Source organism: Mobula hypostoma, chromosome 27, assembly GCF_963921235.1.
Source record: "Mobula hypostoma chromosome 27, sMobHyp1.1, whole genome shotgun sequence".
NCBI classification, from domain to species: domain Eukaryota; kingdom Metazoa; phylum Chordata; class Chondrichthyes; order Myliobatiformes; family Myliobatidae; genus Mobula; species Mobula hypostoma.
In genome coordinates this window covers 5387922-5676279 of record NC_086123.1, presented here as the reverse complement: position 1 = coordinate 5676279, position 288358 = coordinate 5387922, and the positions used below count along the sequence as shown (strand labels likewise).

At 40.1% G+C, this 288358-nt stretch overlaps 1 protein-coding gene and 1 long non-coding RNA gene across 3 annotated transcripts; one reads left to right on the top strand and one right to left on the bottom strand.

Annotated features, from left to right (window-relative positions):
* Positions 1-51377: 51377 nt before the first annotated feature.
* On the bottom strand, positions 51378-78397 carry LOC134338517 (uncharacterized). The gene is made up of 3 exons (XR_010016243.1): positions 72796-78397; positions 56491-56639; positions 51378-51707 (listed from the first exon to the last, which is right to left on the bottom strand). It is a non-coding gene; the product is annotated as an uncharacterized LOC134338517 (long non-coding RNA).
* sppl3 (signal peptide peptidase 3) lies at positions 72080-258929 on the top strand. 2 transcript variants are annotated; one of them, XM_063034391.1, is made up of 11 exons: positions 72080-72839; positions 140258-140335; positions 164852-164940; positions 178621-178740; positions 188707-188785; positions 194979-195091; positions 239670-239776; positions 242041-242204; positions 243897-244084; positions 250591-250700; positions 256866-258929. In XM_063034391.1, exons 1-11 carry the CDS (start codon positions 72817-72819, stop codon positions 256935-256937), a joined length of 1143 nt encoding a protein of 380 aa, XP_062890461.1. In that variant the 5' UTR covers positions 72080-72816; the 3' UTR covers positions 256938-258929. The 2 variants fall into 2 exon arrangements, with proteins under 2 accessions (XP_062890461.1, XP_062890462.1); XM_063034392.1 differs by lacking the exon at positions 72080-72839 and adding an exon at positions 89455-89545.
* Positions 258930-288358: the final 29429 nt, after the last annotated feature.

Here is a 288358-nt window from a genome sequence, read left to right as displayed (position 1 = left end):
GTCAATGAGGGCTGCTAAGGCAAGGAATGTCTGTAAACACAAGAGGTGCTGGAAATCCAGAGCAACACACAAAATACTGGAGGAACTCAGCATGTCAGGCAACATCGATGAAGGGGGTTAAACAGTTGACATTTCAGGCTGAAAACCCTCATCAAGACTTCAAAAGGAATTTCTGAGCTTATTTTATAAATTAATGACCTTCTTGTCAGGCAAAACTTGTCCAATGAACGTTTTCCAATACTGTGATGATTTATTGATCATACCCACATTGTCATGGGGTCTCCATGTCATGGTTCCGTTCGGTTGTTTCCCTTTAACGCTCCTTTCTCCCTGATTATGCCCTAATTTCAGCCATTAGATTTCCAATTGCTGCTAGTTTACTTAATGACGGTACACCTGGTTTGCATCAGAGACTGTGAACTAAGTTTGATGGCGTCACTACACAGGTTGTCAGTTTGTTGGTCTTTTCTTGTGTGACACTTTGTTCTCTCATCCACTTAGAACCGTTAGTTCTAAGTTTAGTTCCAAGTTCTGCTCTAGTTTCAAGATAGTCCCTGTAGATCCTGCCTCCTTGTCAAGATTCCTCTGGTTTGCTGTTCTACGTACACATCTACGCCAGCATCCCCAACTCAGTCGACGTGCCGGTGTCCTGCACTTGGGTTCTCCTCAGTCGCCCCGTGCAACACTCCAAGAGTCATGAGGTGAACAGAAAAACAAGGAATTTCACTCCCAGAATTCTTTGTAGCTTATTAAGCGTACCCATCAGTGGAACTTCTCAGAGGCTTAAAGTAGTAGCAACTCTGTGAGAATGTGTTGGAAATTTGAGTCTTAGGTCCTGGCCTTGAGTGACAGAGATCACCGGCAGCTGAGCCAAGGCACAGCATTTGAAGTGTGTGGCAGCATCGATGGAAGATGGGAGCTCACGCTGGAGATACTAATCTTAACCACACACTGAAGCTATGGCACCTGACAGCACCACATTCAAATGCTGGTCTTCCACTCCTCACATTGCATTTGTTTGGTTCCTCGTGCTATTGCCGCTGAATTTTGGTCCATAGAATTTCCATAGGAAGGGGACCTCTCTCAGCTTTTGCTCCATTAACCAAGGCTCAGATTCCAGACCAAAAAAACATTTCTCCTTTAAGAAGTTATTAGAGTTGGGTTGTCTCAACTGATGCTAGGTATTCACCAAAATGGGCCCAGTGTATACACGTTAAGGCAACAGATGATGTGGCTGATGATTGGACACTAAACTATGATAATGACTTTGGAAACTTTTGTGTGCTCCCTGCTCCAGATCAAAGGAAAGGGAGTAATCGTACATTGTAAATTGATAATCTATTTCCCAGCAAAATGTTTTTTGAAACATCTATTTGTCCCACTTCCTTGACCAACAGCTCTGCAAGATTCTATTAAGTGAAACCCAATTCCCCTTTGAAAGTTACTAATAAATCCCACTTTCATCATTTTTCATGGCAGTGCATTGCAGAACATAATGGCCCCAATTTTACCACTGAAGGGAGAGAAAAATGTTTCCTGTCTTATACCAGAAAATTGATGTGTATGAGTTGCTTAAATGTGGAAACCAACACAGTCTACAGGCTACACTATTTATAGCCATCACTATTTGATTCAAAGCAATCACTGGGACCGACATAAATTTAGGCTATGGCATCAGTTTGTAACATGAGCCTTACATGAATTATTTAAATAATAATTGATCTGCTGCTAAAGGTTCATTTATTAATATGCATTACAACACGTAGATATTTCATAATGCAGTAAGTAAAATTATGCTCTTGCTTCCTTTTACACTGTCTTTAACACTTTTATTTGATTGGCTACAGTTAGATGATAACACAGATGATGGATGCTTGGATTGGCTTGAAATGGTACCACAATCAGAATCAGAATCAGGTTTATTATCACTGACAAATGCTGTGAAATTTGTGGTTTGGGGGCAGTAGTACTGTGTAGTACATAAAATATTACTATAAGTCATAATAAAAAATATATAAAATAAATAAGTAGAGTGCAAAATGAGGGCAAAGTAGCGAGGCCGTGTTCATTGGCTCATGGACCATTCAGAAATCTGATGGCTGAGGGGAAGAACTGGTCTGAAAACACTGAGTGTGTGTCTTCAGGCTCCTGTGCCTCCTCCCTGATGACAGCAATGAGAAGAAGGAATGTGCTGGTTGCTGGGCTACTTGATGATGGATGCCACCTTTTCTGAGGCACCGCTTTTTAAAGATGTCCTTGATGGTGGGGAGACTGGTGCCCATGATGGAGTTAGGACCCTCTGTTGCATTTTTCAATCCGACGCACTGGCATCCCCGTACCAGACGATGATGCAACCAGTCAGAATGATCTCCATGATTACGTCTGTAGAAATTTGTGACAGTCTTTGGTGACGTACCAAATCAACTCAAAGTCCTATTGAAATATAGCTGCTGGAATGCCTTCTTTGTAGTTGCACCAGTATGTTGGACCCAGCATACATCTTCAGGGATATTGACACCAAGGAAGTTAAAGCTGTTCACCCTTTCCACTGTTGAACCCTCGTGTTCTACCTACCTCCCCCTAAAGGCCGCAATCAATTCCTCGATCTTATTGAGATACAGTGCCCAGCTACTCCCGATTTAACCCTAGCCTAATCACAGGACAATTTACAATAACGTCACGGGGAGAATGTACAAACTCCTTACAGGCAGTGTCGGGATTTGAACCCGGGTCGCCAGTACTGTAAAGCGTTGTGCTGACCACTACACTACCATGCTGTCCCACATGCTGTGACACCACTCAACCCTCTGATCTATCTCACTCCTGTCACCAACTGAGGTCCTGCCAGTAACAACTGTACCACTGGGAAATCTGTAGAAGACAGCATGAATTAGAAACAGGATATTTCTCATCACCAACATCACAGAATGTTCGAGCAGAACTATCTACGAGATGGTGGCATGATTTGACTTTGACTGCAGACTTCAGGCCCATCCCACACTGCATAGAACTCTTACCTCATATAGCTGCTGGTCCTTTTACTTCTTATCTTAATCCTGCTTACAGATCCACTACCAAAAGAATGAGCTTCTCCTTATCTGTCAAATTCTTCCCTCCAGTCTCAGTCTGTTATTATTTAACCTTGAATTTCAGAAACTTCAGGCTTGCTAAACAGATTACTCAATTGACAAACGTATTTGTTAGAACTATTCAGAGACACACAATAGCAGGCCCTTCAGCCCAATGTGCCCGTGCTGTCCAATTACACCCATGTGACCAATTAACCTATTAACCCATGCGTCTTTGGAATGTGGGAGGAAACTAGAATGCCCAGAGGAAATCAAAATGGGTCACAGGGAGAACATAGAAACTCCTCACGACAGTGGCTGCAAAGAGTTCCAAGCAATCCAGGCTGATTTGGAATATAAAGCAGCACACACAAATTGCCAGGGGAACTCAGCAGGTCAGGCAGCATCCATGGAAATGAGTACGCAGTCGGCGTTTCAGGCCGAGACCCTTCTTCAGGTCTAAGAAGGAAGGAGGAGGTTGGCAGAATAAAAGGGTGGCAGGAGGACTAGCTGGAAGGTGTTGGGTGAAGCCGGGTGGATGGGGTAGGCCAAGGCCTGCAGAAGAAGGAATCTGATAGGAGAGTGGACCATAGGAGAAAGGGGAGGAGGAGGGGACCCAGTGGGGGGAGTGAGAGGCAGGTGAGAAGAGGTAAAAGGTCAGAGAGGGGAATACAGGAAGAGGGAATGCTTTGGAATATGATTCAGGTTGCTAGATTTATCAGACATTGGGTAAAAGGACAGGTGTATCCTCTCAAGCAATCTCCCTGGTCTCCATTTTTTCGCCTCTTCTTTTTGATATTGCCCCATCTGACAATGACAAAGCATTCTCCTTTTATACATTTATAACGTAAATGTCATCCTATAAAATAATGAGATATTTTTTAACTTAGCATCTGTAAAAGGAAGCTTGCATGTTAGTAGCATGGTTATCCCTAGAAAGAACAGAGATTATGTATTCATTCTTTCTGTTTATATACGCCTTTAAAATGGCCCGAATTGATATTATGTACATAATTTGCATGCAGCTATTGCCCACTCATTACTGTACATTTGCTGGGAAAATCACCAAGTTCTTATCGGAAAATATTGATGGAGTTTTGATCACTGAGTTCTGTTTGTTATTGTGGGCTCCAAGCTACAATGTACTACTTAAATCAAACCTATTAGCTAAATAGAAAGTATTTACTACAAAGCAGTCAATTTACTGTGAATAATGTCACATGTACCAGCGCACATCCCAACTCACCGGCCGATATAATTGCACCACCAGCTACTGAGAAAGTTGTGTGGGGGAGTGTGCAGCTTGTTTCTTGCTCATGGTCTGGTGATGCTCAGGCTGGTGCTTTCTCCGTCCTCTATTTTTGATCAGCAGAGAAGCAAGTGGTCATGCAATGGCAAGCAAGATTCGCAGGCAGCTTTGGTGGACGGGGCTGAGCACTAACACTTCAACCATATTGCATGAAAGTTTTACACCAAAATGTTTTAAAAGTTCTTTTTAAGTGCAGCAACCTTCCTTAATGTGGTGATGAGATCAGGGTTTGAGGGGGATGTTTCCCCATGTGAAGTAACTAAATTGGGTGTTTAGTTTCACATATGAAGCACAGCCACTGGGGGGAGATGCTAAGAGGCTTCAGCATTTCTTGAAAGAGTATCACGACACAGCTCACAGCAGTGGGGTGGCAGCATGGAAAGTGGCGGTGGCTATTGGAAAGCAAGTAATATATCGTTTTTCAGATCAAATAACCAATAAAAAGACATTCTTGCGACATTGGGGAAAGCGGAGCTTATGGTGGAGAGCAGAGTCTAAGCCTGTGCTGTGCATTGGAAGGTCAGCGACGTGGTTTGGATGGCAGGCCGGCAGACCGGCATCGGCCCCCACTCCCCCTGGGTCAGTGAGTTGCCGGGGGATCTAGAGTCGGAGCTCCACGTGGGCAAGAGGAACGAGGTCTGAAGATCCCCAGGTGAATCAGTGTGCCTAGAATTTGAGGCCGAGTGTCTAGGGTCCCTTCGTCGGCTAGTCCGGAGTTCAAGGCCTGGTGTTCGATGATCGGCTGGTCCCGGGGTTGATGCCGAGGACCTAAGCCCGGTGGATGGGGTCAAGGCCCAGTGCCAGAGCCCCATGTCTGCGAATCTCTACGAGTCCGCTGGGGAAGTTGGCGGCCCAGTGTCTGCGAGTCCAAATCCGCTGGAGGCTGCAGTCTGAAGGTGACCTGTTCTGGGGTTGGAGGACTGTATATGCGTGCGGGTGGGTGTGAAGGAGGAACAGGGCTTGCTTTGCTACGTTATTTTGTTGCTTGTTGTGTTCTGTATCATTCTACCAAACATTGTACGCATACCACGTCAATGCCGGAATGTGTGGCAGCACTTGCGAGCTGCCCCCAGCACACGCAAATGACACATTTCACTGTATGTTTCAATGTGCATGTAATAAAATAAATCTGAATCTTGAATCTTTATGTTATCATGATCATAAAACCTCCCCTCCATTGACTGCATCCGGATTTCCCACTGCTTAAAGGTCCCCTCCCACCCCAGTCATTTTGCCTTCTACCCTTTCCCATCGGGCAGAAGATACAAAGGCCTAAAAGCATGAATTCTTGAAGTCCTGGTCTATCTTGTTGCGGGCCTTGCACATTGTCTATCGGCACTGAACTTCCTCTGTAAATGCACTATTTTCTGCATTCCACTTTCTTTTCACAACCAGGATGTAATTGCATATGGCAAGATCTGTCTAGGTATCACTCAAAGCAAAAGATTTTCACTGTATCTTGCATATTTCTGCCATTTAATTATCTTGACCTCCCTGTTTTAATCATTAAGTATTGCTTGATCCATCCAACACTAAACCTTAATGCAACCTAATATGGTCTTGCTTCAAGAACTCACCAATAACTTTTTTAAACAACTGTGACGTTGTATAGTTACTATGTCAACAAGTAAAATATTCAAAGAAAGAGAGAGCAATGTTTCCTGCCATCTGAACCAGTCTATTTCCTGTGTGCTCTATAAGCAACACTTACACAATATGCGATTCACCTACATTAAAATAAGGGATACATTTCAAAAAATGTTCTACAAGTTGTGGAATTTCATCAGGACAATAACTAACTTAACATAAATACTTCACAACTTCTTTTTACATATTTCACTCTTATTCTGTTATGACTGTCCTTTTCAAACAACAGAATTAATGTACGTCATCCATCCAGTCTTACGCAAGATTTGATCAAATGTTTAAGATGTTTCTTGTGGCCACATAATACACTTAAATACCATATAGACAAGTACCCATACCTGTTCTTTTCTACTATTTTGCTCAAGTAAGTTGGAGATTCCACATAATGGTCTGAATATTGTGAACTGCCTTCAGCTGGGGAAAGCAGAAAAAATGAATGACAAAGTTAATGATAAGTTAAGTCCGTCAGATTAATAGTACAATTAGGCATTACGATCAATGTCGGCATCGTGTTATCTCATGATAGAAAATATTAATAATGTCTGAACTATGCACTCTGGGTCTCTGCGAAAGGCACCAAGGGGAAAAAATTCCAATAATCTGCTGTTTCACTATTCTGAAAAGCCAAGCTCGGTAGGCATACATGTTCTGTTCACTAGAAAATATAATACTACATAACATTTATAAAAAGTGAAGTAAACGTTTGTTGGAATTACATCTAATAGTCAAGAAAATCATCCAGTCCAGCACGAACAAGCTCCCCAGTGTGCTGAGTTATCAAAGTTTGACTGTGTATAAATGCTATGTCTTTATTGGTTAAACCAAACTTGGGAATTTCATTTAATTCTGAACATTATAATAGCCATAAGACCATAATATATAGGAATAGAATTAGGCCATTTGGCACATCAAATCTGCTCCACCAGTCAATCAGACTTTTATCAACTCCATTCTCCTGCTTTCTTCCCCTAACCCCTAACTCCTTCACCAATCAAGAGCCTATGAATCTCTACATTAGTTACACTCGATGACTTGGCCTCCACAGACCTCTGTAGCAGTGAATTCCACAGATTCACAACCCTTTAACACAGGGGTTCCCAAACTTTCTTATACCATCATCCAATCACATTAAGCAAGGGGTCTATGAGCCCCTGGTTTGGAACCCCTGCTCCAGCTGAAGAAATTATTTCTCCTCTCAATTCAGAATCAGATTTAATATTATTGATATTTGTCATGAAATCTATTGTTTTGCAGCAGTACAGTGCAATAAATAAAATGTACTATACTATAAAGTACAAAAATAAATGTATATTAAAGAAAATAAATGAGTGGTGCAAAAGGAGAATGAGAAAATTTCAAGGGTTCATTGACCGTTCAGAAATCTGAAAGCAGAAGAGAAAAAGTTGCTTCTAAAATGTTGATTGTATGCTTTCAGACTCCTGTATTTCCTCTCTGATGGGAGTAATTAGAAGAGAGCATGTCCGGGATGGTGGGGGCCCTCAATGATGGTGATGCCTCAAAAAGGCATTATCCTTTTGAAGATGTCCTTGATGGTGGAAAGGCTAGCGCCCATGATGCAAGTGGTTGAGTTTACAACCCTCGGCAACTTTTTCCAATCTTGTGTAGTGGCAATTTTAAAGGGAAATCCCTTTTTTTCTGAAGCTGTGTCTTCAGATCCTTCAGACTCTCTTACCCATGGAAATATCCTCTCCACATCCGCTCTGTGAGCCAGCAGAGATTCAGAAATGAATGGCCTCCAACAATGTCATATGGAAGTATGGAGTTCAAGCTGAGCTTAATCCCAAGTTCATAGTAGATTGGAGACTTTCAGATTCCACAGTCCAGATAGAAAGCTAATGGTCGAGACTTAACTGAAGTGCTAATAGTTGGAATATTTAGACAAAGTGACTGGGCTGGCTGACAAGTTTCTGCCTGGTGACTGTTTTTTTTTAATTTCTTGGACTCAGCATACAAGAAGAGGAGCAGTTTAATACTGGGTCACCAATGTCCTCTCATGATCCAAAGGGAAGGTAGATCCAAAGGATTTTCAACTTCAATGGGAGTATTTGCTCGATGGAGTCATTAATCCTTTCCTACTTCCAGAAAGCCCCAACACATCAGTAAATACTGAAGCAAGCTCTCAGTGGAAAGCAATGTTAGATGCTGTACTACACTGCCACTTACTTTAGGGAGTCATTGAAGTCTACAAACTTCTCTGGATCTTTTTCTGTCCACTTGTGGGATTAGTTAATCTCCATCAGGCAATTACAGTCCTCTAATATTGGTTTATTTAGGAATACTATTGGTCTCTTCACTTTTAACCAGGTTCATTAGGAAATTATTACACAATGTGATATCATAAAAAAAAGAGAATTATGCTTTCACTCCAGTTTTGTAGACTCTGAGGCGATTCATGAGGTCAATGTGGGAACCATAGATTCTTCCATTGGAATACTCATATAAGCATAGAAGTTTAAGCTGGGTTTCTGAAGTGTCATGTCAGGAAAAGACACCAACGTTTTTGAAGCTGTTTACCATATAATAAATAATAAGGAATATGAATTGTGATTTGTCTGTACCCATGTTATTGTCATGCCACAATCACTGCTCACAACAAGGAAGAAATACTCCATAGCACATTTAATGGATCACACGCTCATGGGAAATAGAAATCAAAATAAATGTACAACTTGAGTTCACGACCAACTTTATTCAATTACATTTTGCTGATGGTTGAGGAAGAACAAGGTGCCTAACTCTGAATAAAATAATTTGTTGACAAGATGTATTGGGTTGACAGTGACTGAACCATATGCGTCACCACATTTACAGTGGGTTCAGTGTCACACTAATAGCTTCTCCCAACCTCCCCATCATCATTCATGGGAAGAGACAGGATCAAACAAAGACATGTAATCTTTTTCTCTGTTTAATTGCATGGGTGCCCTTGGACACTGCATTAATTTAGTTTTGTGCCACTGACATTTAGCCCTCAGTTTCAATTAACAATGAATTACCTTGAAAGTCATAAATGTTTCAGTATCCTCTCTTCTTTTGGAATGGGTGTGATGAAGAGTTTATGCACCAGTATGAAGGCCTGCTCGAAGGCTGTGTTTTACTGCAAAGCAATAATTTTGCATCATGTTTGGAAGACCCTTTTATGTAAGTGGAAGTGATTGATTGCAGCTCAATAATTAAATGTTGTTACGTGGGTTCAATTACAAATTCACAGTCATTTTCCTTCTTTTCACATACACGGAGGTGGGCACTTATAGTGCTATAATTAAAGGAAGATGTAGAGAACTGGAAGGCCATATTGTTCAAATGTATTTAAAAGCAAATATCTGATGATTTTCCACTTCCCAGTATCAGATGATTACTTAAGAGTAAACTCACAAATTGATTTCTTAAAAATAACACAATATCGGAAAAATAAAGAAAACATTATAACCACCTGCTGTACTTACTTCAGCACTCAAATGAATTTTTAAGGAAAACATTTGAAGGAAGCCATTATCAAACATACTGGGTAGGTATAACTCAACCAAGTAGAGATATGATTGACTCTTGCGATCACTCTTTAGTCAAAGGTAAATGTGTCATTTCTTCAGTTTTGTTTGATTATTTTTCCAATCTTGCATGGAACTTTGGCCACAATAAGCACATAGCCAGAAATCACAAGTGGAATCCACATAATTTTCTGACCAGAAGTCTGAATTCAGATTATTATTTCCCCTCTTCACTGCCAACACAAAGTACAACTAAGCTTGTGAAGCATCTGTCCTTCTATATAGAGTATTTGACATAGATCAGCAACAGATTTTTTGATCTCTTTGTAGCTAGCACAGGCACATTTTTTTGTCTCTCTGAGCCTCCAGAGCCGAGGGCTTTCAACAGAAATTATAATTGATGCACATAGCTCTAACTCACCCAGCCCAAGTCCAGCTCACTACCCTATATAGGCATGGGTGGGAGGGAGGGAGGAGTGAGCCATGGTTTGCTGCTGTTGCATTGTTGCTTGGTATGTTCTGTGTTGTTCTGCTGAGCATGGTGTAGGACGTGCTATGTTGGCCCCAGAATGTGTGGCGACACTTGCGGCTTTGGGTGATTTGTCTGTTAACACAAATGAGACATTTCACTGTATGTTTCAATGTACATGTGATAAATAAATCTAAATCTGAAACAACTTTTCGATCAGAAGCAGACTTTGGAATGCAGGCAGAACTATTCCTGAATCGGCAACATATACATATGCTGCACGAGTCTTTCTACAGCAAAGAGAGAAAGAAATAAATTAAAAACATAAACTTGTTAAAAGGAGCAGAATGCATGAGGGCTAATCACCACTGCAATATAGGACAGCAGGATCCCTCAAACCGAAATGTGACAATTACTGGATATTCTGTGTCTTGGGTTGAACTGAGGAATGAGCAATGACCAATGACCAGGACACAAGGAAACTATTTTGCTGTTCTACCAACAGAGTTGGAAGTTTTCCTCCATTCACCTAAGAAAGCAGGTTAAACTCCTGTTAGAAATTTTCCGGGAAGCTCAGTCTAATATACATCAAAAACTTTTCGACAAACATGAGAGTACTACCAAATGTGTAATGGATGTGTTTAGATACCATTACAAGAGAGGATAAAATTATCCAATTATAGACTGCATCCTATTGCTTGACAACTAAGTATTTTGGTAAATAAGCAATATTTTGGGTTAAACAAGCAGTATATTAAAATTGTTTAAATTGATTTCTATGTTGTGCAGGCATTGTATCCAATGGCACCACCCATCTGGTGGTGAATTTGTGGAATTTATTACCACAGGCAGCTATGGAGGCCAAGTTGTTGGGTGTATTTAAGGCAGAGCTTGAGCAGTTCTTGGTTGGAAATGGCATCGAAGGTTATGGGGAGTAGGGCTGAGGAGGGAAGAAAAGGATGAGCCATGATTGAATAGTGGAACAGACTCAATGGGCCAAATGGCCTACTTCCTTATGGTCTATCTCCTTCCTGCTTTTAGTTTGTTTCCGACATCTAAGCTTGTACCTGGAAGTGTGGAAAACCAGCGGCAGAGGGGAAGGGCAGATGCTGACATATCAGACCTCCTGCTGAAATCCTGGACTTGGCAGCAGACCTCCACCATACTGATGCCTTTAGACCCTCTTCTCTGCACCATTCATTCAAAATGAATGAGCAAACGCATGAAGGACCCCCACCACCCAGCACATGCTCTCTTCATTTTACTACCATCAAAGAGGAAGCACAGGAGCCCGAAGACACACTCTGAACATTTCAGGAACAGCTTCTTCCCCTCCGTCATCAGATTTCTGAACAGACAAAGGACCAACCCATGAACACTACCTCACTATAATTGCTCTCTTCTTGCACTACTTACTTAGGTTAATATACATATTATTGTAATTTATATTCTTTTATATTTTCCACTGCATTGCTGCCACAAACCAAGTTTCACAATGATATTAATCCTGATTCTGAAATGGATGTAACCATTTATTTTTCTTAATTATAAGCATTAAGATAAAATCAGAGTAGTTCAATAACTTATCACTTGTATAAGCGGGAGGAGAGAGAGAGCAGCGCGCCACGTGTGCGCAGCCCTCCGGTGAAAAATGATATCGTATCTGTTAAATAGGGGCCGTGGACAATTCTGATTTGATGGAGATGGACGTGAAAGCACAGAGAAACAGCTGGAGAAATTTCTGAAACGCTCGTTCGCTGCTGTCGTTACTGCGTGGTCGGGAATCTTGCGGAGTGTAGGCCTCAAAATCCCCGGCTTTGCCTGCTGTTGGCGACCGAGGTTGAGGTCAAATCGTTCAGACGGAGATGGCGCTCAGTACTCGGTGTCGGAGAGCTGATACAGAGGCTCAAAGTTTTCGGATGACTCAGAGACGGATTGTGGTCGGGCATGGCAGGGAGAGTTTTTCTTCCTTCTCCCTTCTGCGTGCGATGTGGGACATTTGAGAAACTTTGAACTTTACTGTGCTCATGGACTTCTTCATCAAGTTATGGTATTGTTGCACTGTTGTAACTATATGCTATAATTATGTGGTTTTGTCAGTTTTTTCAGTCTTGGTCTGTCCTGTGTTTTGTGATATCACACCGGAGGAAATATTGTATCATTTCTTAATGCATGCATTACTAAATGACAATAAAAGAGGACTGCATGTCTTCATAATCTAAAAAAAATATACAGTGAAATATGTTATTTGCATGAGCAACCAATTCAACCTAAGGATGTGCTTAGGGCTCATACTTTATATAAGTATGAAGACTCGGTAAAATAGGTAAAGTTCCTCTCGCGCCTCATTTGGCGCATCGGGCAGCAACTTTGTTTTGTCTTTAGCGTTTGTCTGTTTCACGAAACCAAGTTGCTAGCTCAAAGCTCAACCCAGCACGGTTGGAACTCAGGCAAGGAGCCGGCTGGATTCAAACCCAACACCTCTCGCCCAGAAGTCTGGGTGCGGATGACACTACAGTACCAGCACAGACTTGGAAGATATTGTATTTATTACATTTGCAACAATTTATTTAACTTCAAAGGACTTTAAGTGGCAACAGGACACAATTATTTTTCCAAGACCTGGACTTTTCTCATCTGACATCTGCAGCTCAGTCACCTCCCTGCATCCTGATCATACATATAAAATAACTGCCAAAAGAAAAACGAGATGAAGAGAATGTTTTTAGTGCAGTGAGTTATTATGATCTGAAAATTGTTTGCAGAGGTCATGGAAGCACAGTCAATAGTAAGTTTCAAGAGGTTATTGAATGCGTTCTAGAAAAGGATAAAATTTGCAGGCCTACAGATAAAGAGCAGGGGAAGTGGGACCAACAGTTCTTACAAAAAGCTTGTATGGAGCTGATGGGCTGAAGGCTTTCCCACTGCCAGTAAGAATCACCGGCTCAGACTTTGCAGTTGCAATGGCACAAAATGCTCAGCATTGTCTGCTTCTATGCCTTAAATGTGACATCAGATTCTGAAGTGCACTAAGGTACAGCTAACAGCAGAAATCCTGGTTGGCTTCAGTGTTGGGCTGCCTCTCCACAGGGCATGTTGTTTTTTCTCCCTCCTCCAGTGTAATCCTGAGGGATCAGTGATCTTAAGAAATGTTCAATTAACTATTCCCACATACAAAACACCCTGAAAAGGCACATTTTTATTGATTGAAATGAAAGTGAATTATTTTTAGATTATGAGAACACTCAGTCCTCATTTATTGACATTTAGAAATGCATGCATGCATTAAGAAATGATACAACGATCCTCCAGAGTGATATCACAGAAAAACAGGACAAACCAAAGACTAACACTGGCAGAACCACATAATTATAACATATAGTTACAGCAGTGCAAAGCAATACCATAATTTGACGAAGAGCAGACCATGGGCACGGTAAAAAAAAAAGTCTCAAAGTCCTGATCGACTCCCAAGTCCCCGATAGCAGGCGGCAAAAGGGAGAAACTCCCTGCCATAAACCTCCAGGCACTAACAACTGCCGATGCATTGGAAGCACCTGACAACAGCCGACACTGAGCCCGACCATTCGAAAACTCCGAGCCTCTGACCAGTCCCTCCGATACAGCCTCCCAAGCGCCATCCTCTGCTAAGCGCCTTCGACCTCGCCCCGGCCGCCAAAACAAGCCGAGGATTCGGGGCCTTCCCCTCTGGAGATTCCGGACCACACAGTAGCAGCGGCAGCGAAGCGGGCATTTCAGAAGTTTCTCCAGATGTTCCTCCGTACTCTCACGTCTGTCTCCATCAAATCAGAATCGTGCACAGTACCCTACTTGACAGATTACAGGTATCATTCACCGGAGAGGCCGCGCACGCTGCGTCGCACCGCCATCTTCTCTTCTGCCTCCATATTAAGGCATTTTTTAAGCTCAGCAATTTTCTTAGCTCTATGAATGTATTTATAGATTATACATCAAATAAATGTTTCAGCTTCATCTGAGTTTTAACTCAGATAAATGCACTTAGACAAATGTTTCCAAATTCGCTGGTGCTAAGACCAAAGCGCACAGCCTCAGAATAGAGGGGTGTCCTTTTAGAACGAAGATGAGGAGTAATTTCTTTAGCCAGAGAGAGGTGAATCTGTGGAATTCGTTGCCACAGACAGCTGAGGAGGCTGTCTTTATGTACAGTGCCTACAAAAAATATTTGCCCCCCTTGGAAGTTTTCATGTTTTATTGTTTTACAACATTGAATCATAGTGGATTTAAAATTTGGCTTTTTTGACACTGATCAACAGAAAAAGACTCTTTTGTGTCAAAGTGAAAACAGGTCTCTACAAAGTGATTTAAATTAGTTACAAATATGAAACGCTAAATAATTGATTGCATAAGTACTCACTGTCTTCAAATCAGTATTCAGTAGGTGCATCTTTGGCAGCAATTACAGCCTTGAGTCTGTGTGGATAGGTCTCTGTCAGCTTTGCACATCTTGACACTGCAATTTTTCCCCATTCTTTACAAAACTGCTCAAGCTCTGTCAGATTGAATGGGGATCGTGAGTGAACAGCCCTTTTCAAGTACAGCTACAAATTCTCAATTGGATTGAGGTCTGGATTCCGACTTGGCCACTCCTGTACATTAACTTTGTTGTTTTTTAAGCCATTCTTGTGCAGCTTTGGCTCTATGCTTGGGATCATTGTCATGCTGGAAAACAAATCTCCCAAGTTGCAGTTCTCTTGCAGACTGCATCAAGTTTCCCTCCAGAATTTCCCTGTATTTTGCTGCATTCATTTTACCCTCTACCTTCACAAGCATTCCAGGGCCTGCTGTAGTGAAGCATCTCCATAGTATGATGCAGGAAAAAAAGGACTGGGCAGTCCATCCTGAGAGAAAAACTAAGAGAAGAGAAACTCTCTGATCAAATCCAAGGTTCTGAAAAAAAAACCTGGAAGAGAATCAGAACAAAAATTAGATCATATGAAAATATTGAATAAAAGGTCGCCAGATTTCTTCAAATTTAAAGGATGTATCCAATGTCCGACTTCTTATTTTCTCTAGACTTAAACAGGACATGATAGAGGAAAGCCAATAAAAGGTGGTAGGAGGGTTAGGGTCCTTCCATTTAAGTAAAGTGGCTTTCCTAGCCAATAAGGTTGAAAAGGCTATCAGGCCAAATTAAATCCCCTGTGATTCAATGTTGTAAAACAGTAAAACATGAAAACTTCCCAGGGGGTGAATACTTTTTATAGACACTGTATATTTAAGGCAAAGGTTGATAGATTACTGATTAATCAGGGTATGAAGGGATACCAGGAGAAGGCAGGAGATTGGAGCTGTGAGGGAAATGGATGAGCAAACTTGATAGGTTAAATAGCATAATTCTGCTCCTAAATCTTATGGTCTTAATTATTTTGTTACATATTTTTCAATGTTTCTTTATAATATTTCAACATCCACCTTAATCTTATGTGTATATTCCAATCTTAATATTCCATTCTGTAAAATGAGTCAATTTAAATCACAATTAATATTAACTAATTTCTTGACTGTGGGAATTATTCAAGTAAGGTGCTTGCTAAACCAGTTTGATGACACTGCTGCTGCAAGACTCTTGTGATTGCCTGAACTGAATTCTAATGACGACTGATGTTAGAAAAGGAAGCATTGTTAGAGAGGTTAGAGCCAAACATCACAGCACCACCACAGATCACACAATCACACCCTGGAACATTATTAAATGTGACAGTAATGTCATGACTGCATCCTGAAGTTTATCAATTATACTTCAGCTTGACATTGTGTAATTTTATCAGCACCAAGAGCAATTGGTAAGTAAAGATTGCAGATGCCAGAACCTGGAGTGAAAACAGCAGTATTGTAATGTTCAGCAACACACACAAAATGCTGCAGGAACTCAGGTCAGGCAGCAGCTATGGAAATAAATAGATGGTCAACATTTTGGACCGAGACCCTTCTTCAGGACTGAGAAGGAAGGGGGAAGATGCCAGAATAAAAAGGTGGGGGTAGGGTGGGAGGGGAAGGAGGCTAGCTGGAAGGTGATAAGTGTATTGTTCTTTGTTCGATGTAAACCAGTGTAAAGTTTCTAATAAAGATGTCAATAATTCCTTTGAATTTCCGGCAGCAGGGTCATAGAGCAATACAGTACAGATACAGGCTCTTTATTCCAATGAGTCCATTCTAACCACAGTGCATAACTAGTTAGTCCCCGTTTCCTGAGTTTGTCTCATTCCCTTCCAAGCCCTGTCCCTCCATGTACTTATTCAAGTGGTGACTGGGTAAACTGGTTTATTATTGTCACATCTGTTGAGAGACAGTGAAAGCCTTGTCCTACATAGCACCCATAGAGAGCAATTCTTTACAACAGTGCAGGGAGGAAATACAAGATCAAATCACAACAAGTGTAAAATACAGAGAATGTGCAGTGCAGGTAGACAATAAAGTGAAAGGTCACAACAAGGTCAAATGTCCATCTTATCATATTAGTTCAATAGTTCAATTTAATATCTGAATAATGTATACAATATATATCCTAAAATTCTTTTTCTTCAGAGACATAAACAAAAACAGAAGAGTGCCCCAAAGAATGAATGAGTTAAAACATTAGAACCCCAAAGACCCCCCACTCACCCCTCCCACACACAAGCAGCAGCAAAGCGATGATCCCTCCCCCACCCCACACACTTCTGCAAAAAAAGCATCAGCACCCTCCACCCACCAAGTAAGCAATAGCAAGGCCCCCAATAAAGTCCATGATCTGCAGTACAACACAAGCTAATCGTTCACCTGACAATTCGACTTGCCACAGGCCTAATAAATGGAAAAAGAGGTGTCCCCTTTCACAGCGAGAGGGGAGACGTCTGTTGCATCACTTCCCCCCGCTCCGCCCCCCACCGAGTCCTGTGACCCAAGAATTGGCAATCGATCTCTCACCCACCAACAAGTGAGAGTGAGAGAGCACAACTCGCCGGGTACACAGCCTTCGACAGCTGATCACCTGTTCTCGATGTTCCATCCTCTCCCGTAACACTTCAGTTGGTGGCACAGGCTTAGAATCAGCCCATCCACAGGACCCCAAAAGCACGCTCACCTTCTGGGCCACGTCCTTGGGATATTCAAAAGTGGCCAGTCGTAAACCCCCAGGAGCAGGTCCCACCATCACTAAGAATCGAAGTCTGAGTGCAACTCCAAGTCAGGGTCTTCAACTGAACCCCGCCCACCCTGAAATGGAATAGGTGAGACATCAAAGGTAGGAATTAAGCTGTTGTCATGGATGAATGTGAAGGAGTCTCAATTCAGTGCCATCATGATTCTGCCTCCGCCTATATCACACCTTTTGCCTGATGGGAAAGGGAGGAGAGAGAATGTCCAGGATGGGCTGGTATCTTTGATTATGATGGCTGCTTTACAGAGGCAATAAGAGGGGAAGGCTAGTTTCTGTGACATGCTGAGATGTGTCCACAACTCTCTGCAGTCATGAGCCATTACAAGCCGTGACGGATCATTATATCTGCTTCAATCACTTCTTCTGGCAGCTTGTTCCAAATGTTCACCACTCTCTACATGAAAACAATGCCCTCCAGGTTCCTTTTAAATTTTTCTCCTCTTACCTTAAATTTCTGCACCATAGTTTTGGAATTCCCTACTCTGGGAAAAAAGACTGTCACAATCCACCTTACCCATGACTCTCATAATTTTAAACATTTCTATCAAGTTGTTTTCCATTTTCCCACATTCCAAGTATAAAGACCTAGTCTGGCTAGCCTCTCCCTCTACTGACCACACCATCTACCTCGTTATGATATTCATCGTTTACCTGCATTGCACTTTTTCACGAGCTTCTATGCTTTATTCTGCATTGCTACCGTTCACCTTATTCTACCTCAATACAATGTGAGTAATGATTTGATCTGTATGAACGGTATGTAAAATAGGCTTTTTACCCCCTAGTCTCCATAGTATCCAAAATATCCTTAAGGAGCTGTGTCTCGGGAAGGCAGCATCCATCATTGAGGACACCCATTAAACAAGACATGCCCTCTTCTCACTGTTACCATCAGGAAGGAGATACAGAAGCCTGAAGGCACACACTCAGAGATTCAGGAACAGCTTCTTCCCCTCTGCCATATGATCTCTAAATGGACATTGAACTATGAACACTACCTCACTATTTTTTTTAAATTTCTGTTTTTGCACTAGTTATTTTTACTCAACTATTTAATGTATATATATATATATATATAAAACTATCATTCAGTTTCATTTTATAAATACCATGTATTGCATTGTACTGTTGCTACTAAGTTAACAAATTTCATGACATACGCCAGTGATATTAAACCTGATTCTGATTTTAGAAACATAGAAACATAGAAAATAGGTGCAGGAGTAGGCCATTCGGCCCTTCGAGCCTGCACCGCCATTTATTATGATCATGGCTGATCATCCAACTCAGAACCCAGCCTTCCCTCCATACCCCCTGACCCCTGTAGCCACAAGGGCCATATCTAACTTCCTTTTAAACATAGCTAATGAACTGGCCTCAACAGTTTGCTGTGGCAGAGAATTCCACAGATTCACCACTCTCTGTGTGAAGAAGTTTTTCCTAACCTCGGTCCTAAAAGGCTTCCCCTCTATCCTCAAACTGTGACCCCTCGTTCTAGACCTCCCCAACATCGGGAACAATCTTCCCGCATCTAGCCTGTCCAATCCCTTTAGGATCTTATACGTTTCAATCAGATCCCCCCCTCAATCTTCTAAATTCCAACGAGTACAAGCCCAGTTCATCCAGTCTTTCTTCATATGAAAGACCTGCCATCCCAGGAATCAATCTGGTGAACCTTCTTTGTACTCCCTCTATGGCAAAGATGTCTTTCCTCAGATTAGGGGACCAAAACTGCACACAATACTCCAGGTGTGGTCTCACCAATGCCTTGTACAACTGCAGTAGTACCTCCCTGCTCCTGTACTCGAATCCTCTCGCTATAAATGCCAGCATACCGTTCGCCTTTTTCACCGCCTGCTGTACCTGCATGCCCACTTTCAATGACTGGTGTATAATGACACCCAGGTCTCGTTGCACCTCCCCTTTTCCTAATCGGCCACCATTCAGATAATAATCTGTTTTCCTATTTTTGCCACCAAAGTGGATAACTTCACATTTATCCACATTAAATTGCATCTGCCATGAGTTTGCCCACTCACCCAACCTATCCAAGTCACCCTGCATCCTCTTAGCATCCTCCTCACTGCTAACACTGCCACCCAGCTTTGTGTCATCCGCAAACTTGGAGATGTTGCATTTAATTCCCTCATCCAAGTCATTAATATATATTGTAAACAACTGGGGTCCCAGCACTGAGCCTTGCGGTACCCCACTAGTCACCGCCTGCCATTCTGAAAAGGTCCCGTTTATTCCCACTCTTTGCTTCCTGTCTGCTAACCAATTCTCCACCCACACCAATACCTTACCCCCAATACCGTGTGCTTTAAGTTTGCACACTAATCTCCTGTGTGGGACCTTGTCAAAAGCCTTTTGAAAATCCAAATATACCACATCCACTGGTTCTCCCCTATCCACTCTACTAGTTACATCCTCAAAAAATTCTATGAGATTCGTCAGACATGATTTTCCTTTCACAAATCCATGCTGACTTTGTCCGATCATTTCACCGCTTTCCAAATGTGCTGTTATCACATCCTTGATAACTGACTCCAGCAGTTTCCCCACCACCGACGTTAGGCTAACCGGCCTATAATTCCCCGGTTTCTCTCTCCCTCCTTTTTTAAAAAGTGGGGTTACATTAGCCACCCTCCAATCCTCAGGAACTAGTCCAGAATCTAACGAGTTTTGAAAAATTATCACTAATGCGTCCACTATTTCTTGGGCCACTTCCTTAAGCACTCTGGGATGCAGACCATCTGGCCCTGGGGATTTATCTGCCTTCAATCCCTTCAATTTACCTAACACCACTTCCCTACTAACATGTATTTCGCTCAGTTCCTCCATCTCACTGGACCCTCTGTCCCTTACTATTTCTGGAAGATTATTTATGTCCTCCTTAGTGAAGACAGAACCAAAGTAATTATTCAATTGGTCTGCCATGTCCTTGCTCCCCATAATCAATTCACCTGTTTCTGTTTGCAGGGGACCTACATTTGTCTTTATCAGTCTTTTCCTTTTTACATATCTATAAAAGCTTTTACAGTCCGTTTTTATGTTCTCTGCCAGTTTTCTCTCATAATCTTTTTTCCCCTTCCTAATTAAGCCCTTTGTCCTCCTCTGCTGAACTCTGAATTTCTCCCAGTCCTCAGGTGAGCCACTTTCTCTGGCTAATTTGTATGCTACTTCTTTGGAATTGATACTATCCCTAATTTCTCTTGTCAGCCACGGGTGCACTACCTTCCTTGATTTATTCTTTTGCCAAACTGGGATGAACAATTGTTGTAGTTCATCCATGCAACCTTTAAATGCCTGCCATTGCATATCCACCGTCAATCCTTGAAGTGTCATTTGCCAGTCTATCTTAGCTAATTCACGTCTCATACCTTCAAAGTTACCCCTCTTTAAGTTCAGAACCTTTGTTTCTGAATTAACTACGTCACTCTCCATGTTAATCATTGTATCTTGGTACTTGGGACAATAATAAGACAATTCCAATGCCAATACTATAGCTCAGGCTCTATAGTCCTAGCAATATTCTCATATATCCTTTCTGAACTCTTTCCCGTGTAACTCATCTTTCCTCTAAAAAGGGGACCAAATCTGGCCACAGTACTCCAAGTGTGGTTTTATCAAAATCAGAATCAGGTTTATTATCATTGGCATGTGACGTGAAATTTGTTAATCTGGCAACAGCAGTTCAATGCAATACATAATATAGAAGAGAAAAATAAATAAGTAAATCAATTACAGTATACATATATTGAATAGATTTAAAATGTGCAAAAATCAGAAATACTGTATATTTTAAAAAGTGAGTTAGTGTCCAAGGGTTCAATGTCCATTTAGGAATCAGATGGCAGAGGGGAAGAAGCTGTTCCTGAATCGCTGAGTGTGTGCCTTCAGGCTTCTATACCTCCTACCTGATGGTAACAGTGAGAAAAGGGCATGCCCTGGGTGCTGGAGGTCCTTAATAATGGACGTTGCCTTTCTGAGACATTGCTCCCTGAAGATGTCCTGGGTACTTTGTACCCAAGATGGAGCCAACTAAATTTACAACCTTCTGCAGCTTCTTTCGGTCCTGTGCAGTAGCCTCCCCATCCCTGCCCCATCCAGACAGTGGTGCAGCCTGTCAGAATGCTCTCCACAGTACATCTATAGAGGTTTTTGAGTGTATTTGTTGACATACCAAATCTCTTCAAACTCCTAATGAAGTATAGTCGCTGTCTTGCCTTCTATATAACTACATCGATATGTTGGGACCAGGTTAGATCCTCAGAGATCTTGACACCCAGGAACTTGAAACTGCTCACTCTCTCCACTTCTGATCCCTCTGAACATTGGTATGTGTTCCTTCGTCTTGTCCTTCCTGGTCCACAATCAGCTCTTTTGTCCTACTGATGCTGAGTGCCAAGTTGTTGCTGCGACACCACTCCACTAGTTGACATATCTCGCTCCTGTACACCCTCTTGTCACCATTCGAGGTTCTACCAACAGTGGTTGTATCGTCAGCAAATTTACAGATAATATTTGAGCTATACCTAGCCACACAGTCATGGGTATAGCAAGAGTAGAGCAGTGGGCTAAGCACACACTCCTGAGGTGCACCAGTGTTGATCATCAGCGAGGAGGAGATTTTATCACCAATCCACACAGATTGTGGTCTTCCAGTTAGGAAGTTGAGGAATCAATGGCAGAGCAAAGTACAGAGGCTCAGGTTCTGTAACTTCTCAATCAGGAATACCCTAAGAAGTGAACAGCAGCACCCTCCCCCCACCATACCAGACGGTGATGCGGCCTGTCAGAATGCTCTCAACGGTATATCTATATAAGTTTTTGAGTGTATTTGTTACATGCCAAATCTCTTCAAAATCCTAATGAGGTACAACCACTAACACAAAATAATCTGCAAATGCTGTGATCAAAGCAACACTTTCAGTACGCTGGATGAACTCAGCAGGTTGGGCAGCATCAGTTAGAAACGATGAGTCGACGTTTCGGGCCGGAACCCTTCATCAGCACTGAAGAATGAAAGATAGGGACGGATTTGAAGAATGCTTGTAGCTTCAATTGAAAGACCAGTAATTTGAAAGACAAAGGGGTGGGGGAGGGGAAGCATTGACGTCATGGCCCTGAAAACAATGGGTGGTAGAAGAAGGCGGCAGAACTATGAGGGAGCTGGGGGAGGGGGTAAAGTGAAATAGGGATAGAGGAAGGGAGGGGGAGGGAATTACCAGAAGTTGGAGAATTCTACGTTCATACCAAGGGGCTGGAAACTACCTAGATGGTATATGAGGTGTTGCTCCTCCAACCTGAGTTTAGCCTCGTCATGGCAATAGAGGAGGCCATGTATGGACATATCCGAATGGGAGTGGGAAGCAGAGTTGAAGTGGGTGGCTACCGGGAGATCCTGTCTGTTGGGGCGGACAGAGTGGAGGTGCTCGACGAAGCGGTCCCCCAATCTGCGTCGGGTTTCACCGATGTAGAGGAGGCCGCACGGGCAGCACCGGATGCAATAGATGACCCCAACAGACTCACAAGTGAAGTGTTGTGTATCTTTGGGAGGAGGTAAAACCCAGTGGTACGGGGTGTGGGAATAATGAGTTTAGCGGTTGAGGACAACCACTGTCTTGCTTTCTTTATAACTAAATCTGTATGTTGGGAGGAGTTAGATCCTCAGAGATCTTGACACCCAGGAACTTGAAACTGCTCACTCTCTCCACTTCTGATCCCTCTATGAGGATTGGTATGTGTTCCTTCGTCGTACCCTTCCTGAAGTCCACAATCAGCTCTTTTGTCTTACTGACGTTGAGTGCCAGGTTGTTGCTGTGGCACAATTTCACTCCACAATCACTTATACAACTACAACATGATGTCACAACTTTTACAGTGCCTGGAGCGATGAAGGCCAGTGAGTTAAAATATCTTTTTCACCACCCATCTACCAGCGAGCTGCATTCAACAAACCCGTACTTCCAAATCCCTGTGCTCACTGGTGCCCTCCCATTCATAGTAATGTCCTGTTTTGACTTTGAATTGTTAGTTGTATTTGATAAACATCTGACACCAGAAGCTGCCAAAACAGTTGGATAATGAGGTTTTTTTTTTCTTTCTAATCAGTTTAGAATTCTCTGTAATAGCATTAATTGTGAAAGAAGCATAATTTATTTAAAACACTCCACTAATACTGTTCTACAACTCCTGGTATGCAGTAGTTACTCCGGTTTGTCAAAGATGTGGGCAACAAGCCAATATCAGTGGGTGGAGGTGGCAAAGGCTATTCCTGCTACACCGACATTTGGCTGTAGGAGCCTCCGAGTCATGTACTACATTAAACAAAGAATAGCTTCAATGAAGTGTGCACCGTTTATCACTCATGTTATTAGCCCATTAACGCCTCCACAAAGCTGTTTAATTGACAGCTACAATCTGCCAATCCAACAGTCTCTGCCATCATTCAGACAGCCACATTCCTTCAGAATCCTAGGAGGCTGCAGCTATGGGAATCTGGGACAATGCAGATACAGCTGAAGAAACCCAGCCAACATCTGTGGAAGGAAGTGGACAGTTGATGTTCTGGACTGAACAACAGAGGGGAGATAGCCAGTGTAAAAAGATGGAATTCCTGAGTATAAAAAGATGAGTACTGATGAAGGGTTTCAGCCCAAAAAAATCAACTGTCTATTCCTCTCCATAGATGCTGCCTGCCTGACCTGTTGAGTTTCCCCAGCATTTTGTGTGTGTTATTCTGGATTTCCAGCGTATGCAGAATCTCTTGCATTTTAAAAAGATGGAAGGAAGGGGTGGGAAAAGAGCTAGCAAGCAATAGGTGCAAACCATCCCTGCATCCACCTATTGCTCACCAGCTCTTGCTCCACTCCTTCTTCTTTCTGATATCCACATTCCTGCATCATGCTGTCATATTTACCTCCAGAAAGTGTTGGAGGAATGGCTCTTGTCTCTGATTGGACCTGCTGTCTAGAGGACGCTATGTGACATAAATGCAACAACCAATTTACTGGACCCCCAAAACCTTGGATAATCTCGAACTTTCAAATTATGAACCAGGGCCCTGGGGCAAATCTACATCTTAGGACATTCAGTTTCTTGCTATATATCATAAATGCCTGAACACTCCAGGGCAAATTCAGAAATTCACCAGATACACTAAGAAGTTCAGATTCATGTCTCTAATCTACATAACTACATTCCTTAACATACCTCTGCCAGAAGCTGCTGCACTAAACTTTTAACACTAATTGCAACATCTGCCCCATTGTGAGTAACAGATTACAAGTCTGAACTCATCAAAGTGCAAATACAGTGGAAACACCACTCATTTGCATCCCTCTCCACAACAACCCCTAATGACTGCATTTCTTTCAGATGAATCCCACAACCATGATATAGTATGTGGGCACGTGGCCAAGTGGTTAAGGCATTGGACTAGCGATCTGAAGGTCGTGAGTTCGAGCCCCAGCCGTGGCAGCGTGTTGTGTCCTTGAGCAAGGCACTTAACCACACAGTGCTCTGCGACAACACTGGTGCCAAGCTGTATCAGCCCTTGCTCTTCCCTTGAACAACATCAGTGTCGTGGAGAGGGCAGACTTGCAGCATGGGCAACTGCCGGTCTTCCATACAACCTTGCCCAGGCTTGCTCCGTGGAGAGTGAAGACTTTCCAGGTGCAGATCCATGGCCTCGCAAGACTAACGGATGCCTTTAATGATATAGTATTGGGAAAGAAATTTACCTTTTAGCTTAAGTCTAAAATGTAATTGGGAGTAACAGCTTATGTTCACCTTCACATTTTTGGTTCTGTTGACTTCAATGAGAGATTATCAGCACCAGAACCCAAAGGTTAATTTCCACTCCATTCTGACTTTTAAGCACTCCGTTCTTCTCCAAGAAGGAAGGCAAATACCAACTTGACAACATACACAAAATACTGGAGGAACTCAGCAGGCCAGGCAACTTCTATGGAAAAGAGGAAACAGTCGACGTTTCGGGCAGGGACCCTTCATCAGGACTGGTAAGAAAAAGGAGAATTCGGAATAAGGAGGTAGAGGAGGGGAGGAGGGGAAGAAGAAGTACAAGGTAGTAGGTGACAGGTGAAACCAGGTGGGGGAGGTTCCAGAGTGGAGCTTCCAGAATAGGTTACGTGGTCAGCACAACATTGTTGGCCAAAGGGCCTATAACGTGCTGTTCCATGTTCAGACATGGATCATAGAGATGAATTGCAGAGAAGAGCTGAGAGTAACAGCATCAATTAGTGCCGTATCAAGAAGCCCTGGTTTAAAAAAAAACTGAAGCTAATGGGTATCAAGAGGAAAACATTATAAAATTTGATGTCATAACATTCGCATAGAATATAATTGTGGTAGCCCAGAATATCACATCATGAGTTTCTCAGTGAAGTATCCTTGGCTGACTCTTTCCAGCTACATTACCAATGATCATCCCTCCATCATAAGGTATGAAGTGGGGATTTTTGTCATCAATTGCACAATGTTTAATTTTGTCCACAGATCTTCACAAAATACTAAAAGTACTGTAAGTGCAATCTATTATGGGCACAAATATGAGTCTCAGAATTCCCCTTGTTTCTTGAATGACTGTGCTATGGTTTTGCCACAAGACCTTGACCAATAATCCTTAAGTTTTGTGAAAGCAAGTCCCACTGCGCTTGTTTCAAAATATGAATCCAACTTTCAAAAGCTCACAAAAACACAAGAGATTCTGCAGATGCTGGAAGTCCAAAGTAACACATGCAAAATACTGGAGGGACTCAGCAGGTCAGGCAGCATCTCTGGAGAGGAGTGAAAAGCCATCGTTTTGGACCCAGGCCCTTCATCAGGACCGGAAGGGAAGGGATAAAAATAAGGTGTAAGGGAGGGGAAGGAGTACCAGCTGGAATGTGATGGACTGTGATAGGTGAAGCCTGGTGAAGGGGGAAGGTATGAGGGTGGGGAAGTGAAACGCTGGGAGGTAATAGGTGGAAAAGGTAAAAGGCTGATGAAGAATGAATCTGATAGGAGAGGTGAGTGGACAAAGTGGTCCCCAATCTACGCTGGGTCTCGCTGATGCTGCAGAAGCTGCACCAGGAGCATCGGATACAGTAGATGACCCCGACAGACTTGCTGATGAAGCGTTGCTTTACCTGGAAGAACCGGTTGGAGTCCTGAATGGAGGTGAGAGAGAAGGTGAATGGGCAGGTGTAGCACTTGTTCCACTTTGTGGGATAAGTGCCAAGAGGGAGATCAGTGGAGAGAGATGAAAGGACAAGGAAATCACAGACAGAATTCCATGATTCTGTGATTCTCCATTCCCATTCCTACAATTCAGTCCATAGCTTCTTCTACTACCACAATGAGGCCACTCTCAGTTTGGAGGAGCAACGTCTGATATTCCACTGTGACTTCAGAGTCATCTGCCTCCATAATGACCTAGCAAGCCATTCAGTTCAAATAACAATTCGGGTTTGACAATAAATGCTGGGCTTTCCATAGAGGGATACATCTTATATTGTTGCTGGTCACATCCCAAACACAAATTTACAATAGTTTTTAGAATTTGTTACATATTTATGCTTGTGGGGTAAGTTTAAAATCAGTTTGCAGAAAAAAAATAATTAAAACAGCAGATTTTTGTTGCTTTATTTTATTAATGCATATTAAACCTCTCTTCGTGGGCGTGTTCTTTGCTAATTGCTGCTACCATATTTCTACTCATTTAAAACCTTGCTCCTGTTCACAGTTTTGAAATCATTGCTGGGTGAGCTTTCTTCATGTTCAAACTGCATGAGTTGCAAGGGAAATAGCATTGCATCACCAGAATAGAGCACTTATTGTGTGAATCACAGCTTATACCTGGGGTTTCCACAGGCAAAGTCACAGAATAGTCGACAAGAACAAAAGAATCCCATATGCTTTCTTTGCCCCCACCCCACTAGATGATGATGTGCCCAAAAAAATGGGTAAATACTATTCACACTATTTACTTTTGTCTTTAATAACAACCAAGACAATTTGGAACATTGTTTTCCATAAAAATGACCAGTTCATAATGCACCAGAGTTATATTATTGAAACATTTCAATGATCCACATCATCTGTTTGTCCCAAGAAGAACAGTATTGTCAATTAATAACAATGGGGAGTTTAATCTCCACATACAAAAATGAGAATAATTTTAAAGTAGGTAACATGGAGGAGTTAAAAATGTAAAACTCTGGGAATCCTACCCTGACTCTCCAATGACTAATTCACACCCACCCGAGTGGAAGTGTGTCACCCACAACAGACATACTGGTAAAGGTGTCTGCTTCGCTTTCCTCCCACATTCCAATGGACCTACTCATTGTTAGGTTAATTGGTTATTGCAAATTGTCCTGTGATTCGGCTAGGTTGTGTTGCTGAGTGGTGCAGATTGTCTGGCAGAACGAGCCTGTTCCTTGTTGCAAATCTAATAGAAATAAAAATAAACTCTTTTTAACTCAAAGATAATGACAATGTGATGTGGACAGAGTTGGGCCAATAGATTAGGAGAAAAAACAATAGGCAAGCAACAGCAGAGACTTAAGGAAAGAACTCAGGACAAGCAGCAAAAATGCATCTCAGTAAGGAAGAAAATTAAATGAACTAAGGAAGTGAAAGAGAATGCGTGCAAGACAAAGAAAATTAGTGGTAGACTTGAAGTCTGGGATAATTCCTCCAAGTGCTGTATCACTATCATGTGGATGGTATTTACCAATTCACTCCCTATCCCCTTCCAAACCTGACATCCCTCCAACCCACCAATCTCTCCGAGGACCAGACCGAGCCATACTTCCAGGGAGTGCCCAGGATCTCAGTCACCTCCCACTTCTCAGCACTCCAGTTGCATTATAAAAAAAATTTCGGTGGAGCCAGGCCGCTGAATTGAAGAGGCTGCCTGACACCATGAAGGCTGCAGTTCCCAGCTCTCGGCATCAGTGATGAGTGCAGACATCCTACCTCTCCCAGGACTTCCGGGAGTCTCCCGCATATTGATAGTGGCTCCCTGATGCCCACAAATTATATACAATATCACGGAAATCAATTTTTTTGAGAGCGAGCGAGAGAAAAGCAAGAGAGAGCGCACGAGCGCGAGTGAGAGCGAAGGCAAGCGAGAAAGCGAGAGCGCGCGAGCGACCACGAGACAGAGAGAGAGCGCGCAAGCGAGAGCGCGCCATTGCAGAGTGTTCCAAAAAAAAATAAAACGTACAGTATGTCACCCCAGACTACACTAAAGTGTACCCCTGCCTAATAGGGGTCAAAATGATGACAGTGTTGCTCACTGCACTGTTTGCAACAGTGACTTTTCTATTGCCCATGGGGGGGTTAAAACTGTAAAAGATATGTTGAGGTGAGGTTAACAGGTGTCATTCATTCATTAGCATAGCTAACATTATTTAAACTAGCTGGCCGGCTGCTAAGGAGCTACTCTATTGCAGACATCCCACCTCCGCTGGAAGTCTCCCGCAAATTGATGGCGCTACCTCCCTGAAATGAGTTTTTGCAGGGTGGGATGTCTGTGAGTGGTCAGCTGGAAGGTGGCCACCTTGGCTATTGGTCAGCCAGTCCACCACTCTGGCTGCCATACAACCAGAAAACAAAGGTGAGACGCAGGAAATCCTCCTTTCATTGTTGATTGAAAGGTCGGAGAATCTGGACTATTGCAGAGTCTTGCTGGTATCTATCAGGCAAGTTTCAACCTGTTAAAATGAAAAGGCAAGTATATCTGTTGAAAGAGTAGGTACAGCCCTTTCACATAAGAATGTTTAACAACTAGATATATTGGTAGTTATCCAGTCTAATTTCAAGATCCCAGGAAAGAAGTTTACAATTTATACAAGTAACACTGGCGATTGGCTGCTCAGCATTTACTAAAGGTTAGATTTTCTGCTGGGTACAGACATATGCATGACAAATACTGAGAGCCATGAAGTGGAATATCTGCTTTAGTGTGTCATGTACAGAAGCTATTGGATCTATCTAATAGGGGTGATTCAAACAATTCAAACAGAAAACAATTTTCTATTTGTGTATGAGCACTGAGATTTTTAAAAAATCATTCACAAACACAGCACAGCCCACATCTGTTGATGACCCTTGCCTTCAGGAAAAGAAAACTTCCTCAGAGCTCAGCAACATGCACACGATGCTGGCGGAACTTAGCAAGCCAGGTAGTATCTATGGGGAGGTATAAACAGTTGACGTTTTGAGCCGAGACCCTTCATCAAGACTGGAAAGTAAGGGGGCAGAAGCCAAAATAAGGAAGTGTGGGGGTCAGGGAAAAAATGCAAGCTGGCAGGTGATAGGAGAGACCAGTTGAGGAGGAAGATGGATGAATGGGGGAAGAGAGGATGAAGCAAGAAGCTGGGAGGCAATAAAAGGATGAGATAAAGGGCTGATGAGGGAGGAATCTAATAGGACAATGGAAAAAAGGAAAGGAAGAGGGGAAGCAGAGGAAGGTAGTGGGCAGTTGAGGAAAAAAGAAGGGGTGAGAGGGTAACCAGAATGTGGAATAAAGACTGCATGGCCAAATAGAGGGGGGATGAAAGGGAAAATAGTAGGAAAGAGGATTGGGAAAGAAGCTAAAATTACCAAAGAGGAGAAGACATTTTAGAGTTTTTGAAAGATAGAAGGCAATAATGGCAAAATGTAGAGAAGTCCAGAGTATTACAGGGACTTTAATCATGACATTTGATGGTGGAACAAGCAGATGCCCCACATTTTATCTTCTCGATTAATGACAACAATAGCTCATTACATCTAATCCTGGTAGCACTCAATTACCACTGTGTAAAAATAAAAGCCAGTACAATAAACAAAATACATTGCAATTTTGCAGCTTTCTATACAAAAGTCAACTAATCAGCATTGTACATTCACAGACTGTAGAACAGAGAACGTTGAACAGTAAAGCACACAATCAGGTCCTTTGGGCCACATTGTTTGCGATACAACTGCCTGTACATAATCAATACCCTTCCATTCTTTGCGTACTCACTTGTCTACGTAAAAACTTTTTAAGATCACTACCATATTCACTTCGACCACTACTCCTGACAGTCCTTTCCAGCACCTACAAGTATCTGTGAAAGTAAAATTTGCCTTGCAGATTTCCATAAGAACATAAGATATAGGAGCTGCTGCCTTAGCCTTAAATATACGTAAAGACTTGGCCTCCACAGCTGCCTGTGATGACAAATTCCACAGATTTACCACTCTCTGGCAAAAGAAATTCCTCCTCACGTCCGTTCTAAAAGGATGACCCTCTAATCTGAGGCTGTATCCTCTGGTCTTAGATTCTTCCACCATAGGAAACATCCTCTCCACATCCACTCTATCAAGGCCTTTCACCATTCCATAGGTTTCAATTATGTCACCTCTCATTCCTCTGAATTCTAGTGAATACAGGCCCAGAGCCATCAAATGCTCTTGATATGACAAGCCATTCAATCTTGGAATAATTTTCCTGAACCTCCTTTGAACCCTCTCCAATTTCAGCACATTCATTCTAAGATAAGGGGCCCAAAACTACTCACAGTACTCCAAATGAGGCCTCCCATATACTTTATAAAGTCTCAACATTAATTCTTTGCTTTTATGTTCTAGTCCTCTTATGTAGCAGTGCTTAGTATTGTATGGCTTTCCAGAGATTTATGTAAATAATGCTGTATAGGCCTAACTGATTAATGCTATTGTGTAGTGATTTTGGGATGATACCAGTTGTAGATATTACTACTGAGACAATGTATATACAGCACCCTGATCATGTTCCATAGCCTTTCGGTTTCCTCTTTTAATTCAGCATATTTCTGGTGTTTTTTCACTTATTGATTTCTGTATGTAATGTGTGTTTGGAATGGCTGTTTCTATTAAGTAAGTTATTCTTGCTTGTTTATCCTGTATTATTATATCCAGATAGTTATTATGGATTGTCGTATCTATAATAATGGAACGACGTAACATAATCTAAAACTGAATCAGGCTTGTATTTATAGTAAAGTATGGTGTCTTTTATGAGTTTGTACTTTAAAGCAGGATTTTGATGACTGATGTTTACCACTTGATTGTGATCAGATTGAGTTAAACTGCTATAGGATTCTGCAACGTGGCAGACTGTTTCTAGTTTCTCTTGGCATTTTCTACATTTATCATTTTGAATTTTTTGGTCTTTTATTACGTATTTTTGATTTTTTTTGAGTTAACCACCTGGTCCTGTACTGCCACAATACAGGCCCTTTTCTGGGAAGAGGTCTCCAACTCTTAGCATGTCTACATCTTATCTGCTCAGATCTTGTGAATGTCTTTCATGGAGAAGAATTATTATTATTGTTATTATTTGTTTTTTTGGTATTTACACAGTTTGCATTCTTTTGCATATTGGTTGATTGTCAGTCTTTGTGTGTAGTTTTTCTATTGTATTTTTTTTTGTTATACTGTGATTGCCTGCAAGAAAAAGAATCTCCAGGTAGTATATGGTGATATATACATATTCTGATAATAAATTTACTTTGAACTTTGAATCAGCCTTCACCTCTGGGACGCTTTTGTATCCCATATGACAGAACTCCTGTGCAACCTCAGCCTCTGATAATCAGGCACTTCTCCCCTGGGTGCAAGGCTGAGGGTGAGATAAAGCAGATTAATATTAGGTAGGGCAGCAGAGTTATACCGAGCTATGTCAAATGGAGTAGTAGCTAAGGTTGTTCATTGTTCATTGAATAAGGTATTTGAATATGCATTCACTTGTTTGAACCATTCAAGTGAGAATATTGGATTTCTTTCTAGATCACTCCTCATAGCTTAGTTTGTGGTATTAATCACCAAGACTATCTGAATGTCTTACAGTGTGGTTGGAGAATCTCTACATATAAAGGATATTTCTTACATTTTTCATCTTCTCCATCAAACTCTCCATTGGTAACCTTACAGCTTGCTTATTCTCAAAGTTCAGGTTTTCATAATTCAGAGTGACTTCCGGAACCTATCATGACCACAGAACCCCTTCTAGTTGCCCATCCAGTAACCCATGACACATTTTAAGGATGCAGGGGGCTTTAAGTAGTTGCTGGTTGGCTTAACTGGTGAAAGGTTGATGCATTCAAACAATGAACAGCATAATCAGTACTGGCTGAATACTAAAATCATTATAATGATCAGTCAGCATGAATCAACAATTGCTATGACTTCTTGAAAAGTGGTCACATGACTTGTGTGGCTAAACACCAGTTATAAATTCACTGATGGTGTCATGTTGTTGGCAGAATCACAGACGGAAGCATCTGGGGGTGATGTTGCAACAATAACCTCGCATCCAATATCAGCAAGACCAAGGAACTATTTGTGGGCTTAAAGAAAGGGAAGTTGGGAGAACCTACACTAGACCTCACTGAGGGGATCAGTGGTGGAAAGGATGAGCAGCTTAAGTTCCTGAGTATCAACATCTCAAGGGATCTATCCCGGACAGAGCTCACTGACGCAATCATGCAGAAGGCATGCAGCAGCTCTACTTCATTAGTAGCTTGAGGAGATTTGGTATGTCAGCAAAGAGAGGCTCCAATGCACAGGCTCGTAAGAGACTACAGATGACTGAAGTCTCAGACAGCTCCATCATGGGTACAGCCTCCCTATCATTGAGGACATCTTCAAAAGAGATCCATCTTTAAGGACCTTCACCATCTGGGACATGGCTTATACGCATTACTATCATTAAGGACGTGGTTCAGGAACCTGGAGACCCAAACTCAATGCTTTTAAAAACAGCTTCTTTCTCTCCATCATCAGATTTCTGCACAGTCTATGAGCCTATGAACACTACCTTTAATATTCTATTTATTTATTTTTGTAACTTATAGTAATTTTTATGTCCTGCACTGTACTGCTGCTACAAAATAACAAATTTCATGACATACAGTATAGTATGTCAGTGTTAACAGACCTCGTTCTCATGCCACACCTCTAACAGTGCAGCACTCCCTCAGTAGCATATAATTAGCCTGGGTGTTGTGTATTTAGAAGCAAATAGTTTTCAGGCTTAAAATGTGTTAAATATAAACCCATTTCAAAGTATTTTTAATTGTGTTCCCCATGATGGCATTTTGTTAAGTGTAATACAATACTCTTAACAGTTTAGCAGAATGTACACAAGTTAACAAATATTATCTTATTGTTGTACCATTCCACTTAAGGTGCAGATGAATACTTCATGATGCAATCAATCAGTGCTAAACCTCCTAGTCATTTCTCAAATTATTCCTACCAGTCAGATTGTTGTAATTCAACATGGAATAAATTAAAGCAAATTTGGACTATTTAAAAATTTATAGAGTCATAGGAATGAATAAACAGAGATAAGTCATCAGCACGTAAGGGTAGGTCTTTACATTGTTCTATTTAATTCCCATGGCTCCACCTACTCATGATTAAACTGCATATCTAGATGATTAGTTCTGTATTTATTAACATTGCATCAGTAGCTTTAAACTTACCAGCAGGAATCACGACCAAACCTGAAGATTCTCACTTGGTGTGGAATTTGATTTTCCCAGTTCGTTACAGCTGAGATTTGGGTATATTAAGGGATGAGAACAGGGTCATAACCTGTTCTCTATAGCCCTGGTACCATATATACATCTAATATTTTCGACTGGGAAGTGGTTTCCCATTATACAAAATATCTATCCAAAGATATCCTGGAATAACTTACAACATTGCAAACACCGGCTGACAACATAAAGCGATCCGTTATTTTATTACTTGGATGAAATTTTGCCAAGTTCAATTACAGAAAGGCAGTCACTTTTCTATTACAATACCTAGGCATATTTTTGCTCCATTGAGTCTTCACCCATCTTCCCAAACCTAGCAGCTAGGAAAAACATGCTTAAAATGCTGGAGGAATTCAGCAAGTCAGGCAGTATCTATGCAGGGAAAGAAGCAGTCAATATTCTAGCCCAGTACATCAAAATGTTTATTTCCTTTCATAGATGCTATCTGACCTACTGAGTTCCTCCAGCACCTTCTGTGTGTTGCTCAAGATTTTCAGCATCTGCAGAATCTCGTGGCTCTAGCAGCTTAGATTCCATATTTTTCCTGGTGTACCGGTCCTCAAGAATCTCTATTTTACTCATGAATTTTGTATTTTCTGATCCTATAACTGTTCCAAAAGTATGCATTCCTCCAATTCTGACTTCTCCTTGCTGCATCCTTGAAGCCTTGCTTTCAAATGCTGAGAGCCTAATCTCTTGGTCCTGTCCCATCAGATTCTTTCTTCAGTCTTTGCTTCTTCCACTTATCACCTTACAGCTTCTCACATCATTCCCTTTCATTTTCCCCTCTCCTACCCACCTTCCCTCCCCCCTCTCTCGAACTCACCTATTACCTGCCAACATGTACACCTCCCCCCCCACCACCATTTCTTTATTCTGGGTTCTATCCCTTCCTTTCCAGCCCCAATGAAGGGTATCAGCCCAAAACGTCGACTGTTCATTTCCCTCCACAGATGCTGCCTGACCTGCTAAGTTCCTCCAGCATTTTGCGTATGTTGATACCTTTCTAATGAGGCTTCTGAATGTCTGCCCAAATATTTCACAATTTGCTCTGTTATTATATATCACTTAATAATGCTCAGAAACTGCACCAATTGATACGTGTCACACGTCACATTAACAGATGCAATATAAGATCATTAAACCATAAAACAAAGGAGCATAATTAGGTAGTTCAGCCCATTAAGTCTGCTCCACCATTCCATCAAGGCTGATTTATTACCTCTCTCAATACCATTCTCCTGCCTTTTCCCTGTAATGTTTGACACCCTAGCTAATCAAGAATCTATCAGCCTGTACAGTGGCGCTTGAAAGTTTGTGAACCCCATAGAATTTTCTCTATTTCTGCATAAATATTACCTAAAATGTGATCAGATCTTCATGCAAGTCTGAAATCTAGATAAAGAGAACCCATTTAAATAAATAACACAAAACATACTTGTTCATTTATTTATGAGAAAAATGATCCAATATGACACACATTTGTTAGAAAAATAATGTGAACCTTTGCTTTCAGTAACTGGTGTGATCCCCTTGTACAGCAATAACTTCAATGAAACATTTCTGGTAACTGTTCATCAGTCCTGCACATCAGTATGGAGGAAGTTTAGGCCATTCTTTACAAAACTGCTTCAACTCTAGGATGTTGGTGGACTTCCTTACATGAACTGCTTGCTTCAGGTCCTTCCACAAGATTTCTATAGGATTAAGGTCAGGACTTTTGACTCAGCCATTCCAAAAGATGATTTTTTTCCTTTTTAAACCATTCTGTTGTTGATTAACTCTTGTCTTTCGGATCATTGTCTTGTTGCATTATCTAACTTCTATTATGCTTCAGGTGATGGACCACTACCCTGATATTCTCCCATAAAATGTCTTGATACGATTTTGAACTCATTGTTCCTTCAACGATTGTAAGCTATGCAGTCCCAAACCATGATGCTCCTTCCACCATGCTTCACAGTTTGGGATGAGGTTCTGGTGCTGCTGTGCAGTGCCGTTTTTCCTCCAAACATAGCAGTATTGTTGTTTGCCAAAAAGTTCAACTTTTGTCTCATCAGTCCACAGAACATTGCCCCGGAAGCATTGTAGAACATCCAGGTAGTCTTTTGCAAACTTGAGATGTGCAGCAATGTTTTATGTTGGAGAGAAGTGGTTTCTTCCATGGTGTCCTTCAATGAACACCATTCCTGTTCAGTGTTTTTCTCATAGTGGACCCATGAACAGAGACTTCAGCAAGTTCCAGAGATTTTTGCAGGTCTTTTGCTGTTGTCCTTGGGTTATTTTTCACCTCCTTCAGCATTGCACATTGTGCTCTTGATGTGAACTTTGCAGGATGCCCACTCCTAGGGAGAATAGCAACAGGACTGAATTTCTTCCATTTGTAGACTATTTCTCTTACAGTGGACTGATGAACACTTAGGTCTTTAGAAATGCTTTTGTGGCCTTTTTCAGCTTTGTGCTTCTCTACAATTCTTCTTCTAAGGTCCTCAGAAAGTTGCTTTGATCAAGGCATGGTGCACATGAACAGTTCTTTCTTGGGAAGGGTAACCTGACTTTGTGTATCTTTTTTTTATGGGGCAGGGCACCTCTACAATCTACACTTCCAATCTAATCTCGACTCCAAATAGCTTTTGTAGAAGGCATTACGCCAGAAGTTCATATATTTTTTCCAACAAATACAAGTAATATTGGATCATTTTTCTCAATAAATAAATGAACAAGTATAATGGTTTTTGTGTTATTTATTTAATTGGGTTCTCCTTATCTAGTTTTAGGACGTATGAAAATCTGATCACATTTTAGGTCATATTTATGCAGAAATAGAGAAAATTCTACAGGGTTCACAAACTCTCTAGCACCACTGTAAATGAAAGTTGTTGTTGACATTACGAAGCAACTTTAAATGTTTTCCTACAAAAAATGTGTTTGTACAAGTTCCCGTTTTTATTAATTATGCTTACGGCCTTGCTGTGGACATTTTCCTAACCCCTTTTGCTTTCAGTTCAGCTATTATTCTTTATTTCCTCCATCAATACCTCAATTTGCACATTCTACATCTGAATTGATGTACTCAACTGTTAGCTAATGATGATCAGTTAAAGGAAATATTGGGTGATTTGGTGTCATCGTGCATTTGTTGCCTTGGTGCTTAGTTGTACATTAGTTACTTTTGCTGAGCTGCACAAGGGTATTGTGAGAAAGCATTTTGTCGTGATTCCAAAAAAATACTTTCATCTAAACACAAAACTAATGCACAAAATTAAAGCACTTATACAATTATCTCTAATTTAATTTCTTTATAGTTCTGTAATGGCTTCAGTAATGGCTTACAATTATGCAACTCAATACGATATATTTACTCACAACACAAGGGCAAACTGCCACTGCGCTGGTACTTTTGCAGTTTAAGGAATTCCACACAAAATGGAAGTCTATTGAAGACACTGCCTATGTAAAGAATTATTTCAGGGAAAAATAATGAAGTAGGAAAGCACATAATATTTTAAAACAATTATGTCTACTTATCCCAGAAGATTTTCATTTCTGCAGTGCCTTGCCCACCCTGCCCCCACCCTTACTGCACCATCAACCATCCTCACACAGCAAATGAACTTCATCATTAATAAAAGCAGAAAATGCTGGAAACACTCAGGTCTTAAACATGAAATGTTAGCTCCGAATTTCTCAGTGCAGATATTGCCTGAGTATTTCCAGCATTCTCTCTTTTATAAATTAGATTTCCAGCATTTGTAGATTTTTCCATTTTGATTGGTGGCATTTTTGCGCTAAATTACAAAGACACTGTATAGAGAACATTGCGCTTCTACCTATCTTCCCTTGATTTTACAACAAATGATCTGCCTGAGATCTGTGTAATCAATAGAGTACATACGGTAGATGAAAGTTATTTCATATTTCTCTAGACCATCCTGAAAGGGAAGGTTATTGTCTTTTACGGAACCAATGACAGGTAGTAAAGTGTTCCTGCACGCAGAGTTTTGGGAGCTAGTAAAAGGATAGATTCAAAGTTCAAAGTAAATTTACTATCAAAGTATTTATACGTCACCACATGCTACCCCAAGATTCATTTTCTTGCAGGCATGCATAGTGGAACAAAGAAACAATAGCATCAATGGAAAACTACACATAAAGACCAACAAACAACCAAAGTGCAAAGGAAGACAAAACTATGCAAATACAAAAAATAAATAACTAAATAGGGTAAATAAATCATATTGAGAACATGAGCTATAGAGTCCTTGAAAGTGAGTCCATAGGTTGTGGAATCATTCAGTGTTGAGATGAGTGAAGTTATCCATGCTGGTTCAGAATCCAGATGGTTATAGGGTATTAACTGGTCCTCAACCTGGTGGGACCCAAGGCTCCTGTACCTCCTTTCCAATGGCAGCAGCAAGAAGAGAGCATGGCCTGGATGATGGGGATCTCTGATGGTTGCTGATTTCTTATGGCAGTGCTCCTTGTAGACGTGCTCTACAGAATCTCAAGATTATTCCCAGTGCTACGTGCTAAAAGCATAAAAATGGAAGGATGGCGCAAATGATTGTGTGGCCAGACAAATGATGAAGAAGGAAAGCATTTAGATTTCTAAGGCCTTGGAACTATTTCTGAGCCAGTAGAGTACGTGAAAATTGGACATGCTGCACCTTAGCAGAACCAGGGCCAATAAACTTACAGAGGTGGGGAGGAGTTAAGCTAACTTAGCAAAAGCATGGAAATCTCAAGAAGAATTCAGGAAGGAGAGAAACAAAGCAGGAAGTGGAAGTTAAATATGTATTAAGTGAGGGATATAACCATAAATTAGAGCTGGATTTTTTAGCAACACTCACAACACGCTGGAGGAACTCAGCAGGTCGGGCAGCATCCGTGGAAAAGATCGGTCGACGCTTCGGGCTGGAACCCTTCGTCAGGACTGTGAAGGATTCCGGCCCGAAACGTCGACCGATCTTTTCCACGGATGCTGCCCGACCTGCTGAGTTCCTCCAGCGTGTTGTGAGTGTTGCTTTGACCCCAGCATCTGCAGAGTATTTTGTGCTGGATTTTTTAGAATATGCTCCCTGGAAACATTCCTCACCACAGACTAAGGGAAACATAAAGCCTTTTCCCCCCTCAAAAAAAATCTAGATTAATTAAAAATGACACTACTCAATGAATAAATGATAAATACTGAGCCCTGACGAAGGGTTCCGGCCCGAAATGTCGACCCATCGTTTCCACAGATGCTGCCCGACCTGCTAAGCTCCTCCAGCGTGTTGTGAGTGTTGTTTTGTGTCAATGAATAATAGTTTTGTTTGGGAAGAGTTACATTAGGAAGGCATATAGATGGAGCCACGATGTAATTGAATGGAAGACAAGCTGGCTGGGGGGTGGGGGGGGGTGCGGTTAATTGATTTCTCCTGTGTTCATTTTTGGCAATTCACTAAGCGCTTCGATTCTTGTTAAAGAATGATTACACTTAATAACTTCATTTTCTGCACCCACTGATAAAAGGCTCTTTTCGTTAAAGCTGTACGTTGATATGAATGAATTATCTGTTAAGACAAGCTTTTCTACTATTTGAAATCCTCTTAAAAGTTTCCTGGCATTTCAGGTAACACCAGTTGGAGAGGAGGGAAGCAATTAAATAAATGGTAGGAAACTGTATTTGCTCTTTAATCTAATTGTACTTGTTAATGTTATTTTCCCTAACTTTGACATTTAAAGCTACGGTAATTCACACATTTTTCATGTTGCCATATGTGGTTCACTTCTGCAGGATGCAGCTGCAAAGGAGATACAAGTTATTAATGACACAACTTCATGTTTTGTGCTTTCATCAGATTCCTTTTCTACAGGACCATTTTGACAGGCACAAGAAAATAACTACATGGAAGTGCCTTTAATTTTCAAGCCTTTTCCAAATAGTCATTCAAGATTTCCCAAAATGTGCAATCAAATCAATACAGGTGTTGTAACGCTATGAAACTAATTTTTCAACCAGTTTAATGTATCAGGAAGCTCAGAAATGTCCATAAACTGCTGCATTAAAGCCTGTCAGTCCATAAGAGTAAGAAATCACCAGTTCTTAAGTGGTGTGAAAGGCGGTCTAATCTGTACTGGAGGTTACACTGGCTAAACTAACGTTATGGCAGCTCTGATTTTATTTGTGGACTTGGAAGCAGCATCATTTGTTTTGTTAGAATGGGCATAAATTCTAAGTTATATTTTTAGGGCTTTATTTGAGCTGCTTAGATCATTCATTATCTGGTAGCACTGTTGGAGCAATGAATTTACTGTCAGGAAATGTAGCATTGGCTTGGCTCAAACACACAGCAACGGAGACAATCTAGCGGTGAATGATAACTTTAACAATAAACTGCAAAATAACAAGCCACAAGGGGCCAGAGACTTAACACGACAAGACAATAAGGTAACTGAAGGCTAGGAGCAACTAGTTGAGGCTGGCTGGCTTCTATGAGTGAACAAGGGTTGTAGATGACAGCTGGATTAAAATAGCTGGATGATGAGCTGGAGGCAGGTGGCCCCGTGTTAGCTGGGAGGAGCCTGCATATGGAGGAACCTGAAATGACCTGCTTCAGTTGGATGTTTTCCCAGGAGCTTTCCCTAACTCTTCCCGCCAAATCCTAAACTCAGCTGGCATCCAGGTAGGAAGTAGCTTAACAACACAAGAGCATTGGAGTGACTGTGGACCACTCAGCCTTTCAGACCTTTGCTCTCTGCCGCAAAGTGTGGGATTACCCGAAGGCAACCCACTTCTATTTGATTTTCATTCCCATTTTGACAAACCTATCCATACTACTACCATGACGTGACAACTGTCAGGCTAGTACAACACCCCCTCATATTCTATCTGTTGGCATGAGCATCAATTTCTCTGACTTCCAGTAATTTCTCCCCAATCCCCTCTCTCTTTTTCCATTTCCCACTCTGACTTCCTACTCTCCCCTTCTCCTCTCCTCACCTCCCATTGGTGTCTCTCCTCCTTCCCTTTCTCCCATGGTCCACTATCCACTCCTATCAGATTCCTTCTTCTTCAGCCCTTTATTCTTCCACCTATCACCTCCTAGCTTCCAACTTCATTCCTCCTCCTCACCTGGTTTTCACCTATCACCTGCCAGCTTGTCCCATCCCCCATCTTCTTATTCTGGCTTCTGCCCCCTTGCTGTCCCATTCTGATGAAGGATCTTGGCCAGAAAAGTCGACTATTTATTCCTCTCCCTACTTGTTGCCTTACTTCTGAGTTCCTCCAACAGTTTGTGTGTGTTATAGACTCATAGTGCTATTTTGCACTATAGCACAGAAACAGGTCCTTCGGTCCATCTATTCCTTGCCAAACCACTATTCTGCTTAGTCCCATTGTCCATAAGAGCAAGAAATCACCAGTTCTTAATAGTCCTCCATACCTGTCCCATCCATGTACATATCCAAACTTCTTGTGTTGAAATTGAACTCACATCTACAACTTCCGCTGGCAGTTTGTTCCACATTCTCATTACTCTCTGAGTGAAGAAGATTTTCCTCATATTCCCCTTAAACATTTCACCTTTCATCCTTAACCCATGACCTCCAGTTCTAGTCTCTCCCTTCCTCAGTGGAAAAAGCCTGCTTGCGCTTATCCTATCTATACCCCTCATAATTTTGTATACTTCTTTCAAATCCCCTCTCATGCTCCAGGGAATAAAGTCCTTACCTATTCAACCTTTCTCAATAACTCAAGTCCTCAAATCCTGGCAACATCTTTTTTTTTCTGTACTCTTTTCAAACTTATTGACAGATATATTTCCTATAGGTAGGGGACTAGAAATGCACACAAAACTCCAAATTAGGTCTCACCAATGTCTTATACAACCTTAACATAACATCTCAACTCCTGTACTCAGTACTTTGATTTATGAAGGCCAATGTCCTTAGCAAAATTGGCAGCAACTTTAGGGTCAACACTGATGCCACCCGAGTCTCAGTTCTAATTCTTCAAGATGTAAGTGCTGCCTTCAACACAATTGATCACAACATTCTTCTAGATTGCCTCGAGAACCGAGCTGGCCTCTCTTGTAGTGCCCTTAATTGGTTTTGCTCATGTATCTCAGAGAGAATTTTTTTTTGTCTGTCTTGGAGACCGCTTTTCTAAGAGATAATGATGTATCTTTTGGTGTTGTTCAGGGAAGTTGTCTTGGTCCCCTAATCTATTCCCTATACATGCCTCCCTTTGGAGACACCGTCAAAGAGCATAAATTTGAGTTCTACAGTTATGCAGATGATGCACAATTGTATATAAATTTGGTTAATCCCAAAGCTAAAAGAGATACTTGATAAACTTGGGAACTTCGCTCCCCTTGTAAAATCAAAAGTAATAAGTCTAGGTGTGATCCTTGTTTCAGATTTGAATTTTAAATTCCACAGAGAGACCAGAGCAGCATTTCTACACTTAAGAAATATTACAAAGGTACATTTGTTTCAGTCACATAACGATGCCTTTATATTACTTACACCTTTATATCAAATAGATTAGATTACTGCAATGCACTTTTTACTGGCCTTCCAAAGCAATCTATTGACAAACTTCAAATCACTCAGGATGGTTGCTGTTAGAGCTTTAATTAAAACCAGGATGAGGAGCTATTCTCATCCTAGCTTCTCTGCACTGGCTTCCTGTATCTTTTACAATTGAGTTTAAAGTTCTCTTACTTGTTTTTAAAGCTCTTAATAGTCTGCACATCACAGAATCACTTTCGTTTTATAATCCTGCTCAAGCTCTCAGGGCTTCTTCCACTGGTCTCTTAAATTTAAACAATCTCAATCATGAATTTAAACAACCCACTCACACAATAACAGCTACCATCATGCCTCCCAACCTAGAGAGGTTCTTTCTACTTTGAATAAATGTGTGAAAACTATTTCAGACCCGGAGAGTCTCCCCAAGGAAACAAGATGATTACGCACAATGTTCCTACAGAATGGCTACAAGCAAATCAATCGAGTCCTGAAAAGGACTGATGGAAAAACCAGGAAAATAATAATGAGGAGGAATCTGTCGGTACTGCCTGTCTTCCACATATTTCCACGGTTTCTGTAAGGATCACCAGGATCCTGAAGAAATAGTGGATTAATACCATCCACAAACCCGTAATGAAGCTCAAATCATAGCTTATATAGGTCAAGGATGACCTGGGACTCAGGCTGGCTGGCGTTTACAGAGTTCCCTGTGAATGCAGAGCAGCGTATATTGGCGAGATGGGACACACAGAGGAAACTTGCATCAAGGAGCACAGGAGGTATATTGGTTTGGTTACCCAGAGAAATTAGTGGTAGCAAAACATTGCATTCACAATGGCCAAAAGATGGACTTTGATGGCACAAGACTACTATGCCGCACCAATAGCTTTTGGGAATGCCTGGAGAAGGAAACCATTAAAATAAAACTAGAGGAAAAGAACTTTCATAAAGATGAAGGCCTCACTCTAAGTAAGAACTGGAAATCGATTTTAAACAAGGTGGGAGAGCGGAAACTTGATTGGATGAGGACTAACCAATCCGGAAGAACAGACAACGAGGGTATAAATATCACCAGGCATCATTCTTGATGAAGATGGCAGAGTTTATCATCGAAATGTTGGTTATAATCGATACCTGTACCCGGCTAGAAGCCCAAGAAGAGTTTATTCATTAAACCATCTCCTTCAAAAGACAACTGGCAGGTCAGCTTTTCTTAGCTACACTCCTAAATTCTAAGGGATGCAGACTCAGTTGACACTGTTAAGTGGCAACCCAAAACCTATTTATTTAACCTTGCTTTTAAATAGTATCTTGATTGCAATTTGATGATGATGGCTGATTCTTCGCTTGCAAAGAACGGGAGGAAATTCCATTGCTGTAGGACTTTTCTTCCCTGTGTAGGGAATAGTGAATAGCTGGAGCCAGGAAGAGGGCTAAGGGAAGGAGGATGTGTGGAGCTGGGGGACAGAGACTGGTGGATGAAGGCAGGCAGATGGAGCCAAGTGGGGGCAGGAGGGGTGGTATGCTGGTGGAGATAGCTAGGATGCGATAAGCAGAAATACAAAGACCACAAGTGTTGGACTCTGCTAAGTAAGAAAGGTGGTAATTGGAACCATTAGGAAAGAGGTGAAGGGCATAGAAAGAAGCAGAAATAAATGGAAGAGGGAGGGATGGAGCCAGTGTATAAAATGTACAGACGTAAGGTAGATGGGGAAGAAAATAGGAAGAGGCGGCTGCAGCAAACACACCAGAGATGAGCATTATTTGAAACCGGAAAATTCCACTGTATGTTCATAACATTGGATTGTAGATTACCCAGGTGGAATATGAGATGTTGTTCCGTTGGGCCTCATTCTGGCAATGGAGGAAGCCGAGGATTGACAGGTCAGTGTGAGAAAGGAAAGAGGAAATGAAATGATATGCAACTGAGAGCTTAGGATAGCTGTTGTATGGTGGCCAAAAACATGCTTATGAAAGTGTACAGGGGGAATTTAAATTAAAAAATTCCAGAGCATTAACATCCACCCTTTAATGCCATTGTCATCTCCAGTACAGAAAAATAATCACTTCAAAAACAATTTGAAATGAGATACTTACATCTGTTCAGCTAGTTGCCTTATTTTTCTTTTACATTTCCTTTTCTTTTTCTTCCCATTTGTTCATTTAACCTTTTTTTCCCTCATAAATCCATGTTGTAGACAGTAAAAGCAAATGAACTGTGGTTTAAATGTTTTGCTAGTCATTTAATACAAAACCAGAAGACCAGAAAATAGCTGGCATTAAAAGGTGTGGAAAAGGTCAGAAATATAATATCAGGGGTTATAGGTCTATTAGCTCTTATGGGATGAAGTATCAAAGTCAATTATAAATGGAGCAATTGAAGCATATATAAAAAGACTGAAAGCAACAATTTAAAACCAATACAGGCTGATTAAAAGCCTTGGAAGTTTTTTTATACCCTTTTGAGGATGAGATAGAAATTGATGATGATAGCAATGGAGTGCTCATTATGTCTCTACAGAAGACATTCCATTAAGTAATTTGTAACAGACGAATAGCTAACTGAAACTCTTGATTAAGTAATAAGCCAGGCTCAAAAACCACAGGAATCATCAATGGTGCAAGTTCTAATTGAATAATTATGGCCAAAATGTGTTTCCATCTTTGCTATTCACAGCAGGTGAGAGGTTACAATCTCCACTGTTTTCTAATGAATGTCAATCAAATTTCTATGTGCAGTAGTTAATGTAGGCACCAAACAAACCTTACAGACTGCATTACAAATAGGGAAAAGATTATGGTGCAAGCAAATCACAGAATTAAAATATAAATCTCTAGGACACTGCTCCAAGCAACCCAGGAAATAAATCATGGGCAGGAAGAAAATGTATTTTTAGTTATCTCCTTTAAACACTTCTGATAATTAATTTCTGAAATTATTTGTAGAGAATTTTAAAAGGTTGTTTAATTATTTATAAAGAATTATTCAGTCAGGCAATGCAAAGATTCTTTATTTTCTACCTGCTATACAGAGATGATGCACCATGAAGGTTAACACATCAATTACCCAATGCCAAATGTGAGTGAAGCAGTTTTATCTATTTTTTGCGTGGAATACACTGTAAATATCCTGAGTAAGGCCAACATATATTGCCAATACCTAAACAACCTTCACTAGTTGGTGATGGGCCACCTTTTTGACAGCTGCTGTCACTGTGATGAAGGTACTTCCAGAGTGACATTAGATAGGCAGGATTTATCCTATGGTATATCACATTTTATGCTTTGTTTTATGTATATGCTTTTGGCAAATTTCCTTACAGAACACTGTTTCACAGGAAAGCTCAGAAAATGTTTTGTCTAGAAATCTATTCCCCAATGCTATGATTGTATAATATTTATCGTTAATCATTTTTGGGTCATGTTTATGTTTAATTCCAATTATGTTAGCTATCTTAAGTAAAGAATCACCACTAAATTTATTGGCTTTGTATAAGCACAGTCAAACTCACTCATTTATAACACAGGAAAAAGTAAACACATTTAATTGACTGACAATGTGATAAAGCCTTTAGTAATGATGGGAATTTTAAAGTATTTTCAGGTTAGGTCTGTCAGAATTTACTTTTACATTGACATACATGATAAAGTATTTTGATTATTATACAGAGAAGCAAGTTCTTCACTGTTTAGTCAGCACAGGAGCAAGTTAACATAAATTAGTCATGTATAAGTGGGTGAGTTTACAGTATTAAAACTACACAAGTGTGTGTTTTATTAAGAAAATCCAAACTATTTATAGAGTAGGAATATTCACCAAGGCAAATTTCAGGACCCGTCAGCAATGCAAGCATTAGTTTAATGCTTGTACTAGTTTCAGACTTGATCATTTCCTGTTTCCTTGTAGGTTTTAAAATTATTCTCTTTTATAAGAATATCAGCTTAGTGGCTACATCTTAAGTTTCTATTTAATTCTAGTTCTATACATTATTACTTTTATTTGACCCTCTTTTGTCCCCATTTGGCAGAAACAAATGGCTAGATGATAGTAAGGTCACATGATGGCAGAATTTACATTCCCCACAAATGTCATGTAGAATCTGTGAGTAACAGTACGACTTGGGAGTCATTCTTATTTAATCTTATATCAAAACAAGCCACATCCTACCCAATGGTTGTAAGCCAAACAGTGACACCATTTTAAAGGGTTGGCCAGCTCCAAATGCCTGTTTGATTTCAAGTGCTTGCTTGGTAGCAGACTTTTCTAATTGTTAGCTCACTGAGTAGCCACAGGGAACTAAAGTTAACCAGAGCATGATTGGTAGATAATAGTGAGAGGTGAGGAATATTTGAAGCTGATTGAAGGCCTATTTGGAATACCCTAATTTCTTTTTGCCATACAGGTGCACATTCCTTTATCCGAAATTCTGAAATCCAAAAAGTTCCGAAAACCGAAGTTTTTTCTCGCCAACAGCTGACGTCACTCGGGTGTGATGTGGCAGCACTAGCAGAGGCAGCCAGACGTCAGTTGTAGCTCAGCGCTCATATTGGTTACCCGTGCCTTTGCTGTACGCTGATATTTTGTGTTCACTGTTGACTTTGTGTTTAATTTCACTGTGAAAATGTCAAAAAGAGCTGCAGATACCCCTATGGGTAACAATGAGAAAAAGAGAAGGAAGCATCTGTTTCATTATCAATAACGCAGAAAGTGGAGTTATTGCAGAAGCTTGATCGTGGTGTGTCTGTGTGGCATCTTACTGAAGAAAATAGTGTTGGAACTACCACTGTATATGATTTAAATAAACAGAAAGACAAATTACTGAAGTTTTATAGTGACAGTGACAGTGACGTTCTACATTTATTCCAATAAGTCATTTACCATGTGTTTGATTCGGTTCGTTTGAGGCTGCATATTTTTATGTCTTATTGAATGTTTTTGTTGGAAATAAATTTTTTTCTTGTCATTATTCCCTAAACAATACAGTATAACAACTATTTACATAGCATTTACATTGTATTAGGTATTGTAAGTAATCTAGAGATGATTTAAAGTATACGGGAGGATGTAAGTAGGTTTGGTGTGCCGCCAGGTCCTAAAGTCCACCACACTGAGACAGGTTAAATAAGGGACTCGAGCATACGTGTTTTTTGGTATTGGTGGCGGGGGGGGGGGTCTGAAATCCGAAAAATTCTGAGTTCCGAAATGCAACTGGCCCCAAGGATTTCGGATAAAGGATTGTGGACCTGTACAAGGATAAATAGCCTATGGCCCTCTGGAAGAAATAAAGATTTACACCACGTAGAACAAAATGATATGTACTCCAATTGTATCCAGACATCTAAATCGAGATTTTTAAAAATATTACTTGAGACAGAAAGCTAAATGTGACCAAGGAAGTCTAATTATGTGTGCCATTCTTTCTAAATGAAGAATTGTCCATTACTATTATAAATGAAAGCAGTAGAGATAAAATTAATTTTCTCACAGAAGCATGGTGCAAAATGAAAATATAGAGCACATTTTGAAATAATAATTGGGAAATACAGTTTGTTACTGTGGAATCAATTTCCTAGGGTATTAAACAGTACATTAGTGATCAACTTGAGTAGTCAGAGGGTATGAAGTTGGAAGTCAAATCTGTGTTTGTGTTATGTGACCAAATCACTTACACCTTTTAGACTTAACAGAACAACTGTCCTCACATAATCAGAATCAGGTTTAATAACTGGCACATATTGTGAAATTTGTTAACTTTGCTGCAGCAGTACAATGCAATACTGTACACGATAAAAGGAAAGGTACGTCACATCCGGAGTTTCTCTGGTTAGCAAACGATTTCCCTTCACACCTCTCTGACGTAGTGGGGAACTGCGTACGAGGCAAATTACAGCAGTGGTTTGCCATTGCCTTCTGCTGGGTGAGTTTCCAAAGAGATCACCAGCTCGTAACCCAGCACGGATGGAAAGCGTACAGGGGAGCCGGCTGGATTTGAACTCGGGACCTTTCGTCCCGAAGTCCGGCACTGATGCCACTATGCCACCAGCCGGGTCGCAATACATGATAAATATAGAAAATGGAATTACAGTAAGTATATATCTATTTTAAATATGATAGTTAAATTAAGTAGTGCAAAAACAGAATTTTTTTTTAAAAAGTGAGGTAGTGTTCATGGGTTCAATGTCCATGTAGAAATGGGGGAAAAAGCTGTTCCTGAATCACTGAGTGTGAGTCTTCAGGCTTCTGTACCTCCTTCCTGATGGTAACAATGAGAAGAGGGCATGCCCTGGGTGGTGGGGATTCTTAATGATGGACGCCGCCTTTCAAAGGCACTGCTCCTTGAAGAAGTCTTGAATACACTGGAGGCCCGTACCCATGATGGAGTTGACTAATTATACAACATTACAGTTTTATGGAGGGGGAAAAATCAGGAATTTATCTTTAATACGGCGTTATTGGAATTTTAAACACAAAATAATCTGCAGATGATGGCGTCAAAGCAACACTCACAACACGCTGGAGGAACGCAGCAGGTCGGGCAGCATCCGTGGAAACGACAAGTCGACGTTTCGGGCCAGAACCCTTCGTCAGGACTGTAGAGGGAAGGGGCAGAAGCCCTATAGAGAAGGTGGGGGGAGGGTGGGAAGGAGAAGGCTGGTAGGTTCCAGGTGAAAAACCAGTAAGGGGGAAGATCAAGGGGTGGGGGAGGGGAAGCAGCGAGGTGATAGGCAGGAAAGGTGAAGAAGGAATAGGGGAAAACACAATGGGTAGTAGAAGGAGGCGAAACCATGAGGGAGGTGATAGGCAGCTGGGGGAGGGGGCAGAGCGACATAGGGATAGAAAAAGGGAGGGGGAGAGAATTACCAGAAGTTGGAGAATTCTATGTTCATACCAAGGGACTGTAGACTACCTAGATGGTCGACTGACCATTTTCACGGATGCTGCCCGGCCTGCTGAGTTCCTCCAGCATGTTGTGAGTGTTATTGGAATTTTACAGTCTGATTTTCCCTTTTACCTTATTTTTTTCTTGCCAATGCCATCTTCTGCCCTTCATGCCAATTCCAGCATAGAGGAGACACAAAACCAAAATGAAAAGGCACAAGCTGCAAATCTGAGATAAAAGCAGAATGCTGGAAATGCCCAGCAGGTCAGGTCATTATTGGTAGGGAGAGGAGCAATCACAATAATAAAACTAAATGATGCTGCAACCAGTTAATCAGATGTGAGTCCTGCCACATCTAGTCACAAATGGTGGGAGACAATTAGGCAGGATACCTGAGGAGGAGGTCTCAACTTAATCACATGAATGCTAAATAGAAAGCTAAACCGTGTGTAATCCTATACAACCAGAAATGCTGAGTGGATGACCTATCTCAGTTTTCTTCTGAAATTGTCACCTTTACAGATACCTCACTTCAGCCAACTCTGTTCACTTCTTAGGGTATTCCTGATTGAGAAGTTACAGAACCTGGGCCTCTGTACCTCACTCTGCCATTGATTCCTCAATTTCCTAACCAGAAGACCACAATCTGTGTGGATTGGTGATAAAATATCCTCCTCGCTGACAATCAACACTGGCACACCTCAGGGGTGTGTGCTCAGCCCACTGCTCTACTCTCTCTGTACCCATGACTGTGTGGCTAGGCATTGCTGAAATACCATCTATAAATTTGCTCACGATACAACCACTGTTGGTAGAACCACAGGTGGTGACAAGAGGGTGTACAGGAGCGAGATATGCCAACTAGTGGAGTGGTGTCTCAGCAAAAACTTGGCACTCAGCGTCATTAAGACAAAAGAGCTGATTGTGGACTTCAGGAAGGGCAAGTCAAAGGAACACATACCAATGTTCAGAGGGATCAGAAGTGGAGAGAGTGAGCAGTTTCAAGTTCCTGGGTGTCAAGATCTCTGAGGACCTAACCTGGTCCCAACTTTTCAATGCAGTTGTAAAGAAGGCAAGACAGCAACTATACTTCATTAGGAGTTTGAAGGGATTTGGTACGTCAACAAATACACTCAAAAATTTCTATAGATGTACCGTGGAGAGCATTCTGACAGGCTGCATCACTGTCTGGTATGGGGGGGGTGGGGGGGGGGAGGCTACTGTACAGGACCGCAAGAAGCTGCAGAAGGTTGTAAATTTAGTTGGCTCCATCTTGGGTACTAGCCTACAAAGTACCCAGGACATCTTCAAGGAGCGGTGTCTCAGAAAGGCAGCGTCCATTATTAAGAACCTCCAGGACCCAGGGCATGCCCTTTTCTCACTGTTACCATCAGGTAGGAGATACAGAAGCCTGAAGGCACACACTCAGCGATTCAGGAACAGCTTCTTCCCCCCTACCATCCGATTCCTAAATGGACATTGAACCCATAAACATTACCTCTCTTTTTAAATATATATTATTTCTGTTTTTTGCATGATTTTTAATCTATTCAATAAGTATACTGTAATTGATTTACTTATTGATAAATCAATTGATTTACTTGTTTGCTGTAATTGATTTACTTATTTATTTATTATTATTTTTTTCTTCTATATTATGTATTGCATTGAACTGCTGCTGCTAATTTAACAAATTTCATGACACATGCCAGTGATAATAAACCTGATTCTGATTATCAAGAAATGGCTGCGACAACCAGTCAAAGAACAGGCTACTGAACCAGACAGCATCCTGGCTATAGTACTCACTCTAGAACTAGCCAAACTGGTCCAAGATAGTTACATCACTGGTTTTTACCTGACAATGTGGAAAATGCCCAAGTACATTCTGTTTGCAAAAGTCAGGAGAAATGCAAGCTTGATCGTTTAACTCAGTCATACAGCAAAGTGTTGCAAGTTGTGTCAACAGTGCTATGAAGAACTATTTATTCATCATTACCTGCTCAGTGAAGGCCTTTAAATTTTCCCAGGAGCACTTGATTCCTTGAACTCCCTACCTAACAACACTCTAAGAATACCTTTACCAGAAGTAATGCAGCGTTTCAAGAAATCGGCTCCTCCTCAGGGGCAGTGAGGGATGGCTAATGAAATCTGACCATGTTACTGATCCATATATCCAAAAAATGAATTAAAAGAAAAACAAAGTTAACACTTCTCAATGCGATCTAGAGAATTTCATTTAATTGTGATCAAAGTTCAAAGCTTATTATTTTGTAAATTTATTATCCATGTATGTTTATACTACCCCGAGATTCATTTTTTGCAGGCATTCACAGTAGAACAAAGAAATACACTAGTATCAATGAGAAACTACACGAAGACTGACAAGCAACCAATGTGCGAAAGAAGGCAATTGTGCAAATACAAAAAAAGCAAATAATAATAAATAAATATCTCGATAGTTAATTAATGCAGAGAACATGAGTTGTAGAGGCATTGAAAGTGAGTCCATATGTTGTGTTCAGTGATCGGTTCAGTGATGAGTTCAGATGCATGCTGAAAGGCAACAGACGTTTGGTTAGAGCGCGGCCAGTAAAAGAAGGTTATATTTTCTACTTTGGGTAAATCATTAGCCAGTTACAGGGAAATATATTTTCAAACAGCTTTATTTCCGTACATGTTGGTTGAGAAGCCCACACACACAATTGCTATAGCCTACCACAGAGCTCTCTGGAAGTTGTTCAGTGATTTTGAAGTTTCAGCTTTGAATGAGACTATTTCCTCGGTTATCACCCCTTACATAAACTTGTAACTGCACGGAAATAAGCCATCAACTCATTATAACAAAACTGTTAATCCGGCATGCTTAGGACATGGGTGGTGACAGACAGTGATTTTCTGACTATGCTATTCCACACCATCTTAGTCCAGATATACTCCAGCATACTTTTATCTCACAATTCCTTAAGATGTTAACAGTACAGTAATATAATAAATTTGCCAGAAAACATTATTTCAACGGAGTGCAGAAAGCCAAGCCTCAGGACATTCTCATTTCTCCCCTCCCCCATCAGGCAGAAGATACAAAAATCTGAAACCACATACCAACAGGCTCAAGAACCACTTCTACCTCTCTGTTATCTGACTTTCGAATGGAACGCTTGTATAATAAGATGGGCTCTTAACTTCACAATCTACCTCATTATGATCTTCCACTTTATCATTTACCCACACTGCATTCTTTGAGTAATTTTTACACTTTATTCTGCATTGTTATTACTTTATTATATTATGCCCCAGTATACTAGAGGGTGTGTGGGAAGTGGCACCCAATAAATTAGAAATATGAGGATATCCAAACAATTGGATAATTGATTATCAGAACTCCACTTCAATCTCACTCCCCTTTATCCTTATTTCTCTGCAACTCCTGTAACTTATTCTCGCTCATACCATCAATTTCCCTGGATTAATTTGCAATTACCCTGTACAAGGAATATTTTACAGTAATCATAAACACAAGCGATTCTACAGATGTTGGAAATCTTGAACACAGACACACAAACATACATACATATACACACACACACACACACACTGTATATACATACACACATACACAGTGCTGGAGGAACTCAGCAGGTTAGGCAGCATCTACGGAGGGGAATAAACAGTCAGCATTTTGGGCCGAGATCTTTCATCAGGACTGGAAAGGAAGGGAAAGAAGCCAGAATAAGAAGCTGGGTGTGAGTAAGTGGTAGGTGATGGGAAGGTGGGTGAGTGGAAGAGGGCTTATGAATTATGAAGCTGGGTCGTGATAGGTGGAGGAGGTGAAGGGCTAAAGAAGAAGTCCATTAGGAGAGGACAGTGGACCATGAGACGAAGAACAGGAGGAGTGGCGCCAGAATAGGTGATCGTCAGGTGAGGAGAAGGGACTGGGCAAGAGAGGTTTATAGCAATCAGTTCATCCACAGTGATGGAGTGTTTTGAGAGGATGGAGATGAAACATATCAACTGCTCGAGAAGCATCTTCGATCTGCTCCAATTTGCCTGTTGGGGCAACAGGTCCAAAGCAGTTGCCATCTCATTGGCCCTTCACTCAACCCCGGATCTTCTGGACAGCAAAGGTGCTCTTTATCGTCCACAGCTCAGCAATCAATACGAACATCCCCTCAAAACTAATAAAGAAGTTTCAAGGCCTTAGCCTCAATACCTCCTTGTGCAATTGGATCCTTGATTTTCTCACTTGCAGACGCAAGTCAGTTTGGATTGGCAACAACATCTGCTCCACAACCTCCATGAGCACAGGTCCACCACAAAGATGGATACTGTGTAACTCTGACATTATATAAACCACTCAGAGGAGTGGGAGGAGGAATGAGGAAACCTGGCACAGAGAAGTGTAAAATGATTAACATTGACAATACAAATTATATAACTGAGCTTTAAAGGAGTGATCTGGGGGTGGAGGAATGAACAGACAGGTAGGCATGGCTCTCACTGTGCAAAACCCTCACTAGACCAATGTGAGGACTATTAGAAAGCACAGGCAAATTTTGACACAACAATGCTGGTACTTCCTCAGAAGGCTTAAGAAAATCAGCACGTCCACTCTTACCAATTTCTACACATGCACCATAGAAAGCATCCTATCTGGATGCATCGTGGTGTGGTATGGCAACAGCTTGGCCCAAGACCACGAGAACTGCTGTCAGCTGTCAACACAAAAACCAGCCTCCCCTCCATTGACTGCAGCTGCACTTCCCACCGCATCAGGAAAGCAGTAAACATAATCAAGGGCCCATCCCACCCTGATCATTCTCTCTTCTTCCTTCTCCAGACAGGCAAAAGATTCAAGAACATGAAAGCACATACCAAGGACAGCTTCAATTCTGTTGTTATCAAACTCTTGAACAGACCTCACATACTAAAAGTGATATCTTGAGCTCCCAATCTACTTTAATATAGCCGTTGCACTTACTTACTCTGTAGTTGCTGTACTATATTCTGCATTCAATTTTCTTTTTACTACTTTGATGTACATATGCATGGCATGATCTGCCCACAATCAAAACTTTCTCACTTTAGTTTGGTACCTATGGCAATAATATAGAGGTCAGAAGTAATGTAATAAATATATATCTTTACAAAGTATTGGTTAGGCCTCATTGGCTCATCATACCCAATTCTCACACCATACTTTGGGAATGATGTTAAGGCTTATTGGATAGTACAGAGGCAACTTTTGTTTTAAATGAGACAAAGATGAAAGAGTTAGGTGGAGAGACTAGAGAGCACTGTTCCCTCTAAAGCTGCATAGGTGCATGGCCGCGCAGTAACTGAAGTGCTCCCATGCGCAAAGCCTACGTTGCCACACAGCTGGAATTTTCTTTTGTTTAATGTTATTATTTAGCACCACACAGTTTTCAGGTCGTGTAAAAATTTCCTGCTCAGAGCAATGGTTGGTCCGTGCAGCTGTAAAAATAATTAGAGGGAACGTTGCTAGAGATAATAGTCATTCTGCTTAGATTAAATTGATATTTGATACATATGTTCCAATTCCTGGAAGGTTTTGATCTAGACGCATATTTCAATAATTCTATAAATGCATATTAGATACCGGATACATGTTTCTGCAACCAATGTTCCTTGCCAGTGACGAAAAAGAACTGAGTGCTTATTTTAGTTAGTGTTACAGCAAAGCTGCCACTCTTAATGCTTCAGTTGCTTTTTCCTAGTGATATAAATGTGTGTTTGGAAGTCATTATAGGATGGCTGAAAATCTATTTTAAAAATCTGGTTGCTTACAAGACTCTTGGAAATGTGCGCTGATGACCTAAGACTGCAATCATATCAATGTTCAACTGAAAGAAATCTGAATCTTTTTATGCTTTTAGTTAATTTTAATATTTAACATTTTGTTTAGAAAACATAAAAACATAGAAACAGAAACCTACAGCACATTACAGGCCCTTCAACCCACAATGTTGTGCCAACCATATAACCTACTAAGCTCCATGTACTTATCTAAGAGTCTCTTAAAAGAGCTTATCGTATCTTCTTCCATCACCTTCACTGTGTGAAAAACTTATCTCTGACATCCCCCTTATACCTACTTCCAAGCACCTTAAAACTATAGCCCCTCGTGTTAACCATTTCAGCCCTGGGAAAAAAGCCTCTAGCTATCCACATGATCAATGCTTCTCAACAGCTTATACACCTCTATCAGGTCACCTCTCATCATCCGTCGCTCCAAGGAGAAAAGGCCAAGTTCACTCAACCTATTCTCATAAGACATGCTCTCCAATTCAGATAACATCCTTGTAAATCTCCTCTGCACTCTCTCTATAGTGTCCACATCCTTCCTGTAATGAGGTGACCAGAACTGAACACAGTACTCCATGTGGGGTCTAACTAAGGTCTTATATTGCTGTAACATTACCTCATGGCTCTTGAACTTAATCCCACGGTTGATGAAAGCCAACACACCATACGCCTTCTTAACAACACTGTCAACCTGTGCAGCAGCTTTGAGTGTCCTGTGGACATGGACTCCAAGATCTCGCAGATCCCCCACACTGCCAAGAGTCCTACCATTAATATTGTACTCCGTCTTCAAATTTGACCTACTGAAATGAACCACTTCACACTTATCTGGGTTGAACTCCATCTGCCACTCCTCAGCCCAGTTCTGCATCCTATTGATGTGCCACTGTAACCTTTGACAACCCTCCAGACTATCTAGAACACCCCCAACTTTTGTGTCATCAGCAAACTTAATAACCCACCCTTCTACTTCCTCATTCAGGTCATTTATAAAAATCACAAGGAGGAGGGGTCACAGAACAGATCCCTGTGGAAATCCACTGGTCACCGACCTACATGCATAATACAAACCATCTACAACCACCCTTTGCCTCTGTGGGCAAGCCAGTTCTGGATCCACAAAGCAAGGTCTCCTTGGATCCCATGCCTTATTGCTTTCTGAATGAGCCTCAAATTATTTGTTTCAATTTGAATTGTGCCGATGTATGTGAGAGACAATTAAAAACAGTTCGAAATAATGACAACTTTGAGAGAAGGCAAAGCTCCAACCCCAAGTTTGCTTATGTCTCTGGTACTCTGGAGGCAAGGCCATCATACTACACAGCCCATGGTCCGGTTGTCACCCAGACCAAGCCAGTGGACTCCAGGATACATATGTTTTAACGAGATTATCTCTTACTCTTTTTTTTTTGTAATTTATCCATCCACTCTTTCCGCCTATCCTACTCAATTTCTCCTACATCATTAGGTATAGAAATCAAAACTGAACAAAATATTTCAGGTCTGCACTTACCAGTCCCCTGTTTAATTGCAACAGGTAACTGCACCTTCATTGCCTTTGTTAAAAAAGACTGACATACTATATGTCCTCCCAGTTCCACAGTTCCTTCAAGTCAACTTCATTCAAAGAGGTAGAAGTCATCCCTTATCCCATACGACAGCCTAAGAAGAGGAAAAGTTTGAAGAGAAGAAGTTTGTTAAAAGCTTTGAATTTCCTGTACTATACTTTGACGTAAAAATATATAATGCCCTCTTCTTGCTACTACCGTTGGGCAGGGGGTACAGAAGCCTTGTAGCTCCAAGTTCAGGAATAGTTGTTACCCTACAAGTATCATGCTCCTGAACCGGCATAAAAACAGTAACTTCATTCACCAATACTCTGATCTGATTCTATGACTTACAGACTCAAGGACTGTTTACAATTCATGTTCTCAGTATTATTTTTATTTGTAGAATATGTCTTCTTTTACACATTAGTTGTTTGTCAGTCTTTCTCTGTTTATGGATAGTTTTTCATAAATTGTATTTTGTTATTCTTCCTGTAAATGCCTGCAAGAAAATGAATCTCAAGGGACTGTATGGCAACATATATGCACTTTGATAATAAATTTACTTTGACTTTGAACTACTCCCATCAATAATTTATGTCCCTTATCCCTTTTCTCCTGTATCCATTTATATTGATTTCCACACTTCCTGATGTTTTGTTGAGCATCATTCCTCATCATTACTTTCATTTCATCCTTTATTACCCTCCTCTTCTACTTACCGTTTTGTTGAAGCACCAAGAACTTTGAAACATTTAATTTATGATGCAAATCTCACCCCTTTTATAGCTACCAGATCAAACTCATTTGCTTGTTTCTGAATCATTAATATCTGGCTATGAACATTTCTTGAATCCAGATAAAGCCTCTTCAATTTTAACTTGCATTTTTCCCACTTTAAGTTAATTCATTGGTGTATTTTTGTGTTAAAATTCAATGGACTGCTAATTCATTTACATAGGAAAATGTGCTAAAGACAGCAAAAATGCAGGGGATCTCCACCAACTTCTTCCTGTATAATTTGCATGTTCAAACATGTTCATCTCTCATATAATGAACTACGCAAGCTGTTTCTCTGCAATGGTGTTCAATTTCTTAGGTGAAAACCACTGAATGAATGTAACCTGTACTGACCGAAGTTGCATTTGCTCACTGTGTACAGCCACCGATGAAGTCGTTATACGTACTACACAGCATGGCAAACAACCTTCTCCAACAAGCCCTGGGAGTAACAACTCCACTTCTCAAATGTTGTCCTCAAAATAGTACTGAAAAAGAAGACCACCAGGATAGAGGTCCAACACACTTAAATGCCTAGGAAGCACATTGAGAGGATAGGCCAAGCAGTTTGTACCAAAATAAATGGCAATAGGAGCAGATCCCTCAATAAGTTTAATGTCATTACATTATCATTATCTTGCCCGTATCAAACATGTTACCGAGCCTCATCCTGATATTTCACTGACTTAAAAAGTCCTGATGATTTAGTCTCACCTCTTGTATGCCAACCCCATCTCAGGCATCTTCATGACTCACTGTCATGCATCCAATATCATCAGTAAGGATTCATGAAGGAACAGTGATATGTTTATAAAGCATAATGGTGTGCGAGATTCCTTAAAGTTGTTATAGCTGGGTGTAGTTCCACAACCTACTAAATCCTCCCAGTGGCAAGAATCTCAAACAGCGAGTGACAACCATGTTTGGCTCCTGGCCTTGACGCGTGGCTTAGCTAGTAAGCCTGGAGGAACCGTTTCCACTGACAAGAGAAGAGGCAAAGGCAGGTTACTGGGACCTTTAAACCAGTCGCTTTGGGCAGATGGGCTCATCAGCTATGGTTGGTAGTTCATCTAGGAGAAGAAAGATTCTTAAACCTCTGCTGCCTTGTGGCTATACCCACTAATGGGGAAGGCTTGAGGAGTAAATCCCGAGGAAAAATCCATACCTGGAGTCCCTAAGGCAATTCTATATTGAGTTCAACACTGACTGGCAACTCCTGTGATACAGCTGTTCCAACCTGTATCCGTCTCGGCCATTCCTTTGGATTCATCAGCTGCGTGAAGAGAGGGAGCCTGCTACATTGGCAACAGCTTGCTCTCCACATTGTACCGCTCTGGCTTGCAAATCACATGGACAGCTGGAATGCAACATTTATGGTCAACCCTGACCAACAGAGGGCCTCAATGGTGTGCGAATTGGAAGTCACCTTATAAAAATGCCATGGTGTCCAAAGAATGCTATGCTTGTCCTTCTGGACCGTACGGGCCAAGGGTCTTCCACGTACTGTTGGGAAAACCTTGACAGTTGCTGACCATGACCGATGTGTCTCTCGGTGAACAAGAGAGAATGCAGATGCTGGTAGACCGAATAACACTCCAGAGTGCTGTATTTCCCTGCATGAGTTCAGGATCCTTGAGTTCAGACACGATGTTTGTAAAACAAATGCAGAGCATTCTTCAGTATCTTCGAAGCTACAGCCACACAGGCAAGTGACGAACCCTTTTTCAATTTAAAATGGAGTTTGAGTCCCTCACTGCAAGGTATGCAGCCTTCAGTTTGCAATTAAATGCCAGGCTGATGGTGATGACTTGACCCTTATGATCCTAATTTTAGATATTTCCAAGTTCTTCCTGCATTCAAGCAATGCTGTCTAATCCCTCATTCATTTCAGTCAGTCCATTATCTGAACTGCAGGGAGATTAAGTGTGCCCGGATAGGGCTTCTCTTTGTTGCAGTCAGCTGTTTTTCTTCCTTCTTCCTCCTCCACAGCATGGAGCAGCTGACAAGATCTGCACATATGTAATAACTAAAGAGGAAACAGCTGACAATGACAAATTGGAAAACCCCTCTCTGTACACTGCAGGGTCAGTCCAAGTATCTACCTTTCTAAGAACCCAATGGCTCTCTCCCCAGTGTTCTTTATGGCCCCACGAGACTCTGGGGAAATGGGCTCTACTTGCTGGAGGCCTTCACCCTTTCTATCCTCTATCAAATCAGCCTTGACATCAGATCCTCAAATTCTGTTCCTACATATACAGGAGACTGGGGAGACAGTTACTAAAGTGCCTGATTTAAAATAAAACAAACAAAAAATTGGAAGATTGAGCAGAAATCTCTGCAATTCTTGCAGCTGAAAAGTTCAACCCAGCTGACCCCAACAAGCCCACATCCAAGTCACTTAACAAACCAGCAAATAATCAATGAACCCTTGAAAAAGTCAAGTTGCAGGTTATCCACCTACTGCTTGTTTCATGACACATTTCACTGTATATACAAGTGATACAGTAAGTAATTTTTAATTTTGATCAGACATGATTTCCTGCATTATATTATAAAAATATGTATATTTTATTTATATTCCCAGTAATTGTTAGTATGAACTGTATGCAATATATATTCTCACAACAGACAGCCTTTTGAATTTAACCTGGGCCTCAGAGCATTTCCGTCAGTCACACCTATGCCCAATAACATATAATCACATCAAATCCCCAATTCTTCTACACCCATCAACGCTAGAGACAATTTACAGTAGCCAATTAACCTATCAGTACACCTTTGGGAAGTGGAGGAAACCCACAGACTCACAGGAAGAACATGCATACTCAACAAAGACAGCACATCAGGCCAGTTTCGAACTCAGGTCCTTGGAGCTGCACATGGCAGCCCTAACTGTTGCAGAGTACTAAAATAGGCATGCTAAAAAGTTCCAACTGCTATCATAACTGACTCAACGAGTATAAAGAAACCTGCACTTGGCAATGGAATTTCTTCTCTTCAAATTTCTTTGACTCTACTGTCACTTTCTGTTACACCATGCTTTACCCAAATCACTGGAGGGTTCTTTACAATTGACTTTTTATGGTTCAAAATTTCCTTCAGCTGAACCCTACCCTCCCTTCATTATATAAAAAAGGGAAGTCCATCTGCAGCTCTAGTCATTACATTGTCCAAGGCACTTATTCCAAAACAGATACAATGGAGCTCTACCCAAAAGGAAATGCACTTTCTTTTCCCAACTGTGATTCTTGTCTCATGAATCAAAACTCTGTTTTCCCATTCCACTCTCTAGTCTGTTTAATGCCACAGCAACTTGTGATGGTGTAACCAGAGTTGGTGCTTAGCAAGAATATTTTATTTTATTAATTTGTTTGCAAGAAAACAATATCCTCTGAATGAATATCAGATTCAGACCAGCCTGATTTAAATCATCAATGAAAGTTAGTTCCATTAATTGATGAAAAGGAAATTATTTAAATTGTGGAGCAGAAATTGTCTTTTCCAAGGGGCTATTAGCTTGTTCATGTGTATGCTGAACTCGCAAAGTCATTTTCTGATTGGTTGTTTCTTGATTCAGTACTTTCTTTCACATGCACTTTTTAAGCCAGTTTTCTATGTGTATCAAATGCTAGTGATGCAATATTTTCCCATCCATAATATTTACATTCACAAGCATTTAATACACTTTATTACAATAAGAGAAATGCAGAATTATGTAGATTTTTAAACCATAAAATGCAGAGAGAGAAACAATAATCTGTACTCTCTGTATCATTTAAAATAATGTCAAAATCTTACTTTTAATAGAGGAAACTAGGTTTTAGTGTAGTTTAAAGGCAATTGTTTATGACCACTATGATAATTTCATGTTTAAAATATGTACAGAAACACAGCCTCTTATTTTTTTCCATATATCTTGGGCTTAGTTGTCTGGAAGTACAAAAGCACATTTATAACCTCTAGATTGCTGATGTTTGTTCATCTTTTGATCACATAGTTATTGTAATTTTATATTTCTGAACCATCTCACCACATCAGACACTTCAGGAAGATGAAACACATTTTTAAAAAAATGAAATTCGTTTTTCTACAGCATAGTAGGGTTTTCACAAACGCATCATAGCTAGAAACTCCTACTTATAGACAACAGTTTGCAGATGCTACCAATGATGTGAAAAGGCGTGCCTTGCAGAAGTTAGAACAAATAACATTTTTTACATTGTATTATAGTGCTGTGTGTGTGTGTGTGTGAGAGAGTGTGAGAGAGAGAGAGAGAGAGAGAGAAAGAGAGTGCTTATTTGTATGAACCTTTGTAAAAGTAACAAGCCAAGTTGTCCAACCAATGCAACATGCTTGGGAACCTGTTCTACATTCTCTCAAACTTAATCACATTATTCCAGTAGTGTGGCAACTGGAATTGCACATAATACTCCAAGGCGACAAGTAAAGGATATTGACTGATTAGGGTGTTTTGGGGAAAGTGACTGAATGCATCTCAATAGTGGATTCAGGAGATAGGATGAGATAACTTATAGCTCTACCACCAAATGTGAAGTGGTATTTTGTAGATGGGGTGGGTAAGTATAGCAACAATAGTGATCCATGAGGCCAAAGGCAGAAGACCACAGAAAAGATGAGGGTGCAGAGAAAGGGTAAGTCAAGACCATGCAAGGTGTGTAATCAGGAATAAAAGTGATGTTGGTTCACTGACATTTCAGACTATCTTTCAAAACTGAAAAGATTCTGCAGATGCTGGAAATCTTAAGTAACACACACAAAAAGCTGGGGAAACTTAGCATCCTCTATGGAGCGGAAATAAACAGTCAACTTTTCAGGCCAACACCTTTCATCAGCATTGGAAAAGAAAGGTGCAGGCAACAGAATAAGGTGGTGGTGGGGGGGGCGGTGAAGGAGTACAAGCTGGCAGGTGATAGGTGAGACCAGGTCAAGGGGAAGATAGGTGGGTGGGGGGCGGGCAATGAGGTGAGAGGCTTGGAGGGGACAGGTGGAAGAGATAAAGTACTTAAAAAGAAGGAATGTAATAGGAGAGTACTGTGGGCCATGGATGAAAGGGAAGGAGGAGCAGATGGGCAACCTCCTCTGCATCCATGCAAATTGAGGTACTGCTTTGTTGAGCACCTTGTCACAAAAGGCAGGACCTCCATATGGCTATCCACTTCAATTTGTCTTCCCCTTCTGACACGTCTGTCCATGGTCTCCCCTACAGCCATAACGAGGCCAAACTCGAGGGATGTGATGGGCAAGTGAGGAGAAAAGGGGTAAGAAAGGGGAATGGGAAAATAGAGCAGGAAGAAAGGGGGAGAAATTACCAGAAGTTGGAGAAATCAGTGTTCATGCCATCAGGTTAGAGCCTCCTCATACAGAATACAAGGAGGTGTTGCTTGTTCAACCTGAGTTTGGTAGTAGAGGAGACTATGTCAGAATGGTAAGTCAAATTGAACTGGATGGCCATAGGGAGGTCCTGCCTTTTGTGGCAAATAAAGCTAAGGTGCTCAGCAAAGCAGTACCCCAATCTGCATGTAGTCTCATTGATGCAGAGGAGGGTGCATAATATACAGAAGCACTGCATACAGTAAATGACCCAAACAAACTCCAAACTGACAACACTTCACCTGCAAAGTCCCTATCACCTCTCTCTGGTTTCCTTCCTCCTCCTTTTTCTTCCATTATCCACTATCCCCTCCTATCAAATTCCTTCTTCTTCAGTCCTTTTCCTCTTCCACATATCCCCTCCCAGCTCCTTACTTTGTACCCCCCACCCTCCTACCCTTCTCTCTCACTTGGTCTCAATTATCACATGCCAGCTTATATTCTTACCTTTCCAACATGCACCTCCCCCCCCCACCCCGCCAATGACTTTCTTATTCTGGTTCCTGCCCCTTTTCTTTCCAATCCTGATGAAAGGGTCATGGCCTGAAATCTGAAATGCCAACTGTTTATTCCCCTCCATAGATGCTGTTTCACTTACAAAGTCCTCTTAACTCACCTTCTATCATCTAAGTTGTTACTTGATACAATAAAAGAATTGTAGACTAATCAATTTTCAGCAATTAGAATTTAAAACATCCAGGAAAGATTCAGAATAAACTCCAGTGGTGTAGAGTTTTAGGAAAAATAAGCACCAAAGTATATAACAATGACCACTTATCTTGCTTAAAATTAAATCATACAAAGTTATTTTAAAAATATCCATCTAATCCATATTTGAATGAATCAATACCTACAGTCTCTCATATCTTATTATTGGTTTTCATCACTCAGTCCTTCCAGCCCCTCCATCATTCTGGTTGACCTTTCCATTTCTATTAAATAGCTTAACATCCAAACCAGGATCTACTTTTCTAAGAGCAATCACAACAGCGAATTATCAAGTGTAGAGAGGATTAACTCAATATTTCAGCTCAATGACATCTAATGTGTTTGGGATAGAGAATCAAGTGACAGTTAGAACAGTACAGGAACTGGCCCTTCATCCCACCATGTCAATGCCAACTACCATTCCCATCTAACTATTTCTATCTGCCTGAACATGGTCTACAACTCTTTATTCCCTGCCTGTTCATACATCTGTCTAAATACATCTCAAACATTGTTATTGTATATGCTTCTACCACCTCCCTTCACAGCACATTCCAAGCACCTACTACTCTCTGTGTGAAAACAAAACTTGCCTTGCAAACCTCCTTTACACTTCCTCCCACCCCCATGATGCCCTGCCCACAAGCACACTCATCCTAAAGTTATCACACCTAGTACTAGACATTTCTATCCATGGGAAAGAAGACTATTTTCCCGATCCATGCTTCTCATAACTTGATGAACTTTTATCAGGTCTTCCCTCAGTATTTGATGCTCCAGAGAAAACAATGCAAATTTGTCCAACATCTCCATATAGCTAACACACCCCAATGCAGGCAAAACTCTGGTGAACGTCTGCTGCACCTTCTACAAAACCACTACATCCTTCCTATAGTGTGTGAACTGAAATGCATACTATACTCTCAATGTGGTCTACCAAAGTTTTATACAGTTACAACATGACTTCCCAACCTTTTTACTCAATGCCCTGAATGATAAAGGCATGCATACGATATACTTTCTTTGCCATCTTCTTATGTTGCCACTCTCCGGAAGCTATGGATTTGCGCTCTGAGATCCCTCTATTCATCAATGCTCCCAAAAGCCTGCCATTTACATGCCTTACATATCAAACACTTTGCTAAAGCTCATGTATAGAACGACCATTACCCTTCCCTAATCAATTACCTTCATCACCTCCTCAAAAAACTCAAACAAATTGGTGAGACAGTACCTCCCCTTGCCGATCTCACCATCAAGATGTCCTTCTACTTGTTAAAAACTGATGCAAATTAGTCACTAAGTACCTTGCCCACTTCCACTGAACCTACGTAAATACACTCAGTGGCCACTTTATTAATTATACCTCTACACCTGTTTGTTAATGCAAAACTCTTATCAGCCAATTGTGTGGCAACAGCTCAATGCATAAAACTATGCAGACATGGTCAAAAGGTTTAGTTATACAGGCTAAACATCAGACTGGGGAAGAAATGTCATCTAACTGACTTTGACCATGGAACGATTGTTGGTGCCAGACAGGGTGGTTTGGGTACCTCAGAAACTGCTGATCTCCTGGGATTTTCATACACAACAATCTCTTGAATTTACAGTGAGTGAGTCCAGTGAGTGGCAGTTCCGTGGGAGAAAATGCCTTGTTAATGAGAGGTCATAGGAGAATTGTCAGACTGGTTCAAGCTGACAGGAAGCAACAGTAACTCAAATAATCATGCATTATAACAGTGGTGTGCAGAAAAGCATCTCTGAACACACAACACCTTGAACCTTGAAGAGAATGGGCTACAGCAGCAGAAGACCATGAAAATTCACTCAGCGGCCAATTTATTTGATACAGGAGATACCTAATAAAGTGGCCACTGTGTGTATTTTTTATTTATCCTTGAGTGGACCTATCCTTTCCCTTGCTACCCTCCTGCGCCAGTATACACTTAAAATGTCTTGGGGATTCCCCTTATGCATACTTTTCAAGGTAATTTCCTGGCCTCCTTTATCACTCCTAAGTTTTTTATTTAAATTCCTTTGTGCTTCCTTTTTTATTCCTCAAGAGCATTCAGCAGCCGAAAGGTATGCTTCCTTTTTCCTTTTATCTACATTTACCAATATCTCTTGTACATCCAGGTTCCTGCAGCTTGCTATCCCTAACTTTCATCCTAATATTCTGGTCCTGAACTCCGAACAGCGGACCTTTGCCAGATGTAGGTTTACCTCTAAACAGTCGCTCCCAAACTACTTTTCCAAGTTTCTGCTTAACATGGTGGTAATTAACTTTCCCTCAATTTAGCAATTTCACCCAAGGACCAGTCTTATCTTTATCCGTAACGAACTTACAACCTATGGAATTATGATCACTGTTCACAAAATGCTCCCCATCCAAAACTTCAATAAGCTGGCTGCCGTTATTCTCCAATCAAGGTCTAGTATGGTCACTTCCTCAGCTGGCCCAAAATGTCTACTGTTTATTTTCCTCTACAGATGCTACCTGATCAGCTGAATTCCTCTAACATTTTGTGTGTGTTGCTCGGCATCTCTGGACCATTAAAGTAGAGAAAGAACATTTAAGATGACTGTGAGAATCTTGTCCATGTGTGGAGAGCACATAAAAGCACAGTATAATTGGCAAAAGAAGCTCCAAGACTGTCAATTCACCTTGACAAGCACATTCTGCCCACGTTATTTTCTTCAACCACCTCAGAACCCACAGAACTAAAGTTGATCACATCCCCAGGGACCAACCAAGAAGAAGAGGAAATATTTATTAAAGTTAATATTGTTAGAGTGATTTTTGGCTTTAGGTCATTTACATTTAGCAAATGGCTACCTGTCTTCTGTTCCTTGAAAATGTATTGTGGATTTAATTTGAAACAATGCATTCCTAGGAGCTGTGAATCCCTGCTGGTGTCTGTGGGATGGATGCAAATCAGGTGTGAAGTTTGCATGTAACTTCAAAAGAAAGCATTGTCTACACTTTGTAAATATGGATTGTCCTTTGTGTTTAGCAAATAAATATCGAGCCCCGCATTGGGCCAGTAGACCTTTCCACCAAAAGCGTCTCTGTATGATGCCTGCTATACCTTGTTTTGTTGAATAAAGAAGCTGCTTTGTATCTACCAGTAAATTTCGCTGGTGATTTCATTCATGCATCAACAAATATCAAGTGATTTTATTTTTTGTTCTAGTAATTGGTCTTTAAAGTAAAATCAACGTAATGATGAAGTCCAGATGCAGGGTTTTGACCATCCATTTCCCTCCAAAGATGACGTCTGACCCTCTGAATTCTCCCAACTATGTGTGTGTTGCTAAAGATTCCACTATCTGCAGTTACTTTTATTTCAAAGTAAGAGAGCAGTTTCTATTTACCACTAAATTTAAAACTTTAGTGGAGAAAATCCCTGAATTGAGTGACTAGATTTCATCATAGGATTTTAAAAAATTAGTTTGTATTTGTTACTAAATGTCAAACCTGGAAAGTGATGGTGCATTCTAAATACGTGTCTCTTGTGAAATTGCCAGACTGTCAGATCATTTAAAATTTTATATCACGTTATATTCAGTAGTAACCAACATATAATTCTGCTTTTGTGGTTAGATTTGCAACTTTAATGGAACAAACTTCTCAGGATAATATTCTTACTCTAAGAAAGTTGTTCCTTTAAAGTTACAATTCTTGTCTCAAGTTCTAATAAACAAAGCTGATGGGTTATGGTGAATTGAAATGTAAAACATTACTGCAAAAATAATGTACTTGCCATCAAGAGGGTACAGCAAAGATGAATGGCTCCAGGCATGACAGGTTTCCATCTGAGCAGAAACTGAGGAGACTGGGTCTGTCTCCTTCATTGTTCAGACTGAGAGGTGATCAAGACATGGGTAAATTCCTAAATGATCTAAAATGCTAGGTGTAAGGGGAATTTTTTCTGTTGACCAAGGGTTCTAGAAGTCATGATTTGAAAAGTAAGGGTATGTCCTTTAGGATTAAGCAAAGGACATTTTTTCCCACTCAAGAGAGCATTGAACATGTGAAATTCTTTACCCAGATTGGCCGTGGAAGCCCAATTGTTACGTTTCTTTAAAGCAAAGATTGCTATATTTCTAGAATCAAGGGATTTTTAAGGGAATCAACAGATCATGCTGAAAAATGGCACTTAAAAAAATTGACCATAGTCCTAAAGCACGGTAAAGCAAGGCCGACTCCTACTCCTATTTCTTACATTGCACATGTTAAAATCTCAAACCTAATTGGTAGAAAGATAGCTTTGGAGAAAACAACATCTTCTATTTATAAAGCAGCTTCAGTGTGGAAGAAGCACCTCAACACTCTTCACAGGATTGTATTAAAATAAAATAAAATTTCCACTGACATACTCAAAACAGAATCAGGGCTGAAGACAAAATATTTGGTCAGAGATAGATTTTAAGGATCTCTTTAAAAGAGACAAGAGAAGTTTTGGGAAGGAATTTCATAATGTAATGCATTGATAGCTAAAGCCAAGACCGATTAAGTTCAAAAGTTCTGAATTCAAGGCACTTGGACTGCAGGAGCCTACGGAAATACAGTAAGGAGGGGTGAAACCCTGGAGGGATTTGAACAAAAGGAAGAGAATATTTGAAATTATGGTTTTGATAAACCGGGAATTAGTGTCGATCAGCAAGAGGAGAACATAACTTACTGTGGATCATGGCTTAGATACAAGAGTTTTCAATGACCTCAACATTATGGAGAGTAGAAGAGGAGAAAATGGCCAGAAGTGAACTTGATATAAAGCTGAAACTCAGCTTGGAATAAATTAGACATCAAGGCTACAAGCAGACTGGTTTGATTTCAGACAATAAGCAGGGAGAGGGTTAGAGTTCGTGAAAAGCGAATGGTTTGTGACATGTATCAAGGATGGTAGCTTCAGCCTTCTCAATGTTTATGTGAAGGAAATTTTACCTCATCAGGCTCACTGCCTCTCAAAGTCATCAGTGAGACATACAAAGAAATCTAGAAACAAGCAGGCACTGTTGAAAAATAACAGTATTACAAAATGTAAATCATTAAAAATTAAAACACTGAGAAAATATATTTAAGAACAATTAAACTTGCTTAAATTAACTGACAAATAAAATAAACTTAACTTGCCATTCTGTGAGCAACCATTTCTCCTACTGGTTCCAGTGGGGCTCCTGCACTTGGAATATTCAGATACGCCAGTTTAAGTGTAGGAACCTGAGGACATTTATCACCACTGCAAAGGTATCTGAGGCCAGCACTTAACAGGAGTAGAAGGCTGAACATTATCCCATACTAGAAGTTCTGAGCTTCTAACCAATCAAGTGCTTAGAACCCAATGGATCTGAGTGGCCTTTCAGCAGAAGATCCAGCCCGTTAAAATCAATTTGCAAGGTAAAATGAAAGCTAATGGGGCAAAGCCATACTTCGTTGGAGCAGAGTGTCTCACAGCATTCCTGTGACATCAAAACCTTTCTCTTGCATTTCAGATTTTAAAAATGCTGTGTAAATTATACAAAAATGCTCGAGAAACTCAGCAGGTCAGGCAGCATCTATTGTGGGGAATAAGCAGTCAATGTTTTGGGCTGAGACCCTTCATCGGGACAGGAAATGAAGGGGCAAAAACCAGAAAGAAGGTAGGGGAGGGGAAGGAAGACAAATTCGTACAAGATTGTTTATTCCTCTGCTGCCTGACCTGAGTTCCTCCAGCACTTTTGTGTATTGCTCCAGATTTCCAGCATCTACAGAACTTGTTGTGTTTATGATTTGCAGTGCAAGTTGTTGAAACTGAAAATTGATAAAGGTGTGGAGAGGTCAATGGGGTGATTGGCACTGTGCTGGATGATGGGATTAATTTTAACCTCCTTAATCAATGAGACTTAATGATAGAGAAAGAACACATATTACAGGATGTAACACAGTGAATTATGTGCAGCAAGGGAAACATAAGAAGCTGTAAGATTAGATTAACTGTGACATAAACAGACACTACTTTGCTACCTACACCATGTCTCTTTAGACACCTTAACTGTTTCCTTTCCAGCAGTAAAAAAAATCATCAATAATGAGCTCCTTAAATTGTGAAATCCCATCTTTATCTCTCTATAGCTAGTTGTTAATTTGCCAGCTAACAACTTTTACGGAATCCATAAACTGGTCAAAGTCGAGTGCACAGCCGTGAAACTCATGATGCAGTTGGTGGAAACAACGTCACCAGAGTAACAAACATTTAAGCGACCTGTATTTTGTGGCATTGTGCCGATGTATTTTGGACAACCTGATGGTGAAAGATGCTATGTAAATGCCAAAGTTTCTTTCTGAAACTTTCGAAGAAATGATTGGCGTGAGGTCTTTTGTTTATATACAGAATGTGAGATTTATTGTTACTTTACCTCAGATAAGATAGTCGATTTTTTTTCTTTTAGATAATAATAACAGCAAGTTCCATAAACTCCAATTGATTTGCCAGTAAATTGTCAGAGTCAGAATCCTGCATGATGGAAAACCTGTGCCATCTATTGGGAGGCCTATAGATTACCAGTAAGAGTTGAGGTATCAGCAGATTGTTTTACCAGTGGCTGCTGCAATTAGAACAATTGGTTCTTTTCTTTCAATACATATCTATAAATGTTCTACATTTTCATTTGAATATTTATGGGTTAGCAAAAATTTAGAAGAACATGTCCTACAACTAGAATAACTACACTGTGACTAAAACTAAGCATAACCTATAGGGAGTGGTTCACATTGCAATTATTTTGATAACTTTTGGCAGTAGGAAGGTACAAATAAAACGGAAAAGGATTGAAATCATCTAATAAAATGGAGAAGTGTAAAGCATTATAAAAATAAAGCTGGATTTCAGGAATTGCTTCTTCCCATCATCAGATTTCTGAACGGACAATGAACCCATGTCCACTTCCTCACTATTTTTTTCTGCTTTCTTTCTGCACTACTTATATATATTTATACTTTTCATTATGTATTGCTATGTCCGGCTTCAGAAAACAACAATTTTCACCACATATGCTAGTGATATTAAACCTGATCACCTACAAGAGACAATCTGTAATAGCCAGAAATCCAAGCAACACCCTCTCAACCCGAAACGTCGACTGTACACTTTTCCATAGATGTTGCCAGGCCTGCTGAGTTCCTTCAGCATTTTGCGTGTGATATTAAACCTGATCTGAGATTTGTATCATCTTTCCCATTCCTATCACATGGACCAGTGCTCCAAATGACAATGTAATTCGAGCCAAGAATGTCTTTATGGCATTGCATGACTGGAAGCTCTTCAGGACTATGATCGATATCTTACTATTCTACAGTAACTTTCATGCAGTAGACCAAACTCTTTACAAGTTGTCAGTTCCTTTACAAGGAATTGTCAAATGTAAACTGGAGGAATATCCAATTGTATTTGTGAATTGAACGGGAAATTGGCAAAAATAATTTACTCAGAGAAGTGGGAGGTAATGCAGTTGCGGAGGAAGAACAGGACAAGAGAATACAAAAGTAGTGTGAGAATTTGGCGAACATCAAAAAAAAGATAATGATTATACAGATTAGGGGTGGGGGGGGTATGTTACCCAGATTGGAAAATTGTAGCTACAACAAAAGATGGGTTAAGCTAGAGTTATTTTCTTTGGAACAAACTTAATTACTTATTGCCTGTTATGCACTGGCATTTAGGGCAGGAATGAAGGTCCTCCATCTCTGGCAGTGTTCAGGGCTTCCTACCTCGGTTTTCACTACTGTCAGTCATGCAAGTCCCAGGTGGAGACTCAGGAATACCATCACACGCAGATGTAGAAGAATTCTTCATTGCTGTTTCCGTAGCAATTTTGTTTCACCAGTCAGGATTGTTAGCTCTGAGCTGAACCCCAGAACCTGGAGGACTGGTGGACCACTTCGTCTGTCCTCTACTCTTTGACCTGTTTGGAATAGGTGACCCTGCCAAGAGCCAGCATAGCTCTCAGGATCACTGAGGATGGAACATAGGCAATTGAATAAGATAACTACAAAGGACACATTTTAGCAGAGGGAACAAAACCAGAAGGCATTCGTTTAAAGTGATTGGTAGTAAAAGGAACCTTTAAAGGGAAGAAAATGTATTTTTCCCCTCATAAAGAGGATAAAGTCAGTTTGGTCAAACTCCCTGTCTGAAAGGGGGTGGAAGGAGAAATTGTCATCACTCTCAAGAAGGTTACCTGAACACGTATGGAGCCAGGAATCTACAGCTAGAAGAGAGACAAGGAGACTGTAGCAGGAACCCAGAACGACAAGCTGCCGGAGGAACTCAGTGAGTCTATCAGTGGGGGGCGGGGGGCGGGAGGAACTGTCAACCTTTTTGATAGAAACTCTGCATCAGCACCCTACAGATTTAAGGTGGAATTAAGCACAGTAGCTCTTTTACAGCCAAGGAGGGCTGAATGGCCTCCTTGAGTGCAAATGTTTAGAGACTCCGAAAGCCCAGTGAGCAATACGAGCCACGCTAGAAACATCAGGACAAATCAAAACCGTTTGTTGGAAGGATTACCAACCACCACTCTTCTGATTATTGCAGAAGCCCTTTATTTGAGGACCGGAGGGGACAGAGGCGCAGAGTAATGTCAAAGCCCTTGCTGCGGCTCGGTGAGTGCGCTTGCGTGGGGCGCAGTGAAAACAAACGGGGGAAGCCGTGATTCGGGGGGTTTTCTTTTGCCCGACATTTCCCTAAGAGCGGCAGCGGGAGGAGCGGCGCCGGCGCCCGAGCCCGATGGACGACGCGGGCCCCTCGGGTGACACCCACTCCGAGTGAGAAGTGAAGGGGGCGGGAGCCGGCGCGGGAGGCTGGACCGGGACACGACCATGACTTGGTGAAAGGAAAGAGAGAGCGAGCAAGCGAGCGTCCTGTGTGTGTGCAAACACTGACCGGCATCAGCGCCTGCGAAGGGGGAGAAAAGGTCTTTCTTTCTGGGAGAGGGAAAAAAAACAATTTTAAAGCGGTGAAGAGCAGAGAAAGGAAGGGAAAAAGGCGGAAAACACACAGCCACTGTCGGGGTGTCTGGAGCCGGTGATCTTCCGAGGTTTAACCTCGTTTTACATTTCACGAAAAAATATTTTACGCTTTGTGTCGCCGAAGACGACGAAGAGGAGAGAAAGATATTTTTTCTTTGCCCCCTCTGGTGCACAATGAAGGCGCCTGTCCGCCATGTTACAGTGATGGCCAGGAATTGACTGGATGTTTTAATATGTTGGTTTTTAATCTGTACTAATATTTGAAAATATTCCCGTCGACTTTAATCTCGCCCGCCCTGGAGGGAGGGAGGAAAAGGAAGGAGGGAGGGAAGAGAGCCTGAGTTTGCAGCCGCCGCCGCCGCTTTGTGCCTCTACTCACCCTCTCGCACTCGGCGCTGCCATGGCGGAGCAGGCGTACTCCTGGTGAGTGAATTTCCGAGCCCTGCACTGGGTTTTCCTCATCCGTCTTTTGCTGGCGCGGAAGGGTTCGGCGATCTCGATTTGTTGTGTGAGCGCGGGGGTTGGAGGGTGGGCGGTTTGTTTTCATTGTAGGCCGAGGCCGCCTCGGCCTCGCAGTTTGCAAGGGCCGGGGGGTGGGGAGGCATTCTTTGCATCGCCCGCGACTGGAGGGCGCTCTGGTGCCGATTGCAGCTCTGCCTCCGACCTCCGCAGTGTTTCTCTGGGATCTGAGTGAATGGACGGACAGCGCAGCCTTCGCGGCTGCATTACTTTGTATGGAAGGAAAGACAAGCTCTGGGTGCATGCATCCTGGGGCCAGGAGCAGCGAATCAATGACATATTTTAATAATGCTTTTAAATCCGAATTTGTAGAATCCGCCTCTAGTGATAGTGGATGTAATGACTCCTTGCAATTTAGATGTCAACACAGATGAAAATCGGACATGTCAAGCAATGCTCAGGATAATCAATAAACGATTCTGTATTTTTAAGAATATATTCCACTGATGTTGTTCAGGCCTACTCAACCAGCGGCTAATTGTTTCCGACATTTGTTTTTTTTAAGAAAGCCGCACAACGAATATAATGGTCTGTAGTATTCACTTCCTAGGATTAGGAATGATAGTTCGACCGCAAGTGAGTTAGTGAGCATTGCATTCCGTACACTTTGTTGTGGTAACTAGTCCTGAAAAAATTTCAACGCTGCAGAAATGACATTTTACAAACTGGCAGAATTCACTGTTGCCTTGATGATATGTTGAAGGGGGAGGGGTGAATGAGTTGCATAAGTACAGTATATGAATACTGTGTATATTTTTAAAAGCTTTCTGGAGAATCCTCTATGAAGGCAAGGTTTTTGTAGTTTATTCAATCTGATCTAGAAATGTATATTGAAAGAATTTACTAAAATTGGTATCATGTTCAAATCGTTGGACTTGTTTAGCGTGTAACATGATCATTTGGACTCCATTGATACCAAAGGCGTTAGTTTTCGTTGTATCTTGGGCGCAGTGAAATCTTTAGTTATAGGCTTTGCAATGTTTCTTTTAAGTGCAACTAACATTCAGCAGCTGAATGCCTTTAACTCTCATTATAGAAAATAAATATGTATAATTATGAATATTATCCAATGCTTTGAGTTGAGATAAAATGACCTGATAATGTTAGAAGAGCAATCTATTTTGTGTGTTTCTCAAATAAGTTTTCCTAAGCTACAAGAAAGATTTAATGATTGCACAATAGTTTTCATCTTGTATTGCGTTTAGAATCAGTATTTCATATCTATGTTCCACAACTCAAAATGCCCATGTTAGTAGTCCAAGTTGGAAGAATGGCATTGTACTACTGATTCTGCAATTCAACTGGATTGATAGATTGTTAAGTAATTTCCAGCTATCCAGAGGCTATATCAATGTGAAGAGCTGCTGGGCTAGGCAAGAAAGGGATCTCTAATTATACTGCCACCTTGACTTATGGTGTTCTTTGTAAGAAAAGGGTGGTGTCAGCCTGGTCAAGAAGGGGAAGGACAAAATAAGTTCTGTTTATTGTTTCCAGTGCTCCCATATTAGTCATATTCATAATAGCCTGTGAAGAAATGTTCTTATTTAGTTTGATACATTGATGTCATCCTTTATTTTGTTGAAGTTTTGCTATTCATAAAAATACTGCAAAATTTAATTGTAAATCCCCACTATTAAGTTATGAGACTTTAGTAATGTAGCACATCATTTAACAAATCTTCATATTAATACCAGCTGATGGCAATGGTTGAGCTTTGCTCCTATAGTTTGAAATCCTGAATTGGATATTCCATTCTACTCCATGTACTGTAGGGGCTTTATTTGTTGCTACTTGGTCTTCTGTGGACAAATTTGATGCTCCTGTTTTCAAGCATAGAAAAGTAGTTCAGATTTCCTATTGAGCTGTTGGTTATATGCTATGCTTGTTGCTCAAATTTAAATGTTTATCTTGCTTTGCTCCATTCTACAAAACATCACATTTTATGTTGGGAATTAAAATCCATATTTAAGCATCAGATGTTGAAGGGATTATTTGGAGTCTTAATGTTCACTAACCAAATATGGCTAACTCCAATTTAACTTCGTTGAGGCAGCAAGGGTGTTTCAGAAATAAGTATGTTTTGTATAAATTTACTTCAGCAGCATATTAAATGGTCTCTCTATAATTTGAATTTAGCTGAAACTAGAATTGTAATTTAAGCATAATTGGTCTTGGTAAGTATCTTTATGCTAATTTGGCTATGCTGCTTCTATATTTTAGGAACTATTGACATTTTTGTAAGTGGTGCATATCATTTGGATTCTTAGGTTCATAATTAAAATCCTTATTTTATTTTTCAGTGTTTTAAATCTTTCATATCTGTTTGCAATGAGTTGTTGAGATGGAACACTGTCACTGCCTTTGGGCCAAACAAAGTAATAATCACTGAATGAACTTACTACATGCAATTTAACTTCAGTAAAGTGATTAAAACGATATTTTGAAGGCCAAATGAAAACATTGGTTACTGCATTTATGATAGAAATTGTCTCTGTAATGGACCAAGCAAATTAATGAGTGATTATAAATCATTTGGGTAGTCCTAGCTTATTAAAACATTTTAGACATGCATAAGTTGATAGGAATGCAAGCATTGAGAGTCATTAATGATCATGATGTGGGGAGATACCAATAGATTAAGATATGGTTACCGTAGTATTTATTTTCAAGCTCTTGGTCATTCTTGCTTTTTTCTTTTGGTTAAACAAATTGTAGATAATTTATGCCTAATAATAAACTTCGTAATATCCTAGCTGTTGGGACCCATATCACTTGGAAGGTAGTAGATTAAGAAGTGACTTTATATAACCTAGAACAGTGTAGCATAGGAACAAGCTCTTCTCACCACTTGGGTATTTAAATCATGAGTGGTGAGCACTGTTTCTCCCCCCCCCCAGGTTAGTGGAACTAAAAGCTAGAGGTCATGGGTTTACGGAGAGAGAGGTGAAAGATTTACAAGGGATTTGATCGGTAACTTCATGCAGAGGGCGGTGCATAACAGATGGAATAATATTTCAAAGACTTTTCGATAAGTACATTGAAAGGAGTAGCTCAGAACTAGCTTAGTGGGCAGCATATTTGGTGTAGATCAGTTGGACTGAAGGGCCTTTTGCCATGCTGTATTACTTTGTGACTTTATATTCTAAGTAATTTACAAGAGGATTTTGTCCTTCCAGTTTGTCTTGTGAAGAAATTGCATCAATTAGTGAAACCTATGATTTGGTAAACTGCAAAAATGTAACTGAAGATTAATTGTATATATGTGTGTGGTTAAGTAATTGCCTAAATCTGCATGCAAGAAGGCAGGTATTATGTCCACCACAAGGGTTGTTGAAATATCAGAAAATGAGCGTTACAGTTTTAATTTCAGATTGCTAGCATCCCCAGTATTTTCACTAAATTTAGGTTGAGATTCTGCTTCCCGCCATTCAGTGGTAAAGATCCTTTTTTTGGGGGTCCAGGTCTATCCCATCAGCTGACAGTTATAGGAGCAACAGCTGCCACTTGTCTTAGTTTCCACTTTGAAGGTGGAACTACCTGTGGAGTGAATTCCAAGCTCAAAATAAGATTATCCAAGCATGTATATGTCACCGTATACCACCTTGAGATTCATTTTCTTATAGGTATTCACAGTAGAACAGAGAAATATAATAGTCAATGGGAAAACTACAGATGAGGAAAGACTGACAAACAACCAATTTGGAGGAGAAGACAGTGTGCCAAATAAAAAAATATATAAATAATACTAAGTTGTAAGGTCCTTAAAGTGAATCCATAGATAGTGAAATCAGTTCAAAGTTAAGGTGAATTAAGTTATTCATGTTGGTTCAGGAGCCGAATGGTTGAAGGATAATAACTGTGCTTGAACCTCATACCAAGCCGGCCACTTATGTACCTCTTCCCATAGATGCTGCCTGGCCTGCTGCATTTTTTATGTGTGTTGCCCATGTTCCAACTAGGCTAGCTCTTTGCCATGTCTCTGGGAACTAGAATCCCCTGTTATGTGCTTTTTTTTTTGCATCAGCAGCCAGACTGTGATTTTTTTTTGTACTAACTGCGTTACTGATAGTTGAAGTTCTCTGTGTGTGAGGGATTCTGGGAAGCATTCGGATTAATGACTGAAAGTGAATTTTCTGAATATCATTTGCCCAAGAAAACTACCCAATAATTAAATTAAGGCAAACATTGGCCCTAATTTTTCATATCTTAATTTATTTTAAAATTCCTGTTTTCCTGTATGATTGACATGAAATTCCCTGTAATGTTTCTTGACTATGTCCCCATTTTTTTGAAAAGTTTTCATGAGCCTGCTCTCTTCTCCCTCCCATCATCCAGCCCCAAATAAGACACAACCAAGAAATGTTTGTACATGTTTTTTTTAACCAATCACTTATGAAGTGAAGGAAGTTGCATCATCAGCAAGGCTTGCGTGACTTCCCCTACTCAATAGTGTGACCAACTTGATATACAATTTGCCATAGGCTCTGTATTGGTGAATTTCATCAGGAGATCAGCAGGATCACTGATATTTCCTGGACAGCCTAATTAATGAGTGTGAGTAAACATCAGGTCAAAGTCAAAATAAATTTATTTTCTTGCAGGCATTCACAGCAGAACAGAGAAAAATGCAATAGAATCAATTAAAAACAAAGAGTGACAACCAATGTGCAAAAGAAAATGACCCATGCAAATAAAAAAATAAATAAGTAAATAAATTATATTGAGGTCATGAGTCCTTAAAAGTAAGTCCATAGGTTGTGGAATCAGTTCCGAGTTGAGGTGAATTGTTTTCCACTCACCTCAAGCCTAACTGGTGTGGCCACTAGTCTAACTAGCGAGTGGTGATTAGATGGCAGGTCAGGTTAATTGGTTCTTGTCCTATCACCCTTTCACTTTGCACTATCACCCTCTTGCCATTTAATCACAGCTGTCTTCCACTTTCTCGCAACCCCTAACCAACATCACTACCACGCTATACATACTAAAGCTTATTTATCTTATTTATGATGAAAGGTCACGGATGAGAAATGTTAACTCGTGTTTCTCTCTCTTCTGTCTTGCAGAATGTAAAAATTGTCATCCCTTGCCTATTTAGATATATTTTTATTCTTAACATATTTATGATTTGTGAGGATATTTTAAGTATTGTGAATTATTTAGCCATGACCTTTCAAGTTTAAGATAAGCTACTGTGGTTTGCTATCTTGAACTGTAAGTGCAAAATCAATTTCCCATTCATGGCTGTGGAGGCTAAGTTATCGGGTATATTTAAAGTGGAGGTTGATGGTTTCTTGATTGGCAAAAGCATCAAAGGTGATGGGGTTAAGAGTGATAATAAATCAGCCATGATGAAATGGCAGAGCAGACTTGATTGGCCAAGGCCTAATTCTGCTCCCATGTTTTATGGTCATAAGTCATTTTTTTTCATACAATTCAGTAGCGTAGGACTGTAATGCTGTCACTGAATCAGTAGCCTGAGTTCTGGACCATTGATCCAGAGACGACATATGACAGCTGGGGAATTTAAATTCAAGTAAATAAAACTGGAACTAAGGGTTATCACGAATGTAGTCGAGTAATGTAACATTTTGAAATTTTAAAACTCCAGGTGATTCATTGCTAATCTTTAGGAAGGAAACATCTATCCATACCCACTTTAATAATGTACGACTCCAGACACCCTGAGTTGAGGTTTAACTTCCTCCTTGGTTCTTGGGGAATTCGGTGTGAGGAATACATGCTGACCATGCCAGTGATGTTCATGTTATTAGAATGAATAAACTTTAAAAAACCTCGAATACCAGAGGCAACTGGTAAACAGACGAGATCCTAATCACCCCATGTGCACCCACTAACAGTGGTAAATATCTGACACCATAACAATTTGAAGTTGTGTGTTTTGTGACCAGCCTGCCAAGTTTAATGTGCAGTCACCATCCCAGCCTTCCACCAATATATGTCTGCTGAGGTTGAAAGGTTTTGTGCAATAGTCATCATATCTCCACGACTACATGTCTGCTGGAGTTATAATGTTAGGCACCAAAGAGTTTATTGACCATGAATTTTTTAAAGTTGCATGTGAACAGTGGAAAAAGTTTGTGGTTTTTGCGGTTTGGGCATTGCCTGGTCTAACCACTTTTTGCCTCTAACAATACGTTTCTCTGCTGTTTTTCTGTTTGCCTATTATTTACTACTCTTGTGGCCTAACAAATTAGATATTTACAATCCTGTTGTAATCAGTACCTCTGCTGAGTATTTGGTCTACATATCTAATGTGTTACAAACAAAGTTCACTAATTTATTTCCCCTACTTCTACCATTGAGGTTAAAATCTTAAAACTACAATTTTATTTAAAGAAAATGTCAATATTGGCATTATTGAAAAAAACAACAAACAGCAGATGCTGGGCATGTGAAATAAAAGCTGAAAGTGCTACAACTACTCAGCGGGTGTTATGCTGCTTGACCTGCTGAGTGTTTCCTGCATTTTCTGATTTTATCTTAGTGATTAAAACTTAGCAATATCCTCTGCAAAAGCCTTGGATCTTAGCTTGCATTTCATATGGTATCTAAAAATAATAATTCCAAATATCGCTTTCTTGAAGTGGAAGGCTTTAATAGCTCTCAGATGAAAATATTCTGGTGTAATTGTAAATCTTTTGTGTATTTTTTCAGTTATTTACATTTTTGCCCTTTAAAAATACTCATGAAACATTTTATTCTGCTGAAGAGAAGGGGAAGACGAGAAGAAATTAGTATCCAGATTCCCCCTCTTCTTCAAATAACTCTAGCGTGTTAACTAGTTTGAATTATATACTTGTGTTCCTCTTCCTGAAATTTATCTGGATTTATTACATGATTATTAGTACCTTGGCTTCACCACCACGTTTGTGTTGTGTGTGCATGAAGTAGAAAATAGGTTGTAAATTTTTTCACACTATAATGATATTTCCTTACGTTGCAAGTGATTTGCGCATGCTAACCAACAGGTTTTTTTGCTAAGTGAATTTTGCAGTATATGCCAACACACCAAAAGCTGGAGGAGGGTCAAAATGAATTGTTGAGTGCCTGTTTCCTTCTATAGATATTGCCAGACCTGCTGAGTTTTCCAGCTTTTTATGTGTTGCCTCAGATTCCAGCATCTCTAAACTTTATTTTGCAGTATACAGCATTGTTTTTCTTGGTCTACTTTTGTATATAGATCAATTAAACTTGTAAAAATCAAAAATCAGAAAAATATTTGGTTTTTCTACCATATAACATTGAAATAACAGCTATTTTATATAGCTCAATTTTAAAGAAAAGTATTACTTTTACACTGGATTTTCTGCTGCTGTTTGTGGTTTTTAGACTGTAAAATTAGTTCAAAATGCACAGCAATCTTGCCAGTCCTCCACTCTTACCTCCAATCTTTCTATTCTAGCTTGTGTGCTAGCTCTAGCGTCTTTTCAGCATCCCTCCATTTATACAAATAGTATTGTTCCAGTTCTAATTTCTATGCTTTCATCGTCCCCTGCAGTAATTCCTACATCATTAGACTTGGCTTCCAAGTAGTTCATTGGTTGTAAAGTGCTTTTGGATATCCAGTGACAATATAGAAAAAAGCTTTATGTTTTCAACCATTTGCACTGTTGGTTTCGGCTTCCAAGGACTTCGGGGTTTGAAGTTCATTCTGAACTATTTGTTCTCCTTCAACCCACACACAGCACTGGTGGAGCCCAGCAGATCAATGAGCATTGACTATTCATTTCCCTCCATAGATGTTGCCTGACCTGCTGAATTCAGATTTGTTTATCACATGTACAAACACTTACAATGGAATATATCATTTGCAAGTGCCACCTCACTTGTCCATAATGCTCAACAGAACACAATAAAACAGAACGTACCAAGTAACAAAAGCAAAACGAGTCCCAATCCTTCCTCCCTCCCTCTTACCCACCCATGTACTTGCACAGTCCTCTAAACCTAGGACAGACTGTCTTCAGCCACCAGAGGACTCATGGATTTGCAGACACTGGGCACAGTCTTCCCCAGTGGACTTGCAGAGATTTTCATATTTGTGCTTTGGCCATTGGGCTAAGCTCCAGACCTCTGATCAGCCGTAGAGTTTTGATCTTCAGTATTGACCCAGGACTCAGTTGACGACAAATGAAGCCCAGATTCCTCATCTTGAATGTTGGATTCGTCGATGATGAAACCCTGAGCGTTCTTGCCAGTCTGCCAGCCCGCCAGCCCGTCATCTGACCACACCCATGCCATTGGCCTTCAAACATGGAGCAGGGGCTTAGAGTTGGATTCTAGCCTGTTCTCCATTTTCCCCCACACCCCTGGCCTTAGCGCCCCTCTCTGTCCCCAAATCCATCCCTATAAACCTCAAAAAAAAACTAAAATTATGTCTGAGCTGTGACTTGAACGAAGACCGCAGTTCGGTGCCATTTTGATGCAAAATAAATCACAATTTGTGATTTCTATTTGGTCTTTAGTCAGCATCAGGTTAGGCACTTTGCAAACTGATATGGATGCTATATTGTTCTTAGTGGCTTCAGATGCTTGAAGCAAGGAAAGAGTTACTGCTGCCAATGACGTTAGATTCATCTCTGGTGTTCGAGAAGTGTCTTGCAAAATTCTGCTACCTCACTTCAGTCAAAGCAAACAGTAGCCTGAATTTGGATGTTTGATTGATCACCGAGCTTGGCAAAATATTTACAGATGTTTCAGCTCCAATCAAGAAGCCATCATCAGTGCATATTTAAGGGTGTTCTCTTCTCAGAATGCCGGCTTAGGTACTCCTCCAAGGTCTGAATGGACCCCATGCAGTGATGATGGCTTCTTGATGATGGAGCTGAAACATCTGCAAACATTTTGCCAAGCTTGGTGATCAACCAAACATCCAAATAGCCAACTCGAGCTACCAATATTCCGCAATATGTCAAAGTAGCTTGAATGTTGTGAGGTGAAATGAGCAGAGAATCCAGTAATACTTGTTCATTTTAAAAATTTAATGCTAGCTTTTATCTTCCTAAATTTTGCAAGAGGGGAAGAATCTGTTTATTTATTTATTAGTCATACAACGCTTCTAGCCATACTTCCCCAGCAACACCCGACAAACCCAATTGATTCTAACCTAATCACAGGACAAAATACAATGACCATTTAACCTACCCAGTACGTCTTTGGACTGTGGGAGGAAACCGGAGCACTTGGGAAAAATCCATGCATTCCATGGAGAGGGCATTCAGAGACTCTTTGCAGACAGTGCCAGAATTGAACTCTGACACCCAAGCTATAATAGCGTTGTGCTAACCTCTGCATTATCTATACAATATGTTTTAGATATGTGTTCCTGTGCATTAATTGAGTTGCAAAAAGCATCACATGATGGATGACTTTAATCTTTTTTCATTTTTTTTCTCTTTCTAGGGAGCTATAAATGTATCTGCAAAATTCTGAGTGAACAATTTGTAAATTGGTAGACAGTATCAGTCAAAAGTTTATCAGGTGCATGAAAGATTTTTTCCCCATGTGTTTGCAGTTTACATAAAGAAATTAATTTGCATTTATGTTCAAATTTTTATTCAAATCTGTTAGATTTTGCATTTAGTGTTGTACAAAACAAATCCAATTTTGCTATGAATAATTTTCTACATCGTTTAAACATGTCCTCACTTTGAGGTTAATCGAAAATGGTTAGATCAACCTTTTTCTTTTGAGGAAATTGCCCGGGTTGTCCATTCTTTGAGTTCAGGGAAGGCTCCCAGTTCTGACGGATTTTCTGGAGAGTTCGATAAGGCTTTTGCTCCTTTGCTTATTCCTTACTTACTTTCTGTCCTTTCTGACTCTTTTAAATTAGGCAGGTTGCCACAATCTTTTTATGACGCCTCTATTTCACTTATTCTCAAAAAGAATAAAGATCCAACTGATTGCTCTTCCTACAGACCTATTTCTTTACTTAATGTTGACGCTAAAATTTTGGCTTATAGAATGGAAAACATTCTGCCTTCTATTATCTCTGATGACCGGACCGGATTTATTAAAAATTGTTATTCTCATTTTAACATTCATCATTTACTGAATGTTATTTATTCTCTCTCTAAAGAAACTTCGGAATGCGTGATTTCTTTAGATGCTGAGGAAGCCTTTGACCGGGTTGAATGGAATTATTTACTTAAAATATTAGAAAAATTTAACTTTGGGTCCAATTTTATTCACTGGATTAAATTACTTATCTCCCACTGCACAGGTTCTTACTAACTCTCAGAATTCTAAACCATTTAATCTCCAACGTGGAACCAGACAAGGATGTCCTCTGAGTCCTTTGCTTTTTGATTTGGCTTTAGAGCCTTTAGCCATCACGTTTTGTGAATCCGTTGACATCTCGGGTATTTTAAGGAGGGGTATCACCCATAAGTTGTCGCTTTATGCTGATGACCTTTTGATCTACAGCTCTAATGTGGAGTCCTCTCTACCCTCAGTACTTTCTTTACTTTCTGAATTTAGTCAGTTCTCAGGATATAAACTTAATCTTCATAAGAGTGAACTTTTTCCTTTGAATAATTTGGTATCAGTCAACTCTGACCTTCCTTTTAAAATTGTAAGAAATCAATTTACTTATTTGGCTATAACAATTGCTAAGAACTATAAATTTCTTTTAAAGAAAACTTTTATGACTCTTGGAGTATGTTAAGGTACTATCAAATTGGTCTCCCCTTTCTTTATCGGTGATTGGACATATCAATTCTATTAAAATGAATGGTTTGCCTAAATTTTTATATTTATTTCAAGCCCTACCTGTTTTTATCCCTAAATCCTTTTTTGACTCTTTAGACTCCATTGTATCTTCTTACTTACGGAAGAATAAAACCCCCCCCCCCCCGATTAAACAAAGTTCATCTTCAGAAAACTAAAAAAAATGGGTGATTAGCCCTACCCAATTTTAGGTTTTACTACTGGGCAGTCAACATACTACCTGACGTTTTGGTTATATTAATCATGAAGACTGTCCGGTTTGAGTTTCTTCAGAAGTTAATTCTGTTAATAAATTTTCTATTACTTCTCTTGGTTCTTCAGTTCCTCTATCCTTAAGTAATTTAACTGATAATTATATAGTTAAACTTTCTTTGAGGATTTGGTTACAATTTAGAAAGTTCTTTTGGGTTGGTTTTTCACTCTCTAGTCCCATTTTTTTTTCTAATTTTTTTTAAACCTTCTTTGACCGATGTAGTTTTTAAAGAGTGGAATAGACTAGGTATTAAATGTTTTCAAGATCTGTTTGTTGGAGATGGTCTTTCCTCATTTGATCAACTATCTATTAAATATAATCTTCGTAAAGCTCACTTTTTTAGATATTTACAAATTAGAGACTTCTTGCGTTCTCAACTTCATACATTTCCTAAATGTCCAGATAAGAATTTAATTGATACAATTTTTACTCTGAAACCTTGTCATAATGGATCTATTTCTAATATTTATAGTATGTTGTTGGCAATGAGAAACATTCCATTAGACAAAATTAAAAACCTCTGGGAACAAGACCTACAGATTTCAATTGATGAGGATACTTGGAATGAAATTTTTAAACTTGTTCACACTTCTTCGTTATGTGCGTGTCACTCTCTTTTACAATTTAAAGTGGTTCATAGAGCCTATATGACTAAAGATAAGCTCTCTTGTTTTTACTAAGATTTTTCTCCATACTGTAATAGGTGTAATGTCAAAGAGGCCTCTCTAATTGATATGTTTTGGTTCTGCCCGCAGCTTGATAAACTTTGGAAAGAAGTATTTCAAACTTTCTCGGAGCTTTTTAAAGTAAGCTTTAAACCCTACCCTCTGACTGCCTTGTTTGGCATTGTTGGAGAAAATGATTTTACTCTTAAGCCAAATGATTTGCATATTTTGGCTTTTATTTCTCTTTTAGCCGGAAGAGTTTTGTTGCTTAAATGGAAAGATGCTGCTCCGCCTACCCATGCCCATTGGTTGGTTGATGTTATGTCATGTTTAAATCTAGAGAAGATTAGGTGTTCTATTTCTATACCTAGATAAGATTTTTTCACATTATGGGGTCCTTTTTTTATACTTTCACAATCTTCAACTTGTTCAGCAATGATGATGGCTATTATATGTTTGAATTTACAACTATATGTCCAAGATTTTTTTTCTTTTAACCAGACAGCTGTTTTTTTTTTGTTATGGGCTTTAGATTAGAATAAAATATACCTTTTCAATATTATGGTTAATTTACTATACATAGATATGGGGCATTTCAACCTTGTTTCTGTTTCCATAATATAATGTATTTTGTATTCATTTATGCAAGTAATTAATAAAAATATTAAAAAAGAAAAAAACAATGATTGAGTGCCATTGATTTTCTTTGCTGGTTGTAGTCATATCCATAGAAACAACAGCAATAGTTTTTCCATTCTCCCTCTGTAATTATCTCGAGAATCTTGTAAGGTTCTATAACCCCCACCCCCTCCACCCTCAAAGCATTTGCATTGCTGTACCTTGACGTGTTTAAAGTCATGACTCAGGTTAAGTGAGTATGCTGACTAATACCCAGTACCTCTCCTCCTTTGCTTTCACTACGTTGTCAGATTATTTGTCGATGTTCCAGACTTGCAAAGAGTGGGGAGTGTGTGAGGAAGGATATGGGGAATATCGTCAGTCCCACTGATTATTGCAATGCTGGTGAAGGGTTTACTTCTAACAGTGCTGTTAAACTGTTGTGCAGTCTGTCAGTTTGACTTCCTATTTCTCTTTAAGGCTTCAGCTTTTCACCGTTGTCTTGCTTTACAGTAGGTACTTTATGAGCAAATAATTGATCAGGAAGTAAATACCAGTGTGTATTGGATGGAATGGACTGTGTTGTAACTGCTGTGCACAAAATTAGAAGCTGCACTCAACTATCACTGGATTTTGTTGTAAGTACTTTGCAAAACCATGTAATCCTCTATTTAAATCATACATATTAATTAGAAGTCAATCAAGAGAAAACAAATAAAGGACTGTTGAACTTCATGCTGTGTGTGTTGATCTTTCTTATCTCGAAGTTCAAAGTAAAATTTAATACCAGAGTACATGCATGCCACCACATACAACCCTGAGATTCTTTTTCCTGTGGGCATACTCAGCAATCTATAGAATAGTAACTGTAAACAGCGTCAATGAAAGAACAAGAACATAGAAGACAACAAACTATGCAAATGCAAATATAAATAAATAGCAGAAGCGTGGTGAGGAACTTTGCTGCTTTTCTGCGACAGTGCTTCATGTAGATATGCTCAGTGCATTAGGAAATTGTTGTATTATACCTTTTTCACTTTCGAGGAACACCTTTAATTAGTAGAGCAAAAGCAGTAAAAGGGACCCTTTTCTTTTAACCTAATGCTTCTGCTTTAAAAATACTGTGGCTCTCGGATAGTTGTCAAGCTCTATGCCTCCTGTTCCCCTGGGAAATAATTGGTTATTGCAGAAGTCTGACAATCTGGCATAGCCTGTCTTACCTTAAATGAGTCCTCCAGATGGATAGCTAACGTCATTATAAACTGGTTCAGCAATTTTCACAGGTGGCAAATCAGAAGAGAAACTATAGTTTATTTTAAATCATTGATAGAGTGCTAAATATTGGAAGTAAGCACATGATTATATTGGAGACAAGAGACTGCAGATGTTGTAATCTGGAGCAAAAAGCAAACTGCTGAAGGAGCACAACTGGTCAGGCGGCAACTGTGGAGGCAGAGGTCTGGTCACCGTTTCAGGCTGAGACCCTGCATCTGGACTGCCCTAATCATGCTGTTGAGGCTGATGCTGAAAAAAAAATTCTTTTTGAAATATGTTACATCTCAAAGGTGTTCCCTAAGAATAAGCCTCCCTGTCAACAAAACAACATTTTCAGGGTATTTTACATTCATCTTGGCTCTTAGTTATATAAATTCATAAAATTTCCCTTGATTCCTTTTAGCAAGCGTGACCTCAGCACGCCTTGTAAAAAAAAGTGAATAATTGGCAGGAGTTTTGACATTTTGTATTAAATGAAAAGTGCTGGATGTTTCATGGGGGTGGGTGGGGGAGGAGGAGAACTGATGAATGCTATTAAACTTGCTATTATTGATAAGTTAAAATCTAGTGCAAAAGATCCAACTCTCGGGTGTTTTCCCATGACTGCTGGGGTTTCTGTTGGGTGCTCAGGTTTTTTCTTGTTTCTAATAATGAGCTGGTAGATTGAATACAGGTTTCCCTCGCCATGCGAAGGTAAAGTATTCCTATGAAGCGGATTGTAAGCTGAAATGTCTTAAAGCGAAGAAGCAATTACCATTTACTTATATGGGAGAAATTTGTGAGCGTTCGCAGACCCAAAAATAACCTACCAAATCATGCCAAATAACACAAAACCTAAAATAACAGTAACATATAGTAAAAGCAGGAATGATATGATAAATACACAGCCTATATAAAGTAGAAATACTTTTCCGCAATCATTACTACACTGATCTCTGTAGCAAAAATCTCGCGCAAGCGCTGTTGGCAAAAATGGCGCAAGCACTCTCCAGTAACCTTCAAGCTATGAAGCTGCCAAATCATACCAAATAACACGTAAAAATACACAGCCTATATAAAGTAGAAATAATGTATGTACAGTGTAGTATCATTTACCGAAATTGGTTCAGCGCCGAGCACACTGGTGGTGGTGTGTTAGGCTGAATCGTTGCAGGTTGGGTGGTGCAGTGGCCCTCACCTTCCAGGCCGCCGACAGATACCGAACTGCGAAGCATGCAGGGGTACAGCAGAGGCATCCAGCACATCTTTAAGATAAAAGCCAAAATAAACATGCCAATTAATTAGGTGCCACCTGGCACATAATTGTCGGCCCAGATCAGTGCCAATTTCCAATTGCGTCGTCTCTGATCTGGGCCAACAATTACGTGCCGGGCGGCACCTAATTAATTAGCATGTTTATTTCGGCTTTTTTCTTAAAGATGTGCTTTGTGCCTCCCGGCTACCGCTGCATTCTCTGCGAATCGCGGGGTGGTGGGACACTGGGATGTCATCCCGTCGTCAGTTTCCATTAGGACAGGCAGCTCATCTTCTCCTATGATTGCCTGCCTCGATGTCGAAGCTCGAGGTTCGTCGTCTGCTGTGGCTGATGCAGTAGGCTTGCTTGACTACTGAACCTCGCATATTTTTCTATCATACAGTTCTTTGTAAGGACTCAAACCATCCTGCAAATATCCCCTAAACCTACGTACCCTTTTAAAATTAAAGTCGTACTTTATCATTGCAGCGAAAATCTCACGCAGTTGCTTCACGTTCAGTTCCTGGATGACTTCACTTTTGGTCCATTCGCTACTGCATTCAGTTTCAATTGTTATCCTTTCCTCTTCCAATTGCATCAGCTCTTCATCTATCAGTTCTTGGTCATGGGATGCCAAAACCTCTTCAGCATCATGTTCGTCAGCTTCCACAAGCCAAACTCACTTAGTCCTTATTTCGTTCACCCTGATCGAAACGCTTAACTATGTCTAGTTTTATGCTAAGTGTAACACCCTTACGAGCTCTTTTAGGCTTTTCCAATACCTTAGAACTTATCTTGCAAACGGCTGCACACAGGCACGTGTTTAAGCAATGCCGGCTAGAATGCAGTTCGGAATCCGGGGGAGGAATGGCTGCTCGGGGCGCGCTGCCTTTTATCGTGTGCTGCTTTTTTTTTGTAACAGTGAAAACACCTTCTGAAAGCAAAAACAGGGTACTAATGTAGGTGTTTCGTAACAGTGAGGTTTCGTAAAGCAAACGTTCGAAAAGCGGGGGACACCTGTACTATAAGTCACCCCTGTATGGTAACTGGCAAAACTAATCAGATGGAAAATTTGGTGGGCTTGTGAAACTGAATATGTTGCAGGGCCAACAGGTGACTGAGATGAAGGGGAATTAGGTTGATGATGGTTTGTTATTGGGAATTAGGTTTGTTCTGATGACCCAAAAGAAATTTTGCTTCTGTAGTCACAATTGCATGAATAAAGTGGTTGCTGCATTTTCTACTTTACAACAGTGGGCTGCGATTTAAAAATTTTTGATTAGCTTATAAAATGCTTTGTAACATATTGGAAGTTGTGTGATTAAAAATACAAGTCATTACTTTTTGGCTGTACCGAATGCCCTGCTGATTGAACTATTTGTTTGCGTATGTATGTTTGTTCTTGCCTGTTATTCTTGTTAGGTCACCAGTTAGTATGCAAACAAATAAGAATGCAAGATAAAAGTTGACTCCCTATGAAAAGTTTTTCATGTCTTCCAGTGCTGTTTATTTAAATTCAGATCTATGCTATTGTTGATTAATCATTTAAAATGTTCGTGTGAGTTGAACATGGAATTTCCAGAGTTCAATGTGTGGCTGGCTGTTCATTAACTTGTATCATTGCAATTTCTTTAGAGATATTTATTACAGATATATAATTAGAATTACAAAGCAGACTGAATTATAGTAAGTTGCTATGATAGAACAGGTTGGAATTTTGACACCTAGGATAAAACAGTGTGGAAGGTGCTGCACTTTAAGAAGTTGGGTGAGATGACTGCAGCCAGGTCCGCTATAAACCGGAAGGTGAAATTGAGTAAGTCCATTAACATCGCTTAATATAAAATGCTACAAGTCTAGTGCATGTAGTTTATGATTCAGCCCACCCACTTTCCACCCAGCTATTTATCCTTCCACTCTTTCATGCCCAACTAATATTCTCAATTTGTCATTTGGATGTAAGATAAAACCAAGGAAGTCTCGTATATTCTGAGATGATGACAGGAACAGTGCATCCTGAGGCATTTTGATTTTTATTATACAGTATCTAGAATGGCTTTGTTGCAATTACCGGATTACTCTGAAGATGAATATAGCACAGGAGTCTTCAGTAGTTACTGAGTCCTTGAAGGACCTAGCCTTAATCAAGCCACTTCATATAAAAAGATGCTTATATCATTTACATCCCAATTCTTCTGCTTTTAAGATTGTTAAATGTCTACTTTGTATTGTAGCCAGTATTATGACTGCAGGAAGCCAAGTGTACAATTTTGTTACAGTCACAATGATAATTTAACCTATTGTAACTGTTGTAACCCTTAATGTGAATAGGTTGTGAATACCCTGGAGTGTTAGGATACATGGAGTGTTTGTATGTTCTACAACAAATGCTCTTCTGGATCTTGAATATTGAACTTAAATATTGTGTTAAGCTCTCCCATTTTATTCTGCACAATTATCAATTTTATATTCGAGGATATGTAGTTTGCTGTTAATTCTGCATTCACTGTTTGACAAACTTGCCACTCTGTTGAACCATTTGTTGTGTCACCCTAGTTTATTTTAAGCAACGTTAGTTTCTGTAGCTAAGTGCATTTTCTCTTTTGAACAAACCCCTTTGTGGGCAGGTTTTCTGAATTGCAAAAGTTGTTCATGCTTTTGGGCAAAATATTTTCATGGGAAATTTCAATTTGGTTTTGTCAATATTATTGTAGCGTGGATGAAATCACCGGAGAGACAGAGTCACTGGTAGATACAAAGCAGCTTCTTTATTCCACACAACAAAGTACAGCAGGCATCTACGTACCAAGACGCTTGCCGCAGAAAGGTCTGCTAGCTCAATGTGGGCTCGATATTTATATGCTAAGCACAAAGGCAATCGCTACTTAAAAAGTTATAGACAATGCTTCCTATTGAAGCTACATACAAAATATCACACCATCCTTTCCTTCCGACGCCAACATGTCTGGGTTGATATCCACAGCCTTTAGGAATGTAAGTTAAGTTTACGATACATTTATTTGGCATTTCCCATGCTAACATTGTAGACAATTAATATTTATTATGTATAGATAATACTGTCTTTGAAACTACAGCATTAGGTCAAACTGTGGTGCCAGAAGCATCTGGTATTCACACCTTTTTAGGAAGCCCATTGTGGTGGACTCAATCCACAATACCTTGTCTGGTGGCCAAAGTCATTTAAGTGTAAAGAAATCATCTACCCAAAAAAACTCACTCTGACAAATATTTTAAACTTTTCAACTGGAGAGTCTAAGATAAGGCCATGGAATGCATTGCCCTTTTCTCTAATTGTACAGGGAAAATTTAAAAATATGCAATCAACATTTTAATCATTGCCTCTTTCATTCAGTTGAAGGCTAGATTTCTTGTAGCCATCCACCTGTTAAGTGATTTGAGAACAATTTGTCTCAAGTTTTGTTTCTGATCTGAAAATGAGCAATAATAATACATTTCATCAGACACTCTTAATGGTACATGGTACTTTAAAATAACTACATATTTTTGGACCCAAAAATAGCATAGCTATTGTCAAGGTAATTGGATTATAAATCATATAGAATGTTGGGCATAAATGCATTTACCCTAAAGCTGAGTTTTTATTACTATTAGACTAAAATAACTATATTATCAAAAGTAGTGTAATGGTATACACTAAGTTAGCTTGTATGTGGATTGAAGCATTATATGTGCTCCTGCATTTGGTTTCTTTGAATGTGTTTCTTTTATTTTTATTCACTTTAGAAATACAGGACAGAAATAAGCCCAACGACCCGGTACCTTCTCATCACACCATATGACAAATTAATCTACTAATCATTATGTCTTTGGAATGTGGGAGGAAATTGGAGCACCCAGAGGAAACTCATGCAGTCACGGGGATAGCGTGTAAACTCCTTAGATAAATAGATACTTTATTGATCCCAAAGGAAATTACAATTTACAGTAATATTGCAAGTGCATAGATATGCAAATATGAGAAGAGAAGTAAGAAAGAATAAAAAAACAAGTTGCCTCAAACAGTCTAACAGGAGGGGGTCATCACTTCCCTGGCTATAGGTTGAATCATTATAGAGCCTAATGGCAGAGGGCAGGAATGACCCTCATGTTGCTCTTTGGAGCAGTGTTGTTTTAATCTATTACTAGAAGTGCTCCTCTGTTCAGCCAAGGTGCCAAGCGGAGGGTGAGAAACATTGTCCAGAATTGGTATTTTCCGTAGGGTCCGTAGCCTCCAGTCTGTCCAGTTCGACTCCTATAACAGAGCCAGCCTTTCTTATAGACAAAGAGAAAATCTGCTTATGCTGGAAATCCAAGCAACACACACAAAACGCTGGAAGGATTCAGAAGGCCAGGCAGCATCTATAGTGGAAATGAATCTGGGTTGCTGGTGTGTTTCCTTTTGTATTGGTCAATATATCCTTCAATTTTCACCATAATTTCAGAGAGTCTTTTGCCATATTGTACTTTTACTCTATATGGTACTCAAGTTTTTTTAGATTAGATTATGAAGACACGTAGTCCTCTTTTATTGTCATTTAGTAATGCATGCATTAAGAAATGATACAAAATTTCCTCCGGTGTGATATCACAAAACACAGGACAGACCAAGACTGAAAAAAACTGACAAAACCACATAATTATAACATATAGTTACAACAGTGCAACAATACCATAACTTGATGAACAAATCCATGAGCACAGTAAAAGTTCAAAGTCTCTCAAATGTCCCACATCTCACGCAGATGGGAGAAGGAAGAAAAACTCTCCCTGCCGTGCTGACCACAATCCGAATCTGAGTCATCCGAAAACTTCGAGCTCTGATCAGCTCTCCGACACCGAGTACTGAGTACCATCTCTGTCCGTACGATTCAACCTCAACCTCGGTCGCCAACAGCAGGCAAAGCCGGGGATTTTGAGGCCTACCCTCCGGAAGATTCCCGACCACGCAGTAACGACAGCAGCGAACAAGCATTTCAGAGATTTCTCCAGATGTTCCTCTGTGCTTTCACGTCCATTCTCCATCAAATCAGAATTGTCCACGGCCCCTATTTAACAGGTACGATACCATTTTTCACCGGAGGGCTACGCATGCGCAGGCGGGCCGCTCTCTCTCCTCCCACCAATTTAAAATTAGTCTGTAACATCATAGAAATGCAAATGTTTAAAAAGAACATTTGTACTGTCATAGGACTTGAGGAAGAACATTGTAGTTAGTGGAGTATCTTTTGGAATAGAGTTTAACGTAATTCCGCTAATAGCAGTAGGTGTCTACTAATTTGTTTCAATAACTGCTGACTACTGGTTTTGTCAATTGGGAGGAAACTGGCTTGAAATTAACACTCCCCTCAGTAGTGGGCTTACTCCTTATCCAAAATATTCACCTCCTCTTGTGCCTCAGCAGTGAAAAACCTTTAAGATGGTAAAATGTGCTAATGGGAGTATTTATTTAAACTTTGAATTAAACCCTGTAAACAGATGTTGAGGAAGATGATCATGAGTTTACTCCAAGTGCTGGGTTTTAAGAAAAAAAAGTTATGTAAGGAATTTCAGAGTCCACACCCATGGCAGCTGTAGGTAGGTGAAGTAATTTAAGTAAGAGTGCTTGAGAGATTAGCATTGGAGAAGCATAAGAGTTGCAAGACTAGAGATGGGAAGAAATGAGGCAAAGGTAGGGTTTGATAACAAGGCTGAAGTTTTAAAATCAAATTAAACATAACTGAGAGCCATGGTAGACGTAGAGAAGATGGTTAATTAGGATTTGGTATTAGTTAGGTCACAAGCAGTAGAGTTTTAGATGTTAAGTTTATGGAGAGTAAAATGCCAAATTTTTGGCCATGATTCCCTGGCTACCATGGTGAGATTTGAACTTGTATCTCTATTAATGTTCATTCAGTTAGCTGCTCTACAACTTAAATTGCTCTGTCAACATATCACTAAACTATTTCATGTGTGCACTCAACCCAGATCTTGCTGATAAATGCTGCTGATTCAAAGCAAAATGACTGGAATTTGCCCACTTACTGTGGCAAGCCTGGGACTGTGCACCTGACTTGCTCTACTTTTCATTGATCTCTCTCTAAGGAGCCAATAGTGGAGTTTACTCTTGCTGAGATTGACTATTTAAGAATTGTCTTTTAAATTTTGCTTCCTGTTTAAGCTGATGTTGAATCTGCGAACATCTTCCCTACCCTGACAGTTGATTTCATTGGAGATTCTGGGGCTGCAAATAATAAAACAAAGGTTTTTTTTTGATTTTCAGAAATTCCAAATTCTCTGTATTTCATTTTTAATAGGAGATATTTGACAAATTTGGACTGGTGCTTTGACAGCTGCTAAAGCTGCCAGGGCCATTTCAATGTGAGACTTCCTCAATGCACCATTTGAGACCCTGCTGTAGGCTTTGCTGCAATGCTGGAATTTGGGGAAAGATTTAGGCTAGCAAGGCAAGTACTTGCACGCAGTCAATTAAGTATATAGTGCCTATAAAAAGTGCTCAAACCCCCCCTCCCCCTCGAAGTTTTCATGTTTTATTGCTTTACAACATTGAATCATGGTGGATTTAATCTGGCTTTTTTGGCACCGATCAACAGAAAAGACTCTTTGGTGTCAAAGTGAAAACAAATTTTGACAAATTGTTCTAAATTTATTACAATTATTAAACAAAATAATTGCATAATTACTCACCCCTTTCAAGTCATTATTTTGCCTTGAGTCCGCATGGATAGGTCTCTATCAGCTTTGCACATCTGGTGCTGCAATATTTTTCCCCATTCTTCTTTACAAAACTGCTCAAGCTCTGTCATATTGCATGGGGATCGTGAGTGAACAGCCCTTTTCAAGTCTAGACCCAAATTCTCAATCGGATTGAAGTCTGGACTCCAACTTGGCCACTCCAGGACATCTAAGCCAGTGGTCCCCAACCACCAGGCTGCGGACCGGTATCAGGCCGCAAAGCATGTGCTACCGGGCTGCGAGGAAACGATATGAATCAGCTGCACCTTTCCTCATTCCCTGTCACGCACTGTTGAACCTGAACATAGGGTTGCCAACTGTCCCGTATTTGCTGGGACATCCCGTATATTGGGCTAAATTGGTTTGTCCCATACGGGACCGCCCTTGCCCTGTATTTCCCCCGCTAAGGTAGAGCGTTCCTACGAAACCTTTCGTGTGGAAATGGCGTAAAGTGAAGAAGCAATTACTATTAATTTATATGGGAAAATTTTTTTTGAGTGTTCCCAGACCCAAAAAATAACCTACCAAATCATACCAAATAACACATAAAACCTAAAATAATTCTAACGTATAGTAAAAGCAGGAATGATATGATAAATACACAGCCTATATAAAGTAGAAATAATGTATGTATAGTGTAGTCGGGAAGATTAAGCCAAAACCGATTTGTGGGGGGGGAAATCGGCATGTACGTGCATGCGAACGTCACACATGCGCACACAGGTGCCTGCGCAAGGCTTCATGGTCATGGTAGTCTTTCATGGGGTAAACACAAGTGTCTCGTCAACACACACAAAAAATGCTGGTGAACACAGCATCTGTAGGAAGAGGTACAGTCGACGTTTCGGGCTGGGGCCCTTCATCAGAATTTGACTGCTACTTTTGTCCCTTATTTGAGAGTGAGAAAGTTGGCAACCCTAACTGTAAAAGACATGTTGAGGTGAGTTTAACCCTACTTGAACACCTCCCCCCCCCCCGCCACTCCTGGTCGACCAGTCCGCAAGAATATTGTCAATTTTAAACCAGTCCGCGGTGCAAAGAAGGTTGGGGACCCCTGATCTAAGCCACAATGATAGACTAACAAAATCTGCTTAAACTGATAACACACAGACAGTTGTATTTCTTGTCAATACTGAGTACATCATTTAAACAATCACAGTCTAGTTCTAAAAAGTATGTGAACCTCTGGGTTAATGCTTTCTACAAAAGCTATTTGGAGTCGGGTGTTCCAATCAATGAGATGAAATTGGAGATCTGGTTGTAGAGGTGCCCCGCCCTATAAAAAAGACACAAGGTCAGGTTACTGATAGAATCTGTTCTTCTCACAAAAGATCTGTTTATGTGCACTGTGCCTCGATCAAAACAATTGTCAGAAGACCTTAGAAGAAGAATTGTAGAGATGCATGAAACTGGAAAAGGCTGCAAAAGCAGTTCTAAAGACCTGAGTGTTCATCTGTCCACAGTAAGCGAAATTTTCTACAAATACAGGAAACTCAATATTCTTGCTGCTATCCCTAGGCGTGGGCGTCCTGCAAAGATCACACCAAGAGCACAACATGCAATGCTAAGAAGCTAAGGTTAACAGAAAAATACGTGCAGAAAACCCTGGAACTTACTAAAGTCTCTGTTCATGTGTCCACTGTAAGAAATGGTGTTCATGGAAGGACACCACGGAGGAAACCACTGCTCTCCAAAAAATACATTGTTGCCAGTCTCAAGTTTGCAAAAGACCACCTGGATGTTCCATGCTTATGGGGCAATGTTCTGTCAACAAATGAGACAAAAGTTAAACTTTTTGGTAGAAAAGCACACTATATTTGGAGGAAAAAGGGCACTGCACACGAACACAAAACCTCATCTCAACTGAGAAGCCTGGTGGCAGGAGCATCATGGTTTCAGGCTGCTTTGCTTCCTCATGGGGTAGATAACTTGCAGTCGTTGCGGGAGCAGTGAATTTAAAATTGTATCAAGACAAGTTACAGGAGACTATCAGGGTAGCAGTCTGCCATCTAAAGCTTAATAGCAGTCAGATGATGCCACAAGACAATGATCCAAAACACAAGAGTAAATCAGCAACAGAATGGTCTAAAAAGAAGAAAATTTGTGTTTTGGAATGGGCAAGTCAGAATCCAGACCTTAGCGCAATTGAGATGCTGTGGTATGAATTGAACAGTTTTATATGGAGGCTGGTCTAAATTCCTCTACGCCATTGTGCTAGTCTGATCAGCAGCTGCTAAAGGAGGTTCTACCAGTTACTAAATACAAGGATTCACCTACTTTTTCCAGCCTGAACTGTGATTGATTTGAATAATGTGTTCAATAAAAACATGAAAAGTATAATGTTTGTGTGTTATTAGTTTAGGTAGATTATGTTTGTCTATTATCGTAACAGATGAAGATCAGACCACATTTTGAGTAATTAATGCAGAAAACCCAGTAATTCCAAAGGGTTCACAAACTCTTTCTTGCAACTGTACTTAACCTCACCCATTTATTTTGCCTGTATATATTCTCTTAATGCTATTTGGATCCTTCTCATATCATACTGCTGGCAAATTGAGCGCCATTCTTGAATTTGGATATGTTGCACTTGGTTTCCTTATCCAGATCATTGATCTAGATTGTGAATAACTTGGGTTCTAGAATTTATCTTTATGGTATCCTTGAAGTTAGTGTTACAAACTGGAGATTGCCAGGCTGGCATTGTTTGGCATCCATTAAACACTTGACATCCATGCCATGATGTTGCCCAATCTCGTGTATTCTGATTGTATTTAATAACTACTTAAACATAGAACATAAGTTTCCTAATTAAAATATATTTACATTTTTTTTGCAGAATATATCTCGTATATCTTGCCTTCCTTTAGCATTTGTTCTGGATGATCACCATTGGCTTCTCTCCTTTGAAACTGTCAACCCCACACCTAAGGCTAGCGCTTAATAATTTGATTTTTAATTTGACCCATATTATTAGTTTGCCTATATTCAGTAACCATCACCAGCCATATAGTTCTTCTGCCTTTGGAGTGTGGCTTGGACAATTGGCTAATTTTCTCTCCTGCAAGTAATCCTGTTAATCAGTCTCAATTTATGTTTAATAAGTTATGTACTTAATTAGTAGAACTTATAGTGAGTCTACACTCAAGGGTGAATAATTTATTTAACTATGTACCGTTTTAATGTAGTAATGTGGGTGGAAAAGGTACAATTGCATCCTAGTGTATATATTTTGAACTTCAAGTAATACAGTTAATATGATCATATGTTTAATAGTATATGTTGATTAACCAGCGGTTCCTGATGGGACACTGCATCTACTGGTATTATATAGTTTAATTGGTTTATGTTAGTACAGTTGTGTTACATGACCATTCTGGATAAGTGACTTGCTGGCCATTACTTTGTCTAGTTTTGATATTCATTTATAAGGTGGACTGTTTGAAATGAGTTCCAATTGAATTGCAATACATTTTGAAATGTAAATACAGGTTTGTTTTCAGTAGGCAGTTTTATCATGTCTTTGAGAGTTTTATGAAGTTATTTTGAAGACTCATCTACAAGAGTATGAGAAGAAAAAGTTGTAAAGTAATTGTCTAACTCCTTCAAAGTGCTGACAGACTCTCTCAAAAGACTGAATGCCATTTGGTGCAATAAAATTCTGTTTTGTCATTGCAAATGATGGGAAGTACCAATTAAAATATAAATTAATAATCTGTAAATAACTTGTAAATGCAGTTAGCTTGCCCTAAGAGTTGCACCAGTACTAAGATGTATTCCCTGTGTTCCTCCCTAAAGACTACCAGTTTACCAGCAAGACAGATATATTGCAAATAAGAAGAAATTTTCAAAGGGAAGATGGACAGTACCGTGGCTGACCAGTGAAGTCAGAGCCAAAGTAAAAGCAAAAGAGAGGGCATAAAAGGAAGCCAGAAATAGTGGGATGATAGAGGATTTGGGAGCTTTTAAAAGCTTGCAGAAGGAAACTAAGAAGGTCATTAGGAAGGAAAAGATGAATTATGAAAGGAACACACATCAAAGTCAGGACGAAGGGTCTCGGCCTGAAACGTGAACTGTACCTCTTCCTGGAGATGCTGTCTGGCCTGCTGCATTCACCAGCAACTTTGACGTGTGTTGCTTGAATTTCCAGCATCTGCAGAATTCCTGTTGTTTGCATTTTTAAATTATGAAAGGAAGCTGGTGACTAATATCAAAGAAGCCTTTTTGAGTATATAAAGGGTGAAGGAGAGCCAAGGGTAGATATAGGACCAATACAAAATGACGCTGGAGATATTATAATGAGAGATGCAGAGATAGCAAAGGAACTGAATACGTATTTTACTTTAGTCTCCACAGTGGAAGACGTCTGCAGTATACCAGACATTCAAGAGTGTCAGGGAAGTGGAGTTTGTGCAGTGAAAATTACGACTGAGAAGGTGCTCAGGAAACTCAATGGTCTGAAGGTGGATAAACCTGGACCTGATGGAATGCACCCTCGGGTTCTGAAGGAAGTAGCTGGAGAGATTGCGGAGGCATTAACAATGATCTTTCAAGAATTGATAAATTCTGGCATTGTATTGGATGACTGGAAAATTGCTAATATTACTCCGCTATTTAAGAAGGGTGGGAGGCAGTAGAAAGGAAATTATAGACCTGTTAGCCTGACATCAGTGGTTGGGAAGTTGTTGGAATCGATTGTTAGGGATGAGATTACGGAGTACCTGGAGGCACATGACATGGTTTCCTGAAAGGAAGATCCTGCCTGACAAACCTACTACAATTCTTTGAGGAAGTTACAAGCAGGGTAGACAAAGGAGATGCAGTAGACGTGGTGTACTTGGATTTTCAGAAGGCCTTTGACAAGGTGCCGCACATGAGGCTGCTTAGCAAGATAAGAGCCCATGGAATTATGGGGAAGTTACTAGCATGGGTGGAGGATTGGCTGGTCAGCAGAAAACAGGGTGGGAATAAGGGGATACTATGCTGGCTGGCTGCTGGTTACCAGTGGAGTTCCACAGGGGTTGGTGTTGGGACCACTGCTTTTTACAATTTATGTCAATGATTTGGACCACAGTATTAATGGATTTGTGGCTAAATTTGCTGATGATGCAACGGTAGGTGGAGGAGTGGGTAGTGTTTGGGAAACAGAGAGCCTGCAGAGTGACTTAGATAGTTTAGGAGAATGGGCAAAGAAGTGGCAAATGAAATACAATATTGGAAAGTGTATGGTCATGCACTTTGGTGGAAGAAATAAACGGCAGACTATTGTTTAGATGGGGAGAGAATTCAAAATGCAGAGATGCAAAGGGACTTTGGAGTCCTTGTGCAAGATGCCCTAAAGGTTAACCTCCAGGTTGAGTTGGTTGTAAAGAAAGCGAATGCAATGTTGGCATTCATTTCTAGAGGTAAAAAATATAAGAGCAGGGATATGATGTTGAGGCTCTATGAGGCACTCGTGAGACCACACCTGGAGTATTGTGTGCAGTTTTGGCCTCCTTATTTTAGAAAGGATATACTGACATTGGAGAGGGTTCAAAGAAGATTCACAAGAATGATTCCAGGAATTAAACGGTTACCATATGAGGAACTACTGGCAGCTCTTGGGCTGTATTCTTTGGAGTTCAGGAGAAGGAGGGGGGATCTCATAGAAACATTCTGAATGTTAAAAGACCTGAACAGATTAGATTTGGCAACGTTATTTCCCATGGTAGGGGATTCTAGGACAATAGGGCATGACTTCAGGACTCTGAGATGCAGAGAAATTACTTCAGTCAGAGGGTGGTAAATCTGTGAATTTGTTGCCACGAGTGGCTGTGGAAACAAACTCATTGAGTGTATTTAAGGCAGAGATAGATAAGTTCTTGATTAGCCAGGGCATCAAAGGGTATGGGGTGAAGGCAGGGGAGTGGGGATGACTGGAAGAATTGGATCAGCCCATGATTGAATGGCGGGGCAGACCTGATGGGCTGAATGGCCTACTTCTGTTCCTATATCTGATGGTCTTATAGTTTATGTAAGCTTGTCATACATGTTTAGAAAGCCAAAACAGTGTTCAAATTGTGTAGATGTCACTATCTGTAGAGAGAAAAGTTGAATGCAGCCCTTAAAGCATTAATGGAGAACACCTTTTGTGTTCTCAGCAATTTATGCATTGATTTTATGCAGGTACATCAAGCAATTGAGAAAGTTACTGGAATATTGGTCTCTATTACAAGTTGAGGCGCAAAATTGAGGAAACTTCTACAAAATACTAATGTTACGGTATCTGGAGTTTCGTATGGTTGATCTCTCTATCTAAGTGCTTGGTTTGGAGGCAGTGCCACATTTCAATTGATTGACAGCTGTGGGGAGAGGCTTTACATATGAAGAAAGTCTGAGCAAATTTGGACTACGCTGTAGAAGAATGTGAGGTGTTTCTGTGGGGAATTCATAGTGACTATGTTGAGAGAATATTACCCTCGTAGAACTGGGGGTGTTAGTTTCAAAATAAGGAATCACTCTGGTTGTGAATGTTCAAGTTCAAATTCAAAGTCATTTATTATCAAAGCATGTATACATTATACAACTTTTGATTTGTTTGCTTCAAGTAGCCACAGTGTTGGAGTTTTCCCTCCTTGGTATCTGTGAAGGTGTGATTGTCTTTAGTTTATTTAAGGCAGAGAATGATAGAGATTTAAACAAAATTGGCATAGAGGAATATGTTTCGAGGCTAATGCCAGATCAGCCATGATCTTATTAAATAATGCAAGTTCAAGGCGCTGGACTGCTCCCTTATTTTCCGTTCCTGTAGATCACTTGTGCCACTAGAAATATTGTTCCACTATGTACTTGATGTACATGTTTGCAGGTGTCATTTTGGATGAGACACATTTTAACTCCTTTGTTCTGTAATGGCACTTTTGTGGTCATTTGTAAAGATACTTGGGAGACTTTAAAGATAACTTTGTGTTTCTTTGCAGCTAATTAATGTATTAAAAAGTCTCATATTTACTAAAAAGCTATTCCCATAAAGCTTTGATGGAAATTGTTATACCAATGTAATGAAATGCTAATGTTTGCTGTATGCCAATATTACTGTCAGAATTCCACAGTGAAGTGTCCCTGATATAGCTGTTTAGTTGCTGCCTTAAAGAGTTTTTTTATTTTCCATTATATGGGTGATTTCAAGCTAACTCAAGGCAGCTTTGCTAAATAAATTAAGGATAACATAACTGGAATGATTTAATTCTTCTATTATTGAGAGCTTATGCATGTCCTTCATAATGATTTCCAAATAATCTAATTTCTTTGGAAGTGCATTTAGATTTTTATTACTTTCTGCTTCCAGTAATGAAGCGAAAATGGAGTCACTTCTTTCCTGAATGTAGGATTGTGCTACAGTTAAAATGAGTCTAGATAAAATTATAAACCTTTTGACATATAGTGAGATAAAACATTCCTTGAGTTTGGAAGGAAGTCAATATATTGTCAAAAAACTTGAAAAAATATTTCATTGCTAATATTACTATAAACAGCAAGTTTATTTCAAAAATTGTGTGACACAGAATTCACATGGTTACGTAGCGATTAGTGCAATGCTTTTACAGCTTGGGGTGTCAGAGTTCGTTTCTGACATTAACTATGAGGAGTCTGTACATCCTCTCGTGGAATGCATGAGTTCTGTCCGGGTGCTCCAGTTTCCTCCCAAAGACAACTAGATAGTAGCTTACTTGTCCCATGATGATGCTAGGGCTAAATCAGAGTTTCCTAGGCAGCATGGCTCAAAGGGCTGGAAAAGCCTATTCTGTGCTGTATTTCAGTAACTTTTATATTTTTGCCCTTTCTTAGATTTTTTGTTCATGTTTTTTTTCCCTGGGAACTCTTGGACTGGATGTACGGGTACTGAAATTACAGTGGATCGCGTTCAAGTTTGGCATCCTCTCTAAAGAGCCTGGTATAGCTGTTTAGATTAGATTAGATTAGATTATGAGGACATGCAGTCCTCTTTTATTGTCATTTAATAATGCATGCTTTAAGAAATGATACAATATTCCTCCGGTGTGATATCACAGAAATACAGGACAGACCAAGACCGAAAAACTGACAAAAACTACATTATCATAACATAGTTACAACAGTGCAAGCAATACTGTAACTTGATGAAGAACAGGCCATGAGCATGGTAGAAAAGTTCAAAGTCTCTCGAAAGTCCCACATCTCACGCAGACAGGAGAAGGAAGAAGACTCTCCCTGCCATACCCAACCACAGTCCGACTCTTGAGTCGTCCAAAAACTTCGGCTCCGACCAGCCCTCCGACTCCAAGCACCATCTCTGCCGAGCGCTTTGACCCCAGCCCTGGCTGTCAGCAGCAGGCAAAGCCGAGGATTTTGGGGCCTTCCCTCCGGAGATTCTCAATCGCACAGTAGCAGTGGCAGCGAACCGGGCATTTCAGAAGTTACTGCAGATTTTCCTCCGTGCTCTCACGGCTGTCTCCATCAAATCAGAATTGTGCACGGTACCCTGTTTAACAAATACAATATCATTTCACCAGAGAGGCTACGCGTGCTGTGTCACGCCGCCCAAGCAATACCAGAGAATTCTTCCCTATTTTCCAAATATATGTTAACTATAATTTATTTTCAGGGACTGCTTCATGAATTTTGATACTGTTTTGGAGACTACTGACCAGAATTTTCTTTCAGTAAATGTATCCACTTGTTGTGTGAAACTGGGATGTTCAAGTAAGTCTTCATAAGTGCGTCAATTATATTCGGCAGCCTTGAGCAATTATAGTTTAGATTGTATGTTGGAACTGAGCACGTTTAGTGACCTATTTGCTTTCATTAGTGGTACAACCAATTTTAAAATGGCTAGCAGTTGTATCCATTTCTATTAACCTAGATTACTGAGTTACAACCAACTGTCAAATTCCTCGTTATTGGTATTGGTTTATTATTCTCACATATACCAAGATGCAGTGAAATGCTTGTTTATACAGATCAAATCATCACCCAGTGCATTGAACAAGGTAAAATAATAACAATGCTGAATAAAGTGTAAAAAGCTCCTGAAAAAGTACGTTGCAGGTAAATGATCAGGTGTAAGATCATAAGGTAGATTGAAGCCAAGGATCCACTTATTGTTCAATTCAATTCAAGTTTAATTGTCATTCAACCATACACAATACAGTCAAACGAGACAGTGTTACTTGGGGGCCAGGGTGCAAATCACAGTACCAACAGTCACACATAGCACATACAAGTTAGCAGGCACATGTAAGATGTCAGTAAAATACAGCCACACCGAAAAAATAGTCCAGATCCTGATCCCATGATGCCACAGAAATCTGCAGTTGTCTTCTGCCAAGCCAACACTTGGGGGAGAGGGGCCACAACATAGACTCCAGCCTACACACTGCACCACACTGCCCCCAGAGAGTGCATTGGCTTCAACGCCTCTTTCTGGGCAGCTGTAAACAGGCGACACTGTCGTCCCCCAATAAATCAGTGAATTGGACTTGCAGCATTCTACATTAACAATGTCCAAAAGGGTGCTGCAATCACAAGAAAAGTGACTAAGATGGTCATTCGCTAGATTGCACACATTCTTTTATGCACCAACTCCTCCGAAGCCTCTCTGATGCAAGCTGCAACACGATCTGCACTAAGTCCACTCCTTCAGTTTCTCTGCCAACAAGCAACTTGCTGATGAGGTAGACCTGCTGTACTTTAAGTTCTTGATGTCTAGTAGGATCTTGCTGTCATTAAAAAAAAAAGACGTTTTAAAAAGGACAGTAGCACCTTTTGACCCTGTAAAAGCTGCTGTGATCAAACGCTCTGCCATCTTACCAGAATGATGCCATCCATTTATGAATCTGATAACAGTAGAATACTTGTACTTTATTGTCGCCAAACAATTGGTACTAGAACGTACAATCATCACAGCGATATTTGATTCTGCGCTTCCCACTCCCTGGATTACAAATATTAAATATTAAAAGTAAAAATTAGTAAATATTAAACATTTAAATTATAAATCATAAATAGAAAGTAAAAAAATTGGAAAGTAAGGTAGTGCAAAAAAAAACAAGAGGCAGGCCCAGATATTTGGAGGGTACGGCCCAGATCTGGGTCAGGATCCGTTCAGCAGTCTTATCACAATAGAAGCTGTTTTTGAGCTAGTCTTATGTGTTTTCAGGGTTTTGTATCTTTTGCCTGATGGGAGAGGAGAGAAGAGAGAATGTCTAGGATAGATGGAGTCTCTGATTATGCCAGCTACTTTCCAGCACAAAGTCCATAGAGGGGAGGTTATTCCTGTGATGTGCTGAGCAGTCTCCACAACTCTGGAGTCTCTTGTGGTCATGTGTGGTTGTTATACCAAGCTGCTATGCATCCAGATAGGAGGCTCTCTATGGTGCATTAATAAAAGTTGTCGACAGGGTCACTTCCAAAGTTCTTTAGCCTCCTGAGGAAGTAGAGGTGTTGGTCAGCTTTCTTGGCAACGTGGTTGGACCAGGATGGGCTGTTGGTGATGTTTACACTTGAAGCTCTCAACCTTCTCTACTTCAATACGGTTGATGTAGAGGGGAGCATGTGCATCTCCTTTAAACTTGCCTCCTCTCACCTTAAATTCATGCCCTTTGATATTATATGTTCAACCCTGGTAAAAAGATGCTGGCTGTCTATCAGATCTCTCCTTATCCTCTGTTGCTTCAGAGAAGAAAACTCAACTTCCTCCAACCTCTCCATACTTTTGAAATTATGACTTTTACTTGCATTTGTATATTGAAAATGCCTTTCTTGTAAATATCCAATGCGATTTCATTTGTGGGGGAAGGAACTAAATTAATCTAAAATATATTAAAAGTTAGGAGGAATGAACAATAGGTTTAAGCTGCTATTCTCACAATTACTTGAGATACTTGCTTAGCAGCCTATTTTTTTTGCAGATCCACATCTTGGAAGTATGAAATCTTTCATCATGTAGATAATATCTTTGTTTATTTTAGTAGGAAAATCCCTGCATGCCACTCTTTGTCTTACCAACCAGAAAACACTTATTTTTGTCTGTTCTGCTCCATGTTACTCAGCTATTCTACACATATCAAAGTTGCTGGTGAACACGGCAGGCCAGGCAGCATCTCTAGGAAGAGGTCCAGTCGACAACTTTCACCCTGCCCTTACTTTACCTCCAACTTTCACCCTGCCCTCAAGTTTACCTGGTCCATTTCCAACATTGTGGAACAATCTATGTTCCAAACCTATTCTGGTATCTGTCCCCCACTTTTCCTTCACTACATCGACGACTGCATTGGCGCTGCTTCCTGCACGCATGCTGAGCTCGTTGACTTCATTAACTTTGCCTCCAACTTTTACCCTGCCTTCAAGTTTACCTGGTCCATTTCCGACACCCCCCCCCCCTTTTTCTTTCTCCTTGGGCCTCCTGTCCCATGATCCTCTCATATCCCTTTTGCCAATCAACTGTCCAGCTCTTGGCTCCATCCCTCCCCCTCCTGCCTTCTCCTATCATTTTGGATATCCCCCTCCCCCTCCAACTTACAAATCTCTTACTAGCTCTTCTTTCAGTTAGTCCTGATGAAGGGTCTTGGCCCAGAACATCGACTGTACCTCTTCCTAGAGATGCTGCCTGGCCTGCTGCATTCACCAGCAACTTTGATGTGTGTTGCTTGAATTTCCAGCATCTGCAGAATTCCTCATGTTTGCAATTCTACACATATGTTACTTTCTACTCATGAATTTTTATTTTCTGCAATAACTTTTGAATGTAAAGGTTCCATGATGCTATTTTGGAAAAAATACCTGGGGTTTTCTTTTTGGTGCCCATGCAGATCCAACACTTGAACACAGCTGTAGTACTGCTGTAGGTTGTCAGCCAGGATTCTAGTTGAAGAGCAATGTAATGATGTGGATTTGCTGCCATTGTCCCTTAGGCCTCTGCATATAAATGCTAACAGAGAGAGAGCTCAGATTGAGAGAGTAGCCAATGAAATTTAAATCATTTCTACAGATTTCATGTCGGGTTAGAGCTTTGACCTCTGGATCAGCCTTTAATTTTTAAAGCAATCTTTGGGTTTAGTTACTATTCTAGTTGTTTAACATTGTACTTGCTTCAATGCCTGGTTCAGTTTTAATGAACCTAAAAATATCGTGTAGTGCAAAGCTAATCAATATGGCAAAGTTAATTAGCACAGCATAGACCTGACGTAAAGCCTGAAATCGTCCCAGCTTGTACAGCTGAGCAGTTCATTTGGATAAGCTTATTTGAGCATTAATTATCTTTTGTTGCACATCTAAAGCCAAACAGATTTGCGAGTGTTTCTGTTTTACAAAATGCTTTTTTAAAAAAAAAACTCCAATACTGTATTGCTTCAGTACGTGATGCCACTTATTACCTGGCAATTATTAATTCATCTTAAATTTCCACCTTTAAGTATGTTTTAGTTACTTGGTTAGAGAACAGAAATTGACTATGTTGCCGTGCATTGAGATCTTGACTGATCTGTGATCTATTTCCATATACATGACTTTGTCCTATGTCCTTTGATTGTATTTTCATTAACCAAAGATATTAACCTCAGATTTTAGATTAATTATGGGCGTACTATTTGTTGCCATTTAAGAGAGATAGATGCATTTTTTTCCATTACCTTTGGTGAAATGTTCCCTGACATAACTCCCGAGGCCTGCCAATTTTTTTTTAAACCAAATCCCTTTTTCCAGATTCCCCAGCCAATGGAAATTAGTTTATTCAACTAACTTGGAGCTGTTGCACTGTTAGTTTATTTTGACACCATACAATTGAAAGTACACTTTTTCTTAAGTAAAATGGATAATGACCAGTTCAGAGTCCCTTCACATAACTTCAAATCAATAGTCCAAACTTCTGGCGGTAGTCTCACCACAATACTGCTAGGATGCTTAAAATGAGAAGCTACAGAAACCAATTTAACATGCTGTGTATATTTAAAAAAATTAAGTATGCAAGGAACAAATTGAACAAATAATAATTACAAACTCATTTGAAAGGTTAACATGATTACCCATTCCTGAGACCAAGTAGCAAGATTGCTGGAACTCAAAATTAAATATACATGATATATAATAAATGAATATATATGATTAGTTTTTGGTTAAATAGATAGATTGCTGTGCAGTGAGCCTCATTGGACCAGAAGGGCCTGTTCTAAATGGAATAAGAATACTGGATAAGGTCCATGGGAATGGGGAAAATTGACATCATGGGAAAGAGAAGACATAGTAACTGAGGACAAACTCAATTAAATAATAAGTTAATGGACAGTGGAGCTTAACGGGACATAAAAATTGTCTCTAATCTTGGTCCACTGGTAGCGGCAAAGATGTATAGAATATGTAAATGTCAAATGTGTGGACCAGGCATGAGGACCTGCTCCGCACAACAACCAAGGCCACACAGTTCCCCTGCTGTCAGTCTCTCTGAACTGGACTAGCAGTATTTTATTTTATCAATGTCCACCAGGCTGTTGTGATCACAAGAAAAACACTTAAAGACATTTTGCAGATTTGGTGGACCTGGAGATGCATGCTGCTATCTTGTTGGAATTGAACTATTTTATTAAAATAGTTTTAATGGAATGTTAAAATTTTCTACTGTGTGGGATAAACACTGGCTCAAAAGCATTTAGAAGCAAAATGCTACAGTTGCTGGACAGTCTAAATGAAACTGGAAAATGTCACTATGGTTGTGTAGAGAGAAATATGTTATATTTAAATTTAATAAACCTTCATTAGAACCTTCCAGGCTGTGGAGAAAGTATCAAATTGAATCATCAGAATGATAACTAAAATTAAGGGTAAGTTAAGCAGGGAAATCAAAGATTAAAAAGTTCTAATCCCGTTATAGAATTGTGGAATTGAAGTTCAAATGATTAAATAAATCTGGAAGAAAAATAACTAATAATTGCCACACAATTATTGGATTACTATTAACACATTAGATTCACTAACCAGGTTAATGTTGAGAGGGTTTAGAGCAGTGATAGGGGTGTTAGGGGAAATACAAGTCGTCAGGGGTCGTTCACCCTAACTTGAGTCACGAGCAACTCGCTGCTGTCATCAACATCCAGTAGGCATTCCTAGTTTACGTTAATTTTTTATTTTAATTTAGCCCTGTTAATGATGGATAAATACATACAGTGTGATCTCTGAGTCTAAAGGTGCTGAAGCCTTGAATTCTAATCCTTCTAAGAAACAGACTTCAGAAAATGCGTCAGTGTAATGTTACATACCTGGATATGGGTTTATTCTGTTCCTGTAAGATCAGCGATGCCCCATGTGTCCTATCTGTAATACTGTACTGTCTAATGAAGACATGAAACCATCAAGATTGCAGGAACACTTCTGTAAAAGTGTCTCTGAAAAGAAACCCCGAAAAGAAGGATTCCAGAAGATGAAATTAGCACTTCCAGTTCTCGAAGATGAATGAAGCATTTGAAAACCGTTGCACACTTAAGTCATTTGCCAGGAAAGCTAAAAGTGACCTTGATAGTGGTCTCATTGCTTCTTACAACATTTCCAAAATGATAGCAAAGTGCTGAAGATCTCATATAATTGGTGAAAGATTAATAATATTTGCTGTATCAGAAGTGATACAACGGATACCAGTATTTTAAAACCAGCTCCTCCGAGTATTAACTCTGTAGCTTGAGTTGTTGATGAAATGAGTGAAGACAATTCAGTATCAACTATGCACAGAGCTACAAAAACAGAATTTGGGATTCAACTGGGTGAGACACGGAGGCATTGCTAATGGTATCTGTATAGTTTATCATAAGTAGAAAAGTTTATGAAGAGATTCTCTTGTTAAAAAGAGAAAAACAGATATCAGTGGAGAATCAAACGACAATGAGCTCAAAATGTTTGTTGAGGATAAAAGTATTCCGATTAGGAACATGATTTCTTGAGCAACAGATGGAACACCATAAATCACGGGTCGCCATGCTGGTTTAGTGGCGTTTATGAAAAAAAAATTCCAAGTCTGTTAGCAATCAATTGTGTAATTCATCATCAACATCTCACAGCCAAAAATCTCAGCCGGTCGCTTTTTTCAAGCATGACTCTTATCATATCTGCTATCAAGAAAATTAAAGCTCATCCATTAAATGGCAGGATATTTTGCCAGTTATGCCAAGATAACGATGACAAGTTTGAATGCTTGCTTCTTCACACTGAAGTGTGCTGGCTGTCAAAAGGCTGCTGCTTGAAACATTTCTTTGATCTTTTTGACACTGGTTGAATCCTTACTCAAAGTTGACAAGAGCTTTGGAAACAAGATTGAACTTTTACATGGAGATGTAGCATACCTAGCCAATCTGTATGACAAAATGAACATTCTAAATATGAAATTGCTGGGCCAGAATTTCAATTTAATCTGGGCAAAAAATGCAGGAGAAGAATGTACTTAGTTTCCCTGCATGGAAAGTATGTCACTCTTTCACAGATGGTGATTTGCAGAAGTACTGTTTACACCTGCAATCACTGAAGAAGGATTTTCAGAATCGACTGAAGGTTTCGAACAACCTGGAAATTGCGGACTGGGTAATTAACCCATTTCTTTGCAAGGTGGAAGAACAGGAAGAGAGCTGGTAAGAAGAAATTATTGAAGTTTGAAATGATGAAGAAGCAAAATGCATTTCAAAAATGACAGCTTTGTGATATGTGGCTACACTGTCATATGAAGTTTCCTGTCCTTTGGAACAGAGCCAAATTGCTCTTCATTCCATTTCCATCCTCCTAACTTGTTGAAAGAGGCTTTAGTGCAATGAACCACACACTTATAAAAACCGCTTGACATTGTTACGCTTGGGGTGTTAAAACTTTTGCTGTCACAACTTGAATCGGATATTTCAACTCTTGCTAAAATCAAGGCGCACATTGATATCGAAGCTGGGGTACAGCACACAGGTTCTGTGTAGGCTAGGTTTAAAGACAAGTAAAAATTTAAAGTAGAATCATGTTTCTCATGTTAACATATGGTAAACATGTTTTTACACTATGGGGACACCAGGAAGTATATTGTGCCTAAGAGGGGCGTTGGCAAATACGAAGGTGCTTTATTGGGGCGTTGGGCTGAGAAAGGCTGGGAATTGCTGGTTTAGAGCTTCAAGTTTCTCGGAGTGCACATCACCAATGGCCTGGCTTGGTCTAACTACACAGATGCCATAACCAAGAAGTCTGCTTCCTTGGGAGACTAAAGAAATTTGGCATGTCCCCATTGATCTTGGTGAATGTGATGCAAATAAACCATACCAATTATATCTTTCAGGAGAGGAAAAGATTTGTTCTTGTAGCATCTGTTATGTGACTCAGTCCTCCAATGTGGCTGCCTTTTACTTGGCCTCTGAAATGATTTTGGTACATTTAAGGAATACTGAATGCAAGCCCTGCTTACAATATCTATTTTTTCCATGGACAAAGAAAATAAAAGCTTGCCATAACCTTATTTCAACTTTACATTTTATATTTCCCACATTAGGTTGTGTTTCGTCTTTCAGACTTTTGTATCAACAGTGCCCACAGCAGTAACGTATGCTACCTTTTCCATTAATTATTGACTAGTTATTTAAATTTTTAATATATATTAATTTATAGCTTATTTCATGAATTACATTGTACTGCTGCCAAAAACCAACAAATTTCACGACATGTCAGTGACAATAAACCTAATTCTGATAACGTTAAGTAATTTCCCTCCCCAAAGGGACCACAACCTTGTCGTAGGATTTGGATGCTGGCGTGCTTTAATGACCCAGAGAACTGTGTTGGCTGAAGTTAGGGCTTTATGCTTTGGCTCTTAGTAAGGTCACCTATGCCAAACAGGTCAAAGGGTAGAGGCCAGACTAAGGGTGGTTCACTGGTCCTCCAGATTCAGGTGTTCAGCTTAGTGCTAACAACCCTGACTGGTAAAACAAAATTATTACGGAAACAGCAATGAAGAATCCTTCTACATGTAACCCCCTGGGAAATGTTTCACTGCTAATGTAATGGTTTTTCTGTAGCAGCAGTGTTTGGGTTATGACTAGAGATAACGGGGGTTTTGGAATGTGCGCTGTCCAATGAAGAGAGTTTTTTTTTTGTTGTGTGCCTGAGAATGAGGTGATCTGGGTCTTTAGTTTAGTGGAAGATGAAGAGAGAAGATGCCAGAGAGGAGAGGTCATAGACACCCGAAAGGAGTAGACATGAAGTAGGGGCCGGGAGTCGACGAAGGGCGGTGGGGGGGAAGTCGGTGGAGGACCAACGGAAGGGAAGTAGTGAGCTCCAAAGTGCACCTTAGACTGTTTTATTGGAACAGGCCCTTTTCCTTTTGTGTTTTCTTTACTAACCCCTTAGTCAAATTAAGAACTATAAAGCTAAATTGTTTAATTGCATTTGGTATACTCGCTGTTATTTCGTGGTACTTATTTGTAACGGAACAGATCACACAGCATCCACACAAACAAGAGGTTTTGCACCTCAGATTTCACACGTTTCATGGGACCGGAGACTGTCTTCCCTAGACTAATGTCACCGGCCAAACCTGAGGGTCACGTACATCTGAGTGCAACAGTATTCCTGAGTTTCCACCTGGGACTTGTGTAACTGGCAGTAATGAAAACTGACCAAGTAACAGGATGAAGGAAGCCCTGAACACCACCAGAGACGGAGGACCTTCATTGCTGCCATAAATGCCAACTGTGTAACAGGCAGTAGGTAAATAATTTTTAGGTTTAATATACAAGTATGATGCTTAATCCTTAATTAACACAGCGCATCTACTCAACAAGTTCAAACCTATTGAAATATCATCAGTAAAACCCAACATTAGTTTCATTGACCAAACTGTGTGATGTATTACACAACCTCGGCTGCCACGGTGTGACAGCCAGTGTTGTATTTATGAACTGCTGTTGTTGTTTATTTGTTTAGAGATACAGTGCCAAATAACTTCTTCTAGTCACACCACCCACGAGCCTAATCATAGGACAGATTACAAACCAGTATGCCTTTGGACTGTGGGAGGAAACCGGAGCACCCGGAGGAACCCACGTGGTCATGGGGAGAACATAAAAACTCCTTACAGTCAGCGTCAGAATTGAACCCTGAACGCTCCTAGCTGTAATAGTGCTGTGCTAACTGCATTGCTACCTCTGTGCCCCATGTATAATGCATAATCATTTTTCATTGTCAAGTTTGTGATAGTGACTAACTAATATTTGTTGTGGGTCTACTATATCTTTTTGCTGGGGCACATAAGATAACTCTTGAAACTTGTTCTTTGGAGGATAGAAGCAGGAGAGGTTATTTTAATGCTGATCTTTGACTCTACTGTGTATATCATTATACCTATTCTTTAATACGGGAGTCGGGAGGAATTTATGCTCTATCTGAGACAAGTCCTGATGAAGGGCCTCTGTACACGCTGCCTAACGTGCTAAGTGCTTTCAGGATTCTTGCTTTGTTTTATAGTTCATGTGTAGCATTAAACACTGAATATAAGTACATTGAACCCCACTTCCATGTTCTCTGGGCATCTGTTCTCTATTTGAGATACAAGAAAGACTGCTGACACTGGAAATCTGGAGCAACATACTCAAGATGTGGAGGAAGCTTTGGGTTTATGTGTCCAGAGGTTGGATGTTTACGAGTCTGGGGTGGGGACTGGAGGTGATCTGTCCTGGGTCATGAGGTTGGAGGCCTGTCTGTGTATGTAGGTGGGAGGGTGCAAAAGGGGCTGCTTATGCTAGTGTTTTGTTCTTGCTTGTGTTGTTCTGTTGAATGTCGTGGGTATGCAATGTTGGTGTTAGAATGTGTGGCGACACTTGTAGACCCAGCACATCCTTAAGTTCTTGGGATGAACATTGATGTCTCTAACTTTCGTTAATTTCTCCCCTTTCACCTTTTTCTCCTTTTTCAATTCCCCATTCTGGTGCCTTTCTTGTTTCCCTTTCTTCTTTGGTTCACTCTCCTCTCCTATCAAATTCTTCCTTCAGCCCTTTACCTCCCAGCTTCTCACTTCATCCTTCCCTCTCACCTGGCTTCACCTATAACTTGCCATCTTCCCCTCCCTCACAACCTAATAGTGGCTTCTCCCTTCTTTTCCAGTCCTGATGAAGGGTCTCGGCCCAAAATGTTGACAGTCTATCCTCTCCATAGATGCTGAGGCCTGCTGAGCTCCTGCAGCATTTTGTGCACCTTGCTCTGGATTTTCAGCATCTGCAGAATCTCTTGTGTTTATATCCTTGGGTTGTGTTGTTTGTTAATGTATGTTTTGATTTTCATAATAAATGAATCTGGATCTAAAAGTTGAATATTAAAAATCATCTTTGATTTGAGCTTAATTTATCATTTTTTTTTACAGAAGAATTCCAAATACCATACATCTGAATTTTTTTTTTGGTGAGAGTTGACATTTCTAATAGGAACTTGCCCTTCACAGAATTATCATCTTGGATTTTGTACTGAAGGTTCAGGGGAAGCCTTTTGATTAATGAGAATTTTAGCAGAGAAATAAACTGTGAAAAATTGTTTACTCCCAATGGATAATTAAACTGAGTTCTGGTCAGGAGTACAATTTTTGGTGGTAAAATACCCATAATAGTATAAAGTACAGTTTGATTTCCACCAACCAATGCAGATATCGTTGTTGACATAGCCAGTTCTTGTCTCTAGCCAAATAAACTGCTATGTGGAGTTCCATGCGACAATCTGGTGAATATAATTAATGTTGCATAAATACTTTTGCAGACTGGAAAACAAAGGGGAGTTGGAGCTCAATGCACAGTTAAAGCTATGAGGAATCTTAACAGTTTTAAAATCTTTTAATGATTTTGCACCATTATTAGACTGGGAAGAAACTGATTAAATGTGCAAAGTCCCTCACAAATCATTAAAAATATGAAACTAGCATAAAACATGAAAAGAAATTATTTTCCATTATGACAGCCAAGATGTCCATTTGAATGTATTGAATTAGGGAGGCAATTACCCTGAAGTAATACAGGGAAATCCCAGCATGTCTGAACTCTGCGTGGGAGTGTAGTGATGCATGCAGTGGAATCCATCATTCAATTAAGTACCAAACTTGTTAACGGATTTAGGAATTAAGACTGAAGGTTGGCTAAAGGAAAAGAAGAGTTGGGATGATCCATCCGGTTGCTAGTTCCATATTTGTTTACCTTAAAAACTTCAGGTCATTATCTTTGAATGGCCTGAAATATGTGCTGAAGTATCCTATCTGCATTCTTAGAAGGCATGCCTTCTATTTTTTAGCCCTCATGGCCAACATGAAAAATGGACAGTAATGTATGGATTTCTTTAGCAACATTGCTTGGAAAAACTCTCAATCCATAGCATGTTGTGCGTATGAAAGTGATCAAAAAGTTTATGCATCTTGCTCAAAACAAAATCAAGTAATTGACATTGATTATCAAGTCTTAATTGTGTGATATGTGTGCAAATAGCTCTGGTCTGTGTAATCTGCCTAGGATTTAGAACACACATAAAATACTATGGTGACGCCAGACATGATAAGTTTTGTTCAGAACTGAAGATTGAACAGGCTTGTGGTCTTGCATTTGTACAGGGGTTGGGGTTGTAGTTGAAGAAGGATACAGAATTGTGATCACGTGAAGGATTTTAAAATTCTGAGCAACACACAAAGAGCTGGAGGAACTCAGTTGCTTGGGCAGCATCCGTGAAAATAAACTAACAGTCGCTGTTTTGGTCCAAGACCCTTCTTCAGAACTTGAAAGGAAACCGGGAAGATGCCAGAGTAAAAGGTGGTGAGGGGGAGGAAGAAGGATAGCTAGAAGGTGATAGGTGAAGCCAGAAGGGTGGGAAAGATAAAGGGCTGAAGGTGAAGGAATCTGATTGAAGAGATGAACCACAGGGAAAAGGGATGGAGGAGGGTCACCAGTGGGAGATCGCATTGCTTCCTCAGCACTACCTACCCCTACACCTATTTTTGCATCACCCACAAACTTTGCCACAAAGCCATCAATTCCATTATCTAAATCACTGACAAATGTATGGGGGTTTCGATTTTTATGTTACTGCGGAGGCTAATTAAAATGGCGTCTTTGTTATGTTAACCTGAGGAATGCGGCTTTGTTGTGTTAACCGCTGAGAAAGTTTGCACTAGCAGCGTGTTGTGGTTTAGAGTGTGATAAGAAATACGTTATTAACCAATTGGGATAGTTGTTATGTTTTTGGTGTATTTGAAGATACTGTATGCGTGGGATTTTGGGGCAGAAGGCGGGAGAGCGAGACTGAGGATGGACAAGGTGCTGTGAGTCCGCTAACGGGGTCGGACCCCGAGCGGGATGTTCGGCGAGGAGACGGAGACGGACTCGTGTGGAGCGTCTGGTCAACCACCGTGGTTGGTCCCAGGCGGCCGGTCGAGGTGGTCCGAGGGGGTCGCAGGGTGAAGAAGGTCCTTGAGCTGCAACGGTTTTTTGTGCACGAAGAGATTGAACTTTGATAAGTGTGGCGCCTTTTATTTTCCTTTTATATTTTATTCTCTTTTAATTATATAGTTCCAGTAATATCTATAAACTGTATATCATTTAATTGCATCTGGTGTATTGTCTGTTATTTGGGCGGGGTGGGGTACCTCACACAGCATCCACACAAACTATTACCCAGTTTGGCGGGGCCGAGGCTGTTTCCCTAGACGACAGCGAGCCGAGCGACCCTGAGGGTGGCCGGGGGGGCTACACAAACAATGTGAAAGGCAGCAGTCCTCATACTGACCCCTGAGAAACATCACTAGTCACCAGCAGCCAACCAGAAAAGACCCCTTTTATTCCCACTCGCTGCCTCCTGCCTGTCAGCCATTCCACTATTCATTCCTCTTTCCTATAACACCATAAGATTTTATCTTGTTAAGCAGCCTCATTTGTGGCACCTTATCAAATGCCTTTGAAAATCCAAGTAAATGTTAACCCTGCTTGTTACTTCCTTGAAGAACTCTATCAGATTTGTCAGACAAGATTTCCCTTTACAAAAGCCATGTTGACTTTGATTTATTCTATCATTAGTCGTCAAGTACCTCATCCTTATTAGACACCAACATTTTCCCAACCACTGAGGTTAGGCTAACTAACTGGCCTATAATTTCCTGTTTTGCCTTCCTCCCTTAAAGAGTGGAGTGACATCTCTGGGACCATGTCAGAATCAAGTGATTCTTGAAAGATCATGACCAATGCATCAGTTATCTTTCAGGACTTTGGGATGTAGTCCATCTGGTCCAGGTGACTTATCCACCTTAAGAACTTTCAGTTTGCCTAGCACTCTTTCCTTTGCAGTAGTGATGCCTGCTCCCTGACACTTGCAGTCACCTGGCACACTGCTAATGAAGACTGATGCAAAGTACTCAGTAAGTTCATCTGCCTTTTCTTTGTCCCCCATTACTACCTCACCAGCATTATTTTCCAGTGGTCCAATATCAATTTTTACTCTTAATATAACTGAAAAATCTTTTTGTTTCGTGCCTGTTATTAGCTAGTTTGCCCTGGTATTTCATCTTTTCCCTTCATAAAGCATTTTAGTTGCTTTTTGTTTGATTTTAAAATCTTCCCAATCATCCAACTGATTTTATGCAGTTCTTAACTTCCCTTATCAGCCTTAGTTGCCTACCCCTGCTATTTGAGAACTACTACCTCTGACTTATCTATCCTACGCCTTATGAACTATTCCCAGAAACTTCAGCCATCTCTGCTCTGCCATCATCCCTGCTAGTATCCTCCTCCAATCCACCTGGGCAAGTTCCTATCTCGTGCCACTGTAATTCTCTTCATTCCATTGTGATACTGATACGTGTGACTTGTGCTTCTCCCTCCCAAATTGCAGTATGAGTTCAGTCATATTATGATAACCTAAGGGTTCCTTTACATTAAGCTTCCTAATAAGATCTGAATTATTACACAACACCCAGTCTTAAGATCGCCTTTCCTCTAGTAGGCAGGCTCAAGAGCAAGCTGCTCTAAAAAGCCACCTCATAGGCGTTCAACAAATTCCCTCTCTTGCGATCCAACGCCAACCTGATTTTCCCAATCCCCTTGCATATTGAAGTCCCCCATTACAACTGTGAGATTACCCTTTCCAATCTCAACTCTACATCTTGACTACTATTTGGAGGCCAATGTATGAATCCCATAATGGTTTTTTACCCTTGCAGTTTCTTAACTCCACCTGCAAAGATTCAACATTCTCTGAGCCTGAACTTGAACCTTATCCGCACTTTCTCTGTAGATATTAAAGTTTATTTGGATCACAAACAAAGAGAAAATCTGCGGATGCTGGAAATCTAAGCAATGCACACAAAATGCTGGAGAAACTTTGCAGTCCAGGCAGAATCTATGGAAAAGAGTACAGTTGACGTTTTGGGCCTGATGAAGGGTCTCGGCCCGAAACACTGACTGTACTCTTTTCCATAGTTGCTATCTGACCTGCTGAGTTCCTCCAGTAGTTGGTGTATGTAAACTTTATTTTTTATTCAGCATTGTTTTCTGGTGTTTCTACCTCAATGCATTGTTTAATAATCTTATCTGTATGAGCAGTATGCAAGACAAGCTTTTCATTATACATCGGTATGTGTGACAATAATAAACCAACACACTGTTAGTGCAATGTTTTGAATATCAGTGCTGTTTTCCGAATTTGATTTACGCTGCTACTTGTAAGTGGGAAATTACCCTTTGGCAATGCACCCATTGTACATATTGGTAGTGGCATGTACAATAATTCAGCCTTCATCATAGAGAAAAGCAATTTATTAACCAAATTTAAGTTAAGCTACCGGTTCTATCTGCTTTACAAATGTTAAGAGCTCTTGCTTTTGAATGAGAAAGTTAAAACTCCACACCACAGACCTGAGCAAAAAAGATCTGGGTTATCATTTTAATCTGAAAACTCATCTGAAGCATACTGAAAGCTTGTGAAAGTTGAAGGTGAATATGAATAATTTGGAAAATAGAGGGAAAGGGGCAAACTGGAGAGCAAGCAGTTATGGTTAGTCTTTCCAACACTACTGTGTACTGTTTCAGAGACTTCTGACATCAAAAATGTATTTATTTGATTTTATAGATTTTACATTCGGTCACATGATCTCTATTGCAAATATCACAAAAGCTGAGCTTTATCAGGTATTGGTCAGACTGAACTGGGAGTATTGTGAGCAGTTTTGGGCCCATTATCCAAGAAAGGATGTGTTGGCATTGAAGATTATCCAGGGGAGGTTTACGAGAATGATTCTGGGAATGAAAAGGTTAATGTATGAGGAATGTTTGATGTTTCTGGGCTTGTAGTTACTTGGGTTTAGAAGAATGAAGGGGGAATCTCATTGAAACCTATTGAATATTGAAAAGCCTAGGTAGAGTGGGCATGGAGAGGATGTTTCCTATAATGGCAGAGTCTTGGACCAGTGGGTACAGCTTCAGATTACAAGGACGTCCCTTTAGAACAGAGATGAGGAAGAATTTTTTTTAGCCAGTGTGGTGAATCTGGAATTTATTGTCACAGACGGCCATGGAGACAAAGTCATTGGTTTATTTAAAGTGGAGCTGATGGGTTCTCGATTAGAAAGGGCATCAAAGGTTACAGGAGAATTCAGTTGAGAGGGATAATAAATCAACCACGATGGAATGGCAGAGCAGTATTAATGGGCCGGATGGACTAATTCTGCTCTGACGTCTTATTGATGCTTAAACGCGCTACAAGATACATAATTGGAAACTTAATCGGGAATGTTCAAAATATTTTCATACTCATTCATAACCGAACAACGCAAGCTCAAGAATTTTTTTGAACTTTATTAAGAGTACATCACAAAAGTCAGAATCAAAATTATTTAGGATGAAGGATATTTAAATTATACAGCAGGGTGGTTAAGTTGAACTACATCTTTGAGGCTAAACACTCCTGGATAGATAGATCTGAAAATTAATAGAGAAGATACTTTGTTTGAAAAACAACTCTTGGATTTCAGTCAATTATCAACTGTTGTTAACACCATGATAAACAAATTCCTTTAATCCATGTGAAAGCACCTTGTAAGCAAATTTTAGGGAAAGCAAGGCAGCGTGCTTACAGTAATGTACAGATGTCATGGCATAAATATAGTCAGTTATCCTTGTAACTGACTGACAAGCTTCTGAAACCCTTGAGCATACAGTTGCTAAAGCTGAAGAACTATATTGCCAAAATCAAATACAATTTTTCATCTGGGGCTCATTAGAATGAAAATTACTCATTTCCAAAACCAATGACTGGTTGTGACCTTGGCGCAGAATTTGGTTTCCACTTCATTACTATTCAGCAAAATGGTTTGAATGTTTCAGGATCTAAGGTGCAGGATTTGGCTTATCTCTGATGCTTTTGATTGAGTATCCTGTCAGCTTTTTTATGCCCACACAATTAAGTTCAAATGTCTACCAAATGAGACAGAGGAGATGTCTGGACACCATATGCAGAGAGGACTTGCTACTTTTCAGAAGAAGGAAAGTACACATTCATGCCTTTTAACATCAATGCAGTGGATTCCAATTAATTTGGGGCAAAAATCAGGACCAGTACATTTTGGCCCTATTAACCAACTGCCCCAGTTAGCTGAAGTTTCATGGAAGTAATTAAAAAGTTTTTTTTTGAAGACAAACTGCCATTTAATGTAGACAAATTTTGTATTTAAATGAAGTACATGACAAATGAGAACACTATCAATACTACTACAGTATTATAAAAGTATTAGTTCTTAAAAGTTATTGATGGAGGAATTCATCGGACGTATACATTTGTGTTCTGTTGATTGACGGTAAATGAAAATCTGCACAGACACCTAGTGCACTTAATGTATCCTCCAACTCTTTATTTTCATTGTAACATTCAAGATGATTGTTGAAGTAGTGAAATAGTTTCATTTTCACTAGCAGCTGTGTCTGGCATCTCTAACCTTAAATGCTTGAAACCACAGTAAGTAAGCAAGACAGTTCTGAATCATGCTGCTTATTTCTTGCCAACCTTCAGTGACAAAAATCACTGCTTTTTGAACACAAATACATGTAACTGATGCTATTTAAAAACTGTTCACTCGAAACATGGTGTAGTGTCTAATGGCTACACAAGTGCACGTGTCGACACAAGTTAGTAGTTGTTCGGCAACAGTCTCCTGTTTCAATTAAGCAGCATAGTGTCCCAAATAAATGAGGAGAATTCTGCTATTTTCTCAATTTTCTTTGAGTTATCCCCAATAAGCAGCTGTCCTGATTAACTGATGGCCCAATTAACTGGAATCCACTATATAATTAACCTCTAACCTCATCATTCTACCTGCTTGAAGATTAAAAAGTAGTTTGCCATAACTACCCAATTTTTCTCCATAATGAAAGTGAAGGGTTTATATGTGCTGGCTGATGGTCTTTGGGAACCGCTGGCTGTCAGCCTCATGGCTATTTGCTTTTGCAAGCCCTTCCCACCTGGCCGGATAACTGCTGTGTGGGAATTGTAGTGTGGCAATGTGGTTTAAGCTTATCCACCCCTTGGTTACCAGGGAAATTAACTGAGCTTGGTGCAGGAGGATCCAACCTAAAAGTTGTTCACAATATTAATTACCAGCCATTGTATGGCTTCGTGTATTCACTCTGGTTTAATGTTTAGTGGTATCGTTGACTGAGCTTGCTCCATTAAACACAAAATGCTGGAGTAACTCAGCAGGCCAGGCAGCATCTATGGAAAAGAGTACACTTGATGTTAAGGTCTTGGCCCGAAACATCGACTGTACTCTTTTCCATAGATGCTGCTTTGCCTGCTAAGTTACTTCAGCATTTTACGTGTGTTGCTTAGTTTTCCAGCATCTGTAGATTTTTTTCTTGTTTGAACTTGCTCCATTATTCTGTTTTGATCTCCTCCATTTTTTTTGCATCATTTCCACTGATATCATTTAATCAATCCAAATCTAGATTTGGAAGCCTATAAGTTAACTGTGTGCACACCTTTAGTGATGAATGGTGGTGATTTGAATGCAGTGGCTTCTAGTTAATTGGGACAGCTGCTCATTTGGGACAACCTTTAAAGAACAAAAACTAACTGAGAGAATGACCAGGATTCCTTCCGTTTATTTGTGACACCTATGCTTCTTAATTGGGACAGGAGACTGTCACCAAACAGTTTCTAACTAGTGTCAGACATGCGTACTTGCATGGCTGTTAGATACTACACCATTCTTAGAGCGAACAGTTTTTAAATAATATCACTTAGGTGTGCTTCTGATCAAAAAGCAGTTATTTTTGTCACCACTAGTTGGTGAGAAATAAGCAGTAAGACAATTCAGAACAGTTTTGCTCACCGCAGTTTCAAGCATTCAGGTTTGCAGATGCCAGAAATGGTCAAGGGTGAAAATGAAATGATTTCACTCATTCAACAAGTAAGGAATTATGAAGAATTTGAAGGTATTGACAATCATCTTGAATGTTGCAATGAAAATAAAGATTAGGATTAGGAGAATGTAATCTTTGATAGCTTTGCTTGAAAGCCATCTATTATCAAAAGAATAATAGAATAATACTCAATCAAAAGAATGTGGCAGCGTAGAAGTACATGGGATGAATTCCTCAGTTAATAACAATTAGGAATACTGTTTTATAGTACTGTGTAGTATCGATACGTAATTTGTTCATTTAAATGATAATTTGTCTATTTTTTATATAACTATTTTCATGAAATTTTAGCTAATTGGGGAATTTGCTTAATTGAGCCAAAATGTACTAGCCCCTATTTGTCCCAGTTTACTGGAATCCACTGTATTTCTGCTGCTACAAATTGTCATTTCAATAATTTAAGAATAAGAAAGATGACTTTCCATTTTTATATTTTTCAACTGAAATGGGTTCATCATGACTAAATCCATTAGTGTCAATGAGCTTTAATCTGGTGTTACTGCTATTTCCCTGCCTGCTCAATATCTTTCTTTGTTTAAGTGTTTAACGTCCCATGAAATACTGAAATATTAGCTTGTAAATCCCCAAAACTGCATTGAATTAAAGCACCCCATCTCCTAATGGCAGTTTAGTTATAAGAAGTAAAACATTTTACACCTGGTCTATATTTTTGTGTATTCTTAGAAACCACAACAAAACCACAACTTTTCCTCCACATTAATGTATTGAACACATGTTTTGGAGATTTTGTTGCAAGTGAAAGAGTTAAAGTGTGTTGTTAGTCTGCTCAAATCATCCTGCTTGTATGACTTCTGCCATTTGCTATATATTTGAACAGATGGGGGTTCGTTTTAAATCTTTTAAAATACATAATCAGCATTATAAAGTAAAGACAAAGTTAGTCTTGAGTATAAAAAATTAAATAGCAAAGAATAAAAGGCCACATTAAATCACCTTTGTTAAAAATATATCAGTAACCTTTAATGCAGTATTATGTTTGTGAAGGCTTTATTTGTGTTATTCATTGGCCGTTATATAGAAAACTACAGCACAATTCAGGCCCTTCAGCCTACAATGCTGTGCCAAACATATAGTTACTTTAGAAATTACCGAGGGTTACCCACAGCCCTCTATTTTTCTAACCTCCATGTACCTATATGAACCCCTTCTGTGAAGTCATTCCACAGGAATCTGTCAGCTCTTTGTCCTATTTCTTGTCTTGTATTGATGCTATACATGCTTCTCTGTGGCTAGATCCTATATATGCACCGAGGAAAATATATGCTGCATTTCCCAGGATGATCTTGCTTATGTTGTAGGAGTTGGGATCAGTGGCTACAATGTTCTGATCAGATTTCATGATTGCAAGTTGCTCAGAGAACAAACATTTTTACCTAGTTAAAGATCATTCTTTGGCAGTGCATCTTGCTAATCTTCCAATATAATATCATGGTTATCATTGCTGGCTTGAGTTGATCCATTCCTTTATCATGTTTGCAGTTTCAATGGCTGCACTAACTAGAACTAGAGATGCTGCTGTTTCTGTGATGAATTGTGGATGGTCCAATTTCTTCTAACCATCCTAGATTTCAGAAATCATCTTTGTGACATAATTGTGATTAAAATATACTTGCTTGTTACTTTATGTTCTTTAGTCTCTTTACAGCACTAATATTAAAAAATAGGTAACTAATACTGGAAATTTGAAATCGAGAATCCCTATTGAGCCTCAATGAGAATATTAAGAGAATCAGATTTAATATCACTGCGATTATGTCGTGAAATTTGTTAATCTTACACAGCAGTGCAACGAAATACATGATAGATAAATATAGAGAAAACAGTTACATTGTGTTTGTGGGTTCAGTTTCTATTTTAAAGCCTACAATTGCTAACAAAATATTTTAAACAGAAGTAACTGCTTATTTTGAATACATAATAAAGAATTTCTAATTATACTGCCATTTATGCATTTTAAGAACATTGGATTGTTTATTCTAAAAAGTTGGCGATGACTTTTAAATGAAGTGTGTGAGCTACATGACAGCATGATACTACTGTTATACAGGTAGAATCTCCAATTTCTTTCTCATCTACTTGATTTAGGAATTTAGATGTTGAGATTATTCATCAGATGTTGTTTGTCTTTTTTATAAAATACTTTTTAATTGAATGCTACACCTCACTATCAGGTGCAGGTAAGCACACCCGACAAGGGTCACCATTTGAAAAAAAAATAGAAGGTAAGCCCCAACAGCACATTAAGGCCCCTTGTAATAGTTAAACCCATAGATCAGTGTCCACATACTCAGATGAATATAATAAGGTAATGCCTCCCCACCAGTGCTGTTACCTGTGTGGGGTGTTGTGCGCCTGCACCCCACTAACCCAGGCATTATTTTAGGACACCCCAAATTGTCCCTCAGGTGTTTTGGGGCTATTGTGCTGTCTACAGACCAATGTAACGGTGCGAGTGAAAATAAAGGAACAGTTTGGAATGCCTGTGTCTAGAATCTTTGTTTCTATGAGTTATAAATCAATAGAGCACGTTAATTGAAGGGACTGTTTTGATTAGCCAAGCTTGCGATTGTTTTACTGTTGGGGTTTGTGAATAAACTCCCATGAACTGCAGAATAGGAGGGCAAAGTGTGCGAACTACTGGGGAAACTAGACCAGGGACAGAACGGGAGGAGTGACTAACCAGGCAAGGGGGCAAGGTTAGCGGGAGAATTAGCTTGGCAAACCTGTTCTTTCACACTGTGCTTTGAAAATTTCAGTGATAAGCAATTGAGACAGATGCTGCTTGTTGACAGAGCTATTGCTGTATTCTTAGTCAACTTCTCATATACTAAGCCTGAGCTCATTCAAAATGTTTTTGGCTTTTGCACACCAAATCCAGCTCAACCCTTACTCTTGTGCTTGCTAACTTAATTAGTCATCTAGTAAAGCTTTAATTTCTTTTTGTTTTCCTTTCAAATCACTCATGGTTTCCTTACTCCCTTTATCTGCAGCATCATACAGATTTACAATGTTCCAAGATTTTTGCCCCTGAAATTCTGACCTTCAATACTTTGGTTTCCTCTGGAGATGGGATGAATGACCTCCAAAAGCCACAACCGTAGGAGTATTTCTTCCCCAGTGGCTGTTAATCTGTTTTACCAGGGCTTAATGCCTATTTTGGTCAAATTAAGCTATGAAATCAAAAATAATTATTCTTACTACACTTCTGGAGCATAGTTCCTTTGTTCATGCTTGGGCCAAGACCATGAGGAGGTCTGGATCTAAGAGATTCTGGCAAAACACAATCTTAGGATCAGTGACCAGGCCATTGGTGAATCCGTCTTGCTTAAAAGTAATGTTAACAATAACTTCCAACACTTTGATGTTTGAGAGTAGACCATTTGGGCTGTAATTCACTGGGTTGGATGTTCTCTTACTGTGGCTGAGATCTGTGTGGTTTTCCATATGGTTGGTTAGGTGCCGTAGTTGGAACTGTTCTGGAGCAGCTTGAGCTGTGTTACAGCTAATTCTAGATCACAGGTTTTTTGTATTATACTGGAGGTATTGTCTGTCCGATAACCTTTACTGTTTCCAGTGTTCACAGCTGGTTCTTGCTACCATGTGGTGTGAATGGAATTGGCTGAAATCTAGCTTCTGTGACTGCCTCAGAATCTCAGGAGGAAGCCAAGATGGGTCATTAATTTGGCATCTGCTTTAACATGATTGAGAATGCTTTATTTTTGTCTTTAGAATTCATATGCTGGAACAGGTCATTATTGAAGCTTTTTTTCTCCTGCCAGTTGTTTAATTGTCCTCCTGCCATTCATAACTAGATGTAGAACTACAAAGCTTCCGTGTGACCCGTTGGTTGTGAGATCGTCTGCTTGTGCATGCATCTGATCTTGTAATGCAGCTTCACAGGTTGGTATTTCAACAGTATTAGGCATGTCTTTCTGAACTTGTCTTGTCTAGGATTGATCCCCTGGCTGAAAGTAATAGATGGGTAAGGATTGAGGTTTCTGTCTAACTGTGTTAATGCACATTGCTGTCATTGCTAATGATCCATATCATCACGTGTTCAGTCTTGGCTAACATTTATTTTATCGTTTATTACTGTCATGTTATTTTATTTCAATTTTTATTTTAATTGTCAGGTTACCATGTAGGATTGTAAATAGGCAGTTGAAATTTTAAAGTTATTGCTTTCGGAAGGAATAATCTGAGTTAATCTTGCACGACCTCTAGCAATAATCAGATTATTTAAAGTAAAAATACACGTCAGCGTTTCATGGTAGGGCAGAGAAATTGAGGGCAGGTATGAAAGTCTGTTAACTGTTATGTTCTATAACCAGATTAATAAATTTCAAAACTATTAAAGTTCTTGTTTTGTCTTGCCCTTCAGTTTGGGTGTAAATTGCTGCTATATGGGATATTGAACAGATAACAGTTGTCTGTTGTGCAACAATAATGTTCCTCCTCCAGTAACCTCTTTTTTTTGCTCTTTCAATCTCCATTGCCCTCATTCAAGAAGATAGCTTGGTTATAACGTATAACTTGTAGTTTCATCACTTGTTGCCTCACTGCTGACAGAAGTTAACATTTCCCGTAGTCTGAAAAGAACAGTACAAGAGTAACATAATTTGTATTTCATCCTGAAAATAAAAAATTGCTGAAGTCGTGTAGCTAAATGTTTTTGAACTTAATAGTATATATGAATAGAAGAAGTCGACAAGAATGAGTTACAAGATAGTGTTATCCTGTGCTGATAATTGGTGATCCAGCAGAGCATACAGTCAGGCTGTAAAGATTAATTACCTGTACTTGACAACTGATGAGCAATTTGACATGAAATATTAACTCTGTTGTACCCTACAGATGCTGTCAGACCTTATATAACTTTTAGTCTGCGGTTTTTTGCTTCTTGTTACTGGCCAACTCTTGTGTAATCTTTCTATCTGCCTTGTGTCATTCCCAGTGTGATCAGTTGTTACCACGTTACAGAGCTCAAAATTGTTTTCTTTATTTAACTTCAGTATAACTAATGAAATACTTGACTGAGTTGAAGTGGCAGGATTATTAGCTGCACAGTTGCCTTGATCATGATACAATCTGTAGTTTTCAGTTTGCTGAATTATTTCAAATGCCGAAACATTATACACTCAGACCCTGCATAATGTTACCCCGCATAGTGCTGATTCATTACAACGTGGTTACTCAATTCTTTATTGAAATTTTTTTTAAATGACAGAAATTCATTCTAGACAACACTTAAAACTTCTCAAGCACTTCTGCCATTTCAGTAAACATTCAGACAGCTAATGAGAGTGCTTTACATAGGCTCTGGACCACTCACAGCTAATCACGTATTAGTTCACACTCTGCCTCCCCTGCATTTGTAAACGGTCTTGATCCCTCGCCAATATATTCCATTTTTTTCATCTATAATGTCTGGAAAACTGCCTGCAACTTCCATCAGGTTGATGTTGGTGCCTCTGAAATTGGCTACATCGATGATTAGAACAATTATTTTTTTAAAAATGCAGACAAGATGAAAGCTTCTGCAACAACTACCTCAAAGTTATCAAAGTGATTCATTCAGGAGCTATTTGCTTGAAAAAATGGAAAATAGACTAAATGTGTAGGTGGATGACCAAACACAATGAAGCATGTCTCTAAGCCAGCTGATAATAATGGAAAAGGCAAGAAGCATCTTCAGTCATATTCAAGAAGAAGATACATTGGTAACATTCACAGCCAGCAGAGCTTAGTTTGATAAACTTAAACAATGTAGTAACCTCCATAGCATATGTATCTGTGGTGAAGTGGATAGTGCAGACAGTAAGATCCTTAATAACGAAGAGATTCGAGATTTGGCAGAGCAACACATCCTGGGTGAATCTGAGGACACGAATGGAGAAGAGGAAACTCCAGCAAGAAACTGCACCACAAAATTCGGCAGCTCTAGCATCACCACGATCACACAAATCATGGACCAGTTCATCGATATTGACTCTGACTGGGAGCGAAGCAATAAGGCAAAGAGAGGTGTTCTCAACATGATTTCCTGCAACCAAGAACTGCTTCATGAAGGGAAACTTAAGAAAAGGCAGTCAAATTTTAACACCAACTTGAAGAAAAAGCCAAAGTTAGAGGAGGACCCACCCTCCCCCCCACCTTGTTTATAGGGCCTCTGCCCCTTCCCTCTTCAGTCCTGACGAAGGGTTCCGGCCCGACGCGTTGACTGATCGTTTCCACAGATGCTGCCCGACCTGCTAAGTTCCTTCAGCATGTTGTGAGTGTTGCAGAGGAGGACCCAGAGCCTGGTTCCACCCCCCACTCCCAAAGATGTAGCTACCACCTGCTTCCCTCAGCTGCTGCTGCTCCACTGATGTACGGGTTAGGCCTATTTGTGTGTTTGTTACTCCACAAGTTACTGTGTATACATAAAATATCAGATATCTCAGGTTTGAATTTTTTTAAATCAGGCACACACTTCTATTTATATAATGTTATAGTGACCCTGCATAGCACTGACTTACATAGTGCTCCACCTCAGAGGAAGGCATCCTCAGTGTTAAGCAGGGTCTGAGTGTACAGGTGACCCTACATTACTGCTGTCCAGGTTACAGAAAATTGCCTTTATAGTACTCACTAATAACTATCCAAAAATCTGAGATGTGGAGTAAAATAGCTTCCATTTGGGGAAATGGTGGAAGAACAAATAAATCAACGCCACATTTATTTGGAGACTGGTGGAATGGATTTGCTGGATCTATGGGGGTACAGGCATCTGCCGGGTGGTTGGAAGCAGGACATTTATCTTCCCACCTATGCCCCTGATCTACAACAATTGGGAGCAAGGTTTAGTTGAGCAGAGCTGTGAGCACTGAACAGACTCGCGTGCTGAATCAGTGAGGCCTGCGGCTGGCAGCCACTCTTCCAACCCTTGCTTACTCCCCGCCGCAACTTTTTCTGTAATTCTCTCCCCACGCAGTTTTTGTTCATTTCCAACTTGCGAAGGGTTCTGTTTACAAACCACTCTCAGGAAGGAACCCTGTGGTTTCTGTCTCCATAAGTATGTTTCTGCAGCAAGCTAGTTATATTAGTTCAGGTCAGTTAACTACTGTTCTCTGTGTATTATGTGGGGCCCAGAAAGATTGGGAGAAGCAAACAAAGGAAATACTGTGACCAGTAAATGAATAATTTTGCATTCAGTTTAGTGCCTTGTATTGGAGCTGTTTGCAGTTTGAGCCACCCTATTCCATTAGTACCAAACTGATACTTTTTCTCTAAATGCTCTTTTACTGTCTTATTGCCAAAAATAATTAAGTTTCTTTTTGTTCAGGGTACCAGTGTTTGACTTTCAGAAGGAATAAATATTGAAATTATTTTTATGGAAAGCTGTTCCTTAAAATCTGTTTAGCGCTAAAGCAATTAAGGATTAAGAAGCTCCTCGGACTGCTATTTTTAATGGTGTTTTTCATCAGATTAACCAGCTTGTAGGTTGACAGAGGAACACTGAACAAACTCTTGTTCATTCTGATATTTTGCCTGCACTAATCTATTGTTCTGTGTGATGTGTAAGAATATTACAGCTTCTGTTAGCTTGGTTGGATCAAAAATGATTAGATGCATTAAACAATTCTGCAATAGGAATGTTTTCAAGATATTTGTGTATTTTAATGTATGTTGTGTGAATTAATTCAGAATTTGGAGCATGTAAAGATTTTATTTATCAAACAACATCACTATTCTGAGAATAAATTTTGTTCCCAAAAAAATTACATCAGGTTTACGCCTTTAGTCAGTATTGCTTCAGATAAGCTGATTCAGAGGTATGTCTGAGACAAGTACAGACTTCATTCTGTGTACAATGAACTACATGTCTCCAATGTTCAATTTCAGCACTTAGAAGAGTTGTGGATAAAGTAATGGATGGGAGAGTTGTGGAGGGCTCTAGTTCACACGCAGGTCATTGGGGCTCAGCAGAATTTTGTTCTCAGTTGGTCTCTTGTAGTTGAGTACTGTCCTTGGCAGTGGCTTGAATTTTTACGCAGTAAAAAGACCTGAAGTTAGCATTAATGAATTGTGAAGTCATCATCTTAGAAGTACAATTATATTGTGCCTGAGGAGGCAGTCAGGCTGTACTATTATTCCAAGTACGGACCAATTCATATACAACATCATTCACGCTCAATTATGGGGAACAGTGAAGAATAAAGAATGAATTTTAAATCCATACTTACAATTGCCTGTCTTTCATTTTCAAGTTATTATAAGCAGCACTAGTCCAGCTGTGATTGGCTGAAAAATGCTAATAATAACCATCACTTTAAACTTCACTAGCCCATCGCTGAAATGTTCCCACAACCTTGCTTTCAAGGACTCAATATTTATTGATTTCTTTTTACTATTATTTCTTTTTGTATTTCTAATTTGTTGTCTTTTGCATACTGGTTGAACACCCGAGTTGGTGCGGTCTTTCATTGATTCTGTTATTTATTGAGTATGCCTACAAGAAAATGAATCTCAGGGTTGTACAGTTACAAGAAAGTTTGTGAGCCCTTTGCAATTACCTGGTTTTCTGCATTAATTACTCATAAAGTGTGGCCTGATCTTCATCTAAGTCACAATAATAGACAAACACAATATGCTCAAACTAATAACACACAAACAATTGTAGTTTTCATATCTTTATTGAACACATTTTTTAATCATTCACAGTCTGGAAGAGGTATGTGAATCCTTGTAATTAAGAACTGGTAGAACCTCCTTTAACAGCAGTAACCTCCACCAAATATTTCCTGTAGCTGCTTGACTAAACTTGCACAACTGTGACAGTTCATCAGTATTTCTGGGATACCCTGCATGAACAGCTCTCTTCAGGTCATGCCGCAGCATCTCAATTGGGTTAAGGTCTGGACTCTGACGACTTGGCCATTACCAAACATGAATTTACTTTATTTCTAAACCATTCTGTTGTTGATTTACTCTTGTGTTTCGAATCATTGTCTTGGTGCACCATCTAACTTCTATTAAGCTTCAGGTGATGGACTGCTACTGTGATATTCTCCTATAAAAATGACTTGATACAATTTGAAATTCATTGTTCCCTTAATGATTACAAGCTGTCTAGGCTCTGAGGCAGCAGAGCAGTCCCAAACCATGATGCCTTTTTTCCCCCCAAACATAGAGGTGTGCATTTCTGCCAAAAAGTTCAACTTTTGTCTCATCTGTCCACAGAACATTGTCCCATAATCGTGGAATATCCAGGTGGTCTTTTGCAAACTTGACATGCAGCAATATTTTTTTTGGAGAGCAGTGGTTTCCTTGGTGTCCTTCTATGAGCACCATCCTTGTTTAGTATGTTCCTTACAGAGACTTTAGCAAGTTTTGCAGTTTTCTGCAGGCTTTTTGCTGTTACCCTTGGGTTCTTTTTCACCTCCTTCAGCGTTACATGTTGTGCTCTTGATGTGATCTGTGTAGGATGCCCAATCCTAGGGAGAGCAGCAACAGGACTGAATTTCCTCAGTTTGTAGACAATTTCTCTTACCGTGGACTGATGAACACTCGGGTCTTTAGAAATGCTTTTGTAGCCTTTTCTAGCTTCATGCATCTCTACAATTCTTCCTCTAAGATCCTCTGAAAGTTGCTTTGATCGAGACATGGTGCACATAAACAGATCTTCCTTGAGAAGAGCAGACTCTGTCAGTAATCTGACTTTGTGTGTCTTTTTTATATAGAGCAGGGCACCTTTACAACCCACATCTCCAATCTCATTTCATTGATTGGAGCACCTGACTCCAAATAGCTTTTGTAGAAGACATTACCCCAGAGGTTCTCATACTTTATTGAACCAAGGTTGTGACTGTTTAAATGATGTACTCAGTACTGACGAGAAGTACAGTTGTTTGTGTGTTATTAGTTTAGGCAGATTGTGTTTGTTATTGTGACTTAGATGAAGATTAGACCACATTCTAAGAGTAATTAATACACAATCCAGATATTTGCATAGAGTTCACAAACATTTTCTTGCAACTGTATATGGTACTTTGATAATTTACTTTGAAAATATTGTTCAGTCTGTACTGCTCCATGAGGCTTGAGTTATGAGATTTATTTCAGATATTATAATAATTTAAAATGTGGCCATATTAAAAAGACATTGAGCAGAAGTATTTGTTCACAACTCCTTTGCAAAGTAACAACATCCCCACATAGGACAATCCACACCAGGGCTGTGGAAAAAGGGCTATCTTTTAATTAGGAGGGCAGTCGAGATTTCAAAGGCAAGAGTTTTGTGGCAGTTCCTCTGAGTTGAGGAGCAATCAATCAGCAAGAGGCAGTGCATAGAAAGAGCTACTTCTCAGTCAGGTCCACATTCAAGATTTACAAGCAGAGTTTCGCGCTAGTTTTCTCTGAGTTGGACAATCCACACCAGGGCTGCATAAAAAGAGGAGTGACCAATCAGTATTCATTAGAAAGGGCAAATAAGAATTCATGTTCAAGCGGAGCAGCCATTCTGTTGGGTGTGCCGATCTTTAGAGTGGCTTTGGCTCATCAGGCTTACGTTAGTCTCCCAGATAAACATCTGCATTAGGTGCAATGAACTGGAGTTGCAGCTAGATGACATTCAGCTCAAACGGGAGAATGAGTAGGTGATAGACAGGAACTACAGGGAGTATTCACTCCTAGATTGCAGGAGACAGATAATTGGGTGACTGTCAGGAGAAAGTGGGGAAGTGCATAGCCAGTGCAGAATACACCTGTGGCCGTTCCCCTCAATAATAACTTTAGATACTATTGAAAGGGATGACCTACCAGAGGGAAGGCACAGTGACCAGCTCTCTGGCACTGAGTCTGGTGCTGTTGCTTAGAAGAGCAGGGAGGTAAAGAGGACTGCAGTTTTTAACGGGAGATCCCTTAGAGGAACAGATAGGTTCTATGGGCGTGATAGAGACATCCAGGTGGTATGTTGCCTTCCTGGTACCAGTATAGGGTTTCTCACATCTGGTCCATGGCATTCTCAAGGGCAAAGGTGAGCAGCTGGAATTCTTGGTGCATATTGGCACCAATGACATGGGTAGACAAGGTGGGGAGGTCTTGGAGAGAGATTTTAGGGAGCAAGGTAGAAAGCTGAGAAATGGGACTTCCAGGGTAGTAATCTCTGGATTGCTGCCTGTGCCACGTGCCAGTGAAGCTTAGAATAGAATTGATTTGGCAGAAGAATGCATGTCTGAGGAACTGGGACAGGGGTTTGGGTTTATGGATCATTGGGATCTCTTCTGGGGGAAGCTATAACCTGTACAGAAGGGATGGGTTACCCCTGATCCTGAGGGGGTCCAGTATCCTTGTGGGCAGGTTGGCTTTAGAGTTGTTCGGGTCGGTTTAAACTGATTTAGCAGGGGGATGGGAACAATGATAGTGCTGAAGATGAAGTAAATGGTTTACAAACAGAGGGAATGTGTCATAAAATTCCTAGTAATGAAAGGCTGATGATAGGGCAAAACTGCAGTCAATAGGATGAGTTGCAACGTAAAAGGTGGACAAAATCAAAAAGAGTGAATACAAGACTGAAGGTGTTTACATTTGAATGGGCGCAGTATATGGAATAAGGTAGATGAACTTGTAGCACAGTTACAGATTGTCATGTTTGTTGTACGCATCACTGAATCATGGCTGAAAGAAAATTATGGCTGGGAGATTAATGTCCAAGGATACACATTGTATCAAAAGGACAGGCAGGAAGGCAGGAGTGGTGGTATTGCTGTGTTGGTAAAAAATGAAATCAAATCATTAGTAAGTGGTGACATACAGTGACATGCAAAAGTTTGGGTACCCCAGTCAAAATTTCTGGTACTGTGAATAGTTAAGTGAGTAGAAGATGAACTGTTCTCCAAAAGTCATGAAGTTAAAGATCAAACATTCTTTTCAACATTTTAAGCAAGATTAGTGTATTATTTTTGTTTTGTACAATTTTAGATTGAAAAAAGGAAAGGAGCACCATGCAGAAGTTTAGGCACCCCAAGAAATTTGAGCTCTCAGATAACTTTTACCAAGGTCTCAGACCTTAATTAGCTTGTTGGGGCTATGACTTGTTCACAATCATCGTTAGGAAAGGCCAGGTGATGCAAATTTCAAAGCTTTATAAATACCCTGACTCCTCAAACCTTGACTCAACAATCAGCAGCCATAGGCTCCTCGAAGCAGCTGCCTAGCACTCTTAAAATTAGAATAAATGATGCCCACAAAGCAGGGGAAGACTATAAGAAGATAGCAAAGTGTTTTCAGATAGGCATTTCCTCAGTTTATAATGTAATTAAGAAATGGCAGTTAACAGGAACGGTGGCGGTCAAGTTGAGGTCTGGAAGACCAAGAAAACTTTCTGAGAGAACTGCTCATAGGATTGCTAGAAAGGCAAATCAAAACCCCCGTTTGACTGCAAAAGACCTTCAGGAAGATTTAGCAGACTCTGGAGTGGTGGTGCATGTTCTACTGTGCAGCGACACTTGCACAAATGTGACCTTCATGGAAGAGTCATCAGAAGAAAATCTTTCCTGCGTTCTCACCACAAAATTCAGCGTCAGAAGTTTGCAAAGGAAGATCTAAACAAGCTTGATGCATTTTGGAAACAAGTCCTGTGGACTGATGAAGTTAAAATAGAACTTTGGCCACAATGAGCAAAGGTATGTTTGGAGAAAAGAGGGTGCAGAATTTCATGAAAAGAACACCTCTCTAACTGTTAGGCACGGGGGTGGATCGATCATGCTTTGGGCTTGTGTTGCAGCCAGCGGCATGGGGAACATTTCACTGGTAGAAGGAAGAATGAATTAAATTAAATACCAGCAAATTCTAGAAGCAAACATCATATCATCTGTAGAAAAAAAAGCTGAAGGTGAAAAGAGGATGGCTTCTACAACAGGATAATGATCCTAAACACACCTCAAAATCCACAATGGACTACCTCAAGAGGGGCAAGCTGAAGGTTTTCCCGTGGCCCTCACAGTCCCGCGACCTAAACATCATTGAAAATCTATGGATAGGGGCCGGCTGGTGGCGCAACGACATCGGTGCCGGACCCAGGAGAGGAAGTTCCCGGGTTCAAAACTACTCGGGTCCGCACCTGAGTACGTTTTCCATCCGTGACGGGTTGAGTGTCAAGTTCGCAACTTGACCTCGTAAAATAAAGGGAAAATACTGCAAAAATGTCTGTGAGGAGTGGAGCGCCACACAGAGTATCTCTCGCTCCGCGCCTTGTAAAAGCCATGAAAAAGACATCATCATGGACGCACATACGGACACGCAGACATACACATACAGACACGCAGGCACACGCCAAAAAAAAAGAATATCTGTGGATAGACCTCAAGAGAGCAGTGCATGCAAGACAGCCCAAGAATCTCACAGAACTAGAAGCCTTTTGCAAGGAAGAATGGGTGAAAATCCCCCAAACAAGAATTGAAAGACTCTTAGCTGGCTACAGAAAGTGCTTACAAGCTGTGATACTCGCCAAAGGGGGTGTTACTAAGTACTGACCATGCAGGTTGCCCAGACTTTTGCTTCGGGCCCTTTTCTTTTTTTGTTATTTTGAAACTGTAAAAGATGGAAATAAAAAAGTAATCTTGCTTAAAATAGTAAAGAAATGTGTCATCTTTAACTTTGTGCCTTTTGGAAATCAGATCATCTTTTACTCGCTTAGCTATTCACGGTAACAGAAATTTTGACCAGGGGTGCCCAAACTTTTGCAAGCCACTGAAGGGGTCGAAAGGTGTTGAATCATTATCGATAGAGATGAGGAGTTGCAAGGGTAAAAAGACCCTGTTGGGAATTGTATACAGACCCCCAACCAGTAGTAAGGACGTGGTCTACAAATTACAACGGGAGATAGAGAATGCATGCCTTAAGAGCAACGTTACAATAGTAATGGGGGATTTCAATATGCTGGTAGATTGGGGAAATCAGGTTGGTGCTGGATTCCAAGTCTGGGAGTTTCTAGAACACCTATAGAATAGCTTTTTAAAGCAGCTCATGATTGAGCCCACTTGGGGATCAGCTATTCTGGATTAAGTATTGTGCAATGAACCAAATAGATTAGAGAGTTTAAGATAAAAGAACCCTTTGGGGTAATGATCATAATGTGATCAAATTCACCCTGAAATTTGAGAAGGAGAAGCTAAAGTGAGATGTATCAGTATTACAGTGGAGTAAAGGGAATTACAGTGTCCTGAGAGAGGAGTTGGCCAGAAATGATTGGAAAAGAATACTGGCAGGGATGATGGCAGAGCAGCAATGGCTGGAATTTCTGGAAACAGTTCAGAAAGCACAGAATATATGAGTAGACTTCCCAAAGAGGAAGAAGTATTCTAAAGGCAATATGACACAACCGTGGCTAACGAGAAGTCAGTGCCAATATAAAAGCCAAAGAGAGGGCATATAATAGAGCAAAAATTAGTGGGAAGTTACAGGATTGGGAAGCTTTTAAAAACCAACAACCAAAAAAGTCATTAAGAAGGTAAGGATGGAATACAAAAGTAAGCTAGCCAATAATACCATATAGGATACTAAAAGTTTCTTAAGATACATAAAGTGTAAAAGAGAGGTGAAAGTGGATATCGACCACTAGAAAATGATGGAGAGGTAGTAATTGGGGACAAGGAAATGGCAGATGAGCTCAGCAAGTATTTTGCATCAGTCTTCACTGGAGGGCAGTACAAATATGGTGGAAGTTTCAGGGGTCATGTAGTGTATGAAGTTACTATTACTGGGGAGAAGGTTCTTGGGAAACTGAAAGGCCTGAAATTAGATAAGTCACCTGAACCAGATAGTGTACACCCCAGCATTCTGAAGGAGGTGGCTGAAGAGATTGTGGAGGCATTAGTAATGATCTTTCAAGAATCACTAGTTTTTGGAATGGTTCCAGAGGAACCATTCCACGCTTCACTCCACTCTTCAAAAAGAGAGAGAGGCAGAGAATATAGGCCACTTTGACCTCAGTGATTGTGAAGACATTGGAGTTGATTGTTAAGTATGTGATTTTTTAAAAAGATTTTTCTTATATAGATTATGAGGACAGGCAGTCCTCTTTTATTGTCATTTAGTAATGCATGCATTAAGAAGTGATACAATATTCCTCCGGTGTGATATCACAGAAACACAGGACTGACCAAGACAGAAAAACTAACAAAAACCACATAATTGTAACATATAGTTACAATAGTGCAACAATACCATAACTTGATGTAGAACAGGCCATGGGCACAGTAAAAAAAAGTTCAAAGTCTCTCGAAAGTCCCACATCTCACGCAAACAGGAGAAGGAAGAAAACTCTCCCTGCCATATCCGACCACAGTCCGACTCTGAGTCGTCCAAAAACTTCAAGCTCCGATCAGCCCTCCGACACCGAGTACCGAGCACCATCTCTGCTGAACGCTTTGACCCCAGCTTCGGTTGCCAGCAGCAGGCAAAGCCGGGGATTTTGGGGCCTACCCTCCGGAGATTCTGGATCACACAGTAGCAGTGGCAGCGAACCGGGCATTTCAGAAATTTCTCCAGATGTTCCTCTGTGCTTCTCACATCTGCCTCCATCAAATCAGAATTGTGCATGGCGTCCTACTTACAAATACGATATCATTTCACCAGAGAGCTGCGCGCGCTGCGTCGCGCCACCATCTTCTCCTCCCGCCAAGTAGATTTCAGGCTATTTGGAGGCATATGATAAAATAGACCATAATTGGTATGGTTTCCTCAAGGAAAAATCTTGCCTGCCAAATCTATTGGAATTCATTGAAGAAATAACAAGCAGGATTGATAGTGGAGGATAGGTTGATGTGTTTACTTGATTTTCGGAAGGCCTTTGACAAGGTGCCACAGGTGAAGCTGCTTCACAAGCTGCAAGCCCATGAACTTACAGGAAAGATTCCAGCATGGATAAAGCAGTGGCTGATTGGCAGAGGGCAGAGTGGGAATAAAGGGAGCCTTTTCTGGTTGGCTGCCAGTGACTAATGGTGTTCCACTAGGGCCTGTGTTGGGACCAATTAATTTTACATTATATGTCAATGACTTGGATGATGAAATTGATGGCTTTGCAAAGTTTGCATACAATACAACAATACAGAGTTTGGTGCAAGGCAGGCAGTTTTAAGGAAGTAGAGAGGCTACAGAGGAAGAATGGGCAAAGAAGTGGCAGGTGGAATATAGTGTCAGGAAGTGTATGGTCACGTACTTCGGAAGAAATGAAGGGGTTGACTTTTTTCTAAATGAGAGAAAATACAAAAAAACTGAGGCACAAAGGGACTTGAGAGCCCTTGTGTAGGATTCCTTAAAGGTTAATTTGCAGGTTGAGTCTGTGATGAGGAAGGCAAATGCAATGTTCACATTCATTTCAAGAGGACTAGAATATAAAAGCAAGTATGTTATGTTGAGACTTTGTGAAGTACTGGTGAGGCCTCACATGGAGTATTGTGAGTGGGTTTGGGCCCCTATCTTAGAAAGGATGTACTGACAGTGGAGAGAGTTCAAAGAAGGTTCACAAAAATGATTACAAGTTTGAATGGCTTTTCATATGATGAGTGTTTGATGGCTCTGGGCCTGTATTCACTGGAATTCAGAAGAATGAGGGGTGATCTCATTGAGACCTATCAAATGACAAAAGGCCTTTATCGAGTGAACATGGAGAGGATCTTTTCTATGGTGGGAGAGTCTAAAGACCAGAGAGCACAGCCTCAGAATTTAGCCAGAGAATGGTGAATCTGTGGAATTTGTTGCCACAGGCAGCTGTGGAGGCCAAGTCTGTATGTATATTTAGGGCAGAGGTTGATGGATTCTGGATTGGTCAGTGCATGAAGGCATAGGGGAGAAGGCAGAAGTTTGGAGCTGAGAGGAAAAATGGATCAGCTATGATGAAATGGCAGAGCAGACTCAACAGGCCAAATGGCTCCTGGTCTTGTTGCTTAAGGAGGTTTATAATTTTGTTTAGGCATGCAAAGGGCTTTGAATGCTGCATATTATGAGCTTGGTGATATACAAGTAATTAGAATTGTTACAAGAGAAATAAGTCAGAAACATCCTTAACTAAATTGAGGACCTTTCTAAGTCTTTTCAACAGGCAATTTGGGAGAACCACTTTCCCAGGTCATATTAAGTAAAAATGGCAAGAATGTTGTTATTATAGTCATTGTTATTTATTGTAAATTAAATAACACAGCTGTTATGAACACATACAGGGGGACACAGGGCCTTTGGCCACCAAGTCCATGTCCATAGATTCAAACTCTGGTCTGGATCCCAATTAACCCATGTCATATCTAGTTAATGTTTTTGAGATTATCCATTTATTTTTGACACATTGTGGTAATGCAAAATCTCTACACCACATTTACCCCTCAAGATCTAAGCAGGAATGCTTTTGTTTTGGAAGGATAGCCAGCGTTATTACACATGCACGTGAATGCCTGTATTGGAGGATGATCTGAGAAAAGATTAGTATTGTCTTTCTCTTTTAACAAATTATGTTTGAAAGACTGCTTTGTAGTCAGGTATTTTTTGAATGTAGTGGCTTCAAATTGTAGGGAAATGTGATAGTTAACTTGAGCAGTGCAAGTGTCAGTGCAATAAATCACTAATCATTGTGGTTGATGAAATTGTGCTGCCCAGGACACTGATCTTTCAGTATTCTTTGAATTCACCTCAGAGAGGAAACGGTTTGTTGGTTTAAAGAGCACCTGCAAATCCGAAATATGTGCTGAGCCTATTGACTGGGCTTGAACTTCCAAGCTTTTGACTTAAAGACTGACAAGTATAGCAATTATTCATGTTTCAGTCTGGGGTTGCAAAAGCTGGACAATGATATAGTCTTGCTGTTCATTCACAGCTGCATTTATAATAAAGTGATCAGAACTGATAAAATGATGTTTGTGCCTTTTTGCTCCAGGGAATACAGTTACTACTGCAGTCAGGTAACTTTGCAGAAACAGTACTTGCCAGGCCTTGAACCTCTGGCGAGTATGGCTTAGCTGGCCAATAGAACAGATCAGTGAGCTACCAAGGATGTTCACTTAAGTTACTGAAGTCAATATTTTAGAATAGTTCATTTATGAGGCGAGAGATTTGCTGGCAAGAATTGCATTTTTATTGTACATCCCTAATTGCCCTTAAAGTGGTAGAGAGCTTCTTGAACCACTGCAGTGTTTTTGATAAAAGTACTTCCACTATTATTTCAACCCTGCAATGAAGAAATAAAGTTAAAATATTCCAAAGGTAGGATGATACAATGATGTAGTGCTTGTATTTTTTTCCAAACATAGTAATCTGAATTTTATTTTCTTCTTTAGGGCTTATTCCCTCGTGGACTCGAGTCAAGTCTCTACCTTCCTCATCTCTATTCTACTGATTGTCTATGGAAGTTTCAGGTAAGTGTTTGTTTTGGAACAATGTATGATTTGTGGTTAATGCAGTCATATTGTTCATACATTCGTATTTGCATTCTAAAGAGATGGGATTTATACAAACAATAATGAGACTGTTCATGTACCCACATTGAGGTGATTGGGAGAAGATTATAATTTCCGGATAGCTACACACCCCTACATCTGTGCAGTGGTACAGCAGGTAGTGGTAGTGCTTCATAGCTCCAGTGACACAGGTTCAATCCTCTCCATCTGTGCTATTGGTGTAGAGTCTACATACTCTCCCTGTAGTTACATGTATTTCCCCTGGATGCTTCCATTTTCTTCCATGCACCAAAGATGCACTCAGTGACCACTTTATTAGGTACACTTGTACACCTTGTAAATGCAAATATCTAATAAGCCAATCATTTGGCAGCCACTCAGTGCATAAATGCATGCAGACTTGGCCAAGAGATTCAGTTGTTGTTCAGACCAAACATCAGAATAGGAAAGAAATGTGATCTAAGTGACTTTGACCATGGAATGATGGTAAGTTTGAGTTTCTCAGAAACTTCTGACCTCCTGGGATTTTCATGCAGAACAATCTCTAGTGTTTAAAGAGAATGGTGTAAGAAACAAAAAAAGGTTCAGTGAGTGGCAATTCTGTGGGTGGAAATGCCTTGTTAATGAGAGAGGTCAGACTAGTTCAAGTTGATAAGGAGACGACAGTAACCAGTCATTACAACAGTGGTGTGTAGAAGAGCATCTCTAAACACATAACATGTCGAACCTTGATGTGGATGGAAGACCACAACCGGTTCTACTCCTGTCCATAATAAAATGACTACTTTGTGTATTTAGGAATAAGTGTTGTTGGGTGACAAAGTAAATTGGAGTCATAGAGAATTATAGCACAGAAACAGGCCCTTTGGCCCATCTAGTCCATGCCGAACCATTTAAACTACCAAGTCCCATCTTCTATTTTAGTTCTCATCAGCAGCATGGTAATAGAAAATCCCAAAACCTAGTGGTTTTTTCTGTCAGTGGCTTGCATAATGCCTCCCCATAACCCCTCTCCATATTACAAGTTTGACTAAGTTACCATTCAAATGTTAGCACTAGAACAGGAATGAAATTAAGAGATTGCTGCCAAGGGCTACCTTTCACACATTATAAATGGTGCATTGGATTTCTGTCTATAGAAAGAGGGCAAAAGACTTCCAGCAGCCCTGATTATCAAGAGAACTATTCACTCTCACTTCCCTAGATATTTCCTAACACAGGTCCTCCCCAATTTAGACCGAAAGACCATATAAGACATAGGAGCAGAATTCGGCTTTTTGACCCATTGAGTCTGTGCTGCCATTTCTTTATGGCTAATCCATTTCCCTCTCAACCCCAATTCTCCTGCCTTCTCCCTATAACCTTTCCTTCCCCTTACTAATCAAGAACCTATCAACATCCACCTCTACAGGTCATTAGGTGTATTTAACTTTAGTACTGCTGAACATTTGGGAAGTTGTTGGGATGGATTTGCCAACTGTTGCGAGAATGCGGGCATATTCCGCCACCTGGGAACTCAGTTTGCCCTGAGTTATGAACAGCTCATAGGAATGGAACACTGTCATAACCTGGGAAGTACCCGTAGTAAGCTGGGAGACACAGCTATTATAGGATTTAGTGGTCTATGAATTTATAATGAATTACCCAATTGTGATATATTTTAAAGGAATATGGTATTTCTAAAAAAAGTGTTATCTAAAATGTTTTAAACACACAGAAATGAAGAGAGATATTTTAAAAATTAGTAATAGTAAATGTTACTAGTCTTGGCCTGATAATGGAAACTTGCAAAATTCTTTGCTTTAGTTATATTTTCATTCCAAACCAATTATTACAAAGTGTACATTACCCTTTTAAATGGGTCACAAATGTGTGGAAGAGGTAAAATTTTCCACAAAAATTGCCTGGATTTTGCATTAATTACTCTTAAAATGTGATCTGATCTTCAACTCAGTCACAATAATAAACAAACACAATATGCCAAAACTAATAACACACAAACAATTGTACTTTTTTTTAAATTTTATTTTTATTTGGATAAGGAATTCACAAATATCATGTACTTTTTTCACACATATAACCTTTTCCATTTTTTTATATGTATAAAACTACAATTATTTATACATTCTTAAGTACACATTGAGATGATATAAAAGGAAAATAAACACTTAAATAGATAATTATGTACTGTGGTAAATCTAACCTACTAGGCTAAGTAATGGAATTAGTTGGTAAGAAAAATGGTAATAATAGTTTCCATATAACCCTTCTGGACCATTTCCACTGGTCCAAAATGTTGTATATAAGCCTGTGTACCAACCACTATAGGTGTTTATATCCTAATTTGTTCATGCTTGCTCCTGCCCGCAGACATAATTATCCAATCCCTATGTACTTATTTACTTAATTTTTTCATTTTTTTATCCCTTTCCCAAATCTTTCCCTTTACTTGTGTTAGTTCTCTATTTTCCAAAGAAAACAAAAAAAACAGACATTTAGACTAGGGGTGCTTACGTTAGCAATATTACTATGTTGATGAGAAGAGCAGTATAAATGATTAGGAGAGTCATCTAAAGTCTGCTCGCATTGGGGTTATATATTCAATCCATTTATTCCAGATTTGATAAAATGTTTCTTTTTGAGTTCTCAGGGAGTAAGTCAACTTTTCCATTTTAAATATTTCCAAGATAATTTCGTACCAATCTTCTAATGTAGGTGGTATTGGATTTAGCCATTTTCTAGTGATTGATTTCTTACTTGCCGCTAAGAGGGCCTGCAGCAACTTTATATCTTCCTTCTGTTCAAGAAACAATGCATGCCCCAAATAGAGCGTCTCAAAGTTCAGAGGTATCTGGGACCTAAGTACCTTAACTAATGTTCTATGAATACCTTCCCAAAATAGACTTAATTTAGGGCAATCCCAGAAAATATGAAAATGATTTGCCTCCTTGGAGCCGCACCTTCTCCAACACATCACATTTGTATCTTTATATTTTTCCTGATATGGGGACTTGAAGTATCTTATAATGTTTTTCCAACAATGTTCTCTCCAAGTCAAAGAATTAGTCGAGGACCATTGAAAGCTGCAGATTTTCCCCCAAGCCTCCTCTGAAAGTACCAACCCCGCTTCTTTCTCCCACTTCTCTTTAATATATAGTATATTTACATTTTTAGCATGGGAGAGTGCATTATATAATCGAGAAACTAATTTACTAGGTATTGAACTGCAAGCCGAATTCAGAATCTTGAAAAATTCTAATTCTACTGTTGATAGGTCTGTATATCTACAACTCTGGTTAACATAGTTTCGTACTTGAAGGTACCTAAAAAAAAAAGTCATTATGTTCTAGGCCATGTTTGTCCTGCAGGATTTGGAAACTTTGTAATACTTTTTTATCTATAAATGAGAGGTAGGTTGTAAGACCTTTCTTTATCCATAGCTCAAATCTTTTATCTCCTCTGTTGGGAAGGAATTCGGTATCATATGCACACCATCTAAAGAGTTTTAACATGTTATTAATTCCACATGAATTAACTACCTTCTGCCATACTTTTAATGTAAGATTTATCCAACCGTTTTTTAAATTTTTCCAACTGGGCCATCAATCCTTTGTCAGCTATTGAGGCCTGAAGATGAAAACTGTCAACTAATCCAAATTCTATTTCCTTCCATCTAGCCTTATATTCCCTATTACACCAATATAACAGAGTGGTTATCTGTGAGGCATAAAAATAATTTCTCAGGCAAGGAAGAACCATACCTCCTCCTTCCTTCCCTAACTGTAAGGTGTTATATCGAATTCTAGGTTTCTTTCCTTGCCAAATGAAGCGGGAAATCCATTTGTCCCATTCCCTGAATTGATTAAAGTACACAAAAGATACAATAACCGAGGAAGAATATTCATTTTTGTAGTATTTATCCTTGAATTTAAACTTAAAAAGGGGATAAGATTCCATCTATGCATATCTGCTTTTATCTCTGAGATTAATGGCCCATAATTTACCTGTGACAGTGTTGAAAAATCCTTTGGCAGGGTTATTCCTAAATATTTTAATGATTTAGCTTCCCACTTAAGATCGTGTGTATCCTGCAATTTTTTTGGATGGTGTATAATTTAGGGACATAACCTGCGTTTTCTTTACATTTATTTTATAACCTGATATTTTCCCAAAGTCATCCAACAGTGTAAACAATCCTATAAATGATTTTTCTGGTTCACTCAGATAGACTAAAACATCATCTGCGAATAACGCCACTTTCTGTTCAATCCCTGCCGCCTTGATACCTTTTACGATTTCGCTCTGTCTTATTAGTTGGGCAAGCGGTTCAATATATAGCGCAAAAAGGAGAGGAGAAATTGGGCATCCCTGTCTAGTGCCTCTCTCTAAGATGAAGGAGTCAGAGAGGTCCCCATTTATCTTAATTCGGGCTGTAGGGCTGTCATATAGAGTCTGAATTACTTTAATAAACTATTCTTGAAAGCCGAATCTTCCTAACACTCTGTATAGGAATGCCCAACTAACCGAATCAAAAGCTTTCTCAGCGTCCAATCCTACTACCATTGTCTCTGTCTCGTTCTTATTAACCTGTTCTAATATGTGCAGAGTTCTCCTTATGTTGTCCTGTGTTTGTCTTTGTTGAATAAATCCAGTCTGGTCTAAGTGGATTAGGCCAGGTAAAAGCTTTTCCAATCTGCACGCTAATATAGATGTAAATAGTTTGTAATCTAAATTAAGAACACTAATTGGCCGATAATTGCCACATTCTAGTTTATCTTTACCCTCTTTAGGAATAACTGAAATAATCACTTCTCTCCAGGAAGGTGGAGTTTCTCCTCTCTGCAAGATCCAATTAAAGGTGTTAAGTAGTAATGGGGTTAACTGTGTCTTCAGGGACTTGTACCACTCTGAGGTAAACCCATCAGAACCCAGGGACTTTCCAGCCTTTAACGTAGAGATGGCCACGTTCAGTTCTTTGACAGTTACTGGTTCTAATAAACTTTCATTTTGTAAATCTGTAAGTTTAGGTAGATCTAAAAAATTCAATACACTGTCTATATAGGGCTCATTGGGGGCCCGGGGTTGGGAGTACAGCTCTCGATAATATGTTTCAAAACTCTCTTGAATTTTCCCTATTGTACTCTCCACAAGCTTTGTCTTTGGATTCTTTATTTTATGAATTGTATTGTCTGCTTGTTACAATTGTACTTTTCAAGTATTTATTGAGCACATTGTTTAATCATTCACAGTCCAGGCTGGGAAAAGTATGTGAACTCTTGTATTTAATGTGACGAGAATACACATAAAATTAAGATGTTTGCTGGCCTGGGCTAGCATCAGTGGCATCAGCAGTTGGTCTGCCACCTACCCTCAGGGGAAGGAGAGATAAAGAACAATGGAGCAGCGTCTGGAGATGTGTAATGAAGGGACGTGGGAGAGAGAGAGCTGTCTGGAGCGGCTCCCCCTTTGAACCCTGAACTGTTTGAAGTGATGGACAGGCGATACCCCAGCAGGGGGATAAAAAGGGACAGGTTCGCTAAGACTGAGACACACGCCACCCGAGGTAACGAGACCCTGGAAGCGGTGCGCCTCTCACGAGTGGGTGAGAAGTATCAGACAACGACCAGGGTGGAAAGGTACGATCAGCGGGAACCCGGTGTGTGTCCGCCCTTGCCTGGGTGCCGGGTTCACTGCAGAGGATCGACCGCATCTGGAGGAGGGGTCACAGTCAGTGACCTCAGGTGACATCACCAAGGACCCGCCCAAAAGTTGCTTGTGAGCCATCTCGCCGGTCTGTGAGTGAAGCAGTGTTCTGAATGATCAGTTGTTCCTGTTCTATCTCTCTCTTCCCCCACGTTGTCCATCGCCATGGCAACGATTACTGCGAACTGAACTGGACTGAACTTTGAGTCATTTTGAAATTTGGTCATTTACCCCTAGACAACGATAGAGCTTGATTGATGCTGTTATCTTAATTCTGTGCACATGTGTGGTTATCATTGTTGAACTGTTGCATTTATTATCCTTTCGATTACTGTGTTGCTTGTTTCTTTAATAAAACTTTCTTAGTTCTAGTACTCCAGACTCCAACTGAGTGATCCATTTCTGCTGGTTTGGCAACCCAGTTACGGGGTACGTAACATAAATAACTGGTAGAATCAAAAAGCAGCAATAATCTGCACCCAACGTTAATTGTACCTGCTGATCAGACTTGCACAACAGTGAGGAGGAATTTTAGACCAATCTTCCAGATAACACTGTTTAGTTCATCAATATTGGGGTACCTTGTTTGAACAGCCCTCTTCAGGTCATGCCACATCATCTCAGTTGGGCTAAGGTCTGGATTTTGACTTGGCAATTCCAAACCGCAAATTTTCTTCTTTTTAAACCATTCTGTTGTGATTTACTCTTGTGTTTTGGATAATTGTTGTTGTTGTGTCATCCAACTTCTATGAAGCTACAGGTGACGGACCGCTACCCTGACATTCTCCTCTAAAATGTCTTGATACAATTTTGAATTCATTTTTCCCTCAGCGATTGCAAGATGTCCATGTCCTGAGGCAGCAAAGCAGTCCCAAACCATGATGCTGCTTTCACCATGCTTCACAGTTGGGTTGAGATTTTGGTGTTGGTGTGCACTGCCTTTTTCGTCCAAATATAACAGTGTGCATTTCTGCCAGAAAGTTTAACTTTTGTCGCATCTGTCCACAGAACATTTCCCATAAGCCTTGTGGAGTACCAAGTGGTCTTTTGCAAAGTTGGCATGCAGCATTTTGTTTTTTAAAGAGAGCAGTGGTTTCCTTCGTGGTGTGGATGCTACGTAGCCTCTTCCCTGATGGGAGTGGGACAAACAGTCCATGAGCAAAGTGGATGGGATCCTTCATGATATACCTGGCCCTTTTCTAGCACCTTTCTGAATATACATTATGTCCTTGATAGCTGATGGGCTTTTCACTGGTTTGGTACAGAAACTGCACTACAGTGAAAAGCTGAAAGAGGTTTTTCATTTTAATTCCTTAGAAAGTATTAATCATTAATCTGGTAATCTGGAAGTGATGTCCTCTTCTCATTGTTTCCATCAGGAAGGAGGTACAGAAGCCTGAAGGCACATACTCAGTGATTCAGGAACAGTTTCTTCCCTTCTGCCATCCAATTCCAAAATGGATATTGAACCCTTGAATACTACCTCACTCTTTATTATTTCAGTTTTTGCACTATTTTTAATTTAGCCATTTAATATATATGTGTGTATATATGTATATAACAGTACAATGCATTACATGATAATATAGAAAAATATAGTAAATCAATCACAGTAAGTATATATAATACTGTGTTTACTAAAATGAGTCTTCGAAGTTATTAGAGGTGAAGGACAGATTGAGTTGGATTGGGGAGGAGATCGAGTTGGTGAAATGTGTGGGTATGAGATGGGTGGAATGGGGAGGGGGATGGGGTGAAAATGACAATTTGTGGGGGAGGGAGAGGGAACAAATCTCAGACTGAAAGGGGATTGGAAAATAGATACTGCATCATTTACAAGTAGGAAAATATATTTTCTGTGTGACGTTTACAGCAATAGTGAAATCGAAGGATCCTTTACTCTTCACATAGGTTATTAGATTGTATTACATGCTGACATATGATTTGTGCCACTTCCTTGTGGTTTATAAATTTTATCTTTGTAGTTTAAGACATAAATTATAGCAAGGTATGACTTGGATCCAATTACTCCCACTCTTTCTCCTCCTCGTTATTCCCACACTGCCAATCCCATAACAATCTATTGAACTAATGGTTATGTTTTGCTTGAAGACTCTCACTTTATTTTCACCTCCTGTATGGAATACCATACAATGCATACAAAATATAAGTAAATCATAAACATGAGATCCAGCAGCTGCTGGAAATCTTGGAGAAACACATACAAAATGCTGGAGAAGGTTAGCAAGTTGGACAGTGTATCAAAGGGTGTAATATCTATCCCTACCCCAGGCCCTATACACTTTTATCCCCCATCAGGAAGGTCACAAATGTCTCCACTACTTTCTAGATGCAAACCTCTACCCCTCCTCTACCACCCTCTGTCTGGTGGAACTGCTTCTCACCTTCAACAGTTTCTCTCTTGATGCCTCCCATTTTCTCTAAACCCAAGGTGTAGCCATGAGCACCTCCATGGGTCGCAGCTATGCCTGCCTTTTCATCTGCTATGTGGAAAGTTTGCGTTCCGCACCTACACTTCCCAACTCTTTCAGTGCTACATTGATGACTGCACTGGTGCTGCTTCTGCCACCCATGCTAAGCTTGTCAGTTTCACCAACTTTGCCTTTAACTTCCGTCTTGCACTCAGATTTACTTGTTCCTTCTCTGGAGACAGAACTATACTGATATCTTTTACAAACCGGCTGGCTCTTACTGCATTGACTATACTTTTTCCCACCCTATCTTTAGTAAAAATGCTGTTCCCTTTTCTTAGTTCCTTTGTCTCTGCCACATCTGTTCTCAGAATGAGAACATCTTGTATTGACCTCCTTCAAAGAAAGGAGTTTACCATCCACTACCATTGATGCTGCCCTCACCTCTATCTCATCCATTTCATGCACATCTGCCCTTAGTCCATCCTCCCACTGCCATTATAGGGATGAAGTTCACCTAGTGCTAGTCTCCATGAGCCTTTGTATCCAGCACGTTATTCTCTGTAACTTGTGCCATCTACAACAGGATCCTACCACTAAGCACATCTTTCCTTATGCACTCCCCCCATCCGCTCTGTGCTTTTCTATAGGGATCAATCTCTACGTGACTCCCTTGTCCACTCATTCTTCCCTGCTGATTTCCCTCCTGACATTTATTCCTGTATGCGAGACAAGTGCTGCACCTGCCCCAACACATTCTCCCTCACCACAATTCAGGGTCCCAAACAGACCTTCCAGATGAGGCAATAGTTCACCTGAGAGTCTGTTGGGGTCATCTGGTATCAGCTACTCCCGCTGCAGCCTCCTCTACGTTGGTGAACACCTTCGCTCCATCCGGTACAAAAGGCAGGATTTCCTGGTGGCCAACCATTTCATTTCAACTTCCCTTTCCCATTCTGGTCTGTTGCTCCATTGAGCCCACTCTCTGGTTGGAAAAGCAACACCCCATATTCCATCTGGGTAGCCTGCACTCTGATGCCATGAACATCGATTTCTTTAACTTCTGGTAATTGCTCCCCTGCCCCCTCTTTTTTCCCATTCCACATTCTGATTACCCTCTTGCCCCTTTTCTCACCTGCCCATTTCCTCCCTCTGGTATCCCGCCTCCTTCCCTTTCTCCCATGTTCCACTGTCTCATTAGATTCTTCAGCCCATCACCTCCCAATTTCTTACTTCATTACCCCCTCCCCACCCAACCACCTTTCCCCTCACCCCACTGTCTTATTCTAGCCTCTGCCCCCTTCATTTCCAGTCCTATTGAAGGGTCTCTGCCCAAAGTATCGACTGTTTATTACACTCCATAAATGCTGTCTGACTTCCTGTTCCTCCTGCATTTTGTGCGTGTTGCTCAAGGATATAAGCAATACATTTTTACTTGCTCTGTGCAGGATAAGTATATAATGTAAAATGAACTCCCTAAATTTTATTGTAAGAATACACTGCCCCATACTAAACTTATTTTTTATTTAGAGAGCAAATATATGGGTGAAAACAATAATGAATTTACTATTTTATATACTTACATTTTACTACCGTTATTAAATAAAGAACTCAATAACAAAAAGAGCAGGATAATTGTTGGGGAAAAATCCAAGATTTTTTTTATTGAGTAATTTAAGAACTTATTTGTGATGGCTGCTTAGAAGACCTTCATTTAATAACTGATATAAAATGTAGTCATTTTAACATCTCTGCAACACTCCTTCAGAAGGGCACTAAAATGTCGCAGTAGCTTATCAGTCTGGATCAACGGAAAGTAGATTGCCATTCTTCCTGAATTTATTTTGTTTCCTTTTATCAATTTTTTCCCCAAGTCATGGTGATCACTCATGGTAATGTTTTATACTTTCTGTCATAAAATCTATTTTTTTTGCCATGTGACTCTCCACGAAAACTTGCAGTTCGCCTGGGCAGTTAGTTTCTGATTTTGCAAGCCACTGCATCAACTGATATCTAAGTAGCTCATTAGGTGTTTGCATGCACCCTGAATTGCATTGCTTTATATGTAGAAAGGATCATTGTATCCAACATAACACACACAAAATGCTGGAGGAATTCAGCAGGCCAGGCAGAATCTATGGAAAAGAGTTAAACAGTTGATGTTTCGGGCCAGGACCCTGAAGGCCAAGACTCTTTTCCATATATGCTGCCTGACCTAATGAGTTCCTCCAGCACTTTTTGAATTTGAATCTATTAAAATCATCTGTCCCACAATGTAAGGGAGTAAAAATCTTTGTGTTATGACTCCGTCGCTCTGTACAGACATGTGAATTCAAAAGTCTAATGGCTTGTAGAAAGAAGCTGTCCCGTAACCTAGTTTTAATGCTGCGGTACCGTTTGCCAGGCAGAAGCAGCTGAAACAGTTAACGGTTGGGGTGAATGTTGTCCCCGATGATCTTCCAGGCCTTCTTTATGCATCTGCTGCTATAAATGGCCTCAGTGGAGGGAAGTTCACATCCACAGATGTGCTGGGCTATTCGTACCACTCTCTGCAGTGCCCAGCAATCAAGGTTGCTGCAGTTCCCATACCAGGCCATGATACAGCCAGTCTGGATTCTCTCGGTGGTGCCCTGTAGAAGATCTAGAGGATTTGGAGGCTTATGCTGAACAACTTCAGTCACCTGAGGTGGAAGGAAAGTAGTTGTGAGTTTTTACATACTAGCTGTGTGACTGCAGTCCAGCTGACATCTTTAGTGATGTGTATACTGAGGAACTTGAAACTGCTCACCCTCTCAGCTGCAGTCCCATTGATGTTGATCGGGCTGAGCTTGTCTCCTTTCCTCTTGTAATCCATGATCAGGTTTTTTTTGTTTTAAACATTGAGGGAGAGGTTGTTATCTTGGCACCACTGTGTCAGAGTGTTAACCTCTTCCCTGTAGGCTGTCTCATCACAGCTAGAAACCAATCAATGTCATGTCATCTGCAAATTGCAGCTGTATGTGGCAGCACAATTGTGGGTGTAAAGGGAGTAGAGGTGGGGGTTCGGGACACAACCCTGGGGGGCACCTATGTTGAGAGGCAGAGGTGAGAGAGTCCATCCTTGCCACCTGTCGATGATCCGATAGGAAGTCCAGGATCCAGCTGCAGAAGGCGGGGTGCAGGCTGAGGTCTCTGTATTTTGTGTATTACTTTGGGTTTCCAGCATCTGCAGACTTTCTTATGTTTGGTCATTGTATCCACTTTGTGACTAATTCCCAGGAACTACTTATAAACTCAGCTTTGTAATAAAATATGCATTGCTTCTGAGTAGTCTTCAAGAGGGGGTGCCTCCAGAAGGTAATCCATAACTAAAGACCCTCACCATTCAGGCTGCACCGCCTTCTCGCTACTACACACAGAGATGAGGTACTGGAGCCTGAAGACCAACACTCAATATTTTAGAACCATCTTGGTCCGTGAACATCATCTTATTATTCGTTTCTTGCATTAATGTTGTAACTTGCAGCAATTTTGTCTTGTCCCGTATTGCTGTTGTAAAACAACAAATTTCATGACATATGTTGGAGGTAATAAATCTGATTCTGGTTCACTTGTTTTCTAAGTGTTATTATTGAGGTTTTAACTGAAATGTGTACTGATTCTGCTGAGCTGGCAGTGTGTTTTATTCCGCATTGTTTTGTGCTGCCTGGAGATTAGATCTAAAAATCAATTAACCATTAGTAAGATCATCATTCCCTGAGTGGCTCTTCATTCTTTGTACAACATTCACCACAAAGGTATTTCAGGGATCAGTACCAACTCAGGTTTATATAGTGCTTATAACATGCAGGAACTTTAAACCCCCAGTAAATTTGTTAGTAATTAGCCAAATAGAATCTGAACTATTGAAGGAGATATTAGGAGACATGACTTAAACAAAGGTGTGACTAAAGAATGTGAGAGCAGAGAGCCTGGGTAGTTGAGGACACATTGTCAACAAAGAGGGATTTATAAATGGCTGGTGTCTGACTAACGGTGGTAGGTTGTAGGGTTGGAAATTTTAATAGGTGTGAAACTTCCTTTATATATGCTCGCTGCTGTGCTGCTAAATGAACCTATCTGCTGTGAAATTACGGGTAGCTGCTGCCAGCAAAGATCAAACAAGAGACAATCTGCAGATGCTGGAAATCCAAGCAACACACAAAAAATGCTGGAGGAACTCAGCGGGCCAGGCAGCATCTATGAAAAAGATCTCAGCCCACAACATCGACTGTTTACTGTTTTCCGTAGATCCTGCCCGGCCCACTGAGTTCCTCCAGCATTTTGCGTGTGTGTGTGTGTGTGTGTGTGTGAAAGATTGTCATTTACAGAAATAACACTAGACAGCAGAAATTTTGCTTCCTGAATACATTTGGGTTTATCTTATGGATTTTGATCTGCTGATCATGAAAATCGCCATGAAATTTCCTTATCACATACCATTTATTTGAAATCACCTATATTTGTTATTTCAAGTGAGGTAAAATGTTGCCACGATGTAAGCTGAAAAGTTTTCTATCTTGTCCAGGTATGCCTAGGCATGTTTAGTCAGGGTGGATGCTGCATGGCAGGACAGGTTTTTGAAAGGCTATAAATTTCCATGAAGGATTTCAATATTTGAGACAGATATTTTCCCAGAATAACTGATGCCAAGATTAAGGAAGACATTTTTGTTGATCCACAAATCAAATAGGTCATTAATGGTAGGCAATTTGAAAAACTTCTAATGGGACTGGAGAAAATCACATGGAAGACATTCAAGGATGCTGTTGAAAAAATTCTTGGCAACTACAGAGCACCAAACTAGGTGTTAGCTGGTTGATAAAACCATGAAGTGCAACAAATCACTAAAGATTCATTTTTTGCATTCCCATTTAGACTTCTTCACTGCAAATCTTACTGCTGTCAGTGACAAGCACGGTGAAAGGTTTCACCAGGACATTGCAGTTCATGGAGAAATGATATCAGGACAACTGGAATTTGTCAGTGCTGACTGATTAATATTGAGTGCCAATGAAAACCATGAACAAAGCATTTTTAGCATAGTTGAACTATTGGAAAGCACCAGCACCATTATTCAGATAAATGCATTATATTTAGTAAGAGTTAATTTCTTGTTTCTCCAAACTCCTGCATGATACAGGTATTCTGAAATTGTATGTGTTCAGCTTCAAGTGGTTGATCATAAACAAAAAAAAAATTGAGGAAGCAACACTTTGTCGACAAAAATTGTTGTCCATTGTTTTCAACCCAATGACCATCAGGCAGAATTCTCACAACGGTTCACGTCTGTGCATGCAAACCTAGTAAATTCATGTTTGGGAAAAAAGGAAGAAACTTATTATAGAATAGTTTATTAGACCAAGTGAATTTTTGTTTAGAAAAGCACACGCTGAACTTTTATTTTCTTTAAATTATGTCTGAAGGATTTTATTCCCCTTTCCCCTCATGATACATGATTATATTTTAGTGACAGAGGTACTGAATCTCAAAGCTGTAAATATTTCAAGTTTATAATAGCTAGAAGCTAAACAAAGAAAAGATAAGCCACTGTGAGAATACAGGTTGATCTAAAAGGATGATCGATGAAGACTTATATCCACTCTAGTTTTATGGAGTGGGAGATACCCAGGTGTTGGTTCTTAATGTGGGACATCTATTGCATACCAGGTACAACATAGATTTTGTTATCCACTTGATGGAATCCACTTACACTTTCTTAAGCCAGCCGAATTCATGCAGTTAAAATGATGATTTTACCAAAATTTTATATGTATTTCAAAATATCCCTTTTTTTTTAAACTAAGAGGTTTTTTGATTCAGTTGATTCTATTATTTCATCTTTTGTTTGGAATAATAAAAGACCAAGAATTGGAAAATATCATTTACAAAAATTAAAAAAGGGTAGAGGTCTTGCCCTGCCTAATTTAAGAATGTATTATTGGACTGTTAATATACATTGTGTGTGTTCTTGGTTATATTGGGCTGATAAAAATGAACGACCACCTTGGGCTGATTTGGAATTGAAAGCTGTGAAAGAGTTTCACTTAACCTCATTATTAGGAGCTTCTTTACCTGTACAACTGACCAAAATTGCTAATCTAAATTTATATCCTATGATTAAGCAGTCATTACGAATTTGGTACCAGTTTCGTAATTTTTTTTAATCTCAAAAAATTTAAACCTCTTAGTTTAATTTATTGAAATTATTTATTTAAACCTTCATTAAGTGATCCTACCTTTCTTCTTTGGAGAAATAAAGGAGTTTATTCCTTCGTGGATCTGTTCCAAGGTGGCCGATTGATGTCTTTTGAGAAATTAGTAACTAAATACTCTCTCTCATATTCACATTTCCTGCAATATCTTCAGGTCAGACATTTCTTACAAGAATATTTAAGTAATTTTCCATATATACAGGATTCTGACCTGTTAGATATTATTTTAAAAATACCCAGATGGAATAGAAGGTGTTATTCCTCCAACCTGAGTGTGGCTTCATCTTGATCTTCATCTGTGGCTATGGGTAGCCGCCAACCTGATGGCATGAACATTGACTTCTCTAACTTACGCTAATGCCCCACCTCCCCCTCGTACCCCATTCTGTTATTTATTTATATACACACATTCTTTCTCTCTCTCTCCTTTTTCTCCCTCTGTCCCTCTGACTATACCCCTTGCCCATCCTTTGGGTTTTCCCCCCTCCCCCTTTTCCTTCTCCCTGAGCCTCCTGTCCCATGATCCTCTCATATCCCTTTGCCAATCACCTGTCGGCTCCATCCCTCCCCCTCCTGTCTTCTCCTTATCATTTTGGATCTCCCCCTCCCCCTTTCACTTTCAAATCTCTTACTAGCTCTTCTTTCAGTTAGTCCTGACGAAGGGTCTCGACCCGAAACGTCGACTGTACCTCTTCCTAGAGATGCTGCCTGGCCTGCTGCGTTCACCAGCAACTTTGAAGTATGTTGCTTGAATTTCCAGCATCTGCAGAATTCCTCGTGTTTGGGAATTTTGACGTTGGTTAACTCTTCTTCCGTCTGTGCCAGTGTCACTCTTTAATTCAATTTAAAATTGTACATCGTTACTATTTGACAAAGGAGAGATTGTCTAAAATGTTTCCTAACGTTGATAGTGTGATAGATGTAAAACCGAGACAGCTATATTGACCCATATGTTTTGGTCGTGTTCTGTATTGAAACATTTTTGGAAATCTATTTTCTCTACAATTCCTAAAAATTTTAAAAACTAATTTACAACCTAATAAATTGACAGTTTTGTTTGGCATAATCCCTCAATATATTCATGGTATTTCTATATCAGACCAACATGTAATTGCATTTGTTACATTATTGGCCAGAAGGGCTATTTTATTGAAATGGAAAGATGCTTCTGCTGCCACTTTGATACAGTGGTTCTCTCGGGTGATGCTATGTCTTAGTTTGGAGAAAATCAGAAGTCGAACTTTTGATCCTCAATTTGATTTTGAGAAAAGGTGGGGTTCATTTGCCCGCTACTATCATCTGATTTGAGTTAATTAAGATGGTTTCTTTCTGATTTTTGTTTAAATGGAATTGAGTTGGTGGATTGATGTTTTCTTTTATGGAAGCTTGTATGGCGTATAGCTCTGGGGTTGTGCTCCCAATGGGTTTTTCTTTTTCTTTTTCGTTTTTGTTTTAGTTAGTAAGGGTTCTTTTTTTTTCCTTTTTTCTTTCAAAAAATATTCTTAACACTTTATTTTTTCTTACTATTATTGATATATTGTTTAGCTTTGTTAATCAGTTATTTGGTAATTTAATTCTTTGTACATATTGACATGTTAATTACCTTAATGTATTTTTTTGTTGATCTTTAATAATAATTAATAAAAAAGATTTAAAAATGAAAAGTGTGTTAAAATACCTAGGTCTGGGCATGTAGTGAGTGAGGGCTTTGACAGCAGAGTGAAGCAAGACTGGAATTGGACAGAAGTGAAGGGGGTAGTAAAGGCTTCCTTTGGAAATGGCACAGTTACAGAGACCAAAATTAACTTTGGCTTCAGTATAATGCCAAGGCTCTGAGTTATCCAGAGTAGCACAGACAAAATGCTGGAGGAACTCAGCAGGTCGGTCAGCATCTATGGAAAGGAATGCAATTGACATTTCAGACGGAAAGCCTTCATCAGGAATAATACGGTTTGGATTCAAATGGTTTCCAAGGAGAGGGAAATAGTGGTGTCTAGGGAATAGAATTTCTGACTAGGCTTAGGATATAAGTCAAGATCACTCCAGAAAGTGATGACTATCTGCTATCTTTAATGACTATTGCCCGCTAGCACTCAGATCTACTGTAATGAAGTGCTTTGAAAAGTTGGTCGTAGCTAGAATGAACTCTGCCTGAGCAAAGATCTGGACCCAATGCAATTTGCCTACCGCCACAAAAATCTCACTGGTTCTCCACTCTGCCTTGGAGCACCTGCACAACAGCAATATCTACATCCCAGGCTGCTGTTTATTATTTACAGTTTAGCATCCCATCTTAGCATCCCCTCAGTACGGCAGATTTAAGTTCCTGGGTGTCAGTATCTCAGAGGATCTGAGATTGCTGCAGTCTTGAAGGCATATTAGTGGCTCTAGTTCATTAAGAGTTTGTTGCCAAAGTCTCCAGCGGCTTCCTATAGATGTACGGTGGAGAGCATCCTGACTGGTTGCATCACCACCTGGTATGGAGGCTCCAATGCACAAGATCAAAGGAGGGTGCAGAGCATTGTAAACACAAAATAATCTGCAGATGCTGGGATCAAAGCAACACTCACAATTCCTCCAGCATGTTGTGAGTGTTGCAGAGCATTGTAGACTCATCATGGCTACAAACTTCCCCACCTCTGAGGACACCTTCAAAAAGCAGGGTCTGAAGAAAGTGGCAACTATCGTTAAGGACCCTCAGAGTCTGGGACGTGCCCTTATCTCGTTACTACCATCAGGTACAAGGCACACGCTCAGCATTTTAGGAACAGATTCTTCCCCTTTGCCATCAGATTTCTGAATATCCATGAACTCAGGAGTACCACTTCAGTCTTCCCCTTTTGCACTACTTTTTTATTGTAATTTATTGTATTTTTAATGCTTTCACTGTACCGCTGCAACAAAATAACAAATCTCATGACACCTATCAGTGATACTAAACATAATTAGCATTCTAAACCGAAAGGCATTAGTCTTGTGATATTGAATTGGAAGGGGTGTCTGTTCACCTGAGCAATCGGACCATTTGAAGGTTGAGGTTATTGCCTGGGGTGGGGGTTGCAAAGCGATCCTCCCTCCAACGATCAGACGTCAATGCTCATCCTTCTCATTCACCTCAATGTTTCAATCTCCCTTTTCACTTTAATCGGCAAACAGTGGAAGCTTTAATCAACGAAATGGAGTTGAACATCAGCTTGCACTGCGTCCTGTAGCTTCCTTGCTTCAAGGCTTGCGCTCACTGCTTCCCAGAATCCTTTCAGTGACAACAAAGCGCTAAATCACCCAAATGATCTCCAAACTGCAAATCACAGGCTCCAACAGTTTTAGAAATGCATTCGGGACATAAAACAGACGCAAAAGAAGTGAAATAAATAGTTTTGTGGATTATCAAGAAGACATCAACTGAGAAGACATCAACTGAGGAAATGTTGCCTTCAGCGTTCTTTTGAGCTAAACGTACTGAAGATAGGGGGGTAATTATGTAAGGTGCTGCATTATTAATAAAGAATGGCTATATCTTTCTCTAAAAATGAAACTTTAATTTTTATTGTGGAGTGTGCTCCGTTTGCAAACCTGATTATGTGATCAACAGTTACGTGGCCAAAATAAGAAACAATGGGTAATTCAAATCAATGCAAAGCCAGCATTAGTAATTTTTTTTGGACAGAGAACCTGCAGCATCACCTATTTGTCTTGGGGTATTTCAATATGGTCTGTGATTTTATCATTCAGCAGAAACAGTTTAATGTGCTGCAGTATCTGTCTTTCTTGGTGAGCAAATTTGTTAAAACTTTTTTAAAAATCTTGTTATGCATGGGATATTATTTCAAGTAGTTAATGTGGTCAAGGCATGACCCACTGACTATTGACTATTGTTTAGTAAGTTGTGTAGCACCCTGGTAAAGTTTTTACTGCTAATGTTGTAGAGTATTTCATGTAATGGGCTTTCTGTAGAAGTTGTGTGTTTGCTGGCAGTGTTTGGATTATCAGTTAAGATAAGGGATGCTTAGGAATGTGTGTTATCCAATCAGGAGAGTGGAACTGGGAGAACATTCTGGAGAAGGCTGGGGGAGTGGGTTTTGGGACTGACGCCAGTTTAGGTCGAGGGCTTTGTTTGGTTGAAGATTAGGAGAGAACCAGGCATAGGATTCATTCCATTGGGGACGCGTGGTTTGATGGAGCCCAAGGTGCGGCGGTCTACTGAGGATCGGTGAGTATGGCTTTTGGAAGGTTTGAGCTCCAACATATGCACATTTGACTATTTAATTATGATGGGCCCTTTTTGTTCTTTCTTTTCTTTGATAACTCTTTAGTTAAGTTAATGTTCATAAGTGTACTTTATAATTGTGTGCACTGTACGTCCTATTATTTCATGCTGACGCGATTGCCAGGTTGTAAGTAAACCACACAGCATTCGCACAAACTGGGGTTTGAGTTGGCGAGACGTCCTAACCTCACGGATTTGGCAGGACCAAAGTTGCATACACCTAGACGTACGAGGCCTGAGAAAGGTGATTTTCTTACTGTGGAGTCCAGTGGCTGTTAGTGAGGGGTGCTGAGCTTTATTTCCAGAGACACGCAGTAAAAAGAGGTTTCAGTTATCACCAGTGATTAATTCCATTATTTTACATGAAATTGAGGTGACACTAATGCGTCGGTTTTCTTAAGAAGCTTCAAAGTTACTAAAGAGAAAAATATTGCATCCATTGTTCAGAACCTGTGTGTCTTTTGAAGGCCTTTAAGCCCTCAAGCAATCCTTGCTGATTTTCCTTGGAGTCCAACTTAACCTTTGAGTGTATTCTTCTTGCTGCAAACATTAAAAGCAAGCATAAAAAACGTGTGTTTTTATGCCTCAGGACAAACCGTATCAGTGGACAAAGAGATGAAGCCAGTCTTTCAACTGAATGATCTAATGTCATAGAATCAAACAGCACGGGAGCAGGCCCTCTAGCCCACAAGTCTGTGTCAACCATCAAGTACCCATCTCTACTAATATGACTTTATTTTCTTCACCTTCCCATCAATGTCTCCTGACACTCATCTGTACGGTAGGGGCAATTTGGTGTAGCCAGTTAACCTACCAACCCACCCATCTTTGGACATCTTACTTGTAACTTATTGAGCACCTGAAGAAAACCCACAAAGTCATAGTGAAAACATGCAAACTCCACACTCATGCAATCAGGTCAGGTTTGGGTTAATTATCCCACTGTAATGCCAATTCAGTTATGTTCTGAGATCACACTTGGAGTATTGCATGCAGCTCAGGTCACCCTAGCCAGAGAAAAGATGTCAAAAGCAGAAAAGGGTGCAGAAAAGATTTGCAAGAATGTTACTGGGACTGGAGGGCTTGAGTAGTAAAGAAAGATTTGATAGCCTGGGTCCATTTTCTCTGGAGCTTAGGAAGCTGAGGGATAACCTTATCGAGGTGTATAAAATTAAATCAAGTGAGTGGGAGGAGGGAGAATAGATTAAGTGAATGGTCACAGTTTTGAATTTAATTGACTTTATTTCTTATATCCTTCACATATATGAGGAGTAAAAATCTTTATGTTACGTCTCCATCTAAATGTGTAATGTGCAATCATAGTAATTTATAATAATCTATACCACTCCTTGGACAAAGCACTAGAAGAATGCAAATCGCAAGAAGCCATCATAGTCATGGGCGACTTCAATGCAAAAGTTGGTGAGGAAAGAGAAGACCATATTGTGGGAGACCAGGGATTGGGAGAAAGAAATGAAAGAGGAGAAAAGCTTATATCATGGTGTAAAACAAACAATCAGATAATCACCAACACTTGGTTTAAACAACATCCAAGAAGGAAATGGACATGGAGAAGCCCAAATGGGAACAACAAAAATCAAATCGACGACATAACAATCAATAACAGATTCAAAAACTTGATAACTCAATCTAAAAACTCTGTTGACTACAAGCTCAAAGCTGTCAAATACTCCTAATACGTTAACCCTTTCATTCATGGGGTTATTCTCGTGAATCTCCTCTGAACTTTCTGCAATGCCAGTGAGGAATTGGGGATATAAAAAAAATCATTTTGAACTTGTGTAACCTCTGGCTAAAAGAATAATTGAGACTGAATAGGAATTTTTGAACTGAAATAAACTCTGTCTTCAGCAGTTAGCTAAAACCGGCTTATACTCGTTCTCCCTTGGTTTGCTGAGAGACATTGAGAGTTTGATAACATTGTACATTGTACCCTCATTTGAGGTGGGGAAGAGGACTCACCGAGGACAGGAATGAACATCCATCTGTAATTAAGTCAGGGCCTAGCAAAAGGAATAACTGATAAGGACTGGACAGCACATCCATCTGTAATTAAGCCTTGATCTAGTGGACTCTCTTATCTGTAACTAAGTTTCGCACCAACAGACTTGGTGGCTATACCAGTTCAAATGACATCTTGCAACAGTAATGTATGGGGCTTACTATGTATAAATATGTGGCTGTAACCAGAGAGAGTGGGCCCACTTGTCGGTTGGTGGCAGTACTTACATGCCTTCCCTCTGACAACTGGGTCTCAAACTCCTGCAGCACGGTGCACAATAAACCATTGTAACTATAAGAAGCTGGTCTCCCGAGTTTTATTCAGATTCAGCTTTAACACTAGCACATCTTTTTTTAGATAAGGGGCCCAAATCTGTTAACGATACTTCAAGTGCAGTCTGATGGAAGAGGATGCAGTAGTCTACCTCATAAGGCTTCAGACAGATGAAATACAAGATGGATCATCATAATCTCATCAGCATAACCTATAACTAGTATGCAGTGGAACAGGATTAAGTTTTAAGGAAGGAAGTGCAAAGTTTCAGGGATTACATTCCAGTTTATCATAGTTTCTGGAGATACAAGAGACTATAGATGCTGGAGCATCAGTGTTTAAGGCAGCAATTATGAAGGGAAATAGCTGACATTTCAGGTCAAGTCCTTTCATCTGGACTGTTTCTTATGTCCAGTTCCCTACACTGATGCTGTCTGACCCTCTGAGTTCCTCCAGCATTTTGTGTGTTACCCTAGTAGTTTGTCCCTGATTGATTTTTGGTGGCAGTTGAGCATTATTTGTACTAATTTGTAGTTAACAATGATACTTAGTGGCAGAAACCCTCTTGGATATGTCATGTTCTTAACTGGACAGGAATTCATTAATACTTGTGGAGTTAGTGAAAGGTTAGCGTGCTTCCAATTGTAATGGCTTGAGAGAAACTAATTAACAGTAAATGAGAGGCTTGTACTGACAGAGAAGATCTTAGTTTCAATCCCTGCATGTAAAAGGATGAATGGTGCAAAATTGACTTGAAAATTGAAGCCAGTTTCAGCAACAAACTGAGCAGAAAAAGCTTTGCAGGAAACTCCAGCTTGTTTGTAAATTTCTGTATTTCTATTTTAGTTTCCTGTTAAAAATTTGCTTCACGAGAGTTACAACAATTTAAAACATTTTCTTATGTCACAGGTTGGCATATCTACTTGCAAGGATATAGCTAAATTTTCTTTTACTGTTATTGTAATTTTTTAACAGTTCAAGCCTGATTAAACCATATATCTCTGCCATTTTCATATATTTTCATTTGGTATGCAAACTAGTTATTTTCTGCCTTGCTGCACTTATATTTCCTTATTATCTATAAATACAATCAAGCTGTGTTAATCATCCTCTGAAGCTGAGTGGTGCTGGACTATCATATCTTCTTTTGGGTGTTATTCCCTTAAGATTCCAACATTCTTTTAATTCTTTTTAGAGGTTATGCGGTGCAATAATAATATAAATTTACCACTGATCATAGTAGGTTTCAAGGGAACATGGAAACCAAAACCAGGAAAGTCTCAACAGAGCATGGGAACTGGGGCCCTGGTGACATAGGTGATGAGGCATTTGCAAAACCACCAGGATTTCCAAACAATTGGTTAGTGGATTATCAGAGGTGTACTGGGAATAATTTTTTTTTTGGTCTCACTGCTGAATTTTGCTCAACAAATCTGGAGCTGGGTGCTTCTGATACTTAGGCTGTTAAAGTAAATAAAGCAGAGGAAGTGATGGAAATTCTGATAGCATCATCCTGGCCTTAAGTTTCTATTTGTTCTTTATTTCCTTAATTAGGGATCTATTTTCTAAATATACTGATATCTTTGGCCCACATTGAGTGAGCTTGATGGTGTGTGGCTTTTGAGAGAGTAAGGATTATTTAGGTTGCATTTTCTTTTAAATAAGGAAAACATTCTTCACAGTACCATGCAATTTGATAGCTCATGTTAATTTCACTGCTGGAATAAAGATACAACCTACATGATCCTGATCTATAGGCTTGCAGGAATATAAGTACCAGGCTTGGATCTAACTCCTGCTGTCCTGTAAACTTACACTTTCCTATAAGTATTGCATTAAAAGTAATTGCTTTGTAGGGAGGTACTTAAGTCCAATCTAATGATGTGATAGCCTGTTCCAAAATGAGTTTATTTCTCGAATTCTCTTGCCTTCTCTCTATCCCTTTCTTTGCCTTTAGCACTTGACCTTGCATTGAAGTTCAGAACTGACAGACATATGAGATATTTAACAATTATTTTACACACTCAGTGGTCTGTTTCTCTCTTCCATTTTGCATCCTTTCACGTTTTCCTGTTTTCCGTTCTCCTACTCCTCTTCACTTGCTCTGTTGTCTTTGATTTTACCTGAAGTTTCCTTTTTTCTCCTTTGTTATAGTTTTAACAGTGTGTAAATTATATTATTATATTTATTTTAGCATTTGTATAAATTTCTTCTACATAAAATATATTTAGGCTATCTTTAATGATCTGGCTTGTGGGTGTATTATTAATTTTATCTATTTATTTAGAGATAGAGTGCAGAACAGGTACTTTTGGCCCAATGGGCGTGCCATCCAGCATCCCATCCATTTAACCCTAGCCTAATCACTGGACAATTTACAATGACTAATTAACCAACCAACTGGTACGTCTTTGGACTGTGGAGGGAAACCAGAGCACCCATGGAAGCCTAAGCTGTCACAAGGAAAACGTACAAACTCCTTATAGACAGCATGGGAATTGAACTCCAAACTCTGATGCCCCAGGAAGGAATAGCATTGTGTAATCACTAGGCTACTATGGCACCCTATATTTACATTATCTTGAACCTCTTCCTTGAGCCCTATCAATTCCTTGGCTGTTGATTGTGCTTCAGTGCCACATCTAAGTTTTCTTAAGTGTTTTGCAGAACACAGGAATGGGAAACAACAAGTGGCAAATTTCAGTTATCTACAGTATAGAGTCAGAATATATTCTAGAATTTCATAGTTTTCCTTTGGGATACAAGTCCTCCCTCAAGCATAAAGCCTGGCCCAGTAGGATCTGACCTTGTGTAGTCCACACTCGGAGTATTTGATGAAAGTTACCCTATGCTTGGAATCTAGATTCCTGAGTATTTAGGGATTTGGCAAAATATTTTAACTGGTATTGGTTTATAATTGCCACATATACCAAGATACAACGTAAAGGTTGTCTTGCATACGGTTTACACAGTGCACTGAGCTAGAGTAATGTAAAGCAATAACAATGTAGAATCACGGGTACAAGCCACTGAAGGACTGTAGTGCAGGTAAACCATAAAGTGCAGGATCATAAGGTAGATTGTAACAGCGAGAGTCCATCTCATTGTACAAGAGGCCTATTCACGAGTCTGATAATAGTGGGACAGAAGCTTTTACTGAACGTCGTGATGTGTGCTTTCAAGCTTTTGTATCGTGCCAATGGAGAGGGGAGAAAAGAGCAGAAGTTCCAAGGACAGTAGCAAGATCTCAGTGTATACATGTTAGAAATTATCGTAACATTCTGCGTCAGTACAATAGTTTGGACTGTGTTCCGGTAAAGGAAGCCTTATCACAACACACGTCAAACTTGTGAAGCTCCTGGTCATGGGAGTAAAGTCCCCTTTCAGAAAGTATTACTTATAAAGTGAAAAATGAAAGATGAAAATTTACTTTTCTTTCTACGATACAAATGTTACACAATTTTATGCTTTTACATCATAGTTTTCATCTGCCTGCAACTCTGTGATATTTACAAAGCTTCCATCTTCCATTCTCTCACACAGGTCTCTGAATATGGACTTCGAGAACCAGGATAAGGAGAAAGATGGAAGTACATCATCTGCCAACTTCAATGCAAACAATACCAACAATAGTAAGTAGAATGTTGCTGGTCTATTTCCCATTCATTTATGGAGAGTGTCAAGAAAATTCACCATGATTGGCGGTCTTTGACGTTACAGGTTTCCCCTGCTATCCGAAGGTAGAGTATTCCTATGAAACGGTTCGTAAGCCGGAATGTCGTTAAGTGAATAAGCAATTACCATTTATTAACATGGGAAATTTTTTTTGAGTGTTTCCAGACCCAAATAATAACCTACAAAATCATGCCAAATAACACACAAAACCTAAAATAACAGTAACATATAGTAAAAGCAGGAATGATATGATAAATACACAGCCTATATAAAGTAGAAACACTTTTTTGCAATCATTGAAGCACTGTCTAGCGCGGCAAAAATCTCACACAAGCACTTTCGGCGCAGGCGCTCTCAGCAGGAACACTCTCTCCAGTAACCTTTAAGCTGTGAGGCTGCCAAATCATACCAAATAACAAATCATACTAAATAACACATCATACTAAATAACACAAAAATACACAGCCTATATAAAGTAGAAATACTTTTCTGCAATCATTGAAGCACTGTCTAGCGCAGCAAAAATCTCACGCATGCGGTCGCGGCGGAAGCACTGTCAGCGCAGGCGCTGTCGGCGGAAACACTCTCTCCAGTAACCTTTAAGCTATGAGGCTGCCAAATCATACCAAATAACAAATCATACCAAATAACACAAAAATACACGGCCTGTATAAAGTAGAAATAATGTATGTACAGTGTAGTTTCACTTACGGGAATCGGGATGGTGTGTTAGGCTGAGTCGTCGGAGGTTGGGGTGGTGGGTGGTAGAGGAGACTGGGGTGTCATCTCATTGTTGTCTGTTTCCATTAGGGCAGCCAGGTCATCTTCTTCTATGTCTGCCTGCCTCGATGTCGAAGGTCGAGGTTTGTCGTCTGCTGTGGCTGATGTGGAAGGCTTGAAAAAAGGCAGTATGCTTGACTGCTTAGCCTCGCGCATTTTTCTATCATACAGTTCTTTGTAAGCACTCAAAACATCCTGCAAACCTGCCCTAAACCTACGTACCCTTCCAAAATTAAAGTCATGTTTTTCTGCAATTATTGCAGTGCTGCCAGTCGCAGCGAAAATCTCACGCAATTGCTTCACGTTCAGTTCCTGGACGACTTCACTTTCGGTCCGTTCGCTATTGCGTTCGGTTTCGATTGTTATCCTTTCCTCTTGCAATTGCATCAGCTCTTCATCTGTCAGTTCTTGGTCATGGGATGCCAAAACCTCTTGAACATCATCTTCGTCAACTTCCACAAACCCAGCCTCCTTAGCCAAGCTTACTATTGCCGTATTTATTGTTGATGGTTCGAAACCTTTAAAATCGTTCACTGCTTCGGGATGTAGTTTCCTCCAAACGCCATTTCTCATCGAGACTGTTAGCCTATCGAGAGCATCTTCAATGTTGGCAATTGCCAATTTTATATTGTTGTCTTTCCAGATCTCTCGCAAAGATGCTTCGGAGTTGCCCTGTCTATCAATGGCACCTACAATAAAACGCATCACATTTTGCGTATAGTAAGCCTTAATTGTGGCTATTAGGCCTTGGTCGCACGGCTGCAGCAACAATGTCGTATTCGGCAGTAAGAACACAACACGAATGTTACCGCCATACTCGGTAATGCCAGGTGGATGAGCAGCACAATTATCCACAATCACAAGGTTATTTTCTCTACAGTATTTTTCAACAAAAGGGCTAACATATCCGCTCATGGACTCAGAAGAAAGCCCTTGGGTATTTCAACTGCCTGGATGTGAACGGAACACAACGGGAAGTGTTTTCTTTTCAACGCCTTTAAGTGCCCTTGGATTTTCTGAATGGTACACTAGTAGAGGCTTAAGGACAGCATCACCAGTGGCATTAATAATAGGGATTAGGGTAAACCTGTCCTTCAATGCCTTGTGTCCCTTAGCCTGCTTTTCTTCTTTCGAAATAAATGTCTTACTCGGCAATTTTTTCCAATAAATTGCAGTTTCGTCACAGTTAAACACTTATATAAATAACCACCTTCTGTAATTATGTTCTTAAGTTCTGCTGGGAACTTTTTGGCAGCTTCAGTATCAGCTGAAGCACTCTCTCTGGTAAACGTTAAACTATGAAGCTGCTCTCGCCTCAGAAACCAATCAAACTACCCATGACTACCTTTAAATTCCACTTTCGCGACACTTTCATCACCATCGGCCAGTGCTTTCTGTTTCAGCTTACTAGAAAGACTGACTGATTTCTCCTTAAGTATAAGATAACTGAACAGAACACCACGCTTTGTACACCCATCAATCCACTCAAGCAATAGACTTTCCATTTTATCCATTACTGGATGCCGACTAAGAGAGACCACTTTGCTATAAGCAGAACCAACAGTAACATAGGCAACTTTCAAGATTCTTTCTCTCTGCGTATAAATAGTGCGAATGGTGGATGCAGGCAAGTTCAACGTGCGGACAATGTCCTTACTTCATTCACCACGATCGAAACGCTTAATTATGTCTAGTTTTACGCTAAGCGTAACACCCTTCGGCTTTTCTGATACCTTCAAACTCATCTTGCTAACGGATGCACAAAATAAATCGAGATAAAGCACGTATTTAAGCAGTGGCGGCTAGAATGCAGTTCTGGGGGAGGAGCTTGGCTGCTCGGGGTGCGCGCTGCTTTTTTTTTCATGCGCTGCCTTTTTTCGTAACAGTGAAAACACCTGTTAGCGAAAACAAGTAACTAATATAGGTCTTTCGTAACAGTGAGGTGTCGTAAAGCGAACGTTCGAAAAGCGGGGGACACCTGTATTATTGTTTCCTTGGAGCAAAGAAGGCATAGGGATGACCTGATAGAACTCGGTAGGGCAGATATTCTTTCCCTACGGTGAGGGTATCAAAAACAAGGGGGCATAGTTTAAGGTGAGAGGAAAGAGTTTTATAAAGGATTTGAATGATAAATTTTGCTTAACCAGAGTGGTTAATATTTGGAATGCACTATTAGAAGACAAAGTAGAATCAGTTTATCATTACTAGGTGTAAAGAATATTTAGACAGGCATTTAAGTAGGCAAGGCATAGAAGGATATATTCCTGTGGCAAATAGGAGTACTGTAGATGAACAAAAATAAGTCAGCATGGATGTAGTGGGCCAAAGCTTTAATTTCTGTGCTATACAACTTTTACTCTATGACACAGTGATTCTATTTAAAAATTTAAGGATTTGTGTATTGATACATTCATTTCAATAAAGTTCTTTAGTTAGTGAAAAAACGTCAAAGGTCCAGAAACCAGAGTTTGATCCTGAACTTGGATGCTGGCTATGTGAAGTTTGCATGTGACTAAATGAGTTCCTCTGGGTGTCCTGTTTTTGCTCTACGTGCTCAAGGCAAAGTGGCTCATGAGCGATATTGCTACAGTAAATTTTCCCTAGCCAGGGTAGGTAGGGGATGTGAGAAGTTGATTGGGAGATGTAGATGGGTACTTTATGGTCAGCACAGATATGATGGGCTAAAAGGTCTGTTTCCTTAACTGTATAATTTAACAAAGCTTCCATTGTTGCTCATAAAGCAATGTTGTGATTGTACGATGGGTCAAGTGAATGTAAGGCAGAAATTGGCATTTCTAAAATTAACTGAAAAATGCCCAAATTATCATATTTGCTAGAAATTTTCCAGGTGTTTGAATAACTGAAAGTTAACATGTCAGTTAGTAGAGTATTTTGTTTTCTTAAAAAGGGAGGTTAGTGCCAGCAGCACAGTTAAAATGATCATCTGTTAGAATTGGTGACCAACTCATTCTGTGCTACTAATATGAATAAGAACTGGCACAATGTAAAATAGTGTGTGGGCTGGCTCTAATATCCAATGTAATGATGGCATTCTATCATTAAAATGAAAAATATTGGAAATGTTGAAAGTTATCCCAAAACATTTGATGCATTTGATTAAACCAGAGTTCAATATCTTTGGAAAGTTTATTACTTAAGATCATTAGGTAGTTGGTGCTAATCCTCTATTGAACTTCATTAACTTTAATTATACATTTTATTATCTGACTGTTGAAAATGATAGAGAAAGAAGAGAATATGAACCATAAATTTAAAGATGTAGTTAAAGATTGCCATTTTATCCATGCTAGTCTGTAACAGTACAACCTAAATGATTTTTCATTCGTCATTTTATAAGTGGCTTAAGATTGTATTTGTTGCCTTTAATTAAGCACTGGTTTAGACTGTGAGAAATAGCTCATCTCACAGGTAGGTCTTGTGAAAACGTTCTGGCTGTAGGCAGGTTGGCAGAAATCAAGTTTACATTGGCTGTTGGAACATTTTTAATACAGTTCAATGGAAGGTTATGTATGGGGCCCAGGATGTTGCCTGAATTCTGCTTTAAAAAAAATAGCATTCTTGCCTCTGCTTCTTTTCCCTCATCAACCAATGTGAGAGGTTTTATGTATGATTATCACTTTGCCCCATGAAAAGTTCCAACATTTTGAGCAATAGTATCATCAATCCACTTTCTTCATAATTCTTTAATGGCCTAAAATACTGTCAGTTTCATTTCTGTCTATTGCTAAATTGGTCCTGATTTATAACCTTGACTATTTTATCCATGTGATTGAACACATTAGCCCTTTAAAAGCTAGTCTTCGTGTTGAATTAGAAGTGCAGTGTTTGAGACTGTCACTATTTCATTCCTTATATAAGACCTTGAAATTCATGAACACTTTTTTTTTTCTATTATTGCTTTTCTGATTTTACATTTTAGTTACCAGTTGGGGAGCTTTTAATAAATAAATCCGAGCAAGTGAATTTTTTTTCAAATTATCAATCAAGTATTTTGAAAAAAGCTATCCCTAGATCTAAAAAAAGTGCTAAGTAAGAGCTTTTTTGTTGTTTTTCTTTGTTATATCCTTTTATAGCATGTCAGTATTAGATCATAATATGCAAATTGTATTTAAAAAAACAAATCTTCAAATATTTTCTACCGTTTTTGCTAAAAATGTAAATTCCCTCAATGAACAAGCTTCAGTAAGAGTTTAACACACACTGGATTCCAGTTAATTGGGACACATCAGGACCAGTGCATTTTGGCCAATTAAGCAGCTGCTCATATTAGTCAGTGTTTCATGGAAATGGTTAAAATCAAAATAAAAAAGACGAGCTACTGATTAGCTGAGTAACAAATTACGTATTTAAATGAAACACAGAAATTAGAACACTGCCAATGCTGGTACAGTGACATTAAAATTGGTATTAGTTACTAATAGTTATTGATAGAGTACACTGCCATGTATAGGATCCAGGAAGGGGTAGCACCTCTAGTGAAGTGGTTTGCAGTGTCCATTTTGGGGCAGCTCACTCATCTTTGGTCCCCACCAGCCAGACACTTAGCTCTCAACTGTGGCTCCAAGTGGCTGTTTGCATGTGGCAGTGGCCACACCCCAGTACACAGCTTTGGCAGGTGAGTTAAACTAGGTGAGGGTAGTTGGTGGGCCTCATATCCCAGTGAAATAGGGACAGGCCTGTGAGGTAAGCTCTGGTGAACTGGGTAAATGAGATCAACAGGAAGATCCAACAGCCAAGAAGGTGGTTCTGCAACGCTTCTGGAGAGTGAATGTGCTTGCTAAGACACAGAAGAAGTCGCGGTTATCCACAGCAACCAAGGAAGGCCCCAGTTTGTAATGACTACTCGTACCACTGAACCCGAACTTCTGAAGTCAAGAGAGTGGGACTGTCCCAGTGAGGGGCTTTTCCACTTTAAAAACACTCCCACACAGGTTTCACTGTCATCGCCGGATGCGATGGACTACCAACAGGCTACTGTGTTCTTTTGATTGGCCATTAATGAACAAAATTAACGCAGGTACCAAGTGCAGATAATGGACTGCCTTCATACAATGCTTTTGATGATTGCATTCTCCAAATCTTCATTTTCATAGTAATTTTCAAGATACTTGTCAATACCTTCAAATTCTTCATAACTTCTAACTTGAAGTAGTGAAATTGTTTCTGGCATCTCCAAATCTGAATACTTCAAACCATAGTGGGCAAAGCAATTCTAAATTGTCTTACTGCTTATTTCTCACCAACTATCAGTGGCAAAAAGCACTGCTTTTTGAACGCAAACACATGCAACTGATGCTATTTAAAAACTATTTGCTCTAAGCATAGTCTAGTGTCTAACCGTCACTTAAGTTCATGCGACTAACATTAGTTAGAAACTGTTCAGCAGCACTGTCCTGTCCCAATTAAGCGGCATAGTGTCCCAAATATACCAAGGGAATCCTGACTATGTTCGATTAATTTTGTTCTTTAAGAGTTGTCCCAGTGGCTGCCCTGTTTAACCGAACAAATTGGTTGGAATCCACTGTATAATTGGAGCAAGCTTGCTAATTTGCTTCCCAGATAAAAGCTGTTTGAGCCAAATGATCATAAAATATAACAGCGTCAGGTCATTCTGCCCAATGACACTGCTCCACCATTCAATAACGGCTGATTTTCTTTTCAACCCCATCCTCTCACCTTCCAGTATCCCTTAACCCCCTTACAAATCAAGAACCTATCAATCTCTACATTTAATAACCCTTTCAGTTGATCTCCACAGCTCTCTGTGGCAGTAAATTCCACAGAGTGACCCATATTATTGTTTATGCTGTACACGAGTTCCTTCAGCTCCTGATCGCCTATTTGTATATCTGTCTATTGTTTTCTCTCTTTATGTGTTGCTTCCCTTCAAATTAATCTGTGCACACACCTTAAATACTCTTTGGTAGCAAGTTCCATATTCTGACTTTTTTTTAAGAAAGCTTTTGAGTTCAACAGTAAATGAAAATTTAATATGTAGTAATCTGAGGTAAAAACTAGCATTACTGAAACTACTCAAAAGTTCAGGCAGCATTTGTGGAAAGAGAAACTTAGGTTGAGGCTTCAGGTCAGTGACCTCATAGTGTCTTGACCTAATTAACGCTCTCTGACCTGAAATGTGAACTATTTTTTCTTTCTACAGATGCCTCAATTCCAAATTCAACACTGGCGCTTATTTTTTATGTAATTCATTTTATAATCTGTAATCTTGCTCATTTGGCTTGTCATTTTGCTGTCATGCTATATATTTATTTTAAGTAGCTTTCTTCTTACTATGAATCATTGCTGTCTTCACCTCTATGAATTGCAGCAGGGAGGAGGTTAGCAGGGGATTTTACAGAGTAGCAATTACCAGTGTACTTCCACTATCAATATGCTATTCAATTTTGGTGGGCCCAATTTAGTGGGAGCTGTGAGAGTCTGTAAAGTGCATAGTGCCTCAAAATTAATTCTAAACTCAGTTACCCAGTTGGCTGAATAGCTGCTTCTAAATAATAAAGAAAATTGGAATTATGGGACAGTTGTAAGACTGGCCAATGAATGATGGACTGGACACAAACAACAGGAATTCTGCAGATGCTGGAAATTCAAGCAACACACATAAAGGTTGCTGGTGAACGCAGCAGGCCAGGCAGCATCTCTAGGAAGAGGTGCAGTCGACGTTTCAGGCCGAGACCCTTCGTCCTGGGTCCATCTCGCTCCTTCCCTGGGAAGAGGTATTAAACTTCAGGTTTCAAATCAGGGAATTTCATCAGAGTTAAAGGAATTTATGAGATTTGCAACCAGTATCTCACCATCAGCTCCAAAAAACATCAAATTTTAATCCCATTAGTTTGCTTGGTATTTAAGTGATAGATTATATATTCCCCTTTCCCCCTTGACTTTGAATTTTTCTATTAATGAAATGGTTTTAGTGTTTCATTGTAAAAAAACAAATAAAAAGTTTGTGTTCAAAATTTCTGCTACTTTCTAATTCTACCATTGCTAATGTCTTACTCTCTTCCTTCCGTTGTTATATTTCTTCAGTTTTCTCTCAATCTGTTTTCTTCTTCATTTTTTAGTTTTCCTTCTGTTAAAATGTTCTCTAACTGTAAAGCAAGTGGTCTACATATTAGATTTATAATTTTAGTAATATACTTACTGTAATTGCATTGTCATCAGACAAAATATGCATCAAGCTAATGGTTGCTTAATGATGTTTGTGCATTTAGCTTTCCATTAAACAAAGTACGCTTTAAAATGGGGTGCTACATTGGAAGGAAGGGTAGATTGATCTTGGAGTAGGTTAAGAGGGTGACAGTGTTACGTATTTAATATTTCAGTATTATTTGAGTAATATTGTGAATATTTTGTTTGATTAAGCATTCTTTGTTTAAATAATTCATAACTGGTTCTATGTAATAGCACATGAATGTCATACATCACCATGCCACCATGGTGTACATACATGCTTTACTTAAAGTAAAAATGAAGTTAGACTCACATTTCTGGCACCCTTATTTTTCTTTCAATTGGTTCTTATGTTTTGGACTTACAAATCATAACAGTGGTGACGAGTAAGTTTTAAATGAACCCGAGACAACTACCTACCTGTTGAAGCGCAGAGAGACGCTTGAGTTTAAAAAGGCGCAGCATGAATTCTTCAAAAGAGGAGAAGACATTAAAGTTTTTAAAAAGGCAGAAGCAGACAATATTCACGGGTTCATAAGCAGTGAGTATCAGGTGATAAATAAAAAGTAGAATTGGCTGGCTGCATCAGAAAGATAGAAGCGTTTGATTGCATAATAAATAACTGGAAAATGTATACTGAGGGAATTGAGCGGTAGTTTGAAGCAAATGAAATAGCTATTGAGAAGTGAGTACCAGTTTTGCAGAGTGTAGAAAAGCATACAGTTTGCTTAGAAGTTTGACTGCTCCAACCAAACCAGCTGAAATGAGCTTTGCTGATATCATGAAAGTAATGCAGGTACATTTAGAACCAAAACCATTGTTGATTGCAGAACTTTAAGTTTCATAAGTGGAATTAAAAGGAAGGGAAGTCCATTTCATCTTACGTGGCTAAATTGAAGATGTTGGCTGAGCATTGCCAGTTCAATGATAGGCTTAATGATGCACTGAGAGATCATTTGGTTTGTGGAATCTTACAAGAAAGCATTCAGAAATGCCTCCTAACTGAAGCACAGCTTACATTCAAACAACAGTTGAAATTGCTGTATCAATGAAAACAACAGCCAGAGACGCAATTGAGTTGCAGTCAGAAATGAAGGTGAATGTAGACAAGATTGCAATTTTTAAACAGAAACCAGCCTGGTAGAACAAACTGTGTTAGCTTTGTGGCAGGGGCTCACATACAACAGCCCTATGCAGGTTTTAAAGGAGAAACTTGCAGAAAATGCAACAAGTAGCACACGTATAAAGAGCACGTTGGGCAGACAGACATCAATGGACTGCACAGGGAAGAGATAAAGATAAAAATTCAGGTTGCCATTTCAAAAAAGAACAGTAATCTGCACACTGTTGATGGAAAAATCTGATATTGATGAGAGTGACACAGGACTGTGTAGCCTTGCAATCCACCAAACTACCAAACTAACAATAGACAAGCAATATGGTCTACACCAGAATGGATGGCAAATTAATTAAAGTGGAATTGGACAATGGCTCGGCTGTTTCACTCATTCCAGAAAATGAGTTTGAACAGCATTTCGAAGAAACTGAGCTGAAGCTTTCAGATATCCAACTAAGAAGTTATACTGGAGAAAAGATAACTTGTTGGAATGACATTTGTTTACTGTCACAACAAGCAACAAGCCACATTGGGCTTGCATATGGTAAAAACAGGAGAGCCAGCATTGTGGGGAGGTGATTGACTGTCACAGCTACAACTTGATTGGAGATCCATCCACCATTTGCATGCCGTATCCCCTGCAAAAGAGTCAACTGATAGCGAATTAAGAAATGTACTGGATGATGCCGCAGCAGTGTTTAGGATGACATTGGAAAACTCAAGCATATCGAGGAGAAAATAGTGATAAATAAAACATGCCACACTCAAGTTGTACAAAGCCCGTCTGGTTTCTTATACCATTGGTAATAAAGTAGTCAGTGAGCCAGATCGCATGGAGGCTGAATTCTTTCCATGCGATCTGGCTCACTGACTACTTTATTACCAGTTGAGTAGAACCCATGGGCAATGCCAGTGGTCCCAGTAACCAAGATGAGTAGATCTGTCAGGATCTGTGGTGATTTTTAAGGTCACCATCAACCCAATACTGAAAGTAGGTCAATACCCCCTGCCCAGGATGGAGAATATCTTTGCAAACCATTCAGTATGAAAACATTTCAGCAAAGTAGACTTAGCTGAGGCCTATCTACAGATGGAGATAGAAGAAGAGTCCAAAGTGTTTCTAACCATAACCACACACAAAGGGATTTAGGACTATAATTAGGCTTATTTTTGGAGTAACATCTGCACCTGCACTCTGACAGAAAGCTATGGACCAGGTGCTGCAAAGCTGGCTAGGCCTTCAGTGTTACCTGGATGTCATTATTGTTACCGGTTAGGGTGACAAGGAAGATCTCCAAAATTTCAAGACAATGTTAAAAAGGATTTGAAGATTATGGGCTCAGAGCACGATGCAACAAGTGTGAATTCTTTAAACCAAGCATCACTTACCGTGGTCACCTCTTTGATGCCCAAAGGACTACACAAGTGTGCTGAGAAAATCCATTCAGTGCTGGATTCCCCAAGGCCAAAGGATGTGTCACAGTTTTGGTCCTTGTTATAATATTTGACAATTCTAAAAAGTCCCTGCCAAACCTGGCTTTTGTACTCCACTCCTTGAACTCATTAGCACAGATCGGGAAGAAATGGCAATGGGCAAGACAGTGCGAGATGGCTTTCCTCAAGGTAAAGGAAGGGGTGATGTCAAGCACTGTACTCACGCAATAGGACCCAAATCATCGAGTGAACCTTGCCATGCATTGTTCGGGATGCCAGGACGTACAGAAGAAAAGGTGTCCAGAACTGTCAGAACATCTTCCCTGCAGTCCCAGAGTCAACTCCTACAAGCACTACGTAGGAGGCCTCAGAACTTGAAACTGTTTCAACAGCCACAGAGCTCACTTGCCAAGCTGAGTCATCCTCCTTGTCAGGAAGGGTGTTATTCCACAAGACAAAGAAAGCCTCCATACCCTGAGATTAAATCATTAGGCCTTGATGAAATATTTAAAATTGACTATGCTGTAGATGTGTATATAGTAGTTGTATTATATAGTATACTGATTATGTGTGTGCGGGGGTGTGTGTGTGTGTATATTTTTTTTCTCTCACCCGTAGTGGGCGTGTGTATGTGTATTTTTCCTTCAATCTCTGGTCCTTTACCAGAGGCCTGGGAGCTTGAGGGCTCAGCACAGGCTTGCTGTTCCTAATATTGTGCTCATCTGGACTGAGACCGCAGATGTTGTTCCTGGGGTTTGTTGGAGTCACTCTCCCAGTCCAGGTGTCACCTCCGGGATTACTCTGTCTTTAACCTTCCATATCCTTTCTGTCTGCTCTTTCAAGCTCTGGTATTTCTCCAGCTTCTCATATTCTTTCTTCCTGATGTTGCTGTCATTTGGGATTGCCACATCTATTACTATTCTTCCAATTGAAGATGTGATAGCAATCCTCTGTTGACAATGTTTGATATCTGGGTAACCAACTGTTTTTCCATGAATGTGGACAACTGTCTTCGTTGTTACCAGAGACCCCACATGCACTTGATGTATCCTCTTTCATGTGGGCTGCTGTTAAAGTAGCATTCTATTAATTCCACGTCGTCCAGTCTCGTCATTTATGGTTTATTCCAGTGGCCAGTTTCTCACCATATTGTCCCGGTTCCCGAAAGATTTTAGTATGGTTTCAGATAATATGGCCTCCACAGATCCCTGATCTCAACATCATCGAGACTTTCTGGCAGTACCTGGAGAGACAGAAGCAAGTGAGACAGCCAAAATCTGAAGTAAGTTCTCTCAAGATGCTTAGACCAACCTACCAGCTGTTTTTTTTTCAAAAACTGCATGACTGTATTTAAGAGAATTGATGCAGTTTTAAAGGCAAAAGGTGGTCACACCAAATATTGATTTGATTTAGTTTTTTTTAGTGTAGTGCTTTTTATCATAACTTTTCATTATTTTTAGAAGCATTTTGGCTTTACTGAATTTTTTTTTACATGCGCCCAAGACTTTTGCACAGTGTGTGTGTGTGCGTGTGTGTGTATGTATTTATATGTATGTATGTGTCTGTGTGTGTGTGTGTGTGTCTACACACACGCACACACAATAGGACTGCGCACATGTAAAAAAAATTCTGTAAAGTGAGCCGCTTAACTAAATATATGCGTGTGTGTTTATGTATGGATGACAACAGGGCAATATATTACATATTTGAGTTGAGATGCATTCTACATTGAGTTGGAGTTTATAGCTAAGCAGGGAGGAGTGTTGTGCATTTAATATTTCAGTAATATTTGAGTAATATTGTGAATATGTTTGATAAAACTATTTAAATAATTCATTGCGTGTTATATGTAACAGTACATGAATACCATGTCATCACGCCACCATGTCATAGGTAGATGACTTGCTAAAGTAAAATTGAAGTGAGACTCATGTCTTCCCAATTTCCTTGTTTTCCTTTCAATTAGATTTTGTGTTTTGGAGTTATAAAAACATAAGTCACATCATCATGGATCAAAGGGTCTGTACTGTTCTATAAATGTTCTATGTAAAATCTGAAAGATGTGGTGTGAGCCACAGATACATTATACAAATTGGGGGAACCAGCTGGATGGACAGTTTCTCAAATTATCATGACTAATAGTTCAGAAATGTACTCTTTTGTAAAAAGTGCAAATGAAAGCCCTAAGTTAGAAATGCATATGAATAATAGAACACAGACAGAATTGAATAAATGGAATTCAACATTACCCAATGTGTGGGACATGCACTTCAGACTTGAAAAAGATAGGCCAAATAATTACTGAAGAGTCAGAATTGTTGGGGGGTCTAAAGAAACCTGAAGTTCATGTATGCTATGAAATATTCTATGTTGATACAGTAAGTTACTGCAACACACAAAAATGCTGGAGGAAGTCAGCAAGCTGGGTAGCATCTACGGTTCCTCCTGTATTTTGTGTATGTTGCTTGGATTTCCAGCATTTGCAGATTAACTAAGATCCGCAGATCAGTTAGTTATTGCTTGTCTTCATGCCTTTAAGGATAGTGCTCTTGTTGCAGTAAAAGGTTTACTGCAGGTGTATCCCAGGGCTTCTTTTAGTAGAGGTTGCATTAGTTTTCCTGAATTCAGAAGATTACAAAATTAGAAGATCAATATTTGCAAGATGTCAAGGGAAACTAAAAGGGTGGAAATTATTTCCATTGGTTTTGTAATTTAGGACAATGTCTTAAAATTTAGAGCCAAGCTTTTAAGGTGTAAAGTTAAGAACAGTAGAAATTTGGAACTGTCTTCTGTAACTGCAATTAATGTTTGTTAAATGGTTAATGTTAAATGTGAGAAAGATAGTTTTTATTGATGATCAAGGGATATAGGTAACTGATAGGTTTATGGTCACAGATCAAGGATCTCTCTGAATGGCTGAACAGACAAAAGAGCTAAGTAATTGGTTTGTATGCCTAGAAATCCATCTGTATTGAACAAGCTTTTATCTGAATGTACAGTTTGGTAGAGTCTTACTCTATTATCAGTTGTAAATTGTGAAATCACTTAGCAAAATGGTTTTGTTACATTGCACTCACTGTATTTTTTTGTATTTTAGGTATCCAGACCATAGACTCTACACAGGCTCTTTTTCTTCCTGTTGGGGCATCAGTCTCTCTCTTGGTGATGTTTTTCTTCTTTGATTCTGTTCAGGTGGTGTTTACAATATGCACCGCAGGTATGTTTGGAGAACATTCTTTTCCTTTTTAATATATTTGCACAACAGCATTATAAATCATACAAAATATGGTACATGAATATTCTTAAAAATCTTAATCTTACTGAAGAAAGTGTGTTGTGTGGATAAAAGTGCTACCAAAAAATTAAATGATTTTGATGTGAACTGGTGTTTGTAAGTTACTCAACAACTTTTAGTTCTGTGGTAGTTAGAGCACTTACAAATTGCATGATGAATTTTGAAGAGTGCAGCTGAGTTGTGAACAAAAACAAAAATTGTAGAAATGTAATACTTTCATTTTACTAATTAAGTAATGATCCGTGGCATTTCATTTCCTGAGATGTGATTGATTTGGTGTGTGGGTTCTTGTTATATTTCCCTGTTGGTTCTAGTCTAGGGGTGTTGGGGAAACATTAAAAACAAGTCCACCTTCAGTGCTGTGCGCCAGCAGTGATGGAATAAACAGGCAGACAGAGGCAGTCCTATATACAGTATGTTTATAGTATTCCAGGGCACTCAAATCCAAGGGAGTAATCCAAAAGCCGAAATCCACAATACGAAAACACAGTTCAGAATACAAAGGCTATGTTTGTAAATACAGAAACTAGCGCAATTCTTTAATGATCAATTCTCCCCAATGGCTCTCTCTCCCTCTTCTTGGATGCTAGCTTTTTAAAATTGTGCTCTGAAAATCCCGATTGGAGCAGTCCTGACAAAGGGGCTGGTCCAGCAGAGCTCTAAATGGAGATTGAGAGGAAAGTTAAATGGAGAGAAAACAGATAACAAAAGCACAGATGCAGGCACGTAATACCCCCACCCACAAGAACAAAGTTGTCACAACTTTTCAAAAATAGCACTAACTCATGGACCGAGACAATGTGTCTGCCAGCACATTTTTGTTCCCTTTCTTATAATGAATATCAATTTTATAATTTTAGGAAATCAAAGACCAGCACATAAGGCGTTGGTTCTGGTTTTGCATATGAGGGAGAAAGACAATGAGATTGTAGTCTGTGTGTACTACTACTGAGAGACCTGGAACCTATGTAAACTTCAAAGTGTGTTGCATCTTATGCAAGGATTGCTTTTTTCATTTCCTGTTCAACTTGCAACTTTTTCACTTGCAACTGTTTAGTCAAGGCATTCTTTTCCTTCTTTGCTCCATCAAGAGCCTTAATGTACTCGTCTTAAGATTGTCAAAAGCCATACAATACCTGCTACTTTCATCTTCAGTCTTCTCAAGCCTGGACCTTTCCGACTCCAGCTGAGCTAGCAGCTTGCTTTTCTCTTGATTCAATAAGCTGTTTTGTGAATCCAGTAAGGGGATTTTCATTCAAAGAGCGAGCAGTTCTTCTGAGACAGTCTGCTGTTTTCCTACGGCAGCTGTAAGCTGAGCTTGACCATCAGCTAGTCGAGCAGACATGTCCTTTTCCAGTTTTTCCCAGGTTGCTGACTGTCCCGCACACGTGGCCTGTAGATTTTCAACCTGTCGTGGAAATGGTCTGCTTGCAGATGTAACACTTTGTATTAACTCCTGGTTTTGATTATCTGCTTCCTGAAGTCTCTGTTGGAAGTTCACTAACCTCCTGACACAATTAGTCCTCCTTCCTGTTGTTCAGCCTGTTGGAGACCCAACTTCAGATCTGCCACTTGAACTGCTAACCCCACTTGTTGCCCCCTTGCCTCTTCCTGGGCTCACTCCAGAGCCATGGACAGTACTTAATCTCATGACTCAGAGCTACTACCTGGGCTTCACTATCTTTAGCGGTATTTACCCTATGTAGCTCAGCAAACTCCTTATTCTATGTTGTTGCAAGAGTGCAGCTGCTGCCTCTGGCCATGGCAGCACCTTCCCACCAGCTAGGCCATGCCCAGGATTAGGGTAACCCCTCTGGCTGGTAGCGAAGGCCTTACCCCAACTGTGATGAACCCATTCACTGGGTCTGATTGCAAGTGGATCAAGTGTAGTGGAACTCTTAAACACCCCACCTCAATTTTCTGCACTAAGACATGTGACCCACAAAACGTGTCCTCAGAAAAATCTAGTGCATCAGGGCATTTGAAAGTCTATTGCACAGTATCATGCAGCATGATCAGCAAGACCTGTTCATCTGCCTTAACAGACTTAGAAACTAGCCCATGAAATATGAAAGGTGTATAGCTAGGATCGTGCTTGGATTCTAGGTCAGCTGAAGCCCTAGGAACACCACGGACCGTTTTTAACAGACCCACACCTTGAGACTGGTCAGAGTGCTGCCGCTGTTGTTTACACCTCAGGCTCGTGCAGTCCACAACTAAATGACCTGACCCGTGACAATCAAAACACTTATGTTCTTTCTTAGAATGAGGTGAAGTAGGAGGCTGTTTTTCATCGTGAACTTTGGCAACGTAGACCTCTTTACTGCTTTGAGCTACTGCACGGTGAGACGCAAATATATTCTTGTGCGCAAGGCTAAATTCATCCACTAACACAGCAGCTGGAGACAAGGAATGTACTTTTGATTCATTCGGGTACAACTCAAGTAAACAATTATAAAATTCTCCAAAAGTATCAGCTCCCGAAGAGAAGCAAAATTCGTCACCTTATTTGACATGCACCATTTATCAAAGAGATAGCCTTTCTCCCTTGCAGAATCTACATAGGTCTGAGTTGTGTTATTTTTATAAACCTTAAAGTGCTGTCTATACACCTCGGGCACCAGCTCATACGCATGCAAGACAACAGCTTCATAATTGAGGCTATTGGACAGCGACAGAGCAGAGCATACCTCCTGTGCTTTTCCCACAAACCTCCACCGCAATAAGAGAGGCCAGGCATCCTTCGGCTGTTGCAATGGCGCTGCAATGCGCTCAAACGCGCTGAAGTACGAATCCACCTCACTCTCCTTCTCAGCCTCTGGCTCCAACCTGCGAACCTTCAGTCACCAGCTGAGCTCAGCTTGCAGCACATGCTTTTTTCTCTTCTGAAGCAAGCTGCAGCCACGCCAGATGCACCTTCAAATGAGGATCGGAATACTGACCAGCTAACCTTCACTCTCAGACACAGTGGACACATAAGGTGGCAACGTGACTTTGGCCCCAGTCTCAGCCTCCACCTGCTCGATTTCTTGCCCCTTAGACTTCCCAGCTGTGGGTACCTCTTCTCCCATCAGGTGCCTGCAAACCAAGCAGGAAAACACCACACTCCATCAGACCTTCAAGCATAGCATGTTTAATGACTATTTTCAGGGCTTGTTTCACCACAGGAATACTAAAGTGCTCTGCTAGGGCCAGCAAGTCTTCCTTATGACACCTGTCTATTTGCTCTACTGTAGGATCACTCGAAAATGCCTGCACACTAAACTGGTCCATATCCACAATGAGAGACTTTCACCCAAACAGTAGTGAGTTTAAACACAATGAGTGACACCAGCCAAATCAGTCAGCGTAGTTTAAGAGCACTCTCCAGTCCCTGTCTACCTAACCAACAAATACTATCTAACTCTAGCTGCTCTTCAAGGGCTTGCTGGACTCAGGGCGGCTTTAAATGCTCAACTGTGAGATGAAATGTCCAATAATGTACCCCCACCGGGGATTAAGTCCCCACCCAGGATTACCCTCCAAAACAAAAAATAGAAAGTAATAAACTAGTGTTCCGATGGAAGGAGTGAACACACTAATCTAACTGGAGAATACTCAATAACATGGTGATCAATCATTAAAGAAAAAAACAACTTGTCCTTTACAAAAGAAACCAACTCCAACAGGAATTATCCCAGATGAGCCCCCAATTTATGTTACGTCCCACTGTTGGCTCTAGACTAGGGTTGTTGGGGAAGCATCATAAAAACAAGTCCACCCTCAGTGCCATGCGCCAGCTACAATGGGAAAAGAACATGGCAGACACAGGCAGTCCTATTTGCAATATATTTACAGTATTTACAGCAGTGATCCAGGGATACCAAATCCAAGGGAGTAATCCAAGCGCCAAAATCCACAATATGAGAACACAGGTCAGAACACGAAAACTACAAGTTTGTAAAAGTGAAAACTAGCACAGTTCTTTAATAGTCAACTATTCCCAGATGCTGGCCTTTTTAAATTGCAGTCTCCAAATCCCAATTGCAGTAATTCTGACAAAGTGGTAGGTCCAGCAGTGCTCTAAATGGAGATTGAGAGGGGCTCAGTACACCTGAAACAAGGAAAGCTGGGCGGAGAGAGATCAAATAATAAAAACATGGGCATGACATGTAGCAGTCTACTGTGCAAGAAGTGTTTTGCGTAGGATGGCACAAACCCCAAGAGTAGCCAAGAGAGAGCTAGGAGTCCTGAAGGTGGGCTGACGAAGCAGATGAATTTTGGGAGTACATTGAAAAATAACTGGCCGAGGTTACTGAAGGTATGGCTATCTGATATGTTAGTAAACAATAAGGGTGAAGAGATTGATCTGGAGCAGATCTGACAAAGAATAAATTTAGATTGATCCAAGTAGAAAAGCTCTTTGGGATTGATTAAACATAGCATGCAAGAGGACACCATTTTAACTTCCAAATGCATAACATTGGGGAAAGCATTTTTGGTCACCTATAAAAATGAAAATTATTTGTCATGTTGCTTTACCTGGGTAATAGCATATATTTACAAGGCTGTGTAGGTAGATAGGGACAATGTGATAATGATGTTTTTTTAATATATTCGTGCATGAGATTAGGTACAAATATATTTAATTTTACAGGAAAATATGCAAATGCCAGTGATATGATTTTTAATGCACTGGACTTTATAACGCAGTCATTTTTCTACTTGTTGCTTTTTGAAGAGAAATTTAAGAAACTTTTTCAGAATTGCACAGTACAGGCAATAAATTGCCCTAAAAATAAGCCGTCTAAGTCTGTGTTTCTCCATTTCTTGAGAAAATGTTAATTGGAGAATCTGGTGGTGGGGGGACAAAGAGGCAGACTCAACCAAAGGTAGTGTGTATCACTTTGGAAAAGAAACCCAGGAATAATCAGATCAGACTCAATAGTTCATTGTCAGGAAATATCAAAAAGGTCTGTTAAACAAAAATGTAGAAATATACATTAAAGATGTGCTTACTTTGGAGAAAAAAATGTATATTATTTTCTATGGTAATCATGTTGCAGATGCATTTAAAAATTGCATATTTTGTGTTCTGCTCTTTGTCCCATGTTTAATAGGAAACACATTTTTCACTTTTAATTTTAATTTTACTTCTTTTGAAGAAGTGAGTTTTTATGTCCATTGGCCTATGTCCCTACAAGTTATCTCTTGTTACTTTAGAAAGTAGACAATATGACAGAACCTACTGTCCAAGTACAGTATAGTACTGTACTATAGAACAAACAGAAACCAAAAGGACAGTTTGCTGTGTGTACCAACTTCAAGGTAAAAAAAAGTTTTCCAAGTTGTTAAACATTGGCCACAATAGAGCCATTATATGCGATGGTTAAAGCACTGCAGGTTATTTTCATATGTTAGGCTTTGTATGCCTAAGAATCATGGTTAAGTATCATAAGAAGTACATTTGGCTTTGCTTACAGTTTCTTAAAAAGAATTGTGTCAGCCCTCTCTTATTTCTTTGTTAGTAACTTATCAGCTTGGGAAGTACTATTTGGAATAGGTATTTATTTATAGCCTTGCATTTTATTGCAGTGTGTTCAGCCTCAATGCTAGAACAGTTTGGTACAAAACTATCAAATTTCAGTCATATTTTTTTCTTTGAAATTCAAGTAACTTTTGAAGTTGGGGAAATGAAAGCTCCAGACAGCTTTTAGGTCAAAGGCTTGTAACGGTTGTACTACTTGAAATGTTTTATTTACGAGTCCGTTGAGAATTCAACTAATTCCTACCACGTGATGACAACCAGAAATCTTGTTGTTTTGGCATGCATTTTAGGGCTTTTTAATTGATTGGTGTCATTCTGCTCAAATTTCTAATGTGCTTTAGGAAAATGTCTGCACCAGAGATTTGGACAAAACATTTGCCGGCATTAGGTGTAGTAATTTCTGAGGTCACGTGCTTCAGATATTAGGACCAAGCCTCTATGCCACCTCTTCTCTCATCATCACCATTGGAGAGTCTCAGAAATTGCCAACCTACTACCCTGGGTCAAAGTATAGCAATACAGCCCTATCTGCTGTGCCAAACCTCAGTGACTCCAGGCAAGGCCTTTAAATCTGTATGAACAGGAAGGTGATAAGTTGTGAGGAAATGAAAGTGTGGGGGGGGGGGCATAGAAAAATTCTTATGCAAGAGCAGTCAGAAGAGAGATTAAAGGAGTGTGGAATGGTCAAACCGGGCTTTGACCTTGATCTGAGATGTCATTTCCCCACTCAGAGATGCTGCCTGACCTGCTGAGTTCCAGCAACTGCTGTGCTTGTGTCACTTTTAGACAAAGACTTGTTTGCCTAAAATATAGCAGAACAAAATGCTTCTATAAGATGTTTTATAAGCTTCTGCTACCCCGGTGTCTTCTACTGCCCTTAAGCAGAATAACCTATAAAGAAGAGTGGATACAGCCCAGTCCTTCCCACCATTGCACACATCTACAAAAAGTTCTGTTGAAGGAAAGCAGCATCCATCATCAAGGATCCCCACTGTTTGGGCACGCTCTCTTCTTGCTGTTGCCATCGTGCAGGAGCTACAGGAGCCTTATTTCCCGTATCACCAGGTTCAAAAACAATTATTAACTGTCAACCACTAGGCTCCTGAACCAGAGTAGATAACTTCACTCACCCAAACACTGATTCCATGACCTATGGACTCACTCTCAGGGACTCGAGAACTCATGTTCTTAATATCTATCTGTCTGTTTTTTTTGTTTTTGTAGTTTGTCGTCTTATGGACATTGATTGTTTGTCCATCTTTATGTGTAGTGTTTCATTGATTCTATTGTGTTTCTTAGTCTTTACTATGAAAGCATACAAGAAAATTAATCTTGGGGTAGTATATGGTGACATACATGTACTTTGATAATAAATTTACTTTAAAATTTCCTTCCTCTCACTTTTTGATTTCTTAAATATCAATAATGCACCTGCACCAGCAGATTCCTGAGTTGGTAATGAACCCGTGAACACAACCTCACTATTTTTGGTCTCGTTTTGCACTATTCATTTAATTTAATTTTTAATATCTTGATTGTAATTTATAGTTTTTTATTATGTATTACTGCTGTAAAACAAATTTCATGATATGCCAGTGATATTAATCCTGATTTTCATTCTGAATAATAATGTTAATATCCAAACCTATTTTCATTTTAACATTATTAATCTTTGAGAAATCAAATATTCTAATGCAATTACAAAAGTATATTGTAAAAGATTCTAAATGGGTATTGTCTTGAATATCAGAGAATTCTCCAAATTTCAGTGACTTCTATCAGTTTCTCAATTAGGAAAGCTTTTATCATGTTGCTAAGAATATCAATGTTCAATGTTTGCATTATAAAAGTGAGCAAATTATTGAAAGATACTTTGGCAAAAGAAAATTGCATCTGCAAACTGTAGAACTATAACAGGCCTTTAATTGCAGTTAACAAGCATGATTAATGCAAAAACAAATTAACATGTTAATTATTTAATGTGCTAATTGCATGTATTAAACAAAAAATGCCCAGATTTTCCAGGCAGTAGTGCATTGTCTGCACTTGTTGTTTGATGGACTCAGTTTGCAATTATTGTGGGATCTTCACAATAATATCCTTCCTGAAGGGTCCTTAAAAGGTAGCATCACTCCCATCACGCAGGGGAGGAAATGTAAAGGCTTAAACAACAAATACACTGAAAATAAACTTCAGCGTGTTACGGTGCCTTGCTTCTAGGCTTTGGCAGTTGTCAAAAGTATGTCTCTGACTTTGCCATTCAAAAGCAATTTAAAGACTGTTAATATACTCATATAGCTAAGCCAGATTGACTAAAAGAAACATAAATGGCTGTGTTCTGTTATTGCTTAAATGTGATTGAGGTTGCAATGATATTTATAGTCATGAGAGATGTAACATGCAAACAGACCTTTCAGCCCACCGAGCCCATCCGAACTATCAAAAATCAATATTCACCAGTGTTATATTAATCCCAGTTTTTAAAGTTTTCCCCACATTCTTATCAACTGCCTCAACATTTCACCCCTCACCTTCTCATTAATTAGGGGCAGCTTGCAGTAGCCAATTAACCTACCAACTTGCAAACCTTTAAGATGTGGGAGGAAATAGTAGCACCCAGTACAAGTTCATGTTCACAGGGAGAAAGTGCACCAGAGATCAGGAATGCATTTGGGTTTACCCTGTGAGATAGTGGCTAAAATCTCTCATGAGCCTGAAAATACCGAGTTGTCTACTTGAAAGTGTTCAGTTTTCCATATATATTTGGCCACCATGAATTCTAACATGAAATTGCAGAACTCTCATGGATTCCAGGCCACTCACAGCAGTTTTGTGATATATAGCTCTGATCTACATACCTATACTTCACATTAGTTGTTGAGTGGGGGTGGATGTGTATGGTTTGAGGTTGGAATTTCCCTTAAAACTTTTAAGGTTTATTGTACTGATAACGATTTTTTTTTAAAAACCTGCATCTCATGGAGAAAGAGGAACAGAAGAAGTGGTGTTGGCATTTATTTTGTTAGTGATTCCTTCTGATGGGTTTGGCTTTGCACAAAAAAATCTTGAATATATGGGATTACAAAAATGTTCTTTGTGTTTACATGTGTGCTTCATGCGTGGGATGAAATAAGTTGAGCATTAATCATTCAGTGGGTGTATAAATTTAATCACCATTGAAGCTTTTCCTTGTAGAAATTTTTGAATATTGGTGCCCTCTTGCTTGAGTTCATTGCAGGTTTGTGTTGTAGGGCGTTGACTAATAATTTGTATACAGTTTTAATTCCTGCTAATAGTTCACATTTAAGTTGGAAATCCTTTTGTTCATGAAAGCAACTAATAGCATCTGCTTCCAATTGTAATGAAATTGTTATTTGATTTGTACTTGCATCTCCCTAGGTAATCTTTTTGAATGGTGCAGAGATTTTAAAATTCGGAGCGAATGATCTGAGCTTAGGCTCAAGTTCTGTGTGTTGATAATATTCTCTTTCTTTTTCAATCTTTTTATTAATTTCATAATGGTAAACATACCATAGTATTGATACAAAGTTGTTGGGATTACATTGTCATAATTAACATAGTTAAATATAAACTCAGTTGACACATGAGTATTAAACCTCCCAAACATACAGGATGCAAATGTAATATACAAAAAATATATAGAAAAAAATCATGAAAAAGGAAAATATATACATATATATACCCTAAAAGAAAAAAGTAACCTAAACAGTGTTAATCAACTAAACTAAGAAAAAAAAGACATGGGCTGTTATATATAACATCAAAATAAAAGGAACCATTAGTGTTGTTGACTCCGCTGCTCTCAACATATATTAAAAAGGAATAGAATAAGTTTGGAAAGGTCAAATTACATCATATGAAAATGTTGAATAAATGGCCTCCAAGTCTTTTCGAATTTAATGGAGGGTTCAAAGATAACACTTCTAATTTTTTCTAAGTTTAAACACAACATAGTTTGAGAGAACCAATGAAATGTGGTGGGAGGATTAATCTCTTTCCAATTCAGCAAAATGGATCTCCTAGCCATTAACGTAAGAAATGCAATCATCCAACGAGCTGAAGGGGTTAAATGACTTGATTCTATCATTGGTAATCCAAAAATTGCAGTAACAGGGTGAGGTTGTAAATCAATATTCAGAACAGTTGAAATAATATCAAAAATATCTTTCCGATCTTTTTTCAAAAAAGGACATGACCAAAACATACGAGTTAAAGAAGCTATCTCAAAGTGATATCTATCACATACAGGATTTATATGAGAATAATAACGAGCTAATTTATCCTTAGACATATGATAATATTCTCATTAGCTGAAGCTCACAGTGGATTCTTTTTTTCAGTTCTTGCAACAATAGCATTTGCCTTTCTGCTGCTTCCAATGTGCCAGTATTTAACAAGAGCCTGCTCAACTCAGAACAAGTAAGAATTTATTATTCCATCTGTTTCCTTCAAGGTAAACTTTGAGAGTGTATGTTGTAATTTTACATGTTCTTTTCGTTCACTAGAAGAGAAAGATCTGTCTTTTTATGCACGTAAATTCTCTTGACTGCTTATATGGAATGCTTTAAGTTGTGTAAGCTTGTATAAAATTCCTTTATTCAGGTTAATATAAAACTTCGTTCAGCCATAACTGAAAATTTATATTGGTAATAAGTTATCAAAGATAGCAGTAAGGAATTTGATTTCTATTGATTCAAGATTGTTTATTGTCATTCTTTAGTACACAAATGTAAAGGAGAATTAAATGATTGTTACTCTGGATCCAGCGTAGCAAAAAAAAACATAGCATAAGGAACACAACAGCAAAAAACACAATAAATATATATGAGCTTCTATACATAGACTGATTGTATGGACATAAGTGACATTAGGTCAAGTCAAGTCACTTTTTATTGTCATTTTGACCATAACTGCTGGTACAGTACACAGTAAAAATGAGACAACATTTTTCAGAACCATGGTGCTACATGAAACAATACAAAAACTACACTGAACTACGTAAAAAAAACACAAAAATTACACTAGACTACAGACCTACCCAGGACTGCATAAAGTGCACAAAACAGTGCGGGCATTACAATAAATAATAAACAAGACAACAGGCACAATAGAGGGCAATAGATTGGTGTCAATCCAGGCTCTGGGTATTGAGGAGTCTGATGGCTTGGGGGAAGAAACTGTTACATAGTCTGGTCGTGAGAGCCTTATTGCTTTGGTGCCTTTTGCCAAATGGCAGGAGGGAGAAGAGTTTGTATGAGGGGTGCGTGGGATCCTTCATAATGCTGTTTGCTTTGCGGATGCAGTGTGTGGTGTAAGTGTCTGTAATGGCGGGAAGAGAGACCCTGATGATCTTCTCAGCTGACCTCACTATCCGCTGCAGGGTCTTGCGATCTGAGGTGGTGCAATTTCTGAACCAGGCAGTGATGCAGCTGCTCAGGATGCTCCCAATACAACCTCTGTAGAATGTGGTGAGGATGGGGGGTGGGAGATGGACTTTTCTCAGCCTTCGCAGAAGGTAGAGATGCTGCTGGGCTTTCTCTGCTATGGAGCTGGTGTTGAGGGACCAGGTGAGATTCTCTGCCAGGTGAGCACCAAGAAATTTGGTGCTCTTAACGATCTCTATGGAGGAGTCGTCGATGTTCAGCGGAGAGTGGTCGCTCCGTGTCCTCCCGAAGTCAACAACCATCTCATTTGTTTTATTCACATTCAGTTACCGGAGTATCTATACGAAGGGACTGACAGGATTTGAAAGAGTAGTGGTGATATATAATTATGATGCCGTATGCTCATGAGTTTTTATATAGCTAAAGATCTTTTCAACTGTAATCAAAAGGAATTGCTTTAATAAATATGGCAATTTTCGCACAAGATTCTAGAAATAGCCATAGATTGTGGTTTGATGATCTGTTTTGTGTATGGGCTTGCACAGGAAGAGATACCCCTTTACTGCCTCATCGATAATAATGATCTGGGTTATTTTGTTTCTGAAAAGTTATCTATATAACATGTCAGAGTTTGAGCTGTTGCTGTGGTGTATTCTGAATTCTTAGCAGGCCTTGGAAATTACAGAGCCAAAATTGTCATGTTTAGATTGATAAATGTATTTCATTGTATCAGCCCACTAGTAAACTCAGATATCTGTGACTTAACAGTCTGGTTGTGATAAGGACTTGCACTTGTTTATTCCACTTCTGATTTCCACTTTTCTTGCCCATCTTTTGGGTAGTTTCAACCTCCCTCCCCCTGAGCGTTATTGACTGCGCTTGGAAGTTAGTGAAAGCTGCAGGAGGGGAGGCTAAGGCTAAGCATGCGTGATGGAGCAGTTAAGAAGCAGAAAGAGGGAAAGGCAGACAAAAGGAAGGTACTTTGAAATAAAAGTGAACAGATACAGAGGGAAAGTCGTGTAAAAGAAGCGAAAAGGAGAGGGGTAACCTGGGAAAATGGGAGAGAAAATCTACATAAGGTTACAGACTCCATATAGTTCCACTTATTAAAAATTAGAAGATACCTATCCTATTGAATAGTAGTCAGCAATGTTACTGGAATGTAGGCATGCTCTGTAGGACTTTATTGGTATATGCTTAAGGTCATGTGGTTTTAATACTTTTTTAATATTAGATTTTGTTGTAATAATTTGCCGTGCTGCTTTGTCTCACAAATTGTCATGGCTAAAAATTAATGGTCTCCAAAAATTAGTGAGGAATGGCGTAACATTCCACAAAGAATACAATAATAATTCCCAAATTTTACATAATAAAAATAAAACTTAGTCTGTGCAATTACAGAAAATCAGTGGGCTTAATTATAATTGAGGAACAAGAATCCCAAAAGACCGCCAAAACTCATGCAATCTCATGTAGAGAAAATTGATTTAGACTTAATTGCTTTAGACTTAATTGGTTAACACCCTACAGTGGTTTAGCATATTATTGCTTCATATTAGGAAAGAAAGGCCTTGTAAAACCTCAGAGCCTGTTTAGTTAGTATTAGGTTCCACATCTGTTTTGGGGTATTTAATTGATTGCTACTGCAGTTAAGTTTTTACATATGTTTTAGAATTTAGCCCAGGAGTAGAGGCTAGTTCACTCACTAAACATAGAACAGCTATGAAACTACTGATTTACCGACTTGAATCACACAATAAAGCTACCATTAAGAGTCAGATAGTTCTGATACTGTTTCTTCCAAGGTGTGCTAGTGCTACACTGGGGGGGGTTTAAACTTGGGTTGCAGGAGAATGGGCACCAGAGCTGATAGGAGAGTGATTGTGGGGCAGGATGTTGTTAGCTTACATACAAAGTCAGGAATTGAAAAGTTGAGAATGGTGGGACGAATGTTCTGAGTTGTGCATATTTCAATGCAAGGAGTATTTTAGAAAAGGTGGATGAGCTTAGGGCATGGATCAGCATGTGGAATTATGACATTGCAGCCATTAAGGAGGCTAGGTTGGAGGAGGTTCTGGAATTCCATTGTTTTAGATGTGATGGAGTAAGAGGGATAAAGGGGGAGGGGTGGGATTATTAGTCAGGGAAAATATCATGCAGTGCTCAGACAGGACAGACTTGTCTACTGAGACTATATAGGTGGAACTGAGAAATAAGTAAGGGGTGACCACGTCAATGAGATTATATTATCGATCACCCAATAGTTAGCAGGATTTAGAGGAGCAGATTTGTAGAGAGATTGCGGACTGGTACAAAGTTGGTGATTTTAACTTTCCACATATTGACTGGGATGGAGTTTGTCAACTGTGTTCAGGAAAACATCCTTAATCAACACGAGGTCCCAACCCAAGAGAGTGCGATGCTAGATCTTCTTTTAGGGAATGAGATAGGGTAGGTGACAGTGGTTTGTGTAGGGAAGCACTTTGCATCTAGTGATCATAATGCCATTAGTTTCAAGGTAATTATAGAAAAAGCAAGATTTGGTCCTCAGGTTGAGATTCTAAATTAGAGAGATGCCAATTTTGATGGTATCAGAAAGGATCTGGCAAATGTAGATTGGGACAGGTTGTTTTCTGACAAAGGTGTGCTTGGTAAGTGGGAGGCCTTCAAAAATGAAATTTTAATAATACAGAGTTTGTACGAGGGGTGATTGATAAGTTTGTGGCCTAACGTAGAAGGAGTCAATTTTAGAAAACCTACCACATTTATTTTTCAACATAGGCCCCTCCTACATGTACACACTTAGTCCAGCGGTTGTGGAGCATACGGATCCGTTCTTTGTAGAAGTGGTCCACAGCAGGAGTGATTGATAAGTTTGTGGCCTAAGGTAGAAGGAGATGAGTTATTAACTTCAAACTTTCTGCATTCTCACTGAGAGTTGAACTGCATGTGCATGTAATGACAGTGTCTTGGACCTCCAGGTGGTCCACAGCAGGGGTGATTGATAAGTTTGTATACAGCTCTCGTTACATGGAAGTGCAATTCAACTCCGAGTGAAAGTGCAGAAAGTTTGAAGTTAATAACTCATCTCCTTCTACCTTAGGCCACGAATTTATAAATCACCCCTGCTGTGGACCACTTTCTGGAGGTCCAAGACGCCGATTTCTACAAAGAAGGGATCCGTATGCTCCACGACTGCTGGACTAAGTGTGTAAATGTAGGAAAAATAAGTGTGCTAGGTTTTCTAATATTGACTCCTACCTTAGGCCACGAACTTATCAATCACCCCTTGTATGTTCCTGTCAGAATAAATGGCAAGGATAACAAGTTTTGGGAACTTTGGCTTTTGAGAGATATTGAGGCCTTGGTTAACACAAAATACTCTGCAGATGCTGGGGTTAAAGCAACACTCACAACACGCTGGAGGAACTCAGCAGGTCAGGCCGGAACCCTTCATCAGGACTGAAGAGGGAAGGGGCAGAGGCCCTGTAAAGAAGGTGGAGGAGGGTGTGAAGGAGAAGGCTGGTAGGTTCCAGGTGAAAAACCAGTAAGGGGAAAGATAAAGGGGTGGGGAAGGGGAAGCAGGGAGGTGATAGGCAGGAAAGGTGAAGAAGGAATAGGGGAAAACACAATGGGTAGTAGAAGGAAGCGGAACCATGAGGGAGGTGATAGGCAGCTGGGGGAGGGGACAGAGTGAAATGGGTCTGGGTAGTCTCCAGCCCCTTGGTATGAACATCGAATTCTCCAACTTCCGGTAATTCCCTCCCCCTCCCTTCCCCTATCCCTAGTTCACAGGAAGTGTTGAAGAAATGGAAAGGTTGTAGAGAGACTTGGTCAGTTTAGGAGAGTGGGCAAAAAAATGGCAGATGAGGTACAATGTTGAGAAATGTATGGTTGTACATTTTGGAAGAAGAAATAATCAAGCAGATTATTATTTAGATGGGGAGAAAATTCAAAAATCAGAAGTGCAAAGGGACTTGGGGTCCTCGTGCAGGATACCCTAAAGGTTAACCACCAGGTTGGATGGGCAGTAAGGAAAGCAAATGCTGTGTTGGCATTCATTTCAAGAGGAATAGTGTATAAGAGGAAGGAGATGTTGATTAGGCTCTATGGGGCACTGGTGAGACCTCATTTGGAGTTTTGTGTGCAGTTTTCGGCCCCCTATCTTAGAAGGGATGTACTGATGTTGGAGAGAGTTCAGAGAAGGTTTACGAGGATGATTCCTGGAATGCAGGGGCTAACATATGAGAAGCGTTTGTCGGCTCTTGGACTGTAGAAACATTTCGAATGTTGAAAGGGTTGGGCAGAGTAGGTGTGGAAAGGCTGTTTCCGTTGGTGGGTGAGTCCAGGACAAGAGGCCACAGTCTTAGAATTAGAGGGTACCCGTTTAAAACAGAGATGAGGAGAAATTGTTGTAGCCAGAGGGTCGTGGATTTATGGAATTCGTTGCCACATACAGCTGTGGAGGCCTGATCATTGAGGGTGTTTAAAGGAGGAGATTAATAGGTATCTAATTAGTCAATGTATCAAGGGATATGGGGAAAAAGCCAGAAATTGGAACTAGATGGGAGAATAGTTTAGCTTATGGTGGAGTGGCGGAGCAGACTCGATGGGCCGAATGGCCTACTTCTGCTCCTTTGTCTTGTGACCTTGTGACCCCCATCACCCAGGACATGCCCTCTTCTCATTGCTACCATCAAGGAGGAGGTACAGGAGCCTGAAAGCACACACTTCTTCTCCTCTGCCATCCGATCTTTGAATGGACATTGAACCATGAATCCTACCTCACTACTACTTTTGTTTTCTCTTTTGCACTAATTATTTAATTTATCTTTTAGAAAATATATATATGCTTACAGTAATTTAGTTTTTATTATAATGTACTGCAATGTACTGCTGCCACATAACAACAACTTTCAGGGCTTATGCCGGTGATATTCTGATTCTAAATCTGGTGGAGGGAGTTCTTTGCGAGGGAGGCTTAGTTTATAATTGTAAATATGTAATAAGCCCTTGATTCTATTCCTTCAATTGATGCACCTATGGATTACAGTGAAAATTCTTTCTCATTTAACCTGTCATGGAGCAAACATGTTTTTTCATGTCAGAACACTAGCATTCATACCAATATCATTTGCTGCCAATTGCCATTGGAACTGGAAGCAGTGTGTTCTGTGTATGTTTATATTGGTAAAAACAACGAACTATAATTCCTGTTGTTCTTTCAGAATTTCATTTGGCTGCTGTGGACGATTCACTGCTGCTGAACTACTATCATTTACTCTTTCAGTCATGCTTGTGCTTATCTGGGTATTAACGGGGCACTGGCTACTAATGGATGGTGAGTAAAACAATGTGAATTGTTGTAACCATTTTGTGAATGACAGTGTCCTCCACCAGCTTGGCATTTTTCTTAAATTGACTGTAAGAACTGGCAGAATTATGCTGGACATTAGAATTTCCACAGTGTAACATATTTGCAAAAATTTACATTAGAGAGGGGTTCTATCTCACTGAGTAATCCTTGAATATAGAAGATATCAGACCTGCGATATTAAAAGCCTCATTTGTCAAAGAGTCTCACTTAAGGACTTGGATTAATGCTAATTAGCTGTATTGCACTTGGCTATCAAGAAACGAAGGTATTTGTGAATCACATATTATCTTTCTGTAGCTATTTCATCATGCTAAGTGTATTTTTGTGTGGCAGACTCAGCTTGAATTCAATACCATTGTGATTTGTATGAAAAGAATATTTTAGTGTTAGTGCCTCTGAGAATTTTATATCCCAGGAATTTGTTTGATGGTAGTCTTTAGTTGACAGTTATGCAGCTAAAATCTGATCTTTCCATGAAAGAAGCATAATAGTAATAATTTCCTTTATGTGCTGCAAGGAAAATTGAACCATGCACTTTAATTGCTCATGCACATCTCTTTAGAAGGACCCTAACACCCTAAATGATCCCCCCCACCCATTTGTTCACACAACGTTGTTCGGTAGTAGTGCCTTCCTGTTGGCAATTGCAGGGTTCATGTTCCCAATCTATGGTTTCCCACTCTTTCTAGAATTCAAATATTTCTTAAACTGTCCTCTGATGTTAATTTATTTCACAGTAATGTGACGTCACTGTGAAAATAGTGGTTGGTCTGCATGTTTGGTGTTCTTAATTAGATTATTGACATTGAAATTCAACTCCACAATTGCACTATTTGCATAGATCTCTGCAATATTAGAATAAAATTTTACAGCGGCAGCTGTGAGATAAGGATTCGATTCCTGCCACTTTCTACAAGGAATTTGTGAGTTCCTCCCACGTTCCAAAAATGTATGCTTAGGGTTAGAAAATTGTGAGTGTGCTATTTTGACACTGGAAACACTTGTGGGCTGCCCAGCACAAATCTCCCTGATTTGATTTGATGCTACCAGTGCATTTCACTGTATGATTTGATGTACATGTGGCAAATAAAACCAATCTTTTGTTTATATTTATGCAAATAATGTGATTTTTTTTTCGTCATATGGTATGTGATTGTACAGACATTGGGCTGAAAAAATATCTTGCACAAATCTAGGGATTTAAAAACAACTTATTCATAGGTTAAGAATGTTGCTGGTTTGACATTTATTGCCTTTCCCCAGTTACACTTCAACCTGCTTAACTAGGCTGTTGTAGAGGGCAATCAAGAGCCAATTACATTGGTTGATCTTGGGGCCACTTGAAGGCCAGACACATTAGGAATGGCAGATTTTCTTCCTTTAAAGTGCATTAGTGAAACAGAACAGCGTTTTAAGTCATGGTACATATTCGTACCAATGACATAGGTAGGAAAAGGGATGAAGTCCTGAAGAGAGAATATAGGGAGTTAGGGAGAAAGCTGAAAAGCAGGACCTGAAGGGTAGTAATATCTGGATTGTTGCCTGTGCCACACACCAGTGAGGGTAGGAATAGGATGATCTGGCAGATTAATGAATGGCTGAGGGATTGGTACATGGGGCAGGGTTTCAGATTTTTGAATGATTGGGATCTCTCTGGGGAAGGTATGACCTGTATAAAAAGGACAGGTTACATCTGAACTTGACAGGGACCAATATCCTAGCGGGCATATTTGTTAGAACTTTTTGGAGGTGGGGTTTAAATTAATTTGGCAGGGTAGTGGGAACTGGAGTGATAGTGCTGAGGATGGGTCAGTTGGTATAGTAGTAAATATAGTGTGTAGTGAGACAAGGAAGGACATGTGGATGACAGGACAAAATTTCAGTTAGTGCGATGAGTTGGAAGTGTGGCATGGGGGCAAAATCTAGAAGGGTGATGAAAACAGGGTGGAAGGTGTTATATTTGAAACCACAGTGAAAATGTAACGGGTTTCTTCTTTTATGTTACTGCTGAGGCTAATAAAATGGTTTCTTTGTTATGTTAGAATAAAATGGCTTCTTTGTTATGTTAACTGCTGAGAAAGTTCTCTCTCAAGCAGCTTGTTTGGGTTATATTACTGATAATGAGGATTGTATTCATTTGCTAACCAATTGGGATAGATGTTATTCTTTCTTGTGTGTCTGTAAGCTACTATTTTTCGCGGGCTTTGAGGCAGAAGGTGGATGATCTTGTAGCACTGTTAGAGATTGACAGGTATTACTGAGTCAAGGCTGAAAGATCATCATTAGGCTTCACATCTGAGGATACACATTGTATCGAAAGGACAGGCAGTTAGGCAGAGGGGGTTGGGTAATTCAGTTCGTAAAAATTGAAATTAAATTCATAAAAGGAGATGACATAGGATCAGAAAATCTAGAATTCTTGTGGGTAGAGTTGAAAAACTGCAAGGCTGAAAAGACCCTGATGAGAATTATATACAGGCCTTCGAACTGTAGCCAGGAGGTGGGCTACAAATTACAATAGAAAATAGAAAATTACAATAGAAAATAGAAAGGTCATGTCAAAAGGGCAATGTTACAAAGTCATGGTGGTTTCAAAATGCAGGTATATTGGGAAAATCAGGGTGGTGCTGGATCCCAAGAGAGGGAATTGTAGAATGCCTGTGAGATGGCTTTTTAGAGCAGCTTGTGACTGAACCCGCTAGGGAAAAGATAATTCTGGATTTGGTGTTGTGTAATGCACTAGATTTGATTAGGGAGCTTAAGGCAAAGGAACCCTTAGGAGATGGTGATCATAATATGATGGAATTTGCCCTGCATTTTGAGAGTGAGAAGCTAAAGTCAAGATGTATCAGTATTAAAGTGGAGTAAAGAGAATTACAGAGGCATGGGGGAGGAGGTGGGCAAAGTTGAAACCAGAGCAGCCAGAGGAAACACGCATGGTCACGGGGAGAACATACAAACTGCGCAGGAGCTGAACTTCGGCTGCTGGCGTTGTAAAGCATTATGCTTATAGCGACAGATCTTTTTGTATCCAACCCATACCATCGAGAAATACCAACCCTGCTCTCACACACTCACCTGGACTGGATGCAGAGGGCTAATCTCACTTGTTCTCTACAAGCTTGGAGTCATTTGGCTAAACTAGGTGGTGAGCAGCCTTGAATTGGGAGAGCCTCTGGAAACTACTGACAGGTTTTGGCAGATGGCAAAGTCAGGAACTGAGATAAAGTTCTTCTAAGCCATGGAGCAGTTAAGCAAGTTTTAGATGTCTTGTCATTCAGCGATTTTAAGTATTCAAAGCATTATAATATTTAAAATCAATAAAATATTTACAACCTTAAAACTAGTTAAGTGATATAATTAAAATAATTTCCCTTTTCTGCCAAAAGAAAAATCACCATGGGGTCTCTCTGAATCCGTATTGTTTCATGCTGGGAATACCAGCAAAACTGGGCACCACTGTTGCACTAAGTCCTCAAAATTTTAAGACTTACTGCCAGAAAAATAACCAGGTGCTTCCTTTTGAAACAACTGGTCACAGCGAGGAAGGTGTGGCTCATCAAAAAGAAGGCACACTTTCAGGCCTTTTGGTTGTTCAAAGGCATTTGACAGTACAGGTTTCCCCCGCCATCCGAAGGTAGAGCGTTCCTATGAAACGGTTCGTAAGCCGAAATGTCGTAAAGCGAAGAAACAATTACCATTTATTTATATGGGAAAATTTTGTGAGCGTTCGCAGACCCAAAAATAACCTACCAAATCATGCCAAATAACACATAAAACCTAAAATAACAGTAACATATAGTAAAAGCAGGAATGATATGATAAATATACAGCCTACATAAAGTAGAAATACTTCTCTACAACGATTGCCTGCACAGATCTCCGTAGCGAAAATCTCACACAAGCACTGTTGGCATAAACACGCTCTCCAGTAACCTTTAAACTATGAAGCTGCCAAATCTACCAAATAACACGTAAAAATACACAGCCTATATAAAGTAGAAATAATGCATGTACAGTGCAGTATCACTTACCGGAATTGGGAAAACAGCGCCGATCACACTGATGATGGTGTGTTAGACTGAGTCGTCGCAGGCTGAGTGGTGCAGTGGCCCCCACTCTCTGGGCTACCGACCGATACATTGCCGCGAAGCTCGCAGGGATAGCCGGGAGGCACACAGCACATCTTTAAGAAAAAAAACAAAATAAACATGCTAATTAATTAGGTGGTGCCCGGCACGTAAATGTCGGCGCAGATCAGAGGCGATTGCTGATCGCATCGGCACTGATCTGGGCCGACAATTACATGCTAGGTGGCACCTAATTAATTAGCATGTTTATTTCGGCTTTTTTCTTAAAAATGTGCTGTGTGCGTCCCGACTACTGTTGCATTTTCCGCGAATCGGTATCTGTCCGTGGCCTGGGGGTTGAGGTGGTGGGACACTGGGGTGTCATCTCATCATCGATCAGGGCAGGCAGCTCATTTTCTCCTATGACTGCCCCGCCTCGATGTTGAAGGTCGAGGTTCGTCGTCTGCTGTGGCTGATGTGGAAGGCTTGCTTGACTGCCGAGCCTCGTGCGTTTTTCTATCACACAGTTCTTTAATAAGGACTCAAACCATCCTGCAAATATCTCTTAAACCGACGTACCCTGAAGTCGTACTTTATCATTACTCATTCGGTTTTGATTGTTATCCTTTTTTCTTCCAATTGCATCAGCTCTTCATCTGTCAGTTCTTGGTCATGGGATGCCAAAACCTCTTCAACATCATGTTCGTCAGCTTCCACAAGCCAAGCTCACGTTGTCCTTACTTCGTTCACCACGATCAAAACGCTTAATTATGTCTAGTTTTACGCTAAGTGTAACACCCTTATGAGCTCTTTCAGGCTTTTCCAATACCATAGAAGTCATCTTGCAAACGGCTGCTCACAGGCACGTGTTAAAGCAAAGCAGTTCTCAATCTGGGGGAGAGCGGCTGCTCGGGGCGTGCTCTGCCTTTTATCGCGCGCTGAATTTTTTTTCGTAACAGTGAAAACACCTTCTGAAAGCAAAAACAGGGTACTAATGTAGGTCTTTCGTAACAGTGAGGTTTCGTAAAGCGAACGTTCGAAAAGCGGGGGGCACCTGTACTTAGAGTTTTGAAGTGTAGTTATTTTGTAAGGAAATGTATTAGCCAATTTGTACATGATAAATACCACATGCAATTTAAATGTAATTTTTAGTGCTTATTTTGATTCTGCAGCTTAGAAGGATAGATGTTGACTAAATCACGGGGAATTATTTCAGCATCATGTGGTGGTGTAGAACTTTTACATCCAGGAGGGTTTTAAAGTCTCAACTTAGAATCTCATCTGAAGGACCTTTGACAATGGTACATTTACCTGTATGTTTATTTTTATGCTCCTCAGTGTCCAATGGGATTTAAACAAATTCTGGGCAGTAGATATCTCACAGCAGAAGGGGAATTGGAAAAAATACTGAATCACATCACCAATTTCTCCTGTGATTATTATAGAGACTAAGGGAGCATCCGTTCACTAAAGCTTCCAGGTAGTGAATGGAAACCTTGGAGAAGTAATGCTTCTTTAGTCTCTACAACAGGAATAGGAAGAAATTATACAGATCATCAAATGAGCTTGAGATTGCATGAGCCGTTGCTTGAGGTAAATTGTGCTAAATTAATTAGCTTGGCCTGTCAGACTTGCTACTGAGCTTGAGATTATTTGGATTTTTAAATTTTTTCCAGGGTGGAGATGGCTAATATGAGAAGGCATGATTTTAAGGTGATTGGAGGAAAATATGGGAGGGGTGGGTATCAGCAGTAGATTTTTTACACAGTATTAAGTAAGTGGAATGCACTGCCAGAGATGGTGGTAGAGGCAGAGACATTGGGGAGATTAAAAAGACTCTTAGATTGCCACATGGATAAAAGAAAAGTGAAGGGCTACATGGGAGGAAAGGGTTATATTGATCTTGGAGTGAGTTAAAAGGTTGGCACAACATTGTGCTGTACATCGTGTTCTATGTTCTATCACAGTGTTATGGTGTTTGACAAAATCAGTTTAACTTCTGTTCTTAGTATTTAATGAACATTCAATATTGTACCAAGGGACCTATGCAGCTCTTTATTTCTTTTCTTCAAATATTTATCCAATTTCAGATTGAATGTTACTATTGAATTGGTTTGCACTTTGCTTTTGTGCTCTCTCTGTTAGTTAAGCCAGGTATCCAGATTTTCAACAGCCTTAGCAAATTGTTGAGCTCCTTTCAAAGGTTTGGCTAAGTTGCTTCAGGCCTTTCTATTTCGGCACCTAGCATCTTTTGAAATTATCCTATTTAATTCAAGTTGCCTCGTGGTTATTTCAAATATGTCACTTTTACACTTTGCATTAAATTTCATTTTCCCACTAGTAGTCTGCAACTATCTGTCACTGAACTTTATATTTTAATTCAGAACCATTTTTAACTTCGTCCAAGATAATTATATTCATTGGGATTTACTTGGGTCATGAGAAAATCATTGCGTTTTTGGGCCTGTCCATAATCAAGAATAACAGCTCTTATTTTTAACACTTCAGCAATTCCAAGGTTGCAAACTTTCGGAAGGTAGCATGGGTTATTTGAATCCCGAAATTCGAATGATTCCTAAAACTGCTAAGGCAGTATATTGACAATGTTTCGATTTGAAAATTACCTTTAGCATTAGTTCAAAGTAAATTTATTATCAAAGTTCCGCTCCGTCCGCCAAGATAGACAGGATCTCTCAGTAGCCACCCACTTCAACTCTGCTTCCCACTCCCATTCAGATATGTCCATACATGGCCTCCTCTACTGCCATGATGAGGCTAAACTCAGGTTGGAGGAGCAACACCTCATATACCGTCTAGGTAGCCTCCAGCCCCTTGGTATGAACATAGAATTCTCCAACTTCCCGTAATTCCCTCCCTTCCCCTATCCCTATGTCACTCTGCCCCCTCCCCCTGCTGCCTACCACCTCCCTCTTGATTCCGCCTCCTTCTACTACCCATTGTGTTCTCCCCTATTCTTTCTTCACCTTTCCTGCCTATCACCTCCCTGCCTCCCTTCCCCCACCCCTTTATCTCTCCCCTTACTGGTTGCTCACCTGGAACCTACCAGCCTTCTCCTTCCCACCCTCCCCCCACCTTCTTTATAGGGCCTCTGCCCCTTCTCCCTACAGTCCTGACGAAGGGTTCTGGCCCGAAACGTCGACAGATCTTTTTCCATGGATGCTGCCCGACCTGCTGAGTTCCTCCAGCGTGTTGTGAGTGTTGCAGCAAAAATCTTGTGGAAGCACTCTCAGCAGAGACACTCTCTCTAGTACCCTTAAGCTATGAAGCTGCCAAATCATACCAAATAACACAAAAATACACAGCCTATATGAAGTAGAAATAATGTATGTACAGTGCAGTTTCACTTGCCGGAATCGGGAAGACTCCAATAACTTGCAGTTTCGTCACAGTTAAACACTTGCTTATACGAATAACCACCTGACGCAATCAGCAATCGCCTCTGATCTGGGCCGACATTTACGTGCCGGGCGGCACCTAATTAATTAGCTTGCCTATTTCGGCTTTTTTCTTAAAGATGTGCTGGGTGCGTTCCAACTACCGCTGCACCCCTGCATTCTTTGCGGCAATGTATCGGTCCGCGGCCCAGAGGTTGGGGGCCACTGCTTAAACTATGAAGCTGCCCTTTCCTCAGAAACCAATCAAGCCACCCATGACTACCTTTAAATTCCACTTTCACAACACTTTCATCACCATCGTCCAGTGCTTTCTGTTTCAGCTTATTAAAAAGACTGACTGATTTCTCCTTAAGTATAAGAAAACTTAATGGAACACCATGCTTTGTACACCCATCAGTCCACTCAAGCAGTAGACTTTCCATTTTATCCGTTATTGGATGCCGACTAAGAGAGACCACTTTGCTACGAGCAGAACCAACGGTAACATCAGCAGCTTTCAAAACTCTTTCTCTCTGCGTATAAATAGTGCGAATGGTGGACGCAGGCAAGTTTAACGCTCGGACATTGTCCTTACTTTGTTCACCACGATCGAAATGCTTAATTATGTCTAGTTTTACGCAAGTGTAACACCCTTACGAGCTCTTTTAGGCTTTTCCAATACCTTCGAACTCATCTTGCTAACGGATGCACAAAATTAATCGAGATAAAGCACGTGTTTAAGCAATGCCGGCTAGAATGCAGTTCCGGGGAGGAGCTTGGCTGTTCGGGCGCACGCCGCCTTTTTTCGTAACAGTGAAAACACCTTCAGTTAGCGAAAACAGGTAACTAATGTAAGTCTTCCGTAACAGTGAGGTGTCGTACAGCGAACATTCGGAAAACGGGGGCCACCTGTAGTACTTTCAAAGGAAATGTATCAGTCTCTTAGGTCTGTCTGAATATTGCATTGTGAAAGTAAAGGATTTTAAGTTTCCCTAATATATTTGGGTAGAAAGTTATGTTTGGAAATTCCATTGCTGCTTCAGAATGGCTGTGCCTTCGCAAGTTCATGATACTATTTAATTTGCTAGAAATAGGAATTCTTGGATCTTGAAGCTCGTATAAATAAATATGGAGTATTTAGTATCATTAATTTAGTTCCACTTCCTTACTATTTCAAGACATGGGCATTGCTGCTAAGACCAGTTTTTATTGTCCATGTGTAAATTGTCATTGTGGAAGTGGTGGTAAGCTGTCACCTTCAGTTACTGCGGTCTTTGTGATGAAGGTACTGCTACACTGATGATGGGTAGGGAGTTCAGGGTTAGATCGTGTGATGAAGGGGAAGTGATATATTACCAAATCAGGGTGGTGATGATGATGATGCTTATCAGAAATGTACATGAAGGTGGAGTTTTCAAGTGCCTGCTTCTTTGGTGGTAGAAGTCACGGGTTTGGACAGACAGTGCAGTTAGATTAGCCTACAGAAGAAACTGAAGATGGTGCATATTGCAGCTATTGATGCACTGTGGGCGGAATTAATATTTAGAGTTGTAGGAGTCAGACTGGGCTGCCTTGTCCTGGATATTGTTGAGCTGCTTCAGAATTGTTGGCGCTGAACCCTTCTGAGAAGGTGAAGCCTTTGCCATCATTCTGGCTTGTCTTGTAGATGGTAGAATGGCTTTGGGTTGTCAAGAGGTGAGTCACAAGTTTCAGAATTCCTAACATCCTACCTGTTTTTGTAGCCATGGTATTTATGTGACTGGTCCAGTTAAGTTTGTGGTCAGCTATTTGTGGAGCTGTGCGGTAAACTTCTCAATGCTAATGCCATTGAATGTCAAAGGTAGGTGATGCTCTCAGTCTTTTGTAGATGGTTGTTACCTGGTACTATAGTAGCTTAAATGTTACTTGCTGTTTTTCAGCCCATTCCTTGGAGAATTTTGAAGGGCAAATGAGTAAAAAATGTAGGTGTTGAAATGAGATTCAGTATTTATTGGGTGACAAGCCATTGATGGTACAGAGGAAAAGTGAAGAGATTTGGTGAATTAGGCGAATATTTAGCTGATGCACAAGTAAGTTGATCCTTTTATGACTGCACAGTCAAAAAGCTGAAGGCATAGTCTTTCACTTGCTTTCTCCTGTCCCACCTCCTTTGTTGTTCACTGTATGAGATGCTCTGGATTTGTCCTATTCCCAAATATGGTCCAAGTATATTCTATCAAGTTACCTGAGGTGGTGTGCCTTACATGAACACTCATCTGCAGTTCTAATATCCTGCATAGGTATCAATAACTATTTGGTTAATGGGAAAACCACGACAGTGAATGATTGTCAACCAGTTAAACAGAGGTTGAAGAATCAATGAATTTCTTAAGAATAAAGACATTGTGGATGTGCTCTGGGCACCTCAAGGTGACTGTTAAGAGCTACTCTAGATATTAATTTAGACTGATGCCTTGCAGTTAATGCCTACATTTGATCAATGTAGATGTGACCTAATATTCCCTGGAACATCAGAAACTTGCACAGCCTACCCTTCTCTTTTGAAGGGAGAAGGAAATGAACTCTGCTTTCCTGACAACAGAACTTCATGATCTTGTTGGCAATTGGTGGGCTCCAAAACATGGAATTAGAGCTTGAAGCTACTGTAACTGTCACAACAGTCAGGACAGATCTTGCTCTGTTCTATGACTACTGTTATGCCAGATGTCTACATCCACCAACCTAGCAAAGCACAGTTTCATGAAGCAACTGGCCATCAACTAATTGAACACTTGGAAAGGCTGTCACTTCCTCTATGGAAAGGGCCTCTACTTTCTGTACCACTACCTCTCTACTTGCACCCTTTTCCCTTCACCTTCCTCAACCTTGCTTCTTGCCCTTCATCCACTTTGTGCAGCATTATCTGAAAATCTTTGTGGACATTATTTCATTGCCTCAATCAACCTCTATTACTGCCTCAAAAATCAGATTAATCGCTTTTACAGTACATTCATATGATTCTCAATAAAGCCTGAGGAAATTTCCTCAAGGAGGCAAGAATCAGAAGAAAGGATTAGTATCAATTTCAACAGAGAATCACATAAAGCTAGTTTAGATACTTAAAAGTTCTGTGAACTTGAGGTTGTTATAGCCAGGGAGGTGATGTGGATAAGCTCCCACTACCTATATTAAACACTCCCAGTTGCACGCACTGCAAGTAGCCTCTGACAACAACTCCAGCTCCTGGCTTTCATGTGTGGCTTAGCTACTAAGCCTGGCAGAGCCGTTTCTACTGGCAGGAGAAGGGGCAAAGGCGGGTTACTAGTGCCTTAAAACCAGTTGCTTCAGGCAGATGGGGCTTGGCAGCTCACCGAGAAGAAAGAAACTCTGCAGCCTTGCGGCTATATCCACTCATGAGGAAGGCTTCAGGAGTAAACCCTGAAGGAAAAATCCAGAGCTGGAGACCCTCAGGCAGTCCTACATTGAGCTCAATGCTGACTGGCAACTCCTACGATGCTGCTGGTACCAAACTGTATCGGTCTCTACAGTTCCTTTGGGTTCATCTGATGTGTAGAGTGGGGGAGCGTGCTACATGGGCAACAGCTTGCTCTCCATATCGTACTGCCCTGGCTTGTGTATCTAGACAGCTAGGACACAACATCCAGGGTTGACCCTGATCAGCGGAAGCCTCAGCAAACTTAAATTGCATCATTTTAATGACTTTCATTTGGCCCTCTCCATTTTTTTAAATTGTCGAAATCTCACTTTTTCTATTGTATTTTTTTCTTTTGCCTTCAGACAGTTTTAAAATTAAGTTTATAGATTATATTATATATTTACCAATTATCCCAAATGTCACTTTGCTGTTCTTTCCTAGCTATCATTTTTACTATGTAAGTAGGGTGGTTCATTTAAACTTAAGCTTCAGTTTTCATGCTTGTTAAGTATAACAGAAAGTTTTTGTGCAGTGCTCTAGCCTGCTTTGGTTGAAACCAAAACTCTAACAAGTCTTGCAGCACTTAGGGAAGTTGTATGCATACATTGTCTTCCACACCCTTGTCTGGATCTAGGACAACTCCTGTTGAGGTACTCAGTTCTAAATGTTTTTCTTATTAACATACCAGTGAAAATTTGAAATGACTGATAAAGTCACAGTGCTATGCCTATGCTGTTAATTTATCAATGAATGTTGGACATATTTTGAAAATTGCTCCTAACATGCAAACATTTAATATATACTTTATTGTGTTCTAATTGCTGTTCCCTCGCATCTTGTGGCGCATCGGGTAGCAGCCTTGCTGTTTCTTTAGCATCTGGCTGTTTTTTATGAGACAGAGTTGTTAGCTTGGCGCTCAACACAGCATAACTGGAAAGCATCCAAGGAGCTGGCCGGATTCGAACTTGGGACCACTCGCCTTGAAGTCCGGTGCAGATGCCACTATGCCAGGGGTCCCCAACCTTTATTGCACCGTGGACCGGTTTAATATTGACAATATTCTTGCGAACTGGCTGACCGGTGGGGGGGCATTCAAGTAGGGTTAAACTCACCTCAACATGTCTTTACTATTAGGGTTGCCAACTTTCTCACTCCCAAATAAGGGACAAAAGTAGCAATCAAATCCCGGGACACTTTACCATGAAGCCCTGCGCGGGCACCTGCGTGCACATGTGTGACGTGCGCATGTTCGTACATGCCGATTTTTCCCCACAAATCGGTTTTGCCTTCATCTTCCCGACTATACTGTACATACATTATTTCTACTTTATATAGGCTATGTATTTATCATATCATTCCTGCTCTTACTATATGTTGGTGTTATTTATTTTCGGTTTTATGTGTTATTTGGTATGATTTGTTAGGTTATTTTTTGGGTCTGGGAACGCTCAAAAATTTTTCCCATATAAATTAATGGTAATTGCTTCTTCACTTCACGCCATTTTGGCACGAAAGGTTTCATAGGAACACTCTACCTTAGCGGGGGAAATATGGGACAAACCAATTTAGCCCAATATACAGGATGTCCCGGCAAATCAGGGACAGTTGGCAACCCTATGTTCAAGTTCAACAGTGCATGACAGGGAATGAGGAAAGGTGCAGCTGACTTGTATCATTTCCTCACGGCCCGGTAGCACATGCTTTGCGGCCCGGTGGTCGGGGACCACTGCACTATGCCACCGGCTGGCTAATTATGTTCTAGTATCCCAGTCCTTTTACAGCTCTGATGCAATACCATAGATAAAACACCATAAAGGTGGTAATTTATCATGCCAATTTGTGGAAGTGATTACTGTTGTGCATAAAACTGTCATTGCCAATTGGTTTAAAAAATTGAAGCATTATACTGTGTAACTGGTTGATGTAGGAAATTTGAAGTGATAACCAAACTCACAGAATTAATGACTTTTACATTCATTTCCCTTGTGCTAGCATCCTCCACTATGGATACAAAATTCAGTTTTTAATCACTCTGATATTTTCTTTTGTGAAGGATGTTTTTAAATTGATCTATTTACATATATTAGGATATCTTTTCCTTCTGACTCTGCCAAAATACCTAGGATTTTGCTTAAGAAACCAGTCCACTTAAACATCTGGTAACAATGAAAAAAAGAATAGTCCGTCAAAGCATAATATGCTACTACTACTTTCAGAAAAAAGTCTTCATTTGAAGCAAAGGCCTCAGAGTGTATGTGTTCAATGCCAGAAAATTCAGCTTTGTACAGACAAATTTTGTGTCAACCGGTTTCTGTTCACAACTCTGGGAGGGTTAAAGCCAGATGTTAATAGAGTGTGGAATTTTGATATGATATTTTTGTACATCCTGCTGTTTATCTGGCATTCAGCTCGTCAAGGCAACATCAATGATAGGGCTAGGTTCCAAATCTGTTGGTTTTAACCATGACTGCCACTGTTCACTCCCAGAGAAACCAGTCTTTAATAATCATGGAGACTTGAACTGAGCTGCAATTATGAGTTGTATACATTCTCCCCTGTAGTTTTAGTTAGAGTGGTGAACAGCTCTGCAAAACAAACCTCAAGGAGCCTCATCGAAGCTAAGATTCTGGGCTTTGCATCCGGACGTGGTTTCAGCAGATATCCCCATAAAATTGTGGCCAAAACTGCTAGTTAAAATTATGGGTGGGGTTGGACAGATGGCCGGTTTTTATCAGAGAAGAAATGTTACTACAAAAAAGTTAAATAATGTACTTGATGTAAAGTTCCATAAACTTATCATGTGGATTTATTAATAAAAGTGAAGTATCTCATAATATTTCCATGAATGAATGACTCGAGACTATCATTTTAAAAATAAGCTGAAAATAGTTTCTTGCACAGTTATACACATCTATATAATATTGCCAAATTAAAATTCAGTATGGCTTGCATATCTTGCACAAGTTGCTCCCGTTTTAATATGGTTGTTCTGATCATAAAGCTGATAAAATTCCAGTCCTTCAGTTTTGTTTGGAATTCATAGATGCTAAAGCAGTAAAAACTGCTGCCAGTTATGAGATCATCTTTTGAAGTAAACTGTGTTGTGAAACCAACCTGTTTGTTGTTCAACCTTCAATGAGGTATTTGAAGAGAACTGGGCAACCTAGTGAAATGGATAGAAACTAGAAAGTTGTATACTTTCACTTTGCTTTGGTCACCATACCGCCTTCAGTCAACAGATTAATTCTTGTTTATATCATTGCCACTTACAGAATATGATGCTAAATAGCTACAATGATTTGTGTGCAGTAATTTGCTTTTCAGTCTGTCATTGCTAGTGAGATGTTTTGGATACAGGAAATATGATAGAGCAACTATAATTCCTTTTCTTCTCACTATTGACATAGTTGTGTCATTGAGCCTAAGATGTGTATGTTTGTACCTATGCTTTGTTTAGGGTTTCAGAAGGACGTGACTGATAGCTACAATTCAACTCAATAGGCAAAAGTAGTTTCAGAGTATTACTCATCAATATCCCTTGTATTATCTTTGGTGCTCTCAATCTCTTAGTTTTCATTTTGATTTGTTACCATGAAAGTAATCCACATTGCAGACTTTGGAAGTTTGATGGTAATTCAGTCCTTGTAAGAGAATGGTCAGCTTGGGTGATACTTGCAACAAGTCATTCATGTTCAACCAGGATTGTAATCCTTCCTGTAAGGTTACTGTAGATAGACAGAACTGTGGAGTTGTGTTTATAATTAGATCACCTCATTAAGTGATGGAACAGGCTCAAGGGGATGAGTGGTCCACTCCTGCTTTTAATCTGTTTATTCTGGTTATGCAGACATTGCCAGTATGGACTGGGTTTAATAGTAGGTGATCCTGGTTAACTGGCTCACTGTCAATATTATTCAAACTGTTAACTGTTTGCTGGATGCGTTGGGGCTTTATATCCAGGGCTTTACCCATGATGGACTTGGCCGTATACACTACTTTTTGTAGGATTTTCCGATCAAGGGCATTGGTGGTGTTTCCATATTAGGCTGTGATGCAGCCAGTCAGTATATTCTCCACCACATATCTATAGAAGTTTTTCAGAGTTTTAGATGTCAGGCTAAATCTTCGCAAACTTCTCAGGAAGAGGAGCTGCAGTGCTTTCTTCAAAATTACACTGAAATGATAACAGTGAGGAATTTAAAGGTGCTGATACCCTCCACCTCTGATCCCTTCATAACGACTGACTCCTGGACCACAATTTTCCTCTTCCTGGTCAATAATAGTGGTTGTTGTGACACCACTCAGCTAGATTTTAAATCTCCCTCTTGTATGCTGATTCATCACCACCTTTGATCAGCCAACAACTCTGGTATCATCAGCAAACTTAAAATTGGACTTGTGCTTATCCTCACAGTCATAAGTATAAAGTGAGTTCAGCGATGGAAGGGGCATGCTAAGTACCCACAGCCTTATGCACCTGGATAAGTGTTGATCATCAGCGAAGAGGATATGTTATCACCAATCCACACAGATTGTGGTCTCCCAGTTAGGAAGTCAAGGATGCAATTGAAGAGGGAGGTACAGACTCCCAGGTTCTGCAACTTCTCAATCAGGATTGTGGGAATGATGGTATTAAATGCTGAGCTATAGTCAATGAACAGCATCTTCACGTAGGTGTTTGTGTGGTCTAGGTGGTCTAAAGCCGTGTGGAGAGCCATTGAGATTGCGTCTGCCGTTGACCTATTGTGGCGATAGGTAAATTGCAATGGATCCAGGTCCTTGCTGAGGCAAGAGTTCAGTCTAGTCATAACCAACCTCCCATAGCATTTCATCACTGTTGATGTGAGTGCTACCGGGCTACAGTCATTAAGGCAGCCTACATTTATCTTCATAGGCACTGGAATAATTGTTGCCTTTTTGAAGCAAGTGGGAACTTCTGCACGTAGCAGTGAGAGGTTGAAAATGTTCATGAATACTCCTGCTAGCTGGTTGGCACAGGTTTTCAGAGCCTTACCAGGTACTCCATCGGGACCTTCTGCCTTGTGAGGGTTTGCTCTCTTTAAAGACAGTCTAACATCGGCCTCTGAGATGGAGATCACAGGGTCCTCGGGTGCAGCACAGATCTTCTCAGTTGTAGTTGTGTTCTCCCTTTCAAACCTTTCAAAGTGAACATAGAAGGCGTTGGGTTCATCTGGTAGTAAAGCATCACTGCCATTCATACTATTGGGTCTTGCTTTGTAGGAAGTAATGTCTTGCAGACCCTGCCAGAGTTGCCGTGCATCTGATATCGCCTCCAACCTCGTTCGAAATTGTCTCTTCGCCCTTGAAATAGCCCTCCGCAAATCATACCTGGTTTTCTGCTACAGACCTGGGTCGCCAGACTTGAATGTCACAGATCTAGCCTTCAGCAGACAACGTACCTCCTAGTTCATCCACAGCTTTTGGTTTGGGAATGTACAGTATGTCTTGGTAGGCACACACTCATCCACACAGATTTTAATGAAGTCGGTAACAACTGCAGCATACTCATCCAGGTTCAAAGATGAATCCCTGAATACAGTCCAGTCCACTGATTCAAAGCAGTCCTGTAGGTGCTCCTGTGCTTCCCTTGTCCATACCTTCTTGATCCTCACTGCTGGTGCTGCACAGCTAGGTGATCAAACTTCCCAAAGTGAGGGTGTGGAATAACACAGTAGGCATTCTTGATGGTGGTGTAGCAATGGTCCAGTGTGTTGTTTCCTCTGGTATTGCAAGTGATTTGTTGATGGTAATTACTTAGTAATTTTTTTCAGACTGGCCTTGTTAAAATCTCCCAAAATGATGGTGAAGGTGTTAGGATGCACTGTTTCGTGCTTGTTGATCCCTTTGCTGAGATCATCTTAAACCTGCTTGACATTGGCCTGAGGTGGAATGTAAACTGCTACCAAAATGACCCATGGTAGGTAAAAAGGACGACACTTTACTGCTAGATGTTCCAAGTCTGGTGAGCAGAATTGGGGACAGCACTGATATATTTGTGTACCAGAAGAGTTGATCATGAGGCATACTCCTCCACCTCTACTTTTGAGAGACTATAGATCTATCCTGCCAGTGTATAGTAAACCCGTCAATCTGAATTGCTACATCCAGTACGGAAGGGGTTAACCAGGATTCCATGAAACAAAGGATACACGCGGTCCTAATGTTACTCTGATTCAGCACCCTGGCTCTTAGATCATCGATTTTATGTGGATGTGGAAACCTGTGTGGATGAGTGTGAAAAAGCAAGCATTCAAACTCTTCATCATTATCTTGGCATAACTAGCAAAATATTCTGAAATTTAATGGATGAGCTTTGTAGATAGCAGTATTACAGGAGTCATGCTTGAAAAAAAAAGTCACTGTAATTTCTTTTTTCATAAATGCCACTAAATCAGCATGGCGACCTGTCATATATGCTGCTCCATCTGTTGCTCAAGAAATCATATTCCTAATCAGAATACTTTTATCTTCAATATACATTTTGAGCTCGTCACATAGATTGATTCGCCTTTGATACTTGTTTTTTACTTTTTACAACAGAGAATCTTGTAATAAACTTCTCCATTTTTGATAAGCAGTACATACGCCATGAGCAATGCCTTGTTGTCTCACACAGAATCCCAAATTCTGTTTTTTTTTGTAGCTCTGATACTCAGTGCCTTCACTCATTTTGTCAATACGACCAGCTACAGAGTTATTACTCAGAAGAATTGATTTTAAAATACTAATATCCATTTTGAGAACAGTAGTGAGCACTTCTGATACAGCAGGCATTATCAATCTTTCGCCAATTGTATGAGATTTTCCACACTTTGCTATCATTTTGGAAATGATATAAGAAGCAATGAGACCACTATCAAGGTCATTTTTAGCTTTCTTGGAAAATGACTTGAGTGTGCAACGCCTTTTAAATGCTTCTTTCAGTGTGTGGAACTGAGTAATACCTTAAGTGGCCTTTTTATGGTGTCTTTTACGGAAGTATTCCTGCAATCTTGATGTTTTCATGGCATCATTAGACAATACAGTATTACAGATTAGACACATGGGTCATCGCTGATCTGACGGGAATGGAATAAAACCATACTTCAGGTCCTGACGAAGAGTCCCGTCCCGAAACGTCGACTATACCTCTTCCTATAGATGCTGCCTGGTCTGCTGTGTTCACCAGCATTTTTTGTATGTGTTGCTTGAATTTCCAGCATCTGCAGATTTCCTCGTGTCTACGTTGACACACTTTCTATAGTTTCTGTTTCTTAGCAGGATTAGAATTCAGGGCTTCACCACCTTCCGACTCATAGAGATCATGCCATACATATTTATCCATCATTAACAGGGCTACATTAAAATAAAAAATTAACATAAACTGGGAATGCCTTTTGGATGTTGACTACGGCAGCAAGTTGACACAGATGGAGCAATGGTAGTGGTACGCAAAGGACTGGCATGGCAAAGATGAAGGCAATCACAACAGCGAAAATTACATTGGAATCTGAATGTTAGTTGGGATAGAGGTGGTGTTCGGCAAGCTACCTTTATACTATTCCAATTAGCGCGATTGACCAATCGCTTAAGGTCTCATAATCCCCAGAAGATGGTTCTTGACCGCACTCGAGAAGCTTTGGTTGCTTGGAACACCTGAAGAGGAATCCTTGGGGTCAGCAGGTTCACTGATTGGCTCTGTTTCACTGTTTGGTTCCAGCCAGCGCTGTGTCGTTGCACCGCCTGTTTTCCGTAGATCTGTAGAGGAAGTTGAGAGGGTGTACTTGACTTACCAGCTGTTAAGTTGCATGAGCTCGTTCCATGCCACGAGTCAAGGGGAACAGTTGGGCACCCTGGTTGCTAATTTATGCTTCCCCAATAATGTCTGTTTGGCCAGGTCGAATGCAGATGCTGAGTTTCAGGTGAGTTGTGACAACGAATGCTCACTGCCTGCAGAGCTATGGTTCTTCCTGTTTTCCAGTGCGTCGTCTTTTTCTTTGAAAGTGCCTCTCTACTAAAGGTTGATCAGGTCTCGTACCTCCAGTTAGGGTTCTGCCTACCACACCACCCGCTAAGATTCTTGAAAACCCCTCCCCCCCACGGCTTCTATTTCCACAAAGGTCCCCTTGGGACACGTAACTGCCCTCATTGGGAATCACTGTTTTAAATTAGCATGTGTATATACTGTACATCTCTTCTAAGTAGTAGTCAAATGGGCTTCAGTGAAATAGCTCTAGGTTGTCTCAACTAAATGAAAATCTAAAGAACCACAGGTGCTGGGAATCTAAAACAGGAACAAAAAGGAAGCAAAGAACAAGATGAGCCAATATCATAGATGGATTGATATAAATAGAGAAATAAAGTTACCTGAAGTTGAGAGAATTTAGTATTGAGTTCAGAAGGTTAGAATGTGCCCAGGTGGAAAATTAGGTGCTATTCTCCAAGTATAATTTGAGTTTCATTGTAACAATGGGAGGCCACCTCCTGAACTCTGGTTCTCTTCCCCGGATGTGACTTAACCTCTTAGATTCTTTCTGGCATTTTCAACTTTTATTTGTGTCATGAGGGACATGTTCTTCCTGATACTTGAAAACAAATGTAAACAAATAATCTGCATTGACATACTCAAACAGTTTCTGGTAGATATACTGATTGAGGTACTCTTCTTCCAGACAGATCTGCTTATATAAAAAAAAATACCCTCCCCACACCAGCTAATTTTGAATGGAAAATTTTGAAGTAATAGCCAATGTACATTTCTATATTTGCATCTTATATTAAATGCTTCCTTGTTGAAAAGTCTGTTTCTGTTTATCTAACAGGTTGTTTGCCATACTTCCTGTTAATCAAAACATTCTTCCTGAAGCCAGAGGAAGGCAAAATTGTGATTATCTTTAACATTCTACCAACAAAACAAATGCTTTAGTTTTCTTTAAACGCAAACAACAGGAATTCTGCAGATGCTGGAAATTCAAGCAACATACATCAAAGTTGCTGGTGAACGCAGCAGGCCAAGCAGCATCTATAGGAAGAGGCGCAGTCGACGTTTCAGGCCGAGACCCTTCGTCAGGACTAACTGAAGGAAGAGTGAGTAAGGGATTTGAAAGCTGGAGGGGGAGGGGGAGATGCAAAATGATAGGAGAAGACAGGAGGGGGAGGGATAGAGCCGAGAGCTGGACAGGTGATAGGCAAAAGGGGATACGAGAGGATCATGGGACAGGAGGTCCGGGAAGAAAGACAAGTGGGGGGGGGGGGTGACCCAGAGGATGGGCAAGAGGTATATTCAGAGGGACAGAGGGAGAAAAAGGAGAGTGAGAGAACGAATGTGTGCATAAAAATGAGTAACAGATGGGGTACGAGGGGGAGGTGGGGCCTTAGCGGAAGTTAGAGAAGTCAATGTTCATGCCATTAGGTTGGAGGCTACCCAGACAGAATATAAGGTGTTGTTCCTCCAACCTGAGTGTGGCTTCATCTTTACAGTAGAGGAGGCCGTGGATAGACATGTCAGAATGGGAATGGGACATGGAATTAAAATGTGTGGCCACTGGGAGATCCTGCTTTCTCTGGCGGACAGAGCATAGGTGTTCAGCAAACCGGTCTCCCAGTCTGCGTCGGGTCTCACCAATATATAAAAGGCCACATCTGGGCACCCGTATGGGTCCTAGCTATGCCTGCCTTTTTGTTCGGTTTGTGGAACAATCTATGTTCCGTGCCTATTCTGGTATCTGTCCCCCACTTCTCCTTCGCTACATCGACAACTGCATTGGCGCTGCTTCCTGCACACATGCAGAACTCGTTGACTTTATTAACTTTGCCTCCAACTTGCACCCTGCCCTCAAGTTTACCTGGTCCATTTCCGACACCTCCCTCCCCTTTCTAGATCTTTCTGTCTCTGTCTCTGGAGACAGCTCATCCACTGATGTCTACTATAAGCCTACTGACTCTCACAGCTATCTGGACTATTCCTCTTCTCACCCTGTCTCTTGTAAAAATGCCATCCCCTTCTCGCAATTCCTCCGTCTCCGCCGCATCTGCTCTCAGGATGAGGCTCTTCATTCTAGGATGAGGGAGATGTCTTCATTTTTTAAAGAAAGGGGCTTCCCTTCCTCCACTATCAACTCTGCTCTTAAACGCATCTCCCCCATTTCACGTACATCTGCTCTCACTCCATCCTCCCACCACCCCACTAGGAATAGGGTTCCCCTGGTCCTCACCTACCACCCCACCAGCCTCCGGGTCCAACATATTATTCTCCGTAACTTCCGCCACCTCCAACGGGATCCCACCACTAAGCACATCTTTCCCTCCCCCCCCCTCTCTCTGCATTCCGCAGGGATCGCTCCCTACACAACTCCCTTGTCCATTCGTCCCCCCCATCCCTCCCCACTGATCTCCCTCCTGGCACTTATCCGTGTAAGCGGAACAAGTGCTACACATGCCCTTACACTTCCTCCCTTACCACCATTCAGGGCCCTAAACAGTCCTTCCAGGTGAGGCATCACTTCACCTGTGAGTCGACTGGGGTGATATACTGCGTCCGGTGCTCTCGATGTGGCCTTTTATATATTGGTGAGACCTGACGCAGACTGGGAGACCGCTTTGCTGAACATCTACGCTCTGTCCGCCAGAGAAAGCAGGATCTCCCAGTGGCCACACATTTTAATTCCACATCCCATTCCCATTCTGACATGTCTATCCACGGCCTCCTCTACTGTAAAGATGAAGCTACACTCAGGTTGGAGGAACAACACCTTATATTCCGTCTGGGTAGCCTCCAACCTGATGGCATGAACATTGACTTCTCTAACTTCCACTAAGGCCCCACCTCCCCCTCGTACCCCATCTGTTACTCATTTTTATGCACACATTCGTTCTCTCACTCTCCTTTTTCTCCCTCTGTCCCTCTGAATATACCTCTTGCCCATCCTCTGGGTCACCCCCCCCCACTTGTCTTTCTTCCCGGACCTCCTGTCCCATGATCCTCTCGTATCCCCTTTTGCCTATCACCTGTCCAGCTCTCGGCTCTATCCCTCCCCCTCCTGTCTTCTCCTATCACTTTGCATCTCCCCCTCCCCCTCCAGCTTTCAAATCCCTTACTCACTCTTCCTTCAGTTAGTCCTGACGAAGGGTCTCGGCCTGAAACGTCGACTGCGCCTCTTCCTATAGATGCTGCTTGGCCTGCTGCGTTCACCAGCAACTTTGATGTATGTTGCTTTAGTTTTCTGTTAAGTGTCACTGAAAGCTGAGTAGATTGGGGAGTATTAGAAATTGATTTTTTTTTAGCACTGGTAATTAATAAACCTGTTCACAGTGGTAATATGCTGTTAGTTTGTCACTACTGCAATCATTTAGTTGATAGCAATTCCATAATATTTTACTGAAGATTGTCCAGCCATTTTCACAGCTTTTCTGGTTTTTCTTGAACCAGTTGTGCCCCACGTTTACGGACTGTAGTTTACAAAGTAGTTGGAAAAGTACTATGTCCCCACTCACTGGTAATGGAGGAAACCAGTTCAGTATCCTTTTTAAATCATATAGCAGTGTTTGCTGGAAATAATAGTAGCTGCTAGATTTAGTTCATCTTGTCTATAAAACCAGCAGGATAATGAACAAAGCCGCTGGTAATCTAATCACAAACATGAGAAAACCTGCAGATGCTGGAAATCCAAGCAACACACACAAAATACTAAAGGAACTCAGCAGGCTAGGCAGCAGCTATGGAAAAGAGTACAGTCAACGTTTCAGGCTGAGACCCTTCAACAGCCTGAACTTTTCCATAGTTGCTGCCCAATCTGCTGAGTTCCGTTAACATTTTGTGTGTGTTGCTGCTGGTGATCTGCTGGGTTAATAATGAATTTGCTGATGACACAGTGCATAACCTAGTGGTTACGTTTTCATTTATTAAGATTGAGTAGAGTAGTGCATATGTATCACTTGCAGCATCAGTTACACACATTGTGGCTGTGTTTTAATTGGTGTCTCTTTGTGTCCTGCCAAGTTCTGCTACAGTTACATAGAAACATAGAAACATAGAAAATAGGTGCAGGAGTAGGCCATTCGGCCCTTCGAGCCTGCATCGCCATTTATTATGATCATGGCTGATCATCCAACTCAGAACCCTGCCCCCAGCCTTCCCTCCATACCCCCTGATCCCCGTAGCCACAAGGGCCATATCTAACTCCCTCTTAAATATAGCCAATGAACTGGCCTCAACTGTTTCCTGTGGCAGAGAATTCCACAGATTCACCACTCTCTGTGTGAAGAAGTTTTTCCTAATCTCGGTCCTAAAAGGCTTCCCCTTTATCCTCAAGCTGTTACACATGGGCTATGGTTGGGCTTTGATGTTACTCTTCCTTTTGCTCTGGGCTTTGAATTACTTATACAAGCAGCACTAGAACACCACAGCACAGTAGAGGCCCTTTGGCCCTCGATGTTGTGCCGACCCATATCTTCCTTTTAAATAAAGTACTAAACCCACACTACCCCGTAACCCTCCATTTTCCCCCACACATACGCAACATGAACTAATAATACAATATTTGTTAGTCCGTAACTGACAAAATATACAGTACTACATGGAAACAGTCTATTAGTGGAACACTAATAGCCAATACGACTAAAAATTAATTACTTCACCTATAAAGCACTCTGCACTGTTTTTATATGGTAAATATTTGTGAACTGGCCAGTAGAGGGTGTACAACAGCAGTGGTGATACATACACTCCTTTCTGGAAACACCTGGCCTGATATTGTTTTATTCATCCACTTTAAGCTACAATCCCATTGGAATATTGTGTGGATGAAAATTTATTGCACTATTGCATTGAATTCCATTTGTTTTTTAAAAATACATCGCTGCATTGCACTTCACATTTTCACGAGAAGTGTGTGTATGTGTGTGCATTTCTCACATTTTAAGATTACTTTTGAATCTCTGCAAATTGCTGAGCTCATTATTCTAGATGTATCAACCATTTTTTAAAAATCTAGCAGTTAATTTTATTACTTTGGAATTCAGCCCATCAAATCTAATCCACCATTCGATCATGGCTGGTTAATTTTCCCTCAACCCCATTCTCCTGCCTTCTTCCCATAACCTTAGGCACCCTATTAATTAAGTACCCATCAACTTCCACTTTATATATACCCATTGACTTGGCCTCCACAGCCGTCTGCAGCAATAAATTCCACAGATTTACCTCCCTCTGGCTAAAGTAATTTCTCCTCATCTCTGGTCTAATGAGGCTGTGCCCGCTGGTCCTGGACTCTCCATTATTTGCAGTGTCCTCTGCATGTTCACTCTATCTAGGCCTTTCAATATTCAGTAGGTTTCAAAGAGACCTCCTCTCCCCCCCCCCCGCCCCCAAACCGTCATTCTTCTGAAGTCTGAAGAGTACAGGCCCAGAGCCATTAAATGTTCCTCAAGTGTTAACCTTTTCATTCCTAGGATCATTCTCATAAGCCTCCTCTAGACTCTTTTCAATACCACCACATCTTTTCTCAAATGAGGCCCAAAACTGCTCACAATATTCCAAATGTGGTGTGACCAATGCATTATAAAGCCTCAGCATTAAATCCTTGCTTTTATATTCTAGTCCTCACTAAGATTGCATTTGCTTTCTTTACTATTGACTGAACGTGCAAGTTAACTTTTAGGGAATCCTGCTCAAGGACTCACAAGCCACTTTGCAACTCCAATTTCTTGAGTCCACTCCCCATTTAGAAAATACACCTTTATTCCTTCTACCAAAGTGCATGACTGAACACTGCCCTATGCTGCATTCCATCAGCCTCTTCTATGTCCATTCCCCTTGTCCAAATACTTATGCAAACTCCCTGCTTCCCCAACACTACCTACTCCTCCACTTATCTGTATCATACGTAAACTTGGCCACAGACCCTTCAATTCCATTATTCAGATCATTAACATTTAAGCAGTGGAGCCAGCACCCACTGTGGAACCCCACTAGTCATCAGCAGCCAATCAGAAAAGCTCCTTCTTATTCTCACTCTTTGCCTCCTGTCAGTCAGTCAATTCTCTATCCATATTAGTATCTTTCCTGTACTGGCATGAGCCCTTCCTTACGAGCCTCATGTGCGGCACCTTGTCAAAAAGCCTTCTGAAAATCCAAATAAACAGCAACTACTGACTCTCTTTTGTCTATCGGGCATGTTATTTCCTCAAAGAATTCCCACAGATCTGTCAGGCACGATTTCCCCATAAGGAAACCATGATGACTTTGGCCTCCTTTATCGTGTGACTCCAAGTAACTTGAAACCTCATCCTTCTTAATGGACTTTTGATATTTTGCCAACCACTGAAGTCAGGCTAACTGGCCCATAATATCCTGTCTTCTCCCTCCTTCCCTTCTTAAAGAGTGGAGTGACATTTGCGATTTTCCAGCCTTCTGTAACCATTCCTGACTCCAGTGATCCTTGAAAGATTACTACTGCTTCCACAATATCTTCAGCTTCCTAAGTACCTTCTCCTTAATAATTGCGACTACATTCACTTCAGCCCTCTGACAATCTGGCAGCTGCTGTTGCCTTTCACAGTGAAGGCTGACACAAAATGCTTATTCATTTCGTTCATCACTTCTTTGTCCCCTGTTACTACCTCTGCAGCATCTTTATCCAGTAGTCCAATAATCCACTCTTACCTCTCTTATTCCGTATATATCTGAAAAAGTTGTTGACAAACCTCTTTTACATTATTGGCTAGCTAACCTTCATATTCCATCTTTCTTTCTGTCACTTTTTATTGTCTTCTGTTGGTTTTTAAAAACTTCCCAATCCTTTAGCTTCCCCTTAGTCTTTGCTATACTGCATGCCCTCTCTATTGTTTTAATGCTGTCTGTGACTTCCCTTCAGCTACGATTGCCTCATCCTCTCATAGATTGCTTCTATGGGATGAACCGATCCTGTGTCTTCTGAATTACTCCCAGAAACTCCAGGCATTGCTGCTGTACCATCATCCCTGCTGGTGTCTCCTTACAATCAACTGGCCAGCTCCTCTCACATTCCTCTATAGTTAATTTTACTCAACTGTAATGCTGATATATCTGATTTTATTTACTCCCAATCAAACTGGAGTTGAATTCTGTCATGAACACTGCCTCCTGAGAGTTCTTTTACGTTAAGCTCCCTAATCAAATCTGGTTCATTACACAACCCCAAATTTTCCATAGTGGGCTGCTCTAAAAAGGCATCTTATAGGTATTCTACAAATTCTGTCCTTTGGGATCCAGCACCAACTTGACTTTCCCAATCTGCCTGCATATTGAAATCCCCCATGACCGTAGTAACATTGCCTTTTTTACATACTTTTCTATCTCCCATTGTAATTTGTACCTCACATCCTGGCTATTGTTCAGAGACTTGTGTATCTAAACTCCCATTGGGATTTTTTGTTTACCCTTGCATTTTCTTAACTTCATCCACAAGGACTCTGTATCTTCTGATCTTATGTCTTTCTGATTTGATTTCAAACAAAGCCACCCCTACACCCTCTGCCCACCTACCTGTCTTTTCGATACAGTGTATATCCTTGCTTGTTAAGCTCCCAGCTGTGATCTTCAGCTTCAGTCATGACTCAGTGATGCGCACATTATTGCACCTGCCAATCTCTAACTGCACCACAAAATCATCTACCGTATTTTCTATACTGCATGCTTTCAAATATAACATTTTCAGTCAGTCTGGTATCATAACCCTTCATTTCACTTTTGTTTCCATGTTGCCTGAAGTTAAATTCTTATGCCTCTCTAAACTTTTTGTCATATTCATTATTCTGGAGATTTCAGTAACCTCTCCTGCACTCTCCTTCCTGGTATCCATATTTTTCCAAGCTGTTGAACCCACGCCCCTACTGATTTGAAATTATTTGAATTATTTACTCATTTTTCTTCCAATTGACAACCCTGCTCATTACTTAAAGGTTAATTGAGAACTGAAGTCATCCTTAATGAATAATTTACCTTTGTAAGGCTTCATTAAATCCTAGTGACTGTAAAGAATAATACTCAGTGATATCAAACTCTCCTAGTTAATTTTTGTGACAGTATCAACTGATTACATTTGGCATATAATCTTCAATTACGACCACTGTCTTCAAATAACAAAAAACAACTGTACCATTTTGTAGTTGACTAGGCTGAATTTTGCATTGAGTTTATTTTTTAATAAATCTTTACTTATGAAAGGCCAAAATTAGACCAGGAAAACCCCTGTGCCATAGCAGATGTATAAAATGTGTAATGTCATATCCCAAAATATGTCGTCATAGAGGAATGACCAACAAAGTCTGCATTTTCCAGTGTTGCCTGGCCACATTAAGAGTTTTAATTCCATATTATTCAACAAAGAGTTACTAGAATTTGCAAGGCCTTTGGTAAGTTCCTGCTAGTCTGTAAGGTTAGTTCATGTGAGATCCAGGGTGAGCTAGCTAATTGGATACAAAATTGGCTTAGTGGAATGAGTCAGAGTGGTGATGGTGGACGGTTGTTTGTCATGATTGGAGTAGATGAGCTGGATTCCACAGTCTTTTCTCCCCCAGGTTAAGGGAGTCTGTAGTTAGAGAACATGGTTTAAAGTGAAAGGGGAAAATTTAAAAGGAACCTAAGGGCAGTTTTTCATACTAGGGGGTTGAGACAGGTATGTGAAATGAGCTGTTGTGGAATCTGTAGAAGTGGGTACAGTTTCCAATGCTTAAGATACATGAGGGCAGATACATGGATAGAAAAGGTCAAGAGTCAAATGGGACCAGCTCAGGTAGTCATCATGTAAATGAGCTGAGCCTTGCGGATATTATTTCCTCAATAAATGAAAATTAATTTGATTTAGGGAAATTAATAAGTTAATCTTTCCGTGATTTCTGGGATTTTTCTGACTGATAATTTTTTTGTTCACATACTTAACACAAGTGGGCAAGTGTTTTAGTAGAAGTGGCAATAAGCTAATGTAACTGCAGATTAACTTGAGAATGGCACTGTTCTATGTTTACAGGAGATGATAGTCATTGGTAATGCCAGCAAGCGAATGTAACTGCAGATTAACCTGAGAATTGCACTGTTCTATGTTTACAAGAGGTGATAGCCAGCATTTGTTGTCCATCCCTAATTTTCCTTTCACTTGAGGAGGCAGAAAGAATCAACCATATGTGTGGTCACAGAGCAAACTGGGGTATAATTTGTAGATTTCTGTCATGGAAACAAACTAAATAACTTTAATTTTCTAACTGCATCGTGGGACTTGAACTCATGTCTGGATCAGTGAAGCAGCGCTATTGCTGCTGGTCCAATAACCAATTTTCAATCTTGTATCTTGGGTGCCACAGTAGCTTGGCGGTTAGCACCACACTGTTACAGCTCGGGGCACTCCGGAGTTCAGTTCTGGTGCTGTCTGTAAGGAGTTTCTGTATGTCTTCCCCGTGAAACGCATAAAATTTTCTCTGGGTCTCCAGTGGCCTCCACAGGACAAATACATACCGGGTAGGTTAATTGGTCATTGTAAGTTGTTCCATGATTAGGTTAGGATTAATCAGGTTAGCTGGGGCGGTGTCGCTCGAAAGGCCAGGAGAGCCTACTCGGCGCTATATTGCTAAATAAATACTTTGCCCATAACATGTACCCAGGACTCTTACTAAATACTTGTGTCATGGATTTTGAGCCAATACTTAATGCTAGATGTTCTTGAAACTCTCCAGATATTGCCAGTGATGTGTTGAGTACTTATCCACAAACTTTTAAGGTTTTTTAATTTAAAGTTATTCCAAACCCGGTGCAGAAAATCAACATTTTATGAGGGCCATCTTCTAATGAGTAATTACAATTACCGGTTAAATTGTGAAGTGGAAATTATACATTAGTCCTTGTAGCAGGTTGGATAATCTTCCCCTCATTTAACTTTTCCAGGTATGCCATTTTCACTGAAGCATTCATCATTTCTCTGGCATTTATAAGCATCTGGCTTTATTGTAATTGGTTTATTATTGGCACATGTACTGAATTACAGTGAAACTTCTTGTTTTTCATACCATCCAGACAGATCATTCCAAAGATAAGTACAGGTTGACCACTAATTTTCTAACACTCTTGGTTCCTAGCCTTGCTGCATTAACATTTTTGCCAAATTAAAAGAAGTCACGCAATATTAATGTATATTAAAAGAGGTTACACAATAGATGTAGTGTATATGGATTTCAGCAAGGCATTTGATTATGTACCCCATGCAAGGCTTATTGAGAAAGTAAGGAGATATGGGATCCAAGGGGACCTTGTTTTGTGGATCCACAATTGGCTTGCCCACAGAAGGCAAAAGAGTTGTTGTAGTTGGATCATATTCTGCTTGGAGGTCGGTGACCAGTGGTGTGCCTCAGGGACCTGTTCTGGGACCCCTTCTCTTTGTGATTTTCATAAATGACCTGGATGAGGAAGTGGAGGGATGGGTTAGTAAATTTGTTGATAACGCAAAGGTTGGTGTTGTGGATAGTGTGGAGGGCTGTCAGAGGTTACAGCAGGACATCGATAGGATGCAGAACAGGGCTGAGAAGTGGCAGATGGAGTTCAACCCAGATAAGTGTGAGGTGGTTCATTTTGGTGAGTCAATTATGATGGCAGAATATAGTATTAATGGTTGGACTCTTGGCAGTGTGGAGGATCAGAGGGATCCTGGGGTCTGAGTCCATAGGACACTCAAAGCTGCTGCACAGGTTGACTCTGTGGTTAAGAAGGCATACGGTGCATTGGCCTTCATCAATCATGGGACTGAGTTTAGGAGCTGAGAGGTAATGTTGCAGCTATATAGGACCCTGGTCAGACCCCACTTGGAGTACTGTTTCAGTTCTGGTCACCTCACTACAGGAAGGAAGTGCAAACTATAGAAAGGGTACAGAGGAGATTTACAAGGATGTTGCCTGGATTGGGGAGCATGCTTTATGAGAATAGGTTGAGTGAACTTGGCCTTTTCTCCTTGGAGCGGTGGAGGATGAGAGGTGACCTGATAGAGGTGTATAAGATGATGAGAGGTACTGATCATGTGGATAGTCAGACGCTTTTTCCCAGGGCTGAAATGGCTAACACAAGAGGGCATAGGTTTAAGGTGCTTGGAAGTAGGTACAGAGGAGATGTCAGGGGTAAGTTTTTTAAACCGACAGTGGTGAGTGCGTGGAATGGGCTGCCGGCGACGGTGGTGGAGGCGGATACAATAGGGTCTTTTAAGAGACTTCTAGATGGAGCTTAGAAAAATAAAGGGCTATGGGTCACCCTAGGTAATTTCTAAAGTAAGGACATGTTCAGCACAGCATTGTGGGCTGAAGGGCCTGTATTGTGCTGTAGGTTTTTTATGATTAATGGCAAAAATGGACTGTAGAAGCTTAAAAAGGATTATTAATTAAACAAAAATTAAGTGTAAGTTTCTGAATGAATGTGCTTACAAAGAATGTGGCTTCTCATTTGTCTTTTTAAATATTTCATTCAGGCCAAGTTGTTTCATGTGTTTTGATCTCACTCTCTGTAATTTTTCTTGCATTGAATAAAAATTAATTTGCTCTTGTTCCGTTATGAAGATACATTTCTCTAATCCTTTGATTAAATCACCCAACAACTCAATTAACTTGTCAATAGTAAATCTTACTCTTTCATCCATTTCATCAGCATTGCTACTATCTTCATCACTTGCAGTGTTTTTATCAGCATTCAGAACTCTGCCTATAATTCTCAGTCTGTAAGGTGATGCACAACAGGTGTTTCGTCATTGACCATCATCCACTCACATAGATTTTCTTCATTAAGACTACTTGTTATGTATTTGGAAGGAGGTCCTGTAACGCTTTTTGCATACAGAAGCAAATCATGAACAACTGCTTTCTCCTTTGGTACACAAGATCTTGTAAAATCCTCATCAAGCTTTTCTTCCGGCGCATTATCAAACATCAAGGCAGCCCACAACTTGTGTTAGCCATTACCTTCTCCCACCCTCGGGCATTGAACCAAAGAATGTCCTTCATGTTAAATTCTTTAATAAATGGCTGTACAGCAAGCTTTCACCTCATCAAACAGATGTTTCATGAAAAGTGAGCGATACTTGGCCTTTAGAGAGTGCAGTGTTCCTTGGTCTTGGGGGTGGATCAGTGATGGTGGTAAATACACTGTAATAACATTATTCTTACACAGGAGTTCAGCTTTGGGGTGAGCTGATCAGTTACCCAAAATAAGAATTTTGCAGACTCTGGGTACCTCTACAGATGTGCAATGTGCTCTGGCTTCTGGCACTAAATATTTTTTAAACCACTCTACCATTATAACAATGGTAATCCATTTGTGCGATATGTTACCGGGTAAATTTTAACACCTTTCAAGGCCCTGGGGCATTTATTTTGTCCGATCACCAGTGGTTTACATCTGCAAGTACCTGCTGCATGGGAGCACGCTAAAATGGTCATTCTTTCCTTAGCTCGTTTGAATCCTGTGGGATCTTCTTTGTCTTCTGTTGCTAATGTTTTCCTAGATGTGCATCATCAGTATAATGCTGTTTCATCTGCATTATGCACCTGCTCAGGACTGCTTTTTGTCAGCTATGAGCTTCGCAAATTCGTCCACATACTCAGTAGCTCCTTCCCATGGTTTGCAGACTGTTTTTCTCCACACACTTTATGCATGGAAATTCCACGGCACTTCTTAAACCTTTGAAGCCATCCTTCACTATAGTCACAAGTATGTTCTAATTTCAGTTCTTTCTGGAACAACCTAACTTGGTTCATTATCATACAGCTCCATCACTCCGACGCTGGCAAAACTATACAATCACCAGTTGATCATGCTCAGTACTTTTACCAACTTTCATAGTATTTCTAATGCTCATTTGCTTTAGCGAATCACTCTTTGCATAGAACTGCAAATTTTTTTCCCTTTGGTGTTTTATATCATACATAGTTGATGAACCAATGCCATGTAAGTCACACAGCTTATGCATAGAAACACCTTGGTCCAGTTTTTTCAACATTTCAACCCTCTCTTGGATTGATTGTGGACTGACGTTTACATTTGACATAACCATCTTAGAAGCCATAGCTAGGATTAAATTTACGTAAAATAAGCACAGAATATTGGGACCACTACCAACATGTGCAATGTAAATAATAAAAATAGCGTGCTTTTGTCAGTCTCACCACAGATGGCACTGCATGTGCTGCATACAGTGCCATCTGGTGGCCGCCCAGTAAACGTAATTTCATCTGAATTAAAAGAGGTGCCAAATCATCAGTTTCCAGAAAATTGGTCCTCAACCTGTTCAAGGGGAAAACAGTACCAGAATTCAGAATATGGTGTTAGAAAGTGTAGTGCGGGTAAAGAAATAAGCTGCAAAGACCTTAACCTAGTGGATTGAGATATCAAGTGTACGTCTTTAGGTTACAAGAGGTTCGAAAAGCTTCTAACAGTGGGGTAGAAGCTGTCCTTGAGCCTGGCGGTGCGTGTTTTCAAGCTTTTGTATGTTCTACTTGATGGAAGGGGTAGAAGAGAGGATGCCCAGGGCAGGAGAGGTATTTGATGAGGTTGGCTGCTTTCCAGAAGCAGTGGGAATTGCAGACGAACTCATGGGTGGGGGAGTTGGGGGAGAGTGTAGAAGCTGGTTTCTGTGATTGAGTTGCGTTCACAATTCTGTAATTTCTTGAGGTACTGAGTAGAGCAACAGCCACACCGTGCTGTGAGGCATCTGAATAGGATGCGTATTATGGTACATCTGTAAGAATTAGTGAGGATTATTGGGGATATGCCAGCTTTCCTTAGCTTTCTAAGAAGCAGAGGTGCTGATTTGCTTTTCTGGCCATAATATCTAATTGCTAATTACTAGTGTGATAAATTCCATATTGTTTTACCATTTGTGAAAGATCAATGGAATTTAACTAGTGTCTTTTGATATATAGTTTAATGGCTGTTGTCCAGCTTGCCCCCTCTCCCCGCCCCCCCCCCCGATGATGACGGGAAATCTGTGTGGGAGAGTTTTTAAAGTGGAAAAGCCATTGCACAGGACAGTTCACTGTCTCGACCTCCGAAGTCTGAGTCCAGCGATACGAATAGGTGTCACAAACTAGGGTCTTCCTTGGCTGCAGTGGATGACCATGACATCTGTGCCCTGTCATGCCCTTTGCTCTCCACAGAGCATTGCAGACCTGCCTTCTTAGCCATTGGATACCACATCCGCCCAGTCCTAACATGCATGCTAGAACAGGCATGTCCCTGTCTCACCGGGGTGAGGGGCCACTGGCTACTGTCACCTGGCTTAGCCCACCTGTTGAAACGGCATACCAGGGTGTGGCCACTATTCCATACAAATAGCTACTTGGAGTCACAGGTGAGAACTGAGAGTCTGGTGGAGACCAAAGGAGAGTGAGCTGCCCCAGAATGGACATGATAGTTTAATAATAAATTAATAAACCCCTCCTTATCCTTGTCACAATAAAGATAATGATTCCAGTGCAGTTGTATCAGTGATAGACCACGTGACTAGCTTTCCTGTTCAGTTGCAGTTGTTTCATACTTGTGAATTTCAAAGTTCAAAATAATATATTGAATTATGTATATGTCACCATATGCAACCCTGAGATTCATTTTTTTGCAGGCATTCGCAATAGAACAAACCAGTACAATTGAGTCAATGAAAAACTGCACAAACAAATACTGACAAAACAACAAATGTGCAAAAGACAAACTGGGCAAATACCAAAAAAACAACAAACAAATAAATAATATTGAGAACAGAAGTTTAGAATCCTTAAAAGTGAGCCCATAGGTTATGTTCAGTTCTCAGTTCAGTGTTGAAGGTGAATGAAGTTATCCATGCTGGTTCAGGAGCTTGATGGTTGTCGGGCACTGACTAGTTTTGAAGCTGGCAATGTGGGATGTAAGGTTTCTCTGCCTCCTTCCCAATGGCAGTATGAAAAGAAAGGATGGTAGAGCTTCTTGAAGGTAACCTGCTTTCTTGTGACAGTGCTCTTTGTACATGTGTTCAGTGGTAAGGAGGGCTTTGCCTGTGGCGGTCTGGGCCATATCCACCACTTTTTGTAGGCTTTTCCATACAAGGGCATTGGTGTTTCCATACCAGCTCCACTAAGTTCAAAGTAAATTTACTATCAAAGTACATATATATCATCATATACAACCCTGAGATTTTTTTTATTGTTGGCAATCACAGTAAATACAAGAAACACAATATAATCAATGAAATAACACAGCCAACTGGGTGGACAACAACCAGTGTGCAAAAAGAAAAACTGCTAATGCAAAAGTAAGAGAATAAAGAAATAATAAGAAGAAATAAATAATGAGAACATGAGATGCAAAGTCCTTGAAAGTGAGTCCAGTTCGAGGACTTCCGGGTCATCAAGGGAATGGCGGTGTAAGGAAAAGGTCTCTCGACAAAAAAGAAGGTAAACTGCCCCAAAATCGAATTTAGACAAATACTTAATATTGCATAACTATATTAATAAAAGGGGCAAGGATGATGCCTAAGAACAAGAATAAAAAGTCCGCTTCGAAGGCTGATAAACATAAAGAGATGCAGCAAGGCGAAGGGCCTAGCTCCCCCACGGCAAGTCAGGACGGAGATAATGAGGGGGAATCGGTGACTCTGTCTTTGATTCTCGGAGAGATTCGCGAGTTCCGACAAGATAACAGCAAACAGCTGGAAGATATTAAAGGAGAAATAGTAAAAACTAACTCGCGGATAGATGAAGCCGAAGCGAGGATTGTTGGAATTGAAGAGAAGCTACAAAACGCCGAGGAAGTGATAGCAGAAATGCTGAAGCTACAAGACCAACTCCAGTGGAAACTAATAGATCAAGGCGGCCGCTCGAGAAGGGAAAATGTGAGGATCTACGGAGTTCCCGAAGGAACCGAAGGTAAACCCGAATTGATGATTCCCTTCGTGGAGAAGCTGCTTAGAGAGAACCTTGATATGCCGGCCGCAAAAGACCTACAGATAGAAAGGGCTCACTGCGCATTGGCACCACAGCCCCCGGCAGGCGCCCAGCCCAGATCGATTCTGATCAGATTTCTCAGTTACAGAACGAAGGAAGAGGTGCTTAAAAGAGCATGGCAAAAGAAAGGTTTCATGTGGAACAACTGCAAAATCAGTTTAGACCACGACTACGCACCGGGGATTCTTGCCAGATGGAAGGAATATACGGAAACACGGAGAGTCCTGAAGGAAAACAACATCAGATTCCAGACCCTGTATCCAGCTCGGCTGAGAGTCTTTTACGACGAAGGGACAAAAACTTACGCTACGGTGGAGGAGGCAACGTCGGACCTGGCGGACCGGGGACTACCTATTAAAGTTATCACCCAACCGGAGTCGCTACTGGAGAGGATTCGGCAGAAGTCATGGCAGTTAGTGGGGCGAGGACGCTCCACTCGAACCAGAGTGTCAAACTACAAGGAAAAGCTGCAAATATTCAGATGCGAATGTACAGAGAATACAGATTAATTAAGAGAAATGACTGAAAAGAGTAAATCGGACTTAAAAGTAAAATGAAAACTGGTAACTGAAAATAAACTAGGCGGAATAACTTGAATGATAGCAATATGGTCGAGACATAAATAGGAGAAAATTCTCTATGTAATTATTCAAACTGCTGAGGGCCCTCTAACACAGGGTGAAGATAGAGGTTATCCCTCTGAACTGAGGCGGGTCGGTGCTCAGGCCTCACTGTGGGAAGTCGGGAAAAATTTTCAAATGTTATACGTTCAGAAATGTCTAGGGTGTGGTTATATGTCTTGGTTTACTGTTGAGAAGGGATTGCTTACTGTTTGGTTAGAAAAGGAGAGCGCTTTTTTTCTACTAGAGAAAAATGCAAACTGAATTGGTAAAAATAATTTCCTATAATGTTAATGGGGTTTTGAATCCAATTAAAAGAAATAAGATTATGTCTAAATTGAAAAAAGAGAGGGCACAAATAGCTTTCCTCCAGGAAACACATATGAGCCAATCTGAACATGGAAAATTAAAAAGAATGGTCTTTAAGCATGTATTTTATTCATCATATAAATTGAGTCACAAAAGAGGGGTAGCTACTTTAATATCAAGTATTCTTAATTATGAACATATTTCAGAGACTAAAGACAAAGAAGGACGGTTTGTAAAAATCACAGGAAGAATAGAAGGTACAGAAATAACATTGCTGAATGTTTATGCTCCTCCAGGTAGTGAATGGTCATTTTATAGACACATTTTTGACCTAATGGTCAGTTCTCGAGGGGTAGTAATTTGTGGAGGGGATTTTAATATTAGATTAAATCCTATATTAGATTCTTCAAGAATAGTTACTCAGAATAAACCTCTGACTCGGAAAGTGAATTCATTGATGGAGGAGTTGGGAATTATAGATGTCTGGAGGGAATTACACCCTACTAGTAAAGATTATACATATTACTCTTTCCCTCACGCAGGTTATGTCCCTAAATTATACACCATCCAAAAAATTGCAGGATACACACGATCTTAAGTGGGAAGCTAAATCATTAAAATATTTAGGAATAACCCTGCCAAAGGATTTTTCAACACTGTCACAGGTAAATTATGGGCCATTAATCTCAGAGATAAAAGCAGATATGCATAGATGGAATCTTATCCCCTTTTTAAGTTTAAATTCAAGGATAAATACTACAAAAATGAATATTCTTCCTCGGTTATTGTATCTTTTCTGTACTTTAATCAATTCAGGGAATGGGACAAATGGATTTCCCGCTTCATTTGGCAAGGAAAGAAACCTAGAATTCGATATAACACCTTACAGTTAGGGAAGGAAGGAGGAGGTATGGTTCTTCCTTGCCTGAGAAATTATTTTTATGCCTCACAGATAACCACTCTGTTATATTGGTGTAATAGGGAATATAAGGCTAGATGGAAGGAAATAGAATTTGGATTAGTTGACAGTTTTCCTCTACAGGCCTCAATAGCTGACAAAGGATTGATGGCCCAGTTGGAAAAATTTAAAAAACGGTTGGATAAATCTTACATTAAAAGTATGGCAGAAGGTAGTTAATTCATGTGGAATTAATAACATGTTAAAACTCTTTGGATGGTGTGCATATGATACCGAATTCCTTCCCAACAGAGGAGATAAAAGATTTGAGCTATGGATAAAGAAAGGTCTTACAACCTACCTCTCATTTATAGATAAAAGAGTATTACAAAGTTTCCAAATCCTGCAGGACAAACATGGCCTAGAACATAATGACTTTTTTTTAGGTACCTTCAAGTACGAAACTATGTTAACCAGAGTTGTAGATATACAGACCTATCAACAGTAGAATTAGAATTTTTCAAGATTCTGAATTCGGCTTGCAGTTCAATACCTAGTAAATTAGTTTCTCGATTATATAATGCACTCTCCCATGCTAAAAATGTAAATACACTATATATTAAAGAGAAGTGGGAGAAAGAAGCGGGGTTGGTACTTTCAGAGGAGGCTTGGGGGAAAATCTGCAGCTTTCAATGGTCCTCGACTAATTCTTTGACTTGGAGAGAACATTGTTGGAAAAACATTATAAGATACTTCAAGTCCCCATATCAGGAAAAATATAAAGATACAAATGTGATGTGTTGGAGAAGGTGCGGCTCCAAGGAGGCAAATCATTTTCATATTTTCTGGGATTGCCCTAAATTAAGTCTATTTTGGGAAGGTATTCATAGAACATTAGTTAAGGTACTTTGGTCCCAGATACCTCTGAACTTTGAGACGCTCTATTTGGGGCATGCATTGTTTCTTGAACAGAAGGAAGATATAAAGTTGCTGCAGGCCCTCAGCGGCAAGTAAGAAATCAATCACTAGAAAATGGCTAAATCCAATACCACCTACATTAGAAGATTGGTACGAAATTATCTTGGAAATATTTAAAATGGAAAAGTTGACTTACTCCCTGAGAACTCAAAAAGAAACATTTTATCAAATCTGGAATAAATGGATTGAATATATAACCCCAATGCGAGCAGACTTTAGATGACTCTCCTAATGATTTATATTGCTCTTCTCATCAACACAGTAATATTGCTAACGTAAGCACCCCTAGTCTAAATGTTTGTTGTTTTTTTTTGGAAAATAGAGAATTAACACAAGTAAAGGGAAAGATTTGGGAAAGGGATAAAAAAAAATGAAAAAATTAAGTAAATAAGTACATAGGGATTGGATAATTATGTCTGCGGGCAGGAACAAGCACGAACAAATTGGGATATAAACACCTACAATGGTTGGTATATAGGCTTGTATGCAACATTTTGGACCAGTGGAAATGGTCCAGAAGGGTTGTATGGAAACTATTATTACCATTTTTCTTAACAACTAATTTCATTACTTAGCCTAGTAGGTTAGATTTACCACAGTACATAATTATCTATTTAAATGTTTATTTTCCTTTTATATCATCTCAATGTGTACTTAAGAATGTATAAATAATTGTAGTTTTATACATATTAAAAAATGGAAAAGGTTATATGTGTGAAAAAAGTACATGATAATTGTGAATTCCTTATCCAAATAAAAATAAAATTAAAAAAAAAGAAAGTGAGTCCAGTTCAGAGATGGGGCAAGTGAAGCTATCCACTCCAGTTCAAAAGCCTGATGGTTGAGGACTAATAACTTACTGAACCTGGTGGTGTGGGTCCTGAGGCTTCCTGATGGCAGCAGTGAGAGGAGAGCATGGCTTGGATGGCAGGGGACCTTGATGATGGATGCTGCTTTCCTGCGACAGCGCTTTGTGTAGACGTGCTCAATGTTGGGAGTGCTTTTATCTGTGATGAACTGGGCTGCATCCACTACATTTTGTAAGCTTTTCCCAAACAAGGGCATTGGTCTTTCCATACCAGGCCGTGATGTAACCAGTCAACATACTCTCCACCATACATCTATAAAAGTTTGTCAGAGTTTTAGATGACATGCCAAATCTTTGCAAACCTCTAAGAAAGTAGAGGAGTTGCTGTGCTTCCTTAGTACTGACATTTATGTGCTGGACCCAGAACAGATGCTCTGAAATGCTAACACCAAGGAATTTAAAGTTGCTGACCCTCTCCTCCTCTGATTTCCCCCCCAGTGAGGACTGGCTCATAAACCTCCAGTTTCCTCCTCCTATAGTCTGTAATCATCTCCTTGGTCTTGCAGACATTGTGTGAGAGGTGATGGTTGTGGCGCCACTCGCCAGATTTTCAGTCTCTCTCCCAGGCCCCCCCGGCCCCTCCATATGCTGATTTGTCACCACCCTTGATCTGGCCATCAGAAGCAGTGTCTTCAATAAACTTAAATACGGCATTGAAACTAAGCTTAGCCTTACAGTCGTAAGTATGGAGTGAGTAGAGCGGGGGCTAAGCACACCTGTGCTGATGAGATTGTAGAGTAGGTGTTGTTGCCAATCCAAACTGACTGGGATCTGCAGGTGAGAAAATCGAGGGTGCAGTTGCACAAGGAGGTATTGAGGCCTAGGACTTGAAGCTTATTGATTAGCTTTGAGGGGATGATAGTACTGAATGCTGAGTTGTAGTCAATGAAGAGCATCCTGAATATATGCACGTTTGCTGTCTAGATGTTCCAGGATTGAGTGAAGAGCTGATGGGCTTGCATCTGGTGTTGATCAATTGTGATGGGAGGCAAATTGGAGTGGATCCAAGTCACTCCTCAGGAGTTGATATGTTTCATCGCTAATCTATCAAAGCACTTCAGCACAGTGGATGTACTGTAATTGTTACTGAAAATAGTCATTGAGGCTGGTTACCATACTCTTCTTAACACAAATATAATTGAAGCCTACTTGAAGCAGGTGGATACCTCAGAGTGCCAAAGTGAGAGGTTAAAGATATCAGTGAGCACTCCAGCCAGTTGATCAGCCCAGGTCTTTAGTACTCGGTCAGGTACCCCATTTGGGACAGATGCTTTCTGTGGGTTCACCCTCTTGAAAGATGCTCTCATGTTGGCCTCAGAGACTGAACTCGCATGGTCATCAAGGACTGTGGGAGTTTGTGAAGGGGCCTCCATGTTTTGACGGTCAAAGCAAGCATAGAAGGCATTGAGTTCATCTGGGGGTGAAACCTTGTTGTCACCTATGTTGCTTGGTTTCACTTTGTCAGAGGTGGGTAGCAATCAAGCCCTGCCACAGCTGTCACGCATCCTTCAATAATTCACATTTTATCCCGATTTGCCATTTTGCATGTGAAATGACTTTCCGGAAATCGTACCTGGACCTCTTGTATTTTACTTGGTCACCAGACCTAAACGCCACAGATCAGGCCCTCAGAATGTTGCAGATGGTTCATCCATTGCTTCTGGTTGGGGAAGACTGAATGATTTCGTAGGAATGCATTCATCTATGACTGTTTTTATAAAGTCTATGATATGGTGTATTTGTTCAGGTCCTCTAATGAATCCTTTAACGTGGCCCAGTCTACCCCAACTTGATGCAGTCCCATAGCCACCCCTCAGCTGATTGAGAAAACTGCTTCTGTATATAAAAAAATTAAAATGGTTTGATTATGTATAGAAATTAATGGTGTGCAGTACTCAGCAAATGAAAAATACTATTTTGAAAATGGAATGTATCTTATTTTAAATAAATGCCTGCAATGTTTATGAGGAAGGGAAATGACATTGTATATATGGCATCGGGCAGAGTAAGTATCTAAAGTTATCAAAAAGATTTTTAGAAGTATATATTTGAACTAAATTTTCTACATTGAAAATAAATGAATTAATATATCCTTATTTCCCCTGTTGCTGTTAGGTTGTTAGCACAGGATTATTAAAAATAGATGTATTGAGAGTTTATTTTGCAGTAAATGGGTGAAGAATAACTAGTAACAATGCACAGAAGTGCAGCTGGTGTATAGATAGGGTAAATGCTCAGGTTGTGTGAGACTAGAACTTAGAGGTCACAAGTTAGGGTGAAAAGTTAATTTTAACAGGAACCTGAGGGGGAACAGCAAGAGTGTGGAATAGGTGTAAGTAGTGGATGTGGGTTTGGCTGCAACAATTAAGAGAAGTTTGGATAAGTACATGGATAGGAGAGTATGGAAGGCTGTGGTCCAGGTGCGGGTCAGTGGACTGAGCAGATTACAGTACGGCACAGACCAGATGGGCTGAAGAGCATGTTTCTGTGCAGTTTTGCACTATGATTCTATCTGGTCTGACTATTTGATTACCTGCTTACTGCTGAGGAGGAAGGTAATTCATCGTCCTTATTGAAGGAGAAACCCACAACTTCCCTTCCTCCTTCAGAAGGAGGAATTTCCCACATTGTACCCTTCCCAAAATACAAACATTAATCGAATGCATAAATGCAGGATAGCTCCTTACAGAAATCTCCCTGACAATCACCTGCTAAGAGTATCTGTCTGTAGCTGTAGGAGGTGTTGGTGATCCCCTTCTTCAAAGAATGAGTCTCCTTATGGACTCTGCTCTTCACCATCATGCTCAGGTTCTCCTAAGCCCCTGCTAACAATTCTTCCCTCCTCCTATCACCATAGCAACCATTCTTCAAGCAGCAGTCATCCACAGAAGTTGCTCTGTTGTGCTTCCCAGTATGGGATGAGGGCCACACTCACAGCTGCTGACAGAGCCAGCAACCACGAAAGCTCACAGTAAATCACTGTAATGGTTTGTGCTGACATTTGACAGCACAGTATCACACACGGAAACCCAACAACACTGTACCGAGGACTTGGTAAACAAAGATTGTGTTGTTAAAAACAACATTAAGGTGACATTTCTCCCTTTTTAGATGCCATTAAAAATTGTTAAAGGGAAGCTGTATGCTTGAATATTGGGGACCAAAATTGTGAGTATGTGGCTATGAGAGTTTACAGGGCAGGAGAAGATTGCAGTGATAACCAAGAGTCATTGTGGCCCAAAAAGTGTAAGGGTGATGGATATGAATGACCTATATATAGAGAAAGAATGTGGCACACCAGCAGGAGCTGTTTCCAGGGGTTCTAAGTCAGGGTTTGAAAACGATGGACCCATATATTCAAAAATCTTTTCCTTTGCAAATTCCCTGAATGGATTTGAAGCCTTTAAAATTTGTTCCCCTATTACTGCATGGCTTCAGCGTAAGTGAAAAGGTCTGTGAGTTTGTCATACTAATTATTGGAGATGATGAGACAGCTTAGGAGCATTTAAGACTGCAGTAGAGTTCTTAAAAAAGGACTCTACTGTGGTTACCTTGAATCAGGATTATCCTGCGACGGTAAGCAGTTTTGACAGCAGGGCCTAATGATCCAGTTGTATCTAACAGTGAATGAGTTAAACTAGCAACCTGGTAGTTCCTTTGAAATCTGCATCCTGGAATTAAAGCAGCAGGCGTGAGGCTCTGCTGGGAATACTCAAAAGAAAGGAGAACGGTTTTAACCCACCATGTCCACACTCATTTTTTTTTTGCCCACCTACACTAATCTCATTTTCCTGCACCATGTCTGTATTCTTGCATGCCTTAAGTCCCTATCTCAGCATCTCCTACAAATGTTGTATTTGATTCCATCACCATCTCAGGCAGTGTGTTCCAGATATTCCCTTAAATCTACTTCAAAATTCCTCCCTCTCACTTTAAACATGTCCTCTCTATACTTTTTTAATGTGGCAATAAAACAGGTATTTAACTACTTTCGAGGTGGTATTCAAATGCAAATTGTTGTTACTATAATGATTATAGAACGTCATGTGTGAAACGTTTGAGCTAAACTCTAATATTAAACACAGCATGATGCCATGAAGCATATTATAAGTTTTAAAAATATAGACATTTTTGTAAACATTAGTTAAGAAAACCACTTTCCTTATCTTCATTAATTAAAACTAAAGTCTCAACAAGGCAAGACTCTGACTCTGTTGCCATTTAAAGTTCAGCAATTGAGCAGAGTGGCAAATGGAATGCTTCAGTCCAGGTCTCAGTCACAGGTAGTGTCCTGACACTGACTCGTGCATTAGAAATGGCTGGTCACGGACAACAAGAATTGGCCTATTGATGCAGTGCCCCCCATGCTGAAAAAGTGAAAAGTGTTTTTTCAAAACAGTGATCAGTTAGAGAAAGTACCTTTTAGATATGATATCCTCAGAACCATATCCCATCATGAATTGGTGCTTTCAGAAAAGGAAGAAATCCAAAAAACAATTAGCTTTGAAAAGTATTCATTGATGGATGGATTTTGGAGCTCTTTGTAAGGTTAACACTGTGTAATATTAATATTAAAACTGTTGTTAACTTTGTTTTAATTTATGAAATGATTTTTTTTTAACCAAAAAGAATTTGTTTCCTTGACAAGATAATGAGATGATGAGATCATTTAAATGGATATATTTTCATTTTAAAACGGGCCTGTTCATGCTTTCCTCCATGTAGTTTATCTCAAAATTAACATTTACATTTATGTAAATTTCCAGTCATTGATAAAGGCTGTAAATTATTCAAGGGATATTGTATGCAAGTTTTTTTTCCTCAATACTATTGAAAGGACCCAGATTTTAATTCTTAAAATCATATGGTGAACAAGACTCAACATTCCAATATTCCCTTTTACTTCACCTCTCAAATACAGTAATCAGTCCCAGATTTTCCACTGAACTGAAAGCCATCTTACAGATGTATTTGAGTAAATTTTCCTAGTACTTTTTTTTTAAACATCTCACTGCTCTTTCAGTCTGGAGGTTTCAGTCTGCAAAGTCTGTTCTCTTTTCCTAATTCATGGTGGCTCTCAATCTTCCTTCTATGATATATCACTGTACATCCATATCACTTGCCGTGTATTCATTCATATCATCATTCTGAATATATGTATCCTCCCGCACTATTCTTCTCACCCGTCTCTACACCTTTCCTTTTAAATTGTATTGTTGCTACTATGTTAATGTTGTAACTTTCTGATTTGTGAAATCTGGAAACTTACTAGAAAATTTATATGCAAGTCAGCCCAGGCTGACGTTTAAAGCAAATGATCATTAGCAGCTCATTCCTAAATGTCTTTTATTCATTTAGTTTCCCTATGTTATGTATGCCATTGATTTCTTCTAGCAATTGTGATCACTATATTTGAAGTATATAAACCTATATTAGTGTCACTTCTTCTTACATGTTGATTATGTAGCTAAGAATGGCAGGCAAACTTCTTTCTTTAAATAGAAAAATATCAAAGCACACTGCATTCAGACCTTCCTGCAGACATTGTCATTTTAACGACATTTTGGTACAATATTAAGCAGTGCGACATTGTTGGAAGCAGCATTTAAGATGATAAACTACCCACTCATTGGGCATCTGTGGCATTCCTCTTGTAGGTTTCAACTAGGTTTGCACTGCAAGAAAATAGACGTTATTATACCTAGACATAAAGAGTACTGGTAATGATTTGACTTTGCTGTAAAGTTCCCAGGAACTTTAGGTATGCTGACATCAAATAGCAATTCGGTGAACTCAAAAGAGAACCTTCCAGAAGGTACTCGTCTTGTGCTTACTTTATCAGCAATGAGGGTTTCTAAGAATAAAAACTTCCAGCATTTGTTTATTGCACTAATTGTATAATTTTTTTTGGATTCCTGCTGTTTTGAAATGTTTTATTTCAAGTTTGGCATAGAAAATTAATTTTTCAAGGGAATTATTTCAGTTTGCCAATTCACTTTTTGTTCTATTACAGCTCTGGCAATGGGACTCTGCGTCGCCATGATCGCTTTTGTGCGATTGCCAAGTCTTAAAGTTTCCTGCTTGCTGCTTTCTGGGCTCCTTATTTATGATGTCTTCTGGGTAGGTTGCAATTAAATATTACCAACGTAACAGTTCTGCTTTTTACAACTTCATTAATAACTACATAATTGTAAACACATTCACTCAATTCTATCTTTGTGCCTTTGCATGAAGACGCATTAAAATTAGTTCATTTAAATTCTTCAACAAGCAGTGAAAATATACAGTGATCTCACAATGCATGTCAGTAGGCAATTAGCGATGCCATTGATACAGAATGTAGTTTTAAGCTTGGGAGGCTTCAGATAGCAATTTTTTAAGAGTTTGTTTATCCCTGATTCACTCCCCTGCTCTGTCTCTCCTGAAGATGGTGGCTCGTGTTGGCACGATTCCATGGGTAGCGATGGTCCTCTGGTACATCCACCAAGTGGCCATTCCTCGTGCATGAGCCTTGACGGTGAGTGCCGATGGGCCAGTCCATCTCAAGGGCGGTTACAGTTGAGCTTGTCCTATTCTCACCTGAAGTCCATAATCAGACTTCCAGCAGGGTTGCTGAGTACAATTGTTGAACCCCAAGGAACATCTTGCCAAAGTTAATACAGCACAGGTCACAGATCAAACCAGTTATCTGTTTGTGTTTCAGTGAGCCTTAACACTATACTGTTAATGATCATCAATAATTGAGAGAACTTTTAGCCAATTAATGAGGGATGTGAAACCACTGTTACAGCCCACTTTTGTTCCAGGTATAGTATACTTTGTTAAATTATAACAGGCTATGGGTCAGCCATGATGATGAAATGCTGGAGAAGACTCTGTGCCAAATGGCCTAATTCTGCTCCTATATCTTATGGTCTTGTTATCCCATTTAGTTGAAGCTCTACAATGGCTATTCGTTGCTTGTTTCATTGTGTCGGCCTATTCCTCTCCTCATATCTCCATTCTCCCTTGAGGAATTGAGACAAGTTAGACACTGTCAAACCTTATGTGTACACTTTTCATATCAGCCTTGACACCGAAGTGTTAACAAGCTGTTAAGCAGTGAAGAGCATCAAACATTATATCTATCTCTGCCACTGACTACAGTTTTGCACTGAGTGGGTATCCCTGCTCATCTCTTAGTTTCATCTCTTTTACACTCAAGGGAAATAAACTAAATTATAGATCAGCATTTCCTGAAGAGGCTGTGAATCTAGCGGAGGACTTTTTTTGTTTCACTCGCCCCCAACACAGATCTGTACAGCAACATGGTGTATTTAATCACTGAGTCTTTATATTGTGTTTGAACAAAATGTCCTTTGATTCCATACCTAATTTTATATATTGAAATCCTTCACTGAATAACAGCATTTGCTATGCATATGTTGTAGTCTGCCTCAGCTAAGCATGACTGCAACAAATCACCTTCTGTGCCCTCCTGAGACTGCAGTTGTTTTGAAGCCAAATGGCATACTTTGGTAATTAAGATCTGCTAATATATTTTTAACTAATGAAGTTCCGTTTCTTTGCATTATGAATACAATACGTATTGCTAAAATACAAATTTATATACAACTTCTGTGCCCAATGAACTTTAGAGATCTGAATATGTTGAGGCTGTTTTAAAAAAAAAACTTTTCTCTTGCAATTTTTACCTTTTATTGAACTGCATGGAACTAGGTACTGAATAGAAAATCCTACTGTAGTTTGCTTCACCTTACAATTCATTTGATGATAGGCACTATGACTCTTTCAGATTAGTTGAATTTATGAGATATCCAACAGTATTCTCTAACTACGGCTAAGTTTAAACTTTTATTTTGAGCATTGGTGTTAGCATCAGGTTAACAAGCTCAGTATTGACTCGACTGATTGTTGAAGCAGCCTGTTCGCTACCTGTAATTTTCCTTAATCTTTCAGTACCACTGAAGGACATATTAGAGCTCTCATTTAATGTTCTTTATTATACAGTGCCTTATTTAAATAATCTAATAGTGATTAGTCCTGGAGCAGCTAGTTTAGACATCACAAAGTGTTAACTGTTTCTCATTAACAAACTTTTGAGTAGTTTGACTAGGGAAAGAACAGTGATGGGTGTGGAGTACAGTGCAGTTCTAGATGCAAAAATATCTCAGAGACATGCTTGTCTGCTAAAGTAAACTAGGTCAACATTGTGCTGAGGAACAGAAGAATTATTCATTTTTCAAATGATTAGAGGTAATAAAATAGTCATCTGAAAAAGAATGGCTGCTGAATACAAGGGGTTAATGGAGTAATTTGGAAGTTATTGAATTGCGGGAAAATAATTAATAATTTCTCCTCATGTCTACCCTCTTGCCTTTCAGGTATTCTTCTCTGCTTACATCTTCAACAGCAACGTGATGGTGAAGGTGGCTACTCAGCCTGCTGACAATCCTTTAGATGTGCTCTCGAGAAAACTTCATTTAGGACCAAATGTTGGACGTGATGTTCCTCGCCTGTCGCTCCCTGGAAAGTTAGTGTTTCCAAGGTAGGAAACATGTACATATGATCGGGATTCTTCATTTTTAAGTACATGGCTCCATGTGTACATTTTTTAAAATACGGGAACAGATAAAGTCTGTAAAAGTTTAATTTTCCATAAGAGCATGGAAGTACTGTAGATGTAGGTGAGCTTTACTGGGAAATGGTATGGTGGTGTTTGCATGAAATAGCAATTTAGATGGAGCCAGAGTGGTGGCAATTGTGGCTGTTATTTCACAATTCAACATAGAAGTTGCTAGTTTATTATTTAGCACCACCATCCAGTTGTGTTGGGAGGCATAAATGAAGCATAATACCTGTTTGCTGCCAGTGAAGAGTTTAGTACAATATAAACTTTGCTATTTATCTACTGGAAGAGTAAAGTATCCACAAGTAAAAAATAATGTTCTATTTCTGTAGCTGTAATGTGAGATCGGAGCAGATCTTGTTGCTGTTGTCCTGTGTTCTCATGAAGTTCATTAGTGTGGTCATGTACATCTTCCACATAAGCAATGAGACCATAAGATGTAGAAGCAGAATTCGACTTATCAAGTTTGCTCCACCATTCCATCATGGTTGATTTATTATCCCTCGATGCCATTCTCCTACCTTCTCCCCATAACCTTTGATGCCCAAGAACCCATCAACCTCTGTTTTAAATATACCCAATGACTTGGCCTCCGTAGCAGTCTGTAGCAACGAATTCCATGGATTCTTTATCATCGCTGTTCTAAAGGGATATGCTTGTATTCTGAGGTTCTGCCTTCTAGTCCTAAACTACCCCATCATAGGAAACATCATTTCCACATTCACTCTATCTCGGCTTTTCAGTGTTCGATAGTTTTCAATGAGATCCCCCCCCCCCCCATTCTTCTAAACTCCAGTGAGTATAGGCCCAGAGCCATTTATTCTTTCAATAGTAATAACTTTGGCTTTGTTCCTTCCAGAATGTAAGTTGTTCAGTTTCACGTGCCACTGCATTGTAGTTGGCTGAGTCACTGGTTTTCTCATGAAGTAACAGAGGCTGATGATGTCCTGAACAGTTATTGTTCTGAGTAATAAGCATAGAGAATTCAGTCTTGATAGAGATACCACTTTTCAAATAAACTTCCTGTATTCCAAATCAAGCCATAGTATTCAGACTAACATATATGGTCGGACAATATTAATTGGAATTGAAAGGAAGTGTTTAATATTATATTCTATAAATAACAGCCCATTGTGAATCCAAGTATCTTGTTAAGAATGCTTTGCAGAGTTTCTCTGAAACAGCATGTAACTTGATGCCAGGATGAACTTTAACCTCCTGTCTCCATCACATCTGTTTACATCCAACCTTTGATTGCCTCAGTTCACCTGTTAACAAATCCTTTGTCCATTTCTTTGTTACCTCTAGACTTGAGTAGTCCGATGGACTCCGGTCTTCCATAAATAAAAATTCTGTTCCATTTTAACGATTGCCTTCATTTTGAAATGTTCAACCATATTTCAAGTCTTGGTCTGTCCAGTCCTGGTTTTTCCAGCCTCTCTCAACTGTATAGTGTTCTGAGATGTCTGTACTTCAGTGCCAAGCTCTTGCATTCCTCAATTCAATCACCTCCCTCATGACATGTATGCATTTAGCTGCTAATAACATAGTATTGAATTAGAGTTGAATTGTTAGCAGTTGAATATCTACAATAGCTTTTCCTTTGCACAGCTCCACAGGCACTCACTTTTCTATGCTGGGGATTGGAGATATTGTCATGCCAGGACTTCTATTGTGCTTCGTTCTTCGATATGACAACTACAAGAAATTAGCTAACAGCGATGCAATCCCAGCCAATATACCTGGTCGAATGCAGAAAGTATCCTACTTCCACTGTACCTTGATTGGTTACTTTGTAGGTAAGTGGAAAATAATAAAAGTAAATTGTTTTCTGAAGGAGTATTGTACTGTAGCACCGTAGTGATGCTTGGACTCTCACTGTTATTTTAAATATTAAACTTTAGTATCTAATGAGCTGTTGACACCAAGCAGCTGATAATTCCCTATACAGCTTCTTTCAACTGGATTACATGTTTGCCTGAGTCTTTGTTTCAATACTGGAGTGAATACTTCAGTACAATACAACAATATGGCTGCATGGTTAAAAAGAGGAATTGGAATCAGGTTTATCATCACTGATATGGTGTGAAATTTAACAGGTCAGGCAGCATCTACGGCAATAAACAAACATTGACTTAAATAAAACATCAGCAGTTTATTCATTTCCACCGATGCCTGCTGAGTTCCTCCAGCATTTTGTGTGTGTTGCCTTGGATTTCCAGCATCTGCAGATTTTCTCCTGTCATTGTGTGAAATGCGTTGATTTGCAGCAACAGTACAATACTTCAGAGATTACTATATGTTATAATAAGAAATATTGTTTACAAATGTAAAAAGTAGAGGAAAAAAGAGAGTGATATCGTGAGGTAGTGTTCATGGATTGTACAGAAATCTGATGGTGGTGGGGAAGAAGTTATTCCTAAAAGATTGAGTGTGTGTCTTCAGGTTCGTGTACCGTCCCTTCAGGTTCTAGCAATGAGGAGGCATGTCCAGAGTGGTGGGGATCCCCAGCTGCAAATGCTGCCTTTTGAAAATGTCATAGATCAGCTGAGCCTTCTGTACACACAGGTGGATTTTATTTTAATCTTATTCTGGGTGACAAAAACAGTATTTACCTGCCCATGATTATTATTTTATTGTTTTCTTTTTGTATTTGCACAGTTTGTTGCATTTACACATTGGTTGTTTATCTGTCTTTGTTGTGTGTGTTTTTTACATTGATTCTTTGTCCTTACTGTGAATCTCCGCAAGAAAATGAATCCCAGTCTAGTTTGATCCTCCAAGGGGACCACAGCCTAGTCATGGTGTGGAGGCTTGCGTGCCTCAGTGACCTGGAGAGCGATGCTGGCTGGAGCTCTTGGTAGTCACCCATGCCAAACAGATCAAAGGGTAGAGGCCAGACTAAGAGTGGTTCACCGGACCTCCAGGTTTGGGGGTTCAGCTCAAGGCTAACGACCCTGACTGGTAAAACAAAACTGTCACAGAAACAGCGATGAAGAATCCTATATCTGAGTGGCCAAAGACCTTCGTTGCTGCCCTAAATGCCAGCGGCATAACGAGCAGTAAAGAAAAAAGATGTACTCTTTAAAAATAAATTTACTTTGAACTTTGGTACCTACCCATGCCAGGTTGGTACATAACTTGCATGTTGTGTCCCATTGTTACAGATTCATTGACAGGCGGTAAATATTTGGGAAGTGCTATTCAAAATCTTTTTCAAAGTTACTGCAGTCCATCTTGCACACTGGGTTGGAGGGAGTGATATTTAAGTTAAAGATTGAGGTACAAGCAAGAGGGAATGTGATGTTCTGGAAATGTTGGATTTAAAGTACTGAATCTGAGTGTTAAAAAGCTGCATTTACCTAGGACTTGCAGATGGTGGAAATGCTTTGGGTGGAGATCAGAATGTGAGGTATTGGCTGCAGGATGCACTTGCCATTGCTATGTTTATATCTGGGCCAATTAAATATTTAATCAGTGTTGAATTCCCCTCAGCATGATGTTGGTAATGCTGAGGTAGATGGGTAAGGTATTTGCATTGCATGAGTATTACTTGCTGCTTGTGAGTTCTGAATGTTGTCTCTGGTCTGAATGTTACACCATGCTCCCTTAATGCTCACCAGTACTGTTTCCCACACTACTTTTAAACTTACTGAGTCCCCATTTCCTGTGTTCCTTTAAGTAACCAGTGACCAGTTTCTCGCATTCCCATTAAACTCACAATGACCTCTTTCCCAAACTCCCATTAAACTTGTAGGTGGCCAATTCCCACGCTCTCTTTAAAGTCACTCTTTCCTGTGTTCCTTTTAAACTTAGCCATGCCCTGTTTGCTGAGCTCCCTTTAAACTTGCTGAGCCCTGCATTCCAATTTTCCTTTCATCTCATCAGGTTTACTGAAAAGCGTATTATACTAAGTAACATTTTTTTTAAAGTGAATTAAATGTGTGTTGTATGGGAATGTTGTTGGATGTCGCATGGGAATAACATCCAGCAGCCTGGAAAATCTGCCAAACCAACACCACTCTATTGGGAAATGTCAGTACTGAAGGGACATTCTGGGCCTAAGATCACTACTTTCCAAAATCCATAGACACCTTCCATTCTCACTGATTCCCATTTTACCGGATTGTTTGTTGGTTAAATGTTGCTCGGATATCTCCACACCCTTGGAATTTGGCTTTTTTGGTTTGTATTTAGACCAGGAATGGAAGAGGGACTGAAGAAAACAAGAGTGAGTATATTATTGGTGTAAGAGTGATTGCAGATGATCCTGTCAGTGATTCCCTTCCATCACTTTGCAAGTATGTTGCTGAAGCAGTAGTTTTTCAGGCTGGCTTAGTTCTTCTTTTACTGAATCATTTTCTACTTTACACAGGAGCTTCAGTGTGATGCACACAAAATGCTGGAGGAACTCAGTGGGTCAGGCAGCATTTATGGGAGAAATAAAGAGTTGACATTTCTGGCCGAGTCTTTTACTCAGTCCTGATTTTTTTTATATTCCCCTCTATTGATTCTGTTTGACCTGCTGAATTTCTCCAGCATTTTGTGTGTGTTACTTTATTTTCTATTCAGTTGTTTTGACTCATTCGTGGTTGCTGCTCTTTATCTGTTTGGCTAACGTTGCAGGTAGTTGTGGACCATGTTCTTTCAGTGCTAAAGGCAGCACACTGGGGAAGGTCTTCCTCTGCCTGAGATCACTGACTTGTCTGACCCAGGGTGATGCACTTTCCTCCAGTCTGGTTTTGAGAAGAGCCTCATTCCCAGAACAGTAGTGTAGCTTAAGACAAAACAGTGCAGGGTGTGGCCTTTCCCTGTCCCAAGTTGCAAGCTGTACTCTTGTCAGCAGCTTTGACAGCCATGAGGTTCCAACTAGGCTCAGCAGTTTTCAGAGCTTGCACTGATGCTGAATATTTGTGAATATTATTGACAAATTCAAATTCACTTGAGGCCTGGCTTTTAAGGAGATGTTAAATATTAAAGTGAAAAGCCTGAAAATCTCATACACAAACAATTCCCGGGAATTTTAATTAAGTTCAGTCAAATTAACCCTCCACTTGCCTGTCTCCCAGCAGCCAGTTTCTCTGTTTATTTTAGTGGCACTGCTGCTGATTCACGTTTAGCTGGCATTGACTCAACTGGCAGCATTTCTAACCAGAGCACTGGGGAATCCGCAGGAGTTGGCACAACACCAGTGGATTCTTCGTGTAGTCCACTAGTGTGACATGGGTGCTTCTGCTGTGTGGAAACCTGCAGCACTGTTTAGGTGGGGGTACAACATCCATTCACAGTCTGGGTGGAACTCAAGAAGATCGGCTCCATATTTGGGACTCCCAGCCTTTGCTGTTAATGTGTAATTGGACCTATCTTGATGCTTATCACATTTACAGATGATAGGATTAGTAGTGGTGGGACTTTATGAGGAGGCCATGATTAATTATTCACTTGGCATCTCTGGCTGAAGGTGGTTTGGACATGCCTTTTTCCTTTCTCCTTTTGAAATGGGCGGGTAGGTCTGTGCACGACTTTGGCCAAAGGAATTGAAGTCTGCAAATCTTCCAGTCTGTTAAAGGCGCTTGTAAGACAAGACATAGGAACAGGATTAGGCCATTCTGCCTGTCAAGTCACTGAACGTAGAACAGTACACAGTACAAGCCTCTCAGCCCATAACATTATGCCAACCTTTTAACCTACTTTAAGATCTATCTAACACTTCCCTCAAATATAGCCCTCTGTTTTTTGATCATCCATGTGCCTTTCTAGTAGTTTATTGAATGCCCCCCAATGTATCTGCCTCTATCAACACCCCTGGCAGGGCATTCCATGCACCCATCACTCTGTTTTAAAAAAAAAAAAAAAAAATTTGCCTCTGACATCCCCCCACATCTTTCCTCCAGTCACCTTAAAGTTATGACCCCTCATATTAGCTATCTTTGACCTGTGGGAAAAGTCTTGGGCTATCCACTCAATCTATGCCTTTTACTATCTTGTACACCTCTATCAAGTCACCTCCCATACTCCTTCATTTTGCTCGCTATTTGATCATAGCTGATTTATCGGGTCTATTCTGCCATTCGATTATGGCTGATTTATTTTCCCTCTCAACTGTATTCTCCTGCCTTCACTCTGTAACCTTTGAATCCTTTAATCAAAAACCTATCAACCTTCTCTTTATACTGTATCGTTATTGTAGTCCTATGTGGTAACTGCTGTGGTTTACCATTTTACTTTCAGTCAGCAGGAAACTATATCTGGCAAGCATGTTCCTGTTGAGCCAGATTTGTTCTCCTGGCTTGGACACGCTCAGCCATGTTATACGTGCACAGGTTGTTGACAGATTGAATTCTGCTATTGCATAGTGTTCCCAATTTGGAATTACCCAGTCTATTTTACATTTAGTGACAGTGCCCTCTTTGTGAAGATAGAACCTAGTTTCTCTGAGAACTCTGCAGAGGTCACTTTTACTATGATGGGCCAGCATTTGCCAGAGGTAGATTTGGCAAACTTGACAGCGGTGTCCTTCAACACTGGGCCAACTTAATTGGTGTTGGCATCAGAGAGTTACAACTGGTGAAGTCCACAGTGCATTTGCTGCTCACTGTTTCTTCATTGTGTTCCACATGCAAATGAATTAAACAGGTGGCTGGTGGAGTGAGTTTGATGCACATATTTTACCTGATATCAAGTCACCATGTCATTAATGAAGACCACATGGCCTTTCCTTCTGATTCTGTGCACTTAGTTGAGTCTATTCTAACAGAACAGAATGTACCCGCGATGTAAAAGGGAGTTTGGTAGTTTATTGTTTTAAACCTCGCTATGTCAGGTTGCTGTTTGGATTATCTATGGTACAGTTCTTTCAGTTTGAGCATGTCCCAGAGATTAATGTGAAGAAATTAGCACTGGATGTTATTATTTAAAACCCAATACGTTGGTTGATACTGTGTGTCTTCAAATTTTATTCTTTTCTGCCCTTGTCATAGTGACTTTGTACAATGGAGTAGTTTGTTGAGGGCAGTAATATATTTTTTTAAAACCTCTGGTCTGGTGTTATATTAAGACCAAACTCAATATTTGTGGCAAATCTTATTTCCTGAAGCATGGCAGTGTCTCTACATCGTTGGGAGTTCGCAAAGATTCAGCATGACATTTAAGACTTCATCAAACTTCTGTAGATGTGTGGTGGGGAGTATATTGATTAGCTTCATCATAGCCTGCTATGAAAACACCAGTACCCTTGAACAGAAAGTCCTACAAAAAGCAGTGGGTACGGCCCAGTCCATCACAGGTAAAGCCTTCTTAACCAGTGAGCACATCTACATGAACATTGTCACAGGAAAGCAGTATCCATCATCAGGAACCCCCACCACCCAGATCATGCTCTCTTCTCACTCCTGCCATCATGAAGAAGGTACAGGAGCCTCATGACTCACACCACCTGGTTTAGGAACAGCGATTACCCCTGAACCATCAGGCTCTTGAACCAAAGGGGATAAATTCACTCAACTTCACTTGCCCCATCACTGAAATGTTCCCACAACCTGTGGACTCATTTTCAAGGACTCTTCATCTCAGGTTCTCGATATTTATCACTTATTTATTATTATTTCTTTACTTTTTGTATTTACACAGTTTGTTGTATTTTGCACACTGAACGCCCAGGTTGCTGCAGTCTTTCATTAATTCTGATATAGTTATTATTCTATTATGGATTTATTGAGTATGCTTGCAAGAAAATGAATTTCAGGGTTGTAAATATGTACTTGATACATTGAACTTTGAACATTAGTGAGCCAGATGAATTGTTATGATAATGTGGTATTTTGTGGTCATAATTCAGATATTAACTTTCAATCCCAGGTTTTACTTAACATCTGCTACTGTTATGGGTTATAAACTTGTAACTCTAGATCATTGCTATTGAACGATGTAACTATCGTACCTTATGAAGGAACTGTAGTCTCATGGATTCTATTCAAGGGATGTGGTTCTACTGATGACTCCACTAACTTCACTCAGAGTGATTAACAGATCACTTTTCCCAATGTTTTCTCTAGGTTTTTGTAGCAGGTATGTTATCTTGAAGCAACGAGGATTCAGATTTATATTTAATGTTCTTGTGCATCTTCCTGAGGGTGTGCAAGGTGGTCAGTTCATTTCCCGTTCATATTTATGGCATACTGTAACATATAAGTCCATAGACATAAGATATAGAAACAGAATATAATGTGCACTTAATTAAAATTTAAATCTTCATATTCTGCCTGTTTTATAACACCTTGCCCTTCTGATCTGTCTTCTAATTTAGGTCTTCTGACTGCCACTGTAGCATCAAGAATTCACCGGGCTGCCCAGCCAGCACTTCTGTACCTTGTTCCATTTACACTGCTGCCACTTCTTACCATGGCTTATTTAAAGGCAAGTTAAATATCAAAACTAAACAAAACCACTGTCTAGAGGATGTGAAGTGTGTTGCTAAGGGCTACAGACATCCCCCATCCCTAATTATCCTCAAAGTGAAGTTTACATTTTCAGGTTTGTCTTCACTGGAGTTGCTTCTCGCTCATCTGTAGGGTTTGAACTGAGAAAAGAGATCTGAGGAAGTGAGTTACTGAGAACAAATGGAATTTAGGACCAACTAGATGGTTGGATGTAGAAGGCAGAGATCCAAACCGGATCAAATGGGACCGTGTCAGTTTAGTCAGCTTGGTTAGCATGGGAAGTTGGGCCGAAGGACTTGTATCCTTTTGTATTGTCTCTAGTAATGGCAGTTTTTTTTTTCAAAAATGAAACGATATTAAATCTTCAGTGTTAAGGTAGGAATATATCACACTGCAATGAGACTTGCTTTGTAATAGTTACTTTTTTATTATGCAAAGCAACAGATCTATTTTAATGCTATTTTCTGACATTGATTTAATTTGTACTATTATACTTGTGTCCTTTATGAAACTACTCATCAAAATTTAGATGATAAGGTGAGTAGACTATGGCAAATCAGGAACTTCTGCCTTTGCAGTTGTACAGTAACCAGAATGAAAGGAAGGGCAGTCTGCAAAATCTAGGGCTGATTAATGATCTGTCTGTCTGGATGACATCATTGTTTGGTGAATTCTGGTTATGGATGTATAAATATTTTGAGTACAGGTATTAACTTTCAGTTTACAGAGTACATTCCAGCTCAGACTTGGAATGTACAACAGCAAAAGTCACAGCCTTTTTTTTTCCAAATTATTTTATACTACTACCCCTTTTCACCTCCATAAAAAAAATGGCTTCTTCTGCTGTGCACTATTACGTTTCATATTTACATTTGTTTGGTGTTCTGTGAATGTAGGTTTTATGTAACAACCATACTGATTTGCCCCAGGCGTTGCAGATGAAAGTTCAAAATAATATCACAATTTGGGTATCTGAAATAAAAATGGAAAATGCTGGAAAAATACTTTGCAGCTTGAGCCGTATATTTAGAAAGAGTATTTCATTCCTGGTTCCTTTCTCCAGAGCCAGTGCTAGTCACTGAGCCTTGGTACCCTTTCAAAAATTATATAGTTTTCAGTGAATGGAAGACATGTTGTGGATGACTTTTGAATCTTTATATTATTCAGACTGTTATGTCAGTGGGTTAACTGTGGTCCATTATTGCAGGAAAAGAAACAGTGAGGCCACCTTGCTCTTCTGATTTTGATTAGTAATTTTCAGTAGATAGGACAGTGGGAGAAAGTGGTCAATTTAATTATGGTTTCCTCTAGAAAATTGTGCTTTGTTTCCTTACTGGAATATAGTCCATAATGTATCATTTTATGTGGATTGTACACATAAATAGTTATGTTGCTTGATAAACTCTACCTTATTGAAAATCTGCAAGTCTTAGACACCCTAGATTATTTTAATATAAATTTTATTTTAGATGTTTATTGTCTTCTGCATTAGTATTAGAAGTCAAGACTGACAAGTCAAAATTTGAAATTTTTGGCTCAAACAGGAGACAGTTTGTAGAAGAGCTGGAGAGCGCTACATAGATGAGTATCTTCAGCCAATAGTGAAGCATGCTGGAGGCTTCCTATAGGTTCTGCAAATGGAGTTGGTGGTTTAGTCAGAATTAATGGAATCCTCAGTGCTGAGAAATACAAGCAGATTCTTATCCATCACACAGTACCATCAGGGAGATGTCTGGCATTAACATTTAATTTTGGCTTCTGTTGATTGCTCATAGAAATTAATACGGCAAATCTAGCAGGCTGAAATTTCAGCCATTTTAAAATGAAATTTGTTAATACCTGTAGATGGTTGGCAAGAACATCTATCACTGAATCAGTATTCAGTCAGTCTGGGATTCCCCAGTATTATGCAGCATTTGCCATCCCATTGATTTCAGTGGGGACTTTAGTCCTGAACATTAGGAGGCAATACGGAATCTAATGTTGTTTTTCAGTTAATTTGTTTGATTATTTTTAATTATCTCTTAAGTGTAAGGCAAATCTAGACAACAAGGAACACTAGTGGTGGGCCCCACTCAGAAATTTTGGGTCTTTGGGTCAGTTGAGAAGCCAGGTTGCTTATAAACTGGATACAGCAGTCATTTTTATGATAGCATTTAGCTTTGGTTAACATGCAATGTATGATTGTGCATATTCAAAATAGTCACTATGTGATTAGAATCACAGAATAATAACACAGAAACAGGTAACATCGACCCAACTGGTCCTTGCCAACCACAGCATCCTCTCATCCCTGCTGGTCCCAATTGCCTGCATTTGGTCCACAACCCTCAAACCTCTCTCTTCAGTGCAGAGTCATAGAAAACTACAGCACAGAAAACAGGCCCTTCGGCCCATCTAGTCCATGCTGAACCATTTAAACTGCCTAGTCCCATCGACCTGCACTCGGACTGTAGCCCTCCGTACCCCTCCCGTCAACTTAGACACAACCTACTCCTCCTGTACTTATCCAATCTTCTCTTAAAAGTTGAAATCGAAATCACATCTACCACTTGTGCTGGCAGCTCATTCCACACTCTCACCACCCTTGGTGCTTCCCCGCATGTTCCCCTTAAACATTCCACCTTTCACCCTTAAGCCATGACCTCTTGCTGTAGTCACACCCAACCTAAGTGGGAAAGGCTGCTTACATTTACCCTATCGATACCCTCATAATGTTGTATACCTCTATCAAATTTCTCCTTAATCTTCTGTGTTCTAGGGAATAAAGTTCTAACCCATTCAATCTTCCCTTATAACTCAGGTCCAACAGTCCCGGCAACATCCTTGTAAATTTTCTTTGTATTCTTTAAATCTTGTTTACATCTTTCAAAACTGAACACAATCAGGCCTCACCAACATCTTATACAATTTCCACATAACATCCCAGCTCCTGCACTCAGTACTTTAATGTATGAAGGCCAACATGCCAAAAGGTTTCTTTATGACCCTATCAACCTGTGACACCACCTTCAAAGAATTATGGACCTGTATTCCCAGATCCCTTTGCTTTACCACACTTCTCAGTGTCCTACTGTTCACTGTGCAAGACCTACCCTGGTTTGTCCTCACAAAGTGTAACACCTCACATTTGTTTGCATTAAGTTCCATCTGCCATTTTTCAGCCTATTTTTCCAGCTGGTCCGGATCCTGCTGCAAGTTTTCATAGTCTTCCCCGCTGTGCACTACACCCCCAATCTTGGTGTCATCCACAAATTTGCTGATCCAGTTAACCACATTATTATCCAGGTTGTTGATATAGATAACAAACAACAATGGACCCTGCACCCATCCCTGCAGCACACCATCAGTCTCAGGCCTCCAGTCAGAGAGGCAACCATCTGCTACCACTCTCTGGCTTCTCCCACAAACCCAATGTCTATCCAATTTACTGCCTCATCCTGACTGCCGAGCGACTGAACCTCCTTGACCAGTCTCCCGTGCGGGACCTTGTCAAACACCTAGCTGAATTCCATGTAGACAACATCCACTGCCTTGCCTTCATCAATTTTCCTGGTAACTTCCTCGAAAAACTCTGTAAGATTGGTTAGACATAACCTACCACGCACAAAGCCATGCTGACTATCTCTAATCAGTCCCTGTCAATCCAAATAGTCATATATCCGGTCCCTTAGAATACCTTCCAATAATTTTCCCACTATTGATGTCAGGCTCACCAGCCTATGATTTCCTGGTTTATTTTTAAACAGTGGAACAACATTAACTATCCTCCAATCCTCTGGCACCTCACCTGTCAATGAGGATGATTTTAGATATTTCTGCTAGGGCCTCTGCAATCTCTGTATTTGCCTCCCACAGCATCTGAGGGAACACCTTGTCAGGCCCTAGTGGTTTGTCCACCCTAATTTACTTCAGAAGAGCAAACACCACCTTCTCTGTAATCTGTATTGGGCCCATGACCTCGCTGCTGCTTTGATTCTGTGTCCATCTTCTGAGTAAATACAGACACAAAGAGTCCATTTAAGGTCTCCCCTATCTCTTTTGGCTCTACACATAGATTGCCATTCTGATCTTCCAGAGGACCAATTTTGTCTCTTGCAATCCTTTTGCTCTTAACATATCTGTAGAATCGCACAGGAGTCTACTTTAGCTTGGCTGCTAGAGCAATCTTATGCCTTCCTTTAGCCCTCCTGATTCTTTTGTAAGTGTTCTCTGACAATTCTTAGACTCCATAAGCACCTCATTTGTTCCTACCTGCCTATACCTGCTATACTCATCCTTTTTTTCTCTTAACCAGGGTCTCAATATCTCTTGAAAACCAAGGCGCTCTACACTAGTTATCCTTACCTTTTATTCTAACAGGCACATACAAGCTTTGTACTTACAAAATTTCTGTTTTGAACGCCCTCCCCCCCCCACCCCACTTACCATGTACACCTTTTTCTGAAAGCAGCCTGTCTCAATCCACACTTGCCAGATCCTTTCTGATACCATCAAAATTGACGTTTCTCCAATTTAGAATTTCAGTCTGAGGACCAGACCTATCCTTTTTCATAATTACCTTGAAACTAATGACATTATGATCACTAGATGTGAAGTGCTACCCTACACAAACTTGTCACCTGCCCTGTGTCGTTCCCTGATAGGAGATCAAGTATTGCACAGTCTCCCTTCGGAACTTCTATGTACTGATTAAGGAAATTTTCCTGAACACATCTGAGAAACTCAAATGCCTCATGAATGTTACAATTGTACCTTTCTTTACCAATTCCTTTGACAGCTCATTCCAGGTACTCACTACCCTCTGTGTAAGGAAGTTACATCTCAGATCTCTTTTAAGTCTCTCCCCTCTTGTATCTGTGTCTGATGGTTTTGGATTCCTCAACCCTGAGGAAAAGACTATGACCGCTCATGATTTTGTAAATTTCAGTGAGGTCATCCCTCATTCTCCTATGCTCCAGTGAATAAAGATCCAGCATGGCTAACCTCTCCCTGTACTCTACTGCACCCTCAGACCAACCATGATGACAATAGGGAAAATTACTTTGAATTGGGTCCTAAACAAACTACACTTGATAATACTACATGATGCTAAAATATTGTGTATGAAAACGTGCATCATCTTCAAAACATTCAGGGTTTAATGGCATGGTCAAAGACCAGAGGGGCTTTCTATAATATCTTAAATTCATCCAAAAGACCTATTATGTCTCCATTTTATCTAAAAGTCCATTCCATTTATTGATCATGCTGCGTACAAAGGAATACCTCCTGTTGCCTGCATTTGGTCATTTGAATCTGGAATATGCGAGACTGAGGTGCATTCCATAGGTAGGTTGAGTTGGAGCTTGAGGTGATTATAATTTTCCTGTTGCTTATTTAATGACAACTGTCTTGGTAGCACACAAGAGTAATTATGGGATGGAGAAAGAGCCAAGCGTCATCAGAGCTATGAAGAGTGATCCAGTGAGGCCTACTTCAATACCTTGATCTAAACCACTTTTGGAAAATAGGCTCCATCCAGTCCCTTTCCTATCTACATTCCCCATTGCAGACTGGTCTAATTGTGGTGTTAACTCGGGGTGCAGAGAGTAAATGTTGAGACCAGTTCAATGGTGCTGGACACAATCCTAAACATAGCTTACTGCAGAGATTAGTATTGGTTGGCCACTTTGTATAACAAAACAGTTTTTTTTTAAAGCAACTGTTTAAATGATTTCCTTACACTGTGAAATGCATCCTGAAGTACAAATGTAGGAACTTTATAAATCTTAAGGTTTATTGAACAAATTTTCTTTATATTACGAAACCTTATTTTGCTAGGCTATTCTTAGGATTTTATGATCTAAAGAAAATTCGCTCAGTAGTTCTCAGTATTAATAAAGTTCCTATAAGAATATTTTAGTTCCTCTTAAGTAAAGGCTCATAGCAAGGAAATTCAGAATTTTCTAGCTAAACCTTAATGATTGAGTAATTCTCCATTCAAACTTGCCTATAGCTGGCCCTAATTTATGGCTCTGCATCACACTTAGTAACATTTCAATATAAAGTCTTTTTCTTCCCTGTTAAAGATGCAGTAAAAGACTTGGTGTTTATTGTTCAGGCCAGTTGCTGTTTGCCTGATCTGTTTTGTTCTCTACAGGGTGATCTACGGCGTATGTGGTCAGAGCCCTTCCATACCAAGTCAAACAGCTCCAGGTTCCTGGAGGTATGATAGCAGGAAGTGTAGCTGAACGCAGGAATAATGTATGCTGGGCACCAGAAGATTTGTGTCATGTGGTTTCATCGTTTTCATCAAACGTGATTGGTGCTTCAAGTGTTAACAAAAAAAGGTTGCGGAGGAAATGTTTTTCTTTTCCTTTTGTGGAATGCAGACTCTACAATTAATTCAACCCATCTGCAGTCTTTGGATTAGCAACAGACTTTCACACCCTACCATGTATAATACAAGTTTAAGAAAAACAAACCCACTTTTTAAAATGACAAGATATCAAATTCAGTCTTGTACATACAGCTGCTCTACAGAAGACGCAACTTTGAAGATGCCTCTTTGAAGGGACCAGCAACTCTTTAATTGTCTTGAACTTTAGACTAAGGAAAAGACAAGGCAGCGACAAATCTTTTGAATGCGATAATTACCTGTTAGGTGACTTGTATGTCTCCCTGCAGACATGAGATGGGTATGCAGTAAAATCAGTGCTGTAATTAACTTTACACCTTAAGTTTTGTTGCATTGATCCAGAAAGGTAAAGACGCCAAGATGAATCATGTTGTGTACTTAAGTGGCCTGTTGTAAATTTTAGCATGTATAGCATTAAATATCACTTCAGTATAAGACCCACTGTCTCCTTTTCCAAATTCTCCTATACCATATGTGAGTTTAGAAACGTAATTGTAGTTTGCACTCGTACCTGTGTTAATGATCCCAGTTGACCTTGCACAATTATGATTGGTGTAGCAAAAAAAATAACTTTTTTATGGTTTCTCCTTTTTCTTTATTGGTTTGATTAATTTAGCCAATGCATGTATCATAGCAGTACTTGTTACCTGAACCCTCTTCATTATGGTGGTGTACCCTTGTAAATATATTTTTTGTATACATTTGTTTAAATGTGTGTTGTTAGTTCTACCTGTTGAAAAGCGTAATCTGGTCCAAGTTTACAAGCAGTATCTGTTTTGTACCTTGGGTTTCTATTTGGTTCCTGCTACTTTTTTCAGGTGCTGTCACTACAGCACAGTAACACTGGGCAGCACGCAAATCAAACCAGCAAGTCGCGTGCTTGTAAAATGTTGCCATGTTACTGAGTGAACAAGACTGCCATTGTAGTCTCCAGACCTAAATATTGTTTAAGACCAGTGTAGGGCCTAGAACCAACATAAATTAATTCCAACAGTGCTTCAAGCTCTTCCATGCCCACCTCTACCCTGCCATCAGTCCCTCCATATCTATCACTGGAGCATACACAAACAGTGTTATGTGTCACTTTTAAAGGAGGAAATGTTCACATTTCCAAAAAACCACTGAGTGTAATGTTTTTGTGCTGTAGATTAGACAAATTGCTAAGCCATTTTATTAGACTGTGGCTTTGCTGAAAGCCTTCAAGTGGACTGAATGGATACTGTACAATCATCTGTACATCATTAGTGTATTTCTGCCCCTGGAAATGAACATTATCTTCATCTCTATATAACATGCGCAGTCAAGATTCCTTTGTAAATAAAACCAAAAGTTTAAGTGCACTCGTGTTGTTTATTTTTGGGGTTGTGCAAGTTTCACAATAACAAAGGGAACTGCTTGAGTTTATTGCAAATCCTGCAGAGGTAAGAGTTTTGTTAGAACGACATTGATTTGTGAATTAGGCACATTGGTATTAGAGAGTTCTAAATCAGCAGGGGTAAGCTGACAATGTGCAGCAATCCATTCACAATCTGATGGGGAAAGTTTCTCATTTTGGAGCCCTTTAAAATTACAATTTTTGAACCAGTTCATGACCTGTTTATGCTGGATGTTTACTTTATTTCTTTAGAAATATAGTGCGGAATAGGCCAATCAGGCCCTTTAAGCCGTGCTGCCAGCAATCCACCAATTTAGTCCTAGCCTAATCATGGGACAATTTACAATAATCAGTTAACCTACTAACCAGTGTATTTTTGGATGGTGGGCAACATTCCTTCAAATATTTTTTTTACAGCTGCACAGACCAACCGTTGCTCTGAACAATAAATTTTTAGAGTGAAAATTGAAAGATCACATGCTTTTGATTTCATTTATTAATTGAAGGGTGTAATGAAATACAGTACAAGAAAAAAACTTCCACATTTCGGAAACTTTTCAACGTTTAGTGGGTTGGCGGTTTATTAATGAGCTAACTTCCATTCTGTGTTTATTGTTACAATTTATAACAGTGTCGTAATTTGAAACACTGGCAATGTAAATATGTTGAAGCTCTGAAATTTTTCAAGGTAAAGGTATGTTTATTATTTAGAAAATTTATGGATTATATTCCATAACAATAATTCACATTTATATTAATGTAGATTTCAAAATTATATTAATATATAAAGGAAAATTTCAACTGTGTGGCAACAAAGGCTACGTGCACAGGACTATGCGGCCATGCGCACCCACACAGCTTAGAGGAAACTGGAGCACCCAGAGGAAACCCATGTGTTCACAGAGAGGATATACAAATTCCTTACAGATGCCATCGAAATTGAACTCTTAACTCCTATGTTCCAAGCTGTAATAATGTCGCACTAACTGCTACAGTACCAAAAAGTCAATTAAGTTCTTTTCAGATTATGAAAATCTTCCAAACTGCATGCTGTATGAAGAGGTATATACAAGTGGTGAAAAATAATTAGTTACATTTAGTTTCATGTTATGTATATCCCTTGCAGCATGTCTCCCCAGCACTAAACACATGATGCTCTTTTCCATCATGTACTAGTCTGACAATGATTTGTTAGACTATTATGCAATTATTTTACCAAAGGAAAGGCACTCAAGGCAATTCTCAGAAATGTAACGGGGAAACAGGTTCACGTTGATCAAAGGAGTGCTGCGGGTATTCAAAGTGCAAGGTCATAACGATGATAGTTGTAATGTGAACGATGTCACCAGAGCGACCCGGAAGGTAGTGGATACACAAATGTTTAATCCAACAAAAATGAGCAGCAGGCATGATGTTGACATTTTTGGAGGAACAGGCCTGTTTGACCCAATATTACATGACATTTTATGTGCTAAAGATCAAAGGACAATTCTATATTTACATAGTATCTACAATGCTTCCTTTGAATGACATACAATTTTCACACCACCTTTGTGCCCACACGCCAGACACGCAGAATGAATGTTAATCAGCAATGTTTTTTTCCCCAATTAACTGCTGTCCACTGCTTCAGGAAACTATTGTCCATGGGTGCATTTTAAATTTAATCTACAATCCATGTTCAGGTCTAAAGTTTGGTTGCTGAAGTTATTGTTTGCTATATACCCTAATTGCAGAATATGCCCTAACAATATAATTTAACAATAGTATAAATTCAAACTTCTACAAAAATCACCAGGTGCAGGCAATTAGTCCATCATCGGAATAGTTTTATAACACCAGTAAATGCTGGTGATGTGCAATACATCATTCACAATCTTGAGAGCAGGTTTCTGCAATGAATCTTGAGTTACTGCTTTTGATTCCATCGATAATGGTAAGGGCTTAGAACACAGTTCTTAATGGGATCTCCCAAACATTGCTACAGAGGATGCATGGTGAACTTTGTAGTCTGGAGGTGACTGAGATTCTAGTGAAGAGAAATGTTAACACTTAAGGTCAATAACTCTCAATTCTGTTTGTCTTTTGACAGACACTGCCTGGCCTGCTGAGTATTCAAGCATTTATGTATTTGTATTTCAAATTTCTGCAGTTTGTTTGATTTTCATGTTTGTATTTCTTTTCCATTCTTGGCAGCAGGTAATCCAATGGGTGATTTATTGCCACACATGCAAAGACTGCATTAGATAAGACCAGGAGTGTATGATCCCTACATGACTAAGAACAGCTTTCCTCACTTGATGTTATGGACACTTTTCAGAACACAAAGAAATAACAGTTTATCCTGCTCAAAAAAAAGGCATAGAGGTGTTTTCAATGTTTTGACAAGGGAATTTAAAGATATTTACCCTATTTGATCTCAATCTGCCTTGCCTGAAGTGACATGTTCATGGTAGTTTATTTCGGACTTCAAGCGGGCCTCTTTGAAGTCCCTGGCGATGATCAGGAAGGCATCAGGGTGCACTGTCTCATGGCTGCAGATCACGGTGCTTAGGTCCTCCAGTGCCAGCCTGACATTGGCCAAGTGTACAATATACACTGCAACCACAATGACTGTACTAAACTCCCTCAGCAGATGGAATGGATGATACTTGACTGCCAGTGTTCCAGGTCAGGGGAGCAGGACTGAGTCAGAACGAGTTAATCATTAAACAAAAGCTGCCGCAGTCTGTTCCATGCAATGGAAGATGAAGCCTTTGGGCTGAAGTACTGTGCCAGGGCTGAGGCATGTCTTGGAAGTAGAGTACATGAGAGTCTCTGTTGTCCCTTTGGCCCGGCAATCTTGCTCTGAGGTCTTCAATTTAATTCTTTATGGACTACTTTAGTCAGGATGGGAGGCCTGAGGGCTCTGCATTTCAGTTTTACCTGGCTCCATATTTTCTGAAACAATAAGAGTGTTATCTTCCAGCTGCTGCACTCTCTCCCTGGGTGGTCTGTAAACTTGAAACAATGTGCAGATCAACCTCAAGCAGGGCTACCTCATTCTCTAACATTTCAATCTCTGTCCTCACCCTCAAAAAACTTTTTTGCTAATATTGTATTTATTTCAGAAGATCAGTTGTTGAGCTGCAGTATTCAGATGACACTTGTGTTTGCAGTCGTACTTTCAGAGGACAATCTTTTGTCAACATTGACTCATTCGCTTAAGCAAACAGAAGGTGGACCATTTACTCAACATTTTCAAAACCAAGATTCTCACCTAATCTGCCCTTGTACAACACTACCCCCACCCCCTACCCTGAGAATAAAGATGACGTGATCCTGGAAAACACGGACTGTTTCCTACAGTGCCTATAAAAAGCATTCATCCCCCATGGAAGTTTTCATCTTTTATTATTTTACAACATTGAATCACAATAGATTTAGATACAACTTTTTTTTGACACTGATCAACAGAAAAAAAACTTGCATGTCAAAGTGAAAACAGATCTCTACAAAGTGATTACAAATATAAAACACAAAATAATTGATTGCATAAGTATTCACCCCCTTTAATATGACTCACCAAATCATCACTGGTGCAGCCAGCTGGTTTTAGAAGTCATATAATTAGTTAAAGTGTCCTAGCTATGTATCAACCTGTGTGCAGGTAAGGTGTTTCAATTGACTGTAGTAAAAATACACCTGTATCTGGAAGGTCCAACTGATGGTGAGTCAGTATCCTAGCAAAAACTATACCATGAAGACAAGCAACTCCACAAAAAGGTTATTGAAAAGATAGGAGATGAATACAAGATAATTTCCAAATCACTATAGTACAGTTGGAGTACAGTTAACTCAACCAACAAGATGTGCAAAGCTGATAGAGACCTATCCATACAGACTCAAGGCTGCAATTGCTGCCAAAGGTGCATCTACTAAATACTGACTTGAAGGGGGTGAGTAATTATGCAATCAATTATTGGTTAATAATTAATAAATTTAGACCAATTTGGAGAAATTTGTTTTCACTTTGACACGAAAGTGTCTCTTCTGTTGATCAGTGTCAAAAAAGCCAAATTAAATCGACTGTGATTCAATGTTGTAAAACAATAAAACAGGAAAATCTCCAAGGAGGAGGAATACTTTTCATAGGCTCTGTATATCTTGGGAACTACACCTGCAAATGCCCACATCAATATGAAAGGCCTTCCAAGCCACATGCCATCACTGGGTCAAAATCCTGGAACTCTCTCCCTAACAGCATTGCGGGAATACCCACCCCTCAGGTACTGCAGTGGTTTAAGAAAGCAGCTCACTTTGACTGTCAAGGGTGTCTCGGGATGGGCAAGAAGTATGGAGGCAAGAAAAGTTACATATTGATAGTTAAGAGAAAATATTGTTGATGGACAATTGAGTAGTGGTTCATGACTGGTAATAAACACTTGTTATTGTGCAAGTACAAAACAAGCAATTGCCTCACTGATTTCCTACTCACTGTAAGAGTCCTGAAGGCAGGCAGCAGCATATGTTACTGGACAAATGGATTCAATCTGATAACTCTACAAATTGTGTATATTTTCTGTTCATGTCTGTTATAACTGCATTTCTTAATATTAGTTACATCTGCTTATATAGAGTGGCATGCAAAAGGTTGGGCACCCCGGTCAAAATTTCTGTTACCGTACAGTGAATAGCTTAGCGAGTAAACGATAAACTGATTTCCAAAAGGCATAAAGTTAAAGATGACACATTTCTTTAGTATTTTAAGCAAGAAAACTTTTTTATTTCCATCTTTTACAGTTTCAAAATAAAAAAGGAAAAGGGCCCAAAGCAGAAGTTTGGGCACCCTGCATAGCAGTACTTAGGCAAGTATCACAGCTTGTAAACACTTTTTGTAGCCAGCTAAGAGTCTTTCAATTCTTGTTTGGGGGATTTTCACCCATTCTTCCTTGCAAAAGGCTAATAGTTCTATGAGATTCTTGGGCCGTCTTGCATGCACTGCTCTTTTGAGGTCTGTCCACAGATTCTCAATGATGTTTAGGTCAGGGGACTGTGAGGGCCATGGCAAAACCTTCAGTCTGCACCTCTTGAGGTAGTCCATTGTGGATTTTGAGGTGTATTTAGGTTCATTATCCTGTTGTAGAAGCCATCCTCTTTTCATCTTCAGCTTTTTTACAGATGGTGTGATGTTTGCTTCCAGAATTTGCTGCTATTTAATTGAATTCATTCTTCCCTCTACCAGTTAATGTTCCCCGTGCTTAACGGTTGGAGAGGAGTTCTTTTCAGGAAATTCTGCACCCTTTTTTCTCCAAATATACCTTTGCTCATTGCAGCCAAGAAGTTCTATTTTAACTTCATCAGTCCACAGGACTTGTTTCCAAAATGCATCAGGCTTGTTTAGATGTTCCTTTGAACCTTTTGAATGGAACATTTTGGCTGCAATGAGCAAGGTATGTTTGAAGAAAGAAGGGTGCAAAATTTCATGAAAAGAACCCCTCTCCAACTGTTAAGCATGGGGGTGGATCAATCATGCTTTGGGCTTGTGTTGCAGCCAGTGGCACGGGGAACATTTACTGGTCAAGGGAAGAATGAATTCAATTAAATAGCAGCAAATTCTGGAAGCAAACATCACACCATCTGTAAAAAAGCTGAAGATGAAAAGAGGATGGCTTCTACAACAGGATAATGAATCTAAACACACCTCAAAATCCACAATGGACTACCTCAAGAGGCGCAAGCTGAAGGTTTTGCCATGGCCCTCACAGTCCCCCGACCTAAACATCATCGAGAATCTGTGGATAGACCTCAAAAGAGCAGTGCGTGCAAGTCGGCCCAAGAATCTCACAGAACTAGAAGCCTTTTGCAAGGAAGAATGGGTGAAAATCCCCCAAACAAGAATTGAAAGACTCTTAGCTGGCTACAGAAAGCATTTACAAGCTGTGATACTTGCCAAAGGGGGTGTTACTAAGTACTGCCATGCAGGGTGCTCAAACTTTTGCTTTGGGCCCTTTTCCTTTTTTGTTATTTTGAAACTGTAAAAGATGGAAATAAAAAAAGTTTTCTTGCCTAAAATGTTAAAGAAATGTGTCATCTTTAACTTTATGACTTTTGGAAATCAGTTCATCTTTTACTCGCTTAGCTATTCACAGTAACAGAAATTTTGACCGGGGTGCCCAAACTTTTGCATACCTCTGTAAGGTTTTCACTGTAGTAACACAATCTGTACTATTGCAGAGAAAGTTGTCTGTGTATTTATCTAAAGACCAAATTATATGGGGTTGAAATTGGGACTAAACTACATCTATCCGATGACACGACATTGACATTGTATAATTTCTCTCATTTCTATGTGCCCAATTGCAATTTTGAAATGCTAATACCTGTCTCAAATTAACCAGGAGCAATCGCATTCTCTTTAAGTATTTTGTATTTCAAAGAGAGAACTTACCTCTAAACATGAGGTGCAAAATTCTGATCTACTCAATTAGCAGTGATCTTTCAAAATCAGCTGAATCTCTTGGAGTGGTACTTAACTGTATTGTATGAAAAATTAAATACCTAGTGTAAAGAAATAATTTCAGAAGAACAAAAAGTCAGTTCTCATTAGTACACGGTAATCAAGTCCACATGTTTAAATTTATCTTTACTTCTGATGGGCAAAGTACACATCACAACCTTTAATTATACAAGTTAAAATACGTATAATTCAGCTGGAGGGGAGGACAGAAAATTAATTCTAATTCACTGGAGAAAAATGGAAGCAAGATTCTAAATGCACATTGGGTTTCCAAACTGTAATCATGTCTGATTCAAAAACCTTATCTAGGGATTTTTTCTTGCTTTTCTGGTCTACTACATTCAAAAGGACAAACTAAGAATCAAAAGGTAATCTTTGAATGCACCAGGATTTTCAAAAATGTCATGGGAATTAACTTAGCAGAGTCACTAAGCAAAAGATAAAATTTATTTCAATGTTAATTGATTGTAGATCATTTGTGTATTGAAAGCAATCTAACTGATCACAGGTATCTTTCTCAGATGTGCTTCCCACATAGACATTGTTCAATAAATAATTTAAATGCATTCACTTTATTAATTTGTTAGCTTCTCTCATTTGTAACTCAACATGAGCTTCAGTTGCAGTGTAGTTTAACTTGCTTTCATGTTTTTCCTTTTTCTCAAGATAAATACTTTGGGTTGCTTGAGATTGCATAATTTCTTTTGACAGGTACAAAACCTCAACGATTAGACTGTTTGAGCAGAAATTTCCACCACTTGGTGCTCGGAGAACAGAAGTATCAGAGGACAGAAGCTTCTGTCACAAATTCTGTTTGTACACCTACCATCTCTATCCCTAGCACCTGAGAATGCAGCAGCCTGTTGGCATTATTAGACTCATGTTTAAGCCGGAGGTTATCTCCAATGTGTACGTCTGTACCATCACCCAGACAGCCTGCTTTTCACCTGCTAAATTGCCTGACTGGCTCTGTATCAGAATACCTGGTGCTGAAATCCCCAGACATTCTGCTGTTAGATCTAATCAAAATTGCTGCCGCCCATCCCCATTCACATCTTATCTCTGTCTTGCTGATTTATTGGTTCCCAGTTAAGAGCACTAAAGAAAAATCTCATCCATTTTTCAAACCCCTTCATATCCTCACTTTATTTCTGTACTCTTCTCCCACCCCTATAACCACCCTAAATCTGAGCTCTGAAATTCAGTTGCTAACATTGTTTTCCTCACCTTAATCCACACACTAAAATTTGCCATTGAACACCTAACGGCCGAGGAATTGTAAAGACATCACTGACACCCCAGCAGCAGAAGCACTAACTTGGAGGATTTTAACCAGGCAACAACAAGCCTGTTCACTGCATTTTGACAGAGGTTACACACTCTCTTAGACACATCAGATCTACGTAACACCACACATTGAGAAAGCCAAAAGTCTCAAGTATAGGGACTCTTCAAGGAGCGGTGTCACAGAAAGGCAGCGTCCGTTATTAAGGACCCCCAGCATCCAGCCCATGTCCTTCAGGTACAGAAGCTTGAAGGCACACACTCAGTGATTCAGGAACAGCTTCTTCCTCTCTGCCATCCGATTCCTAAATGGACATTGATTCAGTGAACATTGCCTCACTTTTTAAATAAATGTTATTTCTGTTTTTGCACGATTTTTAATCTATTCAATAGATGTATACTGTACTTGATTTACTTATTCTTCTATATTATGTATTGCATTGAACTGCTGCTGTTAAGTTAACAACTTTTATGACACATGCCAGTGATAATAAACCTAATTCTAATTTGATTCTGGAAACTTTGGCAAATATGAGGCATATAAACTTCCAAACTATCATACATAACAGCAATGTAGGAGAAATGACGGTGACAGACCCATAAGCAACAAAATTTATTCTATACAAATTAATGTAAAGGGTGATACATTTGTAAGAAATATGGGAAACAGTTTAGGAAAATCTCTGTACCATTAGAACAGGAATTGAGGACAATCTTGTCAACAGACAATATTGCGAAATAAGCTTTAGTCTCTCTCAATCTAGCCCTTTAACAAAATGGATTGGAGAAAAATGGCTGAGGGAAATTAGACTGAAAGATTTACAAACCCACTCACCAAATGGTTTGAATGAAGTATAATTCAGGCCCCAAAACAAAAATGGCTAGTTCGGTGAACAGAAGACAGGTTTAAAACTTACAGCTTCATTTTAAAAAGTGAAACAAATACAATTTGGATAGACACAGGAAAACTTAGAATTCCAGCTGCTAAAACAAATGGGCTAGACAACAATGAAAGCTGTCCCAGCATAGCTGTATCCTTGAAGATTAAAGCAAATGAAAAATTATCTATTGCTTTCCTGGTGTATATGATAGATCAACTCTTCTCAGGTTTCCAGTGGGTACAGGGATCGATTTTAACTGACGCTTCAATAACAAACTCTGCCACCTTCACCAGGGAAGATGTCTAGTCAGTTGGTATATACCCTCGTTGTCCATCTTCCCTGATTGGTTAGTCCTCAATCAATCAGGTTTCCTCTGTCTCACTTTGTTTCCAATTGTATTCCAGTTCTTACTTAGAGCGAGACATTTGTCTTTGTTAAAATTCTTATTCTCTAGTCTTATTTCAATGACTTCCTTCAACAGGTGGTCCCAAAAGCCATTGGTGTGTCTCAGTAGTTTTGAGCCGTGGAAGTCCAACCTGTAGCCATTGCAGATGCAATGTACTGCTACCACTGTTTTCTCTGGCTAACCCAAATGGATATGCCTACTATGCTCCTTGATGCAGGTTTCCAGCGTGCAGCCTGACTGGCCAATACACACTGGACTGCATTCGCAGGGAATCCTGTAAACGCCAGTCATACTGATTCACGGGTTATCTTTGACCTGCATCAGTAGGGATTTGAGCTTCCTTACGGGTTTGTGGATGGTATTAATCCAGTATTTCTTCAGGATCCTGGTGATCCTTCCAGAAACTGTGGAAATATAGGGAAGACGGGCGTTAGCGACAGATTCCTCCTCATTGTTGGGTTTCCTGGTTTTCCACTGGCCCTTATAAGGGCCCGATTGATTTCCTTCACCTTGTAGCCATTCTGTAGCACAAGGCTTGCCCAGGCATTATCTCTGATGAAGATGGCAGAGTTTGTCATCCAAACATTGGTTAAAATCAATACCTGTACCGGGCTGGAAACCTGAGAAGAGTTTATTCATTAAGGTAAATACAGTATTCCAGACTTCAATCTGAGCAGAATTAACTCCAACCTCCCAAGTAGCCACCTTAATTACCAGGTATGATTGCTCCTTCAACAGAACCTACCCTCCTTTTGATAAGTGGCTCATTTAGCCTGTATACTCCGGTGCGGATTTGGATGACTGGAAAGAAGATGCTGCAGTTACCAATGATGAGAAGAATAAACACGAGGAACTCTGTTGCCGACAAGCTGACCACTAAAACCAAGCTCCAGAACTCCCAGCCTTAACCTCCCAACTTCCCTTTCTCACTCTTCTTCTTTATGTGGCATATTGAAAGCTCCTTCTTTAGCTCTCCGCTCGGAAATGGGCATTTATTTTTACGTAGTTATTTTAAAAGCTTGTTCAGTGAAAAAAGCAGTTCTCGGGCCATGTTTACATCTTCATGTACACCGTGCTTTTAGAAAGGAGAACCCATCAGAAGATAAGTAAACCTTTGTTTCATATCACATAGTGATTAGCATCTAATAAAAGCAGAAAATGATAAAAATTCTCAGCGGGTCAGTGATTGATAAGTTTGTGGCCTAAGGTAGGAGGAGATGAGTTATTAACTTCAAATTTTCTGCATTTTCACTCAAAGAGTTGAACTGTACGTGCACGTAACGAGAGCTGTATAACTCATCTCCTTCTACCCAAGGCCACGAACTTATCAATCAACCCTGCTTTGGGCCACTTCTACAAAGAAGGGATCCGTATGCTCCACAACCGTTGGACTAAGTGTGTACATGTAGGAGGGGACTATGTTGAAAAATAAATGTGGTAGGTTTTCTAAAATTGACTCGTCTACCTTAGGCCACAGACTTATCAATCACCCCTCGTATGTGTGGAGAAAGTTAGCATTTCAAGTCAATGGCCTTCCAAATGTTCCAATGAAAGGTATTATCTCTGTTTCTCTCTCCACAAAATCGTGCCCAATCTGACTTTCCCACAACTGCAGGTTTTCTTATTTGCTTTGTCAAGCTTTAAAAAGCAAAAAGATGCCAACAAAAAGGAGCCATTTGCCTCTCCCAGCACTCAGCTTGAGAACATATCATCTTCTAATAGTGACGATGTATGAAAGAGTGTATGTCAGTCCAAAAATATCATGTCGAGTGAATAAAAACACACAATTTGAATTTTTGCTGAGATCTGAAGAAGCAATTTTTGCCTTTTGTTAAATCTATTGGAATGATTCTTGAGTATTGTTCTTGGCTGAGTCTTGATTTCATTATCATTAAAGTTAAGCACTGCTCTTTCAGCACCTCTGCTATTGTGAGCAAGGACAGAAAAGCAGGAGACCTGGAGAAAAAAATACAGAAACTCAAGAGAAATGGTGAACCAAAGAAAAAATTATCATTAGGCATGAAAATTCTGAACTGGGAGGCAGGTGTTGCTGGAAGAAACAAGATAAAGGACAAATCGGTAGGACGAGCCAGAGGCAGAGAGTAGCTGGACTCCTGCCGGCTAACCTCAATCGTTCACTCAGACAAGAGAATGCAGATGCTGGAAGGCGGAACAAAAGACAAACTGCTGGAGGAACCATGCAGGTCAGTCAGCGTCCATGAAGGCAAAAGGATAGCCAACTTTTTAAAGGATTTCACATCAGATTTTTGACTTTAAACGTTAACCATCCCTTTGCTGTCACCTATGCTGCGCGACATGCTGTGTTCCTCCAGTATTTTGTTTTTATTTACTCAGTCTTTCTATGGATGAATTACTTTGGGAATGTTTTGCTTGATTCCGCACCAGCGCATTTGCATCTGGCAATAAATCTGAGATAATGACATTTGACATTTCATTTGATCCACGTGGATCAAATCAGCAAACTGTTACACTTATGTCAAGGCTGATTGACAGTGACTGATGAACTAATTTCACCTTTAATAAATGTGCAGTTCTAACAAATATTGCACATTCTCTGCATTTTATGATCCGTTCTTGAATTAGGGTTAGTATACTCAAAACCTTGAGCTTGCTTCTAAATTGATGATGACAGCTGAAATGATTTGCCTCAATTTCCCAAAAGTCAAAGTCGTTCTGAAAATATTAATTCTTGTCAGAAAAAAATCGAATGTTGGCAGTAGAGATGCTGTTGGGCATATTGGCCCATTTCAAATACATATTATACTAATTGTGGCACAGGTTTCAAACTTAGATTTTGTACAGTGCCTATAAACAGTATTCAACCCCCTTGGAAGTTTTCATGTTTTATTGTTTTACAACATTGAATAACAGTGGATTTAATTTGGCTTTTTTTGACACTGATCAACAGGAAAGATTCTTTCGTGTCAAACAAAGTCAAAACAAATTTCTCCAAATTGGTCTAAATTTATTATAATATTAAACACCAAATAATTAATTCCCTTCCAGGGCCCGCTGCAGTGAAACATCCCCACAGCATGATGCAGCTACCACCATGCTTCAAGTTAGGGATGGTGTGTTTTTTATGAGCAGTGTTTGGCTTACGCCAAACATAATGTTTAGTCTGATGGCCAAAAAGCTCAATTTTGGTTTCATCGGACCATAGAACCTTCTTCCAGCTGACTTCAGAGTCTCCAACATACCTTCTGGCAAACTCTAGCTAATGTGAGTTTTTTTCCCAACAATGACTTTCTCTTTGCTACTCTCCCATAAAGCTGTGACTGGTGAAGCATCTGGGTAACAGTTGTTGTATGTACAGTCTCTCCCATCTCAGCCACTGAAGCTTGTAATTCCTCCAGAGATGATTTAGGTCCTTTGGTAGCCTCCCCTTGTTGCACGGTCACTCAGTTTTTGAGGATAGCCTGTTCTAGGCAGATCTATCGCTGTGCCATATTCTTTCTATTTCTTGATGATTGACTTAACTGTACTCAAAGGGATATTCAGTGACTTGGAAATTTTCTTGTATCCATCTCCTGACTTGTGCTGTTCAATAACCTTTTTGCCAAGTCAGAGTCAAGACCTCAATCTAATTGAGAATTTGTGGCCAGACTTTGAAAAGGGCTGTTTACTCATGATCCCCATGCAATCTGACAGGGCTTGAGCAGTTTTGTAAAGAAGAATGGGGAATAACTGCAGTGTTCTGATGTGCAAAGCTGATAGAGACCTATCCACAAGGATTCAAGGCTGTAATTGCTGCCAAAGGTGCATCTTTTAAATACTGACTTGAAGGAGCTGAATATATATGCAATGAATTATTTTGTGTTTTATATTCATAATTAATTAAGATCACTTTGTAGAGATTTGTTTTCACTTTGACACGTCTTTTTCTGTTGATTAGTGTCAAAAAAAACCAAATTAAATCCAAATTAAATGTGATTCAGTGTTGTAAAACAATAAAACATGAAAACTTGCAAGGGGATGTGAATACGTTTCATAGACACTGTATATTTGCAAGGCTGTGTTCTACAGCAGGGTAGTTTCCTGTTGAATTAAGATAGTTTGAACGAAAAAACTCCATACGTATTTCCAAATAATATAGGATAAGTGTATTGTTGTCTTTGTCTAGCATGAGGCCACTGATTCTCAACTGTGAACATCACTTCAGCCACCAGTAAATCACAGATCTGAAAATAACTATGCAGAAGAATGGCACATTTTAAATTATTCTTGCAGCCCAGGTTTGTCTAAATGTCTAAGAGCACGAAGACAAAGGAGAGGGTGATATGCTGGCACTTGATTTCAATTTAACTGATCACCTCATCATTGTCTTGTCAGGAAATTATGTTAAATGACTTACCACTATATTTGCGTCATGGAGTTGGCCTTTTGATTCTTTGATAAGTGGCTCTGGAAGTATTTCTCCTCCACATTTGCTTGACTATCAGTCTTGAAACTGGAGTCAGCACTTGAAGGACTATTATCAAAATTCACAGACAAGTTATTTACTATTATTAATATACCAGAAACATCCTTTTGAAATTGCAGTGGTACCGAAGGACACTAACATGAATGCTAGAACAGTGACAACAGTGGGTGATTTTTTTAGCTCTAGACTCTCAGTAGTTGCTGAGTATTGACAGGACATACAACACGTGCCGTAAATGCTCTCACCCACAATCACACTGCGGTGGCTGTGTTCCAGTGCGAGTGTTCTGTCTGCGCTGTTAAATTCCGCTCTACAGACGAGCACAAATGTGATGGAGTGCTGCACTGTCAGTGGTGCTGACTTTCGGGTAGGCAGTTTGAGGAGATGCTGACCTGGTGCTTTGGTCAATATTTATCAAAAAAAATCATCACCAGTAAAACTGATAAAATCTGTTTGCATGACCTTCCCACATGTAATTGGCTGTTACTTAATTCACCAACAAAAACAAGGACACTTCCAATCAATTGGCTGTAAAACCCTTCCAGATATCTCTGGTATGTGTGAGACCCTGTGTAAGTGTAAATGCTTTAAGACTTCACCTTGAGAGCCTTCTTTCACTTAGCAAATATCTAGTAACATCGTCCTCCTTTAAAGATCATTCCAACCAATTCCTGATTCAGAAGAATAAAGATCAAAACGAGCAGAAGGTCTTTGAATCACCTTGTCAAAACTAGACAGATGATTTAGAACATAGAATATTACAGAACAGTACAGGCCCTTCGGCCCATGATGTTTTTTTAACTTAGTCATTTTATTGATCGAGATACAGCACGGAACAGGCCCCTTCTGGCCCTTTGAGCCACGGCACCCAGCGATCCCCTGATTTAATCGGAGCCTAATCATGGGGCAATTTACAATGACCAATTAATCCATCAACCAGTATGGCTTTGGACAGTGGGCGGAAACTGGAGCACCCGGAGGAAACCCTCGTGGTCATGGGGAGAACGTACAAACTCCTTACAGGCAGCAGAGGGAATTGAACCCAGGTCACCTGTACTGTAAAGCGTTCTGCTAACCACCACACCTCTGTGCCATCCTTGTAACCAACTCCAAGATCAAACTAACACCTCCCGCTTAGCTAATGATTTTTCTTTTATCCATGTGCCTATCTAAGGGTCTCTCAAATGTCCCTGATGTACGGTATCTGTTTCTATCACCAGCCCTGACAGCCCATTCCACATACATATCACTCTGTGTTAAAGAAACATCACTGCTACCCCTCCATACTTACCTCTCCCAATTCTGTTGAAGGGTATTGGACTTGTCCCCCCTCCCTCCCCACACCCACAGATGTTGACTGATCGGATGAGTAGTTCCGGCATTTTCTGAAAGTATTTCGGATTTTCAGAAACTGAGATGTTTTTTATTTTCAAGTACGAGTGACGGAGTATTCTAATTTCATCGGTGGTGATGCTATGTCATTTTATCACCAAGATGGATATGAGAGGAAAGAAAACATTTTTAACTGTCACGATTAATCAATAAATGTTATCAGATGAAGAAGCTGAAAATTTGTTACCCTGTCAGTGTCCTTTGCTATCAGACACCAGGGAGGTTCTTCAGTAAGCAGCAATACATCTTTGCAAATAATCTTTTCAGTGCAAAAAGGGGAAAGGTACAGCTGTCTTCAAAGCACAGCTGGATACTGCAAGTTCAGATACTTGTGGGAAGAACTTTACAGTGGGAAAGAGATTTTTTTGAGAATGAACATCAATGGGAGATGTAGGTTACTAAAGCAACAGCATTTAAGAGGTGAGGTGAAGGACTACGTTGAGTTTTGATGGAACAAAACAGCAGAATGAGTCTGAATTTGATGAATAATGTACCATAGGAAAGAGCTGTAATGGAAAAGGCAACTTACAAAGATTTCAATGGGCTGAAAACACATCATGGACAGTTCTTCTTGTTGTCTACATCAGTGGCTTTACTTCACTCCATCAAAGTAAAATTCAAAGCAAAGTTATTATTAACTTACAAGTATATCACCATATACGACCCTGAGATTCATTTTCTTGTGGGCATTCACATTAAGTACAAGAAGCACAACAGAATCAAGGAGAGACCTCACCCACCAAGATGGACACCCAATGTGTGAAAGTCAACATTGCCATTACGAAAAGAAAGAAAAATGTTAATAATAATCATCATCACATTCATTAATAAATAACCAATAAGTATTGAAAACGGGAGATGAAAAGTCCTTGAAAGTGAGTCCACAGATTCTGGGAACAGTTCAATGATAGGCTGAGTGAAGTTATCCCCACTGGGTCAAGAGCCTGATGGCTGACCAGTAAAACTGTTCCTGAACCTGTTGGTGTGGGACTTGAGGCTCCTGTATCACGTTCCCGATGGGAACAGTGAGAAGGGGGCATGGCCTGGAGGGTGGGGGTCATTGATGGCGGATGCTGCTTTCCTGCAACAACACTCCATGTAGATGTGCTCAGTAGTACGGAGGACTTTACTTGTTTATAGACTGAGCTGTGTTCACTACTTTTTGTAGGATTTTCCATTCAAGGGCATTGGTGTTTCCATACCAGGCCGTAATACAGTTAATATGCTCTCCACCACGTATCTATAGAATTTTGTCAGTTTTAGACGACATGCCAAATCTTTACAAACTTCTAAAAAAGAGTAAGGCGTTGCCATGTTTTCTTCGTAACGGCACTTGCGTGCTGGACCGAGGAGAGATCCTCTGAAATGATAACACTGAGGAAATTAAAATTACTGACCCTTTCCACCTCTAATCCCCCGATGACAAGTACCCCTAGTCTCCTCCAGCTGAAGTCGATAATCAGCTCCTTGGTCTTGCTGTTGTTGTGGCACCACTCAGGCAGATTTTCAATCTCCCTCCTACATCACCACCTTTGATTCAGCCTACGATGGCAAATTTGTATATGGCATTGGAGCTGTGCTTATCCACACAGTCATAGGTGTAAAGCAGGGATAGCAGGGGCCTAAGCACACAGCCTTGTGCTGATGGAGATTGTGGAGGAGATGTTGTTGCAAATCCAAAACTGACATTGAGGAAATTGAGGATCCAGTTGTACAAGCAGGTATTAAAGCCCAGATCTTGAAGCTTATTGATTAGTTTTGAAGGGATGATAGTGTTAAATGCCAAGCTGTAGTCAATGAAGAGCAACTTCACTGTCCAGTTCTAGGATTGAGTGAAGAGCCAATGAAAAGGCATCTGCTGCTGACCTGTTGACTTGGAATGGATCCAAGCCACTTCTCAAGCAGGAGTTGACATGGTTCATACAGACCTCTCAAAGCATTTCATCACAATTGATGTCAGTGCTCCTGGGCAATTGCCAAATGTTGTGACTGTGGATCAAAGTCACCATAAAGACACTGAAGCTGGTGATACTGAAGTCTTTATTCAGCACAACGAGCAGGCATCATGCTGGAGACACTCTCGGTAGAGACTCACAAACCCAAAGGTACATCACATTTTTATACCCTTATGATCAAAGGCAGCGGCAAGTGATTCAATACAATTTTCATAGTTACAATGTGTTGGCGCATGGCCAAGTGGTTAAGGTGTTCGTCTAGCGATTTGAAGGTCGCTAGTTCGAGCCTTGGCTGGGGCAGCATGTGTGTCCTTGAGCAAGGCACTTAACCACGCATTGCTCTGCGACGACACCGGTGCCAAGCTGTATCGATCCTAGTGCCCTCCCCTTGGACAACATTGGTGGTGTGGAGAGGGGAGACTTGCAGCATGGACAACTGCCGGTCTTCCATACAACCTTGCCCAGGCCTGTGCCCTGGAAACCTTCCAAGACGCAAATCCATGGTTTCATGAGACTAACGGATGCCTATACAGTTACATTGACATTGTTTACTCCAATACTTTGGGTTGACAAATGATTCCTTTGAAATACGTAGTGGAAGCACACGATAATTGATAAGACACCTCTGAAGGTCCAAATGTCTTTGAGAGAAATTAATTAACACACATATACTAAAACCTTTTGACAACAGACAGCCAAGCATCTAAAATTAATGTTGTCAGGACTGCCTCTGAGTACACAAGAACTATTGATTGCCTGTACCTGTGGCCACGTTTGATATACAAAGTGACAATATCCTTCTGCTCTCTCAGCTTGAGCTCAAGTCCCAGTGGTTTAAATACCTTAGCCATGTTGCCTGGTTTGATGCAAGCCAATTAACACAACACCATTGTCTTAATACTTGGCATTGCATATGCAACCTCTTAGTCTGTGGGCCAGTTCAGCTTCAATTTACCTTTTGCAATTTACAGTAAGAACTCAAGACTATTTGCAAGTGTCCTGAACTCATTCACATTTATGACAAGAACTGAAGACTGATTCTTATTTGAATTATTATAGAAACATAGAAAATCGGTGCAGGAGTAGGCCATTTGGCCCTTCGAGCCTGCACCACCATTTATTATGATCATGGCTGATCATCCAACTCAGAACCCTGCACCAGCCTTCCCTCCATACCCCCTGATCCCCGTAGCCACAAGGGCCATATCTAACTCCCTCTTAAATATAGCCAATGAACTGGCCTCAACTGTTTCCTGTGGCAGAGAATTCCACAGATTCACCACTCTCTGTGTGAAGAAGTTTTTCCTAATCTCGGTCCTAAAAGGCTTCCCCTTTATCCTCAAACTGTGACCCCTCGTTCTGGACTTCCCCAACTTCAGGAACAATCTTCCTGCATCTAGCCTGTCCAATCCCTTTAGGATTTTATACGTTTCAATCAGATCCCCCCTCAATCTTCTAAATTCCAACGAGTACAAGCCCAATTCATCCAGTCTTTCTTCATATGAAGTCCTGCCATCCCAGGAATCAATCTGATGAACCTTCTTTCTACTCCCTCTATGGCAAGGATGTCTTTCCTCAGATTAGGGGACCAAAACTGCACACAATACTCCAGGTGTGGTCTCACCAAGGCCTTGTACAACTGCAGTAGTACCTCCCTGCTCCTGTACTTGAATCCACTTGCTATAAATGCCAGCATACCATTCGCCTTTTTCACCGCCTGCTGTACCTGCATGCCCACTTTCAATGACTGGTGTATAATGACACCCAGGTCTCGTTGCACCTCCCCTTTTCCTAATCGGCCACCATTCAGATAATAATCTGTTTTCCTATTTTTGCCACCAAAGTGGATAACTTCACATTTATCCACATTAAATTGCATCTGCCATGAATTTGCCCACTCACTCAACCTATCCAAGTCACCCTGCATCCTCTTAGCATCCTCCTCACAGCTAACACTGCCACCCAGCTTCGTGTCATCCGCAAACTTGGAGATGCTGCATTTAATTCCCTCATCCAAGTCATTAATATATATTGTAAATAACTGGGGTCCCAGCACTGAGCCTTGCGGTACCCCACTAGTCACTGCCTGCCATTCTGAAAAGGTCCCGTTTATTCCCACTTTTTGCTTCCTGTCTGCTAACCAATTCTCTATCCACATCAATACCTTACCCCCAATACCGTGTGCTTTAAGTTTTCACACTAATCTCCAGTGTGGGACCTTGTCAAAAGCCTTTTGAAAATCCAAATATACCACATCCACTGGTTCTCCCCTATCCACTCTACTAGTTACATTCTCAAAAAATTCTATAAGATTCGTCAGACATGATTTTCCTTTCACAAATCCATGCTGACTTTGTCCGATGATTTCACCGCTTTCCAAATGTGCTGTTATCACATCTTTGATAACTGACTCCAGCAGTTTCCCCAGCACCGACGTTAGGCTAACCGGTCTATAATTCCCCCGTTTCTCTCTCCCTCCTTTTTTAAAAAGTGGGGTTACATTAGCCACCCTCCAATCCTCAGGAACTAGTCCAGAATCTAACGAGTTTTGAAAAATTATCACTAATGCATCCACTATTTCTTCGGCTACTTCCTTAAGCACTCTGGGATGCAGACCATCTGGCCCTGGGGATTTATCTGCCTTCAATTCCTTCAATTTACCCAATACCACTTCCCTACTAACATGTATTTCGCTCAGTTGCTCCATCTCACTGGACCCTCTGTCCCCTACTATTTCTGGAAGATTATTTATGTCCTCCTTAGTGAAGACAGAACCAAAGTAATTATTCAATTGGTCTGCCATGTCCTTGCTCCCCATAATCAATTCACCTGTTTCTGTCTGTAGGGGACCTACATTTGTCTTTACCAGTCTTTTCCTTTTTACATATCTATAAAAGCTTTTACAGTCAGTTTTTATGTTCCCTGCCAGTTTTCTCTCATAATCTTTTTTCCCCTTCCTAATTAAGCCCTTTGTCCTCCTTTGCTGAACTCTGAATTTCTCCCAGTCCTCAGGTGAGCCACTTTTTCTGGCTAATTTGTATGCTTCTTCTTTGGAATTGATACTATCCCTAATTTCTCTTGTCAGCCATGGGTGCACTACCTTCCTTGATTTATTCTTTTGCCAAACTGGGATGAACAATTGTTGTAGTTCATCCATGCAATCCTTAAATGCTTGCCATTGCATATCCACCGTCAATCCTTTAAGTGTCATTTGCCAGTCTATCTTAGCTAACTCACGTCTCATACCTTCAAATCTGCTATACCCACATAGAAACAGAAATCTACAGCATATTACAGGCCCTTCGGTCCACAATGTTGTGCTGGCCATGTAATCTACTCTAGAAACTGCCTAGATTTTCCCTACCACATAGCCCTCTATTTTTCTGGGCTCCATGTACCTATGTAAGAGGTTCTTAAAAGACACTATTATATTGTATCCGCCTCAACCACCTTTGCTGGCAGTGCATTCCATGCACCCACCACTCTCTGTGTGAAAAACTTACCTTTGCCATCCCCTTGTACCTGCTTCCCAGCACCTTAAAACTATGCCCCCTTGTGCATATCTCCAGAATATTCCCTAACGTGCCCTTCTCTTGGCCCCTGGCCAGAAATCTGTCCCGGGAAGGGCAACTTTAAGAAAGATCTGATTAAGCAGGGCATTGAAAATGCCCTTCCTTTCAGATTCCTTCCCAATTACTAACCTATCATGTCCCTATGTGTACCTACATCCACTCTACCTAACATCCCTAAATGGCTATCTACAAGACTGTGCATAGATGCCAATAAAATGTTCCAGAAATTTGATCACATCCTCTTTGGCTCTTCAATTTCTGATAGCTAAAGCTATCAGTAGTGGCTGTCAGTAGTTATTCTGTGGGCATCTCACACTTCCAGGCATCTCACTGAGGCACCAAGCAGTCAGCTGCATTCCTACAGAGAAGCTGTGCCTCAAAGCTTCTGACTGATTGCATGTTTAAAATAATACCACTCTAACATTTAGTACCATTAAGCTTTAACACAATGCAATTGATTAGAGAGAGTTTTAGTTTTCTGAATGGTCCATGAACCAATGAACACTGTCTTGTTATTTTCTTTTGCTTTATTTATTTTAGACCATAAGATATAGGAGCAGAATTAGGCCATTTGGCCCATCAAGTCTGCTCCACCATTTCATCATGGCTGATCCATTTTCCCCCTCAGCCCCAACCTCCTGCCTTCTCCCAATATTCCTTCATGCACTGACCAGTCAAGAATCTATCAACCTCTACCTTAAATATACGTAAGAACTGGGCCTCCACAGCCACCGGCGGCAACAAATTCTGTGGCACAGATTCACCGCTCCCTGGTGAATCTGGATGAAGGGATTTTGTAGTTTACAGTGGTACTTGTGTCTTGCACTGTACTGCTGCCACAAAAGAACAAATTTCACAGCACAAGTCGGTGGTAATAAATCTGATTCTGATCCTGAAATTCAATGGAACTGCATTACCCTAAGGGTGAAGGCTTGGACTGCACAATGTAAGTTGAGATTTCTGTGCAGTATTGAGGGAAGATGCTGTAGATAAGTGTCTTTTTCTTAGGGAAAAAAAGATGTGGACGTTAACACAATTGAATAAGCATGCCACATGCCACAATTACAACAGATTCACTGGCTCAAATAAACAAAACTGGAAATAAAAAACAAAGATGCTAGTAACATTCAATGGGTCGGGCAGCATCTGTGGAGAGAGAAACAGAGTTAATGGTTCAGAATGAAGACGCTGCAGGCTTTTTTGTTTTGTTTTTGCCTCTGTTAAGGATTTATCAGAGACTGGGAAATTAGAAGGAACAAGGAAAGCATGGTTGGGGCGGTTCAGGGTTGAGCAGTCCAGGGAGGTAAAATATCCAGACTTACAGATGTGTTGAAACTTGACAAGAGGATATTGCAGCACTGAACGTAACGAAGGATGAAGGAAAATTATGGATCAACACATAAGATAGAGAGAGTCAGTTTTATAGTCATGAGATCACAGAGCAATACAACACAGATAGAGGCCCCTCGGTCCAACGAGTCCATGCTGACCACAGTGCCCACTAAACTAGACCCAATTTCCTGCATTTGGCCCATAACCCTCTAAGCCTTGCCCCCTCAGTGCACCTTTCAAAGCATTTCTTAAATGATACTACTGTACCTGTCTCAACCACTTCAGACAGCTTGGTTCATATACTGGCCCCCTGCCTGAAGAGGTTGCTCATCAAGTGCCTTTTAAATTTTTCTCCTCATCCTAACCCTAAGCCCCATAGTGTTGGTCTCCCTTATCCTGGGGAAAGACTTACCATCCACCTTATGTATGCTGCTCATAATTACAAATATTTCTATAAGATTGTCCCCTTTTTCCAATGTTCTATAGAATAAAGACTTATTCTGGCTAAACTCTCCCTATTACTCGGGCCCTCCAGTCCTGGTGACATCCTCGCCAATCAATTCTGTGCTCTTTCCAAATTAACCACATCTTTCCTATAAGAGGGTGACCAAAGCCATACACAGAAATCCAAGTGTGGCCACACCAGTGACTTGTATGTTGTTGTTTGGTTGCACAGAAAAATCATGGCAACATGCTGGATCTCAGGATCCACTACGATCAGTGCCGAAAGAATCAGGTTTACCATATGTTTGGCATATGTTGTAAAATCTAGTATTTTACAGCAGCAGAACAGAGCAATACAGAAAAATTAGCATAAACTGCAATATGAAATACATATAAAAATAATTAAGTAGTGCAAAAAGAAAGAAAGATAAGGAGACAGTGTTCGGGTGTTCATAGACCCTTCAGAATCTGAATGCAGAGCAGATGAATCTGTACCTAAAATATTGCATGTGTGTCTACAGGCCCCTGTACCTCCTCCCTGATGGTAGTATTGTGAAGAGGGTATGTCCTGGATGGCAGGGGGAGGGGGGGCATCCTTAATGATGGATCCACCTTTTTGAGGCATCATCTGTTGAACCAATAGAACATACTTGTGATTCTTGGTGTATGAAGGGCTTTCTAACATGAAATCTTCTCTCCGGTTAACTGGCCACGATTTCTTTTACTCCTGTTAAGGGAGGTACATGATCTGCTTACAGGATAAAACAGGCTGTACATACCAATTAGTTCCTGAAAAGTCCTGAAAGCATGAAAGCCAGGGAACGCATGACAGCAGATATATATTTTTTGATTTATTGTCACTTCAGTATCCTTCCTTAGCAGAATCCTCACTAACTTGATAGTGTGAAATGGAAATTTTTTAAGTACAGGATAGCTTAAAAGGACCTTAATAAAAAAAAATTTAACCCCTAAGATATCCTCATTTAGAAATTTTATTGATGCTGGTCCATGCCTGTTCTAAGATCGCTGCCTTTTTGAATGCTGTGTAGAGGAGGAAGGCAAAGGACTGGATTAGTCCAATGCTTGTGATTCTTTACCTGACTTTTGCACCTCCTACTGGGGAGGTTAAATCTAAACCCAGTACATCTTCCCACATCAGTGGCTTTAACAGCATGTCTCTGAATTACTCGAATCAGGAAGAATTTGCTTAAGAATGCATTTATTTGCAAATGAAAAAATGGAGATATTCTTAATATTTATGGAAAGGGGACTGTGCCTGATTTCCTGAAAACTTGTCAAGTTGCTTTACTAATGATTAGCAGTGAACATTGTATTTTAAACTCTATAATTTCTTAAGTTCTATTGAAGTTTGAAGCAGGCTCAAAATTACAAATACATGTCAAAATGGCAGACTGCACCGAAGCTGTTAACCATTATTACAATGCATTCACATGAGACAAGAAAGCTATTATTTCTGGTCATCTCTGACTCATACCCTAATAATTATATTTTCAATTAGCCAGGCATATATTCACTCCAACATTAAATTAAGGGATCTAAAGTGAATGAGATCATCCATTGCCATTTAATATTAGGCAGCATTTATATTTAACACCAGCTCACTTTCCAATTCACTAACGCTCTAGGATGAACAGATAGTTGACGCTGCTGTACAGATAGATTGCTGCTGCGTTGGAGATAAGACAAAGCCGCCTTTGTCTAATCCAGGCCTCATAAAAGATCTATTCAGGGAAATAAAGACTTTCACTTGAGTCCAAGTCAAAAGCAACCTAATACATACAAGTTAGTCAACGGCTCAGGTCAGACTTCCTGGAAAATGCTGGAAATTCCTTGACAGTTGCCAGCATTTACCTGCTAGGAAGTTCGGGACTGTGTATTTGAGTGCACAAGTCTTGAACTTAATACCCACCAATCTACCACAGCCCTCGGTGGCTCATTCCACATGCCACAGGGTATACAAGCCTACACTTTTCACCACTGACTTTAGGGCTGTGAGAGCAAAGAGAAAATAGGATAAGGCTGCCGAAGATTTAAAGCAGTAATTTGGTGGAATATAGTAAGTATTAAGATGAAAGGGAGCAAAGGTCATCTTAAGGCTGCTTGTTCCATCAGAAAACTTTGGGCCCCGTTAAGGATAACTGCCAGGCATTCACTTGTTGGCCCAGGAGTCAATGGAGTCAAGATTGGACAGAGGAAAATCCACTTAAAACTTTTCAAAGTGAAGCAATCCTGATAGATTAATAGAGAGTAGATTAAATGGCATTTAATTTTTATTGTCCATTGCACCACACAGATTGTCAAATTTCAACAAAAGAACAGATTATTTCCTAAAGGTGTTAGTACATTATTCGAATGGTTATTTTCATACCCTAATCCCAAGGAAAGATGGCCACATATTAGAATACCTGACATATGTTACATTGTGTAAGTGCCTTTACCTTATTCCATTTAAAAACCCACACAAGTGAAACAGATTTCATGACATTTAAGCCTAAAGTAAATTAAACTTGTAAAAAAAAATATGCAATATCTCAGATTAATTTCAAAGTTATTCTGGACTTACTTTGTGCCTAACATCAAAACATATATATTTTTTAGAACATAGGGCACAGTACAGCCCAGTACAAGCTCTTTGGTCCAAGATGCTGTGCCGACATTTTAACCTACTCTAAGATCAACCTACCCTTTCTTCCCACATAACTCTTCATTTTTCTTTCATCCATGTGCCTATCTAAAAATCTCTTAAATGCCCCTACCACCACCCCTGCCAGTGTGTGCCAAGCTCCCATCACTCTCCATGTAAAAAACCTATGTCTGACATCCACCCCCCCCCCAAACTTTCCTCCACTCATCTTAAAATTATATTCCTTGTATTAGCCATTTTAGCCGGGATGAAGTCTCTGGCAGTCCACTCGATCTATGCCTCATATCATCTTGTACACCTCTATCAATTCACCTCTTATCCTCCTTCATTCCAAAGAGAAAGGTGCTAGCTCACTCCAGCTGCCCTCACAAGACATGCTCTGTAATCCAGGCAGCATCCTGGTAGATTTCCTCTGCACCCTCTCTAAAGCTTCCACATCCTTTCTCTAATGAGGTGACAGAACTGAACAGAATACTCCAAATGTGGTCAAACCAGAGTTTATTGAGTTGCAACATTACTTTGGGGCTCTTGAAACTCAGTCCCTCAACTAATAAGGGCCAATACACCATACAACTTCTCAACCACCCTACCACCTTTCACGGCTACTTGAGACCTACGGACTTGAACTGCAAGATCCCTTTTCCTCCACACTGCTAGGAATCCAGCCACTTACCTTGTACTCCAACTTTATGTTTGACCTTCCAAAGTGTATCTCTTCACACTTTTCCAGTCTGAATTCCATCTGCCACTTCTCAGCCCAGCTCTGCATCCTGTCAATATCCCATTATAACCTGCGACAACCTTCTAACTATCCACAACACCACCAACCTTCATGTCATCTGAGCTTTTGCCAATGACCTTTGCATCCTCACTGCCTACAGGACTAGTATTAGAAGACTGGAGGATGGCAAATGTTATCCCTTCGTTCAAGAAAGGTAATAGGGAATTATAGAGCTGAGAGTCTTATATCAGTGGTGGGAAAACTATGGGAGAGCATTCTTGGAGACAGGATTTACGAAAATTTGGGAAGCATAGTCTGATTGGCATGGCTCTATGAGAGACAGGTCGTCCCCTACAAGCCTGATTGAATATACTGTATTCCTTTACTGTTCTATAATTAGAATGGATTCTCTTAAACATAAAAGCTGAAAGAGTGTAGAATACAAAGACTACATAGGCAGAATAAAATAGGTGAACCCCTAATCACACCATTTTCATTAATTCATTGCATTGAATTGACCACATCAAATGGACCACAGTATGAAGAATGGTATAAGCATTACGGCTGGCCTGTTTTCTATATACTAATATCAGTAACAACAGCTCAGCCTTTTTTCAACAATATAGTCAGTAATCTCTGAGACAGGAACTATTATGATAAATTCTGTGAGGAATACAAAGTCATTTTGTGGTTGTAAAAAACAACAGACACCTTTTTCTCCCCTCCTGCAACCACCTTTTCAGTAGTTATCGATTTACTCGCCAGTCTCTCTGTGTCCTTCCCATTTTCAAGTAGCCGACGGATACATTATGAGCTCTGACTTTCCACCCATATTTTCTACTTAAATCTTATATCATTCTGACAACAATGAATATCTGTTGCAAAATCCACAAGAAGTGTTTTCAGAATGGTGACTAAACAAATGGAGGTAAAGTACGGTAGAGGTATGTAGTGGTATAGAGAGGGAGGATGTTACAGAACATGAAAAAGGCAACCAAAGGCTAGCCACCAGAAAGTCTTCACAAAGGCAAATCTACAAAATTCTTATTATAAACACAAGAGTCTCGGCAAATGCAGGATATCTAGAATAGCACAAGCAAACTACTGGAAGAACTCAGTAGGTCAGGCAGCATATAAAGAATGGAATAAAGAAGCAACATTTTTGACCAAGACCCTTCACCAGGATGAAGTCAACATGGCTTGTGTGGGCCAGGTCATGTCTAACCAATCTTGTAAAGTTTTTCAAGGAAGTTACCAGGAAAATTGATGAAGTCAAGGCAGTGGATATTGCCTACATGGACTTCAGCAAGGTATTTGACGAGATCCCTCATGGGAGGTTGGTCAAGAAGGTTAGGTCGTGCGGCATTCAGGATGAGGTAGTATATTGGATGACATTGGCTGCGCAGGAGAAGCCAGAGAATGGTAGTAGATAGTTATCGCTCTGACTGAAGGCCTGTAACTAGTGGTGTGCCATGAAATTAAGTGCTGGGTCCATTGTTGTTGCCATCTTTATCAACGATCTGGATGATGATGTGGTAAACTGGATCAGCAAATATGCAGAAGACATAAAGACTGGGGTGTAGTGGACAGAGACAAAGACTACCAAAGCTTGCAGTGATATCTGGGTCAGCTGGAAATATGTTCAGAAAAGTTGCAGATGGAATTTAATGCTGACAAGTGTGAAATGTTGCAGTTTGTGAGGACAAACCAGGGTAGGACTTGCACGGTGAGCGGTAGGGCACTGAGGAACGTGGTAAACAGAGGGTTCGGGGAATACAGATCCATAATTCCTCCATCACAGATAGATAGGGTTGTAAAGAGACCTTTTGGCACATTGGCCTTCATAAATCAAGTTATAGAGTACAGGAGTCAGGATGTTACGCTGAAGTTGTGTAAGATGTTGGTGAGGCCTAAGTTGAAGTATTGTGTGCAGTTCTGGTCACCTACTTACCAGAAAGATTGTAAAGTGCAGAGAAAATTTACAGGCATGTTGCCATGACTTGAAGACCTGAGTTATAGGGAAAGATTGAATAGGTTGGAACTTTATTCTCTAGACCATGAGGGAATGAGAGATTTGATAGAGGTAAACAAAATTATGAAAGGTATAGATTGGGTAAACGTAAGCAGGGTTTTAAGACTAGAACTGGAGGTCATGGGTAAGAGTGAAAGGTAAAATAAGGGAGAACTTCTTCACTCAGAGGGTGGCGAGAGTGTGGAATGAAGTGGTGGATGCTGGTTCGATTTCAACATTTAAGAGAAATTTGGATAGATGCATGGATGGGAGAGTATGGACGGCAATGGTCCAAACGCAGGTCTATTAATAGATTGGCACAGACTAAATTGGCCAAAGGGTTATTTCTGTGCTATAGTGCTCTATGACCCTAAATCAATTTTCAAATAGCTTTGACTCATTAAAACAACATGCTTGGAAGATAAACAAAAGGTTTCAGGAAATTGCCTTAAAATAAATCTCTATCTATCTTACATTATCAGAGAACTGGAGAAGAAATTTTACGATGTTCCATACAGTTATACTGTACATGCAGTACAAAACAGCAGTTATATCAATTCTAGTGCAAGGTTTCCTTGGTAAGATTCTGTGATAAACTTTTTTAATGTTCCATTCACAATAACAATGATGTGTGACCAACCTCACTAGCAAAGATAAGAAATTAAGCCTTTTGTTATTAAATAAACTTCTAGGTAATGGAACACTTGTGTGAACAACCCACATAATGTGGAACAAAGATCATACACACATGTCTACCAGATAGTACCTTAAACATATGTTTACCAGATGTCTATCTTCTCAACTATGATGTCTCAATTTTTATATACAGAAATTTCATACATAAAGATTTAAATATTAATGGAAAATAACTATTAAAAATCAATTTACATATGAATGTGCCACTTACAGTCTGCAAAGGCTCAAACCAATCTTCCATCCATGGACTCACTTTACACCACACGCCGTTGGAGCAGTGCTGCCAGGATAATCAAGGACACAACCCACCCAGCCAAAAGAACTCTCGTCCCTCTTCCCTCTGGGAGAAGGTTCAGGAGCTTGAAGACTCGTACGGCCAGATTTGGGAACAGCTTCTTTCCAACTGTGATAAGACTGCTGAATGGATCCTGACCCGGATCTGGGCCGTACCCTCCAAATACCCGGACCTGCCTCTCGGTTTTTTTGCACTACCTTACTTCCCATTTTTCTATTTTCTATTTATGATTTGTAATTTAAATTTTTAATATTTACTAATTTTAACTATTTTTAATATCTTTAATATTTAATATTTGTAATCCAGGGAGTGTGAAGCGCAGAATCAAATATGGCTGTGATGATTTTACGTTCTAGTACCAATTGTTTGGCGACAATAAAGTATAACGTATAAGTATAAAATACAGTATGTCCTGATGAAGGGTCTCAGTCCAAAATGTTGATTGTTTATTCCTCTCCATAAATGCTGCCTGGCCTGCTGAGTTCTTCCAGCATTTTGCATGTGTTGCTCAAAATGTATTTCAGATTCAAGTTTATTTATCACAAGTACATCGGAACATATAGTGAATGAGTTGTCTGTGTTAACAACCACCACACCTAAGGATGTGCTGGTGTGTTGCCACACATTCGAGTGCCAATAGAGCACACTTGGTAAACCAGCACAGAACGGAACACACCAAGTGCCAAAGCAATAACAGTGGAACAGGTCTTGTTCCTCCTTCCCTCCCACTCACCCACCAATGCACATAAATAGTCCTCCAACCCGTTTTCTTCAGCCTCCAGCCTTCAGTGGGCTGGTTGATTCGCAGACATTAGGCCTTCAACTTCCCCAGCCGAGTCGCAGAAGTTCACAGACTTGGAGCTTCAGCTATCGGACCTCAGCTTCTGGACTTTCAAATGACCTGTGGGCTTCAATCCGGACTTCCGGGATTCGATTCTCGGTCTGGAGCCAGGACTCACTGATGAAAATGAATGGAGATCCTGGATGAGGACCGTAACTCTAGGCCTCGAGCTGCACACCCGAAGACTATGCCTCGAATTCTGACTTGTAATTTGCATACCTGGGGGGGGGGGGTGCCACAGGCCTTCACTCCTCCTGCCCACATGGAACTCCAGTCCCAAAACATACCGACAAATCCTGGTCTGTGGGCTGGCATCTGATCCCACCACGTCATTAACCTTGTGTAGAGGATTAGACTCCAGACTGTTTTTAATTCCCCCACATCCCTGTTACTAAACCCTAACTCCCCCCTCCGTCCCCAAA

What these genes read in the sequence shown, in the direction of transcription:
- sppl3 (XM_063034391.1), top strand. Translation starts at nt 72,817, where the DNA reads ATGGCGGAGCAGGCGTACTCCTG. An exon ending in GCCTGCTCAACTCAGAACAA is followed by an intron (nt 188,786 to 194,978) that starts GTAAGAATTTAT and finishes TTGTTCTTTCAG; the next exon opens with AATTTCATTTGGCTGCTGTG. An exon ending in TTATTTATGATGTCTTCTGG is followed by an intron (nt 239,777 to 242,040) that starts GTAGGTTGCAAT and finishes CTTGCCTTTCAG; the next exon opens with GTATTCTTCTCTGCTTACAT.